Source organism: Scatophagus argus, chromosome 19 (genome assembly GCF_020382885.2).
Source record: "Scatophagus argus isolate fScaArg1 chromosome 19, fScaArg1.pri, whole genome shotgun sequence".
In the NCBI taxonomy this organism is placed as follows: domain Eukaryota; kingdom Metazoa; phylum Chordata; class Actinopteri; family Scatophagidae; genus Scatophagus; species Scatophagus argus.
In genome coordinates, this window is record NC_058511.1 from 16383685 (window position 1) to 16637571 (window position 253887).

The 253887-nt window shown below is 41.3% G+C and overlaps 8 protein-coding genes and 2 long non-coding RNA genes across 23 annotated transcripts; 5 read left to right on the top strand and 5 right to left on the bottom strand.

Moving 5' to 3' along the window:
• The first annotated feature begins 503 nt into the window (after window positions 1-503).
• LOC124050506 lies at window positions 504-22077 on the top strand. Its single transcript, XR_006841646.1, has 3 exons — window positions 504-920; window positions 21111-21260; window positions 21941-22077. It is a non-coding gene; the product is annotated as an uncharacterized LOC124050506 (long non-coding RNA).
• Window positions 1035-17865, bottom strand: cnstb (consortin, connexin sorting protein b). 6 transcript variants are annotated; one of them, XM_046373116.1, is made up of 13 exons: window positions 17640-17865; window positions 15008-15049; window positions 14839-14898; window positions 14509-14704; window positions 13191-13300; window positions 10846-10876; window positions 9448-9534; window positions 9225-9336; window positions 8518-8539; window positions 8350-8419; window positions 6574-6848; window positions 3068-3209; window positions 1035-2931 (listed from the first exon to the last, which is right to left on the bottom strand). In XM_046373116.1, exons 4-13 carry the CDS (start codon window positions 14594-14596, stop codon window positions 2723-2725), a joined length of 1146 nt encoding a protein of 381 aa, XP_046229072.1. In that variant the 5' UTR covers window positions 14597-14704; window positions 14839-14898; window positions 15008-15049; window positions 17640-17865; the 3' UTR covers window positions 1035-2722. The 6 variants fall into 6 exon arrangements, with proteins under 6 accessions (XP_046229072.1, XP_046229069.1, XP_046229070.1 ...); XM_046373113.1 differs by lacking the exon at window positions 14839-14898; XM_046373114.1 differs by having other exon boundaries at window positions 14509-14898.
• On the bottom strand, window positions 19866-42249 carry kif26bb (kinesin family member 26Bb). Its single transcript, XM_046373111.1, has 15 exons — window positions 42062-42249; window positions 41492-41860; window positions 38810-39286; window positions 36383-36504; window positions 36084-36255; window positions 32597-32806; window positions 32106-32199; window positions 30334-30605; window positions 29278-29455; window positions 28925-29063; window positions 28674-28833; window positions 25345-28501; window positions 23639-23808; window positions 21913-22063; window positions 19866-21231 (listed from the first exon to the last, which is right to left on the bottom strand). Exons 1-15 carry the CDS (start codon window positions 42113-42115, stop codon window positions 21032-21034), a joined length of 5925 nt encoding a protein of 1974 aa, XP_046229067.1. The 5' UTR covers window positions 42116-42249; the 3' UTR covers window positions 19866-21031.
• On the top strand, window positions 23512-31465 carry LOC124050507. The gene is made up of 3 exons (XR_006841647.1): window positions 23512-23800; window positions 30455-30610; window positions 30727-31465. It is a non-coding gene; the product is annotated as an uncharacterized LOC124050507 (long non-coding RNA).
• A 2197-nt stretch (window positions 42250-44446) lies between the features above and the next one.
• Window positions 44447-53769, top strand: hnrnpub (heterogeneous nuclear ribonucleoprotein Ub). Its single transcript, XM_046373034.1, has 14 exons — window positions 44447-45070; window positions 46501-46615; window positions 48634-48713; window positions 48877-49016; window positions 49215-49314; window positions 50036-50148; window positions 50311-50574; window positions 50688-50807; window positions 50952-51080; window positions 51202-51370; window positions 51491-51772; window positions 51889-52160; window positions 52365-52505; window positions 53008-53769. The coding sequence occupies exons 1-14, from the start codon at window positions 44632-44634 to the stop codon at window positions 53056-53058; spliced, it is 2415 nt and encodes an 804-aa protein (XP_046228990.1). The 5' UTR covers window positions 44447-44631; the 3' UTR covers window positions 53059-53769.
• Window positions 53770-56842: 3073 nt separating this feature from the next.
• Window positions 56843-59206, bottom strand: lft1 (lefty1). Its single transcript, XM_046373325.1, has 4 exons — window positions 58794-59206; window positions 58305-58551; window positions 57916-58155; window positions 56843-57532 (listed from the first exon to the last, which is right to left on the bottom strand). Exons 1-4 carry the CDS (start codon window positions 59056-59058, stop codon window positions 57208-57210), a joined length of 1077 nt encoding a protein of 358 aa, XP_046229281.1. The 5' UTR covers window positions 59059-59206; the 3' UTR covers window positions 56843-57207.
• Window positions 59207-65150: 5944 nt separating this feature from the next.
• cdc42bpab (CDC42 binding protein kinase alpha (DMPK-like) b) lies at window positions 65151-133168 on the top strand. 6 transcript variants are annotated; one of them, XM_046373867.1, is made up of 44 exons: window positions 70163-70168; window positions 70215-70217; window positions 89586-89677; window positions 93679-93762; window positions 95318-95413; window positions 96401-96549; window positions 106043-106136; window positions 106967-107167; window positions 107381-107519; window positions 108223-108332; window positions 108483-108562; window positions 109450-109628; window positions 109819-109941; window positions 110170-110303; window positions 110572-110693; window positions 110981-111101; window positions 111428-111538; window positions 111680-111927; window positions 113411-113516; window positions 115708-115832; window positions 116689-116794; window positions 117021-117169; window positions 117309-117400; window positions 117920-117996; window positions 119484-119522; window positions 120256-120375; window positions 121028-121111; window positions 121233-121338; window positions 121571-121707; window positions 121929-122068; window positions 122514-122595; window positions 122706-122925; window positions 123252-123314; window positions 123469-123722; window positions 123837-123961; window positions 124616-124830; window positions 125003-125100; window positions 125352-125436; window positions 126035-126158; window positions 126498-126615; window positions 127023-127140; window positions 127237-127394; window positions 128328-128402; window positions 129829-133168. In XM_046373867.1, the coding sequence occupies exons 3-44, from the start codon at window positions 89615-89617 to the stop codon at window positions 129958-129960; spliced, it is 5202 nt and encodes a 1733-aa protein (XP_046229823.1). In that variant the 5' UTR covers window positions 70163-70168; window positions 70215-70217; window positions 89586-89614; the 3' UTR covers window positions 129961-133168. The 6 variants fall into 6 exon arrangements, with proteins under 6 accessions (XP_046229819.1, XP_046229818.1, XP_046229820.1 ...); XM_046373863.1 differs by lacking the exons at window positions 70163-70168; window positions 70215-70217 and adding an exon at window positions 65151-66728 and having other exon boundaries at window positions 127038-127140; XM_046373862.1 differs by lacking the exons at window positions 70163-70168; window positions 70215-70217 and adding an exon at window positions 65152-66728.
• Window positions 133169-133216: 48 nt separating this feature from the next.
• fzd3a (frizzled class receptor 3a) lies at window positions 133217-153691 on the bottom strand. The gene is made up of 9 exons (XM_046373868.1): window positions 153536-153691; window positions 151938-152550; window positions 141018-141214; window positions 139368-139830; window positions 138969-139268; window positions 138563-138814; window positions 136219-136367; window positions 134973-135230; window positions 133217-134872 (listed from the first exon to the last, which is right to left on the bottom strand). Exons 2-9 carry the CDS (start codon window positions 152136-152138, stop codon window positions 134614-134616), a joined length of 2079 nt encoding a protein of 692 aa, XP_046229824.1. The 5' UTR covers window positions 152139-152550; window positions 153536-153691; the 3' UTR covers window positions 133217-134613.
• Window positions 153692-155245: 1554 nt separating this feature from the next.
• On the top strand, window positions 155246-161042 carry fbxo16 (F-box protein 16). 2 transcript variants are annotated; one of them, XM_046373008.1, is made up of 9 exons: window positions 155246-155701; window positions 156029-156124; window positions 156943-156978; window positions 157172-157378; window positions 157473-157655; window positions 157835-158082; window positions 158641-158752; window positions 159444-159672; window positions 160714-161042. In XM_046373008.1, exons 1-9 carry the CDS (start codon window positions 155699-155701, stop codon window positions 160758-160760), a joined length of 1161 nt encoding a protein of 386 aa, XP_046228964.1. In that variant the 5' UTR covers window positions 155246-155698; the 3' UTR covers window positions 160761-161042. The 2 variants fall into 2 exon arrangements, with proteins under 2 accessions (XP_046228964.1, XP_046228965.1); XM_046373009.1 differs by having other exon boundaries at window positions 155249-155701; window positions 157473-157637; window positions 160714-161041.
• A 286-nt stretch (window positions 161043-161328) lies between these two features.
• Window positions 161329-191739, bottom strand: fam49a (family with sequence similarity 49 member A). 3 transcript variants are annotated; one of them, XM_046373010.1, is made up of 12 exons: window positions 191593-191739; window positions 174482-174537; window positions 169180-169259; window positions 166897-167018; window positions 166676-166781; window positions 165546-165682; window positions 165318-165395; window positions 164766-164882; window positions 164317-164396; window positions 163856-163982; window positions 163662-163732; window positions 161329-163573 (listed from the first exon to the last, which is right to left on the bottom strand). In XM_046373010.1, exons 3-12 carry the CDS (start codon window positions 169247-169249, stop codon window positions 163510-163512), a joined length of 972 nt encoding a protein of 323 aa, XP_046228966.1. In that variant the 5' UTR covers window positions 169250-169259; window positions 174482-174537; window positions 191593-191739; the 3' UTR covers window positions 161329-163509. The 3 variants fall into 3 exon arrangements, with proteins under 3 accessions (XP_046228966.1, XP_046228967.1, XP_046228969.1); XM_046373011.1 differs by lacking the exon at window positions 169180-169259; XM_046373013.1 differs by lacking the exons at window positions 169180-169259; window positions 174482-174537; window positions 191593-191739 and adding an exon at window positions 168788-169070.
• Between the last annotated feature and the right edge of the window lie 62148 nt (window positions 191740-253887).

Genomic DNA, 253887 nt, shown 5'->3' on the forward strand with positions numbered 1-253887 from the left:
ACACCGAGTTTCGCAAACCAAGATGACTGCCCAGAGCATCATCTGTAAACTAAAGAAGAAGAAGAAGAATCAGCTTTATTGACAGTATATATATTTTTACATACACACACTGAATTCGTCCTCTGCATCTGACCCATCCTTAGTTGAACACACACATGCAACACCCAGCAAATTACATGCAGTGAAACACACACAGGAGCATCAAGCGCCCGGGGAGCATATTGGGGGGTTAAGTGCCTTGCTCAAGGGCACATCAGCCGGCTAATGGAGGGGGAGGAGAGCTTTTTTTCGCTTTAATCACTCCACCACACCCAAATTTTTCCTGCCCATCCGGTGGGGGAATCGAACCGGTGACCCTCCGATCACAAGCCGCCTCTCCAACCTCTAGGCCATGGCTGCCCCCTAAAGCTGTGGTTTTTGTGTTTTTAGTGCTGTTGTCTTTTTTGTGTCCAATTTAGTAAGCTGTATACACAATACTGTCTTACTGCTGGCTATAGACATATAGCTACGGTGTTACGAGCAAAATACCAAGTAATCTGTTGTTTATCAACTGATGCTACTTGTAACCAGTCGATGTTGCAATAACTGTCTTATGTTGTGGCAAACAGAATGCATCCAACTCGGTTTTCACCGGATGTGATGTCACTCCAAATGCGGAGTTACAACTTATGAGTACAAATTGAATGCAGCAACTTTAATACAAGATATATTTTAATAAATTTGAATCAGCTCTAACAGGGAGTGATTATTTCTTTGACTTCCTGTGCAGACTGAAAGCTGCCGGAAACTTTCCAACGTGACCCGAGCTTTTTGTCTCCACCGCCTGCTGCTGTCGCTGCTGTCGCTGTCTGCTCTCATCAACGCCAAGCTCATGTCAAACAAGTCCTGCAGGAGTATGAGGATGAGCTTTACTCAAAAAGGTTGGTGGATGATTCCTTGGTGTACACTGACATCTGGTGTCCAAGTTTAAGTATTTCATTTCATTAAAATGTGAGAAACCAAACTTTGGAAAAGAAAAACACAGTGGCAAGTGCTCCTTCATCAATATGTTTTTGTATTCCCCTGTGGACACAAATGAACATAAATATTTAAACATATAAAGGTGGACTGCATACAGGAGTAACATTCATCACTTTACAAACAGTGAGAGCTCAGGAGGCAGGTTACAAATCTGTTAAAATCTGTAAAAACATCAGCACAAGGCAGTGGGGAAAAAGGAACATGCTGATTAAGTTTCATTTTTTCTGTTTCAATAAACAGACATGTTTTCTTTTGTGTTACTTGTACCTGACAGGAAACACAACTGTTGGGCAATAACGCTCTACAATTGGACAAAATGCTAAAAAGACAGTATAATCCACTGGATATTAGACTCCTAATGCAGATAAATAAGACAGAGGACAGTGGATATCACCAGATGGATCATTTAGAATTAGGTGTAAATAAACATGAGAGCATCCAAGAAAGGAATGAGTGTTGTTCGCAGTAATAATCTACTTCAGTTTTTGCTTTTAAACCACCTGTATAGTCTGTTTTTGAATGTGACCTGGTGTCACACACAAACCAAATGTGTCTTCTCACACTTTATACTGTCATGAAGTAGCTGTTGCACACTGCAGGAGGACACCAGATGAGATCGGAAATCCAGATGCAGACTAAGAATTTCAGGGTTATAAACTTAACAGTGAACATGAAAACATTAAGCACCAAAAGTTTAAACACACGGTAAGTGCCTGAGTTTGTGGAGCATCTGTTAAATTACTGTATTGCATACTGAAAATAACCATGATGACTACACTGAAATGTATTATCATGATGTGACAGGCTTGACTTTTTCATCAAGAGCCACACTCTCTCTGAATGTACAGATGCGGCATCATTCATGCAGACGGTTTTATGGTGCTGTGTTTTGTTTTTTACAGGGCACTTCATACAATTACTTGTATATCACAAAATGTACAATGTTTCTCTTTGAATTGATGATAAGAGGAATGTTAAGAGTAACCACCTGGATTGATATACACACAGGGATCATGTAGTAAAGGCTGTAAAATCTCACCTGAATGTGGAATCAGGCTTTTTGGAAATAATATAATTTGTCGACCCTGTACAGCAAGTTCAGTATATCAATTTAACGGAGGTCAACAGAGCAAAATATAATGGTAACACGAATGTAAAAGGGACAAAATATCATTTTGTCCATTAATTATGCAAAAGAACAACACACACACGTACAATCCTAATGATAGCTTCTCTCTGGATCAGTCAAAAATAAAACCACCAGGACAAGAAAGCTTCTGGGGAAAAAAGATAAATGACTGACAGGTATGACTGCTACAGCTGTGAGAAAAACATGAACTACTGCTTCCATTTAAACAATAATCATGAGAGTCGTGAGCTGTCGTGTGTGATATATGTATAAAGTTCAGCTTTAGATGAATAATCCACACAAACAGTAGTTAGCAAGAGTTTTTAAACTCTGGTCCTACAACATGCAGTCTTCACTGTTTGGTCTTGGTTTGAGCACCCGTTAATTAAACATAAATGTTGGACTAATAGCTCATATTTTTAATTCAAAGTCTTAATGAGCCAAAGGACTTAAGCTCTAGTTGCTTTGGCTCCAATCTGCAGATTCGAGTCGTGCTCAGGAACTCTCTCATCCTGACTCTGTGATTTACACTGTCCAATGTGGGACAAACATCTGGAATGCAGATGAAAGAGTCTAAGTCCGGAGAGGCAGCCAGTGTCCAAGGCCTTCGAAGACCCTCCGTACGTTTGTGATGTAGAAGTCGATGTTGTGAGTGAAGTCGGTGCAAATGTTGGAGTACGTGTCCACCAGGGTGCAGTAGAGGGCGGTCCCGCCTATGCTGATCACCACGGTAACCAAACATAGCAGTAACAGGATCAGGCAGGAATCTCCACCCACCTCATCTACAAGTGAGAAATGGGCAGATGTAATACGCTTCTCTAACTAGTTAGACAGTTTGCCTGGTGCACACACTCTAAATCTGTCCCAGAACATGCATTTTAAAGGTTTACACAATGTTATGGCACAAACATTGCTCACCTTGTTCAATGCCATCTTCTGGTTCGCTGAAGCGAACTTTGCGTTTGGAGTTCTTAGTAGGGTTGCTGCTTGGAGGAGGCAAACCATCCAGAGAGGCTCTCCTCCTCTTCAGAATGGAGACCAGACCATCTGGAGAGGAACTCTGAAACAAGAGAAAGGACCAATCTGTTCCTCTTGTTTTAAAGACCAAGCCTTTGTGGGCCCATTACCCATAACCTGACCAGCAGACTACTGCTTAAATCATCCCAGTGTCTCAAGTACAGTAGGTCTGTGTCAGGGATTGACCAATTACGATTGTCGTATCTGTGTTTTGTTTTTGTTTTTTATAATTAATGTGCTTAAAATGTGCTACTTCACCTCTGATGCAACCGCCTCTCTCTGTTTGTAGTCACTACTTTGTGGTCTCACTCACTATCCCACTCACAACACCGCCTACTCATAGCTGCTTACACAGCACAAGTAATAGCCTATTAACACTGAATAATCTGAATGTGCAAAGTAACAAGTAACCAAGTTATCAACTAAATGTTACGGACTAAAAAAAGGAAGATGCACTTGAATTAAATACAGCACATTGTACATTGTACTTAGTTACAGTCCTCCATTGCTTATTCTAATCTTATCTATTTACATGAATGTTGATCCCTAGTCTGTCTGGTTATATTAAGTATTACATGACATTGAACAAAAGAAAGCAGCGAGATTCCCGGACTAATAACTAAAAACTGGTCAAACACAAACATCAAACAAACATACATGATGAATTAAGGAGATATTCGTTCCAGACTTGCTACCAGTTTTTTTGGAGGCAAAAATGAAAGTGAGCACGCCTCAAAAAAGTGAAAGACTAGATAATCTTTCTAACTTGAATTTTACTTGTAGTGTACTGTATGAAAAGAAAAACAGGCCTGGCATTGTGGGTGTTGAGTTGTTTTTGGACTCCATGTAACCATACCATGTAACTGCAATATTTAATACATGAATGAGAGACATTTTAATGAATGAGAGACATTTTAAAATAAGGATAATATCGCTAGCAAGCCTGACTAATGCATTTCAGTTGGACATCACAATTGTACAAGAAGCAGATAGACCAAAGTTCAAGCAATATATTTCTAATTTCAAACCGTAATTACACTGTAGCGTCAACAGAGGTCAGTCATAAGAGTAATTCCTAACAGACCTGAAAACAACACCCACCCTAATGAAAACCTTTTGACCTGATCATAATCTCCAAACAAACCACAGGGCAGAAACATCCAGCATGGCCATATGCTGACTACTGAAACAGCGTCATCAGACAAGCTGCCAGCCTCATCTGCTGCCATGATTTATAGGTCAATTATTTACTGAGGTCAGTGGGTCAATACCATCCTGAGTAATACAGTGGTCATCGCATTTAGTCAAATCTGTACAGAGGAACATTTAATTTGTCATGTTTGACTTTCAAGATTACATTCTGGTGTTCAAGTTGAGTCCCGTTCAAATCAGAATTTTCTGTGTCGCCGCTGTGGAAATTGTGTTGTGAAGAGAAATATTGCAAGGCAGGAGAAAACAGGACAAAGAAATACAGTGTGTGAGCAGAAACAACTTTCTCCACAGTTCAGATGTGAACTCTGGAGCTCCGCCATAGAAAATGGATTACCGGGAAAAGTCACCGTGAGAGCACTCAATGCAGATTTTATGCTTCAGATTAAAAGCTTCATTTTGAAAATAAAACATTCTGCAAGTCCACCCAATTTCACATTCATTGTCTATGGGGAAGCACCAGACATTACAAAGTACAACAACACTCAGTGTAACGGGATTTATGGCTGAAGAATACAGGAGATATGCTCATGTTTAGATTGTGACATTACCACTTGAACTAGAGCCAACTACATCAATAACATACAGAAAGATTTTATTTGTGATGAAAGCAGTTTTAGTTATTAGATAAATAAGGACACCAAGCTTGCCACTGATGAAAAGGCGTGAAGAACAAGTAATTAGGGCCCAAGCACAGAGGGTGATTATCTGTAATTTAATATGAAATTGAAAATCTATGTATCTATGTGATGAAACAGTCAGAGTCTACAGCCATAATAGCAGCACTTTAAGGCCAGAGATATAATTGGCTAGCTTAAAATCTGCACACTGAGCCACGCCACGAATGGAATTGTTCACATACTTGTTTATGTAATAAGTAGGATTTGTCTTGCTCTGCCAATGCAAGAAATAGATTCTGAGAAACATCAACAGTGTTTTCAAACGTCCACTACACAACACACAGAGTGTTAGTGGTATCAGTTGGCTGGAAGATCTCAAGTCACTGGACTGACTGACTGACTGAATTTGTGGATATTTTAAGAGATGCTAAGAAAAAGTTCATTATTATTATTATTATTATTATTATTACTATACATAACACTACTAAAACTAAAACTAAAAGAAGAAAATATGTCCAATACATGTAGTGAGTGGAACGTTTAACAGTTGTAAAATAAATTGGTGAGTGCAAAGGAAGGACAAACTTTAGAATGACATCATCGTTTCTAAATTGCTACAAACTTACATCATATAGGGCAATATATGGCAATAACTATATTTATCGGCAATAAGATAATAGTGGTCAATATATTAACTGGTCTGAATGTAGTTATTGCCTCAGTTGATGTTCATGTATAAATATGACTACAAGACAGCAAAACATACCAAAGTTTGTCAAAAAACAAAAGTTATCTCTTTGAATTTAGGAGAAGTCTTTCATAAAATGATGGTGTTTCTTTTTGTTCTGAATTAGTCGCTAAGTGAAACAAATTGTGTTCCTAATAAAGTGACCGAAAAAAGAGAGCAGGGAAAAATGAACTTGCTTGGTTTAAAATAACGAAACAAAACTCTAAAATCCTCATGAAATGTGAGGCAAAGGAGCCCCACCCATTTAAACCTCCAGTGGATTACATAACAGCCGTGATCGACCCTATCAGTGTGTAGCCTCTAGCCTGCATTGCTTGTTTGGAATGACTTCATGTCCACCTCTAGCAGAACAAGGTCCCTTCAGCTCAGTGTTTGGGCCAGGACATGTCTTGGCTCAGGTCCCAGCTCAGTAATCTAAACCATTTAGCAGGGGAGACGACCCAAGTGTCAGGCCACATCAGTGAACATGGGTGGAGGTTTCTGAACATAAAGAATTTGGTAATGATCTCACCAGGAGACCACAGAGATCATTCATGGGAGGGTCCCAGCAAAGACAAAGGGCTGTGGGTCAGAGGGTAGAACCTAAATAAAAAGAGTCTTTCTTTGTGCAGGCGGAAAGTGCAACAGACAGCAAAGATTATTCAAGGAAGGAAGGAAGGATAGAAGCATGCAGCTAATACACAGATGCTGAAGAGAAAGGAAATAAGGTATTAAGGGATGAAGAGCAAGTTTAATTAGTTTATTATTACTCCACCACCTGTAGTGATAATTATCAAGTATAAAAGCAGACCAACAAGCAACAGACCAACAGACACACAGTGTTTTCCTACCCCCTCTGTGCTGGACAGCTTGGCCAGGTCCTTGTCTGACGCCTGAGGGACTCCTGTTGGCCACTCCACCTTCACCTCCTCCTCCTCTGGTGTCTCCTCACACTGGTCCTCCTCCTCTTCTACCTCCTGTCCTTCCTCATATGTCTCTTCTTCTCCTCTTTCCTCATCCTCGCCTTCGGCCTGACGGCCTGTCTTTGGAAAAGGAAACTCTGCTTCTGAGCTCTTCATGATTTGCTCTTGTTCTTCATCCAGATGTGTTGTTTCAGGCGTGTTCACTGGAATGCAGGAGAAACAGGACATTGGCTATTGATTATGGATTATTACTCAAGCCTTAATGTATGTGAACACATGGTGTATTGACACAGAGGCCCATTGTAGCTTAATGTCTGGATGAGACGGTCAGGCACAAAGTCTACCAGGGTCAAAGGAGGTAAATTAGAAGTAATAAAAAACTAAAGTGATAGAAAGATGTGCATTTCCCATTCTCCATTTTTGTTTCAGTCCTGCTCACAAACATGTTTGCTATGCTAACATATAACATGCAATGAAAACTTCACAACCCTTTGTGTTACCCATGAACAGTGTAAAATATGGACAGAGTTATCTGGATATGGAAGTGCCTTAAACCTGCATTAATTCATATGGGCAGTACAGGGTGACTTCACTGGTTTTAAAAAATATCAGAGAAGCTAATGAGAAAATGACCCTAATTCTCACATGGTGTATTACCTTAATAAACAGTTTCCTAATTCCTAGAGTAGACGTGCTAGACTTTGGAGTAACACAGACAGTTTTCCTTAAGGCATGGCTACCTTGTGACTGACAAGTTGCTACCTCTGTGTCCTCAGGTTCTCAGTCAGATCCAACAGATTCTCTCCAGGTCTACCCTGTCATCCAAATATGGTCAGTTCTGGCTTCACAAAACACCAAGATAATGACAGCCATAAAACTCGAGGCATCAGAACAGTTGTCCACCAACCAACGTATAATGTCACGGTGGCTGCACCTACAATTTATTATAGAATATATGGTATTGCCATCTTTGTGTGTGTGTGTGTGTGTGTTTGGATATGTCTATACAGAGGATGAAGGCTGGAACTGGATGAAAATGAATAGCAAAGTGACAGGTGGGCTTTTCACATGGTATATTCTTAACCCAGAGCTAAGCATAGCACTGAGCTGGGAACTCACCCTTGGCTAACTTTGCCCTTTTTCACACACACTGTAAACCCAAGATTAACCTCAGGATCCACAAATCCACCCTGCAACTAATGCAACTAACATTCAACTAATGTTTGCCTTCTAGCGTTCTAGCTACTCAGGTCTAACCTTGCTCTGGGGTAGAGCCATCAAGCCCTTGGCTAAATCAGCACACTTTGGAATGTGCCAGGAGTGTACCAGTACAGTCTCCAAAACTGTATAGTGGATTGTCATGAGGTTTTGGTACATATATTCACACCCTTCTCAGGTTTAATTGCAGTAACTTTGCTGATTATCTGGCTTTATCTAGCGCTATCATCAAGCCAAAATGTACTTCTGTCCAGTACTTCGGTTTATGACCAAATAAATGTTAGATGTCATTATTTCAATCAGCCTCAGTTGTACCAGTTGTTTAGAGCTAATTAACAAATGCTAGCATGCTAACATGCTAAAGTAAGATGATGAACATTGTACATATTATACCTGTTTAACACCAGCGTGTTAGCATGCCATTGTAAGCATGTTAGCATTTAGATCAAATGCTAGATTTAGAGACAGTATCACGTTGATGTTTACCTTTATCATGACAGGACTGTAGTGTCTCGTTCTTGCTCTGAATGTCTTCCAGCACTGTATTCAGTGTGCTCTGTTGAATTAGACATTGCTGATGATTATTATCATGATAATTATTGTTATATGAGTGAGTGAAGATCAATACAGAAAGGGAAGGTTTTCATGTCTTACCTGTTCCATACTGTTTGATGGTCTGAGTTATGCCAAAAAGAGACACAAATACAGACAAACAAAGCCAAGACAGAAAGCAGGAGAAAGAAAAAAGAGAGACAAAGAAAAACATCAGACAAGACCAAAGTATCTCATAAATCGGGTTTTTGTGATCCTTCATACAGTTTAAGAATGTCTTATGTCTGTTTTTGCAAATGAACAAATATTCCTCTCACCTTTCTAGCAGCAGTTGGCATCTCTTCTCCAAAAATCAAAACCCCCTGTACCAAATGACTGTTGGATGCAACAGCTTACCAAGAGAGTGACAGGATAGGTAGGACACAACAGCGTCTGGCATGCAGACCTGCGGTATTTGTCTGTGTCGGTATTTTGATTTTCCAAATGAGTCCCATGTGTGCCTGTATCCTCAGTGTATCCTCATGCATTAAATGACTCGTCAGTGTCCAGACTCTAGTTGAGAAGCTGAATAGTTAATTGTGGTGTGCTACTGTCTGTGTATGCACTGAGGTGTGGTAAATTAACTAAATGCATGTTAAATGGCTAAGTGTGGAAAGCCTACTTCAACCTTACTCCATAGAGGGACCATTGTAGCTGACCAAGAGATAAAAAGGCCCCTTATGAAATCAGGTTGCTGCCGCTTCAGCAGTGTAGAACAGGTTCTTGAGACAGAAGAGGGACAATTTCATCTGACAAATCATGTGTTGTACCTGAGGTGTGTCCTGCAGATGTGCCTCAGAGTCTCCATGTGTTTCTGACTGATACCGTCTGTCTCACCAGGCAAACTGTTCTGAGCATTCTTCTTCTCTCTCCACTGGCTCTCTGAAAACACACATGAAGTACAAGTGCATACAAAATTAATGCACATTTCCACTGCTTCTGGCACAGCACATTTTTGATTGCTAGAATGAAAAAAACAGATGCGTGCAGTACCCCAATTCTCCTGCAGGGTGGTGAGGTTGGACAGCAGACGTTCATGGTAGAGCTTCTCTAGCTGAAGGAACTGGATGGCCCACTGGTCTGGTAGCACCACCAGTTAAAGACACTGACAGTGATCTTTAATTGAAACATCTCTGATAAACAGTTTCAGTTATTTTTATCATTTTAAAATAGATTGGGTCACTTTCATGGCATTGTAACCAATAAAATCCCTAGCTTAGTGGGTACTTTGAAAGAAACCCGTGGGTGTCAGTTTTACTCCATAAAGTTGTTTCTGTGAAACACAGCAGTTGTGTAATGGCAAACACAGGGACTGTTACTCACTCAGGACAGGAACAAGTTAATGGTAAAGATATATGATATGACTTACATGTTACATTAAATTATACTTTGAAGCAGGGGGTCCATAATTGTTTTTCTCATAACATTAAAACACACAATGAACCTTTTAACGATGTAATATATAAGAACTGTCCACCTGTTGAATTCAGACACAAATAGGAGGCAGCATCACTAGAATAACTGCTAACTGCTGCTAACTGTGTTTTCTTTATACATCCATGACTGTAGCTGCCTTTAGCTAGTTAGCTCAGATAGCCATGCAACTGCCAGAGGAGTGCTGGTGTTTCCAGTGGTAACACGGGAGCTTTGGACAGGAGCTTTCCAGTCTCCAGGTGGGGAGGATCCAGCAGGAATACTGGTGCAGAGTGATGCTGGAACAGGAACTAGAACCGCAGTGTAAACGTTTTACAAATTGCATTCTTACAAATGTAATAACTACTATGGCAAAATTAATACTAAACTCAAGAGTGGCATTGTAAATTAAACAGGACCTCATGTGACCTAGAAGTTAGAAAGATTATCTTACAATCAAAGAAGCCCATTTCCTGTTCTACCCTTCAGTAACAGCCTGCGGTGCTTTTGAGGCTGAGTATCTTTCTTTTTCCATAAACATACAAACACCTACAACCTCCTTGCAGCAAGACAGGCCAACAACTGTTGCCAGGCCAACAGCAGAAACAGAGTCAGAGGAAACTACCACTGCTGCAAGCCTTCAGGGCTTCCAGCCAAACTATGGGGAACACCCAGTGACTGAGAGAAAAACGATAATAGAGATAGAGAGAGAAAGATAGAATAATGAAAGGGAATAACAACAAGGAGACAGAGAAAGACACGGCAGAAAGACAGCCAAACACCATTAAATTGCTTATAGTCATCTTCAAATAGATGAATATTATTACTTCTAGTCCTATAGGGTCAGTTTCATGTATAGGCCCTCCTCAGACTAGCACAGTCCCCAGTCACGACTCAGCTGGAAAATACTAGTGACCGGCAAGTGTCATGATTCATAAAGACAGAAAAGATGAGGTCACTGTGTAGTTGAAAGGTTACAGTCCTCTTTGAGTGAGTAGGCTTCTGCGATCTGAAAAAAAAAAAAAGATACTTAAATAAGCAAGAGTTACAGTATGCTGATTCACACAGAGGTTTATACATGTTAGTGAAGCACACAGAATTATACATCGTATGTGTTACTCTGTGACACAAAACAGCATTTCACCAATGCAGCATCAAAGCACACTGTGACCGTAAACCATGCTGTTCTGTGCTGAAAATGATGTTGTCAGACATTAATTAGGCGGCTCAGTCAAATGTAGGTGCTTTTGTTTAAAATTCCTACGAAGGTAAAGATCACATGACAGTAGCATACCAAGAGGCAGAGCTGTGCAGACACCCTGTCAGACGAAGAAGTCACATGCAGCTATTCATGTTCCGGATTAATGTGTCTCTGTGGGCTTTTTTCCCATCAGCTCTTGCATTCCTCTCCACAACCAAATTGACTATGTGATCCTGTAAATCTAGAGATGGAAGCTTGACCTCCTCAGATATTCTTCTGTATTTCTATGAAACCTTTCCTTCAGCCATGAGTTCAGAATGACCTCTGACCATAACTTTGGACTTTATACATGTATCTCCTCAACACCTTGAATATTTCTAATTAAATGTATCCATATCACAGTTTTGTTGGGACATGAACGTTGTGTAGGCTCTCTGTGTTGGCGTCTTTCTGTGAACTTGTTGCTGTCAGTGTCTGCTAATCAGACAGTAAACTGAAGCACTATGACCTTCAGGCTAAGACAGAAAGCTGACCATTTATTTACAGACTGTTCGGTAAGCCTCTGTTTGAATTTCAGATGCATGTAGTATTATATATAAAACACTGAAGCATTTTCTCTCTGTGCACGACCTCCTGTATGTTTCTTGGCACAGACATCCACAGACAATGGTCTGAACGTTTATTTCACATATAAGTTGTGTACAGATGATGGGCTATTGAGCACAGACATTGATTGTGCCCATTTACTTCCCATAAAGGAACTGTCACTTCAAACAGAGCCTCAGACACAGGGGTCCCTTGACCTCTTACGGCCCTCCATTTGTGCCCTGCAGGTTTGCTCGTGCTAATAGGAGCCTGTCTCTTTCACAAATATTGTTTCCATGGTAATTCAATGACCTTCTTGATTAATTGATAAACTTTATTTAACCAATGATGTTTGAACTCATAGTTCTGTCTCACATTCATCGTAATCACCAAGAGTCAAACATCCCTTCAGGGTCAGACATGCAACATGAGTCTAGAACTGAGTATTTTTATCACGCTGCTTTGATTAATTCTTTTGTCTTCACTTCCCTGACCTGTTCTTTTGGCTATGCTCAGTATTTAACAAGTGAATTCAGGCCATGAAATATGTGACACACGAGAACAGCAGATGCGAGCAGACATGACCAAATATGGACCCTCGTTTCGAAAAGACAATGAAAAACACTAAACATGTTACCGCTCAAAGGCTGAATGTGGTACCATCACTCTAAACACATTCCTTGTAAATGAGGTGTATTTATGAAAAAACTAATAACTCTGATCGCAGTAACACATGATACAACTGCTTTTGTTACATCTGCACTACATTGCCTCTCCTCTTCTTTCTTAGTATTTGAAGCAAACCAGCTTCATATTTGTTCCACAGTTACTGGAGATGGCAGTGAGGCAAAGTAAAGAGTTTTTCAAGACAAATTAATCATATTAATCATATCTCGTGATTCTTTTTCGACTGAACAAAGAGACTGAACCAAACTATATTTAATGCAACTCCAATTAGTATGCCTGTTAAAAATGCTGTAATTGTGATCTGACGCAGGAGATGAACAAACAGCGGAGGGCTGCCGGTTCAAGTCTACAACACCTGCATAGTAGAGCAGTTGCATAAATGTTCTTTTCTGCTTCAGTAACTACTACTGATGTCTCCTTTAGCAATACGTTTACAGAAACCACTACGTAAGATGTGCAGACAGCTGACCTTTTTAAATGATGAACCAAGCTAGCTCAGAGCATTTGTAGGCTCAAACAAGCTATTTTGATACATTTAAGAAACACCAGCACAGAGATTTATATCTGTCTCTGAAAATTCCCACTGCTGGCTTAATGAAGGCCTGTCTTCTCTTAGTTTGTGTTTTAAGTTAAAACACAAACTTTGGAATCAGGACACACTGGAGGACTGTCACATGCACATACACTGCATGGAAGATGGAAGTATACAGAGAATATAAATGCATACACACCCACACATGAAGCCATTTTGTCTGACTAAATAAAGATACATATTCCCTCTGGATTTGGGAGAGACAAATACTCCTGCTTTCCCTCAAACATCCACGTACACACAAACATGGACACACACCTGGTGCAGCGAGTGTGGCAGCAATGTGTAGTCACTGTTTTCTCTGAGGGACTGCAGGGAGGCCAGCAGCTCTGGGCTGGGGCCAAGTAATCCATCTCCAGAGACGCTTCCTGGAAACACACAACACAAACAAGCACACCTCGTATTTGAGATCTTTCAGTATCATTTCGCATTTCAGTCAGAGACAGTAATGTCTCGAGTTAGTAAGAGGATTGATACCAAATAATTGACAGCTTAGCTTAGCATAAACACTGGAAACAGGGACACAGTAGAGTCACTTCTCAACTCTTCCATGCTTGATGGCAACTTCACAGTGACGACAAGATTCCAGGAAGTGGAAAATGACCAGGAAATATGAGGACCTAAAATCATAACTAGTAATTTTTATACTTTTGTGCAGGTTCACCAAATGTGATATAATGTCTTAATAATGTGAGATTTAGAGCTGCTGTTGGACACAGCTGGTCTAGGCGTTTAAACTCATCAGACCGTCTTTCTAGATTCATATTTAGTATAAAAACATGAAATCAATTGAAATCAAATCAAATTTGGGAGCTAATGAAGTGTTTTAAAGGTAATCAGTAAAATCTTAAAATCATTTCTAAGGTTTTCTGGGAATCGGTAAACAAAGGCTGAACCAGATCTGGTACAAAGACCAGCAAGTAGCATAGCGTATAACCCCTGAAAGCCAGTATGTCAGTCTGCTTGTCTTTACCTGTGTGTGTGTTTCATGATATCCCCAGAAGACGTGGCAGATGCTTAAGCTAACTGACAAACAGGCCATTACCCCAGCAGGTTGCTAATGGTGACAGCCCGTCAGCTCCTTGCAGCCTGCAGTCTGTGACAATTACTCCCAACTAGATGTAGCTTTATAGTGCTCTCTTATGTAACATAGCTCCAGCTGTGTGTTACATTGCAAGCATCCCACAGCATCTTCCTTAGAGCTTAGTATCATCCTGATCATCTTAAGATCTGTTTTTTCCGGCGCAGTACAGCAGGCTGTGGGAAACCTTATTCCACAGATAGTTGATAAGCTTTGAGTTGTTCTTTCAGCCAGCAGTTCTCTGCAGAATAATGTGTGTTAGCAAGTCTACTGTGTCTCTCTGCTGTGACAGGAGATTAATAAAGTCAATCCAGAGTCATTTAAAGGTGATAAACTATCTTTAAAAGGCATTTTGATGAATGAGCTGTTATATTATAGCATCGTTACCATCGACATTACTCCAGACAAAGCTATATCCCCTGATGCGCGCAAAGAGCGAAAAAGCACAAAGCAGTCATATATTAGATAAAAATAAGATGACGACGAGCATCTTACCTGTGGCACCGTCGATGCACACCCCTTCCTCTTTATGTGTAGTTCCAGTGTTGGGACCTTTTAACAGCATGGCGTTCTTGTTACCCATCGCCTCTGTCACTGCAGTGATCTTCTCCTCCAAATCGACACCCCCTAAAAGCTTCTCTGAGTCCCTCCAGTGGGCCGTGGCTGGGTCTTATCTTTTTTCAAGGCTTCACTGGAAAAACATTAATTGTTTCTTACTTTTATCAACGTGCTTCCTTTGACTGAGATAGGCAAATTACTGGAAAAAATTTGCTCTGAGCTCCCAGAAAGGATTCTCAGGCATCTTGAGCACTAGGGAATGATTACTCTGGTTTGGGTTGTGATTGCTCTTGACAGAGCATGTGATTTAGCCCTCCATTGCCTCTCCTGGGTGGTCAAGAAAGAGGAGATTTGAAATGTTCACCATAGTCTAGCCACAGTCTATGAATTATGATGGTCTCGGTTTTTGCAGATTTTCTGCAGTTCTCTGACTTACACTCAGAATTCAGTGGAGCCTCCTTTTCTTGTCCCCAGTAAGCTGTCAAAAAATAAACACATTTTAAAATGAGTGCACAATGTACGCCTCATACATGAAGTCTATTGAGAAGAAGAGGACACATAAGTTGGGAAGGAATAGAGAGGTGAATGCAAAGAGAGGCAGCATTGCTGGTGAAATGGCAGTTATGTCACTGACTGAAAGGGTCGTCTTTGTGTCTAAACCATGCTGCCCATTGAGGCATGGAAGAGTGCTCCATTCTGAATAACCCCCAGTTTCTAAATAACGTCATAGTATTCTGTGGAGTAGAATAATTAGCAACGAGTATGTTACAGTGCAGACTGTATACAATAATCTATTCTTGCTCCTCTTCAACATTCTTATTATTTTAGGTCTTACAAAATATTGTAGAGTGCAACTGAAAAGAGGGATATGTAACCTGCATTTGTGACATGGACGTTGGCCACCCTACACACACAGCAGACATTGTTTGTGGCAGGGACAGTGACATCACAGGCCTTTGCAGGGGCCCTGGGATCATCACCTTTGCTGAATTCTCTTGCCTTTGGGGATCAGAGTTTTGCTCTTGTAAATTTCCAACAAGCCACAACATTTCAACATATATCTTTGAATTAGACTGTCCAAATCCAGTCGTTGAGGTGCAGAGACATGGAGGAAACAGGAGACATTTGTTTTATGGAGGGGCAGCTGCCACCTCATGGCACCTTGGTAAATCCGCCCCTGTACACTGTAGTGTAGAGTAGTAAATCCATTCAGGTAAAAGCCTCCATGTACAGGTCTTTAAATGATGTTTTTATCCAGATTAACAATGCAAGACAAGGTTAGAATTTAGCTTCTTTCCTAAAGTCATTTCACAGCAAATTCACAAGGGTGTACATGTAGCTGTTCACAAAACGCTGACATTGTCAGGGAGAATTGCCTTTTACAGAGCAATCCCTTTCTCTACCCAGTCCTATCATTGTAATTATAATGCAGAAATACCAAACATGGTATTGACAAGGCCTTGTGTTTACTTAAATGCTTTGTTTCCTTTACATTATGGCCTCCCTGTTTTTATGCTACAAGTAAACATCTGCATCCAACTGTCCTCTCCAATGGGATCCACATCACAAATGTGACAAGTAGTGGTGCAATTTTATAGCCTACACAAGCTCCTCTACAAACTTTCAATAACCATAACTTCCTCTCTCAGCATGTAGAGGTTGTAATGGCAATGGCTGACATACTGTAGATTTAATATGTTTCCACCTCGTGAAACCTATATTTTCAGCCTGAGTGGTCTGGGAGCATGAAAGCGATGCAATCCTCTGAGTTCACACAGCATGTTAGCAGTCACATGAACATTATGAATTCTGCAACATGGAATGTGACACAAAGTGTAAACACAGGGAGCAGGGACTGACTCATAGGTTATGTAGCATAAAATGACGCAGGGGAGAACATAGATGAAAACTTGGGAAAATCTTACTAAAATCTGTTATGACAGTTCTGGGTTTGCTTTTACATTGTGAGGTTTCTCTAGTAAATTGCTACATGTGATGTTAACTTGACAATTGTATACTTTTTTTCCTAAAATCATTGGTTTTGCAGGATATTAGAAAAAAATGTTAACATGTTATTTACTAGACCAAATATGGTGTTGGATGACAACTTTTTTGACAGAGCAAAGCCCATATTCAGTCGGCTATATATGCTAAGCTAACCAGCTGCTGGTTCTTTAACTGTCAGAAATAAAAGAAGATATGTTAACCATGATGGATTACCTTTGGCATGTTACTTTAATTTAAACTCTACTGAAGCAAATAAGAACGGTGGCATCTTTTAATGTAGAAAAAGCTTAGGCTAGCTTAATCAGGAATGTTGCACAAATGATAAGCAGCAGCGGCTCAAACTAAGCCATATGGGTTGAACATGGCCCTTTGTATTCGTTAATTACTGCCGATGTTATCTTCTGTGAACATGCGGTATAGCATTACTGTACTACTACTGTGCATCCACCTATCATTAAAATGTACGCTCTTCACACCCAGTCCAGTACTTTGAAGTGTGAAAACGACAAATTACATCTGCCGCGAAGAACACACACAGCTTTCTGGTTGTGCCATTGTTTCTGCACTTGACTGTATATTCATTTCCTGAAAACATGTCGCACAAGTGGGTGGCCGAGTGTGCGTGCGTGTGCACGTGTCGGAATTACGCAAAAAGAACACGTGCATCGAAGGCGCGTGCAAAACGAACCTCGGTAAAACATCATGTTTTTATATGTCTACATCAGTCTTCCTTATTCCTTGTCCTACTCATCACACGGATGTTAACGGTACAAAAGATGCAGAGCTAAAACTCAGTGATTTCAAAAAGACCGTAGCTACTACGGCGTGTCTGAAGTAGGTTATCTAGTTTATTGTAGGTTTTTTTGGTTCTTTTAAAATTCGGTACTTGTTAAATGTTCTGCCACATCCTTTGTAAATCCGCTCTAGGGTCACTTCTTTTCCTTCTGGTAATGTAGACAGATATCCAGATTTCCCGGCCTGTGCCGTACTACATGTAAGTTAATGTCACGTAATTACAAAGAACACACAGCACAGGACGTGGGATGGACAGATGCACTCACCACTGGGTGATGTCTCACAGCTTGCAGTCTGAACGTCAACGGTCCGATGTAACGTCGAAGTGTTGTCCCTTCTCCGTGTCGACCCTCAGCGGGATGCACATAACCCTACGACTGTCATCTGTCTGTCTCTGGGACTCGCATGCTTCTTGTTTACGGTCCAATCCGGGGCTTTTTCCTGCTTCACCTCATTACTGTGTATACATATATATATATATATATATCTATGCGTGTGTGTGTGATGTTTATCTGTGTGGCGGAGGCTGCCATCTTCTGGCAGATGTGTCACACTGGCTGCAGTTATGTAACAGCAGATGAAGCGGTCATATGATAGGGTGTTAATCTGATAAACCGTGCAAGGGATTACAAGAGAAATAGTGGAAATGTACATGTTTGCGTTGTATTTTTACTGTTACATAAACAGAATGAAAAACGTGTAAATTCATATATCAGACTGCAGATCAGATGCATGACAGGTCAAACACATAATAATTGTGATAGGTCTATGTATTTTTTTTCTCATCTCAAATGAATAGTGCTCTGTATTCGTTGTCACCATGCACGTTTACGCATAAGAATCAAAGAGCAGCCAACAGACAGGACACAAAGGGTGCAACGCCTCATATTCTTCATCCCTCGTCATTTTATTTTCAGAAGATGTCACAGTTGCGTAGAGCATTGCAACACTGTGGTACAGAGATTGGATGCTAGAGGAGCACTTTCCACTCCACACAGCACCACAAGAAGAGGATTAATTCGGCATTTAAATTAATACCTTAAAGACAAATATAACGCGGTTAATTGTAGTAATTGTTTAGGTAAATCCCAGAAAACATCATAACGTAACATCATAATGTGAGGTTGTAATAGCAATTGTATTAGCATATATTATATATTTTTGTAATATACAGACATTTGAAATTATTAGAATGTTAAATTAATACATTATTCCTCAGTTTTACAAATCAATTAAAAACAGTGTGCTAATGATGACTATACAGAGATGAAATGCATTCTGCAAACTTAACATATGGAAAATTGACATTTCAGTTTTTTCCTAGAAACCTGAATCGATATGATTCCTATACATCTTCATCAGAAAATGGGAGGTCAGCTTGTGCAGCATTCATACCCATCCCCTCTTTTCTAAATCTGAGCACAGCATGAACAGAAGACTGGGGTTTTCACTTCTGTCCAGAAATTTGTGGAACTTGAAATGAAGCTGCACAATGAGGAAGTGGAGCAGAAAGAGAGGGAGGGCAAAGTCAGGAAAGGATGCTTATGCCAGGGCTCAATTCTGGTTGCTCTCGTTTCACGTGCTGTGCACAGCATTAGAAGTTATCCCTGTTGCTGTTCTACCACAATATATAGTGCACGTCTTTTTTGCACACACATACAAACGTGCATGCGTATAAACGAAATGAACAGTCTGCAGACAAATGTGATGGAGGCGTGATCAGGAACTGAACAATGACTTTATTTTTTGCAAATGAGTGATGCACAATTTGCAATGTCAGCACACACAAAATAACTTAGAGCCATGGTTGTTTATTAACATCAACTTACAACATGCTGATTAATAGGATTCACAAAACAGACATCCAGTGTGTGTGTGTGTGTGTGTGTGTGTGTGTGTGTGTTCCCTGGGTGAGTAAATGTATCGACCCAGGTAGAAAACCTAGAATTGTCCATTGATTACTGTGCATCTGTCCATCCTCTCTCATTGGTCCAATGACTTCAGAGCCACGAAGCTCTTCAGACACGATGACGTTATTCCTTTAATGTGATTACTCCTCCATTACACTGAGAGGCATGAACCTTTTTTTTTTTTAATTCTTTTATCAATCATTTTCTAATGTGTTTTAGCAGCCAGTTTATTGATCACAGGAAGACAGTAGAAAATTCACAATGGTGAAGAGTTAAAGCTCACCCTTCTCTGACCTTCTCAGAAAGCTCAGTCACTGTTTCCACAGCTAAGTGAGAAACCGCTCTGATTCCTGCTAAATCATTTATTAAACTATTTTTAGAATTGTATTCAGCACCAAAATGTTTATACAAAATGGCATATTCCTTCTAGAACATTCATTGAAAAAATAACAACCTTAAGGCAGACTAATTAGTTCACTAGTCTGAGACTGAGTTTAGCTACAAAATGTAGTCACCAAATTAGTAATGATTTCAACATATAAGTTGCTGAAAAAGGATCACAGTAAAATGTGTGTGGTCAAGTCTTCTAAATAATACAAAGTGACTACTGTTGCTACCTCAGTTGTCTGTTAACAAAAGACGCATGATAAAACACATTGAGATATGCAGCCAATCCTCTAGAGTTTGCATCAAAAGAGTGCAATCAGACAATAAACAAACTGACAAAGGTGATCGATGAGTATCCCTGCACAAATTTTATATTTTTAGTTACTCTATATAGACAAAAGTACTGGGACCCACCTTGTTATTATGAATTCAGATGTGATGTGGGGCTATTTTTTCACGGGTTGGGCTCAGCTCCTTACTTCCAGTGAAGGTAAATCTTAATACCTCAGCACACCAAGGCCTTTTGGTCCAACATCAGTCTTTTGGTCCAACATCAGTGCCTGACCTCACAAATGCTCTACATGAATGGGCAGAAATTCCCACAGAAACACACAAAATCCTATGGAATTCCTTCTCAGAAGAGTGGAAGCTGTTAAAGCTACAAAGGGGAGACCGACCGTATTTTGTATATGTATTTAGAAAGTAATGCCATTACATTCCCTATTGATGTAATGGTCAGGTGTCCCAATACTTTCGTCTTTATAGTGTATATCCGATATCAAGTGTCTGTATTAAATCTACAGGAAGCATGGAGGCCTTTCCAGCAAACCAATAATGCAGAGACCTTTCTGAAATTAAAGCAAACATTTTCTGATCTGAATACTCAACTGATTCTTTGCCAGAAGAAGAAAGGTTACAGTATCTGTCCTTTAGCTACAGTGAAATGTCTCGTTAGCATTAGACTGCACAAAGCCCAACAGCTTGCCTTCAGTCTTTTATATATACGATGCTAAAAACCTGCATGTCTGAAGTGTGATTAATGACGAACAATGGAAAACAACGGTTCCAACTGGCCTTGTGGGAAGTATCAGCCCTTTGTAGGTGCCTGAAGAATTTCTGCTGTAGGACTGTTGCTCTGTCACTGACTGTGGCCACTGACCTCCGTGTTATTGTACAAGACTCCAATCTGCAGCACCTGGTGGTAGTTGAAAACATAAAGTGTGTGGAATATTTTGAATTTATTACCCAAAAACTTTCATTGATAGGTAGCCAGATGTCCTAGGGTCTGAGGAAAAGAGACGGGCATCCCCTTGTTAGCCAAATTTAACTATGTTTTACGAAATTTTACTATAATATTCTGCTCAGATTCCCTTCAAGGGTCTCTGCTCTGACACTTTTCGCTGTCGCCTCTTTTGCCTTCTTCTAGCGGTGGCGTCGAAGCATGTGACCATCATGACATTGGCCTGGCAGAGAGTGAGCCTGTGCTCCAGCCGAGCGGTCACCACTTCAAGGGCCTCCAGATGCTCCAGGGAATCCACCTCGAAAGTCTGCCACAGGTCGACTGGAGAAGGACAGCAAAGCATTCAGAAGGTAAAGTATACCAACCAGTTTTAAAAATTATGTGTGAAGGAAGCCCAGTGACACTCTTGAACAAAGTAAAGACATCAGCGTTATAAGAAATTGCAAATAGTGCTAAATATAATAGTAATGTATGTAAATGTAATGTAATTATAGTAATGGTGGTAATGTGGATGAGTTATTATCCCAGTAATAGAAAGATGCTGCCCCTGTTGAAATGCTGTCATACAGAAAGCTCATTATTCAGTGAAGGTAGAGCTGAAATGACTGATGTTTGGTAAAAATACCAAACGTCAGGTTCCAGCTTCCCCACTGTGTTCTGCTTCTTTTCTTTGTCATGAAGGCTGGTTTTTCCATATCTTTGGTTTTTGGGTTACTGGGTGAAGATGCTACCATGGGCCCTAAGAAAAAAGTGACATGTTTGGGTTTTGTTTTTTTCAATTTCACAGGTAAAACAATTAACTAACTGATAAAACAAAACATTATATTATAACAGTAATAGTCATTAGGCCCTAATTGATAGGTGTTTTTTTTAAACTGAAGTAAACTGATGTGACAGTTAATCTGTAACATTTATGATGAATGTGAGTGTGCACGCTGCAATTTTCAAAAGAAGAAAAACAGTTTTGCACATGCTTATTTCCTTAAAGCACTAGTAACTGACACTCTTTGTTCCACTTTGTGGGCTCCAGCATGAGGTTGTGCTTGGCCTGTTCCAGATCTCTCCTCAGGCTGTTGTATTTGGCTCGGACCTCTGAGATCCTCTGCCGACGGTGTTCCAGAAACTTCAGCTTGGCACTGAAGCATGCGGGCCCCTGAAAATACGAACAATACACACACATTTCACTACTTTTATTTATGTTCATATGGCACATAATAGCTATGGAAATGTTCTGTACTACCAATCTCATAAAGAATAAGATGTGGTGTATTGGCTGCAACACACACACACACACACACACACACACACACACACACACACACACACACAGAATGAGACCGTGTAAACAGATTTTTTATCCCCCCAACTTCAGGAATACACCAATACACGTCCACACACACACACACACACACATTTTGGACGAACAAGAGCACCTCCCCACTCTCTATCCACAGACACCACATCATAAACACCATGTTAGGGCAGGGACCACACCACCTCTGGGGAGAGAAGCAGGCCTGTAGGCTACTAGATAGAACTATCCTCTGATTATACTAACCTTATTACATGCAAGGCACCACTTCAAAGGTTAAAACATGCACATTTTAAAATGAAAGAAAAGCAACCTCAAAATGTGAAACAATTCTATCCAGTTTTTCTGCAATATGTGCAGTTTCTTTAAAAAAATATACAATTTTCTCGTCTTTTACCAGCAACTTGTTTGTTTTACATCCAGTGTTCTTTGTCCTTTCCTGCAGCATTGACCCAGTTTACCCCATGTAGTCATTAAAATTTTATCAAAGTTGCCGTGCCTGAGACTGGTGGAGGTGGGGGATATTCTCATGAGGCCAGACTGCTTGTCACAGGAACATTACGTCAGCACATGGACGTCATTTTGTTTCTAAACATATTCAGCTCTAAATGCAAGATGTAATCTTTTATTTAAGTTTTTCTTACTTCAGGTTAATTCACAGACCTTGTCAGTTTTCATACTGCGTTGACTATAATTCCTGCATGTTTCTGCTATAGTAGACCTTTATGCATTTAGCTACAATATCTGATCTACGGAGCTACTTCAGACTCAGAGACAAGCATTTGAAATGATTTATGTGAAGGTTTAAAGAATTTGCGTGTTTATTGCGTGAATTTGTCATGAGACCACAATGTTTACAACACTGGTGGTGCGTTAGCATGAGTCATAGTCAGAAAGGCCACAAAAGAGAATAAGACTCAGGTTAAAATACTGAATATATCTATTTATACCAGGCATAGGTTTTATTATAACCATTAATTAGCTAAAGCTAATTTAGTCTTCCTTTAGTCATAAGGAAATCAGTTAAGTGGCTACTGAAAATGAGAAGCTTGATAAATTAGGTAACCTAGGTTTTTGCTGCATTACTCTTTTCTAAATAAAAGGTACAAGAATAGACAGAAGCCTTGATAAGAAATTTGTTAGCATCAGAGCTTTACAAAATCTGAATATTTTATTAGCGGGAATGGGATCAGAAATGGAATAAGCTGTTCTATCCTAGGACTACTAATCCTAGTAGTCCTGTGAGGGCAAACCACCAGTGAGACTTTCATTTCAAAATGACTGATGCCAAGACGATGGAAGGGACTTTAGAGACGTGGATTCTAATAATGTTGCTATTACCGCAAGTTGCCAATAGAGGACAATAAAGGTCATGTCCTTTAACCTCCAAAAAACAAATCAAAATAAACCCAGCACCTGTTTGCCAGCACCTGCTCTTTTCTGCATCCTCTGCACATTGTCGATCTCATAGACCTTGATCTCGTAGGCTTCTGGGATTCCCTGATCCACCCAGCGAGACCGCAGACCACTAGCCGAGCGTCTCAGGGGCAGAGGTGTGTCATGGGAAAGATGACGCTGGTGAGTACCTACAGCAGGGTGAGGCAGAAAGTATGGTGAGATTCTGGATCTCAACTGTTTTCTCCTTCTCCCTACTGCACATGCAGAGTGTATTTTAGTTTACTTTTGATCTCGTAAGTTCAGTGTTTGATATAATTAATTGTCTGTATCAACACAAAAAAGCCATTGCATTTTACTTAAAAAACTTTATTTATGCCAATACCATTTAATTCTTGCAATAAATATACAGTACAAAGCATTGAATTAAATACAGCAACATAGACTAAGATTATGCCTTTTTCTTCTGAGGTCATATTTTACACATGAATAAGCCTGTTTATGCTGCTCATGGATCTACAAGATAACTATTGCTATAAACAGAGTATTCTTGAGTCACTGTGTTAACATTCTCAGCTAACATTCTACACTAAAAGCACCACTTCTCACAGTCAGTAAATGTGTATGACAAATGAAAGTTTGTGTCCTTAAGTGGCCTTCAGTTTCCATGCCTGGAGCTCTCATAGGGAACTGAGAAAACAGTTTGCCTGAGGGCAAATACAGCTTGTCTGGACTACCATTCTATTCACCAAAGGCAAAACAGGAAATCCTTATTTCTGCAATTCGTTCTGGACTGACTCAATTTGTCAGTAAATTAAAAAGAAAAAAAAAAAACGATTCTACTTTGAGTTGATTATGTAACAAGATGTTTAAGGAGAACTTAAGTACATGTAATAGAATTTAATCACCCAATTAATAGTTGATAATCTTTGAGATCTTAAAATTCATATAGCAAAAACTTTGTTTTCTGTTTCAGTTGCTCCATTAGCCATTTTTACTGTGTTACGTTTTCAATACAATGCTATTAAGACTTTCTCAGTGTATATTCAATAGCACACATTGCCATCTTCATAATTCACTATATCACCCAAACATGCATTTGTGCTCCCCTCAGAAAGTGTTGTCACTGAATTCATTTATTAATGATGTGACCTGCATGATTTGACTCTCAACACCAGTAAGGAAACTAGGTCTGACTGCATTCTCCAGATGTGTGTCATCTTCAATTAATGTCACATTAATATGTTATGTGTCCATTTACATAAGATTTACCATATACATTTTTCAAATGACATAGGCACACAATTTTACTATTGTTTTTAAATGTATTGGTGTGAATGTGCCACCTCATGATTGGGACATAGGTTCAAAACATCAGATTAGAAGAGTCTCTGCCTTCAACTGAATTACCTTGCAACAGTGATAAAAAAAATTACAAGTACGAGTAAAATAAGATGCGGCATATATTAAAATATCTGCCAGTTGATAACTAGAATGTATTTAAATGGATAGAAACAAATGGTTGCTTTTAGAGAAAATTTATAAATCAATCTAAAATTATCATTCCAGGTTATCATTAAGATGCATGCTAACTTCATAGTATTTTAAGACTACACCTGTGAAACACTACCAACACCAACAACACACTCAGTAAAGGCTAAGGTTCTGATCTTTCCAGAGATCATCTGGTTCAGTTCATAAAAGGCCTGATATCCCAGGTGTTTTACCTGTGTTGCCTCTCCTCCGAGATGATCGGCTGCTGCGAGCCACACTAAGAAGAGAGCCACTCCTGTCACTAACAGAATCTCTGTTTGAGGTGCTGCTACCTGTGGCTTCACTGTCCCTCACCATGCTGTCATATCCACTGCTCACCATACTGTTCCTGTTAGAAAAATACAGGGATGTCTTCCCCATAGCTGGTGGCAAATCTCCACTCAACACACTAGTGGTGTCACTTCCATGTCCACTCATGTGATCAGGCATGCGGGGAGCAGTCACCCGGCTGTATGGCGAAGGAAGTGTGGTCATTTGGTCCATCCCTGCTGAAGTGGGACTAGAGGCTTTTTCCTTGAGGAGATCTGAGATCCGGCCATTGACAAACCCCTGGATGGCTGATTTTGTGGATGAGCATGTGGAGCTCTGGCTCGGAGTGCGACTGATGGAGTGAAAAGACCGTGGAGGGGAAGAGGAGAGAAAGGATGATGTCCGCTCAAAGCTAACAGTTTTACTGTCTGGGGAGAGACTGGCACTGCGGTTAATGGACTGTTGCAGGCCTTTGTGGGAGAGACTGAGGTTCTTGATGCTTGGGGCAGACAGTCGACGAACTTTGGGGCTAGCCATCTTAAGTTTCCCCACAGCAGAGAGCTTGGAATGGGTATGCCTCTCAGTTTGAGTTACAGGGTCTTCAGAGGGAAAGAAGTGATGACTCTGTTTGGACCGAGGATTCTTTCTGGGGCTCCTGCTGGCCCTTGGTAAGGTACAGTCTCCCTCAGTACATCCTTTATATCCTCCCTTACAAGCCCCTTCAGTGCTTCCCTTGGAGCTCCCCTTAGAGCTCATAGAGGTGTTACTACTGTCTCTGTCCAGAGTTGGGAAGTCTGTTGGGGTTCTACCAAGGGAATTAGTCCTGGTAGCCAGCTGCTCCAGTTTGGCACTGAAAAGCCGGCTGCTGTTGTCAGTGGGTGACATCAGCACCCCACTCATATTATTTATTCTTAGACCGTCAAACAAAGACTCAACACCTTTTCTGGAAGAACTACCCGCTTGCCGTTTATACTCTAGTCCATGTTTGTGAGGAGAGGAGACATGGAGGCTCTGGTTCACTGGGGGATGCTGTCTGCCCTGCCTCCTCTCCAGAGTTACTTCTGGACTGCACGGAGTGGATGATGTCACCCCCCTTGGGTCTCTGTGGTTGTCTGCCATGTAACCGCCATGGTAGCCATCCTGGTTGTTGGCATTTTGCCAGCCTCTAGGCAAACTACCAGTTTTAAAAGAAGCAGGGGTGGTTTCTTGGCAACCAGGTGAAACGCCAATTCTCTTGGGGTGATTCCCAACACGTCTGGAACAGATTTCTCCCCCCAGTGAGCCCCTTGGAGTGTTAGTGGAATAAACAGGTTCCTTGTCTCTAGGGTTGCTTTTGCATATGGTTCTCGGACTCTTTCCGCACAATTTGTTTTCTGCAGTTTCATTGCAGTAAGCTGAATCTCCCAACACCATTGAATCATAAGAGGTTTGGTTAAAAGGTGAGTCACATATTTTGTCAGACTTTTTGGCATGTATCTCAGAAGCAAAAGCCCCACTCCTCTTCTCATAAGTATTCTTCTCTTCGGGACATTTGACATTACTCTCTCTGAGCTTGGACTGCAACTTAACTCCTGTAAAAGGATCAAGAGGGCTGTCTTTCTCTTTCTTTTCCAACTCACAATCCATATCGGTATGAATCAGCATAGGATTTATAAATGAAGGTAAGAACTTCTTCTCCCTCCTGAATTGACAATGGGACTTTTCAGATTTAGTGCCTGGGGCTACAGATTGAACTACAGAGCTTTTGTTTGTATTTGAGGAACATGCAGCTACAGATTCATTGCTGACGTTGCTGATTATCCTGATTGGCTGAGAACTGGCAGAGTCTTGAACATGTGCATGTGATTGGGCAGTGTCTCTAATAGAAATAATGTTTCCACCTGTCCGCCCTCGGTTTAATGCTCCACTAATGGTCACCTCTTCCACCATAGAGAAGACAAGTTCATCTTGACCTTTAAGGTCCAGTGGCTGCTGAACAGTTACTGTGATAGTGGCCGTCATTTCTTTAATGTCCTCGGTAGGACGATTAGGTAAGGCATCTCCAAGTGTAACGCTGGTAGCCAAGGGGTGTGAAGAGGAACAGGAAGAAGAAGGAGATATGGGAGAGCTCTTGCCAACTGGTGAGGTCCTTTTGTCTGGTTTGAACCAGTCAGCAGTGGCAGGACTCTCCTGTTTACCTGTAGGCTGAAGTGCAAAGGAACTTGTGACAGCCATGCCTTGAGTATCCACATCAAAGTTCTGAGAAGAGAGATTATTATTTGACTTGAGAGTTACATTTTTGGGCAGGTCTGAGGGAGATATCTTGTTCAGATTGACAGTTTGATTCAGCAGTTCCTCACTGGAACTGGTTGCACTGCACTCCTCACAGTCATAAAGACCTGAATCCTCTCTCTGAAAACTGTCTCCAGGGAAGGCACCTTCTGTTTGCTTTTCTCCAGAAGAGGTCTGACTGCAGCCTAACCCCTTATTCAACGACATCTGTGATGTTTCTGATGATTGAGTGTCTGTCTGTTTCCCTGTTCCTTTCTGGGGCTGTGATTTGGTTGTGACATTGTTAGCAGAAGGCCCTTTTGAGGAAGACTTCAGCATATTCATTGTTGTCTCACTTCCATCAATACAGCCCAAACGCTCTTGAAGTTCAGCAAATGTGTCACATTTAAGACAGTCCCTCACTGGCTTCTTGATGTCTGCTTTCAGTATTTCAGTATTCCCTTGAACAGTTTCCTCATTCTTTTTCTCGTCCTGCTGCTGAGGAATTCTCAGAAGCTCTTGAAGCAGGGCAGTAAATTCCGGGTCATCCATGTCAGCCTTATTCGGATGCAAAGAGGGTATGATGGGCACAAATTCTGGTTGTGCCAGTCTTGAGGTTGTTTTGGACTGGACCAAGCCATCAGAGTCTAGTTGGATGACTGTATCACAGGACTGGTCGCTGCTGGAACGCTCATCACCACGCAAGCGGAAACGAGGGATGTCAACATCTACCTCATCAGTGGAGTGGAATGCCCGCAGGGACAAAGACTGAGGTCCTCTCTCATGACCTCTGGTCGAACTCCTCCTGGACGGAGAACATGAGGTGGACTGCTGTTGAATGAAGATGAATTGTGGAGTTAGTTCGAGCACTTGACTATCCAAAACATGCATCAGTGACTAAATCATTGGGGTTCAGTGCAAACAGTTACATGGTCTGTGCACCAACAATGTGATGCAGCTAAAAGGTGGTTAATAGAAAGATGCTAAAGGGAATGACCAGTACCTTTGTCCTCTTCTGTGTCCTGCGGATTCGAGAAGCCAATTGAATGGTGGATAAGGTCTCTTGAAGGTGTGCCAGTGAATCAGCAACCTGTGCTATCACTGTGGTATGGCAATTTACATGGCCCAAGGAATCTCGAAGGAGCATAGTCAGCTTGCTACTCCTATGCAGAGAAATTATTAATAAATCAAAAGATACATACTACATGATACTGTTACTGTTTATTTAATACTATTCTGGAGTTTTATTCTTACTTGCTTGGTGTGGTTTTATGTCCATTAAGTAGAGATACAACAACAGGACCCAGTTCAGAATATGGAGGTTTATTTTTGCTCATACCCCTCATACCGCTACACACATCTATCATGGTCAACTTAGTGGGGCCACGTGAACCTGCAGATGGAAATCAAAGAGCAGAGGAGAGTGCAAATATTAAAAGCTTAGAATGTTTTATGTGTGCAAGTAAAGAACTTGAGAATTATATGATGTGATTAAAACTCCATTCAATCAGCAGTGAATTTAGGATTAACTGTGGAAAATAATTCATAGAGAAATATCAAAATCTACAGGGACAAGCCAGTTTGGTAACAGAATAATTCATTCCAACCTTTGCCAATGGTGCTGCTTTCTGTTCGAGGGGGCTGGACGTGGAGAGTGAAGAACATTATAGAGCTGTGGGACAGGTATGTAATGAAGTCACTGTGCCGACGTGCTGCAATGGCTGCATCCAGAAGGGAAGCAGCCCGCTCAGCAGTGGGGGCTTTCACTCGGTTGTGGTTACGTAGCTAGAAGAACAAAACAAAATTTGTCATAAAATCTAATGAGGAGACAGTCTTCTCATAAGCTAAATGTAAACCAAATCTGCCACTTGACTTTTTTCCATGTCAATCTGCCACATTTATCCCGCTATTGTGTATCACTACGCATGTTTTGATTCAGATAATCAGATTAATAACAAATTGCTTTGCCTTGTCAGAGATTTGAACTGACAAGGCTTTGATTTCTAGTATTTACTATGATGCCATTTATCATTTACTTGGAGTGTTTTGGAATAACAGTTTTATTTGTACAGTAGATTTCATTTTCCTAGAATTCAATGGATAAATACAAAGAAATACACAGTGAGGTACGGGCTTGTAACTGAGAAACAGCAGTGCGAGGGAGTACACTGCACAATCATAATACAATCAGATATAATCTTTTATGCAATCAATTACTCATTACCAATATTATCTTCACACATGCAGTGCACACCATTATCCAAAATGACTTTGTGAATAAACTATTCTAACTAACTAAATCTAACTAAGCAAGAAATTCCAAACGTGGGTTCTAAAACATTATCTGCAGTATCACTGACACCTCCTACCGAAAATGAAAGAGCAATTAATTTACTTTGTGAACTAGGAAAAATAAGGTTCCCAGGTTCTGGTTCTCAGCAGTTAAAAATAACTTTAAAACACAAATTCACACACACATGGGTGTGTGAAATAGGTGTGTTGCTGTCAGCAACAAAAAGTATAGCCTTCAAGGTTTCAGGATTTGGGACTGTCTTGTAAATGTTTCCAAAGACTGAAATTTGCTTTTAGCGCTGACTGGGTGTTCTTTCCCCAACAGAAGCAGCAGTGCCCTTTTCCTGGTAAAAAACGCTTTTTCTTTATACCTGAACACCATAGATGGGGTCCTCTTGAAGTTTAATATGGGCTTTTGGGCTGTTCTGTATACTCCCTAATGAGGGGACAACTTCTCCTAGCAGATCCCTCAGGGTGTCCTCCTCTCCACAGCAGAGTTCTATAGCAGACACCGATACAGTCAGATCAGTCCAGGTCTTCTCTCGTCGCCGCTCGATGGCACTGTACAGCCAGGAGATGGCACAGGGAATCAGCCCGAGCTTCTGGATGCTTTCAGCACTCCCCACCATGCTGGACCAGGAGCCTGAGGTAGGCAATAGAGCATCCAGATGTATGCATACTACATACAAGCACACAAACATGTAGCACATACACTGATCAACTGCAACTTTAAACATTAAAGCCACATGCTTGATGTTTTATAGGTCCCCCTTGTGCTGCCAAAACTGCTATGATCTCTGGTCATGGGAAGGGACACAGGACCTCTGGGGGTATTTTGTAGTCACTGGCATTGGACTGTTGGATACTTTGTGTCCTGCGCAGTGGTGGGTGGGTGGATTTGACTTATTCTGATCAGGTTGGGATCTGAGGAACCTGCAGGCTGATGTTGTGGTCCTCAAGACCTGAGCTGTTTCTGAAATGTGATGGGGTACTTTGTCCAACTATGGGGAGGCTGCTGCTGACAAGAAGAGCCATTACCATACCATATACCACATGTATTTGGTCTACAATGTTTAGGTGGATGGTGTGTGTCAAAGAACATCCACATGATTGTCAGAACCTGAGGTTTTCCCACAGAATACTGCATTGTAAACAGATGATTAATATAATTCATTTCACCTGTCAGTGGTGTTAACGTTGTGGCTGATCGGTGTATATGCACGTACAGACATGTACAAATAAAGGTGGATCAGATTTTCAGAAGCACTTTCATATTTTCTTATGGACTGGAGCCATACTGTATCTGCACTGCACATTTGCCCCACATTTGTTTTGAGTTATGAGCCTGTTTTGCCCTCTCTTGTCTTATCCAAACTCTAATTGAATGAGCACAGGAGAATTGGTTTACTTCAATTAAAGGCCATGCTGCCTGCCGTTATTCAGAAAGAATAGTATTCTGTGGAGGAGATTGATGTCCCCTGGCTGTGGGCCACATGTAGTTTGTATCAGCCAACTAATTCAATCAGATTTACGAAGAGTGGTGTCTTGTGAAAGAGCAGCTCCAAGGAGACCCTCTCCTTACCCTATGTGTGTGTGTGGGTGTGTGTGTGTGTGCATATGTCTGTGTGTGTGTCTACAAATCTATTAAATCTCTTCACCAACGCTAAATGCAGGGTTCCATCTCTCTAATAGCAACATATTACAGTCCATTTTGTTTACAGCCCCCTCTGAGCTCAGTGCCTAAGCAAAATAAAATAAATATTTGTGTCTTTTTGAGCTTTATGCTATCAGTCAAAGTGAAATTTTAAAAAAAGCATATGTGTTGTATAATTGATGAATAGGCTTTTATTTACAAAGTAACAGGTGAAATATGAATGACTGAAAGGAGAGAGTTGAAATGGCAACACTTTTCTGTCACTACTGTGGAAAAAAGAACAAGGATGCTCATAATGTGTATGTGGATTGATAAGAGGACTGAGAGAGAAAGTAGAGACAGGCAGTTTAAGTGATAGAGAATGATAGTGAGAGTGGGACAGAGAAGGAGGAGGGGGCGGGGAGTGGATGGGCCTGAGTACAGATAAAAGCATCCCACTCTCATCTTAAGATTTTAACCCATGGCCTCTCACAGCAACCGATTACTCACCCACATCAGCACATCCCAAACCCAGAACACATCCATCGCTGCCGCTGAGCACGCATCGGATGACATCAGCCAAGACGCCTGCACACACCTCAGCCTGGTCAGAGAGAACAAAGGACAGCGAGCATCTTATGATTCATCTCCACACAAATTACGTAGAGGAGGGACGCATATTGATTCCCTTGGGCTTGGATACTGTAAGCAGAGCTCGGAGAATGTTGAATATAATTGATGGACTGTGCAATTGTGGTGGTTATCCAGGCTCTATCAGTTTTCACGTCATCAGACAGAGAGACAAGCCAACTAACCATGATGTGCAGTGTACAGAGGGGAAAATATTCCCTGAACACTTGAGAAAGCACAGAACGTGTCAGACTAATGTTACACTATTAACGTATTTATCAGTACAAGAATTCCTCTAACATAGCACAAATAAGAACATTTACAACCATATTTGAATTAATTTGGCCTGTAACGGAGATGAAGAACCAAACCTGGCTTGACTCTTGGGGATAGGCAGAGTCAACATTGAAGGTCTTCAGAAAATGTTTGCCATCCCTGTCTAGTGTCATTGTAGCGTGTGCTTGGCTTTTGCTGATTGGTTCCATTATGGTGACTCTTTTCTTGGACTGGTCAATCCAGAGAACAGGTGGTTGTCCTTGGCCCTCTGACAGCATCGGGCTCACCCTCAGCACGACTTTGACCTGTACACCGAAAGAGATGGAATGTTTTTGAAAATTACAGTACATTTTGAACTGCTGAATACCCACTGAAAGTTTGAATATGATGGGGTAAACATACTGTCATAGCTCCAGGGATGGTAATGGTCCATCTGTCATTCTCCCACTTTGTTCTAGTCTGAAATATCTCAACAACTATTTGATGAATTTCTGTGAAATTTAGAACACATTTTCGCCTAGTGCCTTCATCAGATAAAAAATATTAATTGTCCAGTACTTTGGTTTATGACCAGAGGCATGCAGAACTTATGATATTCTAATATCCTCAGCTGTACCTTTTCTTTTGTGGTGCAAATGTTAGCCTCCTAAACTAACATGTAGAACATAGTTACACATGCTAAAGCATCAGCATGTTAACATTATCGCCATGAGCATGTTAAAATGCTGACGTTAGAATTTAACTCAAAGCTCCAGCCTCACCCATCTGCTAGCATGGCTGTGACTCTTATAGTCTAGAAGTTTAAATGTAAAGAGTGGACGTCTCAAAACCTGCCTAAAACTAAAACTGTCTGCATAGCTACAGTGGATAAGAAAATGTAATATAAAATATGCCTTTTTTTATAATTTGGTGAACAACTCTTTAATTTTGTAAGTTATGGGGCTCATAATAATAGCACAGCCAGTCAGTCAGTCAGTCGGGCAGCCAGAGTGCAGCTACAGGCTGAGAGATTAAATGTCTTTTACAAGAGTGGCTGTGGGAAGAGTTCACGAGTCCTGCCACATCACTTATCCTGTATACAAACTGTATACATATATACAGGAAAGGTCTAAACATTTTAAACCACTGTACTCTAAGACACCTTGAGAGGAGAATTCCATTATTTATTAAATGTAAGGTCTTAGTAGGTGCTCTGCCTTTTCAAAGCAATATGTTTGCAAGTGGTTTCAGTAGAAGTCTGTGATCTTCAGCTTTAACTTTTGAAACTAAATACCAGCGGCAAACAGAATCTTATAAAAAAAAAGAATGAGTTTCAAAACTGTGAGTTCAAAAATATCTTCATATCAAATTTTTTTTTAACTTCTGTTTGTACAATGCTTTGGAAAAATGGTTTAAGCCTGTGTGTTTACCGTTCAGGGGCTTTAACTCAGGAGTCTGACATGAAATGTTGCTGTCAGAGAGGGAGGTAACAGTCAGACGTCATCTCTGAGACCCTGCTGCTCAGACATGGGAGACTAATATATTATTTCGTGAAACATTGGTTGTGAAAATCCTTGGCTGGAAAAGGGAAACCTTGGCAGTGTACAGTACTAAATGTTAAAAAGGACTCCATTCGAGGGCTGGGATGGTGAGCTAAAGATGCTGTACTTTGGTGTTCTGAGTGTTTACAATTGACAAATTTGCACCCTTTAACAATTTGGCCTTCTGCTCTCTTGTTTTATAGCCATTAACTAATTTGTACAAATACAAAAAAAAAAAAAAAATCTGCTGCATGATGTGAAATGTTTTCCTGGCTGCAGTAGACAGCCAGTAGATCCAGTAAGTGCTAAAACCACATATGCACTTATAGCTGCATGGCTATGCATACCACCTGCTATATTTCCACATGTCATGACATTCATTGCTTAATGCAGTTCTCTGCAGGAAGCCTTCAGATTTAGAGGCTTTAAGGTCTTAAATTAAGTTAGGTCCTGACTCTGACAGCATTTCACAAGGCTCACAGGTCTAAGTCTGCAGGAAGACAAGGCAACATTTGCCTCACTAAAGACAATAAGCTCTATTAAGGTTTATAAACCAATTATAAAATTATTCTTCAGAATTCAGGACTGCAAGATTGCAAGTAGCCGTGAGCACCATGACATCCAATCAAATTTGATTTTCTTGAAATTGTCCAGGACTGCATTACACCACAATGACATCACTGACAATTTGAAAACCTGAGAGTCATATTCCATCTGCCACATGATAAGTTCCCAGTGACTGTGAAGGATTTTTTCCCCTCTCTCCTCCTCATAATTTTAGTACCTTATGTAAGAAGTGGTTCCCTAACCCTATTGAACATGTGTCAAACTCTATTTATGAGGGTTAAATTATTCAAGACACCCATTTACAAGTGGAGAAAATCCTCCTCCTCTCTCACACACATGCATAGTCTGGCATGCAGAGCCACACAGAGCTGAGTGCTCGAGCAGGTGTGGCTGGCAGCACAGTCTGGCTAAACCTTTATCTGTAACTCTAGACCAACCCAAGAGTCCATCTATCTGAGACAAGGGGAGGGCAGGCAGCCATATTGATCCCCCCAGTTTCTCCCAAAGGAGGTGAGCAGAGGGAAAGGGAGGAACAAAATGGAGACATTAGCACCACATTACAGTGTATCATAAATAAGCGTTGATATAGGATCTCCTCCAAATTGACTGTGATCTCTTTACTCTGTAAGAAGGGTGGTAAAAACACTTCCAAGGTGGTATATGGTAGTATATACTTTCAAAGTGTGTGTAATGTTCATATCAATCTATACAATACAATGAAGTAACACAGGATCTTCAAGAAAATGTCATTGTCCTCTGATACTACCTGGGCACTTGTCTCGAAAGACACCCCAACTAAAGAGACTGTTGGTAGAACTTAGATGCAGGCTACAGCTTGTGCTACAATCACAAGTAAAGGATACATGAATAAAGTATGCTTGTTTACTTTCTTGCGGGGCGGTAGAGGACAAGCTCAAAACCACTCATATAAACTAAATATGAACATGGAGACAAGGGGTGATTAGCTTAGTGTGAGGAATGGAAACAAGGATGACTATCTAACCTAATTTAAATTAAATTAAAGTTCAAATGAAAATAAAAACATAAGAATAGAAACACGTATAAAAATCTCACATTTTTAAGACTAAACACATCATAATATTTAATTTGTTTAATCCAGATGCACACCAAAATAGAATTCACAGGAAATATCGTGCTGCTTCCCCTGCAGTTTTGATGCTAAGCTAAGCCATTCGGCTACTGGCTAAAGCTTTTTGTTAACCATACAGATGAGACATGAGAGTCATAGAAGTCTTTTCATCTGCCTCTCAGCAAGAAAATTAATAATCACACTTCCTAATTTGCCAAGCAACAGTTCCTTGAAGGATTTTATAATTGCCATTAAGTTTACATTGTGTATAAAGGTTGATGTTGGTACTTTATTCATCGATTAATATCATACATTTTTTTATTAAAATAAGGGTAGTTGTAAAGAATTGCTAGAATTATTACCAAATAATACAAATCTAGTGGAATTTCAAGCCCTGTGGTCTACCTTGCCAACGCTGGGTGAGTCTTTGGTTCTAGTGGCAGCTTGGAGCAGGCAGGAGGGGACGGGTGGTGGGTTTTTCTGGATCAGCTCCCTGAAGCAGGTGGAGAGATGAGCAGGAGCTGGATCAGAGGCCTGGCCTTTTTTCCTCAATGTCAGATTGAGCTTCTCGGCCGCCCTACAGGGAAGAAGGGAGGTGGTATGTCATACCACGGAAACTTAGGGTGTAACCAATAGAGACATGCTGCAGAAAAAGCACAGAACAATTTCTGGTTTAATATAGGCCTAAATGTTGATATATTTACCTGGCTAAAAGAGACATGGCAGCGGTGTTGGCGATGGTCACCACTCTGGATATGTGGGGGATCTTTGAGCTAGTTTGTACAATCCCAGTGTCACCACGGCCCAGTGCTGCATCATCTGCGGTCTGCTGGGGGGAAAAGCTCATTATAAAAATCCAAATCTATAATTGCACTCCTGTACCCTCTCCAAAAGGGGCTATTGTCACGGGAATTACTCTGGGGAGTGTAGGGTGCGTCTGGCTAAGTAGGGCATCTAGGCTGAGAGCACAGTGGGTTAAACATACTTCAGTATATTACAGCTCTGGTTAGCTGCATGTGGAGTGTGAGGAATAGTTTGTGACTGCTGTCTGAGTTTATAACATGACTCAGAGAAGCAGCAAACATACGGTCACTGCCTCTGACGCACACCTCTGAAGAAACTTAATGTAAAGCAACTCCAACAGCTGTAGCTCCGAGGTGTGTGTTTTGCATTCATTCATAATTGTGCTATGTGTATGCGACCTGACCTATTCAACATTCGTACGCAACTGCTCAAAATGCGTTCAAAATGCTCAATGCGTTCAAGTCTCGCCGCAGGCCACTGAGCCAGCATCTTTGTATTAGACAGTGCTCTCATAACGCTCTCTAGCTCCACATCTCATCAAGGTCTCAGCCTGTTTTTAGGGCAAGATAACAATGTCTGCTCAGTTATGTCCAACCATAAACTACCAATTAGTGCCATAGAAGGACTGCAGCAGTTGATGGTTTGGAAGGAGATGGGGAGGAGAACAAGGACAGGGCTAAGTTAATGTAGCTGCCCCAGCCCCTCCTACTGTCCTCTACTTGACTTAGATCTTCTGTCATAACGTTTTGTTTTTTTTTTTTATCTTCACTTCCTCTTTCCCTATGCCCTGATTTTGCTCTGCATTTGCTGTCATATAGTCTTTTATTATCTCTTGTTTTCTCCTTTCCCACCCCTCACTCCATCTCTTCAAATCATTTTTCTCCAGTCTTTTCTCCTGCCTCCCATCTTAAACTCTTAATTTCCTTCCTTTCTCTTCATCTGCACTTTATCTCTTCTCCACCCTCCTTTTTTCTGCTCTCCTCAGTCTTTGTCGTCGTCTTTCACTCCTCTCATATTATTTTACTTCAGCCATGTAAACCTGTATTGATCTGCTCTCGTACTGGATCCGCTTGGCTAATGTCTCAAACAGTCTTGCCAATCCCAGGACAGTTTCTTTTGAGTAAGACGTTTTTGTTACTGTTAAAATTGATTATACGAGTCGATTAAGAATAGAGAACAGGATAATTACAATACTGCTTTCAAGACTATTTCAGGTCCAGTTGACCATTTGCTGAGCCCCACCCTTTTTCCTTACTGCTGCTATGCCTGTCAAACTATCTGTTCTCACAGGACACAAAATGATGACAATGTTCTTTGTCATTTTTACTACAACGGTTCCTCAATTTCAAACAAGTATGATAAGGAAAAATGTGAAAATGTATTTAGAAAAATGGATTTAGGCAGCTCACACGTCATACACACAGTACTTGAACAAGCCAGACAATGGCTGGACTTACTGTTTATTTTTTGCATTCCCGCAAAAAAATTTTTATGTTACAAAAAGTGAGAACCAACATTAACATAATGCTGTCACTGGTTTGCCTAGAGATGCTGCAGTGTTACTATCCCAGATTTCAGTTAAGGGCAGGACGGAGCAACGTCACAGCATCCAAGGTGGACTCCTACACAGCATTGTGCTATCATAAACTGGCCTTTTTTTTATTATAGCCTGTAACCCCACAAAATATTGGAGTATGAAATTCTTCTTGGCCTTCAAAGTAAAGCTAGGTTGTGTTACTACTCTGCGTATGAAGCTGGATAGCTAGTTGCTAAGCTATAACAGGACAGTTGCTTTTCCAGGGAGGAGGCAATTGTGATGAAATTCTCTGTCAATGAAGACACAAGATATCTACAAGTATTATGCCAAAGGAAGGATATTCATAGTGTTTGTCCATGTCCGAATTGAAAGAACAGCATCATATAAAACACCTAAAACACTTTCTCACCTCGTACAGGTTTGTAACCTATGGGACTTGGGGGAGGGCAGGCTCAGTCTGGTGTGGCTTCCATCACAGTAATGCATATTTCACCATCCGCCCTGTTAAATATGACCATCCCCCTATTGATCACAAGTGCATTTTGACTGGCCAGCTTTTATGACAGGGGTAAATCATGACCCAATTCCATTCCATTAGCAAAAGTACTTTTAAACAATGTCGGCAGCCATGGGATCTAAATAGGCTCTGATTAGGCGCTATGAATCATTGCTTTGCTGACATGTGCGCCCGTAAAGACGTTCTTTACCCATATAGCTCGTTAAAAGGGGAATGCACACTAGGGGATGTGTTATGTGTGATTTAGTGGTAAGAGAATGCTTTTAGGGGTACCTGACGTTGAGGGTAGATGGTGAGACAATCAGTGCTGGACACAGATTTAGAGGCAACCAGCTGCTGCTGCTCCTCTACCCAGCGGCCCATATCGGGATTGGGGAGCTTGGGTCCCCTCCGTCTGAGGGTTTGAGGGGTCCTCTGAGGCGTCCTTGGGCTTCTTGGGCTGTGCGGACTTTGGGTGCGACTGTGTGGTTCATACACAGCCATGGCAACTTCCTTTGGAGCTCTGTCTCCGTGCTTTGTCCCACTTTGTCCCAGCAGTGTACCAGTGCTAAAGCTGGTTTCAAAGGGGGGCTTAGCTAATGACTGACCCCTACTAAGAGCCAAGTGGATGGCCTCTTGTTTGAGCTGGTTCAGGTTTACACCGCAGCCTCCACACATTCCCTGCTCCCTTTCTCTGTCCCTGGACTCGTTGGTAGACCGACTATGAATGCGAAGGTTGTCATGAAGAAATGCAGACAGGTCACTAGAGTCCTGCAAAATTAGAAGCAAAAATAACTTTTTATTTACCAATTCTAGACGAACTTGCTGTAAGGTAACTTGCCTGTAACTGACATAAGCTCTATTTTCACAAAAGAAACTGAACTAATACGGTCAGAGATTCAGCACAAGCTGCTGGTGAAGACATAATCACAAAGTTAATTTGCTTTGTTTGATTTCTGGCTTGAAAATTATGTGAATGATCACTGAGAATATGGAAACTGAGTCATGGGAATGTACTGGAAAGCAAATTTAGCACTTAATCACAGAGTCACTAGAATTGATTAATACAACCCCTGTCATCTTTAAAAGTGCAGTAAACAAAAACCTTCCTTGCTGCACCTTTAAAATCTCTGTTGTTTGAGATTTTGAGAACAACATGAGAACAACATGTTACCATGCAACATTCTATTTTTATTGTCCCAGCTGAGGAAAAGAAATGGGATTGCTTCATCGATGCTGCACAGGTGGTAAAGTACTGCTATAAAATGATACAAGCAATAACACAAAGCTACGTTTTTTTCTCTGAATGAGTCAATCTTAACATTTTGCAGATTCATGTCAGGACAATTTAATGAGATTGAATGAGACAGTAGTTATTCAGGTGGAAGCTAATAATCAAATTTAATTAAATGAAATTTAGAAGTTTAAATCCCACTTCTTAAAAAGTTTTTTATTTGTTTATTGTTTTTTTTACATTTGCATTTGCATTTGCATTTGCATTTGCATTTGCGCTGTTAGCATGGAACCAGGGGCTGTCACATCTAACAAAAGGAACATCAAACAAACCAAACCATCTTTATCATTTTCATCCTGACAAAGACCCTCTTGTGTCACATCCTGTTTGGTCTGCCCTTGACGCCTGCCAACATCCAACACTCTCACTCACTTCTCTTTCCCATTCATCCCATCATCTGGAACTAAATTTGAAAACCCAAATCAGTTTGCATGCGTAAAACAGAAATCATTGCAGATATGTAAAGGAACAAATATGCTATGGTAGCCAGATGAACGACTGGACTTTCAGTCTTAGTCAGATAACAAGCCCGTCTCAAAAGATGACATTACAGAGCCGTGATGCTTTTGAGAAATCATGCTTGGATCAATAAACCTGCAAGGAACTTGCTGGCTTATCAGATTTCTTCTGACCATATCTGTGGCCACAAGATACCATCTCTCAGCTGCTCTTGCTGTGCACTGCTCTGGCCTGTGGTCTCTCAAAAAACACGATGCCCGATGTGTCTCATCCCACTTAAGAAGACAAAAATAAATAGTCTTCCCTCGATGGAGAGGGCTGTGGAGATGACACATGGATGTCGGAGATGAAATATTCATGCCCATTTGAAACCACTCGCGCAGGAATGGCACTGGTTTACTTTGTCGATTGGAGTGTGCTTGATGGATGTTAGTGGTGACAAATGTACAGATGGCTGCTCCCAGAGGCAGCACCATACAGACTGATGTGCCCACGTGAACGTTAAAGCACACAGCAGAGAGTTTTATGAACAAAGTCTATGCATGTGTGGTTATATTATGGCTAATTATTGTTGCTTTTTTTCTCAATCAGTCAATTGATGCTGGGGCCTGAAAATGTCTGTAAACAAAAACTGTCCATTACAATTTCCCAGAACCCCAGCTGATATATTCCTCAAGACTTTGCATCCAAATGATTTCACTTTACTAGAACAGCTAGACAAACAGCACATATTCACATTTAAGTAAATCCTGCTTATTATTACTCAACAACTTAATCAAATCAAATTGCTGCTAATTAATTTTCTGGATGGTTAATCAAGTATATTTAATATATTCCATTCCAGCTCTTTTTTGGTGTGTGTGTGTTTGTGTGTGTGGAGGGGGTAGCTAATTATGCAACGTTATGAATCCGTTTCTTTTGAGTTATTAAATAAAGCCTAACCCACACCTAATTATTCCATCACAAGTGTAGTTGCATGAGGAATATGCAATGTCATCATTCTACTATTTTATTATCTATACCCCCACCTACTAAAAAATGTCCTGAGATGTGTTTACTTCACACATTTATTTTTGGTCTCTGCCCTTAACTTCCAACACCATTTCAATAACAAGTCTTTCCTCATCAAGATTATTACCAACCCAAAGCGAGCAGACTAATCTGATGCGTTTATGGTCCAGCACCTCCCTGGCCGGCTGCATCGCAGCGTCGTGGTTACTGACCTTGCAGGAGAAGTGATGGTGAACAGCCAGACTCAGAGCTTGTTTCTTGAGAGCAACAAGGGTCGCTGAGCACTTCTCACAACACGCAACTTTCCTATCAGATCTCCCAAAGGCTGGATTCACCGACATGGTGCCTCTGCATATAGTCCCAGTTGCAGAGGACATAGTACTCCTGATGCGATCTCCTAATGTCCCAGGGAGGGACTTGTATGACGGGACAGCGTCTGCTCTCTGGCACATATTCCGATGTGGGTCGCCTCTGGTCCCCCCGGCACCCTCAGGAGTAAGGCGCTCCTTAGGTTGGCGGTCTTTCCCGTTTCTAGTTGCAGGAAAGCCGTCGGGTTCACAGTGATGCTGCGCTTCTGACCTCTGAGAAATAAATCATTATAGGAAGGATGTGGGCTTTGGCAGTGGGAAATTAGATGTCAATCGACGTGGACAACTGCAACCACACCCAAATGTTTTCCTTGCAGTGCAACAGTCTCATTCTTATATGGAACTCCATAAGAAACCATGAAGTGTTTTGGAAGAGTGAACAAATTCTGTTCACAATGAATAAATCTGACTTACCCAGTGTGTGACCGAGGAAGGAAATCTCTCTCCTCTTCCAGTCAGAAATGACATGACAACTTGTTAATATTTAAAAAGATATCCGAACAAAGGCGAGCTGATCTTTCATTTATTTTTGCCAAAGCTCCGTGGATATAAAGCAAAAATATTGCACTCATTGTAGGCTTTGATTTAAAATATATATATATATATAAAAAGAAAAGACAAAGTGAGAGACTGGAGGCACTGTCTCAGAGCTGGAGTCATGACAGTGGGTCAGAGGAGAATGAGTGAGCGCCCGGACGAGCACTTGTGATTTCACTTGGCTATTTATTATAACCTCCTCAGGGAGGCAGTAAGGAGCAAGTGTTTAAACAAACACTCACACAGAGCATGCTGTTGCACACTTTGTTCACGGAATTCACTTGATATTTCTTACTTTTGTTTTCCCAAACAGCCCTTCTCCTACATGTGCCTTTTTAGCAATAGTCGTAGTATCAAAAGAGAACTAAAAATATTATATAAACACAGAAAAGCCATGTTTTTTAACATTGAAAACAAATGTAGATAACTGTGGAGCCAATCAATCAATTATCAAAATAGTTGGCAGCAGTTATTCAGCTAATTGTTACCGCTCTATAGTCGAGCAGATGAATATAAAGTCATTTGGGTCAGAACTGCTCTGGGTTTGGGTCTGAAGTTTGACCCTTTTTTTTTTTTATCTTTTCTACCTCTTCTCATCCATCTAACAAGAAAACAAGAAGAGGAAGAGGGAGTCAGAGAGCAGGTGCAGTGAATGAGCAGTCGACCTTAACCTCTGCTGAAATGTATGCACACAGAGAAGTGAAAATACAAGAAATAACTTAGAAGAATAAGCATTGTTAGAGGTAATTGAACAATAACAAGGTTAATGTGGATGGATTTTTGCCTTCAAGAAAATATAAATGACTTATGGGCGGTTTCTGTGTTTGTGTTGGCACACTGACCCCCACAACCTCACTCAACCCAACTTACTGAACTAACAACTTCTTTTTCCTCTTCTGTCCATCCCTCTGACAGCATTGGGTGGAAAAGGAGGAGGAGGAGATGGAGGGAGCATCAGGTAATATGCCACAGAGTGGGATACTGTGGCCAGCGATCACAGGGATAGGGAAATGTTCCATTAAAATTCTTTTTCATTGTTAGTTGTGTAACTCTTCCAGTGTCACTATTAACAATATTTATTTGTCACATCATTTGTATTAACTGAAGAAAACATTAAATTAATTTTCGATATAGGTCAGGGTTTGATAGGGAACAGACATCTGAACAATAATAACTATATTTGGATGGAACATTCACGATAATCCAACCCACCCTAGTTTATAACTCATGGAAGGTCCGGGTTGCCGCTGAGGAGCTCACAAGAGATAGATTAAAAGCAAAATGGTCACAACTGATGCTGCAGAGGCGGAGATATCCTGACGTTCTGTTCATTTGGGTCAGGCTCCATAAATGATGACATTATTAGAGTTATTTTCTTAGATTTGACCCAGCACACCAGAAGGCATTACACAACTACACGAGCTGAGCACTAAGGATTCAAGGAACTTTGTTGTCATACCAGCTCACATTCACATGTTTATGGTACAATTAGGACTCAGGTCCCGGGTAGAATATAAAAATATAAAAATACGAGATGAAAAGTTGAATAAAATAGAAATATAAGCAAAATAAAAATAGAATATAAAAAGAATATAAAACATTTAAATAAAGAAGCCGGTTTTAGCATATTGCAACATAAATATGCATGCGCAAGTGTGTGCAAGTATGAGGTAGTCCAGGACCAAGAAGAATTAGGTTTGGGGGAGTGTCCTTTTAATTAAATAAATAAATAAAACATTACCAAGAAAAAGAAAACAACAAGGTTGACAAAAATTCAAAGTTGTTGAAATTTATGGTAGCCTACCTTCAATGCAGAGTCGCAGTTTTTTTGCTTAAGTTTTATACAATTGTTAACTTTTCTGTTAGATCTATCAGTATGGACAGATATAAAATAAAAGTGTTCGGAAAAAATTATTATTAAAAAAAATATTTATTTTTTCCCTAAGACACTAGTTCAACAACATGTTTACAAATATAAGCAGCCTACCTGGTACGAGGAACATCATCCCTGTATTAATTGGTAGGTTCATTTCTAAAATACATTATGCAGTGTGTTTACTTATTTCCGAACCTGTATGAATTATATGAATAAAGATAAGCTGAGCAATATTATGGGTGTTATTTGCGTGGAACATTTTTCCTCCATATTTTGTCCCACTTGCAACGCTTTCTGTGGATTTGATTTTGTTATTACGGCAGTGACAGATGGTCGGCGGGCTATATTGCCAAGCTGCGTTGCTCTCTGGGTAATTACGGTAAGGGACGTCATTCTCCTCCCCCACACCGCAGGCTCAGCACAGCTCTTCTGCCGGTGCGAGATTGGTCGAAGAGTGTGGGTGCCATTTGGCGTAGATTTAAGCTACAACCGTTAACAAAGGGCGACCATTTATTTATTTATCGTCGTATTTGTGAATTTTATTTCGTAATTTTGCCGTCACGCGTTCACAATGAGCTCCATTAACGTTAAAAAGCTGAAAGTTAACGAGCTGAAGGACGAGCTGAAAAAGCGTAATCTTTCGGACAAGGGGCTGAAGGCCGAGCTGATGGACCGCCTGCAGGCCGCGCTGGACGAGGAGGCCTTTGCCTCTCCGGTGGACCGGGAAGCTGCGGCGGAAGAGGGTTTCGACCAGGCCGTCGATCAGGAGGGAATGGGGGAGGAAGAAGAAGGCGATGGCCCGATAGAAGAAAGCATGGAGGCCAACGAGAACGAGGACGAGGAAGAAGAGCCTGAAAATGGGGGCGACGGTGATGGCGTTGCCGAGGACGAAGAAATGGGTGAGGGTGAAGAGGACGAGGACGAGATGGATCCAATGCTCAAGGGAGATGTGGACGACATGGAAAAAATCGACACCGAGGATGGTGAGCCCGTGGACCAGGCTGCTGAGGGTGAGTCGACGGGATTGGGTTTGAAATTGTGACTGGCTGGATGGACTGTGGCTGGGTGTGGGTTTTTTTTGCTATAGCGTTAGCGCTAATGCTACCGCGGGAGGGAGCCGGCTGGGAATAGCCAAATTTGAATGCGTAACCATTCAGCAGAGTCCATGTTGAGCTAGATAGCGTGACCTCACTAGACTAGCAAGCGTTAGCCCGTCAGCTAATTTTAGCATCGGTCACCCACTTGGTTAATAATTTTGTAACGTGAAGAAGTCCAGCTCAAACTACAAACGATAATTTATGCGTCCTTACATCCTTATTACACGTTGCTCGGTACAATTGCTAAGTGAGGGAAGTGAAACATAAGATTAATTTCAGTCTGCATTTTGTTTTGTTAGCGCGTTAGCTTGCAAGCTAACGTCACTTTCTTTGTGTCTGTGGTGCGATGCTAACTAGTTGATCAGCCTGTTAGCTAGTTCAGAGGTTCCCATATTAACGACGCTTCACTACGAATGGGTGGTAGAGTGACACTACGCTAAACAAGCAGGCTTTTTTCTAACATTGCACTTTAAAACACTATAGCAACGCGTGTGAAATGTTAAAAATATTTTACAGCTGCGGTATAGGTTGCCTTAGTTCCGCTTCTGTCCTGTTAATTACCCTACGCAAAGAAGAGACAATTGCGCCGTTGCATCGGTAAAATAAATTATACTCCAATTTTGATTTCTGTGAGGAATGCCTAGACTTAATGTTTCCGTATACGACTGTATATTAGTCCAAATACATTTGGTTTAGAAGCTGGGAACACCTGAACTAGCTGATTTAAAGCTGTGTGGAAGATGGGGCAGTCGTTGAACTGCTTGACTAGCACTTGTTTAGATTGTAATTTACGCGGTATGAATAGAAATTGTCATCTTGTTGGAACAAACAAAGAAAACGTGAGTTTAAAACGAACAGCCATCTGGGTAAATCGGGGTAGGATATGGGGGAGGGGGGGTCAGTACAGGTCTATGTAGGTTTCCCAATTTTCCCTGCATGATGCATTTGTCCCAGACCACAGTAAACTTGTCCTCTTAATGGAAACTTATATCTGAAGCTTACTGTAAACAGTATACTCAAGGCCCTTTATTTCAGGGTTAATGTCCCTGTGCAGAGACTTATTTTTCAAGCCCCATCAAACGGTGTTCATAATGTTCATTGGGACCAGCTTACATTGTAATTGCTATCTGGTCATTAGGGCTGTTACAATTTATGCACTATGATGACTGTGTTGTTTAAGTGTAACCATGAGGTGTTACCTCTTAATTATCTTAATATTGATGATTATGGTCGACAATGTAACTAATGAACGGGCTTTGTGGGCCAGAACCCCACTGCCAGTCCGACCTCTTTCTCACATAAAAAGGAGCACCTCATTCTATATCTTTGTTCTATTTTCAAAGGGGATGCGGACAAAGACACGAATGCTGATCAGAAGAATAAGAAGGGTGTTAAGAGACGCCGGGAGGAACATGGAAGGGGCTACTTTGAATTTATTGAAGAAAACAAATACAGCTGGTAAGGATGGGACAGAGCAAAAATGGCCTTCAGCATCCCTGAAGCGCCATCTATAGCTTTGTTGAATTGTATTGGCTTTAAGTGCCAATGCACATATACCTAGCAAGAGGAAAACCCTCATTTTCAAGTATTATACTTTCATTAATAACCTTACTTTCACACACATGTTTTGAGGGTCATCCTTGACTACCTAAAGAACCTTACCATTTACCTGTGTCTTTATTGAACTGCATTCTGTAGCAGAAGTGCAACTATCAAGTCTCTATGAATTTTCACGTCTGTTCCTCATGCTGCTTATTGTTTTGCAAAGGCCATTGTGTCCTCAAGGTGAAACAAGGCTGCTCAAAGAGAACAAACCCAGAGGAAAGTAGCAGATGTGCACTTTTGAATGGAGGGAGGGTGGGGAGGAATAGCTGAGAGGCGCGGGAGGAGGGGTCCAGTGCTGCAGGGTAGCACACAAGGATGTAGCGAAATACCCAAGGTGTTTGCAACGTCCACGGAGGAGCTCGCTATTGACCGTCCCATCGTTTTGCCTCGCAGTGGTCTTTTTTTTTCTTTAGAATTTTGTTTGGTTGTATGATGCCAAAATGCTATTTCTGTCTCATGTATCATGTCTTGTGCGTATGTCACCATGGTGTGTGTGTTTGCAAAGCTCTTTTCTACCCTTGAGCAGGTGGCATCATGCATGGTGTGCGTGGGAGTTTGAGACTGTATGTGTGCATACATGTACCTATTTCTCGGTCAGTGTTTGTTTTCATTTTGCTGTTGACCCATTGTAAGGATTAACTAAGGAAAAATGTGGAATCGCTTTTTGATTCAGCCATTTTTTTTATTATTATTTGTTTAATTTTTTTTTAAAATTATTTTTAAATTGAGAAGATTCTGGGACTCGTCAAACATGTTCAAGGTGCCAGAATTGTTGGAACGTGATACAATTGCTGCCTCTTTAGATGCCTTCACCCCCTCAGTGGACAGCCATTTTTTTGCAAGCATACATGGAAATCCAGTTTTTCCCTTGGTTCCCACGATCATATTTTTCTAGAGCTTTAATCTACCCTATGTAAAGCAGTGGCCCCAATGCACCACCACAGCCATATAGAGCAGCAGCAGCCAGTGTGTGCGCCATGCTGGTTGACTGCGCTGAGTGCATGCACCAACTCAGATGATATGTTCTCCAGAGCCTCCATAAATCTCCATCCAGCAACCATCTGTACAGGACTCAAGGTTGTTTGAGGACAAAAACATTAATGGATGCCTTTGGAGAAGTTGAGACTACTGCAGATGAGAATGGGATGTTGAACTCAAAACTTTTTCTACTAAATACATTCTTACTTAACTGGACTTGGATCATTGCTTCAAGTGGCAAAATGCTTAGGCATCAGTGACAACAACAATTAACAACATTTTGTCTAGTTTCTAAAGCTTTCCAATAAGAGATTTAGATACCTAATCTCAAGCTACAGAGGTGGTAAGTTGCTGTGGCTTTCAGTACATTGTCAGTGCTCAGTTCTAGCAGCTAAGCATGGTGTTCTGCATAGTTACAGTTACACAGAACCGTGAGCTAGTTGTGACCTTTCCATTTAAAATTCCACACATGGGACGTTAAATATAACTGTGCCCGCCATCACTTTGACTGACCTCGCAGCAATTCTGGAGATCCTAAACACTCTGATCTCAAAGGGTCAAGATCTGCTTTAATTTTATCACGTTCACCAATGAATAGCCTTGCATGTTAAGGCTAGCAGAGGTGCTTTCTTTCTGTGTATGTTTCATATTTTAGATTTCACTGGATACTGCAAGGTAAGTGTTTGCTAAGGATCACAATACAGCAGACAATCCAAAAGTTTGGAGGTTTGCTTGCCCAGTTTACTCTCTACTTTATATCGCTTGCACTAGTCTGTCTTTCTACTTCTCTCCCTAAATATTTTTCAGCAAGTGGCACCCAAGACATCTATATGTTCCATGCAGTTACAATAAGATTTGAATCATCTAATTGACTGGTTCATATCTCTCTTCAGGGCCTCATTTAAGTCTCCTGTGCCACCCCTGGAGGAAGAAGATGAGGAACTTGATGACACAAAAGTGTGCCTGGATGCCTGTAAGTGAATTTAATGTGACAGATAACTACACTGAAGTCAAATATTTGTATTTCACGATCCAGAAATGTAATTACAAAGATGATGAGCAACAATAATGTGAATCACACACATATCGGACCTTTTTACATGGATAGATCTTGATGAGTGCTTTTTGTGCTCTAGACAACTGCGACCTGCACTTTAAGGTATCTCGGGACCGTTACAGTGCCTCATCTCTCACAATGGAGAGTTTTGCTTACCTGTGGTCCGGAGGCAGGGCCACATACGGTGTGAACAAAGGCAAAGCCTGCTTTGAGATGAAGGTAAAGTAATGATGCTGACATTTTGTGCACCTGAAAGAATTTAAGAGAATTTTCCTACTACATTTTTGGTTACAGGCTTACTTAAAATAACTTAAAACAACATTTGCAAGCTAGATGTGAAATGGTAGAATGAAGACACACATTGCACTAATGGAAATGATTCCTGGTAGTTTCATGTGTTTTGCTTCATGTCAACAGATAACAGAGAAAATTCCAGTGAAGCATATTAACGGCAAGAACATGGACATTCATGACGTGCAGGTTGGCTGGTCCCTGGCTGCTGGCACCCTGCTCCTTGGTCAGTGTCTATATATATACTCTAGCTCTGCAGTCTTGTCTATATTATACTCTTGGCTGTGACATTCAGGCAATTAGATCAGTGGAAAGATGTGTTGAGTCCAACTGTAACTTTCCATTTATCCTTGGCAGCTTCTCTTCCATTCGTTGCCACAATGTTTTCTACTTGGTCACATCACACCTGCTGTATATTTTTAAATTTTAATTTGCCTTATGTCTGTGATGACTTTGGAGATTATTGGATATCATTACTTCTGATACACAAAATGGTGACAAAGCTGATGCCGCCATTTGCCATGGTTCATTTATGCAGTATAATATAGCTTTCTCAGTACTGTGTACTATTTAGATGGAATTTACAGGGCATTGCATTAATTGGATAAATGTAAGAAAGTGAGCGTTGTATGCAAACTTGGAAAGGGAAAACTGGGCGTATGTTGCAGTCAAGTAAGATTACAATAGAAACTGAGGCTCTTGTGAGTCACTGCAGATGTCGGTCTGTCATAAGAGGTCCCTCTAGTGGCGCATAAGCAGCATGACACGTTCATGTAAAATGGATTCAGTTCTGGCTGCATCATAGTAATGGTGGCTGGCTTACTGCCAACAGATGATTCACACTCCATTACAGAGTCCCAGTAACTGAGATCATTTGTTAATTCAGCAATATTCCCTCGGTCATGTTTTAGCATATTCAGTGAACGTATTGTTTCATTAATGTTCAGGTGAGGAGGAACATTCTTACGCATACTCTGGAAAAGGCAAGAAGACCACCAACTGTGTGACAGAGGACTTTGGAGAAACCTATGAGGAGAATGATGTTATCTGCTGCCTTATTGTAAGACATAAATGCTACTTTTATCACTTCATTGAAGTAGATGAAAACCAAGCCAGTTTTATTTTTTGTGAGAATGACTGGTACATATTTTCTCAATTCAGAATATTTGTCTTTGTCATACAAGGAACAACTTTGCTTTGCTTTTTTTTTTTTTTTGCTTAGGACTTTGAGAGTGAGGACGTGGTGTTGTCCTTCTCTAAGAATGGTGGCGAGCCGGCTGTCGCCTTCCAGGTCAGCAAGGACAGCTTGAATGGCCAGGCCCTTTTTCCACACATCATCTGCCACAATTGCGCTGTGGAGTTTAACTTTGGCCAGATGGAGACTCCTTACTTCCCTCAGCCCCAGGACTACACCTTCCTGCAGCAGATCCCTGTAGATGAGCGAGTCCGTGGGCTCAAGGGGCCTCAGACCAAGGCCGATTGCGAGGTTTGCATGATATTGTGGAGATGATAATACATCGTGGAGATGTTAATAAGTCATGCAGTTTTTTGGGGGGGGAGTTTAATATGACTTCTTTGTTTGCCTTTCATGTTTTGTAGATCATAGTGATGGTTGGCCTGCCAGGTTCCGGGAAAACGACATGGGTGAAGAACCATGTCCAGGAGAACCCTGGGAAGTACTACATCCTTAGCAGTGACACCATTGTGGACAAAATGATGGTCAGTTCTAGTACACCTGTGTGGTTTACTGCTGTCTGTTTTAGTACACTAGAGAAAATGTGGTTATGCTATATGTCTTACAGTCTCTGTCTTACTATTGTATGTATATTTTAAAGTCATATTTTATCCCATCATCTGCCCCAGATAAACAGCCTGAAACGTCAGTCAAAGGACATTACAAAATTGAGCGCCATTTCTCAACGAGCACCACTTTTCTTGGGAAAGTTCATTGAGATTGCTGCCCGCAAGAAGAGGAACTACATCCTGGATCATGTAAGTGTCTGGAACCGAATCTGGTCGCTTGATTACCAAAGTGATAAAAATGTGAAAACATAAAATGTGAAATCAAACATAAGTCACATCATAACTGAGCCTCATTCTCTCCTCCCCTCAGACTAACCTGTCTGCCCCAGGCCAGAAGAGGAAGATGTGCTTGTTTGCAGGCTTCCAGCGCAAAGCCGTTGTTGTCTGCCCCTCTGACGAAGACTACAAGCAGAGAGTTCAGCAGAAGGTAGAGACTGATGGCAAAGAAGTGCCTGAGCATGCCATCCTCAAAATGAAAGGTAAAAAGAAGTACTTGCACCCCCCCCCCACACACACACACACACAAACCTTTTTCCCAGTCAGTTTAAGTTTTTTCATTTTTTTGCACCTTGGTCTGATGATTTTTCCTTTCATCCCAGGCTTCTACTCTCTGCCTGAGGAGGGAGAGAGCTTCGATGAGGTCATCTGTGCCGAGCTGCAGAAGGAAGAGGCTGCCAAGCTCCTCGAACAGTACAAAGAAGAAAGCAAGACCGCTCTGCCGGCGGAGAAGAAACCCAACCAGGGAAGCACAACACCAAAAAGAGGTGGTGGCCTGCGTGGTGGTGGCCGGGGAGGCAAGAACCAGTTTGGCCGTGTTGGTGGACCTGGACAACGAGGCGGCGGCCGTGGAGGCTTCCAGAACAGAGGCAACTTCAGAGGAGGTACAATTAACATTTGAGGATGTAGATAATGCCACTTTATTAGAAATGTTATATTGTAACAACAATTTTAAGAAGTTAAACACATTCACCCTAACTTGTTTCTGATCTCTGTGAAGCTCCAGGCCCTCGCGGCGGCTTCAGCCGTCCACCTCGCGGCTTCCCTCCTCCCCCAGCCTTCAGAGGAGGCTTCCATAACCGTGGAAACTTCAACAGGGGCGGCGGCCCCATTCCCAGCTTGAGTGGATCCCCCAGGGGTGGCCCAATGAGGGGTAACATGGGACCCAGAGGGGGGCCTATGAACAGAGGTGGCCCAATGCACAGAGGGAACATGAACAGAGGAGGTGGAGGCAACATGCATCGTGGGGGAAACAGGGGACATCCTGGCCAGGTGGGTTTGTAGATCTTAGTATCCAGTTCAGAGAGACTTCAAAACAACTGCAGCACTGAAAACCTTTGAAATGTGTTCACATTAACCATGTAGGACACATCTATTCAAGGTCTGATTGTAATAAAGTTCATTTTTGCTAAATATTTTTTGTGTGTTGTATATTCAAGTTTGCATGGCCATCTTCTTGTTTCTCTTCCCCTCCAGTTCCATCAGAGAGGCGGTAACCGTGGCAACTTTGGCAACAAGAATGGCAACTTTGGTAACAACAGGAACAGTAGCAACTTTGGTGGCAACAGGAATGGCATGGACAAGGCCCAGGCCTTCAACCAGAGCTGGCATCAAGGGGTCAGTATACCTGCCATTGAGACTTGGTCTACACACATGACACCAGATTTCATACACTCTTAAACCTTGGTAAATAATAAAACAGTTGCATTGCTATCCTCATTAAAAATAGAGAATGTTTTTCATATTGGATGGAAAAATTGTCATTATGACCCAGTGGGTGTGAAAATGTCATCAAAACAATGTTTTAAGTGCCTGTATGTGACATACTGCTGTTTGGTATGTATAAACACTTACTAGCAGTGCAAAGTGTTTTCCCATAGCCAAGCAGGTTATCGAGTTTTTGATTTGTGAATGAAATCTGTCTTAACATCCACTGTCAGCCTTTTCAGCTATTCTGTCTTGACTCTTTAAAGTTCAAGCTTGTATACCGTGACTTTAAAGATGCTAGAGCATCCTTGAATGCACAAGCGAGGAACCATCTTTAAAGCCCATCCCTGTAACTGCATTATAAAATGAACAAAAGTATTTAATGTCTTGCTATTCTGTGTCCCCTGTGCAGTTCTGGAACCATAAGCTGTGGAACCAGCATTACCAGCCTGGATATTACTAAGACACTTGTTCTAATGGACTGGTGGCCAACACTGAGACCCACCACTAGCCACGGAACATCACTCCACCCCGTGTTTTGATTTTTCTTTTCTTAGAACCCACTTTTAAGAATCTAAATCCCACCGGTTGAAGAGTAAAACCACATGGAGCAGCAACATTCCACATCAGAGAGGAGACCAGGCGCCCTGAGTGTAACTGAAGCTTTATATGTCTGTGTACACATGTATGTGGGTTCAGTCTCATTCAACCATCTGCTAATTTCTTTTGTTGTATATTTCATTCTTTTTTTTTTCTTTTTTTACCACTTTTAGATGACGTGCTTTTAAAGAAAATCATGTTTGTAATATCAGGAACCAGAAACATTTTGCCAGCCTGGCAGATGTTAAAGTTTTTTTTTTCCTTTTCTTCAGGGTTAAGCATTTTATCTGTGCTGTGATTTGTTTTGCTTTTTTTTTTATTATTATTACAAATTGTAAATATTTTTTGCGTAGTTTGTAAGGGAAGTTTAAGGAACATTAATGGAGAGGAACCTTGGCTTATTACATAGGTGATTATATTGTTAGACTGTACATGTCAATATAGTTCACTGTCGAACAGTTAAAGTGAAGCAACAAATGAATTACAGCAAGTTTTTGTCTCTGTTCCCAGTATTAAACCTGTAACCTAAACTACATAGACCTACAATAAACAACTGGCTGACTTTTTTACATTCTTCCTGGCTTATGACTTTTGATTCAGTTCAAAGGTGCGTAAAAGACCTTTGAGTGGGCCATGTCCCAGTTTGCTACTTCAAACAGTGAGGACATCAGCCCCACTACAAGCCCCAGTTTACGCCTCATTAGCTAAGTATTCCCTCCAAGTGGTCCTGTCTTTGATTCATCATTTCCAATTGTTTTAGCTATTCTAATGTACATTGCTTTGAGAAAGTATTTTGGCCAAGCCATTTTAAGGATATAAGTAAGCCATTTGTAGTACTACATACTGCGTTTTAAGTTGTTTTTTTTTTGTTTTTGTTTTTTTTTTCCCCAATTTATTTTTAAAATTAGGCACTGACTACACTTGCTTCAGAGTGTGGTTCCTGGATTGTTTATAAATGATTCCTTTAGTGCAGTAGACTTCTGAAAAACGGCACTGATCCTTTTTTTTTTTTCTTAAATTTATACTGGCACTAGTTTCAATTTTGAACAAATTCCTGATGATTCTCATTCAGCACAAACATGATTGAAAGCAGGCAGGGCTAGTCATTTTTCACCAGCAAACCTAAAGGGCTACACAGCATCTACACATCTTCTATTAACACCACCAAACAGCTCATGAAGACCTCCTCAGACTGATGGGTAATAAAAAAAAAAATACAAAAAAAAAGTAAGTTTTTTTTGTTGTCACTCCAGAGCTCACGTTGGTGACTGTGTGGCCCCAGCAATAAGGCAGCTCCTCATCAATCTGCTTGTACTGAGTCCCACCACAGTGTGCTGGCAGGGGACGCCCAGCTTGTGTTTCAGCAGTAGAACGTCATCAGAGCTGGAGAATAAACCTTTACACTAGATCAGACAAAATGTGGTCTTTTATTTTTTAATCTGCCCATGATGATATTTAATAAACATGTAAATACCTAACCACTAATTGAACCATGCACGATTGTTCATGAATTGACTTTGAGTAATAACTGTATTGTGATTAAGGAATTGTTTGCCCGAGTATTGCTGTGTGATGAGTTGTCGATTATATTTAAATGTCTGGAGAGTTTGTGTCCTCCTGTTTTATTGTACTGGATCCATAAATCTAGTAGAATGCAAGCTTTGAGTTTACACTATAATCTCTAATACAATAGACACTATATTTTTATGTTGCAGGTTGTATATCAGGTCTTTTATGATTAAATCAACAATGCAAAAGCTTTGGGACTTTTTTGAGATTTGTTGTCTTTTCTATCTAACAGATTTTGATATTTGTGTTTAAAAATTTGGGATTGTATTTTCTTTTTTAATTTGTCTCAGACTCAATTAAAGTAACAGAAGCTGGTATACAGTGAGTCTGTGGTTTGTTACTGTGATGTATCAAAAATCAGTCTTCCTCTTTTCCAACATAGATTCAGAGAAGATTTAATGTGAAAACAAAAAAAGACAAAAACAGATCTCTGACGGACCCCATTGAATAGCTTTGGGATGACCGGGAACGTAGATTACGAGCCAGACCTGTTCGTCCAACATCAATGTATGACCTCACAAATGCTCTGCTATATGAATGTGCAAAAATTCCCACAGAAACGCCCCAAAATCTTGCAGAAAGCCTTCTCAGAAGAATGGAAGCTGTTGTAGCTGCAAAGTGGGGGCCAACTGCTGCTATACAGTGTATTTGATGGATCGCTGTGAAATTTGGTTTGAACCTTCATGACCCCCAAGAATGAACTGTAATAGCATTTAGCATCATAATCAGGTTCAAAGGTATTTGATTTATTACCAGATGACCTGCAAAACTAATAATGTTCCCACCAGCCTCAGCTGTACTTTGTGTTTAGGGCTAATAAGAAAATGTTAACATTTTAACACACTAAACTGAGATGCAAGGGGAACATGGTAAGTATACACATGCTAGCTTTCTTATTGTGAGGGTATTAGCATTCTGATGGTTTGCATTCACGGAGTGCTAGCATGGTTGCAGACTCTTGCTAAAGAGTGGCCTCCTCTTTGGAGCTTGCACATAAAGCAGCCAGTGTTGCTGTCTGCACAGTGTCTCTGATCTATCCAGCCTGCAATAATTAGAGTCAGGGTTAAACTTAGAACAGGCAGCTCTGGGCAGTTTACAGCTGTGCAGTTCTGATTGAGTGATTTAACTGAACTCCAGGGGATGTTCAGTGACGTGGAAATGTTCTTACATCCATTTTCTGACTTGTGCTTAATAATCATCTGTTTTCCACTGCTGACAAACCAAAAGCCATACAATCTAGGCACAGATTTATTTATACTACAGATGCAGGTGTATTTATGCTGCAAGTGCAGATGTATTTATACTACAGAAACAGTTGTATTCATGCAACAGATACAAGAGTATTAAGACAACAGATACAAGAGTATCTGCATATATTATATGTGCTACATAATACTACATATACAGGTGTATTCATAGTATGGATACAGATGCATTAATACTGCAGATACAGATGTATTTATACTACAGTATAGGACAAGCCTACTTTTTAAGAAGTATCCATATGTACTGTATATAGGACATTCACACTTTACAGCACTACCTGTGTTCTTTTGGGGCATCCTGGAGCTGCTGGGAATCCACATGCATCTCCAAGACAGACAACTCCTTGTCTTTGACAGGGCAGCATGTTTACCTCCATCAGCAGCATATTAGTGAATGACAAGACCTCCCACTCAGACAGCAAACACTGCATTAGGTATTGGCCCTGATTACCAACGTTTGGCTCGGTCTAAGTCTGATGTAAATATGTGAAGAGCCCATTCTAGCTTAAGGTGAATTGACTTCATGTTTCTCTGTTTGTGGCCATGTAGCTCCTTCCCACTGTAAATAAAGCATCACAAGTAGGTTGGACCATCATTGTTAACAGTGACGTGTAACTAACAGTGTAGCAAATGTTATAAGTCATTAGGCAAATTATTTACTCTGCTCCACAGTTTCCTTTAGTGTAAACAAATAGGTGAAAGAGGAGGAGGAAGCTGTATGTAACTGCATGTGAATGTGATCATGAATGTGAATGGGACCAGACAGCCAGACTCAACAGCGGGGAAGAGGAAGAGCAGAAACTCTTAAGTGAAACAAAATATTTTATTTTCCAAACATAAACTCATCCTTATTATGTACAGCTTGAAAATATAACACATCAGACAGAATTTGAATGACTGCTGCAGATTCAACACAACTCACACAAATTCAAATAAAAAAAGGTATCAAAATTTCCAAAATATATAAAAGTGCTTGTGGAAGGAGGTGGAGTTTAATGGCAGAAGGACTGCCTGTTTTGTGTGAAACTCCCATAAATGTCCATTTAAATAGAAAGTACTACACGTGTTGTTTAAAACCATTAAATACATCAACACCCCAATGAAAACCACTATAATATTCCTATAAAACATCCCAGCAGTCTGTTGATATAGGATTACTATAGCTGTTTTCCATGACTTCATACTATGGAGACATTGTCCATTGTGCAGGCACACCTCTCTACAATCATATTGGGGAATTCAGCCACTTCTATCTCAGTGTAGTCCCCCTTCTTCACCAGGTACATGATGGGTAATGGGGCGCTCTCAGACACCGTGCACCGCCTCTCCCCGTAGCCGAAGTTGCGCTTGGGTTGTTTGCAGCCTCCGGTGCACCTGAAGGCCTGGTAGCCTGCTGGCTCGATGATCCAGTACTGCGTCCAGGTGAGAGCACGGAAGTTGATGAAGTACTGCTCCCTGCAGCAGGTGTCCTTGTTTTGGTTGATGTCGCAGTCGCCGCGGGAACTGAAGAGGAAAGAATCAAGAGAGTTTGATGACTGCTGTCATTATGAGGCCCAGATTTTCTTAGCTACGCCCCTGGCTTGCCCCTATTAACCCAGTGACAATAATTATTGTAATCAAATAAACGGATGTACAAATCACATCTCTTAACCACTAATATGTGAAACTTAATTACATCTGCTTTTTGGACTCTTGTTGTTTTTCAGTGCCAGCCAGTACTTTGTTGCTACATTTCTCCAAACCATGAGAATGAGCAAACTAACGCCCATGTGTCACACCGCTACAAATCTACTAATGAATGCAAATAGTAAAGACGAGAAAATGAGGATATGGGCTAATTGTCACACTGATACAATATCCTGTATATCAAAAGCTCACGCCCTTACCCGTACTCTTCGAGGTTGAGTGTGTAGAGGATGAGCTCGGGCTTTCCCAAGGTGTTGTCCGTCTGCTCCTGGGTGGTAAAGCGCACACTCTTGGCCATCTCTGCCGCGTAGCTGCCAGGTCTCTCGCCCTCGATCCACACCTCCAGGTGCATAGGTGTCTTCTGCTGGGTCTTGGACCAATAGTGCACCGCCTGGGTCACATCAAAGCTCTTCCAGCCGGTCTCGTGAATGGGGATCAACCTATGAGCATGAGAGATAAGGGCGATTAATTAGAAGGATATTTCCTGGAGAATTATTATTAAGGTAACCCACTGAGGGCGTATTGGTGTCGCCGCGTGATCGCTCTAAAACCACTTTCCACACGTCGATATGACAAAATGATGCCTTACCGTGAATCTACCAGCGATGTCCGGTTGGATCCGTTTGGCAGCACCTCCACCCAGTAGATGCTGACCCGGGCGTTATTGACTGGCCGGTGGTTCTTCCTGTCCACCGCGAAGCGTTTGTGGTAGGAAGCCCGCTGGTAGAGCTTCAGTTCCGCCATAGTCACTTCGCTGTTGTCCGGGATCCTCGCCTCCATGTCGAACACCATGCGATGCCGAGTGGTGTCAGAATACACATACTCCCCGGAGATGTCTAAAGCACAAACGTTTCAAGCGTTTTAGACAGTTCTCTTTCTCAACTGGCTAAAATTACTGTCTAATAAAGGCAATTTGATGCGTAAAATATTCTTTACGCAGCAAATGTCACAATTACGCACAGAAATAACTCTTATTTCTACTTGTATGTGTGTCAATGTTATGTTCCTATGACTTCCTGCACATGATGCATTCAATTATGCACATGCATATATATTTAAAGATGGAAACGGTTCTTACCTGCATTACCAGGGATCCCCCTCAGAATGCCCGCCAAGCTGGGCAGAGATCTACGTCTCCTGCTGTGGTGCATCTTCAGCATGGACAGGTACTTATTTCTGATATGCGCCGGGATAACTAGATTTTCCAAATCCCTCTTATGAATTTTAGGAACTTCATCCAAGCCGAGTTTCTGCAGCAGCGCGTCCTTCATATCCTGATGCGTAAAAGCCTTGGCGAGACCGAAGAGAGCGGTGCACAGGACACAAGCGCGGAGGAAATCCATGAGTGGAAAACTATCAGTGTGATAAACAGCAGCACGGTAGCACAAGTCAACCAGAGATAGATGGTGTCCCTCTGACACTCCTCGGGCCCCTTATATTGTTGCGGACCTCCCAGTCGTTCGCACTTTGTCAATGGGGGCAGGGACCCTTATCAGAACAAAGGTGCGACAATACAGCCCCATCCTAAACAGGATATCTAAGTGGCCATACTTCAAACAGCACCAATTAGACTCGAGTGCCATCCGTATTGTGGAGGTGTAATTTTGCCATAGTTCCACTAAAACTATGCTTGATACCAGAATGAGGATCTCAAATCTGCCCTTTATAGTTAACTTAGATCTTGAGTCTCATGATGGTTAAAATGCTTTAGATAAATTGATCAATTAGTTTGGCAGGAAATGTGCCCGATTTTAAATATTGAATGTCAATAAAAGACATTATTCACTACAAGTATAGTCATTACATTAAAAAAAAAACAACACATGTGTGTAGTCCAGTTAAGGCATTTCCAGTGAAAGACTTGTTGCTATTTATATTAATTAAAAGGCATCTGGACAGTGTTTTTATGTTTCACAGTTGCAACAAATGAGCAGTCATAGCTGCTGTTTATGTCACACGGTTGAATGAACTGAACTCAGTCACTTCCGTTGAATTAAAACGCTTGTCCACTCTGAAGTGTGTTTTCTGCTGCTGCACATGCGACCCAGACAGACATCTCTTGACCCTGTGAACCTGAAGTGCCCTCTCTTCAGTAGCACCCTTGTCTACACACAGCCCATACTCTGACGTGTACATTCCACTGGACGATGTCAGGCCTGGGCAGTCTGGCAACAATCTGTCACACAGCGGGCTTATTTCTGTCTGGGTGGCTGGAAAGCAGTTTTGTCCAGCAAAACCGAGACCACGACTGAAGATCAGCAGGCACTTCAGGGTGTTCACTTTGGTACAAGCGTATAACAAGGGGCCGAGGAGGAAGTGGTGAAGAGCTCTGAGGGAGGAGGGGGCCTACAGGATTAGATGTTTATTCCGAGCCCTGTCACCCATTCTTGTCCCTCTCCAGCAGATTAAAATTATTAGCCAAACAGACAGTTAATCCAGGGGCCGGGGGGCCGGCGTGGATGTGGATTGGGGCAGGCTCTTCACAGGTTGGTGATTATCTGATTCCATTGCGAGGATTTGCCTTGCCTTTTTTGTCACACAAACATTAGAAGAGGGGTGCTCTCACTGGCTGCCCAGAAGGCCCTGCTTGCGGTTGTGTATTGGCCGGTGTTTGCTCAGAGATGTCAGACAGACTGAAGGGGCACACAGGAAGAGCAAATGACAGATGACTGCCAGTCCCTTTCAGTCAGTGCCTCAGTTAGTGCCTGCAGCTTACAAACAAGACAAATTATTAATTAGTGCTGTAGAGCTGATACCACGTGACACCATCCAGATATGGAACACAGGACGCTGTACAGCAAGGTTCCACACTGTAAGACAAATGAATACAAGATTAGTAGATATCCAACTGCATGTGTGCAAAGACGGCCATGTGTGCGTAGCAGTAAGGCCAAAAACAACATTACAGCTATAACTAAATTATTATGCGTTTGTTTTTAATTGCAGTTACGTTGCAAAGATATAGCAGGAGTTTCTCTTTTGTTGCATTATTTGTATGCAAGTTTTGCAACTTCTTATAAGAATGAATGAATGAATTTAATTTGCAACTGTGTACATGTAGTATAATCATTGATCTCATATGTAATATTTGTTTTTTATTCTAACCTCAGACGTTTGAAAACTTATCATTATTATTATAAACTTACTTATTATTCTTATTTACCACTGAAAAAAGTACAGAACTTAAATCACCTAATTTGTTTTTTTAGTTTAATTATTAAGGACGACACACACCCAACAGAGAAAATAATGTAAATAAGTTTAAAACTCTTTAAAAAACTCTTTAAAAGTCTTTGCTATCTTGTTGAATTTATTCACACAGCATACGATAATATGCACAAATGATATAATGCCACAGATACTGTACTGTGCTGTTTATTAGTGACAATGTAATGAACAAATTTAAAAAAAATGCAACATATATCCAAAGAAAGTATATGAGATATATGATTAGATGCATGAATATGATCAATAATCTTCCCAACACAGAGTCGCCCCCCCCAAAAAAAGCCCACAGCTGAGCTCCGAACCGGTCTATCAGATCTTCTGATGTCAGAATCATCAGTGCAGACATGTAAATTCAGAACACATCCATTGTCCAGTCCAGCCAAAGACCAAATCTAGGTGCCCTGCTGTCCAGAGTCTAACCTGCATAGACCTGCGTTATCCTCTCTCCCTCACATTACAACCCCTAATTCGGGAAATTAAGATGACCTTTGTGTGATATTTCTCAGTCTTTCTTCCTTCCCATGCCAATCTGCAAGCTGCCTAGTTCAAAGCTACATCTGATGCTCCAAGGTGCCATTTCTTTTCAATCAAAGGCCACCAAGCTCCCACAATCAACAACACAGGTGTTAATTAACATCCAGACATTTGCATTCAAAAGCAGTCCAATTTATAGGTCATTCCCTTCCATTTGTGAAACATGGAATCCCCTTTGCTTGTAAAACCTGCTGTTCGTAGAGGCCCCAGTTTAAATGTTTACATGAGGGAAATATTAGAAAGAACCCCTCTGGAGGCTGGCTTTGGTTGGTGTCCATGCGACCGGGGTTAGATACATTATACATACAGGGTATATATCGGCATCTCATTTGGAACCTTCCTGGGAACAAGGCGGGGGTGCTGCCTGCTCCAAAAAAGTCAATATTGAACTTGTGTTGCTGGTCAGCTTAAATTCCTCATTATTCACATGGCTCTATTGTCACTGACTTCCTGATCTGCTACTGCCTGCTTTATCTTAATATCAAATATTTGGGGATATTAGCCAATCTACTTTGCACCTTAATGGCCCATACAACCTTTTATTTTTCTTTTCTTTGCTGCAGCTGCAGACGTCAAAGATTCACTCCTGAGTCTGGATCAAGCCATCGAGCTGGCTGCCAATAATCATCGATCAGTCTGTCAGAGGGGAAAGCGCTAGACCTGTGCAAGGACAATACAATTATTGCTCAATGGCTTCCACATCTAGACAAAGTACAGGACAGTCTAATTGCATTTCACACAGCTAATGACGGCTCAATCAGCGCAGAGACAGAGGGTTTAATCCCAGCGTAGACTTAACCAAATAGGATCAGACGTGATTAGATAGGACTAACAATAAATATTTTCCTTAACTTTTAATTAATCAACATAGAGGATACTTATTGCGTGCTGGACACTTGGTGTGATCAAGTAAATAAAGTTGTAAAGGCTCTAGTGGATGATCCTTGCTGTAAATTCACTGAACGAAAATCAGTCTGGAAACAGTAGAAATTGATTTAAAAAGAAATGTCTTAAATCAAACCAAAACCGGATAAAAACCCATACATAACAGCTGCACAGAAAGGCTACAGTTAGGTCTGACAGCTGCATACAGGCGATTTGTACAGCAGAGGGCGCTGTGGTCACACTAGAAGCAGCTAGAGGCGTTAAAGGGAACATCCACCCAAACTGCAGTATTTGCATTGCATAATATGAGACTATGAAATCAGAATCTATAAAATATATTCTGTCTTCTCAAGAAGTACTATCAATAAACTTTGATTTTGTTTACTGAATTAAGGGAAAAGTGCTTCCTACTCTGTAACCGCCCTGTAACTATATTTATGGTATTTTTTTGTCCGTTTGTATATTGTTTTTACTATTATTATTATTCATCATAATCATTATTATGGTTAGTAGTAGTAGTATTTAGCGTCTAAAGACTCTGTGTTTGAAAGACATAATTAATAAATGCAATTTAGATTTATTATATAATTGTAAATGTTACATGCTGACTATTTTGTCTGTCTTGCTGTCAGCCCAAATAGGCCATTATACTTCAGTGAAATCAGCACTGCGGCTGTACATAGCGCGCTCCATTATTTTCTGCCATGACATCATCAACAGTGTCAGCTGCGACTGGACTCCAAACTGACTCCAGACCATAAATGGATTTGAATGGACAATGTTTTGATTTCAGTTGGCTCTTTGTCATTACAAATGTTTAAAAACAAACCCATATCACTTTAACATACCAACAGGCTGATGTTAGTCTCTGGAACGACAAATGTGGTTAATTATTAAATCCACCCGGTGTGACACACGTCTCCAAACAATTGACAGAAGTGACCAATGAAAACTGAATCAAAAGTGCATCAGTCTCATACATCGGTGATACAGAGACAGTAATGTATCACAGTATGTGAAGAACATTCTAAATACAACAAAAAATATCCACACAGTTACACAAAAAGAAACACTGAATAAATGTAATAACACTAACAATAAACTCAACTTTTTCGTATTTGTAATGTAAAACTCAGCTATGTTAAAACACAATGCAATCAATATCAATGCGATTTCAACTTTAAAGTGGATTCTCCCTTTAATAAAGTGACCTGGTTCTGCAGTGCTGCACATGAAAGTACGACATAAATACCGTGAAAGAAACATAGTCAGCAAATTATTGTTAATATGTTGTAATATACTGTTGATTGTGTACTTTTACACTGCATATGTCTCCAAACCAAGACAGTCGATCATCTCAGAGTGGTTACACATTGTATGCTGTTTTGTGGCTGTTTCTGATGAACGGCAGTATGCTTCGAATTACACATGGTCACCATCAGCATCGCTTTCTATTGGACACATCTTGTACGCTGAGTTGTTTGGTGCTTGCTCATTTCATCACAGTGCCTCTTTGTGCCTCTTCTTCTCCCCGGCACTGCAGCAGGAAATTCACAGAAATTTTTTTTTTTTGCAATATAGCAACACAGCATGTTATTTTATGTTGATCTTTGCTTGTGCGTGGCAGACACAATAACACAAGGCTTCTATGTCCGTCTCCCTGCCCCCTAAGATTCAGCTGCTGTGTAGGCCGTTAATCATTAATAGATGTACTTTGAGCAGTGATAAGCGCCTCACTTCAAAAAGATGGGACATTTGCCAACAACATGATGCTGCAAATTATTACCTTTTACTCAGTGCTTTCGTGATTTATGCGATGACATTTAAGGCACGTCTGTTGTTGTTTTCATACAATATATGGAGAGCTAGTCATGTGAATGAGACGACCACTGAAACAGGTTTATTAGACCACATAATGAGTGCAAACAGGTAACCATTAGATACTTTAACTGATACTGTATTCATCAGGGGATCTGTGCTTGTGAAAAGTCGCTCAGTGTGCAGGAGTAGAGTGCAGCCCAGGGTCATCAGAAAATCCAGTTTTAACCAGCAAGCCTGTCTTTAGGGTGTTTGCTCTCAGCATGAAGTTTGTTGTTCCACTTAGAAAAGTCCAAGACACAGAAAATCTGGGACAAAGTTGACACACCTTGATGTTGACAGATGGAAAAGTCTAAAAACTGCAACAATATTTCACAATTTTGAAATGCCTAGGACGTTTTGGGTTGTGAAATGCATGAAGGCATGCATTTGAAAAAAAAAATATACAACTTTCAGGTGTCATTTGCAGCCAAGGTGCCATAAATTCCAATAAAAAATCGGAATTTTGCATCAATGTAACGCACACACACGCGCACAGGTGAACTCTGACTGTCATGTTCTGATTGAAGGTTATATGAACGTGGCCCACTGCAACAGCTATCAGTCAATGCAGGTTATATTGATGCAGAGCCCATCGCCGCGTATGTTAAGCTGCATAGACGAAACGTTTTTGCAGCCAGTTAAAGAGACAGCGGTCACTATTATTCCAGTCTGGGAAAAATGTGTCCTCTCCGCAACACGTCACCAGCAGACTGACAGACAGATCGCAATTTCCATTCACAATATTGACAGTCCCACCACCACACCACATTCCCCCCCAACACCACCACCCCCCACCACCCTCCCGCACAGCACCGACGCCATGATGATCTGGGATTTTGCCTGCAGCAGCAACAGAAATGCTATATCGCTTAGAGATAGGCTGCTACCTGCAAAAGAAAGGACTGGTTCAAGCTAACGCACAATAAAGATGGCGGATTGGGGGATTAAGCGCTCTACGCATGCGTGAAAGTTGGAAAACATGGAATTTTTTAGGCACATTACGGGTTCGAAACGTATCGCGTTGCGCCTGAGACATTCGTCCATGACTAAAAAAGAGTTTCAGTACTCCGAGGGGGGTCACACATTGTGTTTTCAATGTGTACAAGCAGCATCTCGAGCTTAGCGTCCATTTCTATCTCGTTCATATTTAGGGCCAGGTCCTTTTCCCACAATCCAGCGCGACGTTACAGATATCCCTGTTTAGCTGGTTGTCTTTCCTGGCGCAAGTCTCTGGCAGGAGGCTGCTGGTAGTTTGACTGTGCAAAGACGGTAAGAAGCGACCGACCGGCGGGGGAGGCAGGCAAGGCAAAGGAAAGGACAGGGGGAATTTAGGCTGTGTCCCGTATTTGGAATAAGCAAGACTAGACTACAGCTTTCCACTTGACGTGAAACGAGCTCCTCTGCAACCTTCAGAAAGGAGCCGCATTTTTGACGACTAACTTACGGGGCTGTTGGAACTCCTGAACTAATAGTCGTTTTGACCTGTAAAGAAACTAAAGAGACATTTGGTTTCTGGACGAAGAATGGGATTTAAACAACATATGTGCCAGCATTGAGTTGGGAAAACAAGGGAATATTTTCCAGTTGGAAAGAAAAATAACCAGTGTCGAAAGTGGTTAAATTCAGCCGAGCTTTGCTAACACGGAGCATATTGTATGTCAACTTCTAAAAAAAAGGGGGGCAACGATGGCATTTAGGAACGAAGAAAAGTAACGTCAACGTGAGCTCGCTGGTTAGCTAAATAGCTAACCTAGCAGGCTGCTAACTAAGCCTGTGTCGCCCTTCCATTCCTGGAGCGGAGGGGCGCTGGGGCTTTGTAGCATTGCAGATCTGCCTTGCATTTTTGGATTGCTGCAAGAATGGAGAATCCCAAATATCTGCCACAACAACTCAGGGAGATCTGCTGAACCGCATCGACTCGTTTCTTCCCTTTTCCCACACAGAGAAGACCAGAAAACTGCCAGCTAACGTTTGGATTTCATCAGAATCAGCCGGCCCAGGGCAGCCGGGGTCTGTAATTGTGAATACTTCTTTTCGTATATGCCCTGTGGGGATAGGTATTATAAAATGGGGAAGTGCAACACGTTTTATCCACCTCTTAGATGCTGGATCTCAGGAGGGAGATCATGAGTAGACCGGTTTTAACGAGGAATTAGCCCCGGCTTGCCCTCAATTGAAAGTTTTATTATTTTTCGAGATATATTCAAGGTGAGAGAACTTCTTTACAGGCCCCTCTGCGCTAACTAACAGGCCGAGGAGGTGCTTGCTCATATCCCTCCCCACCTCTTCCATCATCATTAGTTCAGAAACCAACAGGCCGGAATAATCATGTCGGGAGAGGTGCGTTTGAAGAAGCTGGAGAAGCTGATCCTGGACGGGCCAGCTCAGTCTAACGGCCAGTGCCTGAGTGTGGAAACGCTGCTGGATATCCTGGTCTGCCTCTACGATGAGTGCAACAACTCCCCTCTCAGAAGAGAGAAGAATATCACGGAGTTTTTGGAGTGGGGTAAGCAAGCTAATGTTTTTTTTTTATTTCCTCCTGTTTGGCCTGTGCATTCAGCCTCCCTGTCTTTTTGGTAAGATGATAGGCTAATAATGTTGGTGGTGCAGTGGCCCTCCCTTCCTCATCACATTCCTTTTATAGTAGTGGTGGGGCTCAGTTGGCCTGCTCTCTTCTCACTCAGTCCTTCCCTTAATCTAAAAGCAAGGCCACTTTATTGTTGTGTAATTAAATCCATTGAATGTTTTGAAAATGCATTATACATGACAGTGTGTCCAGATTACGAGAACAGACATTTAAGAGAGAACATGTCCTATGACCTAAAACAGATATGTCATTTAAAAAGAAAAAAGAAAAAAAATGGTACCAGTGTTCACAATGAGGAGGAGTAACCAAATGCGCAAAAGGACATTAACTACAGTGGGGATGATCTTAAACAGGCCCACTCAGAGTTTTGATATGAATCCAGGAAAGATCTCATAAAGATGTCCTATCCTGCAGGCCACGATTTATTCTTATACACTCTTACATAAAGTGGATGCCTTTCTGTCATTGTGCCAATCCTCTTTGGATCCGTGTAGTTTTCATAGCTACTTTGAATACCAGTTTGTTTTCCTTTTTATGGGTGTGTAGGTGAAAGCTTGTTGATAACTTATCAAGCTGTCTCAGGTAGACATTGTAATAAATGAAATAACTGTCTTTCATTGAACAAGCTAAAGGTTTTACCCCGGATTTGATTAGTTTATCATCAGGAAAAGTGTTTTGGGTGACAGGTTAGCAGTTTTGCAACTTTTCCTCCCCCCTGTTTAAAGCAAGGTGAAGGGAAAAAAAACCCAACACACAGCAGGCAGGAGGACCACACACACATGCACACACACACACTCACTCAATCATTCGTGCAGAAGGACTTTGTGTGTGTATGACATCGGGGGTTTGGTTTGTGCATGAAGCAGGAATGTGAACAACTCACCTTTTTTATCTGGCGCAGAGGCCCAGCTAGCTGCCGGAGCATGCCTGGCTGGCCTGCTTGTCTTTTAAAGCCCTGAAAGAAGTGCTGCTACAGTTCGAGGCAGTGCAGGAGCAAATCGTTGCCCTGGAGTGAGACAAATTAATAATACAGCAGGCAATAAAAGAGCAACTGTATAATGGAAAGAAAGCGCAGTTTGCTGACATTTTTGTTTTTTCTCAATTTATTTCTGAAGCGGTTGAGGCCGCAGTGTTAGAAAGACAGCAGTTAGGCCCATTAAAGAGTGGCAGTGACAAAGGCAGGCAGGATGGCAGTTAAATCAGTCAAACGGTGGTAAATTTTGGCTGTGGCTGCTAAGTTGGTTTACCCCACCAGTCACCATCTGGACAATGTATTCTGTGCTAAAAATGGATCTCTGCTGGCTGGCAAATTACTGGAAGTGGCTGGATTTGGTGATTTTTGTGTCTGCAAGGGGATGCCTTTCAGTATTTCTTAAAGCCATAGCCAACTGAGTTTATTCATCAAACATGTATTGTTTCCTTTAGAGCATCCTATTATTTCCCTAGTTGTTAGCTTCCAGCCGATTTGCTGCATCTAGCTTGCCTTGCAGCAATGCTGGTGTGCCCTGGCCTTTAAGGCGAGGTGCCCTGTGTCTGGCTGCCAAGTGGTGACTTCATCCTGACATTTCCCTTTGTTGACACAAGAAACTTTCTGACCGTGTTCGCCCAGACACAGCACACAGCATTCACATGCATCCTAGCTGTCATAGTCCTGTCAAGGTTCCATGATGTTACTGTGTTCCACTCCTGATTGATTCCTGTGAGAATCCTCAAGTTTTTGCAGTTAACATCAATTAATTTAGGTAGTTCTGATAATCAGTTGTTGTCTTCTCCATAAATAATCTTGTGGAATCAAAATGCTGCAGATTCATTTTTCTTACCAAGTACTGGGTGACTGTAGTTTGTTTTGTTCTACTATTTATAGTTTTGTTAAATTAAAAAAAAAACCAGTATGAACTTCTGGTGTTAGTAGACAGACATCCGCTATGAACAGCTGGGGGAAACCCTTCCTACACAGATGAACTGTGATATTTAACTTGCCTCCATTTTACCATGCTTTTACATATATATTCTTCAATGTAACAACATGAAAGCTGGCCTTTTGAAAAATGGCTGGAAACATACAAGAAGAAGAAACATTACTTCTGGATCTGTCCTGGCTGCATCAAAGCACTCGTGTATTGGCTGTCTTTCACAGTGAACACACGGAGATAAAAATGAGGTATCTGCTTTTCAACAGCAGTCTGTCAGCAGAGTTTGTCAAAAATATGGAAGAACTGCAATGAAACTCTCGGGATATCTGTAAGAAATCACATTCATGTTGGTCTTTGTTGCACATCTAGGCCTGTCATGGTAAAAACTTTTGTTTTCTGTCCCGGAAATAGTTACGATATATAATCTTATTTTAAAACAATTTTATTCCACTGATATAATGAAAATATAATAACAGACCGTGGGCTTTGAGTATTAAAGCCTTTCAAGGAGCACTTTTAATTCTTAACTTTCAGACAATGGAAATGGAGTGTGAAAAATAATCAGATATCCTGAAAAAAAAAATCAACCATAAAAAAGAGAATACAACCACACAACCAAAACAATAAATAAAATATCAAAAAGTGTTTTAATGGTAGTAAACAGGTGTGTGAAGGTGGTCCACGTGGCTCAGCAGTCTGACCACAGAGGGCATACAAGGGATCTTGTATCATGGCTGTTAGTGAGGAAGAAAGGAACAGTTCAGTACTTATAAAATACTCTAATTGGCTTAAGAATTCAATAAGAACATCAATACTAATCTCATATCTGCTAAACTGATGAGGTTAGCGTGGCATGCTGTCTGGAAACCTTTGCAGAGGTGGAAAAACACAGCCTTTAAGCGGTTCTAGACTTCACAAATTAACATGGTACGTTTAGTTTGTTTAAGCTTTACAAAAACTAATAAGTGAACTAATAGTTTTTGAGGTGGTGGTTGGCAGATTTTGTCACCCGTGGACAGAGCTGGGCTGGCCATCCCATTCTTTCTAGTCTTTATGCTCATTGAGTGAATGCTGGCTGTAGTTTTTTATGTAGTTATTTACCAGACATATCTGAGAGTGGTATCAGCCTTCTTATCTAACTTCCCAGAATACTGAACTATTGCTTTAAGTGATTGGCATTGCGATGCAGTGCCACAGTCTAGCAATTTAGAATGGGGTGCTTGATGTGCTTCACCATTAGTCAAAAACAAACATGTTAGAGCAATGCTAGCAGGCAATACTGAAGAGTAGATCTCCATCTCTAAATGACTTGCTGTGACATGGTTTAGCATTGTGATAATGCACGTCTGCAAGATAGCAGACCACACCTTCTTGGCATAACCATCAACAGAAACATGGTATAACAGAGGTCAAGTCTCGTCCTGTACTCCTGTAAGTTTTTGGAGTGTCACCGCTCCCATGTTTCCTCTTCCTTGGCACAACACCCAGCCAGGGGGTCAAAGGAAAAGCACACCTGTTGCACATTGAACAGCCTTTTGTGGTACTTGGACATTTACTAGCTAAATGTTTTACCATTACGGCCTCCTATTTTTACTCGCCTGCAGAGACGGAGAGTGTAGCCTAATAGAAACAGATTGGATCAGACACAGCGTTAACATGCGCTCAAAACACAGCTTAATCCTACATATAGAAAAACTGTTCTAGATGGGGCCCCGTGAAACCTTAGACCTCTTCAACATGCGAGTCATCTGCCTTTGTCGGCCACTCGGAGGCTGCCTCCCCAGCTACAGTATGATCTGACAAAGGAGACACATCATTGTAGCTTACTTGCCGGGCCTGTGCACCTTCTTTCTACAGTGACACAAGCCATGTTCCCCTTTCTTCTCAAGAATGTATATGGGCCAGAGAAGAAGACAAACATTTGTATTGGGTTTGCTTTTCTTCTTGTTTGGTGACCTCATTTCAGCTGAAATAGAGACCCCTACGTGACCTGCAGCCACAGGGAAAACGAACGCGGGAAAGTCCACCGTATCCTGACTCCTCACTTATACCACAGCACTTACTGTGTCTGCCAGTTTCACTAGCTCAGGCCTGTGCTTGTGGAATTCACTGTAAGACAGGCAACTTAAACATATTTCCAATGTAATCATGTCTTTAAAGTGAAATGAATTTCAGTGTTTGTTGATTAGCTCAAATAGATCTTTGTAGAATGATAAATTCTTAGTCAGGAACTGAATAGTTTATGTATGTGTATGATTCTTTCATGTGGAATGGTGTTTCTATATATTTCAGCACCAGCAATAAAGAAATGTTTTTGTTACACTCTCACTATAAATTTATTGGTTGGAGCACTCACAGAATGTCTTCAGTTTTCTAAAAAGGCATTTATGTTTCTGTGGACACAACACTTGCATTCATTTCTCATAGATATCCCGTTTTCCTACTTTACTCGCATTATTTCCTGCATTCTGTTTTTGCTCTGCTCTCCTTCCCTATTTTGGGAAACCGTCTGCCGGACAGCAGAATGAAAACGGGCAGCCATGCCAGCCCACAGTAGGCAAACATGGAGGAGGCAGCCTGACCTTTTCCCAATCTAGACTCAGTGTTAGTCTGCAGTGGCCAGCTGTTCAGCTGCAGCTGATGTGTGCTCCACCCTGCAAGGCTTTCGTTGGCAGCATGCCTCACGCACTACTCACAACGGAGACACACACATACACTCATTATTATGGTTTTACCTAACTAGGCTGTCTCTTAGTTCACAAACCAGAGTCAGTCCCTGTTATTCATGGTGTTGGGCAGAAGAGCCAGCCAGCCACTACGCCTGTAAGAATTTGAGTTAGTGTTTGTTCCAAAGAAAAATTTTTGTGTCACATGGTTTTAAGTTCTGCTTGGAGGCCGCTCAACCCCAACAAGAGCAAACTAGGCTATGCACAAGGCCAGCATTTTAAACCTCTTGCTTCATGAACGCTGAGCGTCCTGCACTTGCAGCATTAAACATGCTTTTAGATCAGTCTAGACTAACTGACTTTGTAAGATGTTTCTGCAGCTGCAGTTTGATGATCCCATTGCCTTTTTAGGTAGAGGTATACCAGGCAGGAAGGATGCTGTAGGGCTTTTATTTTTGGAAACCTATGGCGGATATTACAAGACAGAATGGAGAGTTGTTTGTGAAGCAGATTTTTATTGTGTTAACGTGGTGGTCATGTCCTGGTGCTTTTGTTGTTTATCTCATGTTTTTTGAGTGACAACTCAACTCAAATTTGATGTGAAAATGATGCTGGGGAAAAACGTGAGCCTCACAGGCTGTTTGTATCAAATCAGCAGAAGAATCGCTCATCTATGTCATTCATAACCTGGCTGTCAGTATTAACATGGTACATTTAAACCCTGTACGGAGTGGATTCTGTCAGGATATCCTTGTTACCCCTCTGGTTGTTCTGTCATTTCATGTCTGGCTCTCCAGTGTTTTCCACAGGCACAGAGAACAGGAAGGAACCACAAGGACTCCGTCAGCTAGACCAGACCCAATGGGTGCATGATGTCATACAAGGAAGTGGCACAGTTGCATCGCATTTTGTCATTGTGTGCTCTGTGGCTCACTTGTGTTTTGGTGTTGTTGGGGAGGCGCAAGGTCACAAGCTTGTTTACTTTCTTGCCCGTTGGTTCTTGACTCACACTCACATATGGCCAGTTTGCTCTCTAGAACTCCCATAAGCTGAGTCTCTGTCTTTGAGTCTCTTTATGTCGATCTCTCTCTCTCTCACACACACACACATGCATACAGAGCTTTTCCATTGTCCAGAGTGGACTCACAAACAATCAGACATAGCAGAGGGGCCCATGTGTGTCCTCTCCTGGTGTCCACTACAACTCAGCAGAGTTTAGTATCCTGAAGGTAGCAGTGCAACAACCACTAACACTTCCTCACGCTCTTTTTGCCCTCCACTAATCACTCACTGTAAATTAACCAAGCAGCAATGGTGCAGATGTCATTAGTTATAAGGAATAAGAGTTATGAACATGCCGCAACTCAGGATTCCATTTAAGTTGCTATATGATTTGCAGACCGCATCTTTTTAAAGGACAATTTAGTACTTGACTTTCATAAAGTTGAAGCAGCTAGGAGAGAGATTAAAAAAAAAAAAAAAAGAAAGTTAACAAAATCGGTGCTGCAGTCAGTGATATGATAAGTTGACTATACCCAACTGAGGATAATCCAACTCTATTTCACTTTTTTTCCCACAACATTTTTAAGTTCTAATGGGATTGCTGAAGACCTGCACCTTTTACCAGGGTAACACATGTGAAATTGTGCGTGGCATTTTCAGCATCTGGGTATTTCACAGATGGCCTTTAAAAACACTTCAGTCTGTCCGGCTGAGCTTTGTAGGCAGGGAAATGCCTGCTGCTAATTGTGATGTGTCATCAGAAAGTGGCAGGAGAAAGGTTGGCTTCTTTTCTCCGTCTCCCGGAGGAGACACTGTAGCGCAGGTCATTAGCCAACCTCTCAAGACCCTCGGGATCTCAACTGCAAATGGCCTCTCCCTCCCATTCCCTTTTTTCTTTTCATCACCTTCACTTCTTCTCATCCTCCCATCTCTCTCTCTTATTTCTCCTCTTTGACTGCCTTCCTCTTGCCATGCTGTGCCTGCTAGCTGGGTTTGGCCTCTCTGCTCAGCTGTCTGTCCATCACCGCGGCCATTATTTACAGAGCAAATTAAAATGAAGCTGCTCAGTTGGCTGATTTTTTCTTTTTTTTTTTTTGCTCGTTATAATTTATTTCTTCCTGCTGCCGTTTTTCAAAATAAGTCAGATTCTGTGAAATGGCGCTGTTTTAGCATGAAACACACAGCATATTATTGCATTAGCACAAATTATGTCTTGTGACTTGTTAGGCATCAGCATGGTATATTGGTGGTGCACTGTTATCTGTACCCATATTATTATGGTCTCTAGCGTTGATTTTTACTCAAGTAATTAACATGCAAAATGAGTTTGATTTCAGATGAAATTACAAGAGACTTTAATGCTGCTTCAAAAGTTCTTAAGCATTTGTTAGTGTGTTCCGTACATACTGGAGGGAAAATGCTCCCTGTGTCTGCTCCCTGTAATGACTCTTCAGCTCAGAGCAGCAATTAGCAAGTCTTCCTTTTCGTCTGCCAGCTAAGTCTCCAGCACACACATTAACACACAAACACCACAGACAGAGCAACGTTGTTTTCTCTCACAAGTTTGAGTTTTTATGTTGTCAAAGGGTGAATTGGGAAAACTGCTCGTCCCCTTCCACCCATTCAGCCAAAATGGTCCCGCAGCCAACTGGCGTAGGCGCTTGCTTGCATAGCTTTGTCTCTTCCGATACTCACTAAAATGGGAGTGTGTGTCAGTGAAGGGGACTACTTACACACTGTCTCCCCGAGCAAGATGTAAGCAAAAGTCAATTCAGTTGACAGCGGAAAGAAATGCATAACACAGACATCCCTTCTTTTTTTTCATTCATAAAACTGTGTGGAATCTGTAGTAATCCCATCAGAAGATTGAAGGAGTAAAGAAAGTCTGTCTTTCAAGTAGCCATTAATCAATGTTTTTTTTTTTTTTTTTTTTTTTTTAAATAGTGGATCCTTTTGTAATATCAAAGAGGTTGCTTTTAATGACCCTGCAGACAATTAGCACCTCAGCTCACGTTTTGTCTAATTTTTTGGTTTTGGGCCCACAGCTTTCTTCTTACCATTCACTCTCAACGTGTTTCCAGCTGCAGAGACCGTTTGGTGAAAAAGTGCTAGCGCCAAACGGCAAACAGACAAAGTTAGTTACTGGTGATCATTGCCTTTAGCTCCAAAAGAGCCGGACATTTCTCTCAGAAGTTGGTTAAGACCAACTCAGAGCTGAGAGCAGAGTGAGTAGTGATCTTAGTTCCACCAGTTGGAAACATGACTCCAGTTGAATGCTGGTGTTTATCCATCCCAGTTGGTTGTGTCACCATAAGCATTAAATACTCATTGACTATAGGCTTGAAAGGGGGCTCTGTATGGCTTGTACCATGCTCCTTTTCAGAGGATCACAACTCCAGTCAGCCTGGGGTTGGGCATGGATTCAGATGGGGGGAACTGGTGTCACAGCATTGAAAAGAAGACATCCATAGAAAGCTTTCCAACCACCACTGCAGCATAATCCACCTCTCTACAGTTAATCTGTGTATTCATTATAACACAAAGCCTCTGAGTGATGATACTTCATGTTTAATCTCAGCGTCTCACATTAACAACCGATTCTATCATGATTAAATACCCGGTGTAGTGCACCTATTCACCAGTAGTGTATTTCATGTTGTCTGCATTGTGATACACTGCTGGTGTTGAATGATGGACCATCCCCAGTTTGGAGAAATCATCATGTTAAATCACTGTTAAATCTAGGGATTAGTTAATTACTGTTAGGGCAGCGGCCAGATAAACAATTTGGCTTCCATACTGTTTCTACTAGATCCATTTCAGAGTGTGTGTAAACTCTGTTATATTATCTGTGTCGTATTTCCTAATAAGAATAGATTTCCTCTGTTAAACCAGTCCCTCAAAGAGGAGGGTTTAAGGTGGATTTCTAGAAGAGGCAAATAACTTCAGATTGAATACACAATGTAAATTCAGCCCAGCAATTTCATTCATATGAATCTATCAGCACGCTGCTGTCTCCCGACCCCAGGATAAAACTTATTAGCTGTTCCAAAGACCAGAGCCCTCAGGAGCTTCATCAGGGCACAAGTTCATAAATAACATGGAAGAAAACTGCAGCATGTGATCTGCCCCCTCCCCTCCTCCTCCAGTTCCCTCTCTCCTCCCTTCACTTGTTTCAATCACAGGATGTTTCTCTGACATGCAGAGAAACATGGAGTCAGTCTGGCACGAAACCCCAACTGTGGTAGTATGGGGTGGTGCCAGGGAGTCCGATTCACCTCCGCTTGTCTCAGCTTTAGGCTTATACTTGCCAGGCATTTTAGAAGCATGGACATTATTACATTTATGTTTGATATTTGTATTTCTGTTAGTCCTGTTGTTCTGTTGGGTCTGATTGGAACTTCCTGTTAGCTTTAGCACAGTACCAGATAGCATTCATTTTTAGATCATCCCAGCCATTTAGTCATTGTAGTTCAGTGCTTCTGATGTTTAATTAATAAAGATGTTCTTCGGTCACTGCAACAGCTCTATCTGGAACTCAGATATATAATTTGGTGCATTGTTTTATTTTGAATATGTGATAGACTTGCCCTTTTAAATTGAGAACGACAGCTTATGACTTAGGTGTAGAAATCTGAAAAAGCCAGCCAGAACTGCAGACCTTTGGCGATGGCTGATTTATGTCGCTCTGCATGTGCCGTAGCCAGCTCATCCCCTGGCTGCTTTTAGCAGAGGGCTCAGCTGTGTGCGTAAAAAAAAAAAAAACGCTGACTCAGGCCCCAGCCCCTCATAGCCAGGCTGCCTGTGGAATTTGGAGGAGAGGTGCAATGTTAGAGAGAAGAGCAGCTGTGTAGATGAGGCCAGGTCTGCCTCTTTGTCCACTGGATGGTGCCTACCCACCCCCCGTTTACTCACCCTGTCTGTCTGTCTATCTGTCTGTCAGGTCCTGGTATGTCACTTGCTGTCATTGTTTAGATCTGTGTCAATTTTGCAGTCTCTTCCTTTCACTCAGTCCTCTGCTTGTATGCACTCCGTAAGGCTGCACACCATTTGTTGGTTATTAGGTCTTCTTTGTCTTAGTACCATTCCTCTATTCTCCGCTCCTGCTCTGTCTCTCCTTCCATTATTTCCTCTGTTTGTTCTTTCCTCCTGTTGTCCCCCTCCCCTCCCTGCCTCTTGCAGCTCCTCTGCCCCCTCCCTTGCTCCCTCCCAGACTGCTGTATCCCAGCTTTGCCTAGTGACAGGGAATGCTGGCTTAGCGTGCAAGTGTGTGTGGTGTGGAATATGTACCAGTAGTGCCATGTGTGCGTGTGTGTGGGATACTAATTTCTTTTTTTGGGTGTGTTTTTGCATGTGTATACTCTATGTTAACATGTGCAAAGGAGGCACATGTTCAGAGGCTGAGTCAATCAGACAGCTCAGTCCAACGGTGTCCTGACAGCACAGAGCTGAGCTGCATCCCTAATAAAGCTTCTCTGCTGCATCCATTCACACACACACACACACATGCACACACACTCTGGCTTTGATGCTCTGTCTCATGTAGTCATACTTGGAAGGGAAACTTAATGCCAAATGAAAAGGACAGGTAGTTGCCCTTTGAATTTGTTCAGACTAAATTAGAGCTGCACACTCCAGTGGCCAAATTAGCTGCTTAGCTAGACTGTTGGAACAGTGCTACAGCAGCCAGTAGGTTACACAAGCAGGCTCTCAGGAATCCCTGTATGCCAGAATCTATTTGGGCAAGAATGAAGTTAGTCCTTACATTTCTTCTGTCGTCATCTCCTGATGCAGGTTATAACATAACCATGCAAGCTAGCAAACTTAGCTATTATCTATTGTTCATTTTATGACATTTCTGTCTTAATTAGATAATGAGAAGGATTAGAGGAGATGTAAGAAATCAAGCTAAGAGTATATGAGAGAGTGAGTGTGAAGAACTAATTGAAATAGCTGTAGATTTTCCCATACAGTTGGCCCAGAGTTGCTTAAGAAGACATCACATTTCTTTTTTGTTTTTTTAATTTCATCTATATATATCCCTTTGTTCCTCTCCCTCAGTACTGCTTGCAGTAGCTGACACTGATGCAGCATTGACCTTGGCTCATGGTGCGGTGGCAAATTTGACGGTGACCTGATCTATTTTAAGGCCTGTCCATATATCTGCACTGCCGCGAGCAGTTCCTCCGCACCATTCATCCATCTTCCACCTGAATGGCGGTCATTCACGCCGGTGGTCTCACATGCAACTGATCTGATCGTCCTTCGGCTGGGCTCTGAATTGCTGTGTTGTCTGGGTAGATTCTCAGTGATAAAATGAAGCTCCTGTGAGGCGCCCTGACAATCTGTTTGCACATTTACTCGTGAACTTGTTTCCTCCTCAGCATTGTTACATTCTTACGGTGGTTTAGCGGTTTTGTGGTTTTTGTTTTGAAAGAGGTTTTTGTGAGTTGTGGGGAAGTGTGTGAGAGTGAGAGTGAGTTTGTGGCTTGTTATGTGCACAGCCTTCTTGTGTGCAACTGCAAGTGGATTTTTTTTTTGAAAGTTCCTCTATTTGTGTCAGTAAATTTTATGTGGTTTGACTTGCCCACGCCCCACTATCCTCAGCTGTCCTCATCCTCTTTCTCTCTCCGGTGAGACGTCTCCAGTGGGGGAAATCCTGTGGTTGCTCCGATTGTCATCTCAGTTGTCTTCCACTTAGTCGTCTCTGGCGTTTCACCACTATATATAGAGAGCTGCCTCACACCGTTTCCTCTCGCTGCTGAAGGTCAGGATACAGACACAACAGTCAGACACACTGCTGTTGAGTAAATGTAATCACCCACAAGTCCAGTTTTTTCACCCTCAGGCATTTAAAATGAGTGTAATTAGTGCCATTGTTATTTAACTTATTTTCTCCTGTCCTGTTTATTGATTGCTCATATTTTATAGTAGTTAGTAGGGAGGGAGTTATTAGGAATCAGTTTAGCACAGCTTAATTTCCTTTGTCACGTATCACAACTTTCTGATATCTACTGATCTTTATTACACATGGCGCTACACTTCATTAATTACACACACGCAAATGTGCATACACTTCTTTTCCATTTCTTGCCTGCTGATAGCCCCTATACCCTTCATTAACAAACTGTAAATGACTCCTATTTCAGTGTTTGCAATGCTGAACTTAGTTTGGATATAATTAGGTTCTGGCACAGTTTGTCTAAAACGTTTAATTTACTGATTTTAGATAATCATCACTTTCTGTATGCTCTACATGCTTTGGCCCCTCTGGCTACATACTAAGCCTTAATTGCTTTGTTTGGTCTCCATCTGTTTTCAGAATGCCTTATTTGTGTAAATTTGTTTCCCTCCAGACTGAATCCTGCTCTGATAAGGAAATAAATTGAGCTTTTTACTGTTATGATATTCTCTAAGTCAGTAAATGGCTTCGCTGGGGCCCGAGCAGTTTCTTATGTTTATGCTCACTGATTCATCCAGCAATAAATCAGGATGTGAGATGTTGTGATCCACATGTTGAAATCACAAGTGTAGAGGAGCATTTGTGGTGATAGTACAGGTGTTGCTGCTCCTTGTTATGGCCAAACACCAGTATAGAGGCAGACTGTGGTTTAGCAGCCCATTGAGAGAGTCGACGTGTGATCACCTAGATGTCTCTCATCCTCGTCAAAACAAGGGCCCGTCCCGCTGCGGCCTCCCACACTGACTCAATCTGCTTATCAGTGAGGTCATTAGTCTCCTAACCTTTATCTAGGTGTCCGCCTGCTACTGCACGGCCGCTGTTTGTTCTCACCACCTTACAACCTTGGGCCTGAGCTTATGGATAAGTCTTAAATGGATAAGGCTAGAGTTTTCCCTGCCTGCTTAACTCTTGGATGGCTCCATTAATTTGTCAGCCAGTTAAGTGCAACCATATTGCGATGTGAAATTATGAATGGATATCAATATTCTTTTTTTGTTCTAAAACTGTTTTTTTGAGCTTTTAAAAGATAATTAGCCCATTTTGCTGCTAGTAATTATGCAGGGAGGAGGGAAATCTGCAGAAGACAGAATCTCCTGTGCCTATCTTTTATGTTTGTGTTATAAACATGGTTTCCCTGATAACAACATGGAGAACAGCCAGGCCCTGCCCTACCCTGCCCTGATTTCATCTCCTCCTATCCTATCAGCTGCCTGAACACTGTATCCTCACTTTGAAATCAAATTCATTTTTGTGTTGTGGTCACGTGCGCACCTTATTCCTGCTTTGAACAGGGGGAAGCTCGTCTTAACACGCCCAGCTGTTGCCAGATGCATATTTTCAGGATGCTTTGGGTTACAAGTCCCAGCACTAACACCTTCTTTCTGGATGTTATAATTAGCAGCCAAGCTAGTCGTTTTTGCAGAGCCGGGGACTGGTTGTGGCCTAGAAAGTGTCTGTTGTTCATGGCTACAGCAGAGGGGGAAGTGTATATATAGCTGTAGCACTTTAGTCCCCTCCATTTATTTTGGGAGCAGCAAAATGGTAATTTTGTGGTTTTCTCTGCATTTCAATGTCGGTTAAGTTCACAGCCTACCCATAATTCTTTTGTAACAGAGAGAGGCCACCACCTGCTTTGGAAAGTGCTCTTTGTTGCAGGTTTGTGGAATCAAGGAGTTGTGTTTATATTCTTTTGGAGTTACTAAGATTTTTGCTTTTTCTACCAGCCACTGTATTTTTGTATTATCTTTTGTCCTGATCTTATCCCTATGTGTGTAGACCCACAAACAGGAAGATCTTGGTTCATGTAATGACCCTCTCAAACTATTTTGTTGTCTCTGTTTTGTTCTATTACAGAGTTAACTGCCAAATGTAGTGTCACTGCTGTTGTGTTGATTACTCAGTTTTTTATGATTTTCAGGGTTGTGATTCGTCACCCCTGATTGGTGGATAGCTGGGCTTTACCACACTCAGACTTTAGGGGAAATTGTGCTGCTGAAATTTGTTTTCATTATACAAAAACATATAATCTCTGTTTTTTCATTCTTCAGTGTTCATTTAAGTGTTCGTCTCAAAAACGTGTGGTTCAGCATGTTTTTTTTGCCATCACTCCGCTGTGCTGGCCGTAGCTTCAGGTCCTTCCTGTCGGCTTCATCCTGAGCACACCCAGCTGGGCAGATTTCCACAGAATAAAAGGGATCTTGGGTTACTTAAACCATGACACCTATTGCCACAGGGAGCCAGCAGCCGGACACATCTTAGCGATGAATAGAAAATAGTACTCTGCTTGTTTTCTCTAGTGACATCAGTGGGGGGGGGGGGGTGTACGAGTGTGTCACTCTGAATAGTTTACCTTTGTATGCGTCATGCAACAGTGTAGTTTTACTTGTCACGGACATCTCAGTGTTTTCTGATATGTCCTTTCCTCTCATTCCTGAACTTTTGTTTTCCTTCCTCTCGAAGCTCCTCCCTTTATCTTTTTCTTTTGAGGGAAATTTAAAAGATTGAAGTCCTTTTCCATCTGTGCTAATTCGTCTTACCGAATGTTCACAGGATACTTTCAATCACTTAGGTGGATCCATTTATATTTTGGGTGGTCCCAATGGGAATCACATCCTTAAATGGTGTATTATCAGTGTCGGGCCATACCAGTCACCCCCCCCCCCCTTTTTTTTTCCACAAGTGCTGCCATCCGGAGGGGGAAAAATATCAGAGAAAAGATGAGCCCAGAAAAGGCAGTAGGAAACTTGTGCTGTAGTATCTGTCAGGGTGTTGTGACATGATGGTACACCACTGGCAGTAAAGCCTTACTTTTGTTTAAGTGATTGGTGACTTTAATTTGACTGATGTTGAAATTTATAAGGTGCTGCTGGAAGTTGACAAGGTGCCATAGCATGGCTACATTCTTGGATGTGCGCTGTGCCAACAGTGCACTGTGTTTTTTACAGTCTCGGTACTGGAAAATACTGTCTGTGTTGCAGAACATTCCCACAGCTCATGCCCGGTATTCCTAGCTCTGGCTCTTGTAAGCACCCTGTAGTGTTTTTCCTTTCAGGCTGATGTGGGAGCTTTGGCCTGTGAAGATACTCAGAGGCTGCCATAAAGTCATTTGTTTCTGGGATTGAGCAGCAAGTGTTTCTGCTGGCAGTAAATGCAGAAGATTCATACAGCTGTCAGTGTCTGTTTCTCAGGTGGCCACCTCCAGAGCCTGAGACTCCTTCCAAAGTGGAGATGGAGTCTGGGCATGCGTCTTAGAAATTGAACTGGATATTGCGACCAGGCCTTTTTTTTTTTTTTTTAAATTTTTTATTTTTTAAAAAGTATAAATAGTTCACGACATATTGTTGTTTATTAAGGTTAACATTGTCTTCCAGTTTTACATTGAGAGATACTTTTGAAATAAAGTGCATGTTGTGTTTTGCTTCTGAACTCTTATCTTGTTGTCCATCTGCACTGGTGCCAAGTACTTGATTCCCCTTATATTTCTGAGTGCATTGTGTACTAACAGGAGATGTAACTTTCTACACCTACACAAGTACCACAGGAATAATGTTCCAGGTGATGACATGAGATCCAAATATGGCAAATAATGGTGATGACTTTGTTTCCCAGAATATAATGATTTGTGGTTCAGTTATTACAATATCTTGTAATATCATCAGGATTATCTCGTGACTTGAATTGTGAGGAACTGTCCTTTCCTTGACATCCTGCTGTCTTATCACAGGCATTGTTCTGTTACTATCAATACCCAGCAGAGGAATAATGCAGCACCTGGTGCTTCTACCACCGACAGAGTGGCAGACAGCAAAGAAACCCAGCCAAGCTTGGTAGCATGGCCTGGCAGGCTCCTTTCATATTCTGTCTTTATCTGCAGATGGTATCGGGAGGCTTTGTTGACACAGAATTGTCTAAAACACCTTGTTTGCTGTGTGAGTTAAACAGGTCGATGTGTAGGCTTGGAGAATTCTTTGAAGTAGTGGGAACACTTCCTGTACAGACATCAGCCATTTTTCTCACGTTGCTGGGGTGAGCTAAGTGAGCTGGGTGTGCTCACTGCAGCAAGCTTTACACTGTAACACACACTAGATCCGATCTATTGTTTTGTCAAGCCGCGCCTCCCTCCTTTTCTTTGGTGTTTGTGGTGTCTTTAATATTTCGGGAACATCCTGTTTGTGTGTTTAATTCTGTGGGGCACAGCTCATTTAGTTTAAGGCCCTGGGCCATTGCAGCACTCTTATTAGGGTGAGAGGACAAGAACGACAGACTTAAATGGAGGAGAAAAATACCAAGAACAAGAGATGCAGAGAGAGAGGAGGGACAGAGAAGAAAGGGGCTGAGGCAAGTGATCAAATTGGAGAACACGGAAGGAAGAGTGAAAATGTAGGCAACAAGATGAAGGCACGAAAAGACAGGGAAACTGGTTGGGATGACAGTGAAAGGAAAACGGCACTGAGGGCAACTTGAGTTTGGCTGTGGTGGAGTGGAGTGGAGGGGGTGGAGAGGGTTATTGCAGACAGACAGCACTGGGAATTCTGGTGTCACTGGTGTGCAGCCTAGCATTAAATGCAATTTAAAGCTCCAAGGCATGTTTACGTGCTATGTAAGTGATTCCCCATTTGTCCTTCATGAATTTCCGGTGCTTATCAATGATTAAATGGCATAGCCCCACCACCCCTCTGTTGCCTGACATGCACTGCTCATGGCAAAATATGTGCCATGAAACTGTCTGTTGGGATCAGACAGCTGTGCACGTCATATGAGAGTGAGACACAGAAAAACATTTTATTGGGTTTCCTTTGATAACTTTTGTGTGCTATTTATTCACTGCTCACTTAGTCGTATTTTTTGGCCTTCATTTAAACAGGAAGTACTTTTGCAATAAGGCAGCTGTTATTTATATGAGATCAAGGCCTTGTATTTATAAAAATGAGGTCTTGATAGGTCTGGAACAGTTTATGACTTAAATAGCAAATGGATACTTAATTCTCTTTTGTGGTATCTACATAGGCTTCACAGACGGTTTTATTTTTGGAATGGTATAAACCCTGAAGATACTGCACCTTGGTTGATTTTGGGGGTGGAACTTGCTGCAGCAGGAAAACGATACAGGGCTCAAGCTGAGTCTGCTGACACAGTGGCACTGAAATGTCACATACGTAGACATTTTCTGAGGCTAATGTAACAGACAACCTGACTGCCCCGCCCCCTGGTACTTAAGTTTTATAAAGAATAAAAGAAAACACATTTTGTGATCATTAGATGCCAGATATTTACAGACAGCGACTTCACATTTTTTTCCCATCAGATATTTTTTTTCTGCTATGACATCAAGCAGAAAGAAATCACACCCATAGTCATGACTGGTCATTTATAACCCTGGCAAAATTACAGGCCAGAGCTATTTAGTCCTGTCATTTGCTCCTTTTCGTGATGCAGCACGTTTCCTTAGCAAAAGTTTACATAGTCTAGGAAAACTCCCAGTCTGCTTATGAGGTGTGATAAGTTCACCCCGTCCAGCACTCCTACCAGTCAGAAGGAAGGAAAGGCCATCCCGAGGTCTCTTCCTTTTCTCTCTTCCATTCCCTCTCTTCATCTCTCTCACTCTCTCTCTCTCACTGTCTATGTCCCTCTCTCGCTCGTTCTCTCTCCAGCGGCATTTTTGTGTTGTTACCTCACTGTAGTTGTAAATAATCCCTGTTATGGCTTCCAGATGTCCCTCCGTCCCGCTTTGCAATTGGGGATGGGATCGGAGCGTGGTTTGAGTCTAAAGCGTTGGACACTTACTGTAACTGGCTCAGCTGCTGACCGGGTCCGAGCATGTGTTGCCTTCTCTGTCTCTCACTCTCTGCCTGTCCTGTCCAGTTCCATTTGCTCCCACAATGCCATGTTCTGTCCATGTCAGGAGTGACCGTATCCCTCTTAATCTTTCACTAATATCATATCAGTGAATTAAGATAATCAACTTTATACTTTTTGAATCAGGATGTTCAGCGTTTTGATGAACCAGTTAATGAAAAATAATGTGGGCTGAATTTAGAAGGCTACGCTTTTTTCATTATGTCAGATACATATTTAATCTATTATGTATACTATACATATATAATCTATCTATTGGATCAGGCTTGGTATAAAGGTACCCAATATCATGGACTTGAAAAAAATAAAAATAAAAGGTTGAACGAACATCAACCTTTAAATTAGTGGTGTTAAAATTCTAAATTGAAAATCAATGTTTAATCTCCATTATAAAAGTCAAAAGCAGGATTGATGGCTCACCTAGTATTTTACTTCTCTCCACTGTTGACTGCTTGCATGCACCTGGGTAAAACAACAACAACAAAAACAAAAAAATTGAATTTGTAATCTTGTTGGGCTTTTTGCAGGTGAAAAACCCCTCCAAAACTCAAACTGAGTCATGGATTTGGAGAATGATGAGACTCTTGAATTTACAAGACTTGTGTATCATAACTATTGGTTTTCTATGGGAATTCCATGAAAATTTATTTAGATGTGGTGTAATAGATGGGCCATGTATTGTTGTTTTTCACTTGCAGCGTGGATTGCTACATTTATTTAAAAAAAGAAGAAGAAATAAGCGTATGGGTGAGTGATGGTAGGCTGAAATGCTCTGCATACTTTAAGAACAATGTGGAATTTAGGCCTTTTTGTGCGTGTTGTTGTCCAGCTGCATCATCACTCTTTCCGCATAGCTCCCCTCTAAAAAATAGTTTATTTCTCTTCTCATTTTTCCTCAGCGATTCACTGACTGCTGTACTTGCATCAACAAAACAAAGCAAAAAAACAAAAAAAACCACTGGGAATTTGTATATACTTGGAAATGCATGACTCACATATAGCATGCACAAATTATCTCTAAACCACACGCAAACAGTTCTGTTTAAATACACATACTTATACAATGCGCACACAGGCACAACAATGTCGGGAAAGGTTATTTTTGAACATGCCCTGGGTTTCATTTCCTCGAGTAATTCTTAAGTCAGATCTACAATTTTCTCTTTGAGAAAAAACCATTCAAATCCTCACAACATACATGACGTGTGCGCTGTTTGGGGACTGTTCTGTCCTCTGCAGGGTGTCACGCACATGTGCTGTCCAACTCTGGGAAAGTATTAGACATGCTGCGTTTGTGTGCGTCAGGTGACTTTATATGTTTGTTTTTCTGAAATATTGACTGAGGTGGTGGGTGTGTCATTTTGAACTGAACATGACGCACACCCACAACATTCCCTTAACAGTCATTATACTTGCAATGTAGTGCAATATGTAAGACAGTTTTTGTTTTGTTTTGTTTTATTTTTCAATTTTACAAACTGAATGGAACAAAATTTAGATTTGTGAAGAAATTATGTCATAGGTATTTCTAAGTTACAAATAAGCATAGTTACAGCAAAATGGATTTAGGTACACCCAGCGTTGAGTCACCCACAGAAACCTTGCATGTGTAACAGACATTGTAATCCTTGCTACAGTCCTCATGATCCACACATACAGACACACAATGACAAATTTTAGATGAACACACCCTGGAGACACAACATGGAAGAGATCCAGCCTGAGGCCAGTTGTGAGTGCTCAGCATATCATTTGCGGGCCTGCTGCTAAGTGAACACACTTGCTTGTAGTTACCAAGTTTCACACAAAAATTGGCTCAGACTTCTCTCTTCAATATGGAGCAAGATGGGCCTGATAAACGCTCAGCATTTTAGGCTAAACCAGTCTGGCTATGTGGATTAGCTGGCGTCACTCATGTTTTTCCAGTTTCACTGCATCATAAGGCCTTCTATTGAACATGTGCGTATTTTGCAAGCGTATGTGTATCTTCTGATGTTTTTGTGCTCATGTCTATGTACTCAGTGTGTGTCTGCGGATGGATGTCTTCCCCACAAAGCGCGCACTGCATTAATGTGATTGACATGTCATCTTGTTCCAATCTTGGCTCGCTTCCCTTAGACATTGCAAAACACTCTGAAAACAAAGAGCTTCAGTCATGCTCGAAGCCCGTATAGTCACCTTCACAAGAGTTGCCAGGGGTTCCTACCACTCCTCGTTATAGCAACAGTTGCTATGTTTAGGTCTACCTGTATATTTTGCCAGTGAGTTAAGATATATGACCAAAACCGGATGGTATTTTTTTTTTGTCCTCTGTTGTATAAAGGGATGCAGTACATAGCTACATAGCTATGGATCCATCTCTGTTACAGGAACAGCACAGACACATTGATCCCTGGGTAAATGTGGGTGAGCTCAGTGCTTGTTTGAGTTATATGTTTTATATGTTGACAGGGTGAGATGTACACATGACCCTGAATACTGATCACACACACACACACAAATGAATTCCATTTATAAAGTACAGGCCAGATAACAGATTAATAGCTATCGTGTGCTTTAATAAACTAACTGCCGTTGGCATAATGGCCAATGACTCTTCCTCTCCAGAGAAGTAATTTGTATAATCTTTTTGGCTGTGGTGTTTGTGCCAAGGCCAAAGCAAGACCTAGTCACCAATTACGTGTCTGATGGTAGATGTAGGGGACTAGATCTAGCTGTGTGTGTATGTATTTGTATGTGTGCTTTGTTGTGGACAGGGCCTGTGGGCTCCTGGCTCAGAGATGAAAGACATTTTATATGTGGCTGGTTTAGTTGCGCTCCTGAGTCAGCATGCAACTACTAATCAGTGTTTTCTCCTTCTCAGCTAGCCTGACACTGCACCCCTGCTTTCTGGTCCGCCACCCCGTTAGCTCTGACATGTATAATTAAGAGTTAAGCCAGAAGTGAGACATACACGTGTTTTAACCATATAGCCATATAGTTCAAAACTACCAATGGCCAGTAGGGTCAGTTTATATGAAGGTGAGATGATGAAGCAAGGGAGTTAAGGTTCATAAGTGGTGGCGTAGTTTTTTTTCCCAGCAGTGTTGGCCTTTGATTTTGAAGACACTTTTGAATCAGGATGATGGCCAAAGATATCAGTCTAAAATGTAGATTAGTCCACAGCAGTTACTGTATCCGGTTAATAGAGATATTGGCCTTTGTCTTGATTAGGGGGGCAGAAGAGACTGCATAGTTTGTGTGCACAGTGCTGAATTAGTGGAGCCCTCCTCCTGAGATAATAGCATTGACTGATGTGGCTGTCCTCACTGAGTGGTGTCGATACAGACTTCTGGAAGCGGTGTAGGTCTTGTATTGCAGCCAGCTTAACACGGCTTTGCCATCAAAGCAAAGACATTATGGTTATCAATAGTAATTTAAAATTACTTATGACTATCCTCATGACGAAAATCCAAAGACTTAAACATTTTTGTGACGAATCTGAAAATACTGATGTATTTTAACTCCTTTTGCATTTGTTAAAAACTGAAGCATGTGATGCTGAGGATTATGATTACTTTTTTCTTTTTTGGAAAACACAGATATACTTTCAGTTGTCTAAAGGTGGATGCTCTGTAACTGGTCTGCAGGAAAATGAATGAAATGACAAAGCATTTTTCCCATTTCAGGTGTTCCCAGACTTGTGTGTGATGGCTGAGTTGCTTGTGTATTTATTTATGTGCAAGGTCTGTAGTAATGCGCGACAGGACATGGCACATGGCAGGCCAGGCCAGCTGTGAGTTGAGTCAGGAGGCGTGTTTGTTGTTTAGCTATGAGTGAGATATTAGTTTTATTTCAGCAGGCATTTTCCTGTTTCACAGTGAGAGAATGTCCTTTTCCTCAACACCAGAGGTTCTGTAAAGTCATGGCAACCAGATGGGTTTAGCATGATGTTTTGACAGTATGGAACTGTACACGGACCCAGAGTGTCATCTTGGCTGGTCATCAGCTTACACACCACCATAGTCACAGAAGCAGGAGCCCAAAACAATTGTTGGATGTAGATTCAGTCTTTGCATGTAAAAGAGAAAACAGAAAAATGTATTTGAGTGTGAATGCTTGCTTGTCTATATGCTAATCAGGCTAACGTGATGCTTAAATATTGACAGGCAGCATACCTTCCAACATAAAAAGTTCCATTATTCTTCTCTGTGTTATCAGACAATCAAGTGTATCAGTGTAACCTGTAAGCTGACCTCGGTGAACTTGCAGCCAATCCAGGTTATCCTTGTCACGCTGAGATCATGTAAACCAGGAAGTGGTTGAATAGCTCTCCACAAATGAGGGAAATGCTGACTTTATGAGCCTCAGATGAAATCTGCCTAGCTTTGTGAGAGAACACTGGCAACGCTCGCATATCCCTCACAAGTCTTTTTTTTTTCCCATCAGGAACCGTGACTGCCCGCCCAACAATAGCTAGTTTTATCATTCATCCTCTCTATGTCCGATGTCATGTGCTGTAGAGATGTCCAGGTGGTCATCTATACTTTCATAAAAGCATATTTAGAATGGCATGGCAGCCTTTCATGAGTCGCAACAATATTGTGGGTCCCTAGCGGATTACCACACGACTAGCACAAATATGTTTCCATAAGACAAGGTCGTGGATAAGGTTACCTTAACCCTTTCATGTGGCCATGCTTATTAAAGTCCACCGATGAATACTGGGGATTTAGCCGTTAAACAGAAAATGTGAATTACTGTTTGGGTTTACACCAGATGACTGGTTAACAGTAGTGGCAAGAATGTCATCTATATCATCAGAGCCATTGGTGATAGAAATCAAACTGGGGCTGTTTTTGATAAGGTTGTTTGTCTCTTTTTTCCCCCCAACATGTAAATTGGCTGTTTCCTTTTTTCGCTGACATGGTGCTGTGCTGCTCTGACATGGATCACAGTGCGATTGATCAATCACCTGCTGAGCTGACTCAGACAGATCCTGGCACATCACATGTCTGTTTTTGTGTAGTTCTATGATGGTGATAGTTGCCTCATTCATTACACATGTGAGCCTTTGCTGTGTGATGTAACCTCACTGTGTGTTTTCACTGAATCTTAGTAAGCCTGTTATTATATATGTCCTAAAAATGTTACAGTGTTTTGTGATGGTAGTTGGCAAGGTGGGGCACCTTCATTTTAAAATAATGCAGGAACCCTCACAATTGAAGAACAAAAAATTAACTTTTTGACTAGATTTTAAATCATCTTGCCGTTCTTGGGTCTTGAACATTTTTCTTAAATTCAGTCAATCCTACTTGTCCTCTTTGCTTAAAGTCCTTTACACGTCACTTGACTGATTGGAATTTATCTGACCTCTCTCTCTTCCTTCTCTTTACAGCAAAACCCTTCACTTCCAAAGTGAAGCAGATGCGGCTACACAAGGAAGACTTTGAGATCCTTAAGGTGATTGGACGAGGAGCCTTTGGAGAGGTAATATACCCTCTGGTTTATACACTCAACCATGGAGCGATCCATTTCCATATGTGTTGAGAACCTGCAATTTGGTTTTCCCCTTTTTCTCTTTTGTACTGGAACCAGGTGTTGGTTTGGAGCATTTTCTCATAGATACATCATCTCAGTGTATGCTTTTTTGTCTGCTTCAGGAAATGTCTCACAATCTGGAACTTCTTCCTTGAGATACAGATTTAGAGTATGATCTCTGGACAGTACCTGCCAGTAAAAAGGCTTTATTCTTGTGGGCCCTTAAACTGTTACACCTGAGTTATAAAAGGCAAGAGTGTTGTTGTGTTTGATTGTGGATTACTTTCTGCTGCATTCCAGCAGCAGTGCGTAGTATTGGTCCGCTGTATGAGCATGACTCTACTTGCAGCTTGAACAAAACTTTTAAGTTCTTCTTCACTTAACCTGTGAACAGTAAATGAATTAGAGCGGCAGTGAAAAGCAAGCAATTGTGGGTTAACATCTTGTTGCTTATTTACTTTTTGCTTTTATGCATGCCTGCAGGGGGGTTGAAATGCATTTGAGTTTCAGGTGATGATGTCAAAGTTGGGGAATGTTAGAGGTTGCAGGTATCATGGTCCTCAGCCAAGACTCTTACATAATGTCAGTTTCCTACATTCTGACTTCACAATGATAGTTTTCACCACTGTACTATTGTAGTATTAATAGATTATCAGAAAATGCGGGTTTCAGCAGTGAAATGATCATCTTGAACCACGTCTTCCAAGCATTTCATCTCTGAAGCTGTTATTCCACACCTGTACAAACAAGTTAGTGAGTTCTTTGAAAGCACTCAGATAGGTGGGTGGAGAGAGAGCGAGAGAAATCAATAAAATGATTGATGGATAGAGATGGATGTGGACAGCCCTGTCAACATGTAGCTGCAGTATCACCACAAAATGCTAACATGCTCACTTGTGCCCCTGCACGATGGAGTGCAGTGTGACTCGTGCGCCTGAATGTCTGAGTTTGAATTGAGTTGTGCTCAGCGATGTGATGTGATCCGGTGAATGGTGCTACCTTGTGGTGACATTCCAGTTAGATCATTCCATTGCTCTTCTCTTTAAATCACGTGGTAGAAAAACGCTTGCGTTGCCTGTTGTGGTGTGGATGTTGTTAATGGTTAAACAGAAATATAGAAATGATGTTGTCAGCAGCAGCCTGACAACACAGGTTTCTGAAGGTTTGTAAGCGAATGAGAAAGACAGCTGAATCAGCCACCTGATCTAAGGTCAGACCAAGCAAGCATGCAAAATTTGTATTTTGGGAAGTCCTTATGAACATTTTGATGAGCATGTTTTATTTGTTGTCACTTTCAGAGATTTAAAAAAAAAAACATGAGCATAGTATTGTGTCTGCGATGTAGGAACAGAATGTCAGGGAGTTAAAGACAGACAGAGACGGGGCAAAGACAGAAAAATAAAGAAAAGAAAAAAATACCCGAGAGCCAGAAAGGGAGGCGAGAGAGTTTGAGTGCAGGATGTTTTGATTTCATCCTCCCATTGTCAGCAGCAGACAGAGAAATGATGCGGGTGGGTGACGCTGTGGAGCTCGTCTGATGAATGGACCAGTGTGTACTGGCCTTGTGCTCCTATTAGGACTCAGTTGCCTCTTCATCAATACAAATGGACCAAATGGGGCTCAGTGTGGTGGAGCTCTTGTGGATAGTGTCTGTTTCAAACAGTGCCAGCGGCTGTCCTCACTTAAGCTGTACATCATCACAGTGTTATTGTTAAGTTGTTGTCTGTAGACCATCAGTCAGTGTTAGACTTTATTGTACTGCTTGTTGCATTGGGTCAAAAAAAAAAAAAAGAAAAGAAAAAGCACTTCTTCAGAACACTCAGCCAAATGCCTGTAAATCTGGCCTTGGCTGTTAACTCTGTCAGTTCTGTAGCCATTTTGGCAGAGAGCTGGTGTGTTTTCAGTCTGCCTTTACCACTCTGTAAAGTACTTGGCCTGTGGAATAATGAGATTAACTGCTGCGGTTTGTTTCATGCCTGTTCCAAACTGATAAAACTAAATTTGAAGACTCAGTCGACACCCTCATCTAACAAATCATCTTCAGTGGCAACACAAGAGTAGAAGACGACCTACAATTACATACTTTTATCCGTGAATACAGAGCAGGACAGGGAGGTAGACTCTGTGCTTAGCCTTTACTGGTCCCTGTAGTCGACGCCAGGCCTGACAGGGAGGACCAGATGACGGAAAGGACAGTGAAGAGAAGAAAGGAGAGATGGAGAAAAGGACAAAAACAGCCAGCCATTGCCAAGAACAGTGCGCCCACCCCCTCATCCTTCTTTCTTCCTCCTCTGTTCCTCCTCTCCTCTGGTGAGGGATCACTAGGGGAAATCCAAACACTGCAGGAATGTTATCATTGTATTGCATTAGCCACATTCCCTGGCTCATTTAATAGACTACAGACCCCTCTGTTGCATGGAGTGCCTGTGTTTGTTTCACTTCTCATCTACGTGTGTGTGCACAGAGCGCTGTCTATCTTTTTACTTGTGTATGTTTGTGTTTTCTTTTGCTTGCCTATTCATGCATGGTTTAAATGCTTTTAACCGTTCTAAATGCCAAATTAAAAATGGATTCCTGCTTTTTCAAAGTATTAGAATATAATAAGAATATAAAGGAGGCTAAAAGAAATCAGCCAGGATCTAAGTCAGCATGAGCATGCACTTTGGCTGTCAGCTTGCAGTGGTTTGTCACAGCAGCTTGTGCAGCTCCTTTTTTGGCAAAATGTGAAGCCAGGGCTGTGGAAGCTTGTCATGGTAATGTTCAGCAATTATCAGCAAGGGGAAAGTTGGCAGTTGTTATGTTGTTAAGCCTGTGCTAAAGGGTATGAGAAACACAATGGTAGAGTGTACAAGTATGACACTGGTAGCTGTTAAGAATTTACTTAATTTTTCAAGACTGTAGTAGAATTGTTGGATAGTGCAGGGCCTCATTATCCAGGATCTACTAGCAATTAATCAATCAATTTTAATTTTAACTCTACTGTCAATGCTTTCATGTACATATTATATATTAAATCTATGTTTTTATGTATGTATATATATTTGTGGTGTGTGATGACAGCTATATGATGTCATAATCTATGATACTGTAACCATCTGGGCATTTACATTTTTTTGTGCCTTGTTTGTTTTTTTTTTGTTTTTGTGAAGAGCATGTCAGTAATCTGCAATTCACATCTGCACAATTCTGTCCATTTCTTTTGATTTATGCCCTTTGACAAAACATGGGACACAGTGATTAGAGAGTTCAAAATGTTCTCTCAAAGTGCAGACTTTGCTAGTAGGAAGCATGAATCATATTTAAGTGTCCAGCTCTATGTGTGTGTGTGTGTGTCCAGGTGGAGTGCATCTGTTGGCCTTTTAGTTCAGCACTTTAGGATCTTTGGCCACTTCCTGCCACAGCTCTTCACTTCCCCTCCTTGATTCTGCTTTCCTTCTTTTCCCACATTCTATCCTTTTTTTTACCTCAGCTTTTCCTTCTTCACATATCCATTTTTCTCATGCCTTCCTAATTTCCTCATTTTTCTCTTCCTTTTCAGCTTTTAAACTTCCTTCAACCCCATTTCTTGGTACAACAAATCTTTCTTAAGTGCATTCTTGTATCTTGTTTCAAAGTTTTGCTTGTTCTTTTGTTGTTCTGCTGCTGCACCGCAACTTTTTCAATGGTGGAAAATTATGGGGAAAATGTCATTATTGTTTTGCGTTATTATTAATCATGGAGACTTGTGGATTTGTTGTGCTTTTTAAATGATATCGTGTTTGTGTAATTATAAAATACAATCGTAAATTATCACTGCAATTCTTGCATTTGCTTTTTGTTCTGTAGCTTCAGGCATAAGATACTAAATATTGTTTTTGTCTGTGTTTCAACATGCTTCACATTCTTTGACTTGTCATACAGATAATGAAAAAAAAGTTTCTGACCCTCCAACTCTGCTGTCCTTTTTGCAGGTTGCAGTCGTAAAAGTGAGGAACACCGACAAGGTATTCGCCATGAAGATTCTCAACAAGTGGGAGATGCTGAAGCGAGCTGAGGTGAATCACTCACTGGCTTTGAGAGTGTTTGTTTGGGAAGACCAGTTCTTGAACTGGGTTTTGTATGCTGGAGCACTGCAGCACTATGGATAGGGACATTTTTGAAGAAAATAATGAAGAGGGAAGTGATGAGTAATTCTAAAAAGAGAAAGAGAAGAGAAAACCACTACAGTCATTGATTTGTCCACCTTCAAATCAGGCCTTCACTGATGAATGGTTGCGGAACACGTTCCTGCTTGAGTTGCAGAAGCTGCATGTTTTTCTCATCAACCTCTTCCTGACAGTCTGACATTCCTGTTGGTCCCCTGGGTCTTCAATCTTCATGCCTCATACGTCACAGGCCAAAAGTGATCCTTGTTGGTGTGTGTGTGTGCGCAAACGCCTGGACATGGGAAACGATGTAGGGCAGCAGATGTACTTTAGACAGTGGACATTAAGCTTGTAATTGTTGTTGTCATCAAGGAACTGTACAAGTGTTTTAAATAGTGACATTTACAGGCCAAAATCAGGGTATAGTTGGATGTGTTGCTTTGTATGAAATGATCCATTTATACCACCATTTGCTCGGATTTGATTTACTGAGAGAACCACACCTGAGGTGAGGTGTGGAGTAAATCACAGAAGCATACAGTCTATCTTCCACGGCAATTTAGACAATGAAAGATTATCTGCAAAACGGTTCCTTGCATACAGATAAGAGATGACTGGTTTATCATTTATGGCAGGGAAGAAGAAAGCAACTTGCAGTTTAATACTCTGGTTACTATAAAACCTTTGTTTACATGAAGATGATTGTAATCAGTTTGCTTTCTGAGATATGTTAGACTGTATGACATATCTAAGACATTATAGCCTAAGAAATTTTGTTTTTGTTTTTTGGTCTGAGCATTCAGACTTGCATTCAGCTGTAGAAATTCATTTGTTTTAATTATGCTCATTTTAGTTTCAGTCTTATTTTGACAGATTTTGAATTGAATTATTTTGGACAAAAGGACCCACAACTACAAGTGGTGATCTTTCCTTTTCCTCATTGCACTGCTTTTTAAGCAGTTTAAAACCCTTTCAGAACCCATTTAAGGTTATACTGTAAATAAATACTGATGAGCAAGAAACCAGCTTTCATCACTTTGGTTACCTATATGAATGCATATACACTGCCAGACAGCACTGAGCTGCAGGTTTTAGCAAGCATGTCTACACTGAAGTACCTTTGAGCAGAGTCGTTCTCATTTCCATGCATGTAGTTCAGGAAAAGACCCTGACCTCTGACCTTCTACTGGACGGGCCAAAGGTGTCACATAGCACATTACACTAACTCATAAACTACTGAGTGTGTCACTTTACATATTACGCATAACAACATTTGATTAAACAAACAAATGGCTTGTTCAGGAAACTGCGTGGAAAATAATCTCTCACAGAAGGTAATGATGATGTTTGGATAAGTGGCACCTATGCTTGGCACTTTGAACAACTGAAAATGGAATTGCCATATTGTTGTCAGTATGCGTGATGCTTTAATCTTAAGTGTAAACTTCATTGCATCTTTCTGTAGACGGCGTGTTTTCGGGAGGAGCGGGATGTGTTGGTAAATGGGGACTGTCAGTGGATCACCACCCTGCACTACGCCTTCCAGGACGACAATAATCTGGTAATATAGCATTCTCTTTCTTTGTTTATATAGTCATGAGCAGGAAATTGCTCTTTCCACCAACTAGGATAAGTGTATTTCCAGAAATTCTCCCTTAACTTCTCTCAGGGAACTTTTAACCTTGACATATCTGATGTATCAGAATTCGTTTGAGTGTCATCCCATGTTACTTCATACATTTCAGCACATTTGAACTTTGGTACTTTCCAACGTATCAACCACAGTCTTGCACTGTGTAGCTCCACCTGCCACTTTCACTGTTTCGCTGGCCAGTTTAGTAAAAGAAAACAGCACCATCTCCGCATGATGGCTGGTGGTCTGCCAGACGCTGACCAGCACATGCACTTCTTTCCGCAAAGCATAACATGACTTAAAATTGTAGGAAATTGGGCAATAGAAGTTATCCCAGCCAAAAACACTTTTATGTAAAAGACCAAAAGAATGACTTTGGAGCTTGCTGACGGGGTGAGGGCTGAGCTCTGCCTCGCTTTCTTTGGCTGCTGGAGGCAGTCGCTCTCTTTCTAACCTGACAGGCTGACCTCTCCCTGTGACCCGGAGTTCAAATGCCAGGACTGCTTGTCATTCCATTTCCCACATTCTCACAACAAATGCTTTACCCTGGACACTCCCCAAGGCTTTAAAAATACACACCACTGCCCATCCAGCCGTCTATTTTTAGGGAACCCTCAAAAGTTAAGAACAGTTTAAAGCGCTTGTTCTTTCACTGCCCCTCTGAAGTAATGATACTGTGATGAAAAAATGGGAGAGGATAGTGAGGAGTGTGGGGGAAAGGAGGGCACTATATTTTTAGCTTTCTTTTGTGACTCTTGTATTGTTTTCTACATAAATCATCTCACTGATTTACACAATACTTATCTTTTAATTTCTCTAAGTGACTTATTCTGCTCTGCACTTTTGTTCAGATCTTTTCCAGCACCTTTCATTGACATTTGTATATCTACTCTGTCTGTTTCTTTGTCTCTCCAGTACCTGGTCATGGACTACTACGTGGGTGGTGACCTCCTGACTCTGCTCAGTAAGTTTGAGGACCGGCTGCCGGAGGAGATGGCCAAGTTCTACCTGGCTGAGATGGTGCTGGCCATCGACTCCGTTCACCAGTTACACTACGTCCACAGGTGAGGAGCGGACAGAGTCAGTGTGTTTGTGCATGTTAAGAGTGGTCAAAGTGAGAGGAACAGACTGAGCAGTAAGTCCAGATGATGGATGTTCAGTGTATTTACATTATTCTTGCTGTGTGGGTGATTTTGCGGGGAGCCACTGCAGCTAAATGAAAATAATGGAGTGTGTGTGTGCACATGTTTGTCTTCAGTCATCACTGAAGCTAGTCAATACCGCTGACTAAATTATACAGTATATTAGTTTGTGTTCCTGCGTGTGTTATTATTTCATTCTTCAACATTCCTACTTGAGGTTAGGTTTATGTGTGTTACCTTTGGAATCAAAACTGCTGTAATCAGTATTTTTATAATAACAATGTATGAAATGACACCATGAAAACAATATAGCAGTATGGAAAGCGTTTAGCTGTCCAGCTGTGACTTTACTGAAGCTCTAGAAACCCAGTGCACACTACGTGGTTAGCACCAAACAACTGAAAGACACAGTTAGAGACCAGCTGGAGAACATATTGATCAGGTGGCCAGAAACACCACTCCAGTTGAATGATAACTAAGGCCTGCAGCTGACCGAATAAAACCTTTTTGTGATTGAAATTCTACTATCTATTCTTCATTTTGAAATTGGTTGACAAAAGTCAACACATAATTTCAAGTTTAATCAGCAACAGTGCCACCCGGTAGCCTAACTGGGCTCTGAAAGTTCCAGTGCTGCCAAGCAAGTTTGACCATTTCCTTTTCACATGCAGCTGAATCAATAACTTCAGGGCATGTTGATCAAGTAAATTTAGATAGAGCAGCAACACAGAAACACACACTTACACACAAATACATATGCCTAGTTCAGCTTGCGTGGCAGTTAAATTATCACAAAAAGCACGTAATAATGCTTCCCTTGACTGTCCCTCCACGTTACAACATTAGTCCACTGTGCTCCACCCTGGGAGAGTACAATAGGAGTTAGACACATTAGTTATGCAAATAAATAATATTAATAATAAACACTAAAACAACATAAAGCCTGTTTAAAACTTGCAGGTTTTAAGTTTGAAGTCAAGTTATAGACAACCAGAATTGATCCATCCTTGAGCTTGGACCAGGCTTCATTGAGAATGTATTCCAGAGTAAAATACACACACATGCTGCCATCAAAAATAAACTTTATCCACTCAGCTCTTCTGTCCTGTCTTCATTAGGTTGGGTGAGTTCAATTGTTGTCATAATGGGAATGCATTGACTGAGCAAAATACATGTGAATATTATTTTTATTTGTAATCTGTGTTATATAGTACACTATAGTGTGTCACCAAAAAAATAAATCCCTGAAATCCCTGAAAATAATGGATTAACAAGTGCCTTTCTCTGTTCACATGTAACACTAGCCATTGTTCAAAATCACACCTTGTGGCTCCTGAAGCTGTTTTGTTCTGTAACATATGTAGATGCCAAAGGAATTTTTCAGCCAAAAGAAGATGCCCTTGGGAGCTGGAAGTTTGGTTCTGCCAGACAGGAAGCGGTCACATTGGCATGTACACACAATTACAGCGTTTCTTTCGCTGGGGGATCGTCATAGCAATTTTGTTCAGGGAGCGAGTGGATCATGGACAGACGGAAGGAGAGATGATGGATGGATAGAGACCAGGGGCGGGTCAGAGAGAGGCTAAACGATAAAGCAACACTGTTTGGTGGGAGAATGTTTTGGGTGTGTCTGTAGTTGCTCTGATCTTGTAAGACAGCAAGTGCAAAGTCAGACGGAAAGACATACTGAGCGACAAGAAGAGTAAAGAGTAATAGGGAAATATACATGCAAGTGTATATGTAAAGAAAGGGACTGAATGAGAAGAGAGCGGGGAGCCACTAATTGCATGGTGTTATCTGGGGGCCGTGGGTGGGGGTTGGTGGTGGCAGCGGAGAAGTGGATGGAAGGGAAAAAGGGACAGGAAGGAGGGACCAGCACTGTTTCTTTTTAAGTCCCCTTGTGGATGCTTTGGGACAGTAATGATGGGGTATGGGAGGTGTGTGGGTGGGGGTGTGGTGCTGTTACCAACCCCCCCCCCCCCCACACACACACACACACACACACACACACCCATGTACCAACCCCCAACTCCTAGTTTTCTCTCTATCTCTCTCACTCACTTACTCACTTATATGCTGCAGAGAGATTTGTATGCTTGCTTTGCTAAGGGTGGGGATGGCCAGGCACAAGAGGGTGTGTTCTGCTGGCTGGACCCGTTTGATGAGTGTGTGTGTGTGCGCGTTTGGTTGCGTGTGCACGTGGGTGTGCGTGTTTATCTCTGTGATGGTGTTTCCTATTCTTATGACTAAGTTAGAGTACAATGCAATAACCCTGTAATTTAAAGGCTCTAATGTCAGTTAAACAAAAAACCAACCACCCTCTATTCATGGCTTACTTTCAGTTACACCAAACACACACACACACACACACACACACACAATTAGGCCACTGTTGGGCAACATAAATGGGCAAGTTGTGGCTGTGCTGCAGTGCATGAGTTTTCTTGGTTTTTCTCTTGGGAATCAGTCTTCAGTGTGTTGTGATGCCTGTTAGCACAGTCGTTAAAAAATGAATGAAATGAAAATATTTGGCCAGCCATAGTGACTTGATCTTTCTAATTTCCATTTTCTAATCAGCAGTGACTTGTAAGTACAGCTGTTCTGTTGTAAGCTTTTATCTCAGTGACTGTTACAATATTATTCAGTTTTCTTCATAAAGAATTATCCTGTTTTGAGGATGAGGTAGTCAGCATAAATCCCTTACCTGTGCTGCCAGTAGACATTGTTCCTTCTGTTCATTGCTCACTCACACACTCACTCTCTCCTGGAAACACTCAGAATGCCTTCTTGTGGCAAGTATTTTTTTTTTCTTTTTGAGTTTTCCGTCATGACATTCAGTTACACTGGAAATTTCCGTCTGCTTGACAAATGATCCAATCCTTAGTGTGTTTCAGCTGTAAAGCCTCATCAGAAAGGAAATTCCTCCATGGTAGAAGAACATGCTACGCAAGTAGTGAGAAGCTCCTGTATGTTGAACAGGGCTAACTAACCACTTTTGATGCTGATAGACTCACTGTAAAAAAACAAGCAGGAATTCAGTAGCCTGGCAACATTAAGTCTACAACATCCTATAATGTGACGCTGTAGTCATCAAAAATACCATGGCCCTACTTTCTCAGAATAATTCCCAGAAAAATATAGTCTTAGCATTATGTAGCTTTCATCAAGTTGTTCCCAGTTCATAAGCAGCTAATAATATGTTCTTGGTTCCTGAATGGGACTGAATTTTTCATTTGGTTTGCAAACTTTATAAAAAAAGGAAAGGATTCCATCTTCTTGTCATAATAGGTGGAGTAAAAGAAATATTTCATTGTGACTTTGTCACTGACCCCCGCTTAACACCAGGACTCATCTTGACTTCTGGCTCAAAGTTATTCTACAGCCTCTAACGTAATACACAAGGCATGGTGCTTTAGTATATTTATCATTGCTTTATTGTTTGCTCTTTTGTATGGCTGAAATGACTGTTTCATTTACAAGTTCATGTAATGCGCCTGCTTTTGTAGCACTCTCGAGTCGGTGTCTCTTTTTTATGCTTTACAAGAAATTACCAGAAAACCCTGCTTACCTTATTGATAGGTAAGGTTGCCCCAGTATTGCCTCAACATTGCCCCAGTAGCCCAATAAATGCAAATGAAGGGTAAAAGGTGTTGACAAACAGTCTAAATTATGGCATTTTAGCTCACCTAATGTGTTTTGTCTTGTGTTGTGAAGTAGTCGACCTTTCCACAATGTTGGCCCATTTAAATGTAATATTTGCAGTCCTGTTGACACTGATGAAGTTGAAAAGAGCCCAGATGAAAGAAATGAAGAGCAAAGAGCCTCGAGGTCAACCTTCTGTCCCCCTCGGCTGAGTCCCATGAGAGGCAGCGCGCGTTGTAGTGGAACCCAAAGGGAGTTTGCTTGTGTTTGTGTTCATTTATTCAGTGGTCAGTGATCTGCATGGCCTCCCAGAGGGGCCTGACAAACGTTTCAATAGGCCAGCTTAGCCTTTCTTTGTGCTGCCTAGCACCACATCTGTCTGCCACGGGACAGCGTGTGTGTGTGTGTGTGCGCTAGAGGGAGAGAGAGAGACAGTCCCTGAGATGGGGGGATTCTGGTAAAGTGAAAGTCGAGGTGGGGGGTTGGGACACCGGAATGGGGGTGGGGATTTGTTGTGATCAGTAGAGGAAGATGGATAGCAGCACACACTCACATGAAGTAAGATGTTGTTTGAGGGTGTGACAGTTAACATCTGTTCTAAGTGGGGTCTCACCACTGTAGAGTACTATGTAACTGTGTGCATGTGTGTACTCATCTGTGTAACGCTGTGTGTTTTCCCATTGATTGCAGCCTTTGTGTGTTTTATTATTGATCAGGGCCATGTGTTTCCTCATAGCTCAGTAGTCTGAGAGAACAGCCACCCCCTCTCTTTTTCACTATCTCTCTCTCTCTGTCTTTTTCTCTTTCTCACTTGTTCTCTCTTTCTCTCACACGCACACCCTAGCTATCATTTATCAAAGATCTTAATTCACCTTGTTAACACTACATATCAGACTTCCCATATGTTCAAGATACTCTCCAAATTGATTAATTGATTGACACATTAAAATGTTTTAATAGTGAGCCTATGATAGAGTGTGTGTGTGTGTGTGTGTGTGTGTGTGCGCACGCACGCCTGTGCATGCGTGTGTGTGTGTATCAAGTGATGCCAGAAGTCACACAGGCAGCAGTTCTTTGACCCATTAGTTAACAAATGCTTGGCTAGAGCCATGTGGATTGCCTTGTCTGTGTAGTGTTGCTGCAGGACTGTCTGTGTGTGTGTGTGTGTGTGTGTGTGTGTGTGTGAGAGAGAGAGAGAGAGAGAGAGAAAGAGAGAGATGAAGAGGTGGTGTCCAGATGGCCCTCACAGATGGATGCTGTGGTTTTAAAAGAGATTACCTTCCTCTATCCTTGTCTCCTGCACAGCTCCTTAAGACTGCAGGAGACCTGTGACACAGTAGCTCAAGTAGCTTTGCTAACTAGCATAGCCTAACACTAGTTAAGCACTTCCACCTCTGAGGCTGAATGTGAGTCGGTTCATGAGCTGTTAGCTTACAGTGGTGTGAGCTGGGGGCTTTAACATGGCTTTCTTGACTATCAGGGGGCTCATCACACCAGCCCACCACTCTCACCTCTTAACCTCGTTGTGCTGCTTGTCTGCCTCACACATTTACATACACGTGGACAGGCAAGAGTCAACGTACACTGTCTGCTTTTTGAAAGACCAGAAGTCGCTGTAGCAGATTAAGGTTTTCCATTAATTGAAGCACTTGTGTGTGTATGTGTGTGTGTGTGTGTGTGTGTGAAAAACTATATCCATCAGTTGAAAAATGTCATGGCAGTATCATCTTTGATTGCTGCTCTGGTAGTTAAATATATGGAGTTATACTGAATTTATTAGGTATCCTACAGATCAAAAGCATGAGATAGTCTGGTCTAGTCTTGTGTAGTTATTTTAGTATAAAATCCATATTTTATTCTCTGTTTAAAGGATGATGTTTAATAAGACATTTGAACTGTCATTGTTGAAGTCAAAGTTCATTGTGTTTGCCATTACGCTACATATTTGCCGTTTCAAGTTCCTATTTACATTCAGTGTTGATTGAATTAATTTCCTCCCTCATAGACCATTTGCAAAGCTGATTTATTTAAAAATTTTAAACATTTACACTTACTAGATGGCAGTCCTTTCTGAGCCTGCTTTGCTGGTGTATTGCTCTACTTCTTGACTTATGACTACCAGCTGAATCAGCTGAATAATATGATACCATCGGTAATGTGTATTGTGTAACTGTGGTACACGGTGTGTAACTTGTGTGTGCATGTTTGTCCTCATGTACATGAACAAGAACAACAAAGCAGACACGCTTGCGAAAACATAGCGCTACTCGTGGTCAAAAGCTCCACAGAGCACCTTTATGTTATTGTTGTTCCAATTTAATGAAACAAAACTGATGGCTCTACTAAAGGTAGAAAAAATGTTTCAAAGGTTCTGTTTATAACATTATGCAATTGCAAGCCAAAAGCTGCATATTTTTTTTCCAGTTATCTAACCCAAGTGTGTATTCTCTTGCTCAAGCCTTCCATGATGTCTAGATCTTTTTTAGTCAAAGTTAAGGTGAAGGTTCAGATATAACAGAGCAGTGTAAAGTACAAAATTAATGTCTTCTTTGCAACATAAAAATGTATTCAGAGAAATCTTAATTTTCCATGTTCAGGTTTTAAGTTGTCTTCGATAATGTGACCTTGACATCGTGTCATGTTTATGTGTACTTGTGCCTGCCAAGCACATGTTACTGCACATTGGTTGCGTGAATGTATGCACTTGGGTACAATATGTGGTTTCCGTCTAAAATGCTATATACAGCATCCATTTTGGAATGTGATGTCCAATCTGGAACTCATCTGAGAGCAGTCAAGATCTTTAAAAAGACTTCTAAGTAACCTATGATGTAAACAGTGATTTGGTAAAAGTAAGTGTCAGTTTATATACATTTTGGAGCCTGACTTTTATGTGTCTGTACAAGTCACATATGTGAACATATTACTTTAATCTGTGGTTTTATAGGTTGGTGATTTAGTGACTTATGTGAAGCAGAGGGATAGCTCGTCCACCCCCTGCTCCAGCCTCATGAGATGGGACTATTAACACTACTGGAAAATGACAGGGGCTCTATATGTGGCTTTGAAGAGATCTCAAGCTGAAGACAGACACATCAAAGGCGTCTTTAGAGCCAGTTTATGTTCACGCAGTTAAAAAAGAAAAAAGATCTCTCAAGCTTGGGCAACAGTCATGTGTATTTACTGAGTAGTTAAGAAGAATTAAAGGAAAATTCAAAGTGGAATGTGGGAATTTCATGAGCTTTTAACCGATTAGCTTATACTTCCTGACGTTTTGTTATCTGGTAAAAATGGATTGTTTTGGCAGCGATGTTAGCACACAGGTTGTTCTTGTCTGTCAGAAGGCACTGGAGTTTATTTGCGACCTCAGACTTTTATTTTATTAGATACAGCTATCTATCTGTCTCGGCCAAATCTAAAAATGCACACACTGCAATCGCTGAATGGTGCAATTTAGAGCCATTGGTAAAAATAGCAGACTGTTGAGTATGACTTTCTTTAATATACTAAGCTTAAAAGTCGTGTTTCTGTTTTGTATTCTTGTTGTCTTTTGTTCTGCACCCTTATCCTCTTCTTATTAGTATTTGCATCAATGCTGTTGGTATGTTTGTGCATAACTAAGGGGCTGGGAGTGTGTGTTTTTTTTTGTTTGTTTTTTGTTTGCTAGTGTTGGACATGTGGTATATTATTTTAGGCAGAACCATGTTGACACTTCTGCCCACAAGTAACACCAGCTCAGTTCTGTAACCTGTGACACCAAGTGTGTGACTCTTTGCTTTAGTAGAAATACACATCGTCCCCTGTGCCATTTCTGTGTTTCTGCATGTGCTGTGTGTACTGTAAATTGCTTTTATGTCCCCTCTGCAGCATGTATATTCATCCGTGTCGTGGTTCAGTGTGTGTTGTTAAGAGGCCTCAGACACAGGACTCGACGGGGTCTGCCCACAAGGGAGATCAGTGGAATGGTCAAACTAGAGACTATATTTAGCCATGATAGTGGGATGAAGTGACATCTCCATTTCATACCAGACCAGGCCAGAGATCATTGGGATTAGTTATAGTCATTTAGCTTCACTACAACCAAATATACACATTATTCAAATTATTGACCCTTACACCAGAAGGTCATAGACAAAACAGAGAAAAAAATCAGGTATCCTTCTGGGAATCACTCAGGAAACACAAGCTGATAATCACCCACCAGAGACTGAACTGGGATCTGTGTTAGCACACTTAAAGCCAGACTCAGACTGCAGGAGAAAATCCTAACCAATTTTGGCATCACTCACGTAAGGAGAAGCTTCAGGTTTTCTTTTCTCTAATCTCAAACATGCGCACGCTGCCAGATTTCAAAATAAAAGCACATCATACACTGCATGGCATTATTATTACGATTACTGTGTCCGAAGGAGCAACGCACCAGCTCATATGATCTCTCTCATGTGATCTCACTCAGAAGCAGATGTAAACAAAATGAACATTTATCTGGTGCAGCAGCTTGCTGTAGTAAAGCTTTGCAGTGAGGAAAAAAAGCAAAAACAAGAAGACCAAACAGGTCTGGGTGTTTTGTGACACTGGAGGTGAGATTTTAGCTAGCTTTCTAACTGATGTTAGCCTCAGGGGCTAGAATGTTTACTGTTGGTTGGCATTACCCTCAGCTGCTCTAGGATGTCTCTGTCATTGGCTGTTGTGGTCCTGCTCAGAAAGTACTGAAATAATCATCGAGATTCTAAATTGTAAATATCAAACATGTTTGATGTTATTTGGGTGGCTTTCATGAGTCTCTGAGCAAATCGGAAGCTGTAGTTAAATACTGGAACCCCTCACATTACCAGGTAATCTGCGCCAAACACCAATATAGACCAAGATCTCTCAACAGTTTTCTGCTCTGTTGTTCAGGAGGTGCCAAAAGAGATTAAATCACCCTGAAACTCTGAACAACCCAGCACAATCAGTCAGCGACCACTTGTTTAATGTATTTAATGATCTCAAAGAGCTACTTCTTGGACAAATATTTAAAATATTCCACATATAAAGGGAAAATTAACTGGTTGACTGGTTAAATAGTCAAAAGTAGCTGATGAATATTGATATGATCCAGCCGGTGTAGTTGATGGATGGAAAACCCTGTGTAGCAGTGAATCCCACCAATTGGAATCAAGCCACAGAATCAGTATCTGTATTATAAGCACATCATCATCAGTAGTAATGCAGAACAGACGCAGGTCGAGAAGGAATTCTACAGTGGCTGCTGTGTACACATCTGTGAAAGAATGTGTTGTCAGTAACCCCCCACCCAGTCTCTCTCTGTTCACAAACACAAACACTGTTGGAAAAGTGAAGGGGGGTCTGTAGGTCACAGGATCTTTTTTATATGAGTGGGAGTGTGGTTGTGAGTTGCATAGCACACACACACTTTCTGTACAGCCAACTCCCATTACACAAGCTTGGTTACTTCCAGTGTTTATTCTATCTTTTGGTACGATGTGAAGTTGTCGTGCTGCATATACATGTGCAGGGGGAAATTATACTGAAATCACTGGATTTAAAACATTGAAATTTCCCCATGTTAGGAAATTTAATTACATGACAGTTAGGCTTGTGTATATGTTTTAAAATGTCCTTTAGGTATTGTTTTGTTTGGAAGAATGTCTTGTTTTATTCATCTTCTTCATTCTGCTTTGAGGAATCACTTGTTCAATTTGTGTTTTCCTTTTTTACCCCCTCCCCACGGTCCACCACCATCCACCCTTTTTCCTCTGTCGTCTTTCAGGGACATTAAGCCCGACAACATTCTGTTGGATATGAACGGCCACATCCGCCTAGCTGACTTCGGCTCCTGCCTCAAACTCATGGAGGACGGGACGGTAAGTTTTAACCACACTGCTGCTGATGCCTCCATGGGTCCAAAGCAAACATACCAGAGCTTTACTGACCTCGTTGTCAACCCCCAGGGATCTCCCAGGAGGAGTGTGTGGTTCAGTGGCTTGGCTGTGCCTGCCCTTCATGATTCAGACAATTCTCCTAGTAAAAAAAAAAAAAAAAGTTTCCCTCAGGTGTTATGTAAAAGAAAAATGACAGGATGAAATAATGATCAAAGAAGTGCCTGGGTTTGTTCCTCCAGTTAATATACTGATGAGATTATATGACCATTTGAAGAAATAAATACAGGGCTTGTTTGACACTTTTTGGAACATAGTTGAAGACTAGTGTCTAGATAAGAGTGTATTTCTCCAGTGTTTCATTTGTATTAAAGTGACTTCCTGGATAATAAAGAGAAGTGATGCCAATATGTGATTGATCCAAATTCCAACATCTGCTTTTTCTCCTCCACTGTGGAGATTTTGGCACTTAATCCTGACAGTCATTTTTTAAAATTTGTATTTTTTTATACAATATTACAGTTTACTGCCTTGATTTTTAATAATTTGGGATTTAAAATCAAATGTGCATTTTCAAATTTGGTTTCAAATATGTGTAGCTAAGAGAGGTAATCCTGTAGTGGGAAACTAAGAGTTGAGTGTTGTCTGTGTTCAGTTGTTTGCCCTTTGCTCGAGTGATGGTTCCTTTTTTGTTTTTTAAGACTTCACTGTGTAACTCTTCATCATTGCTTTCATTAGCATGCATGCTGAACATGAATGTGTGAGTTCTACACTACTTTGTTTGCGAGACTCTTTGATTTTTGCCCATGTGCTAGGTCCAGTCCTCCGTGGCGGTGGGGACTCCAGACTACATCTCCCCAGAAATCCTCCAGGCTATGGAGGATGGGAAAGGCAAGTATGGGCCTGAGTGTGACTGGTGGTCCCTGGGCGTCTGCATGTATGAAATGCTGTATGGAGAGACTCCTTTCTATGCTGAGTCCCTGGTGGAAACCTATGGGAAGATCATGAACCATAAGGTGAGCTTATCGAGTTTAAAGATAATTTTGTTAATGTCAATATGGGACAAATGCACATTATCACTAATTAATTGGAGTATGTGCAAAGAAGTGTGCTATAACAGAAATCCAGACAGAACTCAGGAGCTGCAGTTGACTGAAATTGTGTTTTTGAAAAGTTATATGTTGGAATTTTCCATCTCAAATATTGTTTCCATCACATTTTTTGTACAGGAACGATTCCAATTCCCACAGCAGATAACAGATGTGTCAGAGGACGCAAAGGATCTGATTCGTCGGCTCATTTGCAGTCGAGAGCACCGATTGGGCCAGAATGGCATTGAAGACTTCAAGCACCACCCCTTCTTCATGGGTGCAGTACAATTTCACAGATCTAAAGATGTCTTGTGATTTGAATGTTCTTTCTGTTTCCAGTATAAATGTATGTTTCATATGTATTTTTTTATGTTCAAGTGTCCCTATCAGCATGCTTTGGTATCTCAACTGACATACATATATAGACAAAAGTATTGGGATTTTGCTGTTTTTCAGGGAGGGTGGGTTTGGCCCCTTACTTCCACTCAAGAGAAATCTTAATGCTTGCGCATACCAGACATTTTGGTCAATGTTATGCTTCCCACTCTGTGGCAACAGTTTGGGGAAGGCCCTTTTCTATTCCAGCATGACTGTGCCCCAGTGCACAAAACAAAGCCCATAAAGACGTGGTTGGATGAAATTGGTGTGAAAGAACTCAACTGGCCCCCACAGAGCCCTGACCTCAACCCCATCCAACCCCAAGAAACACTTCGGAATCTTGTGGAAAGCCTTCCCAAAATAGTGGAAGCTGATGTAGCTGCAAGGCTGTCTATGTATTTACGGTAGAATACAGTGTCATCAAAGTCCCTGTTGGTGTAATGGTCAGGTCTCAAAATATTTTTGTCTATATAATGTATGTTAGAATTGTTTTATTATTGACATATATAACTATGGGTCAACCCAGTTTGTTTTTAAGATTGTCTGTTTTGTTCCTCTTCATTGATTTATCGTTTTTTGATGAACTCCTCTCTTGTGTTCAGGCATTGACTGGGAAAACATTCTGACTTGTGAGGCCCCCTACATCCCAGAGGTCAGCAGTCCTACAGATACCTCCAACTTTGATGTGGACGATGACTGCCTAAAGAACTCGGTAAGGGGGTTGTTTAGGGATTGACAGGCTAAAGCATAGGCCATACTCTCACTTTATTAAGTGCCTATAAATCTGTTCAGATTTGTTATGACCGTGTGCATGAGATGTGAGAATCTCACTTTTTTGTCATCTTCTTGAATAATTTTTCAGGAGACCATGCCCCCTCCCTCCCACACTGCCTTCTCTGGCCACCACCTGCCCTTTGTGGGTTTCACATACACAAGTAAATGGTAAGTGCTACCATGGGAAGCAGATATATAGCTGAATTATATACATACTGCTGGCTTTAGACTTTGACAGTTTGTGTTTTTTTGGGAGGTCTTCCTTAACAGTCATTATTATGATTGTGATTAGTGGATCTTTAGTGAACAAGAAATAGATGAAATGAAGTAAAGGCACTGTTTTCCTTCCATATTTTATCAGTTGGAGAAGTTAAGATTATTGATAATCCAATTTCACTGTTGTAATAGAGAGAGCTGTCATTGTTTGGCTTCATGTGTTAGTGATGGACAAAAATGGATGGTGTTTCCAGACAAGTCTTCTCACTGCATAACATTCTTATCTGTCAATCTGAAGACACGTAGGAGTATTAAATTAGCTTCCCTGCCTAATAAGGTGATGTTCATGATTTGCTGAAGCTCTTCGCACTAAAGGCTCCCCATGAGAATGCAACAAACTGACCACGAGCTTTCTTATCTCTTCAAGGTTCAGCGATAATGGATTTTTAATTCTGTCCCTCTTCTACTCTGCCCACATCTCTCTCTCTCTCTCTCTCTCTCTCTCTCTCTCTCCCCCCCTCTCCCCCCCATAACTCAATGTTCTTCCATCTGTCTCACTTCTTCTTCTCTATCACCTACTTCTTCTTCCTTAAGCAAACAATTTCTCATTGATTTTTTTCTTTCTTTCTTTTTTCTTTTTTTTTTTTACTTTTTTTTTTAACACTTTTATGCCTGTTTTTACCTCTCTGTATGGCTTTGTCTTCCTGTGTCATTCACCTTTTCTGCCATGTTTTTCAGTTTTTCTGTCACTGATTGTAACTGGTGCTGTTTTCACAGTCATGCCCACTATGCTTAACTCTTAACAACTACCTAACTTTTTCCCATCCTCTTCCCTGTAGTACCCTGTCTGACCGGGGTTGCCTGCGACAGCTGGCATCAGAGGCGGGTAAGGCAGGTCAGGACCAGTTGGACCTGGAAGTGCAGCGTAGCCTGGAGGACAGCCTGGCCACTGAGGCCTACGAGAGGAGGATCCGACGCCTGGAGCAGGAGAAACTAGAGCTGAGCCGCAAACTGCAAGGTAAGGCTGATGAAAGAGTCCGCCTGGTAGTGTGTGAAATCACATACATGCTTCCAAACACACTGCAATTTGAGGTTGAATGAAAAGAGACACATTAGTGCAGTCACTGTATATACCCACAGCAGGTACTGTACATTCAGTGGGGCATATCAGAGTACACAACCGATGCCTTTTACCTGACCCTTTGCAGAGTCTACTCAAACAGTGCAGGCCCTGCAGCACCAGACAGGCGAAGGCCCTCTCAGTGCTAACAAGGAGGTGGAGATCAGGAGTCTGAAGAGCGAGATTGATGTCCTCAAGAAGCAGATCGCTGGTCAGGATTTGTTTTTGTTCAACTTTATCTAGTTACTACTTCGATTCACCCGCTACTTCTACTGACTTCACTGCAAAATTTGAATTTTAGAATCAGGAAACTTTGAACAGAACTTGGAGTGAAAGTTGGAAACAAACAGCCTCAGTCGAAGTCTATCACAAATTTAACTTACATTTTATTAAATCTTATACATTTGTATATATACGTGTGTGTGTGTGTTTGTGTTAGACTCAGGCCAGCTGGAGAAGCAGCTGGAGGACGTGTCGTTGGCCCGCAGGGACTTGGAGGACTCATCTAGACACATTAAAACTCTGGAGAAACAAATGAAGAGCCTTACACAGGAGAGGGATGAGCTGCACAAGGTAAAACCAGTATTGTATGGGATGCTCTGTGTGTGTGTCTGTGTATGGAATAGTTTTTTTCCCCCCTTCATTTACCTCATTTAGATGCTGTATGCCCAGTATAGGACAAATGTAATGGCTGTACTAAATATTACCCACAATAACAACAATTTAGTCTTTTGGTCTTGAAGATCAAATACTAACCCCTTGCCTATATTGAGATAAATTTTCCTTGAAGTCGCCATGAGAATCTTTAATGTTTAATTTACTCTCTCCCTTTTGTGTCCAGGATGTTCTGGAGGCCAGTGAGAAGCTCAAGTCTCAGTCAAAGGAGCTGAAGGAAGCCCACAGCCAGAGAAAACTGGCCATGCAAGAGTTTTCTGAGCTCAATGAGAGACTCACAGACCTCAGGTGGGATCACTGCCCCCCATCATTTCTCAAAAACCAAGAGTCCTGCACCTCCCCATAATGACTTAATTGTTGTTAGTATTACTTGATTGGTTAGGTTATTAGTGTATACTATATAGACAACTGCCTTTATTGTAATACATGGATTTGTATAGAAATCTGTTTTTAAAGTAGCATTGTAGTAATAGGTGTCACGTATTTACTGGAGGTCTGTTTCATTGTTTCCCCTTATTGGTTTTCTGTTCACCTGTGACATTAAGAACCTGTTGTGACTGCAACTTTTCACTCAGGTCGGCGAAGCAGCGCCTCGCTCGCCAGTTGCGCGACAAGGAGGAGGAAATAGAGAGCCAGAGCCAGAAAACTGAGGCTCTCCGTCTTGAGGTGCGAAAGGCAGAGAGGGCCAAGAAGGAGGTAGAGTAGTCTCCCTGTGGTTGGTAGCTCACCCTGTTCTATCTCCATTCACTGGTTGGTGCACAGTTCAAACTTCTGTCACTGTCTGTGTATTGTACTCTCGTCACTTTCTAGAAATATTGAGAGACTTCTATTTTTTATATGACTGTTCTTGGTATTGGGACAGTTGCCATGTGTGGTTTGAATGTTTAGCTTGTGTTTGAATTTGTTTTTGTATTTTACGACCATATCGCATGTATAAAACAGATGAGTTGCATGAGGGTAAAATGGTAATTGATCTGCATTTGCATCCAATCATTGGAGTTTATGCTTGTGCCCATGATCAGATGGAGGCACAGACGGAGGAGCAGGCAGCAGAGGCTCAGAAAGAGAGGAAGCTGAGAGAGCGTAATGAGCAGTACAGCCGACAGCTGGAGGAGGAGCTGGAGGGTCTTAAGGTAAGTGTGCAAACACACACAGGTGAATGTGAACCTGATTCTACGGTAAGAGTCTGTACTGATGCAAAGAGCCTGACTGCTCTGTTCATCTTTGACTCTCAAACTCACCGAGCTCGTTTTTCTCCATATTCCCGCAACCAGTTGAAACAGGCTGGCCCCTCCGCCTCCCCGGCCTCAGTGGACCAGACCCAGGAGGTGGGACGCCTGCGGGGAGACCTGGAGAAGAAGACGCTCTTGTACGAGGAGGAGTTGACGCGCAGGGAAGCGCAGCACAGCACGGAGCTGAAGACCCTGCGCAAGGAGCTGCGGGACGGTGAGAGCCAAACCCTCGCCCTGCAGAAAGAGATCCTCATGCTCAAAGACAAGCTGGAGAAGACTCGCCGTGAGAGGTGCCTGAATCCATTTTTCTTCTTCTTCTTCTTCTTCTTCTTTTTCTCACCTAATCAAGACAAATGTTTATTTCCTTCTGTATTGTTGGTGTATCAGAGTTAGTGGTGTTGCTTCATTGTATATGTCCTGTGTCCTGGCAGGCATGATATTATTATTTTTTTTCTTTGCTCTTTTCCAGTGATGATTACATGAGGTAATTAGAGTTGAATTAAAAATAGCTCTCATGTGATAAATGTGTAGACCCTGTGAGGTGCTGTTTCTTTTGAATAGTTCACTTATTTTTAGATTGTTACGTATTAGAATTTAAATAGTTGTGTTGGCCCTAACCCGACCAGAGGTAAACCAGTGAACAGGTAACCTTCTTCCAGAGGGTCGGAAGTACTTTCATCCCTCAATCCAAAGATGATATCTGCCGTTTCAGAGAACTTCTTTACTTATCCTTCCGAAATTGTTGGTGATGTAAGAGATCTTGAGAGCCCTGAGAGCTGTTGATGTTTACTTCGGTTGGTCACAATCCTGAGCCATGAAACTAAAGCTGAAAGCACATATTCCAGTGAGGCATCAACAGGCCTGTAGAGATGATAAACTCTCATGTTAACCCCGTATGTTCACTTAATTTAGGCTTTTACCTGTGAATTGAAACAATGTGGCAGCTTATAGAAATTGTTTTGCTCTAAAGTAGCAAGACTTATACTGGAGTTCTGAATGAAGAATGGAGGGTGAAAATGATTGTATTAGTTAAAAACTATTCTCTTTTTAACTGTTCTGTCAAAATGTGCCAACTCAGATATTAAATATCAAGAAAAGGAAGAAGTAACTTGTTTTTCTTCTGCAGAGCCCCTGGTAGGTACTCAGGGGCACTCGATCCCACTTTGAGAACATCTAGTTTAATAGAATTTTAATGAAATCTTGTTTTTGAGGAGAAAGCTTTAGAGCTTTGTTTTTTGTACCCTGTGGCCTAACCTTCCTGCCTGGTGTTCTTTTTCCCACTAATTTCTAATTCATTTTTAAACATACCGCTGTATCAGATTCTAACTGCATTAATGTATTTGTGCTGAGCACTGAGTACCTGGTCTTAATACCAAGCCTTTGATTCAGGAAATGTGTGGACCCACATGAGAACAAAGGTAGGAGGAGAGATGAGGCATTCCGAGGGAGGTCGGCTGCCACATCACTGAACATTAGATTGTATTGATTTGTTTATTCTTGGGTTCTTATGAAACCACTGCATTAGATTAGCTGCTATGTTCAAAGCATCTCAGTTCAGGAGTCTGTAATTTCCCAAAACCCAATTCTCTGAATTTAAGTCCTGTTTTTATAAGACTGAGTTAGTATTCATGTCAGTCAAGAGTTGAGATTGGATTTGCAGCTGTGAATTTATGGTTACAGAATAAATGTAAATTTATACTATGTTGTAAGTTTAATTCTGTGTGTGTGTGTGTGTGTGTGTGTGTATGTGGGGTGTTTTTTTGTTTCCTCCAGCCAAAGTGAGCGGGAAGAGTTTGAGGCCGAGTACAAAGAGAAATATGAGAGGGAGAGAGTCCTGCTTACTGAAGAAAATAAGAAGCTGTCCAGTGAACTGGAAAAGGTAGAAATATTTATTCAGATGTACACAAAGTTTCATTTCTCTTGTTTTCTCAGCTTTTTAATGATCTGTTTATCTCTCCTAAACACACACATACACATGCTAAAAAACCCCCAGAAAACCCACAATTCCCTAACCTCAGGTAACACTACTTGTCCGGCCCAAACTCTGTCATCACGTCTTTCCCTCTACCCCCTCTTTGCCAGCCATGCCAAAGAAATCACTGTTCAATATCCCCCATTAAAAACACCCTGTAGCCTCCTACGCAGTGAGATGGAATGACTCTCTGGATTACACTCTATTGACTTTGGAAATAGCTCTTGGAAGTTCAACAAGACTCCCAGTTTAAACAATGTCTTAGAAGTGGGAGGTATTTTGACATATGGAATAAAATGTCCAAGTGTTGTTTTTAAAAGTCTGCAAGTGATAACATCAAAAATATCTTGATGAAATAGAGTGAATATGGATGTGGGTGCCACTGGAACGATAGCATGTGTCTCTGCAGTTATTTAATGTATTATTATGTTATTTCACACACTGAAAAATGATGTTTGCAAAAGCTTAAGCTCTCAGGACGGATTACATCTGTGTGCTGGTCTTTGCGCAAAATAGTTCTTCGACGTATTTGCAGTGTGAGAAAATATTATTGTTAGACTGGTCTCGTCTTTGAAAAAGTGGCATTGAATTTCAGCTTTGTTTGCTTAGCAGCAAAATCAAGCCACTCCATCTTTAATTGTAATGTGTTTTGCATGTGAATTCAGGAAACATCCATTTTCACCGTTGTCCAGCTCAAATTGGTGATGAGTGTGTAGTACTTATGCAGTACTTCAGCCAGCCATGAGCAACTTGGTGACTATTTTACTGTGTGTTTGGAAATGAACAGAAGCTTCATATTAGCGCCTCTTGAAGGATTTTGTTATATTCTACTCAAGTGTGGTTTCTCTGTAAGGCTTATTTGCACCAGTTTTCTCAACTCCATAAATTTGCCGTAAATCGCTTGTATTATCTAAATGAGTACCGTCTGTCTGTGAGAAGACATGTGTTGGTGATCAGTAGCAGAATTGACGCCCATCAAATAAGGCTACTTGCTCCACTCCATTTGCAGGCGTTTTTTTTTTTTTTTATTTTTCATTAAAGTCGCCCAAGATTAAAAAAAAAAAAAACGGAAGAATTTGAAAAGGAGAAAATTAAAACGTGACAAATGTAACAGTGTTAAGGAATCAGCAGTCACTGCGGTAAAATATTCGTAAAACAAACTTGTTGTCAAACATGAGCCGCAGACAAGCTGGTGATTTTGTAATGAATGATTCAAAGTGAAGACACATTTATCATGCAAGAGATGTTTCTTTTGTTGCTAAAATGTCAGCACATACGAATCAAATCCACCTTGAGCCATATCATTCAAACCATATTGTACTGCGTTTCTGCTGAGGTGTGGTGTCTGTGCCCCACGCTGCCCCAGACTGCTCTTATGCCTAAATCTCATCCGAGTGCTTTCATCGCTGGGATGTCATTTAGTGGGCTCTGATCCAGAGAGTTACAGCGCATACTGGAAAAAAGCAGTATTTATCTCCTTCCAAGTTAGTGTTTATTTCAGCAGCTCAAAGCCTCGTGACCTCAGCTGTCCTCACAGATACCGACTCCAGCGTTGGAAAGAAATTGCAAAACCATACGAAATGACTGTCTTGGCTTGCACATTACATCACAGTCTTGACATTTGCAAGACTGCAGAATATGCCCACAAACAATAGGGCAGCTTGAGGCTTGTCTTGATGTCACCATGGTTCTAACTCTAATATTAAAGGATCCAGGAAAGGTTTTTGAGATTAATCACCTTTCTTGGTCTCTGTGTAGGTGCGCGTATGTGAGTGCACCCACCTCCTTAGCAGCACTGTAGTTGAGTCTGCTTCAGCATCTGGGAGTTGACTCATAAAACCTGCCATAATCTCTATCAATACAATGATACATTTTACATATTTAAAATGTCATCATGCTCAAGGCTCTGCACCTTTGCTTGTCGTAAGATAGCAACTGTTAGAGCCATTACGCAGTGCTGCAGTTCTCTGATGTTATGTCTTGGTCTCAGTATATGTATGAATCCATTTACCAGGTGTCTTACTACTTAGTAACAGCTTCAGCCCTCTGTGACATTTAATATGAGCCGTTTTCTTTGCCTATGTGCTTATCCTCTCAGCTCACCACGATGTTTGAGAAGGTGAGCAGCTCCAACAGACAGCTGGAGGACGAGATGAGGGAGCTGGCTGACAAAAAGGAGAGCGTAGCTCACTGGGAGGCCCAGATCACAGAAATCATCCAATGGTGAGACACACACATACACATGCACACAGTAGCTCAAATGTCCTCAATACTTGCTGAGGCAGATCCTTTCCCATTGATGCTGTAGTACAGACTGAGGGACAGCTATATTCAGTTTGCATGCAGACACACACATGCACACACACGCAAACTCCCATGTTGTCTGGTAGTGTATTGAGTTCCTCCACACAGTATAACTGCAGCAATTCTTGCATGCCTCTGAAGATCTCAGAGCTGCCTGAGCCCTCCCTTCCTCTCAGATCACTTCCCATTGCAGCTGACACCTTGCCAGCTGCTCGGCTTCCCTCTGTTGGACAAGCCTGCAGTCCGCACATACCACACATACCACACACACACACACACACACGCACACACAAAACACAGCTAGCCATATGCAGAAATACACCAATACACACACTCACATTCCAAACATGCACATACAAATTTTGAGGCTGGAATGCATTTTTAAAAGAATTTAGTGATTTGTGTTGCCCCCTGCTGGAGATCATGTGCTTCTGCAATGGATAAATTATGAAAGATGATCCCTCAGTGTAACTTTTTTTTAATTCTGAGCTTTGAATATGAAAGGTGTGTACAACTTAAGTGTAAAGTATGTTCATGTGAAACTTAGTGTATATTTGAGTTTAGGGTCAGCTTGAGTGTATGTGTTTATTCTGCCTAAGTGTTGGGGATTAGTGATGTGCTCAAAGCTCCCTGCAACCTGAGTATGTGTCCATATTTGTGTATGCAGCTGATGATGTGAAAGTGATGACAAGTACCCAAAGTGCTTACAGTGGTGTGTTGTTGTATTTGCATGTATCTTAAAGCAAATATGTGTATATGTGTGTGTTTGCTGCAGGGTGAGTGATGAGAAGGATGCTCGGGGCTACCTGCAGGCTCTGGCCACTAAGATGACAGAAGAGTTGGAAGGACTGAGGAACACCAGCCTGGGACCAAGAGCCACGGTGAACACACACACACACACACACTGTTTCCAGTCACTGTAGATGCTGCAGAGTTTATTTTTCTAAGATGATTAAATAAATGTCAAATAAGATAAAAGTCTTATTTGGCATTCTTTTACTTTTTTGTCATATTTGTGGAATTATGACATTTTCTGTGCCTGTCTGTCATTTGAACTGCATCTTGTCACTATTGTTCATTTACTCACTTTTTCCCTCCCTGTTTCAGGACATGCCGTGGAAGATGCGCCGCTTCGCCAAGCTGGACATGTCAGCCCGTCTGGAGCTCCAGTCAGCCCTGGATGCTGAGATCAGAGCCAAGCAGAGCATCCAGGACGAACTCAACAAGGTCAAGGCCAGTAACATTGCCACAGAATGGTATGGATGCTTTACAACAATGCTTCATGAGTTTTGTTTTTTTGTGCTCCTTTTCAACTATAAACTCTGTTTTCAGTGATTTCTGAACAAAAAAAAATTCTTAACAAACCTTGGTGCGTTATTGTCTCTGACCTACCAGTAAACTCCAGGATGTGGAAAGCAAAAACCAGGAGCTCCTGGCTGAGATCGACAGGCTGAAGAAGGAGACAGAGGAGCTTCGGCTACGAAGGGGTACGACTGAAAATCGATCAGTGACCTTTCTGTTTTCTTGTCTGCAACCAAAACACCCAAAGGAATGGCAACATGCTGAGGGACACAAGTGCTTACAAGTGTTTTTCATTTTTACTGTTTTCACTCTAAAGTGCTTGATGCAGACGAGAAGACACTTTTGCCATATGCAACATATTAATTTGCATTAGTACAAAATAAATAAATAAATCATTTAAAACTCATTTTCTCTATACATTGCATGCTGATGTTTGACTGGACACCGCAGTGTGAAACGTCTTGTGAGAGATTATTACAATGAAAGAGGGATAACTACAACCAGGGAACCAAACTGGAAGGTTATGCTTCAGCAGCCATGTGATGTGTACATGAAAATGTATTGTTACTGAGGTCATATGAAACACCCAGGGAGGGGTGTCACTTCTTAGAAACAGTCCTGTGACTCATTTAGGTTAATTCACCCTTTGATGTTTTAATATCACACACTTAACCACGGTTTTGTTATTTGTTCTGTGTCTGTAGGTGTCAAGCACCAGGATTCCCAGAATTCCTTCTTGGCTTTTCTCAATGCCCCCACCTCAGCACTCGACCAGTTTGATGTAAGTTTTTAGCTCATGCGAACTACTGAAAATCTGTCTGAAATTAAAGATTTAAAGTCGATGATCATGATCAACTCGGAAATCATAAAGTTCATGAAATTATATTTTCCTTCATGCTTTTTATTTGTTCACATGAATCTTTATTTTGGTTTTATCTTTTTTTTTTTTTTTTCTTGCTTCATTCTCTGGTACATCAGGACTCTTATTCCTCATCCTCATCTTCTTTAATTGAGTTTTGGGAAGACGTAAGTTTCTCTCGGTTAGGCGGTTGTCCGTGTGTGTGTGTGTGTATATCTAATGGTAGCTTCATGTCGTAGGGCTGCGAATATTGTACTAGCTGAGAACAGCAGTGTAGATCTGTGTATACACATTGCATATGCGTCAGTGTAACTGTGAGAAAGACCAGGACCACTACAAGAAATGAAATCTAAATTTTTATTTTTCTTAAAACACTTGGAAAAATAGATAAGATGATATGCATTCATTTGCCTTTAGTGCATGTTCTTGCTAAGACCGGGGGATTTTTTGCAGTGTGGTGCCCTTTTATTCAGTTGCTTGCTAGTCCTTATAGGCTAGTGGGATATTTGAATGGCTCTACCATGGCTTTGTAGGGCTTTAATTTTGGTCTGAATAGAACCACAAACTACCAGTCTGTACATTTTAATACAACATGTTATATGATAATATAACCCTTCAACTTTTGTTTATTGGTGACTTTTTGCCAGAAAGAGAAATTGAGTCATCCCTGAGCTCCATAGGCTTACTTACTTCCCCAGCTGCTCCTCTTGTCATTGCCCTGTGTATTTTTTCCACTTGCAGTCCACCCTCTTAAGCCTCTGTCCTCAGTTCAACCCTGGTGGACCTACAGTAGTCTAATGCAGTGATTCCCAACCGATTGACTGGTGGAACTTGTGCAGTTGCCATGGGGCACATGTGTCATGAAGATAAACTGTGTAGGAATTACAAATTGTTGTTGCCTTCAGTAAGTTTGAAATAAAAAGGAAGCTGCACTTCAACCTCGAGCAGTTGTAGCACATGTTATAATTGAGAGTGTGTAAAAACTAGTCAGCAAGCGAGCAGAAAATTTGAAATAGTTAGCTGAAAGTAATATATTAACAAATTGTTAGCTAGAGATAATAGATGAGTTGAAATCATTAACCAGGGGAGGAGAAATGGCCGTACGTTAGACATATTACAAATATTGGAGCAAATATCACTTTCATTTGATATGTGTGTATGTTTATGTCTAATATATGAACGTGATTGGTGCCGTTAAAGAGGGACTCATGTGATGTTTGATATGGGGTAATCCCACTCAAGCATTAAAAGGTTGGGAACCACTGGTCTGATGCAATAAAGGCTGATATTACCATTTCCATGTTTCTCCCTTAGTCTGTGTAACTGTGTTTTCAGCTCTGTTAGACAGCCTTTCTGATATTCACTCATCTCTTTGTCTTTACCACTCTCTGCCTCTCCTGCCACTGAAGCGCTCGCCATCCGTCGGCCCAGCTAGCAAAGGCAGACGTGTAAGCACCATCACTGCGCTCTGTGATCTCACCGAGCCTTTCTAAATGTGCTGTGCTGTCCCTGTCCCGTTGATGTTTCATTTGTGTGTGCGTTACCTGCAGCTGTCTGACTGCATGGTTGGGGTTCTGCAAAACTTTGCTGTCAAAGTCATTATTGTGTTGTGACTGTGGTTTTTTTTCCCATATTTTATTGCTATGTGTGTTGACTATGTGCATTGGTGTCTGTGTCTTTTTTTTTTTCTTTTTATTCTTCAGTGTAGCTTTATGAATGGCCATGCATGGTGTGTGGTGTATGCTTATGGTGTCTCAAATTAACTTGATCAATGGGCTGCGATGTGTTCCCATGTATTTTACTGCAGTACTATAAGCACGTAGGTTGCACTAAAGTTGTGGTCAGATGTGTAGCTTTGAAAGTCCGGTTGATATGACCACAGTATCTGTAACTGTACGGCACCTGCACTTCCCTTTAACCATGGACGCCACATTTGGTTCTTTGGTCTGTTTTGCTTAACTAATATTTTACTTCTTTCCCTTTTCCTTCCCTTTCTCCTCTCAACTTCCCCTGTCCATCTGCCTCATCACCACCTTGTTCCTGTTCATTTCTCATCCTCCTTTCTTCCCCCATCCGCATCATCTTCTCTTGTACTTCTGTCTCATTTATTTTCTCACTTATTCTTTCTTACTTGTCTCTGTTTCCTCTTCCCTCCCCGACCTTCCCTCCCTCTCCCCTCAGGTGGACTCAATGGATAACTTCACTCCCTCCAACACTCCATCTCGGGAAGATGACCCTAAGTCGCACCTCAAGTCCCGCTCGCGTTCACCTTCCATGGCTAGTGATGTGGAGCCCATAGAGGTCAGGCAATCCCTTAGTCTGGGCGAGAAACATACATGTTTTTTGTTGAGAGGGTGGTATCCTGCCAGAATGATTTTGCAGCCCTAGTGCAATACAGTAGTAGTATCTGGATAGCAGCTGGGTGCACTTTCCCATCCTGTTGTCACAGGTAAAAACCCTGATTAGGAGCCTTTCTCTAAATATGACATCAGTATGTCTGGCATGTCAGCAAACAAGAAAAACATGGGTCCAAAAACCAGTTCAGCTGACAATTTTCAATGCGTGTTGCTCAGAGCAAATAACAATACTGAGACTGTCATACGGGTAAATCCTTGTAAACTTAATTATGGAGAAATGCGAGCAGTACAACTAAAAGAAGGAGATCATTGCAGTAGATTCCAGTCTAAACCGGACTTGGTGTGTTGTCACACTGTTGGTGAATATGGTGAGACAAGTAAGTACCAGTGTCCCGATTAGGCGGAAGGAAGGAGGAAAACTCTCTGAACTTTATATATGTGAACAAAAAATACTAGACAACTACAGGTGATCACCTTACTTATAATCTACCAATATCAGCCTGTGTGAAACGGTCCCATGTACATCGGTCAAAACCACAATCACGCTGCAGCGATGTATCTCACCGTGTGGTGTTTGTGTGTGTTATGTCATGCAGTTGATAGACCATCCTCCCCGTACAGTCCAGACCCCCACCATGCGCTCAGGAGGGTACGGCAGTATTGGACGCTCCTCACCTAAGGTCAGAAGGTTGTCTGTAGGATCACGCTTTGTTGTTGGACAGCTTTGCCACAACAGATCTCATGTTATGTTAATGGCCACCGATTGTTGCTCATTCCTGCTTTCTCGTTTATTCTCCACAGTCCAAAGCACATCAGTTTGTGGTGAAGACATTCAACACACCCACCAAGTGTAACCGGTGCACTTCCCTCATGGTGGGGCTCATACGTCAAGGTTGTACCTGTGAAGGTACGGACTGGAATATCAGAAGGCTGTCACCTGTGATTTAAGCCACAAATGACAGTGATTCTCTAAAACAACCAAAACCTCCTTAATGTTTACTTTAATCATTCCACTTTATATATTCTCATGTTAAAGTTCCATGAGATTAAGATTACAATGCCAGTTTGCCTTTTCATTGATTTTCTGATACAAGACCAATCAAGCCTGTCATTTGTCTTGTCTCTGTCTCCTTGTCCAGTGTGTAACTTCTCCTGCCACGTAACGTGTGCGGACAAGGCTCCGGCTGTGTGTCCAGTACCCCAGGACCAGACCAAGGGCCCGCTGGGTATTGACCCTCAAAGGGGGATCGGTACTGTGTATGAAGGGCACGTCAGGGTGAGTGAGGCGGGAAAAGGCCTGGTCGTCCTAAGGTGAAGACAATAGCTAATTGAACTATGCAGGTGTTTGGAGACCCTGAAGCAAGCCCCATTTTCTGAGTTGTTTGCTTCTACTCCACTTGAAATATAGCTTTTGGGGGCAAATTTGTTTTTATGTTATGTTTACATACATACACTGCATAAGATGACTGTAACTCCAACACGTCTTGTGCGCTCCAGGTGCCCAAACCGACAGGGGTGAAGAAGGGTTGGCAAAGGGCGCTGGCTGTCGTGTGCGACTTCAAACTGTTCCTCTACGAACTGGGAGAAGGGAAAGCCACGCAGCCAAGTGTAGTAGTCAGCCAAGTCATAGATATGAGGTAAGAAACTATAGATACTATATTCAGAACTCATCTGAATGTCCTGCATATTCAGCTGTGTTTTCAGTCAAATAGTTAGTATAGTTTACTGTGTGCTGCAAATAAATACGACACAAGAAAACATATTGTAGTTAAAGTGATGTGGTCCTGTTGGAGCTGCAACCACTGATTTTTTTAATTTAATTTATTTGCACATTATTTTTCACATCATTTAATCATTTAGTTTATGAAACTTTTAGGAAATGGCAAAAAAATGTCGCAGTTTGTCAGTGACCATAAAGAACCTTAAGATATTCACTTTGCTGTTATACACGAGAAAGAAAAGCAGAAAATCGGCACAAAACTAGAGAATTTTGGTATTTTTCTAACTAATGGAATAACAGACCGATCTTTTGAGCTTAAGCGTCCTGCTTGTCTAAGCGCTGATCTTTCTCCTGACATCTAGAGATGAAGAGTTTTCAGTCAGTTCAGTCCTGGCCTCTGATGTCATCCACGCCAGCCGCAAAGACATCCCTTGTATATTCAGAGTAAGTCATCTTGATTTTCTTCACCTAAACATTTAAAAATAAAAATAGCATCATTTCAAACTACTCTTCAACACTTCATGACCTGTCTGCCGTCCCTGTTCTCTCCTTAGGTGACAGCGTCCCAGCTCTCCCCCTCCAGCAGCCACAAGCCCTCCATCCTCATCCTGGCTGACAGCGATCAGGAGAGGAACAAATGGGTGGGCCTCCTCAACGAGCTCCACCGCATCCTCAAGAAGAACAAGCTCAAGGAGCGCTTTGTCTACGTCCCCAAGGAGGCTTACGACAGCACCCTGCCGCTCATCAAGACCACACAGTCTGCTGCTATCATAGGTGGGCCTCCAACACTAACATTCCTTCTCAGAGTCACTGAACTGGCTGCAAGGAGGCAGGATGTCACTGCTAATCATGGTCCCAGATTACTTCAAGAATAATAGTTCCTTATTTGTGTATTTGCACCAGGGTGTAGTCATTCCACTTGGAGCTGTTTTGACAGACCGCCAGCTAGAAACTTAGAAACTCTCTGAGCCCTGCTGTTTGGTTTTCATCATGTTATGAAAATAGAAACTAGCACATTGGAACATTTTCTGCACAGAATGCCCTTTTCTGTCCCTCTGCGGCTCTGAAAGGGCCGTCTCACCTAATTTCTCTGCCCTCAGATCACGAGCGTGTCGCCCTGGGCAATGAGGAAGGTCTTTTTGTCATCCATGTCACCAAAGATGGTAAGATCCACTCTTTAAGATCTTTGGTTTCCCCTGTTGCACTTTTGAATGTCTTAGCATTAGTAGAGCAGGTGGATTGATGACCTGCTGTTATGTCACTCCCAAAACTGTCTGTCTTATCTTCACCGCTTCACAACCTTCCCTCCATCCTCAGAAATAATCCGGGTGGGGGACAACAAGAAGGTGCACCACATCGACCTGATTCTCCAGGAGCAGCTGCTGGCGGTCATCTCCGGCAGAAATCGCCACGTTCGTCTTTTCCCCACGCAGGCCCTGGACGGCCGCGAGACCGAGTCTTACAAGCTGGCAGAGACAAAGGGCTGTCAGACTATCGTCTCCGGCCTCGTCCGCAACGGCTCACTCACCTGCCTCTGCGTGGCCATGAAGAGACAGATCATATGCTACGAGGTGAGAAGCCCTCGACTACCGCTAACAGATCTGTTGAAAACTGAAAAATGTTTGTTTCTTTCAAGCTGTCTTGAGCGCTATGTCATTTTGTTCTTTCTATCTGCCGCTCTGCAGGTGAATAAGAGTAAAGCACGACACCGTCGGCTGCGAGAGCTGCAGGCTCCGGGGCCCGTTCAGTGGATGGGTTTGCTCAGTGAGCGTCTCTATGTAGGATATCAGTCTGGCTTCACCCGCTACAGGTACTTCACCTGTCCACTCACCTAAATAAAGTGGAGGTGTTCCTCATATTCTTTTCATGTCCATTTTTGTCGTTGTCACATGTTGGTTGTGGTCATATTGTGTAAATTAGGGCCAAATCGATAATTGGATTTTTGCATTTTTCATGTTTGCTTTTTTCGTTTTGTTTTTTTTTGTCTGATTACAGATAAAATGAATTAATTGGAAACCTAATGATGTTAAAGTATTTATATGTGGAATTAATAATCTGAATCTTCAAAGTAACCAGTAACTAAAGCTATAAAACAAAGTTAGTGGAATTTTAAGTACAGTATTTGCCTCCAAAATGCAGTAGAGTGCAACATAAAGCATTAGAAGTGGAAACACTGAAGTAAAGTACAAGTACCTCAAAATTGTCTGTAAGTATAGCACTTGAGTAAATCACAGGTTATTCTTATCTTTGACACCAAGGTTATTTTTACTGCAAATGTATATTAGCCCCAGATAGCTGTTATTGGTCTCCTTGATTGCTAATAATCAATGTCGCTATGGGTCCTGGAAAATAAAAAAAACAACACATATGGGTTGATTTAATTTAAATACATTTAATGTATTTAATGTATTAGATGAAAACCTTAACATAATAAATGTGACTCTGTTTCTGATAACCTCCACAGTGTCCATGGTGACGTGTCCCCCGTCAACCTGCTCCACCACGAGGATCACACCCTGGCCTTCATCCCCCAGCAGAACCTGGACGCCCTCTGTGCCGTGGAGATCTCCAGCAAGGAGCTGCTGCTGTGCTTCAGTGCCATAGGAGTGTATGTGGACTCCCAGGGCCGCCGGTCACGTCAGCAGGAGCTGATGTGGCCAGCTGTTCCCAACGCTGCCTGTGAGTGCACCAATTAATGCTCATCTATATGTAAAATTGTAAATAGACAGTCACCACACTCAGCCTGTACCTACCGACCTTACGTCTAGTTATTTAGTAATGTGACAGCATAACAAACAGAACTGAGGGTGCTTTTTCCCCCAAAGATAATGACGCTGTTTCTCTGTGTCAGGCTACAACGCCCCCTACCTGTCAGTGTACAGTGAGAACGCTGTCGATGTGTTTGATGTCAACACCATGGAGTGGATTCAGACCATCCCTCTGAAGAAGGTCAGTGCTGCTGTGTGACATCATGGAAACTTCAGTGGACTGTAAAGTGAACCAGACAAGTGGAGGCATCTCTGGCTCCACCTGCTGGTGAAAAAAAAAAAAAGATTGAATGAAATTTCTCATTTTCACCCTGCCATGTTAACAGATGAATAAAATCCAGATTTTATTGATTCATTTTTATATAATTTATGTAAGTGTCTGCGATGAAGTTGATAATGTAGAAATGAATGATTTCTGTGCTCCCCCCTCAGGTGCGACCTCTGAATGTCGATGGCTCTCTGAACCTGCTGGGACTAGAAACAGTGCGGCTTATATACTTCAGAAACAAGACGGCTGGTAAGAATTCGCTGGTGTATCAGGTGAAGCATCAGAGCATCAGCTGAACACTACGGTGATCACACAGCACAGTCCAGATATTTCTACTGCCTTCTGGTCAATTTCTATGGTCAGAATTTTCCAGTAGGAAAACAACAAAACGAAACTCTAGCTTCTGACCTCCAAGATTTCCAGGTGCGCAACGCCAAACGTAAACAAAAAGAACATGTCGAGCCCCGTTTGTCAGAACGCTGACTCTTTTTGTACTTCTTCTTGTAGGAGGTTGGAAATGTTTGAGTTCCTGGACCACAGGATTGTTCTGTTGTGCTCCAAAAATTAAAGAGTTTATAGGTGTCTGTTGTTCTTAATTACAGTTTGCACACTTAGTTCCAGCAGCATATGTAGCTGCTGATAGAGAAAATTGTCAGTGCAGGAATTAAACTCAGTCAGTCATAAGCTTTTCAACTGTTTCGTTGCTGTGTAACTCTTCATCTTTATAAGTTCTGTAGAACAAAACCAGTAGAAAGTTTGACACGCCGCTCTCAGCCCCCAAAGTGAATTTGCAACACTTTGTAGTGTGTCATGTAAACACACCTGTGGCTTTGTTGTGATCTTCCAGAGGGTGATGAGCTGGTCGTCCCAGAGACGTCAGACAACAGCAGGAAGCAGATGGTGCGCAGCATGAACAACAAGAGGCGCTTCTCCTTCAGGGTGCCTGAGGAAGAGCGACTTCAGCAGAGGAGGTAGTTTACCTGCAGCACGAGGCAGCGCTCTTCGCTGTTTAACACCAGAGGAGCTTTCAGTCTCTTTTTCTCACTCACCACTGTGTTCACCGTGATGAGTTTTCACTATCTTTTACCGACATATTCGCTATGTCTCAGCTTCTTCTGTATTTTCTGCATGTGGAAGTTAATCACTTTTTAATTGTATAAATCTGTTTACAGGTTGTCCTTAATGTGCAGTTCATGTTTAATGGAGCGGAGTAAAGCCACTCTTTAGTTTGACTGTGTGCGACTTCCAGTCTCTTTGTGCCTGTGCTCACCACCACCCCCACCCCCACCCCGGTCTGTTTGTGCTCCCAGAGAGATGCTGCGAGACCCGGAGATGAGGAACAAGCTGATCTCCAACCCCACCAACTTCAACCACGTGGCCCACATGGGACCAGGAGACGGAATCCAGATCCTCAAAGACCTGCCCATGGTACAGATATCTAATATGTAGAGAGACAAACACAGACCGACACTGTAGAAAACACTTGAGAAGTGTGCACGCAGGACGCGGAAATAAACTGACACTCTCATACTGTTTAAGATGTGTATGTTTGTAGACCTGCTTCTTGTCCTTTAGCCGTTGATATCCTGTGTAGCATGCCAACACCTTAAAGTTAGTTGCTTAGTTGAATCGTGTAGCGCACCTTCACTCATCCTGCTCTCAGACCTGCTTTGTGTTTGTGCATTACTGTTGTCGGTAGCCAGTCACATGTGAGCCGCCTGTGTGTTCAGCTGTGTGTGAGCATGCCGTGTTGATAAGCGCACCGTCCTCACTCCTGTCCCCCGCGCTGCACTCTGTCTCTGTGTGCGTCCGCTCCTGTTGTGTGTTTAAACCAGAACGTCCGTGTTCAGGATAGCCGCGCGGGCTTCAGCGGTTCAGTCAGCATCCCCTCCATCACCAAGAACCGGGCTGAGCCGGGCCGCTCCATGAGCGCCAGCAGCGGACTGGGCATACGTGAGTACCGGAGGCCCATCGGTCCTCTTTAGTCAAATCTTTCTCTGCAGGGGACGGGAACCTTTCTCAAGTCCACTCGTCCTCCTCTCTCTCCAGGCTCGTCCTCCCAGAACGGCAGCGCTCTGCGCAGAGAGCTGTCAGGTGGGAGCTACGGATCCAAACGGCAGACCATGACCTCTCCTTCCGAGAGCTCCCTGTCCTCTGGTGGAGGCATGGACTGCGTAGATGCTCCACTCTCACAGTTTGACAGAGAGGTCAGTAAACACATTCAACATACAGCTTCGTGTGCGGTTAGCGATTTGAGGTAAAATATCTGAGGATTTCTAGCTGAAGGCTCGTTTGATTGGACAGTTTGTTGTGTAGTCACTTTATAGATCTGAATAGGGAGTTAATGTCAACCCAGGATCAGCTTTGAGAACAAATGAAGAACCAACAGCAGATCATAATTGTTTCCTTGCCTTGACTGTAAAGTTGACATGATGTTTTGGGATATTTAGATGACATTGTTGCCCATTGAAAGAACTCCTCCCTCTACCCCATCTGTCCCAAACATCCTGGCCTCTGGATGCAGGCTTCTCACCTCATCCCACCTCTCCAGCCGAATGGTTAGCTCTCTGTGATGTCAGCTCCTCGTAGTGAACGCAGTCACCCGGCTGAGGCCTGTGGCCTTGTCCTCTCTCCCAGTATAGGCTCTAAATGTGTCTTCATGGTGCCTGCTTTAGGTTTAGCTCAGGCTACTTGTTCCCTTAAACAGTGATAACTAATGATGTCAGTGTAACAGTTTGAACTCTTCTTTAGGATCTCATCTCACTCAGGCTGTGTAGTGTATTCCTTTTCATGAAGCAGCCCTGCAATGTTAGTTATGTATATTTTAACACAGCGTTAGTTGTGGAATATCCTCCCACTAATAGAATGAACAGGATCCCACAGTAACTGCAGTACAGTACGGTTTTTGGCAACTTGTACCCTCATCTGCCCTCCCACTCCCAAACCGCCTGCCATCCCTCCTGTGGCTCCCCATCGTCATGGCCCATAAGCCTGGATGCTGTCAGGTCCATTTTGCCCCATTCCTCGCCCCCCTTCTTTCACCCTCACCCCCGCTGTGCCTCGCCCTCCCCCCCCTCCCTGCCCCCCACCCCAGCATGCTGTCTGTGGGCTGGGCGCTGAGTCTGAACTCTCCTCTGCAGTGGCAGGCGGTCTCACCGTCGGAGAAGACCCCCGATCTGAAAAGGGCTTTAAGGACCCTGCTTAGTAAGATGAAGGTAATGTCAACAGCTGCAGCGACTGCACCAAACACACATCTGAGAGCATCGTGTCACTGATAGCGCACCCACATGCAGAACACAGTGGAGCAAACACACTAGCATGAGGTGCATTTAGAACACGAATGTAAAGTCTCATGCTGTCAGCCCCTCGCCTGCGCTGTGTCAGCTCCGTCATGTCAGCAGCATCTGATGGCTTGTCGCATTTCTCACATCGGCCGCAATGTCGGTCTGCCCCTCACCCGTCCTCTGTCACGTTTGCATACATCTGTTCCCACCGCAGCCAATCACAGAGCATGTCGGTGATCTGCTTCCACTCAGCCTGCCCATGTTTCCAACAACTAGGCCAGAGGCATCCATAATAATTTCATATCCATTAATAATTATATCAGGTACATTATTATTTATTACTCTTTGTGTATTGTTCAAATAATTCACCTGACAGTTTTGATTAGAATACATGAAAACAGCAAATTTGTATGCAGTTTAGCTGGGCGATGCTTCTCCCAGTACACACACACAAACACACACTCTGCAGAGGTTTATACAAGTGTGTATGACTGCCCCTGTACGCTGACCTGTGAAAGGCTGTTGTGTGTGTGCGCTGTGAGAAACAGACGGCCGTTGTGGGACGCCACAGTGCTCAGTGTGAGAATGTGTGATGCGTCACTGTAGTCTGTGCTTAGAGGACAAATGTGTTTGTGCAGGTTTAGATTGGATCCAAACAGGAGGCGACTGCTGTACATCAGAGACAATCAAGTAGAGTGGCTGAACTGGATAAAAGTGTTCACAGAGCACATGAGATGATTAGCAACACCCCCTCCCCGCCCCCACCCCCCCAACCTGACACTATCGCTGAACTGGAAACAGAATCGTACCTCACATGTCCTGTGTTTGGACCGAACTCTCTCCTTTTGAGCACTGCTCTGGAAGCAGAGGCAGGTGTCGCGCCGCCTTCTTTTCTGGGTTGAGTCTCACCTCACGAGGGCCACGCAGCACATACTGTGTGTGTTGTACAGGCCTCATCTGTCCTGCCTGCATGTTTGTTTTTCTTCAGCTGATCACTTCTGCTCAATTGAGCCCGTTCATCTGCTGATGATGTGGAATGTAGTGGAAGAGGAGGTGGGGGTGGGAGCAGTGTGATGCAGTCTGACTTCTACATCTGTCCTCCATCCCAGAGAGAAACGGGAAGAAGCCATTTTAAATCACACGGTGTCTTAATAGTCCACTTTCTACCTTTGTTAGTCCCAGGCAGAAACTTAGTCTCCACTTTGCTGAATATAACTTTCACACTCTGTCGTTTATGTCTGTTTACATCCTCTAATTTATTTTCTCTTCTTCCTCTCCCTTTATTTCACTTCATGTCCAACTCCTCCCTTTCTTCATTTCTCTCCCCTCCTCTCTCTTTTCCACTCTCCTCCTCCAGGACTCAGACTCCCCCCGTCACTCTACAGCCTCCAACAGCTCCACCTTCAGCAGCCCTCCCAGTCCGGCCTCCCCTCACAAAACCAAGTCCCTGTCCCTGGAGAGCACAGACCGGATGGCCTGGGACACATGAGCTTCAGCCGGCCTCTCGCCCCACGCACCCACCCACCCACCGACCGACCGACAGCACAGGACTCCAAACCCTCCTCGTCCCTCCTCCACTGCAGCCTCTCGCAACCTTTCTACCCCCCCCCCTTCCCAAACAGACACACACACACACCTCTCACTGCCCAGAGAACTGCACCTCCTGACGAACCTTTGTCCCACTTTTGTCTCTCATCGTTCTTCCAAGACGGGGCAGAAACACTAAGAGTCTTTCGTGTCTTTGAGGGAAATTCTGAGGGAGAAATTAACAAAACTTAGTGTACATGTGGGTGCTGGTGTTTGAGGGTGTGTGTGCGTGTGTTTGAAAGAAGCGCCTTCCAGCGTGTGTGTGTGTGTGCATGCATGTGTTAATTCAGAAAGGGCATACAATATAGGAACAAAGCGTGGAGCTTTGCCGACACCACTCTGTCCACAGGTCCCCCCTCGATTCACTCAGAGACTCAGAAAGCTCACAAGGCATCAAAAAGAGAAGAGGATTATTACTGAGAGAAAATGATTTGTATTTGTACAAAGGATCCTTTGGCTTTTAGGGGACAATATTTTAATTTATTTATCAGGCTTAGACAAGGAAAGGGAGGTTTGCTTCATGGCCTGAATCAGACAGCTGCTCACTTCCTTCAGCTTTCTCTGTGGGTGCTGCAAAAATCGAAAATGTAACAAAAAAAGAGAGAGAGAGAGAAAGGAAAACGGTGATTTTTTTCTTTTGCTCATGACACTAAGTGCAGTGACTTTATATTATTTTTTTTATTTTTGACCATCAGAGAAAATTAGCGTTAATATTGCCGGCTTCTCCGACATCATCTTCACCACCACTGCTCCTCTGTGCTTCTCATTGGTCCAGTGCGAGTGACATCATCCAGCAGCCCTGGACGTGTCCTCCGCCGTAGTGTAGACGTTCCACTTTGCTGTGCAACCAAACTGACCAACTCACAGGTTCCCATCACAGTAATGTACATAGGTTCAAAGTAGAGAGTAATATATGATAAGGAAAATACTATAGAGAAGTACACAGGAAAGAAAAAAAAAAATCCTTTTATTTTCCTTTTTTCGTTGTTTGTTTTGAGAGCGATTTGGGGTTGTGTTCACACAAAAAGCCATTTTAAACCACTTTCCAGTTTTCTTCTTTTTTTTTTTTTTTACTGATTGATTTTAGATTTGTTTGTTTTATATTGTACTTAAGACACGCATTGTGTTCCCCCCCCACACTCTGTTTGCGTTTGAGTGAAGCAAAGTCACGTATGGATCGACACTACTGCCCGTACTGTAGAGTGAACACGTGCGAACCTGCTATCACACATGTATCCACGCACACTGAGGTGGTGTTGTTATGCAGCAGATGCCTTGTCCTGTGACTGAAGTGGCTGTGATCATTTAACCAATAGTTATCGACGTGTGTGTGTGTGTGTGTGTTTTAAACTCACTGTGGTATCTGGGTGGAAAGATCAGTCCTTTCGCTGAGCTTGATTTAACCAAAAACGGACAATAGAGGGAGACTCTGTCTTTGTGACGGCCTTTGCGTAGTGTGAAGAGGGTTTATAGTTGAACTGTTCATTACAAAGTGACATTTGTAAGAGCTCTTGATTAGGAAAAAAAACAAAAACACTATAATGTAAAGAATGTAAACACTTAAAAGCTAGGACAAAGTCAGCACTTGGGTTTGCTACCTGTTGGACTGGATCTCTAAGCCTCGAGCGGTTTTTCTTCGGCAGTTTGGACAGGCCTCTGAAAGAACATTAAACGGTGTGGCAGCTTCTGGCTGCACTCACAGCCAATAACCTGTTACCTCTGTTCCTCTCCTTCAGTTTACAGACAGATCGAAAGGCATTTTACTCGCTCACAGGGCAGATGGGGGTAAAACCGTGAGGGAATAATGTGCATGGAGCTGAAAACTGTCTGAAACTGTCCTGACTTCAAACACAATGTGGTATCATGCATAAGAAGAATGCACATCCTGTACTGTGGCTCGTTGTTGGTGTGTAGTCCTCATCAGAGGGTCTGTGGGGAAACCTGCTCCTCCCCTTTGGGAACGGGCTGAATGCTTGGTGTACAGTACGGCGTCCTGGCTCACAATCCTCCAGTTTATTCTGCTTGTCTTGTTTGTTAGAGAGAGAAACAAAAAAACAAGTACTTTGGTGGTCATTCCTGCCGATTCCCCTGTTGAAACACGTAGCTCTAAACAACCCATTCCAAGTGTTGTTTTTTTCTTTTTGTTTTTTTTGTTTGTTTGTTTTTTTTTTTTAGTATTCCATTTTATATGAAGAGAGAGGGAGAGGTTTGGAGCTCCACAGTGCGACTAAGCTGGTTTTTATTCCAAACAGCCACCTTTTTGAAACTTTTTAAGCTAGCAAGTTCCTCCTTAGTTCCTGCTGGAGTTTATGTGTAGAATGTATTAGGTGGGGGTCGGAGAACTGTCTTAGCCAGGTGTTTTACTATTGGCCAATATTGTACAGAAATAAAAAATCCTAGATATCCCAGTTTGAGGAGAGGGGAAGAGAAACTCAGGAAATGTCAGAACCAATGAATTATTTTTCATTTAGATGAAAATGGGTGCGTTAGAGGTTTGTTTGGACGGATGGCTGGAGCGAGCGAGCGAGTGAGGGAGAAGAGTACAGTAGATGTGACCCGGGTGGAGAGAGCAGGAAGAAAAGGTGGCGAGGGCTAGAAGATGTTTGGAGAAAAAAAAGAAAGAAAAAAAAAAAGATGAAATGTTTCCAGGGGTGAATGGTGACAGGTGTCACAGTGATAACATTTAAAAGAAGGAAAACCTAAAGAAAAAAAGAAAAAAATCAAACGCCTTTGCATTTCAGTGAGGTCTTATCTACAGTACCTTCTATATTATTTTGCTCTTTCATATCATATTACTTTGTTTTGTTTTTTTTCTAGGATTGCTTTGTAATAATTTGTACAGTTTTGCATGTTATAGATGTAATCATTTTTTGTTTTCGGTTTGTTGTTTTACTTGGACTTGCTCCTTTTTGAACGGTTTGGGCGTTTTACTGAGGATAACCCACTACAGGTGATGTAGATTCTTTTTTGCACAAAAAAAAATATTTAAGGTGTAAGGTCAAAACAAAAGTAAAGTAATGTATGAAACTGGCTGCCACACTTAAGTGGAGAACTCATATTAACCTGACTCCGATGTATTTCAATAAAGCGGAGGGCTGTTACAAATACAATCCCATTGTGTTACTGTGTGGTCATTACTTGATAAATATCCGCTTGTCTGTTCTTAAAAAAAAAACTTTATTACAAATGATCAACAAAAGTTCAGTTTTTACATCTATGCACAGGTTTTGCTGCGAGAGGAAACGCTGGTCTAACATTTTACAGTAGCTATACAAGTAAGGACACATTTTTAAAAAGGGGCAAACTACTTGGAATCTGACTCTAATTTAAGGGCGCATTATATCACCTATTCAAACTGGAAAGATGTGTTCAGACAGAAGCTAATTGTCACCTCGGGTTATTCGTGCAAGTTCCACTGCAGGAACTTTTGTATTTATTTCCTCCAAACAGCCAATTTACCAACTGTACATTAGCTGTAAGCTTGCTAGCAGCAATACACACACTAGCTGTGTGTGTGTGTGTGTTAACTTCAGCCTCTGAGTCACCAAAAACTCCAGTTCTTCCTCCCATCATCTTCATCATCTCTACACTTATGAAGCAGACTCACTTCTTATGTCTTACCCTCATGTCCGGAAGCAGTCACATCTCCTGTAAATGTTTCTTAGCATTCTGTCTGAACACACAGTCATAAGGCAAGCATTTGGATTCAGCTTTCTTCCCCCTGTATATTTCAGCCCTTTACATCCCGACAAAGCACAGACCCAGGCTTTTTTTTTTCTCATCATTATATACATTATTCCATCAAAGTGATGAAGTACCTCAGTATATAAAAAAACATGTTCAGAGACTGTTCGTTCCCTAAATTCTGCTGCAGCTGGTTTGTTACCTTTCATACGGGGTTTGTGTGTGAATAATCGTCCTTTAGAAGCAGGGCTTTTAGCAGGTTAAGTTACCATCTGAAAAATAATGGGAGATGTCAGAGGTGCAACACAGCTGAAATGACTGACTGCTGAAGGCTAATAACGTCTATGGTCCATCATTCAGATCTTGTTCAGTGTCTTCTACACAATTAAAAACAAAAAACAAACAACCACTGAAGTCTGTCAGTGTTGGGTCACACGTCGTTCTTGACTGGCACAGTATTGTAGGTCCAACAGTGAGGCCATCATTTCCCAGTGTCGGCTATCCACAGGCTGTTGTGTGAACTGGACTAAAATCTATTTGAACTTGAGTTTTTGGGATCAGCTAGTGGGGTCGAGTAAAGCTGAGAGGACGTGTTAAGGCAACGATCCACACTCAGTTTAAATTTGGCCGGATGTCGTCCTATACTAACTTCTTCAGTAAACTGGAGCACCATAATGTGCTTCGGCTTTGAGCTCGACAGGAGCGGGCGCCGCCGTGGCTGCTACCCTGCACTTTGTCGAGCTCACCGTGGTCCTCGCACATTCTTTAATTTCGTAGAAAAAGAAAAGTCATCATTCCTACTTTCACTTCTACTCATCCTGTCACTTCTTCAGGAGTATCCAGGAAAAAGGGGATCACAGCTGTTTCCAGTTCAGGCTGTAGCTCCGTCCTCCTCCAGGACCCTGTGGATCCCGTTTCCAGGGACACAAAGAACAGCTTGGGTGGCACTGCTGAGGTCCCTGACGCTGCTGTGTCGTGATTGGCTCTCCAGTCGCTGGGTGGAGCCGTGGCGTGATAGGCTCTCCAGGCGATTGGTGCTGCAGTGTCTGGACTGGGACTGGTCGTTGAGGCGAGGCATGCTTCCGTAGGGCAGCCGGTCGTCTGCAGCACGGAAACTGGACGCCGTGTATCTGGGACACAGACAGAAGCATAAGGCTGAGGACTTTCTGTAGACTACTGCAGCCCAGAAACAAGATGGAGCAGACCACATCTGAATGATATGAGACCCACCTGCCGTCTCGAGAGCGGTGCAGGCTGCCGTGGTAGCTGCTCATCTTGGAGCGCTGGCTGCGCACTGAGCCGGCCCTGCTGGTGCTGGCGCTGGGCGGTTCATCCAACATGGCCAGGTGGGTGGATGAGGCATGGGTGGAGGTCCCCTGAGTGGACGTGCCCCGTGACTTCCTCACGATGGGCGTGTTGGGGTCCCTGAGCAGCAGCTGTGCGAAGTCGGGCTCCTGGAGCACCTGACGGCTCTCATTGACCATGGCACTACAGCAGGGGAAGGAGGAGGGCAGGGAGGGAGTGGAGGAGAAGGAGGAGGAGGAAGGGAGTGGAGGCAAGGAGGGCAGGGAGAGACGCAGGAGCGTGGGAAGGGAGAGGGGGAAGGTAGTGGGGTGGCGGGTGTGATAGAAGAGGACAGAGGGGTGTGTGGAGCAGGCGGTGGGAGAGGGGGTTAATGCTCTGAGTTTGGAGGGGAGGGGAGTGAGTGCAAAAAAGGGCCTGTGTTCACCACCAAGCCACACCCACCCACACACACACACACACACAGTGCTACACTACAGTGATCCGGTGAAATGTTTAACTACAGTCAGCATCATACTCTCTGACTGCATAGTGCAGATATAAGAGCAGGAGCAGCGCAGTCACTCAACTGCACTGTTTTTAAAATAGATTATTCACATCAGATTGCATGACCGCGTCAGATAAAGTCAATAATTGTTCTGGCTTAACAAAGAAGTCCACACTTACACCTAGTAAAAGGGTTAAACCTGAGAGACGGCTCAGATTTGGTCTGTTTATTACCTGTGGAAAGGTAAGACGAGGGTGTTTTGTACCAGCCTGTTATGGGATACGTGTTGGCTTGAGCGTCTCTCACCAAATAAAAAAACGAGCGTATCCTTGGGGCCTACTTAACGTCTTGAACGCATTTTTTGGGAGAATCTGAAAACATCTTTGCTAAATCCATGTTTCCTTGCTGGCAGTCTTCTTTTCTTGGCTTTGTGGGGACATCGCTACATGTTTTGGTGCACTACCGCCACCAACTGTCAGTCAGAGGAATAATGTGAATCCACTAGCAGGACAGTGTTGCACAGTGACCTACTCTTATTAATGAGGCTCCATAGTGCTGCTGGTGGTCAAAAAGGCTTGCTTGGGTTAAAAACACTGTAAAACAATCTCTAACAAAAGATGTTAGTTTTTTTTTTAGTTAGTGTGCGGCGTGACAGGAAGACACCATCAGCGTGTATGAAGCACATACTCTTTGCGCCTCTTGCCGTGGAAGAAGCTGGCCCACTCGAAGCAGGTCTTCTTACTGCCCACCCAGAACACAGAGGGGATTCCTACGATCAGCATCATCAGGTACTTGATGAGGAACAGGACCAGGTCGGGACGACTGGTGCGCTCCACCTGTGGGACGAGGACACGAAGGTGCGGTTACCGTGGGGAGGAAAGTGTGTGTGAGGGAGGGAGCTCATACAGGGGACGAGGACTGACTTATGGCAGTTATTCTATTTCTGAAGCCAGATCCCCCCCCCCCCCCCACCTCATCTGCAATACATTAGCAATAAAGCTTTAACTGAAAAATACAAAACATCACAGTCGGTGTGGAAGCTGCACTGCACAGCGTTAGAAGTCACTGAGTCCTGATTGTAAACATCAGCATCTGTGAACTAATTAAAAAGTTCATGCCTGCTGACTGTGTGTGTGTGTGTGTGTGTGTGTGTGTGTGTGTGTGTGGGCTGCTCATATCATCGCTGACAGTTTTGCTGGAGGCATAAACAGCACAGCAGCTGACACACTGTCATCCATCTCTGGCACGGCAGCTGATAACTGATATTCCTTCTTCTCCACTCTGTATTTGCTTGAAAGGAAAGCAGATTTTCTGCTGCTGCCTTTCACTGCAGTTCTGTTTATTTTCTGATTAGAAGGGCCATCATAGCAGCACTTCAGAATAAGGTTTAGCAGATTAAACCTTCTTGTTAAACGTGTTCCGCTCATGGATGTTCTCAAATGGGAAAAAAACCCCAAAAATACTGTACAATGGTATGCATAAAAATGAATAACTTTCAGGGACAGAATGTACTATACTATAAACATTGAGAGAGCTTTCACTTATTTCGAGCAGCAGTACAGAAGACAACAGAGCAGGAGGACGCTGTGAGTCACCACACTGCTGCTCTGTGCTGTACAAAGAGCACTACAGCTGGCAAGCAGTGAACCACACAAACACTGAGTCCATGGCTCTCATATGCGCGCACACACACACAGATGTAGTCATGATGGCCTCATTAAGAGAGGGCCGGGCGGAGAGCCCTGAACCTCGGCGGTCCACAGATACGCTCGTTACAGCCGAGAGACAACAGGCTGAACGAGTACGAGAAACATCCTTGTTACAGACTGGATGTCATCAGTCATCAGCTGCGTAAAGCTTCACCATCCAACCCAGAAAACACAGCCTTCAACTTTTGTTCCAATCTCATGTAGAGAGAGTCAGTCCCCTCACAAGGGTGGAGCATCACTCAGGAGCTGTTCAGCAGAGTGGAGGTCCGAGCCTCGGGGAAGGCTTTTGAGATAAATATAGCAGGGCACTTTGAGTCTATACTATCTACTGATGCATGATATTGACTCACTGTGTGTGTGTGTGCTTTCATGAACATAATGGGAATGGAGTGGAAAGCAGGATGTTTGTGTGATTCTTTCACCTGGAAGCATCTCTGCACTACACCGTCATATGGTGTGTGTTAACAGCACAGCACATGTAGCATGCAGATCTGCTGCATTTTGACCCCACTGGCCTGTCCTCTGCAGCACTAACACACACACACACACACACAGGATTACTGCACTGTTCTCTTACACAATGCAGTAAGTATGAGGCAGATTATGCGGTCTGACTCTCGCATCTCATGCATCTACCTAACGCTGCAGCTCTGTGTCGTTTCACCTCGGCGACTTTTAACTGCTTCAAATCATTTCTACAGCCAAAATGTTTTTCTCACTTGTGTCTGGCATGTAGTGAAACCAGAAGTCATCACCCATTTTACAATTTCTTTAAACAGGAGTAATTATGTCAGTGTGTCTAAGGTCCAGATTAACTGATCAGCTAAAATAAAATCATATTAAAATTTAAGGGTTGTCATTATTGCTGGTGAGATACAATTAGGAAACCAACAGTGTGAAGCACTGCACACCTGCAAAGCTCAGTTACTCCCTGCTCTACCACAATCCCAATCCACACTGAACATGCAATGGCAAGAGCGGATGTACAGAGGAATGAGAGGAAGGAGACCAACAGAGAGAGAGCTGTTTGAATTATTAATAGCTCTATCGGATGCTGGAAGCTACTGAAGCTCTGGGAAGCAGCGGCATGAGAGTTATCACTAGACCATCTCACACATGTGTGTGCGTGCGCATGTTTGGTTTGTATTGGACATTGTGTTTAAATGCACACAGGATCATTGGGGATCTCGCACACTGTTCTGCGTAAAAATGTGTTTTCAGCTTGTAAGTAAAAATACCTTATGGTGTATGTCCAAAGAAGATTTCTTTAAAAAAAACCTCAACAGCACGTAAAGAATGATTTCTGTGGGTATTTCTATTACCTGGAAGGGGCAGGGGATGTGGTAGTCTCTGCACTTCTCCTGGACCCAGGTCGTCTCCCAGATGGCTCGGTAGCTGCTCTCATAAAGGTAGCAGCCCAGAACGGAGAGCAGGGGGACCAGGTAGAGCACGGAGAACACAGCAATACGAATCATGAACTTCACCAGTTTCTCTTGGTTCTCCTTCTCCAGTGGAATCTCCATGCGGACTCGGTTTAGCGCTGCTATGCCTGCCAGCAGCAGGGCCACACCAACCTGGGATGATACAGGAGAGGGTTGTGGTTATGGTTCGCGGTCATCATCCGTTAGTGTGAATGATATGCTTTAATTATCTTTTAGAAACAACTTAGTTGAGGTAGACATCGCTGTATGTTTTCACACTATCTCCTTCTGTAATTTTCTTCCTCACCACTACGTCCAATCCCAGTGGGGCCAGTAGGAACCAACGCAGGGCCGTCAAGTTGTACATCCCCACGAAGCAAACACCGCTGACGCTGTCTCCCTCGATCTTGTTCATGGCGAGCAGGCTAACTGTCAGGACACCGGGGATGCCCCAGGCAAAGGCGTGGAAGAGCAGGGCCTTCTTCTCTATTGCCTCACTGCCCCACTTGGGAACAGCAGCCAGGAACCAGGTGATGGTCAGAATCACCCACCAGACACTGCCGGCCATGGTGAAGAAGTACAGCACCATGAAGAGCAGGGTGCAGGCCTGGGACAGGACAGGGACAGAGAATGGACAGGTGGAGGGTCAACACAATATCTGGACAGTAGAAAAATAGCCAAAAATAAACCATCAAGACTTTCTTACCTTATTATGAGAGCCTTGCGTCACCGTTGAAGCCCTAAATCTCCCAGGGCTCGCTGCATTACAGGAGACTTTGTCTTCCAACAGAAAGCCCAGGAAGAACACGAGGGACACCATCATGTAGCACACGGCATAGAATATAATTGGACGCTCTGGGTAGCGGAAGCGCGATACATCAATGAGGAAAGTCAGGAAGGTGAAGAGGGTGGCGGACAGACAGACGATGGACACCACCCCGATGAAGTAGCGGGCAAATGCCAGCTCCTCGCGTGTGAAGTACATGTTGGGACAGGGGGGGGAGCAGTCGCGGACCCCCATGAACGAGTAGCCCAGCTCGGGGTCGATTTTGAGTTCTCTTGGACACCAGAAGCCGTAGTCCCGCTGGACAGAGATGGGGGATTCGGTTGTGTCCGAAATGGGCAGGAGGTCTACAGGGCGGGGGTAGGCCTCATCACAGTCTGGGAACCTGGAAGGATATGAGAGATGATATTGATGAGTAATTTTAGCTGTTCATTCAGATGACATATGCTGATAAGACTGCAGTGCTGCCAAATAATCTAACATAACAAACACATTTTCACAGGTCATGTCAGAGCAGTATGAAGGACAAGATTTTTCACGTGCAGAGACTCGAAACTTACTGTTTAAAATAGTTGCAGCTGAACACATCTTTTATCAGTGTTCTTGGGCTATTTTTGACTTTATTAAACAAACAAATAGTAGAAGACTGACAGGAAATGACGGAAGAAAGACAAGGCATGATTTGCAACTGTGCTGCAGTATTTTTTAACCTAGTTTTCCAAACTTTGTCTAAAATTTTACGGCGACGCTTTGAGCCCCAGGTATGCTTGTATTCACCTGCTTCCTGGCTCGATAAGCTATGATACCCTCCCTCTCTTTGCCACTGGGTTAGTGACATCATGCTCAAATATCCCAACTATTATAAATTCTATATTTTTCAGAGGCCATTGTTTTTTGTCTACTTATTCATTATTCTTCACTTTATTTTCACATCTTTTGCATGTACTGTTATGTTCATTCACAGCCTCCTTGGATTGACATTAATGGGTTAATATGTGTTTGCATGTGTGTGTTAGATGTCAGATGCTTGTGGTTGGGTTAACAGGAAAGATACAAGTCTTGTACAATGTGGGCTTGTTCTGTTCCTTAGTGATACTGGATTTAAAGAACTTGTTAAAAGCATATGCCTTCACTCACTGTTTGTCTTCAAGGTTGCATTTGTGACGATGTGTGAACGTGACTTTGATTTGGCAACGTTTTTCTTTTTTTTTTTTTTTGCTTTAGGTACTGCAGTCTGTGCTCTGTGTTGCTGCTGATGTTCCTAATTTGATGTGTGGTTCACTGATCCAATTTTCTGGCTGCAAAACTAATTTATCCTCTGGGACTACAATTCTGAAATAAACTTAATCGTTTTGCAGCCGCTTCTTAACACCTGATGTTGGCGTGTCACATAAACGTTGTGCTCTTCTAAGTCCCTTCATTTCGTCAGACAAAATGACATTTTTACATGCTGCTCTGACACCATTAGTCCTCTCACAAAAAAAAAAAAACGCCTGCCTCAGTGACTGAAGCAGCAGGGTCGTTACTGCTGACATAAATCCAGGGTAGAAGAATCACTGCTGTTGTACCAACCTGTCGCAGTCCATCTCCTGCGGCCAGCTGACGCCAAACATGTCCATTAGTTTGTAGCAGTCGCTTTTGGCCTGCAGACACAGGCGGCGACAGGGCAGAGTCATCCGCCCGTACTCGGTACACACCGGGGCGTAGAGGGCGCACAGGAACATCCTGAGCTCAGCAGAGCACTGTAGGTTCACCATGGGATGGAAGGGCTGCAGGCAGAGATGGAGAGAAAGAATTTAAAGTGGATATAAAAACACACAAGCAAAAAAAACAATGAAACCAGTTTATCTGAAGCAGTTCCAGGAAGCCACAGTGTTACTTTAAGTTCACCATGAGGGCCAAAGACAGGCACAAAGAGATCAGTGGAGCATGTCTCTGACGGTTTCTGGAGATGAATCCATAAAAACAACTCTGGCCTCTTTCCTAATAATCTCCTCCACCCCCATGATTATAACCACCCCCCACCCTCCATCTCCTCTCGCTTCCCTCCAATCTACAGAAAGGAGGAGCACAACAAGCTGGGCAACCCCCACCACACACACACACTGCGCGGACACTGCTGACAGGGCCTTTGTGTTACAGGGAGGACCACGCTGTGACTGACTGACACACTGTGGCAACGTGCACACACTCACATAATCCAAAGTACCAACGGAAGTATATTATTTACATGCTAACACACCCACACAACAGCACAATAATGCTTTCACACATATAAACTGAGCCAAGAGGCGTTGTGAGTGCAGGAAGCATCTGTGGGGCATGTTGTTAATATGCAAATGCTTGAGAGAGAGTGTGCGCGTATGTGTGTGTTTGTGAATACGTGAGTGGGAAAACACATATACAAATCCATGTGTCCAAGAGCCCATGGTTGCATGTGTATGTATGTGTGAATTTGCATACACCTCTGCGCTGGTTTACAGAAAGGCCTCAAAACACACTCCAGTCTTCGAGCTACCTGCCCTCCCCCAAAATTTAAAGACAGGGCTCTAAATGACAGACAGGGACAGAGAGGGGGAAGGGAGGGGTGAGGAGGAGACAGGCAGGGGGCAATTTGTCTCTGTGTTTGTTAGTGGGGGTGGATATTAAGGAGGACTGCTACTGTGGTTTAAACAAGTTTAACTTTTCAGTGTAAAAGAAATGGAAGGAAGGACGTGCACACAGTCCAGTGATGTTAGTTGGGAATGTCTGAAACATATAAAGCTCAGTTTAGACAGATTTTTAAAAATGCAACGCATCTGAGTCTCAGGACTGAATTAAAAAATTATATTAATAAATAAACCATGAAATGAAAAAAGTGAGGCTGTTTATAACTGGTCATTTAGACTGAATGTGGATATTTGGACAAAAACAGATGAAACCATTTGTTCCCTTTAATCCTACATTTAATACATAATACACAGTACAAATCCCTGAAAACGAAAATGTCTCTTGCTGTACTACAAGCAATTTCTAGCTCAGAATGCAGCAATAAATCTTTTTTCTCATTTTATTCCAATTAATTTACAGTACAACTAAGTCAAAACTCATTCATTAACATTACAACAAAGACAGGACAAGAAGAAAAACAACAAAGGGAAAAAGGAAAAACTAAGTACCTTCAAGGTGACCTAGAAATTTCCTCCAGATTTTGTGCTTCTCTTTATCATATTTTCTAATCTTGTAATTAACATAACCTCATGTCATTGTCTTTGCAGGCACACACATTCATCCATTCCCTACAAGAGGGGGCTTCAGAGCTATCCAAGTGTCTGAGAATAAGTAAGTAAGCAATAAGTAAGTCTCACAGACAGCAAAGCGACCCCACAAAGCATGCACCAATGCCCCGTTCTCCTCCCCACATCTCCAGCACAGATCATCATCTAACAGGTCCATATCTATAAAACACCTTAGACATTATACCTTTGCTTTTAGCCTCTCTTAGATTCTTGCCAATATTTGAAATTATTTTTAACCAAGAATTCTTATCAATCTCTGATTTCAAGTCTTTCTGCCACTCAATCCGAAGACACTCACATTTATCATTCCTTGCAGCAATAAATCATTTTGGAGAATGAGTGAAGTGGGATTTTGCTCAAATCCTCTCAACTGTTTGCCACCATTTGAACATGGCTATTGTGATGTGTTCCGGCCATATGTCTGCAACATCGGTACACATCCTTCTCCTGACAGCATGTTTGCCTGCCACCCACATGTCATGTCTTTATGTAAAAAAGGATTATAATGGGTGTTAGGCTTGGCCCTTAAAGCACAAAGCAGCCGCATCCAGGCAGCCTTTGTCATCGCCTTGTGCATAACACTTTCCTAACATGACAGCACTAAGCTGCTGTGGTGGAGACGGAAATCAATCATGAGACAAACAGACAGATGCTGATGTACTCGTAGCTCTGCAGAGTATTACTCCAAAATGCACAGGATCACTTAAGGTGACTCACACGGCTGTCACAACTGAGATCAATCAACCAGTCGATGATCGTGTAATTTCTGTACAAACTGAATCATCACGTTTCATTAAGCACCACTGTACGATGACGCGATAACACCAACACCAATACTTGGAGTCAGGGTTATCTATCAAGCATAGACACAAGTGCTATAAGAGAGTGATCCACCTTGGAATAGGTCTATAACTGCAGATGTAGGCCATCGATTGTACCCGAGTGTTTAATGTCTAAAATAGCAACAATGTCTGTGGCTGCAAATAACAACTGCTGCCATTATCCATTAATGTGGAAAATTATTTTCTTTATTCATTAACTGGTTGGTCAATAAAATGTCAGACAATAGTGAAAAATGTTCATCACAATTTTCAAAAGCTGACACATTGAAATGTCTTGTTTTGCCCCACCAACCAAAATAAATTCAGTTTAAAATAAATGACACTGTAGTTGACATCAACAATAGCAGTTTGAATTACATGATAAAAGTGGACATGTATGGTGAAATACTGTAAAATGATTTATTTTTTTACACTGAGCAAACCAAAACCACAACGCGTGGACACATGCAGAAACCCAAACTTCAAAAGAACCAGACATGGCGGAGCTGTGGTTAGAAGGATCCTGTGAATTCACCACCATTATAAAAGCATTAAAAGAGTTTGAGAGACTTGTTACAAATACTCAACAGTGACTCCTCTTTAAAGAAGAATATTACATTACAGCTACACAGTCAGTCACAACAGGGTCAGAGAAACTGAGAGAAAGGAAACTGGAGTATGGTGTTAAGATCGTCTCTGGAGGAATAACAAAGAAAAAGTGAAAATCCTGAACCACCCCACCCTGTCAGTCCTTGATGCTACTGTACTGATGACTCCCTTTGCTATTTGCTGCCAATGTGGCGTCCTGCGACATCTATGACTTCATCAGTGGTGCCCTGTCAGTGCTGGTTAACCACTCAAACATGATCTAATGCAGTTAAAGTGAGCTTGCATCTTCACTCTTCTGATCCCCGCAGGCTACTGATATGCTCCATAGAACACAATGTACTACATGCTGCAAACTGGGATGCCATGGGAAACAGCTGAATAAATATATAGGCTACAAGGAGTGATGATCTACTGGGGGAAATAAAAATCTTCCTATTCATCATGCACTCTATTTTTACACTCCTCCATCACCCGCCCCTCTCCTTCCATCCTCATCCCTCCTCCATCTCTTCGGTATCACCATTCAGCCATTTTAGTGCAGTCAACCCATCATATGAGCCAGAGTGTGCAGGACTGAATGGTTGTATATGAAACATATGGCTGGTCGCTGCTTTATCCTTTATCCACAGTCGGCAGCCCAAACAACTCCAAACACTAACATCTTGAGGCCCTGCGGAGCCTTCGTACTCTCCATTGGGGATTTGATGTCTATGGCTACTGGAAACAGCTGGTGAAGAACTGGTCCGATGAATGGCCAGGGGTTTGCCATGGTGCTTTCTATCCCGTGTAAAGAGAATCAAGCGTGTAATACACAACTCCGTCAAATGGTGCAGGCCTGAGGGGGGTGGTATGCTAATGTTATTTCAGCTTCAGTCCCGCTGCTACAGTCATTACGTATTCATGGAGTTTGTTAGGGGATTTTTGATCTCTGAAAATGTGGAATAATATGCCACTCTGGAAAGAACAGGCTCTCACACAGTCATATATGACAGCACTGGATTCAGTGAAGGTCAACAAACCATCAACAGAGGGGGGTATAAATAGTTGCACCTATCAGCGTTGAATTATACATTAGACTATCTTCTTCAACACATATATTCCATTCAAATTCAGTGTCTTAAATAAAATAATGCTGTGTGATGTCACCTAAAATTCAGATGGTGCTGTGGACATTTTAAGAGCGAACTTACGAACTGATGACCTAAAAAGTACAAAATATTGCGTAAGAACAAATGTTAGTTGTCGACACAAAAGTTAAGATGAAGCACAATAAAAAGGCCCAAGTGTTAATGTGTTCTTGTTATCCTCACTGATTCCCTTCCTCCAGAGCAAAACCTGCACATTGAGTGACCAGACTCTACTGATAAACAACAGAATTTTTCAATACTAATATTTTGAGCTGCTATCAATACTAGTTGTTGAAGTTCCCTTAGCACATGTTAACTGTTAATAACACCTGCATTCTGCTCCAGTATCTCAGTAAGCAGTAAGCCAGTGTGACAGTGAGGCAGCACGCACAGCACCAGGACCCTGAAACCAAAGTCAGCCATCATTCATTTTATTACTAACACCTGTGCTTTTCTTACTGTGACCTGTCAAAATGTCTTCTGTGAAAAAGACCTATTGATGGCCAGGTGCTTAAGATGCATTTCTTTAGACTGAAATTTAGTCTTAGTCTACAGAGCAAATAGTGAAACAAGCTTAAAAATGATGTTTTTTGAATATTATTTCAAATGATCATACATTACATGATGATACAGTTCAATGAGGTCAACATAAGTTTGTTCATTTAACGTGTGTGATTTTATATATTTCTGCATATTTTTGTTTGACAAAAACCTCTGATCTCCAAACTGTGTGCTTTTGAAGAAGTAAGAAAAACAGCCTTGACCTTAGTTTCACCTCCATACGTTTCTGAGATTATCCAGCATGTTCTGAATCAGATCAAGATTGTCGTGATATACAGTATTAATATGTCTAATGAAGTGCATCCGAGCGTGGCTGTGTGCACCTTCTTAACGCTAAAGTAAATAGTTTTTAACGAAGGCTCAGAGTCAGCTGCTAGGATGCTGTCACTGATGAACTGCTGACAAAGAAACCCACCATGGCCAACTGGTCTGTGTTGATTTGCTCTTTTAGAAATACCTCCCAGTCACCTCTCTTCCCATCACCTCCTCCCTCCTCCGAGCCCCCCTCTCTCCTCCCTTTATATTCCTTTCTCCTCTGCTGCCATTCCAATTCTCAAAATTTCCAAGCTCAGCACCATGGAGACGAGTGATGCATCACCAGGGAGGAGGAGGAGGAGGAGGAGGAGGAGGAGGAGGAGGAGGAGGAGGAGGAGGAGGAGGAGGAAGAGGGAGGAGAGCAGGGTTCGAGGAGGTCAGGGTGCGGGGCGGAGGGGACCACCTCCCGGGAGGCAAGAAAGCCTCTGCTCCCTTTGTTAACAGCACAATTGGGACCGTTTCCTGGGCAACGGGTGAGCCCTGTGTAGGGGGAGGGAGAGGACAAAAGAGATGGGTGAGGGAGGAGGGGGGGCTTTGAGAGACTGGGTGAGAGAGAGAGAGAGAGAGAGAGAGAGAGAGAGAGAGAGAGAGGAGGGATGGGTCAACCGACTCAGCCGTGTCATTCACCGCTAAGAAATGTTTGAAAACCTTGTGCTCTGACAAAGTGTAATGTCTGTGCACATGCACACATGCACACACACACACACACACACACAAAGAAAGGTTGTTGTGGACCAGCGACTTGCTCTCTGTGCTTCTCTTTCAATCCACTGCCAATAAACACGGTGTTGGACATTAAATAAAACAAGAGGCTCTTTTATAGCTTGGGTCACGCTGGGTAGGATTTATCTGACCATGTTGTGTCTGTGTCTGTGTGTGAGTGTGTGTTTAGCTGGGATACATCTTTACTAGCTAACACAACAAGCTTGCTAAATGGTCTACTTTTTAGTTCACTGCAGCATGTTTTAACAGACTTGCAGCCATCGGGGTGCTTTATCAGCACTTTACAGAAACACTCTCTCTCTCTCTCACACACACACACACACACCTCACCTCAAGTCCATTCACACACTATGGGTGGAGTATCTGGGTTATTGTACACAGCAGCTGTAACACGACACAGTTTGTCTGAATGTGTTGTAAACCTGAGACAAGAGGCTGATTTAACGACCTGAAAGCAGGAGGAAATGTGTGTAAGTGGGACTGAGCAGATTAAAAACAGACCATTGATTAGTCTTTGTCACTGCACAGCCTTCAGACAAAACAAAACCCAGCTGATACCATGCAAAGATGAAATCAGGATGAGCGAGAAAAGACTTGGCCATAAGTCATTTTCACTGTATTACTACTGATGCAGTGTTCTGTAAAAGGGACAAAATGTCAGGGCTTATTTATTATCATCAATGGATTTTCATCAAGACAAAATTCACTTTTTTTTTTTAATTGCAGCCATTAAAAATTATTTGCTGGCTTGGCTTCAGCTTTATGTAAATACGCCCTCTCATCAACCTAATTTAATTAACAGCTTTCATTGGCAATGACCCTCACTTGTCCCACGTGGCCTTGAGGAAACGTTCAGACAATCCCTGTTCTTATTATTTTTACTTTGACAGTCACAGGCCTTCGACCGTCTTGAAAATCGCCTCCACCATCCGTCTCTCCTCCACCTGCTTATAGAATAATTTTATTGTTCTGCTGAATACCCAAGAATCACATCCTATTTTCTGCACAAGGTAGATAGGAAGTCTATGAGAATGTGATCTGATAATTCATTTGAAGATTTAGTATTTTCCTTGGTTCTTCATAGCAGGATATGTAAATCCACTAAATCTGTATTAACTGCGTGTGTTGCAGCACATTTCTCATACACCAAACATTTATCTGAGAGCATAACTGAGCACTGAGAGCATAACTACACAGTAGTTCTTGAAAGTAATTTCTCAAAAGACACAGCTACAGGAAAGCAAAAACTCCTTTCTGCAAAAAAAAATACCCTCAAATGATATTTAAATCTAATAATGGTGGACTTATTAAGTACCTTAAATTAAAGAAAGAGCCATCCTGACATTTTACTGCTGTATATCACCATTGTGTTGTGAACCAAATGCCATCAAACTGAATGCTTTTAGAAGCCAAGGACAGTTCATACTAGTTTAACTGATTTGGGGTGATGGACCCACGCAGCTTTACATTCATCCTGTAGCTACAGTGTGTATCTACCTCTAAAGAAGGGGATTTTAGCCTGGTTCTTTTTTTTCTTTTTCTAATGCCAGTCAAATCCGCCACGCTCTCACTTATATTATGTGAGCGTGGCATAGCATCATTGGCACAGAAATAGCCGATTCCCAGCCCCAAGGCCGCTGTCCCACTTCAGCTGCGAGGTCATTCAGCGGTCAGCGATGACTGACTGAGCGAGGATGAACACCGAAACAGCAAATCCTGTTTTTAGAAATCAGCGTGTTTGTGTTGTTTCCTGTTCAGGCAGCCATAAAATACGTGTTTGAGAAATGAATGTGTAAAACTGTGAAAAAGGGCAAAGTGAACATCACCAGACGGTAGTTTTAGAAGTTTTATCGTAGAAGATATAGCAACAGGAAAGTTTACAACGACAAATTGCGCCCACTTTTCCAAAAAACAAAAACCTTGAAAAGACCTTGACGAGCCAGACAAGGAAAAAGAGATTCAGAAAGACACCACTTCAGGGGGTTGAGACAAGAACTGCAAGAACGGCAGGCGCTGGTTCTCGTCCAACTCCCAGTTTCTCCATGGTGCAAGGCATTCATCATCATTATCATGGCTATTCAGTTTACCTAATTCCCTTTAAAATCAACTGTCAATTCTCATTTGGCTGCCCCCAACATCTTATAGGCTTTGAATTCTCCCATGAACTGGATCTAGGGCAAGTTATCTGGAAAACAAGAGCCAAACAGAGGCGTAGTCTCCGTTATTTGGAACCTATTGGGTTTCCAAGTGTTTTCAAAACCCAATGAGCATTTCTGAGCACTAAAAAAGACTTAATTGTGGATCCATGACCAATCAAAGTGAACACCGTCTAAACCACGAGTGCCTCTCTCTGTTCACTGCAACCCACACACTGCGATTAGATGTAAAAAGCTAACCTGGCCTCAGAGCAACACAGCACTGGCTTAGTAACATCTTGGTAATGAGGAAATGATTCCGCCAAAACCGAATACATCTATCTGATTTACACAATAGGGTTTTACAGGCGTTTCTTGAAAGAATCCAGCAAAAATCACTCTGTGAAGACTTAAAAAAAAACCCAAAACAAAACAGGACACGGAGCGTGTGTGAGCAGGTAGACGGACGTAGGAGTGTTTGCATCATTTCCAAATGCGAGCAGTTGTGATACGATGCAATGTTGTGTGCTGCCAGGCGGCTAGGGCATGTTCAGGGGTTACATAACCCTGGATTTTCGTGGCACACAACTTCTCCCGCCCTCTCGTCTCTCTCTCTCTCTCTCTCTCTCGCACAATGTGTCTATCCTGAGCACAGCGAAGTGGAGCAGGCACAGATGGTCGGCAGGCTCCACACATGGACCTCAACGCTGTGCCAGGCAGGGCGGGGCGGGTGTCAAAGGGTAAAAGTGATAGAAAGAGCGGGAGGTGATGGGAACATGATGCTGAGAAAGGATAAACTGAGATAAATATAGATAGATGGACTGATAAACACACACACAGATAGGCAGACAGTTCAGCCAACAGAGCATCCGATCTCATGTTTTGGTGCAGTTTGGCCAGTAATTGCTCGATAGATTGAGCTTCCAGAGGGATCAGCCGATGTAAAGGCTGGGATTAACTTAACGAGGTGATGCATCTGCTCCACGATTGTGTTTAAATGCCCAACTTGACATTTCAAAGAGGATAACACAGCCCCAACAGTCAGATGCTGTGGCTGCTAGTAAATCTATAGATAATCTAAGGGGTCGGAACAATAAAACACAAGACTAAATACTAGAATCTGAGCTTTAATCCATCAGCCGAACTGAAGTGAAACAGAGGAATGTTTGGGATCTTCACTCCCAGGATAAGTTGACTAACTGCCCAAAAGCTTGTTACGTAAAACGTCTTTGGTGCACAACAGCTGATGTGAATAGTCCCAACATGGGGAGCTAAATCGCTGTCAGTCAAAATGCTGAACCATTTTAGGACAACACACCCTATTAAATCAGTGGCATTTAATAATGCATTGTGATCATGGCCCCCAGGGACAAGTATTAAAACTTAATTTTCTGCTTAATGTTTTTGGTAATACACTCCAGGTCCCTGGAGCTAAATGAGTCAAACTAAAGTAGGCTACCACTTCAGTATTACTAATTCTCAGCACCAATGTAGCCGTTGTGATTGCTATCTAGGCTGCTGATGTCCATGGGGCAGGCTGTGCAGCAGAAACACTGAACCACTAATCAACATGTGAGGAAGACTATTTACATCACAGAGCCCTGTCCTGACCTCACAATACATACATGTAGATAGAAATGCTGTCTGCGTGCATAACTCTGTTTGTAAAAATGTGTCAATTTCACTGCTGTACGGCCACAGTGATGTGACTCACAACACTGTACAGAAAACGTCAGACAGGAACAAAGTGAGTGTGAAACAGTTACACAAGAATAAAAAACAAAAACACAGAGATATGAAATTTCCATTATTAATGTTTTTAACTACTTTTTAAGAATTTAGAATGAAAAATTTAAGAAAGCAGAAAGTACCAAGAAATCAGTTTATCGTGTACATCAAAATCTAAAATGACTTTGTTTGTGTGTAAACCCATTTTACACAGGCCATTACCTGCCTGTGTTCCCAATCCATAGTTTGAGTAAAGAAAATCAATCAAAACAAGCTGAAATTAATACCCAGCAGTAATTTGTAATCTATCTGGTAAGCTCAATTCAAGGTTTACAGTCCACTAATCATTCATTATGTGGTGGAATATGAAAAACCTGGGAAATATCGTCCTTCATAACGTGATAAATTCAAATGTCTTGTTTTGTCTGAACAAATGACACAAAACAGAGAAAAGTCAAGAATGCTCACATTTTAAAAGATGGAAGCATAAACTACTTTTCAAGCATTTTTGCGCAAATTCTCATACTAATAATTAATTTTTCAAAACAGAAGTGAATCGATCTTTTATGAGCTAACTGGTTAACTTTTAGTCATTTCAGCTCTAGAAAAAAACCAGAGGAGAAGAGGTGAGCTGCAGGAAGAAAATGAAAAGGAAACCAAACGCACAAGATGCAACACAACGACTATCACTTCTAAATAAGATGCTGTGAATGAGTTTCTTAGGCAGTGGAGCTTAAAAAAAATTGCTCAAAACAGAAAGGACCTGAACTCATCTGCAATGTTTAGCATATATGACTATAATACAAAAATTGCGTCTCTCAAAATGTGGTACAATTTAAAAATTATTTTGATCAGGTAGAAGATCATTTTATAGGGGCAAGTGCCCAATTTTTGTCCCAAATCCATAGCTTTAAATAGCTGAATTAACATAACAATGGGCTGAAATCAGTTATGTCTGTCTAATTTTATATATCAAGTTTCTTTTCGTAATTAATGCATTAAAAAGCCTAATGTGTCCTAAACATTCCCCTCTCATTGAGTGGGTGTGGCAGAAGTCAAAGCTGCTATGTTTCAGTCTCACTGTGGTCTAAAATGTCTTTGAAAGGGACAACAGGAAGAAAACACTCATGCCTTATTTTCCATGACACCAAAATATCAGTATGCAAAGCTTTCACATGCCAGCGGTGTACTGTACCTCCATGGCGAGGGCGGCAGTCTGCTGGTCGTAATGGTTCAGTATGTTCGGCATGAACGTGGAGTTGTAGGGCAGCCCCTGGCACATGCGCAGGGTGATGGGCTCACAGGTGAACAGACTGTGGCTCCCCGCCGCTGCATCCATGGGGATGGCAACACACGCCGTCAACATGGACACCGACAGCACCCACAGGAGATCCATGGCTCGTCCGTACAGTAGGAGAGAAGAAAGAACCAGGGTACAGCTGGTCAGGAAGAGAGGGTGAGCCTGCCTTGTTCACCAGGAAAGGGTAATCACAAAGCTTAAGGAGTGTCCAGGACTGTCTGGTAGCCTCGTCCTCCTCCTCTTCAGGTCACAGAGAAACAGCCTGGGTCGGGCAGCGTAATTCAACACAGCCATGGCTGAAGCTGGCCACATCCATCGCCGTGGGGATTCCTGTCAGCGGCAGCAGCAGTATGTCACAAGACCTCCATCACCTGAGAGACGCTGTGGTCCTTTAAGACGCCGCGCTGTGTGACCCAATGGCTCTCACTCCTCCCTCTCCTGCCTCGATGGACAGCGATGACGCTTGGGAGAAAAGAACAACGACAACCACAGATGGAGATGATGCGACCTGAAAAATAAAACGTTTTTAAATGTGTATTAGGTATCACATTGCCAGAAGTAATGTACATCATCTCTGGTATGTTTTGAACTTTTTTTAATACATTAAATTTCAACTGAAAAACACACACACAAAAAGCTATTTCAAGAGGGTTGGGAATTGCTTTTCAGGTCACTAACTGTGGCAGAATTCATTTGCAAAAAATATATCAGACTAGACGAAGAAAAACGGCAAAACATTCACATAAAATACAAATATCCTAACCGTAGCTGGGTTCAAACATCTGCCTCAGCATTCATTCATTAGTTTGTTTTTTTTTGTGACAATTTGTGGCAAGTTACTCCTTCTAATTATTTCAGTGGCTCAACATTAATTTGCGAACTAATGAAAACCACATTTCAGAAAGAGTTTAAGCAATTATTTTATCTATTATTTTAGAATTAGCCTTTTTACATGACGGAAATTGCTACGATTACATGACAGCACACACCCATACACACTCTATACCTTTCCATTTAAGGAAAACATAAATAATATCCTCTTAAACTGCGCCAAACGTCAAACTAGCCCAGCTGCATTTCAAGGGTTTAGTGTTTTAAATGTGATACTGTTGCGTCTGTTAGCCGTTACCTGTGCGTCAGTGTTAACGGGCTCCTCCTATAGCTCCTAGCAGGGGATTCAGAAATTAATTGCTCCTCACAAATATGAGTGAAGCTAACTAAGGTAAACGGGAGGCTCGTCACGGTTGTTTGTCCCTGCCCAGTGTAACTGAGTCACTACAGAAAAACGATTAAGTAAAACGGACAAAAATGTCAAACAACGCAGCGAGACAAAAGATGACGGTTACTTAAATGATGGTAACCGTGGCATATGCACCCTGCGTACCGGTGTTAAAATTGCCTGCACCGAGCCGGGCGGCGGCAATGGAGGTGTTTGAACGTAAGAAACACTCTATAAATGTAAGCTAAACTGGTTAAATGGAGGGCAACTTTACCTGAATGTTGTGCCGAAAATTCACGTGTAGCAACGGGGTCTCCGGCGCTCCTCGAGTTGGTAACAATGAGTGAATGTCCCTCTACCAGCACCCTCCTCCCAGCTCCTCCTGTCCTCCTCTGTCCTCCTCCCCGCTTCTGTCCCTCCTCTCTGCCGAGCGTCAAGTCCGCGACATTTTAAGAAAAGCTTCCAGTCAAAACTGTAAAAATAAAAGCCTAGTGAACTAATTAACCGAAACGCCTGATTTCGTATTTAACTATGAACAGATGACAAAGCTCCTTTTGAAAAGGAAAACACTGGAGCAAGACCCAGCAGAAAACACACTATTGTTTAAGTATATTAGACATGTAGTGAGGTAGGGACTCAAGCATTATACAAATTGTATTTTTAACTTCATGATTTAGATTTCTCTTATAATGATTTGTGCGCAGTAGTTAAAAATAACGAACATTTATTGCTGTACTCTGAGGTCCTTCAAAAGAAGTCGCCTAACTCAAAATTAAGTACTTTTCTGTAGTATTTACATTGTGCTACTTTATAAATTTCTTCCACTTCCACTCTTCAGAGGTAGTTTACATATTCTATTTTTCACTCATCCACATTTATTATAAAGTAGTTTAAATAAATTCCACCTTAACCAGCTACAACAGTAAAACGGTACTTGCACTGATGCATCATGTACAGCCTGGAGTGAAATAGGGGGCATTTTTCTTGCATAAAAAGCTTTCGCTTTGATGCTTTAATTACATTTTTTTCTGATAAACTCAAAAGCACAATTTGAAATGAGGTACTTTTAATAGTAACTTTCAGTGTTGTACTATCACTGTTACAGAGAATTCTCCCACTGATCATAAGTGTGAAAAATATCAGACGAATATAAATCCCAATGACAATTGTGTTTTATTTCTTTTTGATACATAGCAAAAACAAATGTTATACGTTGTCTGAATGTCACTCAAAAACATTTTTTGCCATGCCAGAGTTTACCATATTATTTTGAAGGACCTTTGGCTGATTTCCGGTCGTGCTCAATCTGTGTATGTTTAACTTGACTCTCTTCTTCTTCACAGCAGGTTTTCTGTCTCCGGTGCGCGCGACCGCCCATCCGAGTGCGAGCAGGCTTTCTGCTTTTCATTGAAAAACTTCTCTGACTGGTGGGACAGCGGGGCGACTACAAAATGTCTGTTAATTAGGCCTACAGCAGCGGTTTTAATTTCAATGAAACTACAGACAATATTCCAAGAAAAAGAGCCAACGCCTACGTTATTTACTCAAGTCAATTTATTAAGCGTAACACACATACCACATCTAGTATTCTTGCTACAACAACACGGCCTACTAGCCTACAACAACAAATACTAATAATTACTTTTAAAAATATAAATACATACACTATAAAAACAAAAGTAGACAAACAGACAAACCTCTTTATGGGGCAGTTTTTCAGGCATTGGGCTTGTTCCCTTACTTCCAGTGAAAGCAAATCTTAGTGTCTCAGCTCAAGACATTTTGGACAATGCTATGCTTCCAGCTTTGTGGCAACAGTTTGGGGAAGGTCCTTTTCTATTCCAGCATGACTGAGGCCCAGTGCACAAAGCAAAGTCCATAAAGACATGGCTGGACGAGTTTGGTGTGGAAGAACTCGACTGTCTGTATATATATATATGTGTGTGTGTGTGTGTGTGTGTGTGTGTGCGTCATTAGTTTTTTAAATAAGTTATCAACAATTCATAAGAAACAATATTTTATAAAATATTCTAAATTTTCTCAGAACATGTTCTGAAGTATACGTGCAGGAAACTGAATTTTTCGTCACATCAGTGCAGCAGTAGCAGATGGTCTTTGAAACAGTTACAATGTCAGGCCTTCTGCACGGCATTTGTCATCATTAGAGCCACTGACGTCTGCTCACTGCACACACTCGACTGTGGTTTGCTTTGCAGCACCCCCTCTGTGTGTGACAGGCTGCGACATTCAGTCCATGTAAGGAGAGTACACTCGCTGTCGCTATGGAAACAAGTAAACCGTGCACAGGGAAATGAGAAGAAGAAGAAGAAGAAGAAGAGTTGGGTGTACAGACACAAAGGCCATAAGGAGTTTGCATGTAGAGCTACAGTGTGTTTAGGAGCTGGATTTATTTCCTCCTGCCAGAAGAGGAAAACTGATGGTGAGTTAAAAACCAGAGGAGTGTGTTGCACATTTGTGAACTCTCATAACACTGCAGCCTTAACTTTGGAAGTGTTTTCCTGACTCCACACAGAATTAAAGGTGGAGAGTTCAAAATTACCATTTGCATTATCTCTAAGAGTTTATCGATCTTAAGTGAGACAAAAGCTGGTGTATGTAACTTAATGTGTTAGAAGGAGGCTAAACGATGGCTCAGGCGGATCCTGTAAAGCGACACAGCTCTGATATGAACAATCATGGAAACAATGAGACAAGACCGTATAAATATTTTGTTCTGTGTATTTTAATATATCGCTTTTTCTCAAAGATGCCACTTGCACCGAGGTCACCTGCAAGCTGTGCTAAGATGCAGACCACACTGAGTGCTTGGACTCCTCTGAACCACCCACTGTCCAACAGCAAGGTCACACCAGCTCATCTAAACTTTATTATCAGCCAGATATATGTTAATAAAAGTCAGAATACAGGTTTTATTTTGTGAGTGGTGGAAAAGGTGCTCAGTGCAGTAAAATAGCATATGACATTATTAGATTTTTAATACTGCATCAGTATGTAAGAAGCATTTTACTGGCGCTAGTTTTACCCACTTTGTATAAAATTAGCCAGTTTAGTCAAATGGTTCCCAACCAAGGAGTCGGACCGCCTCAGAACTCTGCTACACAAATTTGTCTTTAGACTTTACTCTCATTTGTATGTTTTTTGGCCCCCAATAACATTAATCAATACATTAAAGGGGAAGCATTTCTTTGTGAGCCACTCATTTAATGTTTAAAATGTAAAATGCATTTTATTTTATAAACTTATATGTGGTATGATTTTCATGCACAACTTTGATTTGGATGGTCACTAACCTCGATCACCTTTAGCTAACCAGCTGCTGGATAAAGATGGTGAGAGCAAAAAGTACAGCATCACAGTGACAATCAATGGAGTTACTCAAGTAATGTAGAAATACCTCAGAATTATACTTAAGCACAGCACTAACTGTAGTAGTAGAGCACAGCTTGAGATATATTCATGCACATCTACTTGTGAAACTTCCATATCCCATTTTGCAGATGTTGTAAATCTGATAAAAGCTTTCCTCTCTGCTCAGTTCCGAAGCCAGCAGAGCACACTGAAGTCTTAGTAGTTTAGTCATCCAGCCTGTTACACATCAGTGACTGTTACTCCTGACTGCAGTTTGATGCGATTACCGACCTTTTTCACTGCTCTCTTCAGGTGTTTGAGGAGAGGCGGATCCTTCTGGCAAAGTGGGTAAGTTGGGAGCAGATGAATAGAGACACACTAAATGCACTGATGGTTCTTTACTGTCCAACGAGCTCAGTGTGAGCTCTAACAAGTGCCTGCACTCATTAATGATTGCAGTTTGCGCTCTGTGGACTCCATTTTCAGTCTCTCAGTGAAACAGTGCATGTGGAACAGTTCTGTTCTTTCATGTCTTTGTCAGTTTGACAGGTGGACCGACAGCCAGAGGAGGACGGTGCTGCAGGACTTGGTGCTGAGCTGCTCGTCCCAGCAGCTGATGTTCCTGAGCTGCGGCGTGAGCAGACGGCTCCCCCTGCAGGCCGCAGACTTCACCTGCCTGCTGCCCAGAGCCCTCTGCCTTTACCTCTTCTCCTTCCTGGATCCACGCAGCCTCTGTCGATGTGCACAGGTACACACACCCACCATAATACATATATGTTTTTAACCAAACGACTATTGCTGAGTCAGCTCACTCTGGGCGTTTATTTATCCTTTGAGGGCAGGTGAGCTGGCACTGGAAGAGCATAGTGGAACTGGACCAGCTGTGGATGCCAAAATGTCTGAGGTTTGGCTGGTGCATCAGCTCGTCCCCAACACCCTTTGAGCAGGGCATCTGGAAGAGACACTACATCCAGACTGTGCAGGAGCTGCGACTCACCTCGGTGCAGGTCTGGAGGTCACATCCAGTACTTGTTATGTTAGCTCAGTGGTCTAACAGGATTCAGTTCTGTTGATTTTTGTCTGAAATATCCAGTACTATAGCTCAGAACAAAATGCAATGCACAAAAAACTGATCTTATAGGGTAACGTGGTGATGTGTCAGCTATGAAACATTTCTGTTCTATTGTCTACTGTCCTCCTCCAGTCCGCCTCGTCCCAGCAGCAGCTCGTGGTTCCAAATGCATCAGCCATCAGCAGCAGACATGAAGATGTGTCAGAAGTGGCCTTCGGGGAGCGTCGTCCAGCATCCAGCACCCTGCCACTTGGAATAATCTCCAGGAAGAAGCAGCAGACTGCACCGCAACCATGGAGAGCTTCAGACAGAAGTCCTAAAGACACGTTACGCTTCAACTACTTGGACAACCTGGAGCCCACTGAAGAGGCCCTAAAAGGGTAAGACGGCAGGGGACAAGAGGAAGAATGGACAGTTTTCAAACAGGCGAAAATGAAATAAATAATAAATCTATTACGTTAAGCAGAAATCAACGTAGCATCACTGAACTTCATCATGTTATTAATAGCAATTAATTAGGAGCACATAGGAACATTAGATTAGTCTGACACGGTTATTTCCCAAACTGAATTTAGATATTCAGACACAGAGCTCAGTCTGTAGTTTATATGTTAATATGTGAGTCTTGTAAAACCTCAAGTGATTGAAATACTGAACGATTCAGTATGATTAAAAAGAAAAGGACAGTTTTGAGAATTGGTGACACCAAAATGGTTACTGTTGTACACTTCGCACAAGCATCGTCATCACAGGTTTAAAAGAAAGGAGGGGAGAAAAACTGGAATGTGGCATTGGCGAGCCTGCAAAGGGATGCCATGTGTCACGTTCTCACACAGGGAATGAACCGACACAAGTGAAACAGATTTCTCTTCGTCAGTAATTCTGACTCTAATTGCGTCAAAAGCCCCACAAACCGTGTTTAAACTGTCTCTCTGCAGGAAGATGAAGATCCGAGCCTCCACCTGCTGCAGTGACTCGTGGAAACCAGACGACGGCAGCGGGAAAACGCTGTCTGAGGCGCGTTACAAGCTGCGCAAAGCCAAATCGCTGGTAAATCACGCTCCATTCATCATCACTGCCATAAGCCCACTGTGACTGTGACCTTGTCTGAATCACAGGGAGATGATAAACATGGAGGACTCTCTGGAGACTGTGCAACCAGCGGGCATCATGTATTATGGAGCAGCGTTTACACACACACAAAAAAAAGCGTGATAATGATGAGCTGCTGGGAGAGGGAGGTGATGGGAGGGAGGGAGGGGGGCAAATTATGCTGATGATGGGGTTTAAGGGGGAGGGGGCTAGAAAGGGTGAGATAGAGGACACTGAGGCATTTAATATTCAGACTATTTATTTTAGTGTCTGGATACATGATGTACTATAATGTAATCCCCTTGTTGTTGGATTTACTATATTTTTATTTTTCTAAACATCTAATTGTCAAGTAGGGGTGTAGGAAAATACTGACGTGAGTATAACAATATTTTGCTCTGTGTTACAAAAACACTACTGATTTTTAGTCAGTAGTGTTGCAAATTTGACTCTTCTCCAATAACATCAGCTGAGACAGGAAGTAAGCACATATTGCTCGTGTAAACACAAAGAGCACAAGCCTATGAAACAGCATATCACCTTCCAGTAGCACAGCATATTGAATCATAACCCCTGTATCGTGATATGCATCATATTGCCACAGTGTTATCGCGAGAACCCCTCTTCTTTGGTCTTTCTCCTCCTTCAGATGCTCCTCAGCTCTAACTGCAGACCCCAACGTCATCCTCCTCCTGCTGCTCATCATCACCAAGAGGCACAAATTCATGACCACCACGTCACCATGGAGACTGCTAACAGCGTGCTGCGCGTGGCCAAGTGGAACGCCGGGGTCCGTCCGGGGCCGGTGAAGTCGCCGGTTCCCCAGCTGAGTGTGGAAGCGCTCAGGGCGTCCCGGCGCTCACACCGGAGCGCTCCCAGTAAGTACTCCCAGCTCCTCCACTCCTCTGGGCTGAATATGATGTAACCACACAGCAAGAAATGGATTCAGCACTAATTATCAGTTTAAAATGACTGATTCTGCAGTAAAGTCGCAGACTGTGTGCAGTTTGTGACCCTATTAGAAATGTTTTATCTCTTGTTTCAAAGTCCTTGAGGGGGGAGCAAAATTGTTGATTCTTGACATTAAAGTTAAAGCAAAACATTAGAAGTGATTGTACTCTGCCTAATTAATGGGATATCTATTTGAAAAGATGGAGCTAAGGGACATTTTGACATCATAGCAGAAGAAAGTCCAGGTGAAGCCAGTGACGATAGTGTTTTTGGTGACACCTCTGCTTACCCTGTCCTGTCAAGTGTTTGACATGAAAAGGCCAATTGTCTTTTAAATACATGAACAGAAAGTGCAATTCAAAATGTTTGCTAATGACGGTTTTATATATATGACATCTTTTTCCAAGCAAAAAATGTGTTTTATTTCTTGAGTGATTATTTTCTTGAACTGTTGAATTGAAGTATATAAGAACTGAAGTATAGCTGGCCTACATTATTAATTATTTAATTCACTCAATCCCCATAATTACTGTGGTAGGAAATTGTTTTTGCGGTCTCAAAAGTTATGCTGAATGCTGCATCGACAAAGAGGAGCAGTGGCTTCATGCTCAAACCGTCCCATGGAAATATAATGTGGATCATAAGAGACACATTTCAAGGAGGAGGTGAGCCATAGCTTAAAGGATAAGTACACCCCAAAAAAAAAAGAAAAAGAAACAACCTGTTGAAACATCGACCAATCAGATGTTACACACTCACTGAAAAATGTTCACTTACATTTTTTTCGACAATTTGATACCTAAAACAAAAACTTAGTGAGACTGAGTGATGACTGCATTAAAGCCAAAGTAGCACTTTTTAAAAATTAATTAATTGGCAATCTGAAAAAAAAAAAAAAAAACAAGGCCGGTCTATCCCTAGTAAAACATGCCCACATCGCTGAAGTGAATATTTTCTGTCAATCCCAGGTACACCACTGTTTGACACCTGGACTGTGCCTGCTTCACATGGGTGAGATGTGGAGTGAAGCACATGGCCCACATGAGGAAGCCAGCAGAACCCTTTATACTGTATTTTGCATGTTATTGTGCAGACATGGCAACGGATTGAGATAAGAAGAAGAAACAACAATCATGATGAAAATTTTAGACATAAAAAGTCCCAGGAAGGATAAAATGACCACAGAAATATATTTTCTTAGGAGACAGTATTTTGCATGTTCTATTAGTATGAGTGCATATTTAATATTTTAGTCGTTCTGGTCAATAAAGATATCCAACATTTAAAAATAATAGTGCTTGTTTTTAATAACTGTTTATTTATTTTTTTGAAACACACACAGGAGTTTCAACCACTAGCAATGTTTTGATGAGTTGGTTTTAATTTTATCTCGTGTCCCTAAACAATCCTGCCAGTAGAAATAGCAAAATGCCCGCAAAAGGCAGTGACACTGAACATAAACATTAAAAACAATATAAACTCACTCTGTTTTGAAGAAAACTCCACAGGGTGCCTTTAACTTTTGGCTGAAGCTTGTACATACTGTGTAGCACTGTAAATAAGAAAACCAAAAAAAGTATACATCTGTTTAAGAAATGTACCACCTTTATTATCCAATCCACACATCCCATTCAATATGCAATACAAAGCCAGAACAATTTATATAAACAGTGACGCTGAACTCCAAAAACATTAAACAATAACTGTCACTTTGAGACAAAAAGAACAAACTGATTTAGCCTCAGCATTCAAAACAACAAAACACACAGTAGCATATCTTGGGCAACGAGGGAAGCTTTGTGTGCATCAATCATGACGGATGATGGGATTTTCTTTTTAAAAAAAAGTCTCTCAAGTCAAATATGAAATATCTGCATCATACACACACCTCGTCCACATACAGTTTTCACTCACTGCATATAAAAAAAACATTGCATTCAAAGTATGGCTCTCACACACGTATATATTACCAAATACAAGAGGATAAAAAAAAAAAAAATAAACAAAAAAAAAGTGACTTAATGATAAATACCTGATGTTAATTTAAAGTTAATTTATGGGTTAATGTGTATGCTTCATTACATGCAGTATATGGCTTATGGATGAAATAAAGGTAATTCGACAGAATTGGACCCAATTTCCCCTAGGGATCAATAAAGTATTTCGGATTCTGAATATTGTCTTTATGGGTTTCACAGGTTAAGTCTCTTTTTTTTTTTCTTTCTCCGTGATAACCACAGACAGGAGTGGTGATGAGGCCAAGTCATGCAGTTATTATAATAATAGATTAGATGGCAAAATTTAAGAAATCTCCTCAATTCCTTGATAAAAATGAGCCACAATTTAACTAAAAATAGCTTCGCAGCAGTCACAGATGATCAGATTGTCCGACTTTGTTAGCTTGTTAAGAGCGGCTGTTGCACGCTGAGGAAGTGAACTATCAGGAACATCCACAGCGTTACGTTAGCAGAACGAGGGACGATGACTCTCATGTCAGCAGACAAACTTCAGGCAAAAATCTGAAGTGTGAAAACTGTTAGCTGAGCATCTGAAATGATCCTGGGTGTAGTTTGAAACTCAAATGTGCTTTTGTCAATCACTATCAAAATTCATATTTGCAAAATGGAGTCGATCTCGTCAGATGAGACAAGGTGAATCTGTTTAAATCCAGAGGGTTAAACAGTGTTTCCTTTTTTAAAGACTGGAAACCTTTACAGAAAGAGGTTTTTTTTTAAAAAAATCATAAAAAAAAACATGTTCAGTTCATTTATTTAGATATTCATTTATTCTGAATTAGACGAAAAAGATTGTTTGGTCTTCCTTTTAGAGAAATCCATTTTCTGTTAAATACAAAAACCACAAAAAAGTCACTTATGGCAAAACCCGCAACTATCATTCAGAGCATCGCCACAAAACAATTAAATCAAACATTTGGTGGGTTGATTTTGTGTTTCATTTCATCACAGCCTTTTCAATAAGCAAAGCACACTTTGACATAGTGGATCTCACTGGACGTGCAAAGTTTTACGTTCACAGTGGGTTTGTTTTAATAGCCGCACAAGGTTGGAGTCTGAAAAAAGAGAAACGCAACAGAAAACACCTGAATGCATTCAGGAATACACACATCAAGTGAGTCAATCCCTTATCTGCTCTCGATATTTAGCCCTTCATTGCACCACTCGTCTCCATCTTAACATTGATTTTGTATTCTGTCATGAAATCTCGAGTGAAAACACGGAAACAACTTCACTTGTTTTAATGCATGTTGAATTGTCACTGTGATAGATACAAGTGGCAGAATTTAAAACAAAAAAAAAAAAGATTTATTTTGCATCAAAAATCAAGTTGATTTTTCACTAAAACCTGTACAACTAATTCCATTGTCAAATAAAAGATTGAAAAGATTCACTGAAGGACATTTTTATGTTGCCTTGATTTAAAGTTCATTTGTGTGCTGCTTGCAAAGCTCAGTTACATTAGGCTGACAGGTGTCCATCAATTGTGCTCTGACAGCCGTTAACAGTAGAGGCAATTCATGTGACGCGTTCATATTATTTTTTTTGCAAAGTAGAAGAAGAAGGTAGATGTTCTGCAGGTTTCAATAGATTGGAGGGAATGACTATGCAAATACACAAGTATTAACATCGAGTCTTTTTAAATAATGTAAACATATACATCTTATCTGAGGTCAGAGTATTGATCCTCTTCATATCCATCAATGTAAAAAAACCCCCAAAAAACAAAAAAACAAAACAAAACAAACTTTACTGGAGCATCGTCCGGATGTTCTTTGGAGTGGATTCATCATTCAGGTGTTTTGTGGTAAATCTGAGGAGAAACAAACATCAAAGTGTACGTTAGCAAACCAACAAAGAAACACTCCCTCACAACCAGAGGCTGAGTAAATGTAACCTACTTGAGGGCATTCAGGAGGCCTTCTACGTTGTCGGCTGGTTGGTCCTTCAGGACTTTAATGCAGCCTTTCATCTGAGGAGAAATTACAAATTACATTACTGAATGAGGGAGCTGCATCACAAAATTGCTCCACTCACGTTATTTGTGCAGCTTAAACCATGCACAGATGTGTGTGTGTGTGATTGTGTGTCTCACGTCTATCTTGGAGGACTTGTTGAAGGCGCCGTTGGGGTGGACGTGGTCATAAAGAATGATGACTCCCACCATGACCCTCATGCAAAACAGGAGTGTGTCCTCGCTGCTGAAACGACTCGAATATTCCCTAAACACGCAGAGAGAGGAAGTTACAGAGGAGCAAATCCTACGATGTTTTCAAGAAACTTCCTGACCTGAGCCTACTGAGTCTCAAAGTGTTGAAACTGAAGAACTCAACTTGTAGTGCTCAAAGTAAGCCATTATTGTAAAATAACTCAGAGGCTTGCTGCATTAACACAAATGTCCACCACAGGATGTGAAGTGTGGCTGCGAGATCCTAGGAGCAGTAAGTACTGCACTATTTTTCCTCTTCAAAAACCTTACTTTGAATGTATGACCTACCAGGATGAGAACCATCTGTGTGTGTGTCTGTGTGTGATGGTAAAAGCATCACGACTCACGGTGTCTCCAGCATGACTTTACAAACACTGGCCATGGTGCTGAGACAGTCTGTTGTGTTCTCCAATGGAAGAGTCTTATTCTACAGAAGACAACCAATTAAAAAAAAAACAAAACATTGAATTGATTAATTTGATTGTTGATCATCTAATAATTAAGAACACAATGATGTGCTTTCTGACACAAAAGAGGAAACACGAATAACTACAACAAAAGCGGGAATTATCTTGACAGTCAGACGAGGCGTTGGGTATTTTTATAATTTGTATTTGTAGCTTTCTCTGTCAAAATAAGCAGAGTGTGACACAGGTGAAAGAGCTTTGTAGGAGCCACAGCGTGACAGCAAAGGGCGCAACAACTTTAAATTCTAAAGTAGGACAGATCGGCTAAGATTACATCCAATAACAGTCACAGTGTGGTTAGCTTGTCGCAGTGACAGAAGCGCCCTCACCTCCGTCACAAAGTTTGTGGTTGCGTTGCTGAGTGTTTTCAGCATGGGTGTGGCCTCGGCGTAGAACAGAGACATCCTGTTGGCCATCTCGTTGTTGACTTCGTTCTCGATGTCCAACTGGAGGTGCAGAAACAAACACAGATGAACAAGAGCAGGAAAGGAGGCTTTCTCCCCCCCACTTTTCTAATGGACCTACATCCCCCCCAGGCAGCATCCATACACTGCTGGACAACAGTTCACATAGTTCTTAATAGTTTGCTATTATTTTTAATACTAGTGTTAGTTTTAATCCTACAGTACTCCAAATATAATTACTTATTTCTTCCTATTTCTGCACATCAAACAACAGTGAAGCCATCTTTTCATGTGTTGTTATGAGATTGTTTCCTCCTTGAGACAGAGAAAGATGCCAAATACAGAAATATCACAGACTGCTGTCAGATGTAAATAAATAGACTTGAGAACCTCACAAAAAAACAAAAAAACCTGGCTGTGACCCTAGAGGGGGCTAAGGTAGGCTTTAACTAATATGAGGACTTGTGAACAACTCACGTTCATGTTGTTTATCCGGTTTCGACTGATGGTTCTTCTGTAGTAGCTGAAGTCATTCTGGATGGCAGGAATTCTCATCTGAAGGGAAACAAGCCAACGGTGAAAGTTCGGATTAAACACATTCAGCCACCACTTCTGAATAAACGTGTTTCATCCCAGTGAACCACGTGCGGCACTGAGTAAAGCAACGAGGGACAAGTGCTGAAGAGCTCAGTGTTGACGGCAGACCTTCAGCTCATCGAAACGCAGAGTGAAGTGGAGGATCTCGGCGAACTGTTTGGCCAGCGCCTGCTCCCTCTCCAGGTGCTGAGTGGGCGTGAAGGGCGGACATGTCAGGCTCTCCAACAAACTCTGCAGTGCCTCCTCTGCAGACAGCACACACAGACAGACAAGACGTGAACTGCTGATAACCTGAACACTTCATGGTGTGTTAGCTTTAAGTTCACTTCTCTAAGTTCCAGACATTCATGATATGATTGGCACAAAACAGCTTCTTATATTGAAAATATCCTCCAACAGTTTTGCTCTTCTAAAACCTCGCAACCTTGCTTAAGGTATATCATTCACTTGACTTGTGTATATTCTATTCTAAGATGAATCATCCAAGTTACAATAACCTTGCATGAAAATATTAAAAGTTTTGAGAAATTTTTAAAAAACGACTCTTCTAAAGACAACCAGAGTGCTGAAAGTAAGCACCACAACAATAAGATAAGTCACTACTTTATCTTTATTTAACCAGGGAAGTGACTACCGTATTTACTGAACTATAATTCGCAACTTTTTTCCCACGTCTTCAACTCTGCGGCCTAAACAACGATGCGGCTAATCCATAGATTTTTACGGGTTAGCGGCCCGGTGATGCGAAGAGGAAGACGCTTATTTTAAGCGTAACTTTTAACAGTCATTTTGCGTGCCATGCACATACCGTCATCATGGAAAACACTCGAAGAAATGCATATGATGCAGCTTTTAAGTTAAAAACAATCGAACCGTCTGTCCAAGAAGGAAATAGAGCTGCTGCACGTAAGCTTGGCGTAAATGAATCAATGGTGAGACGTTGGAGACGGCAGCGTGAAGAACTGACGCAATGCAAAAAGACGACAAAAGCTTTCAGAGGTAATAAAAGCAGATGGCCCAGACTTGAAAACGTATGTCATATTGCAATGTGGACACCTGCGGCTTATAGTCAAGTGCAGCCTATATATATACAAATATTATTATTATTATTTAATTTGGTGTGTTCGGCTTATACTCAGGTGTGTTCTATAGTCCAGAAAATACGGTAAATATAACCCGACTATGATACGCCCCATTCAGAAAGGAAATGAAATATTTCTGCCACACTGTGACCATACCTAGCCTGAGAGAGAAACTGTAGAACTTCTTGAGTTTGATGACAAGCGGGCAGACGGAGTTCCAGGCTCGCTCTTGCTGCATGAAGTCATTGGGATTTTGAATCGCCTGGAAAAAGCAGAAGAAAATAAAAACAGCAGAATTCATTAGGAAAAAACATCCATGGTTATTGTCATAACGATTATGGACATAAAGCACCGGTATGAACGCGTATGCTGCCTACGTCTCGGATCTCCTGGCCCGCTCCTTTGTACGCCTGCAGGCCAGACAGGATGCTCTCGGAGTCCTGCAGGACCGAGTTCACCTGGTTCCACACCTCACGCTCTCCTTCTGTCGGCTGTGCATCTAAAACACAAGTGAGCACACACAGAGATACATCCAAAAGGCGCAAACACACACACACACACACACACGAACAATAGTTAGCTAAACTACTGCAGCAGTCAATGTCAATATAAGCAAATCTCAGAACTTTACACATCAACAACAAATTTGCGAGTCATTTGTAATTTTAGCAGATTTCATTATGCACTTACCTTTAATTTTCTAGTTTATATTATACAGTAACTTGATATTAAAGATTAATCATTAAAGAAATAATAATATAAGTGTTTTAATGACTGGAGCATGTGTGCTGAGCGTTTTTGTCACAGAGTTTGTATCAAGAACTTTTTTTTTATTATTTATTTTTAAAGGAGGTAAAACATTCAGCACAATGAGCTGTGTTTGGCTCACAGCTAAAAGCATTATTTCACTTCAGTAAACCTTTAAGCACATACAGCACATCCACATACAAGTTCATCAACAGTCAGCCACCAACATTTGCTGCTGTGGGCATCCAACTTTTCATGTGAAACGCAAATGCTGATAAGTACCGATGACACTGGAATAGTCTTTAAATCAATGAAAGCACTCTACTACAGACTGTACGGCTCCATACACATAATCAAGTATCCACAAGGCATTTTAACCTTTGCAACTGAATACATAGGAGGCTGACTGTAAAAGAACTAGCATAGAGGTGTGCACAGTATGAGCTGAAAAACAAAGTGTTACTATAGTGAAACTGTTTCTGCAGGGCAGTCTAATCCAAAGCATGCTGGAGCGTGCTCATCAATAGACATTGGAGCTACAGTACCTGGTTAATTACACGTGCAAAAAAAAAGGTTTCTGGATCGGAGTATTCATGATATTTTACGACATAAAAAGGACATTGATTGGTTGAATTGTTCTGCAGAACACATATGCCATTAGCTTGGTTTGCTTCAGAGTTCAGGTTATATTTTAATACAGTGGCAGTCATGTAAGAAGTCTGAAATTCAGTAAATAATCCAAGGTTTCTGCAGGATCTTTAGTCTTTAGCTATCATGACCACAGAGAGAACAGATCTAACTATAGAGCATCAGTGACATTAAAACTCTGCGTCTGGGGTCTGTTTTGCATTTCAGAACCCTTCCACTCCCATCATTTCCTCTTCACTGAGTAAATAAAGCCTGAGGTTGGCGACATTGTGAGAGTGCCTGAAATGCCACTGTGGAGGAGTATTGTGGGTTTGGTTTTTAGAAAAAAGGCCCGATTTATTTCTCTTGTTAAAAATGAGCCACTTTGTCTATTTTATGTGAATATTAGGATGCAATAATGTATATGATTTAATATTTTAACAGCATTCATTTATTGAAGTAGTGCTGATTATATAATGAAAAAACAACTACACATAACACCCAGGCAGAGAAGCAAGGTACTCTCACATAACACACCTGATATTCATGAACGTAATGTGCAATAACATTATGCTGCGTAGGTACACGAATCAAATGAGTGTTATCATACGTGCGCGTACAGGGGACAAGCATGCAGACAAGTTAGTACAAGCAGACAGCAGAGGTCAAGGGTCAGCTCCATTCTTCTTCAGCTTGGCATGGAGTGAATGGATTCTAAAACCATACTGAAAATTAATCACAAATAACCTCAAAGAGGGAAGGTTGGCAATACAAGCTGAATGGGCTGACCCCTGACCAGTCAGAGCAGCTAAAAACACACGTTAAAGGAGAGTGAATTAGGGATATAGAGGGAGGAGGGGTCCTAGCAGAGGGTCAGGTATAAGCTGTGCTCACTTTCAAAGTCAAGGAAAAAGTTTGGCCCCTGTTCAAGCTCTGTGCAAGTGAGCACTTTTAACAGATTCCCCATTTGGTTTCTGCAAGAGAGAAAAGAGACAGAGAAAGGAAGAAAAGTATGTGTAATGGTTAAAAAGTCCTCAGTAAGTTAGCTGAAAGAGCACGTGGTCATGACCAAGTGGAAGGAAAAAAGGAGGGGAAAAGCAAAGGAGAAAAAGAGGAGCACAAGCAGACTCCTTCAGGGCTTTGGCATCAGGAGCAGAGACCTGCTGACAGAAAGGAAACAGCTGAGCTGGTGACACCTTCAACCCCACCCTCCACCCTCCACCCCTCCCCGACATCTCTCTCCATCCATCCTTTCTCCCTTTGTTCCACTCCAGGGCCAGACTTACTTTCAAAGTCCAGGAAAAAGTGTGGATAGTTCTCTATTTCCCTTGTTAGGACTTTTAGCAGGTTACCCATTCCAGCAAACCTGATGGTCAAATACAGTCGTGAAAAACAGACATTAAAAAAAGAAAAAAAAGACATGAATACATATAACTTATACATTTAAGATACTTTTAGATAAGACAGTTAACAGTGTGCTTAACAGAGACATTCATAATAACATAAATAACATAACATAAGAGTATGATTCATATCCAACAGAGGTTGTTTGTTTGTTCTGTTTGCTCCATTCTCAAATGGCAGAGTTTCTATTGCATATCATTATTTATGACATCAAATGAAGAGTCTGAGTTTTGGACTGCTGGTTGCACAAAGTGAAGATTCACTTTAGGCACTTTTTACGCACTTCAGGCACTTTTTACGCTAACAAAAGACTAAGAAAACTAGAAAACTCTCACACAGAGAATTTACTATTCAAAAAATATTTACTGGACGAATTGTTTGAGCTCTTTGTCATTTAAAATGTGCATTACACAAGTAGAACTGACATTGTGCACAAGTTTCTATGTGTTTTGTGTGTGTTTTTCTGTCAGTAAGTTGCCTGAGAAGGCTAAATTTCCCTCCCACCTTCACTGGACTAAACTCCTGAGGTTCTGAGTCAACTTCCCTTCGCTTTCAGGGCTTTCTAAACGTGGCCAAACACAGCGATGTAGCCCTAAATGCCAGTTACAGTCTATGAAGGAATGGCGCTGGGTAGGTAGCAATTTCCAGGGAAAAGTCTACCTCCTCAGGCATGGAGGGTGGTCACAAACTCTGTAATCACAGCAGGGCTTAAACTTACAGTAGCAAAACACGAGGCCATGATTATGGCAAAAGAGAAACGGCACAGTTATGACATGTGGATGCAAATGGTTGAGTTTGGAGGATCTAACCAGACATTATATTCATGCTGGGTGGGAAACAAAAGTTGTTATCTGAGGGTCATTTGAAATTGAAAAAGACGCTGCACTCTGAACAGACTTTAAGTTGGGTTTTACAGCCAGATATGTTACAGATTCACACTGCGTGAAGAAACTTTAGAAGTCTTTTCTCTTTTCACACAGATCCAACTTTTTACACTTCTAGAAGTTAGTGTGAAGTGACAACAAAAGAGACACTGTGCTGCAGTGTGCGCATGATAATCACACTGCATTTCTCTGCACAGCCTCGAGCAAGCTGTTGACTATTTTCAGTCATTGTGTTCATTCTTCATCTTGCTCTCCTCATAAATTCATACAGAAGTGAAACTCTGAATATAAAGAGTCTGCAAGTATTTCCTACAGGAACACCTTTGATTCTGAAGAAATTGTAAATTTTATGTGCCTGATAAGTAATTTCATGCAATCATGATTAAATGTGCTGTTCAAATACAATAACACACCAGAAGGGGGCAGTGCTGTTTTACATTTACATTTTACTAATGGGGATTAAAGTTGCACTGTAATGGTGTCATGTTGGTACATGTGCTGCAGAAGTTTATTTCTCTAGACGAACCATGGCCTGCGGCTACAACACGTTCTTCAACAGACTTGCTTGGATTTATCTGGAGCCAAACTCAGATTATTCCACCCTCAGGTATCAGTTGACTAGTGGAAGCGACAGACAAACCACCACTCCAAGGACTTATCAGCAACAAACCATTGCTTTTCCTGAGAGATCACAGACCACGTGACAATAAAGGTCTTGAGAAAGCTAAACACAATCCCTTTAACACGCTTTTCACTGATTATGAAAAGTTTGTAAGGTGAAAAAAAAATCTAATTTTCAAGCTTCAAAGGCATAAAGGAAAATCTCTCACAGACTATAAACAGTAAGATTGCATTAATATGTTATTTCCTACACAACACCAGAATCGCTTTTAAAAAACCTGGGGAGAACAAGTCACAGGTAGGAAGGTGTAGATGTGTGTGCATGTATAACATAGCTAATGAGCCACCTAGCTGGTTAACACTGGGGAGTGTCACTCAAAATGTAACTGCATTGCATTCTGGTACGCTGAGGCTACTGTTCAAGTGTAAAAGCAATAATACAGAGCAATTCAGACCAGCCTGTCTCCACGTCTAGCAAAGAGTACACAACTCAAAAATCAGGTTTCAATTTTTTTTTGTTCCCACTGACAAAATGCAAGACGCAACATAAGAAAATTAAAGACAACAAGGCAACATCCTGTGCAACTTGCATAACTCGGAGTGTAACAGTTTAGCAAAGCTTGGTATAGCTGAGACCTTTAAAAGTATAAACAAAAGACAAAGATTAAAAAAAAAAAAAAAAAGAATAAATAAACAATTTGATCTGACATGTAAGTAGGTGCAATAAATACTAATGCTAATTCAAGCCTCCAATAATATCCTACAACCAGCTAAGGATGTGCTTTATTTACCCTCTGAGGTAAACAAACCAGCTCCAGCAGCTTTTTTCACTATTTCTGGTCTCTCAAGAAGCCAATGTGAAAATGAAACAAACATCTCCAAACACGCTGGAAATAAAACATATACTCAGAGCCATTATAACATTACTCACTAACTGTAGCAAAACCGATTTTTTTTGCACTGACTTTACACAGTGAAGGGATGCTTTTAAGCTGCACGTGTTTTAGCTTGGCATGACGAAAAGAAAAGTGCAGGCTTATCTAACAATGTAACAGAGGTTCCTGCATCAAGTACTGATGCGAGTGTGCACAGTTCTGAGGCTGACTCAGCTACTTAAAATGCAGTTAAAGTGTCTGTTGTGATAAAAGGTCTGTGGTGAACAATAAAGACCAAGCCTTGGTAATGCTTCTGGGACAGTAACAATGTCTTTTTGCAAAATTTGAGAAATGCAAAAAATTCTGCTCAGGAACACTCACAAGCTGTTAAAAGACTCAACTCTAATGTTTCAGTCCATCTTTAATATCCTACTCACAATTAGCAACAGTCCTTGGTCCATCCATTTTGGATTTAACCTGATTTTTTTTTTTCTTTGCGCTTGTTTTTCCCCCTTTCCTTTCTTTTTCTAACTTCACGAATATTTAGACAGCTGTGTTTCAGAAAGAATCAAAGAGTTTGTGAAGGAATCAAATCAAAACACTGGTCAGGAGATGGGATGGGTATTTGATTTACTGCTATTATCAACTTTCAAATACTGACCAGACAAAAAAGCTTTGTAATGCAAATTTAATGTTGCATAACGGTTGGAGTTGCAAACTACAGTCTTTGAATAAAATGCAGGTTAGCAGTAAACCTGCAGCATCATATGTACATCAAGGTGATTAGCAGTACCATGAATGCATATACGCTGGAAAGCAAACTTTTACATTTACTGTGCTTCACAGAACCACAAACTACTTTCCTGTTACACGACACTTCCTTACCCTTCAGTCCTAATAAGAAGCAGGGAAGGACAAAATACAGAGGGAATTTTCTTGTCTGTTCGGTTCCTCTTTCACAACCACTCATCTACATGGTCTGGACTGAAAGTGTGGAAATTTTCTTCACCCACACTATTTACCATCAGCTGACGTGGGTTAAATTAAAGAGGAATATCACATATAGAATACCATGTAAAGCTATAGTTTGGTTAAAAAATTCTAAAAAAGTACATTTCAAGAAGAAAAAAAAGCCTCACTGGAACACAAATGACCAAATCCATTTGTTAAAATAAAAAGATAAAATCCCTCCGGATGTCTGAATGACGTTGGAGGCAACAGCACAAATTTGTGTGACTGAGGAACTATTTTTATTACCCCAAAGATCTTGATCAGTCCTGATCAATGACATGTCTTTCCATTATAATTACATAGTGCCACAACTTGTTCTCAGTGACACAAACTCACAGTAGCTCCCCCAACTCCTCCTTTAACCTCAATGTGTGTGTGTGGAACCGTGCAGCAGTCTCACAGCTATCTGTGCTGTATAATTAAAGCCAACTCTATATATGTGAAGCACCAGAGTGACTGTCGTGTTTGAAGTGCCTCCTCTGCTGTCTGAAACAACCTCTGTTGAGAGAAATCACGCTCTGAGCAAACTAACAAAATGATTTACAGTGTGGTAAAAGTAATTTAACATTCTACATTACCACAAAATTTGCAATTTGTCTTTTGAAATGGAATAAAGTTTGACAATTGGCGCTTTCAGATCTACCAGGGGCAGAGAAGCATCCAAATGATCATACACCTGAAAAAGGATCCTTCAGGAAAGATAATCTATGGAGTTTGTGACCCGTTGGTATTGTTATTGAGCTATCTTTTTCTGAATAAATTGCTGTTTGTAAAAATGAAGCACATCCACGAATGCAGCTCACGATCAGCCTTTGGTTTCATGCTGTTCCACCCATCAACAGTTGGTTTCAGTATCACAAATAAAAGCAGCAATGTGTAAACAAAGGCAGTAAAGAGGACAAATCTGCACACACGGATATAATCAAAAACCATTTTAAGTGGTTTAGAACACAAATCCATCCATCCATTTTCTATGCCGCTTATCCATCAGGATCGCCTATCCCAGCTGCTACAGGCGAGAGGCGGGGTATACTCTGGACTGGTCGCCAGTCAATCGCAGGGCCACACAAAGACAGACAACCACATACTCTCACACTCACACCTAGGGACAATATAGAGTAGCCAATTAACCTAATGCATGTTTTTGGTATTGTGGGAGGAAGCCGGAGAACCCGGAGAAAACCCACGCAGGCACATGTGCCTGCACATAGAAGGGTCCAGACCGGGATTTGAACCTGGAATGCTCTTGCTATGAGGCGACAGTGCTAACCACTGCACCACCATGCCGTTCCGCTTTAGAAAACAAATCCAGTCTGTCATATTATGAGTTTTGGTGATAAACCCCATGAATGTAAACAAAAGTTTTGTTTTCTTAAAAAGGAAACTCCACAGAGTTCCTTTAATGAACTTTAAATGTGTCCCTATCAACAGAGAATGCTTGCAGTTGGCCTTGAAATTACTTTTACACTGTGCAATCAATCTCATTCAATCTGAAATAAATAATTTGGATAAATAATATCTTAGAAATCCCATGTGACACTTCAGTATTGCTCTTTAACAGCCCCGAGGAGAAGTAGCTTTTGAGGGAGAAAGTTCTGGACTTAACACAACAAGTGCAGGCTAATCCCACTGTAATTATCTAAACCACAGCATTGTTGCTGGGCTGATGTGTCTCAGTGGCAGCTTAGAGATTGCTATTACTCAAACATGACTGCACAAGCCCCCCAAAAAACTTTTTTTTTTTGTTTTTTGGAGTTTGTGTGAGTATGTGTGAGAGAGAGAGTGTCACATACCTTCTCTGGTGGAGGACCCTGGGTTGCTGTCTATATCATCCGCTTTCTCTTTGTCTCTGAAAACAGGGGAAAGAAGGAATTTGCATTAAAATCGATTTGGACTGAGTGCACAAGAGTGGCAAGACAAACGCACAGCATGCTTTAAAAATGCATGTGCGTTTGCGTGGGAGTGTGTGTCACATCACACATATGTGCATTGGACAGGTACGGTATCAGCTTTCCACATAAACCAACGTCCCCTTTTCTCCCGACACATTCATTAAACGAATACAGCCTGCTCCATCACAAAGCACACACTGAATTATTCAACAGTGAAATCTAAACCTGTGTCAATTATATCCAAAATAAAGCTGATTAACGCTCTGTCTGCTGCACGTTCACTGGCGTATTAAATGTCTTGTGACAAGGTGCGATTGCTAATGGTCATGGGCACGCACTGTACTGCATCTCCATCCATTATGAGAACAGAAAATAAATAAATAGCTGGCACAGAAACAGCTAACATCATTCATATAAGTGATGCTTATGATGCTCAGTCTCGAACTCTTGAACCGCCAACAGTGCACCTCATGCAACTGTAATGAACACAGCATTATACGTGTACATCTTGTTGCGTGTGTCATCTCCACAAACATTGTTTTGTGCACAGAAACACTAATTCTGTCATGTTTAGTTCAGATGCAAAAATACACACTTAAGAAAAAAAATTGCTGTTGAAGCTTCAGCCTCTTTTCTTATTTGGGTGACATCAACAGTTCAAACTATCATGTGAGAGCCTGAGGACTGAGACTGAGACACGGAGACAGTCCCATCTGTCACATAGAATAGTCTTCACCCCCCTCTCCCCCAACCCTCCACCGGAAAACCTGCACCCGGCAACAGAAAGAGGGATAAACATGTGGGATGTTGTGGGTGGATGGATGGATGGATGGATGGATGGAGGCCCAACAGGGACACTATACGCTCTCCTTATAAGGGCATTGTAGTGTGACAACCCATGGTCTGACACATGATTGGACTTCATCTCAACATTACACTAGGTCTATGGATACAGACACATATACTTGCCAAAACACCATGTGGACAGCACAGACTGAGCGCTGATGAGAGCAGACACTTCATCATCACACCACCTTCAATCATGACATGGCCAACTTCCCTCTTTCTCTGCACTTCAACTTCTTCATACACTTTCTCCAATTCCCTTTTCTTCCCTTCCCGCTTTCTCTCTCTCTTTCACTTCTCAGTTTCCTCTTTCAGGGACGCATAGTTGGATTTTCTCAGGTTTTCCTGTCTGCCAGCCAGGCAGATGGACAAGTGTTACCACCAACTAAACCCATTTACACTGAATTTGATTAACTCAGTATTCCAGGAAGTCTATTTAGAAGATCAGCCTGCAGACATCTTGCCAAATTAAAAAAAAAAAACAAAAAAACAAAACAGCCATTAGCTAGCCAGACAGACCTTCCTCTCAGCTCTTCATTTAATCAGTTAGTTATCCAAACGAGCCAGCCTTTCAGAAAATTAGCCACACATGGATCTAGGCAATAAGCAGATGAGTTAGTAATCTTTCAGTCACTAAATCTGTCAATCATCTCAGCAGGTGGTGGAGCCAGACAGAGAGGGGGGAGATGCATGCAGACTCCTAAAAAATAAACATGTTTTTCAGGAAACTTCAATTGAGAGGCAGAATGGAATTTTCCAGAGACCCCACAAAAAAAAAAACAGGCATAAAAATACAGGTCCATTATGTCTCAATGTAAGTTATTAAACATAATATGACTGTAGTGAAAATGAGTTTATCCTCACTATCTGTTGTTAGGAAGAATGCATTTGAAGTTTATTTTTCTATTTTAGTAAAGAAATGTAATCTCTTCATCAGTTTTGTCAACCTGACTGAAACTACCTTAAAAAAAATAATGTGAATTACAATTACTGTCTTGTGGTTGTGTGCCTCTGGCCAACGGTCGAGCTGCAGTTTACATCCATGTCTATCCAGACTGATATGATATACACAGTGGCTTGTTGTGGATTACAATGCTTCAGACATGGCCATCATCTGAACTGGTGCCATTAAAGAAAATGTGGGACAAAAAACAGTGTTTTCATTACATCACGACTCCTTTAGACATTTGGCTGTTGCCATAATTGAAAACGACTGCAGTAACCTCTCTTATGGTTGTTGGTGAGACAGAGAATGTGTGCAAAGGTTTTCATTTCAACTTGTTTAGTTCATTCATTTGGCAACAAGGCTCTGAAGGACCTGACTGCATCATCTTTCCTCCATCTGAACAAAGCATTATTAATCACCTGATCTTGACCTTGCTCTGAAAAATCTTTTTTGCATATCATAAATGACGCATTGTAGCGTTACAGAGTTGCCCTGGAATACAATTCACATTCTTCAGCTCCTTCGGTAAAAGCCGAAGCAAATTTTCCTCAGTAGAAATGGATTCCCACAAAAATCATGACTCAAATCACAATTGCAAAATTTGTCAAAAATAATTGCAATATGATTCATTTTGCATATCGTTCAGCCAAAATAAGCTATCTCTCTCTCTCTCTCTCTCTCTCTCTCACACACACACACACACGCACAAGCACACAAAGATACAAACCATTAAAACATTCAAAAACAGTCTTTTGATGCACAACATACTTGCAAGGCTCTGTCAAAAAGCTATCCATTACCATGGGGACTGCAGAAACGTTTGTTAAAACAGGGGAAGCACACGGATATGACAGAGTGAAACCCCATAGGAGACACACACATAAACACTTTGTTCCTCAGTGGTTTGCTATTTAGAAAAAGGGAAGGTGTGAGATGAAAGCTACTTCTGCTTGAACGCCTGGCGAGGAGAGTGCCGAACCTACTGGGTGGAGAAGGGGAGAGCAGCAGACCTCAAGCATATGATGAAGATGACAAGAAAACAGCAGAGACAATCCTGAGGGAATTTGCAGAAAAAATAACATATATATGAGAAAAGGAGCTAAAAATATAAAGAAAGACAGCATCACTATTGTGCCAGGCTCTCATGAATGAATGGAATGAACTGTGACTAAAAGAAAACATGGAATGAATAAAGTACAGCAAAAACTAGCCAGCACTGAAAAAGACTTTGACACAAGTTGATCCACAAGTTAACAGGAAACATCGATCTGTTTAAGGTGCATTAACGTGTATGACATGGAAAGACACACACCACTTTAATGTGACAGTGAATGTCCTGGTCTGCAGCCAAAGTTTACACAAGAAGACAAAAGTCTGCATATCCAAGAGTTCACTGGGTTAAATGGACCATAAGAGTGAACATTCACGAGTCCCTCTTATCTGGCTCTCATATCAGCTGTGCTTTCACAGTGTGTTTATTTTACTTTTGCAACATTAGCCTCAAACCACTGAGTACTCAATAAATCAGTACACATTACAATCTAATGTATATTGGTTCAACACAGTTTTACAGATAAAGCCCTATCTACCCACATGATACATCTTATGCTGTTAATTGTGTTGAATTCTTGTAACCTGCTGATGTTACATTGAAAAGTACTCACAAACAGGAAGACTGCCACGTATCTGTCAAAGCCGGCATTTAATGTTAACAGCCATTCAACCTGAAATGACTCACCTATGCAGCTGCCTTTGAAGCTGAAATTGGCTGGTGAGTAATGCAATGCCGATTCCAACTGGACCATCACTAACAGAGTGAAAACATCTAACAATATGTGCTTAACAAATCTACAAACTGGCCTTAAACTGCAGACACCTCTCACAACAAAAACACAATATTGTGCGCTTTCTTTAACTGCAGGGCGAGTGAATAAGGCTTTCGCATGTTTTCACTACAGTGAAACAATGTCCTGTGTATTTTAGCCTGCAGCGACGGCAAGGTGATGAGTACAGAGACACAAAGTCAGTCAAAGTGAATATGTCAAGGTCAAGGACAGCAGAAGTGTCCACACAAATCTACTCAGCAAACTAGACTGGAAATACAATGGTTCCTTGAGAAGGCAACCAAATAAAAGAACAATGGGTCTTGACTTTTACAGTGCACGCAGAGATGAATACTGCCGTCTTGCTCTCTCATGTACAATCAGTCAAAACATTTTCTTGTCCTGAGGGCAGAACAGGCCATGACCCACTTTGGATCAAGACCCGCTGTTTTCTTAATTCTACGAGTAAGCTTTCACAATAAAAATGATCCATATTTCAAAAAAAAAAAAAAACCTTTTGGTTTTACAGTTAAATGGGTACACTCTGATCATTTCTGAACTCGTTACTGCCATGACTGCTTTTGTTTTTCATTGAGTCTTGACCAAGCGCTCACTAATCTCACTCAGCAATCGGTAACATTGCTGATTGCTAACCAAGTTTTCCTTCATCGACTCTACTCAGAAATGCAGTTTTTTCACAGCAAACACAACACTGCTGCTTCAAATTAAAGCCTGTCCTCACCAACCATTTACAACTCTTAAAGCAGATTTCCGCTGCTTCGAAACCTGGGGCGCCATATTTACATATTTTTGTGTGTAAATGTTCATACTCACCACATTTTTTGGAATCGGTGGTCCACCCGCAACTAGATAACATTAAGGAAGGGCTTCCTACAGTGATAGATGTTTTAGTTACTCTGTGAAATCCTTTTTGTTTAAGCAGAAACACAAGTCTCACTCAAGGAGATGTCTCACTCTGTAATCATGCAAGAGGACAACAAAGGAAACGGGAGTCAAAGTTGAAGAGAGCAGTTTGGAGTTTGTCTTGGAAGAGCCAGTGACAAATTATTTCCATAGTTGAATATTTAGCTGATTTCAGTTATCAGATGAGGAAATAAAGATTTAAAGATTTTACTCTTTAACAAAACGCCAGTCTCTACAGGGATTCTTTCCACAGGGAGCTGATTAGATGAAAAACTAGTAGGGTTGTAATAGTTTGAGTGAAAATCAAATCTTCTGCATCTCATGGAACAGATTTGTAAAGAAAAATAAAATCCTAAAATTCGTGTTGTGAACATAACTTATTAGTCCAGAGCATGAAGTATCCAAATTCTTGTTACTGGGTCCATCTATAATAAAGCTGAATGCACTTACAGTACCGTACTTGGCGTTTCTAAAACACGAGTTTTCACTGAAGTCACATGTAGTGTAGGCTGAGACGTGGTCATTTTCTCAAAACACTCATTTGTGTGATTTGGGTAAAATAAATATGGTTACTCAAAGTCAAATCAGATGTCACTGCTCAAATACATACTCCAAAGCTCCAACAACATGGGGGGGGGGGGGGTACGATGAAGCAAGCAGAACATAGCCAGGCTGTTTTTTGTGTGAGCTAGTTCGATAAAACCTCAAATCGAGATAATGGGGGACACAATTGCGGTCATTAACTTGCTTTGTTAACTTAAGCTTTTCTGCTTTAGGAACTATAGTGAATAGTGAATAGTTATGAAAAATAGTTATGAAAAATACATTAAAAATTACAGCAAAAATTAACCCCATTGCTGCAAATAAAGAGATGAACACTGGCAGGAAAATGCTGATTGTGTAAATTTCTAACATATTATTTTACCACAAAGTGCAATCTTAATGCCCCGTGTATTTCTAATGTGACAACTGCACCTTCAACAGATCTTAAACTTTAAACTTGTGCCTTTATATTTCAATCTGAAACTAAACATAACTTCAGACCAGGTTGGGTGTGCAGCATAGATCCTGCAGCGATCTAGCCAGGCTAAAAAAGAGCCACCTTCATCACCCTGAAAACTCTGGCTTCAGGCTCAATGTACCTCACTAACCCATTAATCTTGCTTTATACAGCCCTAAGAAGACCCTGGCACAAACCCTGGATGCGTGACAGCTGTTGATGTTCACAGACATCCAGAATTGAACCTGTAAATCAATTATTTACATGAATGAGCATCGTTTCCACCACTGGAAAAAGACACACTTCCAACACAGCTCTAGGTCACGCAAAGGGAGTTAGTGCACCAAGCTGTGAATGAGTAAAGGAGTAACCAGAAGTCCCAGGTGACACAAGCTTTGGTTCTTATTTTCACGCAAGTAGTTAAATGTGTGTGTGTTTCTGTGAAAAGCAAATGATGGAGGGAGTGAGAACTGAGGGAAGGGGGTATGGGGACACATCTGGCCCAGGGCTTTCCGTAGACACCCTCTAAGGGTTCAAACAAGGGTGAACCCTTAATGGAGGTTCAATGGGCTGGAAGACCCATGAGTAAATCAATGTGTGTGTGTGTGTGTGTTTGTGACAACTCTGGAGCATCTTTCTTCCATTCTGCATGGCAACAGCTGATGAATGGATTCCTAACTGTCCAGTGAGCTCTGGGACTGGGGGGTTTTAGGAGGGGGTGAAACAGACACATCGCTGAGCTCTGAGATTCATTCATTTGACAGCACTGCAAGACAGCAAGTGCCTACATTCACTTTGAATTCATTTTCCCACATCAAATGTGTCAGTGTGCAGCACTCTTCAATACCTCTTCAGTACCTCTTCAGTACCTTCAAAGAACAACAAATGAAAAACAGGAAATTTTTTTTTTTTATTTCACACTACTGCAGGTAAAACCCTTCATTCAAAAACTACTTGGCTGAGCAGGAAATGCGTTAGATTACTCACTGTCAGCACACACACACACACACACAAAGCAAGCTGAACAACACAACAATTGTGTTAAGTTCCTTTTTTCTCATGCAGGCAGGGCCGCACAGTTTCATGGCTAACTGCACAATCACATTAGGACTTTATAATTTCTAGTCTTGTATACAATACAATTCCTCTTGACTAAATATTTCTGTCTGCTGTAGATGAGACAGTCAAGATGCTGGGTCATGAAGTCATGCAAGTTAAATTTTTTTTGTCCAAAATAACCTTCATTAATAACTAACTAATACAGTATCGAGCTTCAGAATCGCCATTATTTTTTTACTATATGGTCCTAGTGTAAGACATTAAATAAGTGTTTCTTTATGATTCAGGAACAAACAAAAACTTATGTGAATATTAGATGTAACAGGAAATACAGTCGTTTTTTCTCTCTCCTCAATTAACTCCATGCCGGCTAAACTTGATCTGCAGTTTCAGGAATCTGGTTCCAGTTTGTCTTCTCTCACTCTGGTGACTATTTATGAATCCTCAGCTGAAACACTGCCAAACACAAGCCTTTTGAAAAGGTAAAAGGTAATAAGGAGAAACTATTTCCTGTATCTTGGCACACACATTTCAAACAGCCACGCTTATAAAACGTTGAACCTGGAACACAATGAAACAGAAAAGACTCTTCTCAGTCTGGAATGTTACATTTCCAGGGTCAGAACCCACTCTGTTGCTGAGGAAGAGAGTCCTGCCAATAAAAAAAAACAAACAAACAAACTACATTTTAAAGAAGGTTGTGATGTTCAAACACAGCAAATCCCAGATGGAGGAGAATGACTATCAGCCAATTGCTTCTGCTTTTTGGCTGCATCTGGGAGTTTATCAACCAGCCAGTTTGGCAAAGAATCACATATAGAGCTCTTGTAATGACAATGAAGGGCAGCAACTAGACTGAAAATTAACAGAAAAGTTAATTATTATTTTTGAAGTCTGGATTTCAGTTAGCAAAAAATCTAAGGGAGAAAGCTTATGTAGAGTTAGAACCTGAAAGCAAATCAGTCACCATCAGTCATAATATTTGTCATGAACTGATTGGCACACATCTTATCTTCTTATGGTATAGTCTAAAACGATGTCATTAGAGCCATGTGTAGAACATAAATACCAAATGACTTTTCCACCGGAGGATCTTGTGCCAGTTGCTGACTATTAGCTAAAACATGCTACTCAGACTTCACCTGTCTGTAAGGCTAGCGTATTTAGCATTACAATTTCATGGGAAGCTCAGTAATGAATGTCACAGGAGTGTTTTTTTATTTTGTTTGTTTATTTTTTTTAACTGTTGCAGGTGCACAGCCATACTTAAAATCACACTGTATATCATTATTGTGCTTACGATGATGTACTGACACAGTGCATTTAGTTCCACTTTTTAGTTTCATTATTTCACCATAATACAATGTTTGAATGTCCTCTGCATTTAACTTTTAAAATAAGAATTATGGCCCACTCCATTTAGTGAGTTGAAAAAATATGTTTAATGTTTCCCACTGTGTCAAAAAATGTCAAACTGTGACCTCAAGAGTGTGGTAGTTTGTGCTGAACTACAACAGCAGTGCTGGGTAGTGCTTTGGCAGCTTGGACATATTCTTCTGTTCTTTAGCCAGCACGTGTGCATTCAAACCTGCAGAGTTATGTGTTGATATGTGATTAGAGGTGATGTTACACTTAAACAAGTGACCCCATTCTGGGTGTGACATGTCTTTGTACTAACCCAGTAGTTCTTCTGTCTGTGAAATCAACCCATTGCCTCTAAGAGGAACCTTTGTTTAAACCAAAGGAAACCAAAATCAATACCAATGACCCAAAATAACTTCTGTTTGAGAATCTCTAGGAAAATGACTGGCAAGCGCAAACCAACTGTTTAACTATTGTGTCTCTCACTACCAAGTGTCTCTCCAGTACTATACTTTAGGATACTTTCTGTCCAGACTGTTTCTGTTTTTCTTAAGTTACCTGTCTTTGTTGTTCTTATTTATATCTTTAAATACAATCATAAGGTTGGTATCTACTTATGAGGTGTTGGCCTTTGGCCTAGTATAATCTGCATACTAACTATATCAGTGCCTGCTAAGTGTTAATGTTTTACCTTACAATGTTTTGTATTCTGAAACAAACACCAAAGAAATACTAAGTGACCATTACAGCAAACCATTAAGAACTAAACAAAGTAGTTGGATCAGTCAGTAAAATAACGGTCATAAAAATTGACAAACATTATATGATGGTGACTCAGCACACTCTGGTATCAATGCAGCAACTGCAACACAACCTAAGGATCTATGCATATGAAAGTACAATGCACTTTGGATAAGAGTGGCATATAAAGCTCTAGTCAAATTAAGTCCATGAACTTCAAGTCCTGAAAAATAAAAAAATATTCAAGCACCAAACCTGCCAACTACAACCAAAAAGAACGAGATTGGCCTTGTCTTTCAGCAACTATTTTAAAATCCTTTTGATGTTTTGACTGTCCAGGAAAACCGGTCTTTGAATTGGGTTAGGGGAACTGCGTCTCCCTCAGGCTCCCTTAGCTGGAGCAAATGTGACAGCAGGGCATGTTGGGGGGGTTGAGCTCAGCTCGAGGGAGGTTGGCTGAGTTTTGCCCTAATATGGACACAGGCTGGGGGGGTGGGGGGGGTCTGGGAGGCAGGAGAGAGGGTGGGCTGGGTGGAGAAGGGGAAACCTGCCCAGCACCACCACAATGGCAGCCTTGCTTCCCTCTGCTGTATCACTGACACTCTTTATCCTGCTCTCTTACAGTTCGCTTCACACACCAGCACAGGATCCAACTGTTTTGGTCTACTAACCGTGCTCTAAACTCTCTCTACACAGCGAAGAGCTCTTCCACAGTTAGGACTCATACAACTAGCACAGCTCATTTTTAAGCACTCATGTAGCTGTCCAAAACCCTCTCTCTCAGCAAACATACATGGTGTATCACACACACAACTACACACTCATACACAGTTGAGTCAGTGACACTGAAACACAGCACTCGGTAGCAGTACTCGGCTCTGTTGTTCAGCAGCTGGCTCTGTGTGCCCTGTGGTTCGGTCAGCTGGGCCTGCTGCCTAACTTTACACTTGCGCATTACAAAACTCACCACTATCCCTCCTCCACATCTGGCCTCTGGTGTAGAGAGAGGGACAGAGACGCTCATAATGGCCACACACACCAGAACTCACAGTAGTCATTTAGCTGAGCAGAGTAGGGGTGTGGGGTGGACATAGTAAACAACTCAGAGAAAGTGGGAGAGAGAGAGGGAGAAAGAGAGAGAGAGAGAGAGAGACAGTCTGCTGAGGCAAATGAAAGTGCATGGAGAGAACAATGGAAGGAGGAAAAGAAATCAAGGAAAAAACAAGTAGGAAAGTTACGGAGGGATTGGTATTTGGAGTGGAGGAGGAGGCAGAGTGGCTGTCTGGATACTAGCAGCCATTGCTGCATTAAGTGGGACTCCAGGCGTAGAAATTCCTCCTACATCTCTGCTCAATGCCACTTCTGTTCTGCCAAGCCCTGTCAACAGCACTGCAGATACAAAGGGAGCCATGTCTGTGTGTGACTGACTCTTGTGTGAAACTAGTGTTGTCGAGTGTGTATGTGAGAGCATCAAGCGATCTCCACCCATACGTGTTCCTTCTCTGAAGGGTGAAGGCATCTAAGCTCGGTGAGCAGAAGAAGAACACTTTGACCCTGAGAGCAAGATAATCCTAATGTACTCAAACAGATGCCACTGCTGTAAATTACCTGAAAATACTTAAAGTCACCTTTGACATTTTCAAACCAGAGGTCAACTTATAAATGCATTTATACAAAGTCACTTAGAACTCTGGAAGGTTACTTTTATTGCTCTGGAGGGAAAAGAAAGGGAGTTATATATTGTTGGTTATCGCTATTGTGACATTGTGACTGGATAATGTATAGTCAGTTTATCATCTCTGATATTATTAAGCAGTAAAATAAACAATTTTCCGCATCTAGAAGGACAGTTTGACATCTTGTCGAATAAGTTTTCTTTCCAAGAGTGGGACTGAGAAGATACCTCTATATATTATATATTATTTAAATGTGAGGCTGCAGCAAACAATGTGTTAGCTTAGCTTAGCACAGACATGAAGAATGGAAACACCTTTGCTCTCTCTGAAGGTAACAAAGTCCACCTACCTGCATCTCTAACGCTCGCTAATTAACACATTAGTTCTTAAATGTTAATCCATGCAAAAACAAGTTGATATGGCAAGTCAAGAGACTATCTGGCATATAAGTTCCCATAAAACCAGTATGATATTAGACTTTTCAAAATAATGTCTAGCCTTACTGTTACTACTTCACATACTGAGCTAGAGGATACAAAACTCTGAGACTATTGTTCAGAGCCAAAAGAAATGGTCTCTGCAAAAACAGACTATACCAACCCAGGGAGTAAGGGTACCAGGCTGTTCCTTATGAAAATAAACTTATTTATGGTTTTCCGTGGACGCTGGCTCTACAGCAACAGACTAATCACTACAGAATGGCCTAGCAGACGATACTTGACCTTTCCAGACCACGCCTTTGGTCTCTCTCGTCAGAAAAGTGTGTTGGTTTGACCGAGGCAAAGATCAAGTGCACTTGCTTATTTAGTCATGCAACATATCGAGGCCAAATGTTGATTTTTTTTTTTTCCCCCTGTTCACACTGCTTTCACTTTGTTGCTTTCGCCCCGAGTGTTGTAGATCTTGTATCTCAGCCAGGTAAGCATTTATCTCAGGTATCTAGCTCAATACACACTCATTTAAAGATAAGAGAAAGGGAACTCTGGCTTCGCAAAGTGATAACAGTGCTTCATTATATGTTAATCATTGTTTTGGTCAGACTGCAGTGTACAGGCAACAAAGAAAAAGTAATTTGTCTTGCAAAACCCTCTGGACATCCAAATAATTACATAATGAAATTAATTAATCAGCATTAATCAGTGCAATTCCAATACACAGTAATCAGGATCAGAGCTTAAGCCTTTACTGGCCTCCACACACACACACGCATGCACACACACACACACACACAGAGACAATGCCCTGCCCTGAAAGCACTGCTGTTTTTTTTTGTTTATTTTGTGCTGATGCATCCTCCTCACCAATACACGATGGCTGTCCACTTCAACATACTAATATCCCTGCTCTCACAGATCATTAGTTTGTTGTGAACAATAAACAGCTGTAAATCTCTGGATTCCTGCACCTGCTGAGACTGGGGAGAGTGCTGCTGAACTGCAAAAACCCAGTCAGACAGAGGCCAAGATCCCTCTGCCAGCTGTGGCAGAAAACAGGTGGTGTGACAGCACATAGTTGTGTACTCTGTGATGCATATTGTTGTATCACAAACCTTTTGACAGTCAAGTTGCATGTAATTTCACTCAGGACATTCAATTCACAGAGCAGAAGTTTGACTGCTCTCTAAATTACAGATTTACTGCCTGTAGCATGACACACAGGACGGGTGACAAATAATAAAATGATGAGAGTAATTCAATCTGAGTAACTTTTTATTTTGTAGTTTCAGAACTTTCAAGCTTGCTTTGTACTGTAACATATTTTCCAATGCTTTCCAATTTTCCAGTGGCCTAGAAAGTAAGACGCTTTGGGCATTTGTGAATAAATAAACTGCCAAAGCAAAGGAGCCCATACTTGTAAGTGGTTTGCACAAAATCAACAGGGCAGATGGTGTGCATTTTAAATGACCCTGTTGAACCACTACTCAGGTTTCAAAACAACAGGTTTGTTTGGTGATGTGACGCGACGCAGCATGAATCCTTACAAGATTCGAAGAAGAAGGCTAAAATCAGTTATATAAAAATAAAGAACAAAAAGGCAGACAAATATTTTGCATTACAACAAGAAAGCAGGTATGGATTAGTACAAGAATCATCACATGTGAGCTATGTGTTCCCATTAGGTGACCAAAGAAATTTTGATTCCTATCATAAAAGTACAAGTTCCTGATTCCTGTGGCTAGTTTATGATGACCAAACACTGCATTACATGAAACACAGTAACAGTAAAACTGGGACACTTGAGGGATAATAAACATGACGAAGCTGTCACGTACAAGCACAACCTCTGCACAATGCTGGCCAGCGAGAGCATTATGAAACTGCATAGCTAACAGACTCACAAAGTGCTGCTGTCCCACTGACAGGATGCGAGTATAAAAAGTGAAACGTGAGCGGGAAGTGTGCGGGGTCACAAAGCAGCGCAGTTCGACACACACTTATTCTCACAGACAGACAGATAAACAGACAGGCAGACAGGTAGCTTGGGGTAAAACAGGAACTTTGGGCAGACAGTTTGACTCACATGGTGTTTTACTGCGACACAGCCATGCCTGAGTACACACAAATAATTCATTTCCAAGGATTAATAAAAACAGGAGGGGATCATGGACAGCCAATAATGAATAAAAATATTGGAGAATTTTGACTGGAGGACATTGTTCCTCAGCTCTGCTAGCTTAAATGTTTAAACACTTTAAGCTTTTAAGAGATAAGCTGTTCTAACAGTCGAGATTTATTAATCCTACTTTGCCAAATAGTGAGACTGAAAAGGCTCCTTGTGTGAGTGGGTACACAGTTACAGCTAAAACAGATAACCCTGGTTCACATTCATTTTTCACAGCGCACACTTGAGTTGTCATGGTAGGAATAGCACAGGAGTTAATGCCGGTTCTGTTGCATTGAGGTGTCCCATTAGTTCATCGCAGTCAGTCATTCACGGGTTGTCAAATGCTGACATTTTAGGTTGGGGAATGAGATTTAACAATCAACTGTCTTTCTCCAGAATTGCTTCATTGTATTTCTGAACAGCTACTGACGATTGCTGCATAGTATGCCTTAAAAGTCTTGTGTCTATACTGATGGATCCTCTGAGTGTAGTTAATTGCTTTGCTATTGATGTTACACTGATATTTATTCAAACTTTTCCAACACTTTCAAAATCTTAAATTTGATCTCCTACTGTCTTGACATTACACTTTGTTTCTCCCTTTCATTTTTTTACTGCCTCTCTCTCTCACTCTCTCTCCCCCCCCCCCCCCCACACACACACACACACAATCTGTTAGCTGAGCATCTGAGGCTCTAGAGCCAGTCAGAAGTCTGTTGTTCTTTCTGTTCCAGCCCAGATGGCAGCATTGGCTGAGTCAGCAGTGGCTGACGGTCCACGGCAAACTGGATGATTAGTTGTTGACAGCAGGAGGAGAGGTAAGCATTAAAAGCACAGGGCTGAGGAACCTCTTATCCAGTTTATTCTGTCTGAATGAAATAATGACTTCAACAAGTGTAATATGAGTGTTCAGCTTCTCCTGAAATGGCGTGCACAACTCACTGCCACGAAATCAAAATGGTTAAGGCCTCAAACATTTTTTGATTCATTTTAGTTTCTGAGACTTTGTCCAGTTCATACTGGTGAACATTTGCCATACCTGCTTCAGCTTAAAAATAACTACTATAACACACCATTATGGTATACAAAGTTGTTACTTGTTATAAAGTTGCTGAATGAACACAGAAGGAGGAACTGCAAATTTGCAATTTTGAGATGTAAACAAATGTGTGACTGAATGTGCCAGACAGCACTGTGGTGCTGCTGACTAAGCTCAGCTGGCATCAACAGTAAAATTTGATATTAGAATGCGTCAAACTGCTTGTTCAGCTAAAAGCTAAAATCAGGTATTGGACTTGGCAATCAAGCATTGTGCACTGCTGGAAGGAAATCCTGTGGGATTTCTCATTTTGTGTCACAAAGCAACTTGCGATTCATAAGTGGACTCTGACAAACAGAAAATGCTGCTGCAAGCATCTGGAGTTTGAGAACAGCTAATCTGAAAATATCACATTACCTTTGTCCTGCTGAGTGTGAGTTTAAAGCAGCCTTTTTCAGTAGCTGGATGCCTCTTGGTATTAGGACTACAATGTCTGTGGTCATCATATTGCACACATCAGAAGGTAGTATCAACACTGACCGTATTTCAGGTGACTATGACAAAACTCATTCAAACCAAGTGTAATGTGTGGCATGCACTGCGGCGAAATTCTGGTTTAGGTTTGACATCGACACATATTTTGGTCGTGTTTTGATTACTGGTGGGGGGTAAAATATTATATGTGGATGCCATAACATATTAGAACTAATAAACACACAGATATATTCTTTTCTTACTGTATTTTCCTCAAGAGATGTGGCAGTGCTCTTGCGGTGGCAGCCTAGCAGGGCTAAATAAGTACAAAAGATAAAGAGAGATGCAACCCAAAAGGCTCGCCCCTGTGCTTGCCTCAGGCAACATGCAGGTTAGAAACCACAATGTGAAAAAATGCCTCTGTTCAACAGGGTGTGCGATGCCATATCCTGTTTTTCTAACACAGACACGAACACTGAGCGAGTGAGGGAACAAAATTACTAGACTTAAAACGGTAATCTAACAGCTACTGCTCTTCCAAAGAGACGTCGTATAGAATTTCAGCCACACACACACACACAAACACGCTACATTCAGACTCAGCCGTTTGTAATGTGTGGCATGTCTTCTGCTCATTGTTGTCCCATTTGCTGCACCACATCAGCATCTGCAACCTTTACATGCTTCACAAGCAGCACAACAGCTAACAGGAACTGACTGACCAGTCTGCAGGCCCATCACTGGGATGTTCCACGGCAATGCATCGACTGATCTCCCATTAAAGATTCTGTGGTTTTAATGTTAACATAAATGTAAACATGCCACTTCAACATATGGTAAGAAATGTTCTGTCAACATTATGTCAACAAACAGCACTTTATGCTGGCCAGATTTTGAAATCAAGTAAATCTGATACTTCTAGAATCAAACAGAAGAAGACATGATTTACACGTGCTTGTAAACCAAGTGCCACATCATATGAGATTCTTTTTATGCCTCGTTGCTTATAGTAATGACTTGACACCTCTCTTTTGTGGCTATATAAAGCCATGCATGCCATAACTTGTCCACACTGTGTAAAAACGAATCCTGAGGCGCACAGCTAGATAAGACCATGCAAAGAGCATGCAAAGAGCATGCAAAGCATTTCAACTCCTTCAAAAAGAGATCAGGTTTATCCACTACAGCCCTCACCCCATGTGTTTCAGCCACAGCATTCAACCAGCATTCCATTAACGCTGCAGCTACCGACTGGCATACCGACTGAAACAAAACACATGAGCGTGCGTCCACACACACACTCACACACACACAGTTTTTGAAGAGTGCAGCTGTTGCTGTATGTCCTCTCTAACAAAAGAGCGCCATTTCAGTGCACTGAGAGCCACGATAAAGCACATTCCTCTAACAGCTATCGAAAACTGGTATCTCACACTAATTTCAAATGTAAAGCTGGTGACAAATACCAATATGAAACTAATTCATGACTAAGTACTGACACTTAAAACCTCTTGTATTCCCCGGTTAACTGGTTTGCACAATTCAGCATTGCTGTTTCAGACTTCAAACCAATAAGAACACAGCTCTTGGAAAATCCTGAGACATGACTAATCTATCAAACAATCAATACCAGCTATGTAACTATGACCCCTCCACACACACACACACACACACACACACACACACAAACACACTTGATTCATTTTTCTCGGTTCTATCACCTATACCTCAAAAGATACAATGACTTATAACACTGGCCTAAATAAGTATGTACTCTAATAACATCACATGAAGCAAAACAGTTGGCAACGTGTCTGAGAGCTGCCGATGTCTGGCGTTTACAACATATAACAACGTGCAACATGGCTCTTCTACTGGGTAAACGAGAAACTCATACATTAAAGAGGACATCTCTATTTTCTTTCATCACCTGTCAGGACAAGTACAGTTCGTGGTGGACTCATCTGGACGCAGTGATCGCTCATGGAAAGTACTGATCATTGTTAAAACTTGTAGCAAACACGGGGCCCTAAAGCATTTACCTTTATAAGAATCAATCAATCAACTTTTCAGGAATCAAAATAAAACAATAAGCAAATCCAGGGGGGAATATACGATGAACATTTTCAATGAAACGTGGCTCGCATCCGACTGCTACTTGCAAGCTAAGTTTGTTGGCTAGCCAGTCTGCCTGCTAGCCGGTACTGCTGTCAAGCAAGCCAAGGAAAGGGTACTTCCTCGATAAAAAAAAAGTCTTGGAGACTAAATAAGACACAAGCGATGATACATAAATGTCTAATCACATTTGCACAACATTTAACGCTATCACACAATCGATTTGAGCGCTCAAAAGTAGACAATATTAGCTAGCGCGTCCTCTCCGGCATCTCTTCTCATGTGAACTCATTTGACAGTCACTGATTTGACGGGGATACACATTTTGGCACAACACCAGGTGAAGTAAATCCAACGAAGCGCCCGCTAACCGGAATAAAGTTTGCCAAACCTCAAAACTCACCTGTATGTCTCTGGCAACAGTACTTTTCAGGATGTTATGAGCCGAAGTCTTGGTCTCGGCAGTACTTTCACCGACCTTGGCAGCTCTGCCTGTCCCCAGCAGCAACAGACAACAACGCTCTCGGCACGCACCCCTCCCTCTACCAACAGAAAAACGAGGAAAAAAAAAATCCACTTTCAAGCCCCGCCCATTCGCATTTGTAATTGGTCAATATTAGAGACCGTGCGACACGAGCTAAATAAATTCCTTATTGTTTTGTTGGTCTAAGAAACTAAGCTTTATTGTGTTTTCATTCGAGATTTTATTTTATTTTTTTACTTTCTTTAAAGATTAAAGCACGAATTGAATTACGTAATTCTGATCTTTGCTATTTGAAGAGTGAAGCATGTATAATAATTTATACAGTGAATAACTGTGGAGGTGAAATTATTATTTTATTGGTTAAATGATTAATCAGTTATTTATCTAAATAAATAACAGAGTAATTGTTAATGAAAATAACCTTTAGTTCAACCAACATGCTTTTCTTTTAGCATAATGATATTCATAATGGGGTCATGGCCCAGAGAGCAAATTGGAACTCACATCATAGTAAACTTCCTGTTTGTAATAGCTGCTGTTAGCCCACATCAAGACCTGTGGATGAGGTCAGAGGCATGTTTGAACATCAGTGGGTCTAGAGAATAAGGAGTTCGCATATTTGACCCTGAGGGCTGCGATGCAGAGCAACAGGAACACCAAACCACACACACAGCCTCTAAAACTGTCAAGGCTCTACAATCAAAACAGTGCACTGCCACATGCAGCTCTCTGATGCTATTCCTGTGTGTGTTGCCATACCAAGTTACCACGACGCAGGCTGGAGCCTTGAATGTGTGACTGCGGGAAAGGGTTGCAACTCATGGATGTCAGCATTGTGGTTGAATGTATTTACAGGTCAAACACACCTCCACGGGACTAGAGGTTCCAGTGAGGTTAGATGATGGGGAGGTCAGAGTACACCCACATCTTCCACTACCACAGCTGCTGGTTGTCATGGAGTTAAGTTTCCTTTAGAGCACACCTACAAACATCAAGAAACAGTCAGCGTGTGTGTATATTAGTCTGCCCAGTTATTGTACTACATCTTACACTTATCCATCGAAATGACGAATCATGTGTGCAACTATTGCACATTTCTAGAGCTAGAAATAAGTTAGCGAAAATCACTGACTATAGAAATATCACTGAATGAAAACTAACAGGTCAACAAACTAAGACATAGGAAACCTAAATGCGTTTACTTTAGCAAAGGATTTGGCTGAGTTATTTATTCTTTGAACTGTAATGACACTGAGAGTTCTTTGAAAAAATCTCTGCTGACTTCTTATTTGAAGGGGCAATAATTAACACTTTTCCACTGGGAAGTACTAATTTGTCACGCAATGTGTCTAAATAGCCATAGTGATTGTCCGTTTGTGTAAAATTGTCCAAAAGTGACACCTAGTGGCGATTGCCTGAAGTGTTGGCATATGTTGCAAGTTTATTGTTACAGTCCAGAATCCATGCTCTATGCACAGCCTATGCAAGAGATCGCACTAAATGGTCCATCTACAGTACGGGATTTTAAAATAACATTAAACCATTGAGCTGAAACGGTTGTCAAGCAAAATGTGATGAAGCACAACTAATACCTCAATAAAACCTGATCAGCAAAGTTAACCAAATTACTCTTTACCTCTGTCCTCTTGTATTGTAAAGTTTAAAAGTTACAGTTAAATGGTGTGGCAACATTACATATATATTCTGTATTGGTTTGTCAAACTCTTGATTGAGGCTATATAATGCTTTTATTTGGTAAAATATCTCAATCACAGAGCCTGTCTTGTGCAGGTATGCATCATTCTGTTTAATATTTCATAAAAATACTACTGAAGTCTTATATTTTATAAAACAATACTTGTCTGCACGTATGTATTATAGTTCATATTATCAGCCATACAGAAAAGGCAGTTATTTTTATCCATACATTTTGAACTGACTCATCCCCCTCTGGGTGGCAGTATAACGCAGCACATTACTCCCTCACCTGGCTCAAGCTCGATCACAGACACCTTTTGAATTCAATTATCTTTACCTCAGTGGATAATAACAGCTAAACTGCATGGATGTATGAGTTTCAGTTGGTGGAGTCTTTAAAACCTTTACTGGTGTTTTTTTTAACTTCAAAATGTTCTAAATTGCTTCTGTAAAGTGCCCTCTTGTTCTTGTCCTTCCTGCTCTATGTATTATACTTTATGTTGCACTTGTGGGTGGTGTTTTCTAGCAGTCATCGAGCAGATTACAAGTATTTTATACCATATCTTATTAGCTGTAGGGTAACACACACAAAAAAAACTGAATCCATCCTTCATGTAAGCCACAGGCAAACACTGTGATTTAAGTGTGATGCTGTGAATGTATGGTAAATGTTATCCTGTACAGAGTGCCGTTTCCTTTATTGTGACATGACATGGAATCCCATAATCCCCTGAAGACCATGCTGAGGTGGGCGGGTATACAACTAAGTGGGTTACATTGATTTTTATGTCTCTTAAGGCAGTTTTAAATACTTTACAGTGATTGTGATGCATGTGACTGTAATATGATGGCATACTGGTAGGTAGATTGAGAAAGAAAATCTAGAGGTCAAAGGCTTGATGGAACCCATCTTGCTTATTGGGGTCCAGTAGTGGCCCTGAGCAAGGATGTACTGATCTACTCCCAGAACAGGGACTGCAAATAGACTTAATATGGTGGCCAAATGCAACTGGCTGTTGTTTCCGAGAGGGGACTTCAGATGCATACTGAGAGCGTAAAATTATACACACAGTGATATTAACATTCAAGCCCTGGAGGTGGAAACAAATACAAAAACAAATGCCATGTTAGTGCTCCCTTCTCTGTTTGCCCTTGGTGTTGGGCAGAGCGGAACAACAGTTTCTGTGCTTTCATCTCCCAGTGCACTTGGCGAGATGCCACAGCACTGTTGCTAATGGCTGCACAGACTGCTTTGGATTACTCTGGCTGTTCAACAGTACACTTAGAGAATATAAAATTGATCAGAGGGGATATATTTGATATATGCACATTATACGGTCTGAGTGTCTTTGATTCTCACTCATTTTCTCCCTTTGAGTGTTTTCACATCCTTTCACATCCTTTGGTTTAAAACAGGGAAAATGTTAAGTGATATGTCAACATTTCCATTTTCGGGGGTCAGAATCTAAATGCTGCCAAAACAGATGTGAGTATGCACGCATTCTAAATGTCACCACCGCTGTTTGATGACAGGGCTTTTTGTCGCCCAGTGGACCAGGTGCATTGAAGTGTCGTTGCCACTTCCTCACAGCCTTCCCACACTGAGAAGCATCCAAATGTCAGCCCCTATGTCAGCCCCAGCTGTGGACGCACCAGGTTCTGTGCAGCGTGCTTGTTGTGCAGGAAGGACAGAATTAAGTCTGCCACCGTTTTTGTCACTTTTTCCCCAGTCTGGTGGCACTTCAATAAATTGTCCCCCCCACCACCACCTTGTTTCCACATTTAAGTATTTCACATTTGCGTAAACCACCACAGGGAGGGATGTATCATCTTAAAAATAACAAGTGAATCCTCACTGAACCTGAGCCCAGAGGAAGCTGCTGGCCTTGCCGGAGGCCCTCTTGCTTCATCCAAGCTACACACAGCTGCCTGTTGGCTTGATCTGAGAGCCTGCAGCCTGACCCCGTCTGCATCCTGTCTGTCTAAATGTTTGGGAAAAACATCACAAAAGGGCTCCACCGTGTATCATCAAGCACACAGCTATTTGAGGGGTCTTGAAGTAAAATGCCGTTTCACTTGCCAGAAAAGCAGGCAGCGCCTAAGTGCTCTGCAACACCATCGTGCCTTGCAACGTTGTCACGCTAATTGGCTTCTGTTCTGTGGGCAGTCACACACGCACACACACACACACACATCTTGACAGTAAACAGTAAACAGTAAACAGTAAACAGCCTTTCTCAGATCTGCCAGGCTCTGCAGACTTTGGATCACTTGTTGAATCTTTCTGAGCATTCTAATTAACTTGGTCACAACCGCCTTCCACTCCTTCCAGTCTCTTCCATTTTGCATGTTTCTTTGCAGCTCACTGAATTATTATCAAAGATACTTTCTGCTATTTGTTCGGATGCTTGCTGTAAGTTGTCTGTGCGCATCTTTCTCCTTCTCTTTTCCCCTCTCTGCATCAAGGAAAACTACATCTCAGTAGCACTCTGCAAAGGATTCCAGGGTTATTGATGGCAAAAACGTCTCCTTTTGTGTCGCGATCGATGGCCGGAGGTCCACAGTGGAACTGTCGGTGCAGAGACGGAGCCAGAAAACAGATGAGCAGCAGCAGCAGCAGCAGCCGTGAGGCATATTAACTGTTTAATGTGTGCAAATGCATTTATGAGACAGAAAGAATTATAGAAATCATTCATAAGAGAATAGCAGAGTATACACCTTAACACACAGTATTCTCCAGCCATTGTGCATCCCAGGCTCTGTCACCAGAGTAGTGTCAGACATTAACGGGGGCGGTGTGGACTCAGGCAGTGTAGGCAGACAAACATTTGTTGCTCGCTCTGAAACTGAAAAAGAGTCTGCGTTCACCCTGGAGCCCGACTCTGTGCTTGAATATTCAAGTCTTATCTGAGTGTACCTGCACTGAAGCAGGCCAAAAAAAACAAACAAAACCAAAAACACAACAACATCATAAACTGTAACACTAATGAATCGCAACAATAATTTTGATCTTAAGACGCAAAAATTGAACTCAAAGGAATAAATGTAAAATTTGTCTTGAATCAGTTTGAATCCTTCAGGCTCTGTAAAAAATCCTGATGGTTGTTTTTAGCAGAGAGCAACTGTGCCCTATTTTTTCCTCATCACTTCCCACCTCTCACTTCAGACAGAACAGATCAAGTCAGCACCGATGAACTTATAAGCAGTGAAATAAGAAAGACAAAAGAAAATAAAATAAGCAGCTGTTGCGGAGCAAACGCAACTAAAGCTTGAAATTATCAGACAAATCCTCTATTGTCGTATCAATACTACATGTAGCCTACATCCACAAAATTCTGTGACTGACTGACATTTTGAGGATGCTCAAACAATTAAATCGCCAAATGCTATTTTTTGACCACTTTGTTGCAGCAGGAATAAGCATGTGTACACAATGCTGGCTTATTATCATGTTTTAAGTTGATGAGGCAAACCTGCTAGCAAACCATGTATCTGTTCACCTGATGAATATACTGCAAGTCCGATATGCACACTGTTTTAGCTTATGGGAGATGCCTGCCTCTTTAACCTCTATAAGTGCTCCTCTGTGGTCACCAACTGGTCTCTTACTGTCAGGTAGTGTTCAGTAGGTTTTTAACTCTTTTTTCTTAAATGACTGGATTATGTATTGAATTGAAGGTGAACATATCACACAGAAAACAATCTTGCATAATGAAATTGGATCCCTCCACCCACCCACCAGTTACAAACACACTGTTTTGTTGTGGTGGGCGTTATTGGTGTTTCCCCATCGCTCTCCACTGGCGGACACTGAGTGGCTGTTTGACACCATGTTCTTATACAATGAGCCAAGGCATCAGAGCGTGACTACTGAGGGGGCGTGAGGGACTACTGTGCGCTGCCAAGAGCGACTGAGTGATGCTTATGAACATTACGAGGGAGCGAGAGAGGGAGAGAGAGGTCATACTGGAAGATATATAAAAAAAACAACTCAGAAAGACTCCTACTAGCGCAATGTTGGAGAGATGGACTGATGAGGAAAAGATCGACGAGGAGATGAGGTGAACAAGAAGAAAGAGAAGAGAATGGAAGACAGACGCAAAGGACAGGGAACTGGATATGGACGTAACATACTGCAATCAAATAAAAGGGACAGAATGGGAAAAGGAAAGAGGAGCTTGAAGGATGAGTGGAAAGATGGAGACAGAACCGATGAGGGATGCTACTGTTTGTTTGGCTCAGTGCAGAAGTGTCTTCGAGAGACACTCACTGCTGCCTCCATCACTCACGCTGTGTCTAGCAACTCAGAGCCTTTTGATTTAGGCCTTAATTAGAGGCCTGTAATGAAAGTAAAATCCAAGTCGATAACTTCATCTGTAAAGGGAAATTTCCACTTACCTCACAAACGTTACCATGGATGTAAACCCCCGTGTAACAACAGAAAATTGTCAGGATGCAGATGGGGGTGACACTGACTCTCTGAATTTCTGTCAATAGAATTCACATCAAAGAAATGACCCAACTCCATTACTTTGACTTTCACTTATTTTTACACATTGAGGGTTTTCCTGCAGAAAATGTGTCCCCCTTATTGAACTGGTTCTGCATATTAGTACTAGAAATTCTGCAGAAACACCACTTAAGGGTATTTTTGAAAATCAAGTTTCTTTTGGCAATCTAAAACTTGCTTTGATTCTGTAGTGCGTATTTAAAGAGGTACTCTAGTGATTAAGTATGGCACTTCCAGGAATCCGAGCTGCTCATGATGCACAGATTAAAAAATATATTAGAAATCAATGCAACAAAGGCAAAGAGTCCTGATTTTCAGCCTACACTTCCCATAATGCAACTCAGTGTGTCTTTCTGTCTTTGTCTTTCACTGCCTCTGGTAAAAGATTCATCAATCCAATAAAATATCCAGTCAGACTTTTATATGTCATTAAAATAAATTTACCACTGCCTTAAAGCTCGTTCTTCTCACAGCTAGCTGTCAGTGACCACCGAACCATGCCAGCCTGCTAATTCACCTGCCTCCACCCTGAGGATCCCAATGAATTTGTCACATTACAGGAGCACTGCTTGGTGTACCGATGGGGGTTTCATGGTAATTTTAACAAGCCCTAGTGTCCACCTTCAAAAAAAAATGAACAGAGGACACAAACACTCTTTTGGACTCTTTTGAATTCTCAGTGTTGCATGCCTGAACTAGTATGGCTAATACTGATGTTCCAGGCTAACAACTCCCTTCTTAATGCCATTCAATACAGACAGTTCCATTGTGTGCTGCAACAGGGCTCTCCTCTCCTTTTATCATCTTGGCAATGTTGCCGTGTGACTGGCTGTTGCTGCTGCTGCTGGTAATGATGCTGTGAATCTATATATAGACTCCTGTGTATGCTTTGAAAGTATAGAGGGGGTGGAGAGACAGAGATGAGAGAAAGGCCAAAAAGAGCCACCATGAGAGACAGAGATAGTGACGAGGCTCAAGAAGTAGGGAAACTTAAATAGGGAGGCAGATGGAGAGAAGACGGAGAAAAAAGAGAAACCTTGAGAGAATTATAACTGCAGTAACAAAATACTCAAATTTATATATATATATAAATTCCTACCTACTCCTTCTGCAGTAGTATTAGGTGACATTAGCTAACAGTTGGTGTTATACAAGTGAAAAACCGTTATTATATTGTTGGCAGACTTTTTTCAGGGCTATAAAAACATTTTGGATTGGGAAAGGTTTTTTTATATATATATTAAAAGCAGTACTAGTCAATTTTCTTGACATCTTAGCTGTTATGTTGCTGCAGCCATGACATATGGTGGCTGTTAGCTAATGTCAGCAAACTTACGACTGATTTTGCACTTTAAATAAGTTTTCTGACTGGCACTACATTTACACTACACTTATCATTTAATAATCACTTCAATAACCTTAAACTCAACCAGTATTCACCGGCTCCTCAGGAAATATTTGGCTCAGCTGCTAAAATGCTGTTCACGAGCAGGTTGCTAACTTAGGCTGTCTGCTATTTGGTCCTGGGCAGGTAGAATAAAGTGGGTTCATCAGACATGTTAAAGTTTAACATCTCTTCAACTTGATAAATATGTGTACCTTAAAACGAAAACAAGGCACTAAAAAGCTCCTCAGGTCTGAGATGTGATAATTCTCCATGGGTTTGTCTTTATGAGCGATCCCACTATAAAGAAAAAAATTTCAAACCACTGTTTAAAATGCATCTGTGTAAGGCGTATATTTTGCATCATTATATCTACTTTATGACCAATTTCAACAGTGCTACTTCCACTGTACTTATCTTGCCCCCTTCGCATAATCCCTATGGTGAAATGTTTTTCTCTGACTTACATCGCTGGGTCACATTTGCATTAAAAGGACAAAATAAACAGCTACAACTATTTGCATCTTGGAACAGATTTCTTGTATATTTAGTTCACACGCAGTGTGTAGAGCATATCAGTTTATTGCAACTCACAGACGTTTTTCCTCAATGTAATCTCTGATTTTAGCCTGTGTGGAGAGCTACGTCCTGCCTCACAGGCATATTGTAGTCTCTTGTCCCTTTCACTCTTTCACGGCTCTGAATTTAATTCAGTGGTGTCGGCCCCTCGGGAGTCCAGCCGCTCCCTCAGTATTTGAGTTCAAGCGTGAAACTACAAAAAAAAATAATAATAATAAAAAAAAAAATTAAAAAAATGTATGTGGATGTTGCTGCTTTGTAACAGTGACCTCAACATTTTACGAGTTTTTCTTCATCAGAGCATGTTTGCAATGTTGATGAGTTGTTTGCAGTGGAGTGAAGTGTGATCTTCTGACAGGAGCTCTGACAACAGCTGTTATGTGTCTTCACAGCTACAATAGTCCTTCAAGGCAATAATGTTCTCAGAATTCATCATTCCTGTAATGCCATGGGGAAATTCTGCTCACTTTCTTCGAGATGTTCTTCTCATTAACGCCAAAAAAAAAAAAAAAAAGAATAAGAGAAAGAGGGAGAGAAAGAAACTTCCTTTAGTAAATAATGGATATTCTCTGCAATATACATGAAAGTCTCCCTTCTGCACTTGAATTATGTAATCCAGGGCTCTGTGAATCAAACATCTCCCAATAACAGTCAGAGTTGAAGTTGCATAACACTGAGGAAGTCAAAGACCTTGGGGCATCATTATTATTTCTTCTTAAAACAAACGACTTGCCCTGCTCTCAACAGCATCAGCTGTTCCCATATTATATAAAAACAGATGATTGCAATTCTGTCTCTGTCCTCTCTGTTGTTCTTTTCTTTCTGCACACCCACACATGCACTCACGCACACAGGCTGCTTAGCAAAATGAGACAGACGTCGATGATTGCCTTGAGTTTTGCTTGACAGGGACTGACGTGCAATCAGCAGTTGGAGGCTTTGGATTTTGTTCGCTTCTCTGTGGTGTTTTGTGGCTTGCGCTGATGGGACACGGAGAGCATACACAGATAATTAAGCATATGTTTCATTTATCTGCTTTTGAGTAATTTAGCTGCTTGTGCTTTAATGTCATCCAGCATACTGAATATGGTACATAGAACAGGCAAATAATTTTGGTTTTCCTCTCCATCAAGTTGCTGTGCTTCAGGTTTTTTTTTTTTTTTTGTCTTTTGAAAACTCATTTAAAATTAAAGTATAAAAATTCACCTCACACGGTGAACTGCAGAATTGCTGGGGATAATTGATGATTGAGCTCACAAAACCTGATATGAAGTAACGATTTGAGTTACTGTTTTTGACAAGTCAATCAATAGCACAAATTAACCTTTTTATCCCGAGTAACTCCAAGACAGAATTCTATAATAAAGCACCAGCACCAGCAGTAACTGCACATGTTTCATCTGCTCGGACAATAACTCCAGAATCTTTGCTGTGACAGCGATTCACCCTTCTGATGCCGAATGAGGATGAGCATTTTCACAGCTAAAATGACAGGATGATCTCCGTTCTGAGGCGCTTTAAATCATGCGCCTCCCGTTTGAGCGGGGCTTCGTTGCATTATCTGGCGTGCAGCTTTGGCCGACTGGGTAAATGGATTGGCTCACTTTTAACTCGCCTCATTTTCTCTTTTGCCTTCTAACATGACAGTGTTATCTGCTAAAGAGGATCCCCACAGATTTATCACCTTATTCCAAGGGCAGATGCATGATTGCCAAAGGATGATACACCATGAATGGTTGGCTTGTGCTGCCCCACACCCAGTTTCCATCTCCGAAGGGAAGGGGGACGAGCAAGACAAAGAAGGAGATGTTGTTTTAGTTACACCCCTATTTCCCTATTTTTCTAGCACATACAACGTAGCAGATGTGTCCCCATTCTGCATGCAACCAAAGTTAGAGAACAAGCATTTCACAAACACGTATTACAGGCTACGTGTTCATATAGAGTGTACCATTATCTTAATCTCAGTGTGAAGCTCATTATGGAGCCAGAACCAAACCCACAGCTTTCAATGAAACTGGTGAGTCAAGAAAAAAACTACTGAGTGGAGTACAATGACGGTATGGACATCCATGATCCGTTCTGCACAAACCGTCAGCGTTTTCATTTCTTCAGTACGTTCGTTTATATCTGCAGAACTAATGAAATTCCCATCAGCCTCAATTGCACTTTATGTTTAGTGCCAATTTGCAAATGTTAGCATGCAAAAAGACTAAGATGGTGAACATGATAAACCTCATACCAGCAAAACATCACTGTTTGCATTGTCATTAAGTGATTTCCTGCACATCCCAAAATGCCTTTGAATGACATTGAGGACATGGGTGCTAATGAGTGAAAATCAGCTGTGGGTTCAAATGTCATTTAAAAGTGCTTGTATCAGACTTTTGCATTTTGGGGAAAAGTTAAATTATAATAATAAATAATAAAATAAAAAAAATATTTAAAAAATGTATTATTTTTAAGCAATTTTAAATTTTAGATATAATTAATCAAAAAAGTCTAAAAAAAAAAAAAAAGCCAGTAAAACAACAACTACACTCATTTTTACCACCCATGGAACAAAGTGTGCTCAATTTATTTAGGCTCTCAGTCTGGTCTGATGACAAAAATGCATCCTAAAAAGACCCGTACCTTTAATTGTGAATGTTTTGCTTCATTTGTATTGAAAGAAAGCTATTTGTCTTAATTTTTCATACAGTTTGGTGTGGTTAAGGCCACAGCATCCCCAAAACATACTGTGGATGTTTTAAAAATGTTCTTTTTAATGAGCCATGAAATAAAAGTTTAAAATGCCCCTAAGCAAAACGCCTTGTATTTCATTAAACGGAAGTATAGCAAACCTCCAGCTATTGCCCCTTGACACCAAACCCCAGAAGAAACAATCTATTTCCTGTCCTCTTTTAGATGTGTCGGCACAATTGCACACGCCTTAAAATGCTCTCCTTTTTCATGAACTACTATGTAGCCTTTTCACTGGGTTTCTCCACATGGACATGTCTCTGTACTTGTTCTCAAGGTTAAATCTAGAAAACTAGCTGTGCTGGGCAGGGCAGCACCAAAGCATGAATAGTGATGAGTGTTAAGGGTGAATCAGGATCTTACCAGGAAATAAAGCCATCTATTGCAGTAAGAATCAAAATTTTAGGTTCTGATTTGCACCCAAATGTCCTGTGCATATCTGAGCTCCCCAAGTATCCAATAGCTCTCTGTATCACTCTCTCTCTCCATTTTGCTTCATTTATTAATACTAAGACACTGGTGAACCTGACATGCAGCTAGACTTTAACCTGTGGTAAGTGTTCAAACACATATCTAACAGTAAGCACATTCAGCCCGGTTTCAGCTGTGTTTTATTGGTGAGAGTATGCTCCTGTTGTAAGTGTTCCCACGGTGCTCTTTGGATGTGGGAAACACCATTAGAGGGAGGTGACAAAGTATGACACAGTCTCATCTGTTCCTAGTTTGATTCTCTAGACTTTGTTGACAGAATCATCAGAACCTCCATTTTGTTTCATGGTCTTGCCAGCTGGAGATATCAGGACAGTGGCTGGATATTTGTTGATACTGCAGGTGACTTATGCTTCTAACAGTTGGTCATTGCCAAGCTTGCTCCTTATAAATTTCTATTATGTTGCGCCCGGCCTAGCGGGAACCTGAACGTAGCATAAAAATAAACTCCTCTTTTTTCCCCAGCTCCCAAGGTGTGACCAGCCCATCACAGAATGCAGTCCAAAACAAAGTGGGTTTATTTTTCTTGGAATAAAATCAAGAAAACGTCAGGGTGAGCAAAGCACAAAATAACAAACAAAAACGATCTAGCTGGAGCCAGGGCTAACTTTTCTTTTTCACAAAATAAAACAAAAGAAAATACAATTCACTGACCTGAACTCCCTAACCAGAAAACGGGGAAGATGGAACAAAATAAAAGGGCTTCCCACACCTTCCATTAGATGGACTGCTTGCTAGTGCAGGACTGTTTACAATATTTACAATTATAACTCCGTCTCATAGTTTTCTGCGGTACAAAGCTGTATAAAATCATTTTGATAGGAATTTCTTTGTGATTGTCAAGCCTTCACTTTCATTTTGTATGTATTACTAAAAATTGTACTTCAAGGACAGAAATTAAAAATAATAAGCTGTGAAATAATTATTTTATCCTTGTATCCTTGCTGACTTGACTTATTGTTAATATTATTGTTATTAATAATAACAATAATAATAATGATGATGATAAAAAATTTCCTGTTCTTTTACTTTTCTGCAACCAATTAGATCTGAAATTCCTGCATTAAAATGTCACAAGTAAAAAAAAAAATCATAAGTATTAACAGTACTGAAGAGCTGAAGAAACTTCGTACTCAGACAATACTGTTTTCCCAGAGAAATTTGTCATTTTATTTAATTAATTAATTTGATCAGTTATGGTGGTTGTTCAACAACATAGACAACTCCCATGACCCTATGCTATTTCACTACATCAAGTTACTGTATGTCTGCAGAAATTACATACTGTGTGTTTAGACTACATGTAACCATAGCAACAATACTCAAGCTTCTTTTTAAGTTAAGAGCACAGTATGTAATATTTGCAACCCTTCATTATGCCAGGTTAAAGATTTTGAAGGCTGTGGTCAAAACAGTCCTTGCAGCTCAACATGACCGATGTGTATCCACTTTCTCTGGTTTTCATACCAGAACACACAAAGAAATATCTGCTGCAGCCCAGACTGTAGTTTACCCTTGACTGATTATTGTTGTAGGCTTTTAAGCATGAATAACTGCTGGCTATCAAATGTCAACATCCATTTTCTTCTGTCCACGAAACCTTGAATTGATTCAAGCTACGTTTTCACTCATAGTGCACTGCAGCTCTCTTTAAAGGATATTAAACCTGCCTTTCTTGGGTGTTCCATATCACCCACGTTTAAACAACATTGTTCTTACATATTCAAATAAAGCGAATTAAAGCAAATTATTATTCCAACTCCGCTCTGAATATGCTTTGTGTCCTGAGTGGCAGTCCCCAGCCCTTTACAGACGCAGTCCCTGAGCTTCAATCAGTGTGTCTTCCATTTTTAGAAGCAGTCAATACTGTTATCAAGACAAAGGCGAGAGCCTCTGCTGCACCACCTGACTGTCTGCAGCTACCTGCCTCCATCGCTCCACTCCTCCAACCCCCCTCCTCCCTCAGCAGGGAAAGCCTGGGAAGGAGAATCCCTTTGTATAAGCTGCAGAGCTGTAACCCACTCGGCCAGGCAGGATGACAAGCTGACTGCAGGGGCGAAAACGAGGAGAGGAGGAGGAGGAGGAGGAGGAGGAGGAGGAGGAGGAGGGGGGTGCTTCTTCTCTTTCATCTCTTGCTCTTTGCATCTCTGTGTTACAGCATCTCTCTGTTCCTCACTCTCCTCTCTCCCTCGCTAGCTGCCTGTCTCTCTCCCTCACTGATTAGTATTCAGAGCCAGGCCCACTCTGTTCTGCAGTGTGGGTTTGTGAACGCTGCTGCATGTCAGAGAGAGAAGGGAATCACACACACACACACGCACACACACACACACACACACAAAATCCTTCCCTTGCTGCACCAGGAAACCCGTTTTGGACTGACTGAATCATTCAGATTGAAGATCTGCAACTCTCTTGATGTATTGTATTGTATTGTAATGTATTGTACTATAATTTTATGGCAAATGTATGAATTGTGTAATAGTGTAGAATGTCACAAGAAAGACAGTCCTTTTACTTTATTGTTGTGGATCTTCAAACCATGCATATGATGCTATTGTCAGAGTACTGAGCAGAGACATCCCTGGAATTGCATGGATTGCATGTCAAAACAAGCAAAAAATTTGCACCTATTGGGATCTTATGAATCTGCTTCACAAATTTGAAGAGTTCAGTCAGAGGCTGAATTGAATACAAGCTGCTTTTATCCTCTCATAGTGGTGGAGACATTAGCAAGTCGCTGCCCTGCAGAGACTCACTTTGGCGTCCCCAGGTGTAAAAGGAGAACTGAGTTTGTCACTTTTCCTCTGATTCATTACGCTTCAGGGATGCAGTACTAACTTTCTATACTTTTGTCTTTGTCTCAACTTCAAGATATGTCTGTGTTTGTTTCTTCTGATGTGATGACAGCACCTTGCCTGGTAGTTACTGCTCATTGTTGTGGGTGTGTGCTGACCGAGTCAGTTGCCAATGCTGCAGCGACACTTCAAGGCACACTGCTAACCAAATCCAACTACCTCATATCTCGTTCACATGTAAAAAAGCGTGTGTGAACAACAAATATGGCTGTTGTTAGCACTCACAGCTGTCAAGATTGCATGTCAGTATTTTGGCTGCACTTTCTCTGCCATTCTTGTGTGAGAAGCTTGCAAGCAGTACACCTAGCTAACCTTGTGGAGAACTCAGGTCACGAGGAAAGAAAAGGAGACAGGCAGGGAGGATGTTAAATTATTTCATTCAGACCAAATGGAAATATTAGACAGCTTTTTTACAGGACTGTAGCTGCACAGAAACCTCATCTCGTCTGTTTTTTCTGTCTAAGCATTTGATTTATTGATTGCTGTCAGTATCTTGAGAGATTTTTCACCGATATAACAAGAAATGCATCTGAAATAACTCACCTACCCTGACCTTTAATAATACAGTCATCACACAGTCTCACTACACATGCAGTAGGCAGTCAGGGTTTTGTGTTCTTCCATCTACAACCAGGATTCCTCTCTACTGAGAAACTTTGAAACAATATGCTTTGACAATGGAGCTAATATTACAGCCCATAATACCAGGATGCACTCGATAAGAATCACGGTCGGAGGCAAAGCTACATTGAGTGGGACAGGGAACTGAGCTGCTAAGTATATGAAATTATGGGGCTTCTTTATTAACCTAAATCACGCTATTGTGCTATTTAGGTGTGTTGCTTTCAGAGGAGATTATTGGGCTGCTTCATCTGTGCTGTAATGCTTCACTCTGCAGCAGCAGCTGCAGCAGCAGCAGCAGCAGGGATGTGGGAGTCACAGCAGATCAACAACCTGCTTTCCACTGCACAGGAGACGGGCGTTCAATGGATTTTCTCTCCTGGCGCTGGTTGAACCCAATTACACTTGAAGCAATAAATCCTTAGCAATGCAATTTCCCCTCTAGACAAGATCTGCCGGGCTTCCCCCCCTCGCACTCCTTGCTTCTCTCTCTTTCCTCTGCAGCACACACCAACACAGTCTCTCCCATCCGTCCCTCCCTCATTCCCTCTACTTCTCTCTCCTTCTCTTTTCAGTCGTTCCCTCTTTGTCTTTTTCTTCTGTCGCTTAGTTTATAGCGTCTATTTGCTCTTGTGTCTTGTGTCTCTCCTTGTTCTTCCACTTTCTATTGCTCTTCATCCATGCCTCTAATGCTCCCTCACTCTCTTATTACACAACTCTCCCGGTGACCTTCAGTTCTCCCTCCTCCCTATCCCCTGCATGTCTTTCTTTCTTCTCCTCCTATCACCATGTCACCTTTCTCCCACCATCATCTCGTCATAACCCCCTTGTTTTGTTCTGTATGTCCCACAAACACTCCTTCTCTTCTAGTTCACCCAATCATTTGTCTTTGTCTCACTATCTTATATACACACAGCTCTCTTTTCATGCACTGCTCCCACATGTTTTTCCCTCCCTCAAGCTGATGCTGGTGTTTTCCCAGTCAGACAGGTTATTACAGAGAGCATGTATTTACCTGCTGTGATGATATAGTATGTGTACTGCAGTGTCCACCACACAAGAAGGGCATCGCAGGTTGTTGTGGTTGTTGCCAGGACAGTCGCTAATGAAATAATTAATTTATTTAAATACAATTTGTCCACCTACAGATGAATACACTTGTTTCCTACTGTATTTATTAAATACTAATACTAACTAATTTACGGTATTTTCTTCTGTATTAATACACCATACTGGTTGTAATACTACAATACTAAATGATACTATTATTAGTAACAGTGGAAGCAGAGGTACAAGGAGCATTGGCTACATAATACCAGTAAAAATGGCATTAGCATAAATTACCCTGATGCTCTCAGCCTGTGTTAGCTACATTTACATGAGCTGTACGTATGTGCACTGTGTACGGTTAAGTAGCTGTAATGATAAATCTCTTTAATGTATTCATCCTGCATTAGGGTTGGACACAACTGTCAGGTATGCAGCACAATGAAAATAGCAGATTTCAGTTCACACGCATTGCTATTGGACAACTTGCATCATATACATCCATCCATCCATTTTCTATACTTATCCGTCAGGGTCACGGGGGGGCTGGAGCCTATCCCAGCTGATTACGGGCAAGAGGTGGGGTTCACCCTCGACTGGTCGCCAACACACAAAGACAAACAACCACACACTCTCACACTCACACCTAGGGGCAATTTAGAGTAGCCAATTAACCTAATGTTAACCTAATGCATGTTTTTGGTATTGTGGGAGGAAGCCGGAGAACCCGGAGAAAACCCACGCAGGCACAGAGAGAACATGCAAACTCCACATAGAAGGGCCCAGACCGGGATTTGAACCTGCACCACCGTGCCGCTGCATCATATAGAAAAAACAGGAATTCAGTTGTTGATCAGTTTTCTAGAAATGGAAATGTTATGCAAGAATCAATTCAACCACTAAGTGAAAAAACAGCAACACATAGAGCCATTATCACGACTCAGTAGAGCGTAATGAAGATTTAACAGTACAGATTCTCCTCTAATTTTAAGGTGCTTGCCAAACACTTTTATATAAAAAAGCCAGGTTTTTCGTGTGTGTCTGCCACGTATGGGAGAGACACCTTGTATTGAGCCATCTGTAACCGATCTTGTTTCAGTTTCGAGGGGTGTTAAATGTTTCGTACATAATCTTTTATTTGTAGGTGTCGGGGAAAAAAGTTATTCGAGAAGTTTCACTTTTATTTTCAAATGTGAAAAAGGGACAGAAGTATTGTTACTGTAGAGCTTTATTGAAACCTGCATGCTGACATCGTCCTACTGAGTGGCATGTAATACGGTTGCACTTTTAAGCTGACTTATTAATTGAAATAGGGTCTAGTGGTATTTGCAGTTTTTTACACAAAGCTCATTTTGCTGCACTCTACCTTCTTGTGAGTGAAACATAAAAGATAAAATCTCACTGAAGTGAAGCAGTTTAGTAATTATGTACAACAGAAGAAAATCTGCAGTGACTCCATCTGTGTGTTAAGATGAACTTGCAGACTGTACAGAGACATACATTAGAGAACTAGTCGGGTGGTTTAAGGCAGCTTGTACATGTGTACATAGAGAGGAGCAGAGGTTCGTACCCTGCAGTGTGGTTCTGTCTAACAGAGTTAGCGCTGTTGTTATTGTGCCTACATGAGATGTCAGTGAAGCTGTGGGTGTTGTTAGTTCAAAGAAAGTACAGTAGTTACCCTTGTGCTGTGGCAGCTGGAGCCCTGAGGAAAGAATCTTCTTTCACCTTACTGATTATTCTCTTCAAATGCAAACAGATACCTGGATTTGTTTTGTTCATACAGCTTCAAAATGAGCAACAGCACAGAGAGAGGTATATCATCATGAATGGATTTGGTTGTTGAGGTGAAAGTGAAAGTTAATGCTGAAACAATGAAAGGACTCTTGGTGCTCTGCAACCCTCATTAATAATTTTCTAACCAATAGGATATCTTCTTTACAAAGGACAGAGTGCCTGCTACACAGTCATCTTCACCAGCCCTTTTTCAGATCAAGCTTAGCATAACTGCTTATCAGTAAATGAAATTAAAGTTGCACCACACAACAGAGTTTTCTGTGGAGTTTAATTGTCACTAAATGTTTATGTCCAGTAGCTGCCGGGTGGAACTGTTACATAGCTAATTGAATTGGCTGACAAAACAAGCATTAGATTGAACACTGTGTCACTTTGCTTGAGATGGTATTGCTATTGTATCAGTTCAAGTACAACACTAGCAGAGTGCTGTATGTGTACCCCTGTTGCCTGTGACTTTGCACTTTGAGTCTAATTGCTCTTGTATAGTTATCATTTTATTCGATTCTCATTTTATACACACTTAATTATTCCTCTCTTTAAACTTCTCTGTTTAGCTGTCCCCTCTGGGGATCGGTAAAGGATTATTTTATCTTATTTTGTCTTGTATGACCTCTTCAGTTAGGTGAAATGCTGTTCAGTAATGATGTTAACTGTGAAAATTTAAAATAAGCTGCATGAACACAAACTGTGAAACACACATATTTCTCCAAGTATGCAATCAGTGTTTCCTTTGAATTGATTATCAGACTTTTAATAAAGCAACGCAATTTCATTTATTAAATCACGAGCTGACATGAATTAATTGTCACAAAGAACTAACTCACTTTCCAAACAAACTTAGCAATGTATTTATGACCAGCTGGTTCAATCCAGACTGGAGAGCTTAATGAACGTCAATACATCTTACAACCTCAAGTCAATTTGGAGGGTGCTCCAACTGTTAAGAGCACCTTCGGGTACAATGGTGCCAACAACAGTGGATTTGTCTTTAAACTTAAGTGTCCTTCTAATATATATGGGCTTGTTTGTATCATAGATTCATTTGCAGTAATTTCTTAGTGAATACTAAAAAACATCTCAGCTCAAGTAATTTAGGGACAACAATCTGCGAACAACAACTCAGAGCAGACCTGCTGCCCGCTGCGCTGATGAGACTGATGCCATCGGCTCTTTGGTTAGGGTCAGAGCTGTCAGCTGTAGGTCAGGATCCAGTGTGACATTTGTAAAGGGACAGAGATGAAGCAGACATTCATATAACTGATCTGACATTCCAACACATACGTAAGTCATTACATGTTTGGGTATATTGCTTGACTGCCAGTAAAGTCTAATTAGGTGATCGTCTCTGGCATTGGAACGCAAGCTGGAAAAAGATTCCAAAAATGTCATGAGTTGGATGGTGCACGAGACACACTTGGCACCTAATCTTCTCATATGGTGGGAGTGAATCATGGTGCAGGGACTGAACTACTGCATGTGTAAATTTTACTGTAAGCTGTCTTAAGCCGTAGTTACATAATCAGGTCACAGTCTTAACCCTCCAGCAGTGGGTACATCCCTGACTTCAGCATGTGTTATATTATATGTTATATATTGACCCTGAGCAGAATTCATTATTCTTGGTTTTCAAGTCCAGCACACTGTAGTTTACTGAAATCTATCTACATGTGATTAATTCATTTACCTTAACAGATCATTGATTTTGTGTATTTGAATGGCGAGAATCTGATCTGTGAAACGTTTAGCAGTGTGTCAGTCATCTACAAATCTGCTGAAGAGAGAAAGATTTATTCTAAAGACCCTGCAAACACACCAGTTTGTTGCAGTGAGAAGTGGGGTCCTGATTCGAATGCATCTTTTGCTGTGGAACAGTTTCCATTATCTCACATCCCAACACATCTCTGGGTTTTTTAAATTGGAGCCTTTTGACCTATTTTGAAATGGGCGGTGCTGAACTGGGAAAAAAACTGTCACACATTTCTGTGTACCCAGTCAGAATTTAGTAACACCTGACTCTCTGATGACAGTTGTGTTGTAGCCAGGGTACCGCCCATTAGATTTGATGAAGGAGATAACTGCTAAAGCTGTGAGAATTTTTTGGCTACTCAGGGGCAGCAGAAACAAGCTGCAAACACAACCCTGACATAATATTCTCAGTTGATATGCCTGACCTGTCAAAAACAGAAAAAACAAGCTCTTTCAATGTAACTTTGACGTTACCCAAGTACGATTTTGTCGCAGCCATTGCAGCCATGTGGTGGCCACTGGCTGACGTCTACTTTAGACTCATTTACCCACCAAAATATGTAAACACAGATCTCAGGTTTAAACATACTGGAATTCCCCTTCAATTACAACGATTTGTGAACTGCAAAACGGTACAGTTTGATAAATACACTATTGACAACTTGAGTTTATTAATCTGCTTATAAACAGATTTACATTACTTTGTTAAAAAGTTCTACGTTTAATGTAGTTACAAGAAATATACAGTGCTGGAAACATATACTCGATGAAATATTGAACACAAAGTTTTTAGAGTGATGATGAGTAAAATTGTTCCCAAGTCCCATTTCCTGCAAATATTTATGAAAATGTTCAGCGTGTTTGTTTAAAAGGAAAGCATGTCTTCAAAGCAAAAAATATATAATCAAAACCAACCAGTTTTCTTTATTCATTCACATTTAGTATTTCATGCAACCACCCAAACAAGCAACTTAAAACTTTTAAGTTGGTTTTTATCTGTTTAACAGCTTCTCATTTTGGGCTAAAACATTAAAAAAACATAACTTGTAATGTAAATTATATTCCTCCTGGCACAGTTTCTGCATTCGAGCCTTGCAGCTCTGTGATCAGCGTGCAGAAGGATGCACAGAAAGCGCTCTCCACTATCAGCCATGGATTGCTTAAGACAGGGCTCTGAATATTTAATAGGGAATCTTTTGAATGCCTATTTTTGGTTGGCTCAATAATTCAAAGCCCACTTCTCCTGTTCTCGTGTGCAGCACAGTTTGTGTGTGTGTGAGTTAGTATGGCTGTACCCTGTGTGGCATACGCACGTTTGTGTTGATGCGCGCATGTATGGGCGTTATGCATTTGAACACCATGTGACGGAGAGCACGGACAGACACAGAGACAGAGAAACTAGCAGCTGAAAGGAAACCCTTCCTTAGGTTTGTGTCAGTCATTGGGTAATGCATCTGACCCCATACTGAGCTATCAAAGACACCTAGCTGAGGAAATAATTCAAGTTTTGCATCATCCTGACCAGCTTGTCATCCTGTCAAATTCTGTGGAGGGGAAAAAAACTGCTTTCTTCTTTTGGGATCAGTAATATTCAGAATATTCCAACAACAACTGAGATGAGAGGGAAAACACAAGCTACCAAATTTGACCACAGCTACCAGAACTTCAGTTTCATATGATGTAATTTCCCCCTTGAGTCTCAAATCTCTTCATGAAAAGGTTTGTTTTTGAATAATAAAACCTTAATCAAGCTCAGACATAGCCAAATGCCTGGCACTTGACCTACAATCAAATGGCCAAGTGAGCAATCAAAGACAGAGGTACTATTTTATCCAGTCAGGATGAACTGCAGGTTTGGATTGGAATTATATGTGGAACAACACTTTCTCCACAATGTTACCGCAGTGCAGACTTAAATTGATTCAGTTAGGTGCTTTTACGACAACCCTGAGTCCACTGAAGCAAAGCGATGCAGGGATGTTAGACATCCTCACTAGGCCTGTGGGCTTTGTAATTTGGCAGAGTAATAACTTCAGTTATGAAAGATATAAAATGTACCTGCTTCTCTTGTTTCTCTGATTAACTCATATTAATTAATTATTACAGGCATAAACTTGGGTAAAATAGGACAAGTTATATGTGCACATACTGCATGGAACATAGCAGTTCAGACAGAGCACTAAATTTGCACTTGCATTAAAGGAAGGCTTTTGATCTTGTATGTTTTTCTTATTGTCAGCGATGTCATCCCAGCTGACATTAGGGGTGCATACAACCTGGAGATGTTCATCACAGGGCTAATGCTCACATTCACACCTATGGGCAATATCGCTAACTTTGTGGATTGTGGGATGAAGAGGGAACTGACGTGGACATGAGGAGAACATGCAGACTCCACAGAGGAAAGCCCCAGCCAGCTGCTGGCTTCAAAACCCAGAACCCAGAATCCATCAACGCCTTAGTCTGTCTATCACAGTGTTCTGACCTTCCAACACTCTCTGTGGATTTAAACACACACATCTTCTCATCTCGTCTCGTCTCATCTTCCTCCACTTATCCGAATGTGGGTCTCAGGGGCAGCAGTCTCAGCAGGGAAGCCCAGGCTGTCCTCTCCCAGGTTACTTCCACCAACTCGTCTGGGGGAGATACCAAGGCGTTCCCAGGCCAGACGGGAGATATAATCCCTCATGGGTCTCTCCTCCCAGATGGACATGAACAAGATGAACAACAACCCAGGGAGCATTTCAGCTGCTTGTATCTATGATCTTGTTCTCTTGGTTTCGACCCAGCTTAGCTTATGCTAACATGGATTTAAACACACATATCTTCAGATATATAATCCTGTCTTAAATAAATGCACCATGAAAGAAACTTAAATTTATATGGATTGTGTTTTCTATCAGCCCAATGAGGCAATGTATACCAAGTCATAAAATATTGAAAGTTGGTAAAGAATGGAGAAACACTAAAACTTAAGACACAATATGTTTACTGTATTACAACCAAAACCACTATTATTTTCTAAACTAGACATAACCACACATGGGATTCAGAATCCAACACTCAGGCCAACACAGTTTGCTGCAACAGCTCAATAACCCACTTCAGCCTCCTTGATCTGTGATGTATATTTGGTATTTTTTGATTTGAACTGGATGATTTTTGCCACAAAATGTCTTGAAAATGAAAACAAACGACGTAGTTTGATGACTTAGTGAAGCAGTGTTGGATCATGGGAGTTTTTGTCATCATTGTTCAACAACCACCATTACTTGCTATGTTCACAGATGATGTTTAAATGTTTAATTGACATTACAATTAGTCAAGTTAGCGAGCTTCCTTCCTCACTGTACCACTACTGCTGCTGCAAAATAAATAACAAGATTTTATATCTTTGAGATTTAATGTCCTTATATGCTGTGCTTCATGCACGAATTTGCATATATATAGACTCCTGTAATTGCATTAAACTAGATATGTGTGCATGCAACTGTGTGTCTGTGTAAAAGTATGTGTGTGTTTGGGTGTGCATGCAGGCGTACCGTCAAACAAACGTTATGGAGACAGATGGCTCTGGTGCCCTCCTCTCCCATGTTTGAGCACTGCTCATGCTGGTGATTTGCGTCGTTCTCTGCGTGTGTGTTCTGTTGCGGGTGTGTTCCTCCCTGTGTGTGTGTGCCGTGGCAGCGTGTTACTCTCTGCAGTGACCGGGATCGGTGCTGTGGCCCCTGATGGTATCAGAGAGGGGTGTGCCAGCAGATGGGAGAGCTCCGGACTCATGTAGGAACACCCCATACAGCGCATGAGAGATCAGGAGAAACTTTTATGGTGTTTTTTTTAATGCAGTGTGATGGCTGAACTGAAAGAGATTAATATTCTGACTCACTGCTGCTTTTACTGCCTAATCGAAGTGACTTTAATCTTCCTGAAGGTGCATTGCATTATATTCTGTGGGTGTGTATGAAAACTATATTCACTTTCTGCAGTTGTGATAAATAGTTTTTTTCTCTGTTTTCTGAGGGGTAGCTAAAGATCTATCATCAGCACATTGCCTTTTAATATTTCGTAATGCCATCTGTGTGGCACTGAATATCTAAAATACAGAGGACCCGGTGTGGAACATGTTACCCAATACACTTCAAAAGTACCATATCGTTTTTATTTTCATTCAGTTTGTAAGAAATGGCTTGTACAGGTAAATGGCATCATGGATTTATAATCAAATTTGTGGGTATGATGAAGTGCAACGTCTACACTCTGTCTTTGTTCATACAGAAATGTTTGTGAAAAACATGGGTGAAGCTCAGAACTTAAAGTCTGCTTTCTCAAACATATCAGCCCAAAAAAGGCAAAAGTCCCATTTCCTGCAAAAAACAAAAAAAAAATGTATGTTACTGATAATGAAGAGATGGAGTTGGTTTAAAGTGTGAATGATGCAGTATATCAGAGAAATAACAACCCAATCGCAACGGTAAAATACATTTCTAGCTATGTTACTTCTGTACATTTCATTCATATCACATCAACATTTTAGCAACATTTTGTACATGTTTTTGAAAATGTAGAGGACTTTTTAAACAACATAACAAAGGAGACATTAGGAGAGTTTCCAGCCACATTTGAGGTAACAACACCAGGTATTTAAAAGCAAAATGTGATCTTTTCCTAGAGTTAACTGAGTGTTTTTTGTTCCTAACTAGACCTTAAGCACAACACTGTCAAAAACTGAAAACTGAAATATAAAGTAATATAAAATTTCAACATATGCCTGGATTGTAGAATCATACAGTGCCAGCATTTATCCTGGTGATTGGGAAATAAAATGCTATTTTTTCACGACAGTTACATTCCAGAGCGTGGATTAACACACCCACACCTCTGCACAGCCCTCAAGAGAACATGAGAGCACAGCCCAAGTTCGAGCTTCTTCCTGCCTCTCTGCCCCGGATGAATGTGTGTGAAGCTGGCCCCATCCTCGGTCAAACTGACACACAGTCCTGCAGATCTCCATGGCAAGACTGAGAGCAGAGGAGAAACACTGATGTAACCTGGTTTCTACAATTTTATAGAGTCCCGACGTCGTGCTGTTATTGGCTGTTAGTGGCTACCCACCACTGCCCAAAGGCTGCACATTGTGCCTTTAAATGGATAAAATGTAGTAACAAATGTAGCAATTTCCTAAAACAAACAAACAAACAAAAAAAACAAAACAAAAATAAAAGTGAATTGACTCATTCAAAAGTAATCTCTTTCACACGCACACAGTGCAGTGTATCAAACAGAAAGCAAGTTACATAACAAATAGGAGCATTGGCAAAACCAAACAGACAGTATCTTATCAATGAGGGATGACTGTGAGATTTTTCATGTTTGGACACATTAAACAACTCACAGTGAACGGCTCAGTTTTGACACGTTTACTCATCTTTTTGTAACACTTACACAACCTCACCTAAAAAAAATAAAGATACACTGATTAACCTGGGAACAATCACTGTTGAGATTTTCATCGGTTGTGACTGCTGCATCAACACTGTGATATTGATTAAAATTGGAGGGTTGGTTCATCATATACTTACACCTTAAGGCCAGAAACCTGCCTTTCACAAATAAATGCTAATGTTGCTGTATACTGCTGTTTGCCTGGATGTATAAATAAGTAAACGTTTGTTAACAGGTTTTCCAGATTCACTTAATATAGCAATGTTTTGCTTCCAGCTTGTTTCTTCTGCCCCTGAGTGGTCAATCTCTTTATATGCAGGTTTAAGGGTCACATTAACTTATTCTGTCATACCCGTTCATTACAAGTCATGACATTCACATCAAGGTTTTAAGAAAGTAATGCATGCCACATGTACATTTCATTTTGTCTGCATTACCCTGCTGGTGACACAGATCCGAACATGCTGGACGCAAACTGTTTCTGCATCCCTGCTGGAATCTGACTTATTTACATGAACATGAACACTCAAAGAGGAGAACATGCAGGAGAAATCACCCAAATCTAAATGCTAATGCGAGAGGCGATGGGGGAGGTAGAAGGAGTTCAATTAATGGGACATTTGACTATAAAACGATTTCTGTGTTTACCTGTACAATCTCCAGTCTCCCTATGCACAACAAGCCACATTACAGTACACACATACAATCACATACAGTACGCTGCTGCAGCACGCTCCCCACGTGAGTTTGTCTTTCTTCATGAACAGTACAAATATGTTGTTTGGGCCTGTAATTACATGTGTGGGTATTTCTGTCAGCAGTGAGCACAGAAAAGTGCACAAGTGTATTTCTCTCGCTGGTTAGGATGGATAGAGATTTAACGGTTCACTTAACGATCCATCCTCCATCTCCATCCTGCCATCCATCCATTCATCATTCATCACTCCTTTCATCCCTCCCTCAGCAAAAGCCGCATTTATGTAAGAGATACTGGAGAGCTCTAACACTAAAAGCCAAATGGAGTGAAGTGGGTCTACATTATGCCCTCTGCTATGAGAGGACTTCAAATGGCAACACTGTTCACTTGGAATTAATGGAGTTGCTTTCAAAGACAAGAGGGAGGATTTATGTTTATGGAAAGACTCTGGTGCGCTCACAGCCTCTCATTTCCATCATCAGCCATCCATGCTTTGTGGATCTTGGTGTAAACTACTGGTTTTGTTGTGAGACTAGACTGAAAGTAAAATGTACATTGGATGTAATGGCTTCAGACATTTGGTAACTGCTTACAGTCTTTGAGTTTACTTAGGGTGTACCCCGCCTCTCGCCCGTATAGTCAGCTGGGATAGGCTCCAGTTCCCTCGCGACCCTGACGGATAAGCGGTATAGAAAATGGATGGATGGATTATATTCTGCTGATACTTTTCAGATTCCTTACTGGTTCCTCTGATTTCAAACCTCTGACCTATCCTCTAATGCAGCAAACAGATTGACATTTTTGGTTTTTAATTCAATTTTCTGACACCTATTCTACAGACTGACACTCAATTTGGTACAGACATTCAGTGTTCCTAGAGGATGAACTGTTTGGTGTTCTCCTGACTGTTCATCTCACACCACCATAAGGTTGATATATGGGGTGTTGAGTCAACTGATTCAACAACAGTAGGATGAACTTTACAGACATTCATGTTCTCCTGAGGATGAACTGTATTAACTGCAACTGAACAAAATTTTTATGTTTCCAGCACTTTAGTTTTTGACAGAATGCCTGCTAAACAAAGATCTTTCTATTCAGTCTCTGTTGCATTTGGCATATTTTAGTAAATTAGCAAATGTTTTCATGTTGACATGCTAAGCTGAGATGGGAAACATGACATCATAACATAGCAGCCTACATGCTAACCCAAAACAGACTGTGTGAGTGGAGTTATTAACATTACATCAAAAGTAATGAATTAATGGAAATGAGAAAAGCTATACGCCAAGTTGGTTTAAATTTAAAACTCAGCTGAAAAAAAAAAAATTCCATCTTCATATAAAATGGGGCCAAAGTTTTTTTCCTCCATCAACCACACACAGACACAATATCCCAAATTCAATGTCTGAGTCTTATCTAAAGTGTCATGTATACCCAAGTCAGTACATAGAGAAAATAAACACCTGAGATGTTAATGAAAGTCCCACCGAGACCAGATCAGTGGATCATACACTAAATGTGTGATAAACATGTGCAGTAATAAACTGGATGTACTATGAGAACCAACACCACTTTGAAGTAGTAATTAAGTAATGAGTAGGAGGGCACTCCACTATTTCCCGAAGGATTTAGTTCATTAAAATATGACTTGACCTTATCAATAGTAGCTATTTGAGAGCATACCACTTTGTGTTTGCTTTGGGACCATTAGTACAGAATGTTTAGGTGTCCCAGGAGCTACTGATTAAGGCAAGTTGGGGAGGCTTCCGTCTCATAATTATCCTTCCTTTTGCTTAATATTGCCTGATTACCGACATCTCACTCCTGAGCTACAGTGAGCTTAAGTACCACATCACTTAGTCACGACACATTTGGTACAAAAGTTACAGTGTATACTGCAGCTCTTCTAGATCTAGGACAAGACATGTCTTTGACTTATGTATATATTGTGTTTTTTTCCATTGTGTCTCAGTAATATGCATCATTATCATAATCAAAATGTAAGTTTTTCAGTCATCAGCTGCTTCTAAACACTTATTTAAATCTTCTGCAATTTGCAGTGCCTAGCCCAAGTGATCCAATTGTTAGAGAACTGACTAAAGTAAGATAGACAGCCTCTCTGTAAACGCACAGGAGAACATTATCTCAAACTGACACATTAAACTTAACTGACCTGATCTGATGGGACAGCCTGTAGAACCCCCTGCTGTGCAGACAAACTTTAAACACAAACATTTCCTTTAAATTCTAGTTGAGAAGCTGAATTTTGAGCAAATGTGAATAATATCATTCACAAGACATTGAGAATATTTCCATTTGATGGAGTGGTGCAGCCATAATAAACATCTTGAGTATATTGGTTTGAATATTTCACTCAGTGAAGAGTGGAGAGTTTTGACAAGCTCATACAGAATATACTGCAAATTGTGTCACACAGTGTTGAACAACATTATTTCTCCAACCCTAAAAATACTTAAAGGAGATTTAAGTGTTTCTCTGTGTTAAATGTTTTCTTGTCTGTTCAAAGTAAGAGTGTGTTCGAAAAGTGTTGGCTCTCCCACACAGAGCGTTAAATATTAAATAAAATCTCTTTTGTTCTTGATGCTTTCTGCAATCTGACCAAAGTGTTAGGAAACAGAACACTGCCTTTTTGAGAAGAATCAGCAGCAACATACTCAATCAAACATCAGTCATTAGATATTATGGAGAAGCAAAGGAGGTGCTGATTGTCAATAGTTTGCAGATTTTGGCTTAAGTGATCACCATAATATGTTTTGATTGGTTGCAAAGCAGTATCTCCACTCATGCCTTTGGATCACATCCTCTTGAATTATGCTTTACCTTTTTTTTTTCAACACAGCAGAAGCTTTTATATACTTTTTTCCATATGCTGCTTCATCTACAAAGACAAATAATCACATCTGGTGGTCGGGTAAAGATCACATATTTATCTTGTATAGATTTAGCTTGCTGAAAAAAGAAACTGCCTTCTCTGGAATGCCGAGACATGAGACATTTTTCCTTTTGGACAACCATGAGGATAACTTGCAGTCATCTCTTTTGTTATATACACCCTTAACCGATAAATCATAAATTCATTATGCAAATTAAATTAAGTGCAGTGTGATATTGTCCTCATCTTTCATAGGACAGGGCAGGCAGCATGAAGGCTGTAAATTAAATACTGCCTTTCCAGAAACAGTTTTTACACAGCTATGTGGACAGTCATTTCAAAATGCACGATTCAGCAGTTTTGAAGAACACTTCCACAAAGCGGGCCCTTTAATTACATGACTAAGCATATGAATGTAGCCTTAACATACATTCTGTATCACTGAGTGATATATCTTCCTCTTAAATTGATCAAACCTTTTAAGGTAATTTGCCCACACTGGAAAAGAGGCTCAATTGTCACGAGTCACAGTCAATTTTGACTGTCTAGATTTGCATTTAAAGCAATAACTCCATCTTGACTTGACTGAAGATCATTACCACGACCTCATGTGACAGATGTATATGTATGTACTGTGTACCAGTGTTGTCATGGTGTTAATGTGTGTAGGGGAATCCAGCCTCTATGTATGAAAACACAAGCCAATAGGAGTAAGTATACATTCTCCATTTACATCACACACAAGATACACACACACACACACACAGTCAAACGCACAGCTTAATCCTCCAGGACAACCTGTTCCGGTGAATTTGCAGCTCTATTTATTTCAGTGCAGCTGGCTGAGGGCCCGGCTTCCAGGGCACGCGGCCACGAGATCTCCAGGGACGGGAGACGCTGGCTGGGCCACAGAAAGAGACAAGAGTGAGTCCGTATGCCCGTGCCAGCTCCTGACTTTGATCAAGCACAAGCACAGACATGCACGGCAACAAATACAGACGTACATAAAAATAACAAATGCACCTATACGCGTCACTGAAAGGCAATGAGATGCAATCCTCTAAACAACAGACAAGCTTCACCCATTGTGCCAGTGGAGGAAGGTTCACTCGGTAAATTTTGGTGGAAAAAACTTTGTGCTTATTTCGTTAAAACAGTATTGTAGGTATTGTTTCATAGTGACTGTGCATCCAGCATTAGTGTTTTCCAGGGAGCATGAAGTTTTTGTTCTGACTGACAATGTCAGCACTGGCACTTTGACTGGGGAAATATCTGTATCTTCATCATGAAGCCAAAATTGTTTATTGATTACTTTGCCCCTGAGCGCAAGCTATTTAACTTAGCTTGCAGGCAAAATAACAAAATAACAACACAATGGGTCATCCCACATCAAAGTTGTAAAAGAAGTTAAATAACTTGACATATAACTAATGGTATATACTATCTGTGGGGGGAAAAAGTTTTATTGTAAAGTACAGCGATAAATACCACCAAATCTATTTCATAAGAGACTTTAATTATAAGTAGCTTATTGGGATAATATGTTCTAATCAGATTCTGTCTTGTAAGGCCAAGGTCGAGATATTAGGACCTTCTGACACTGACATCTTCCATGGGTGAAAAGAGCCACAGAAGTATTGACAAACCTGTGGTGAAATGACTACAAAGCTTCAACCACTGGCTGTTACATCTAAATGAAATCTAATGCAACATAGAGTTTTGTATCTGAAGCTAGCAGATGAGTAACAGTGGAGCTGCCGAGCATTGCCGGCCTTCAAATTTCAATTTCCCTCTCGGAAACCCACATTTTTGTGGGCGCAGTTTCCACAAATTTGTCCAACAGCAGTTTCATTCCCTTTGGTAAAATGGAAAAATATGCATAATACTTTCTGTGTCATAAAATATAATTCCTCATAAAAAAGTGAGAACAATTCAATGTCCAGTTCATTTTTAAAGGGTTTCTTTTATTTGTGTCATACTGATTCTTTTTCTGGTAAACTCAGATCAAAGCATCAGTGAATGAACAGCCCAACAGACTGATTCAAACTGACTGCTCAACTGCTGATAGACAGCAGCTGACTATAGAGTCGTGTCACAACAGGGAGAGGGGCAGTATTGATTCCACTGTGAGATCTCGTTACACATGTCCCGTTTAATCCCAGCTGATATGTTTGCTTGCTTAGCAGCGTTTCAGTCGTACAACTGCGGTGTGGGTAAATAAGTATTAAATGTATGCGTACATGAGAGAGGAAGAGGTTGACTTTTTTCACTAAAGCAAGCCAGATTTTGATGAACGGACAGAACAGGTTTGATGCAATCCAAGCTGTGATTACAGATTGACAGTGTCATCATCTCATTAGTGTTATATTGCTGCTGTTTCATCTAAATTGGATGTGGACGAAGAAAAGCCGTAAGAAAACCTTCTCTTGTAACGCCGAAATCGATAACAACGCGAAAATCCTTTCATCTCAACTTGTTAGAGACGTGAGAGCTTTGAAGTAGAACTCAGCACACAGTGTGCAGCAGAGTTAGTGATTATGGCTCAGGTGTGGTGGCACAAGGGAAAAATATAATGAAGCTTATAGAAAAGGCATGACATGAGCGAGCAACACATTCTCATTCCCAACTGGTCTCATACAGCAGGTTGGTAAGAGGCCCTACGTTCTGCTTTTCCACTCTAGCATCAGTTTTGCAGGTGCAGAACTTTTAGAACTGTCTAGTTAGGCTTTCAAAATAAATTTTGCCGAGAAATATTTTGTATGACGTATTGAGATTTGTATTAATGGTGCGAAACTGTCACAGTTAGGCACAAAAAATAGTTCAGTTTAGAAAAAGACAAGGCTTTGAGTTAAACTAAAGCAAAGTACATCAGTCATGTAAGTTAAGCCACAGGAAGTTGAATTCTAATGCCAACATGCATGCAAGTCACTGCCTACTGATTTAACAGCTGTGTCATCCAGCTGTCAATACAAGCCCACTTTGTTGAAGTGTCATGTCAAGCTTTGTGTTTGATATGAGAAAAAAAAAACAATACACAACTGTTGCATTCCTGCAGAGAAATAAGAGGGATAAGGCCTTGATAACATTAAATACTTAGCATTTCTCTTCTATAAAATACAATAAAAGTGTGCACAAACTGTGTGTCTGTGTGTATTCCATCTAGCGAAATAGATCCATCTTATTTTGTCAAAGGCAATCTACCCTGTCCATGTGTCAACTGGTGTTAAAAAAAAAAATTGTCAAAAGAAGTGAATGAGTGAAGGAGGGGAAAATAAAATGGGAAAAAGTGAGACTGACAGAAATAAAGAAAAAAATGATAGATAGGATATAGTAGAGACTGATATTGAGAGGGTCAGAGAGAACGGCGGAGAGTCAAATAAAATGTCTGAAAGAGATACAGGCAGAGAAAAAAAGTGAGCAAGGCTAGTTTTGATGTTTTTTCATGCAGGGAGCAGCAGTTGCTCTGGATGACTGCACAGGAGAGAATAATAATACAGCACTAAAGTTGCTGCAGCATCAGTGCAGAGTTACATAAGACTTTGTCACAGATCTTTCTACTCTTCCAATGAGGCCAAAACCTCGGGAAAAGCACATTCATTTTTGTGCTGCCACTGAACAGTGAGATCCCTGCCACTCTAAAAATGACTTCATTTAAAATGTTGTTAAATCATGCAAAGAATGAGCGTAGAGCTGCGGTATCACACTTGTCACCTATAAATAATTCAATAGAGCTGTTTGCAAGATGAGTATTGGATGAGGATTGGCTTCCTAGTTATGATGTCACTATTACACTATTTTTATTCATAGGCTTATCACTTAAAATGTAATTTTCAGTGAGCACAGGGAAAATTTCCACTTTCAGTAGACGGATGTGCAAATGACTTTGTAGTGCCAAACTCCACACATACATCATGATACACAGCGGATGCCTTCAGTGCCTAAAACGCCTTCAGAGTAATGAAGGTCTTACAGATGTTTTAGCTTTTTCCCTCTCTCAGAGTGCTTCCACCTGTGAAACCTCCAGTAGCTTCAGAAACCCTCTGTGTACTGCCAATAGAATGTACTAAGACAACAGCAACCAAACAGGGTAAAATATTCTGCATTTTCACTTTGTCTTGCCAGAGGATGCCACCAGGGGATTCTTCTGACTTGTAAATGAGCTATCTGCACCCAACATGCTCAGTTAAGCTGGAACTTTCAGCACTGGAGCACAGGAGGTTAGGCCCTCCCACACACACACACAGATAAATGCTGAAGCATTAGCATTAAAAAAAAATAATAAATAAATAAAAACAACAGAACTGGCATATCGCAGCTGCACAGTGAATATTACACACAGAGTGGTTTCCATTTCCTTTCCTGCAGAGAAAGAACAGTATGTACTGAGGTGGGTGGTATGTTAAACGTGCTTTGTATTGTGTTTGGCAATTTACCAGTTAGGGTGTTGTTGTACGCTGCAAGAAAGGCTGTGTGCAGTCAGGAGGTGAATATTCGCACTGCAGGGTAGCATGAGCATCAAGTTAGCGGAGTAGCAGCAGCTTCAGTGTGTCCGCAGGATGTATTCAGACACTGTACTGTGTCGCTTAGAGTGTAGCTTACCGTTTGGCAGCTCTAAGAGCCAAATACACAATCACTGTAGTTCTACACGCATACAAGAAGAAGATAAACTACACAAACAGCAAATTCGATGTCTTTGTTACCATGTTGTTTTAAGAGTCATTAACTCTTTCCAGTAATTGACCTTTCAGACACAACAAATTTTCACTTTACACACATGCAGTGACATTCATTAATGTCTTGCACCTTTTCATACATCATGGCGAGTATAGTGCTTAGTATAAGTAGTGGAAATGCAACAGTTATGGATGCAAAAGATGGGATAACACTGAACGTCTGTGTGTGTGAGAGTGTGTGGTTGTCTGTCTTTGTATGTTGGCCCTGCGATTGACTGGCGACCAGTCCAGGGTGAACCCCGCCTCTCGCCCGTAGTCAGCTGGGATAGGCTCCAGCTCCGCCGCGACCCTGATGGATAAGCGGTATAGAAAATGGATGGATGGATGGATGAATGTCTGTGTAGGCTGCAAAAGACGTGTCTTATCATTTTCAGTTCAAACGTACCCCTAAAACCATTAGAGGTCCAGAGTGTAGGATTTAGTGTCATCTAGCAGTGAGGCTGCAGACTGCAACACCCCTCATCTTGCCCTCCCCAACTATGGTCCCCCCAAAAATACAAAAATGGCAGAGGACTCGAAATGAAATGAACAGAAATGTAAAAAGTAAAACACATGCTTTTAGGGGGAGTGATGTGCTAAAATGTTTTTAGGCAAACAACAACAACAGCTGTGCATTATGACTTCCTTGAGTTCTGTCCTCACAAATTAATATGTGCCTAAGCACAGACCTACTAGAAAACATACACTTTCAAGAATGAGGAAATGCTTGCTCTTGGTATTACGCATTTAACCTTAGCTTGTCAAAATTCTGCATATGAATTACACAAATAAGATACATGTTGCTCACAAACTTTATTGATAGGTATAGTTTTGGGACAAGGACTTCCCCCTTCCCCTGGCTTTCTGCCTTTGTGCTAAGTTAGGCTAATGGTATCCTGCTGTCACTACGTATTTAACACATTTTAGTGTTACTTATCTAACTCTGTGCTCAGCAGTTGGTCTTAATAATATTCTCCTTAAAGAACTCTTTTGATAAGGTCCATTTATGTTTTACTTTTTTGGTTTTCTTCTGGTGGCTAACCTGTGAAATATAGACCTGTGCTGTCAGTAGCAGCAATATACTGACACTACAGGATGTATTCAGTGTTTAAACCACCCTTAAATATCTGATTTTGATATTCCTAATAATTGAAGATTATTAATCAGTGTTGTCTGCATCTGCTTTCCACAAGCATGAGCATAGCATGTGTGTCAGAGAACACAATTTTTCTTACTTGCTGAAGTTGAAATAGATATGAAAGCAATGCAGCCAACATTTGTTTAGCAAAGGGCCGTGACTTGTTTTCATGATGAGAAAAACTAATGTGCTGTTGCTGTTACTATGCCACTGCTCGCGCTCCCTCCTCCTACACTTATAGCCAACAGCAGAAATGCAAAGTCTTGAAATGAGCTGAGCACCACAGACAAATGAAATATAGCAGTTTAGCATTTAGGGGTGATTGTTTTGATTAAATATATAGCTGTAAAGATGAAGCACCTTTTTTAAAGAGGTGTGTATGCAGATGTGTTGTCAAAGCCTGTTACATCAAAGTTAGCCAGTTGTTTCATTAGCTGGAACATGCCTGTCAAGCTTTATTCCACACAAACACATCGTTTATTTTATCCCTCGAGTTTTTTACGTAGGCAGCCATCATGTCCCTCCACTTTGCTGAGACTAGAGTGACAAATCTTTCCTCTCTGGCATTTCACTTTGACGTTCAGCACCAAACAAACTGCTGTGGGGAAGTATATGCTGGTTTTTTTTTTGTTGTCGTTGTTGTTTTGTTTTTTTTTTCACTGAGTGTGTGTGCCCTTCTGCTCCTGTGCTGAAAATAAACCATTGCACGATGAGGCACGCTCATGATTTTAATATGAGCGGCAAAGAGAAATATGGAAGGGAGAGAAAAGATGCAACACACACTCTGTTGGAGGATATTAACACAACTTAACATATTTCTAGAATATGCTCTTCTAATGTGTTTCTTTGTTATGATCTTGCTGCTGGAGTGAACCTTGAATGAGAGGAGAAATACACAGTAATATACTATCTCCTTGTAAATAGAAGAACACTGAAGGTGTGTTTGCTGCTGTGTGATGTAGTGGAAGGAGGTCATGGATGGGAGCACGGCTGAAGTGGTGGAGATCAGGCAATCAAGCAGTAACACTGGTGAGTAAACTGCTGTTTGGCACTGTGCTCATTTGGGTTCTTCTTCATTTACTACACACACAGATGCATGGGGCAATAGATGCATACACGCATACACAAACACACGCACACACACACATACACAGACAATGAGAATAAATGCCACAGTGACCTGCAGCCTGAGGGGTTGAATTGTTATTGGAGAGGCAAAATAAGAAGATAGGTGAGGTTTGATAGGGCATAATGCATTATAATGTTGATCTATTGCACCTATTAAAAAACACATGACAACTTTCTATTTGCAGTTTCTAATACCTGTGGAGGACTCAGTAGGGGACTATCATTTATTTACAATGTATACATGCTATTATTAATATGGCTTGTGGCATCACAGTTAGTATTTATGTCCAATTAAGACTCTACCTGAATAACAGTTTCTTGACAAAGACACAAAATGTTGTCAAATTGAAAGAAACAAAACAAGGGTATCAGCAAAGAGCTCTGAGGGGGGACTTAAACAAACAAGCACACAAACAAAAAACAACGGACCAGTAGAACAAAGTGTTACCCCAGTGTCTTACCGTACTTTAAACTGTAGTGACACACATACAGTCCCTGATTAAAGGTTTACATGACAGTATGTCTGCCTTCCCTTTACTGCCTTGTTGGTGGTTTTAGGTGACTAAATGGCAACAGCAAAATGCATCATGACAGTGACAGTTAGTAGCTTGCTTGCATAGCTTGCATTTATTGTGAATAGAAGAAGTTGCAAATACAAACCTATCCCCAAACAGTAATTGTCCAATAAAGATTAGCTACAGAAATTGTATGATGTATCACAAACTCTGTAATGCAGAATATGCAGTATGTGGTCATAAATGCATATTCAAGGTCTTATGATTTTCAAACCAATCATAATTAGCTAGCTGGCTACAGCGGCTAAAATCTGCTAGCAACAATTCTAATTTTAGCCAACAACACTGACATTTGCTATCTAAAAAGTCTTCTTTCGTTGACATCTCAAAGCCTTCTGGGAAGTCAATTAGTAGCAGTGTTCCATGAGATAATGTACGTGGTTGTAGCTCTCCAGAGCAACATCCTAACATGATTTTGTGTGGTTGTGAAACTTTGATCAGTTGAAGTAATGAAAACAGACTTCATTCTGCACTGAATGAACAGGGAGTGTTATCAGGACACTGAATGATGGATGAATTGTGTGACTGGATAAAGATCCAGCCTCACTAACCTGTGGTTTTCCCATCATGACGTCTACATTTCACCAGCCAGTTTTTTGTCTCGCTCTCGTTTCTCAGATGTAATTACAGCAGCTGTTCCCCTGGTGGATCGACTCTCATGAGGGCCTTCATTCACATTTTTGCGTCAAATTAGACTCATGTGTGATTAGATCTCGCCATGCGGTGGTGTGGCACAGCACACATTAGCTGTCAGGATCTATCAGGGTGATGCTTGGCCTCCTCAACATGCACGGCTGTGTTTTGCCAGCACAAGGCGTGTGTTTCATGTATGTTTGGCATGTGCTTGTCACACACACACACAGAAAGATAAAGAGAAGTATTTATGTTGTGAATTCTCCAGATTATTTCTTGAAGGCATCTGGATAAGACAATTTCAATGCAAAGTCCCTAAGTGAGTGCATACTGTAGTTTATTTCCGTTTACAGAGTTGTTAATAGAAGAACTGCAAATGAAAAAAAAAGCTGTCTGCTTTGTGCCTAAGTAAATTGATGAAATGGTCTAACTATGCAGCATTAATTCTGTGCCTCCACCGCCTCAATGGAGTGACAGCAACCAACTTTATTCATGATTTTCCTATTAATTATGGGAAATCCAAAAGTCTTACATTTAACTAACTTTGGTGGTATGATTTATTTGTTCAGCTTGCCTCGCTAGTTTTCCCTTCACTTCACGTTAGCAAACAATAGCCCAGTTTGCTGGCAGAGCAACAGGCTAAGGAACAGCCTGCTGTTTGTTACAGCATTTACCACATTGACCACTATTCTTCTTTTGGCTGTTAGGTAAAGTGTAGGATGTGTTTGAGTGTGTTGAATTTACAACAATGGAGTCAAAGTTACATTTTAAATGTCCCAATATAACTTGTCCCGTCAAACACTGAAATAGGCGAATGTCACACATTTTGTTGCACAGCTGCAACCTTACTGTGTGCCATGCTCCTGAAGTGCACACTGCTCTACAATGTATAAATTCCCATACATAACATAACACTCTGCACACAGACGCTGAGCCGTGAGCATCAAGGCTTGTTTCAGCTTGCAAACCAGTTCACTGGTTTTGCAATAATACCTACCATTAGTCTGAAGGTCACACTGTAGTTTCTCTTTCCAGACAAGACACATTTAAAGATGCTCACGATTGACCCCTTTAATGATGGTACACTTTATTCTGAAAAATCTACAACAGCAGACACCCGGGAAGCTGGCTGCACAGATAAAAGAGCTCACCAGAGGATGGCACTTTTATAGTTGATTTAAGTTACTTAAACAGATGAGTCAGTGGTGGATACGCTTTTATTGGTGGTTTGGGGTTTGTTGTTGCTGCACCCGTGGAGAAATACTGGAAGTGACATTTACCAGAAAAATCTATAGAGTATGACTCAGTTCTGCTGTGTTGGTGAAGTAGTTTGTGTGTGCGACGTGTACATTCATTTGCTATGCTTGAGGAATGTTTAGACATTTTAACGCAAAGTAGAATTTATTAGTTTTACACCATTAAACAATGTCATGTTTTTTTTTTTCTTTTCATGTTCCAGATAATTCTGCTGCAGCACTGCAAAGCCTATGTAATATGGCTCACTACTTCCTGGGTGATATTTTAGTCCTGAGTGTACCACCTGCTGTTGTGTTTATTAAGTTTATTTATTTTTTCTTCCTTGTAGTCTCCCTGCTGATCAGTCATCCTGTCAATTTGCTCAAAAGTTATTGAAAGCACATTATAAGACCATTACTGGAGCGTTATTTTAATTGTGATACAAGTAGAAACAAGATAAGGTATAAAAATAATACCTGCGAGGGCATTTGTTATTGTGATTAAGGGCTCAACTGTGAGGCTGTCAGCAGCTCACAGTAAACAGCACCGTGTCTCTGCGTGTCCTCATACGTTTCAGCGATGTTTCCTAACCATGTGGAAAGAGCCGGGAGCAGCTGTGCACCCCCATGTGCACCCCCCCCCCCCCCGTGTGTCTTTGACGCTTCGCTTGCCGGAGCACTTTTTCAAAATGTCACAGTTTCAATTCCTGAGTGAACGACGACGCAAGAGAACAACAAAAATCAGGCACAGCTCATTATGATGGAGGAGGTGAAAAAAATATGAAGTATGTGACAAATATTTTGACTGTCTTATTGTTCCTTCCCATTACATTATATAGTGCTTTTTCTCATCATTTGAGGTACAGTAATAAACCACAACATGTAAAAATAAAGCTCTATTTGATGAAATGGTTATTAGTGAGCTTTCTATCCGAATGTAGCACATATTGTAACTGATCCACTGCTGTTATCCCAATGCAAGGGACACAACACTCCACTCAGGTGCCATTAAACCACTGCACAAGAAGAGCAAACAGCAAAGTTGCAGTAAAACCTCCATCAATGGAAAATAACCTAAGGGAAATATGAAAACAAGTGAAAAACATGTAGGCTTTGGATATGATTGTACTTGACTTTATGCCCAGTATTCTCCTTAATCAGATAAAATCAATGCTTAAACACACAGTGTGTAGCTTTGGTCACTGAGGGTATCTCAATATAAACAAAGGTAAGTACATGTGGGATCATGGGAGTTGCCTTTGTTGTTAAGCAACCTCCATGCCTGATGGAAATCTACCTGGCATGACTCAGTCAGAAAAGAAATGTTTTAATTTTAATGCTACGTTAAGTCGCATTTGCTGACTTCCCTCCTCACTTACTCTCGTCAGGCAACCAAGTGAAATGCGCTGTTACCTTAAACAAAACCACAGGTTTCTCATTCACCACCATTGTAAACAGTTTTTTTTAAAAAAAAATCTGATAATCGGCAACTTACATCGAAACATTTTCTGACCGTGTGTGACTTTTGGACGGAGGTCGATCTTATGGTGCAGTGTTTGAACCCCCACTTTCAACAATGAGGCTTTGGTTCATGGGGATTTTACTTAGAGCAAACTGCTGTGCCACACTCATACATATTGCATAATTAATGAAAAAGATCATTTATCTGATATTTCTGTTTTGTACTGTAGCAGGAGAGGATGTGATATCCACAGCATTCAGTGAAAAGTTACACGGATGACGTTGGGGTTTAGTGGGTTTAAACCTTCAGACTTGGGGAACAGGGTGTGTGATCAGCCTTTTACCAACAGTCAGTGCCAATTATCTTTAATCATGCAGGCAGTCCTTCCATAACATTCATCATATCTCATTAGTATTTTAAAAATATTTAAATAACCACTCATTGAGCCCACTTTCCTGCTGTAGTGAAAATCCTGTACTATAGCAATCTTTAGGACATCTGAAGACACTATTAATAACAGATGTGAAAGCATGTCAGGTGTTGTTATCCTCCAGTCTGTCCTTCTAAAATCTTTGCTCTTCTGTGAATCATAAAATTGAACCAAAATCCCAAAACACAGCTTCAGAACTAAATGTCCATTTTCACACTCTGTTGCTGATTGATGTTACACAATCATGATTCATCCTACTGTATTCTGACTTCATTAAAGCTTGAACATTTGCTATTCCAAGCACAAAGTTTCATAATCCTCCTCAGTACAAGGAGTGATGTGTTTCATGTTTTGTGGTTGCAGCAACCCCAATTTGACCAAGGAAAAACAAAGAAATCAGAGTTTCAGGCACGAACAAAGCGACAAAAAACTGCCACATAAAACGATAGTTCAGTTACTATATCTTTTGTACCGATCAGAGTATCTTCTAAATGCACAAATCGAGTAGAATCTTTTTTAAAGTCTGTTTTAGTACAATGCTCACATGCCTTATCTGTGTTGAAAGAATTGATGGTCCTGCAGTCCATACTGGCTGTGAAGGCATCACCTCCCATTGACACTATACTGTAATAAATATGGGGCAATTCAACTACCCAGGGTCACTTTGATGTGGAAACTTTTGGCTCCAGTTGGGTTTACTTTCACATGTAATTTGTCAAAAGAAATAAAGTTTCTTTTTTGGGTCAGCTCTTTGTTTTAGAACGGTGCATTATCTCTAGTTATCATCTTATAAAAAAGTGCATTCTAAAATTCACCAGAAACTAATCAGTTCACTGAGGTGGCCGAGGAGGTTTCTTCATCCTGGTCGTATGTAGGCAGTCATGGCTGGTACGGGTCACCCTGTCGTGGCTCAGCAAGGAAGCACACTTAGGGAGAAATGGGGAATTTAGTAAAAAGGCTAACTGGGAGATTTTCACCTGATTTGACCAAAGTCAGGATCAGGCTATATAATGTTTCTGTATTTCTAATCTTGTTTCACTGAATCAGGACAAGGCAAGGCGATTATTGATTCTTACATTCTTGTTGTGATTTGACCAACAGACAAGTCACTTCACTAATCATTAGCTTTCCTTTCCTTGACTATGTTTGCAGTTCTGAGCCGAAGAGCACCTAGTGTGCCGATGGGTCAATGACCAAAAAATACCAACATGCTAGTTTTCTTGTCAAGACCCCATGTGATGTCCCAGATGATGGTTCAGTCTTCTTCCACTCTGACACACTTTAAGAGATAAAATGAACAATTTTTGCATCCAAGTCTCAGTTTTGTTTCTGATGCTCCGTCTTTCAGCTTAAGCTCTTATCAGACCAGTACTGTGCTGTGCGATCACAGAAGCTTCACGCTGGCTTCAGCTGATCTTTAAAATTAATTTTTGCTAAGAACAAGGACCGTGAACGTTGTCCTCTTTATCTCTTAAAGCAAGTGAGAGTAAGTAACTTTTTCAATGTACATACCGCATGTGACTACTGTATTAAGGTGGACTGACATAAGTAATGAAAGATGTGGCTGAATCAATATCCGAGACATTACAGTTTAAGGAAAAACTGAAGGATCTGCTGAGGGACCAAGCAGCACTGAAGTAGGTTGTGTGGCCCTATTTTCGTTACACGTTATTATGATACATTACAGCTGTCAAAAGTATGGACTTGACCTCTTTTCTTTAGATTGCTGAAAGCCAAATTAATTCCCCCTGCAGCTCCCTCTAACAGACTTTTAGTCAAGCCAAGATAAAGAAAAAAAAATCTTTTCTTCCATTCCTGGTGCTTGTTTGTTGATCAAAATAAAACAAAAAAAGCAACACTTTTGATGGCATTTTTATGTCATCTTTAAAGGTGTGTTCTTTTTCTAAGACAATGTTTGTTTATGCATCACGCCTTTGTTTTCCCAAGATGCCCTTGTGCGTAAAAAGTGCAGCGCTCTGATTTTTATTACTTGTAGGGCTGTAGTGGTGGTGTGGGTGGGCAGTGGTGGAGACATGCCTGAAAGGGCGGCTGATGTTAGCGAGGGGATGGAAATTGCTTGCATAACAGCAGCAATCACACCAAGATCTCCAAGAGATCGTTAATATTCACTGAACACAACGCATCACATACAAAAGACAACGCTGACTGGAGTAAAAAAAAAAAAATCCTAATCTTACATTTAGGGCAGGCACAGGCAGTGGGAATGGAACCATACTGGGGCTACTGTGCTTTTTATTCTGAAAGATACAGTCGCAGCTCACAAGCTGCAGCGAGGGCCTGGAGCAAGAGATGACAACAGACAAGTTACTCTTCAGTGCTTCGCTTTATATGTGAGTAGAATCCAGACCAGGGCCTTGTATTGTGATTTCAGTTCAACTCGCTCTGCTTGGCCGTCCAAAGGGTGAAGAAAGGTGGGGGGGAATTCAATAAGACGATACATTAGAAAAATACATCATGGCCTTGATATCATATTGAACAATTTATATGTGGAAATTATTTCTGCCTATATCATCAATATTCCTGTCTTCTCACTCACAGTTCCTCCTTACTTCAGCCCTCGTGTTCACTTGAGGGTTTTTGTCAGTCTGTATTTTCATCTGAGCTTTTGTTTTGTGGACTTGTGAAACGTCATCAATCACATACTGTCCAAATATCAACCAAATATGGCTGGAATCTTAGGAAAAGATCATCCTTTTGGGTGGAGACAGGTGAATCTGTTGTGTAGAAGAATAATCACCAGAGCCTGGCAGAGCTAATGATGATGAAAATGAATTTATGGCACCAAACAGGAAGGGGGTTCCGCTCAGCTAATGAAAATAGGACTGCTTATCAACACTGCACATGTGTGTATTTATCTGTAATGCTAATCCCCTTTCACAAAGTGAAGAAAAAACAAAATAAGTCATGCTGATATTACTGTTTTGCTAAAATAATCATACAAGAATGAAGTAGTGCCCCAGGACCGTCCCCTGGGGTGCACCACCAGTTTTAATCAGTCTGTGCTGGAAGAGTTTGGATTCTAAGCATGTCCATGGCACACTGATTTAAACTGCACTGCAATACAACATGTTTTACAAAACACAGCCACCTGAAAATGCAAATAAAAACAAAAATAACACAATGCAACACGTCAGGGAACAAATCATCTCAAAATGCTACATGTTTATGGTGTCTGTTTGTTCAAGAAAGGTTTTCATATTTTGCATGTTTTGTGTTCACTAGCATACTATGCTGAAGCTCTAGTGTTTGGGTTTTATACAACATAATCTTCGTTCTCTAGCCAACTAAAACACCTTACATCCCCGCAGAATCCTCTATTCTGCATTTTAATTAGAAAATTAAAGCCAACTCTCCCAACTCGAGCAATTCCAACCTCTAATGACAAACGATGTCCCACCCTACCTGAGAAAGTCCTGTTTCAGCAAGTGTCGAACAATAATCATGTTATTTGACCTCACAAATCTCTGGAGTCGTTTCACATGCGGATGCGATTTCTCGTACTTCACTTTCATTACACCTTTTACCTAGCTCAGCAAAACTCTTCAGTCAGCGTAGCCTCTCGTTACCTTTTAGCACTGGCCACAGAAAAAGATTAAGAATCACTGCTGGGCAGCGATATTAAAGGTATTTCTACACATTAATACTGGAATTTAATGCAAGTGATACCTTAAAATGATTTCATTTCAACTCCATTTACCTTATATCATTTATATCATTTAAACCAGCCGAGAACACTGACTGAGTTTTCATTGGCTGAAAAGTGCCTTCGCAATGCAAAATAACAGACAAACCTTCCTTTTCTTTCTACCTAGTGCAAAGGTTTGCAACCATTTAAACCACTGCAAGTTTTTCACTCCATTTACCTTTCTTTGAATCATTGAAGCATTCAGCAAATTGCTGTCTAGAGAAGCTGTTTTGTCTTTAGAGGTTTGTTGAACTTATTTGGCATAATTGCTGCATTTGCTGATTACTATAAATCTGGAAACCTAGTATATATTGTGAGTAAAGTAAATACTAAAGTATATTGTGTGAAAGTGTGTAAAGTATACTAAAGAATATTGTATTACCGTGACAATCTGCAACTGAACTGACATCGCTTTAATAAAATGATTTAGATATCTATTTTTCTGTTTTCATACATTTGAAAATGAAATGTAAAATGTAGCCGATGTAAACGCATTTTTTTAAAAAAAATATGGTGACACTTTGTAACACACATGCAGAAGAAATGGAGATAACTCTTATAAAATAACCATTGGCTCATCCTCATGGTTGTTTTAGTTTTTGCTTTCAGACATGTTCCTGTCCAAAAGTAGTTCTTTAATCTTACTAACTGAACTAACTTGAACAGCTTGTCCAGGACATTAGTGTCAATCCACATCCCACTCAAAAATCACGCAACTTCAGTGTGCGTGCAGGCATGTGTGAATATACTTAATTTTTAATGAATATACTGCACACCCCTCCAAGAATCGGCGTGCAGTATGGAAATATGACACGATATTTTCTGTTATTGCAGACTATCAGCTTGGCTTCTCTGCTCTCTTCAGTTCAAACTGCAGTAACTCAGATTAACTGAGCAGGGAGTGGAGGTATTTTTGCAGCCTGAAAGATTCTTCACTTCAAAGTCTCGTCTGCTTAGTTCAGCACTCCAGCACCTGGTGTACAGCAGAGGCTTGCTGCCTCATCAGAGGGGAGAGACTTTCTTCAACTGTGCGTCTATATATATGTGTGTCTGTGATCTTATATCATAAAATATCCAAACCATAACTTATCGCTCTGCAAAGTTCTGTTCTCAAAGGTTCTCCATCCACTGCAGTCAGAGGACACCAGCACCACTGAAAAAGATGCACATCCACTGATTAGGACTGCATAAAATATGATAATTCCAATGTTACTGGTTCACGTTTGTGCCCTCATTTTACTTGCTATGGGTTAGAAGTAATGAAATCCTTCTCAAGCCCATTTTGTTATTTCAATTATGAGTGTATTTGGCACCAAAACACTTAATTGAGATATATTGTTTTCGTCTGTCATCCTTTTAATGCTATTTATGTTTTATCCCCCTGCTTTGTGTTGGCTGTCAGGGGGCCAAATCTAAAATTTGTCCCTTTATTGTGAAAATGGGCTGCAAATGTTTTTCATGCTGAATTGTTACTGGACTCAAACGTGATTTCCCTTAAGAAGAAAAGGCCCCAGCTGACTTATGCGGAAATATGCAGTGAAGCGGCTCAGAATATAAATGACTGGTGAATCCATGTTAAGGTATTATGCTAAGCCTGTTCAATACCCCTTGAGAAGAGTACATGAGAACAGACTGAAACTGTGAACTCAAATCTATCGCAGAGTGTAGTCATGCAGCTATGGCAAAGAGAAAACAGAGGCTTCACAGTGCCAACCCGACGGTGGAGACTGATGCAGGCATGAAAGGTATTAGTGATGCTCTCAGATTTTCCATTCATGATTCACCACACAGCAAACTGTAACATATTTTCTCACTCAGTCCTAGTGATAGCTAGCTATGCAGATACTTTCTTGTTTTCCTGCCGAGACATCTGTCTTTGATTTCTGCCTCTGCCCAAATACCTGTAGATTGTTGTAAATATCTGCTTATTCTGAATTTGATGCCAGCCACATGTTGCAAACAGGTAAGGACAGGAGCAACAAAAGACTGGGAAAACTGTGCACTGCTCAAAAACACCAGTTTGGACATCTGAACATTCTACAGTTAAACAGGCTCATACAACCATGTGTCAAATCCATGGATGCAAAAAGGATATTACCATGTGGGATCAGGAACACTTTGTAAAACTGTTGTCCATAAACACAACTTGTTGTTTTCTGCCTGCTGCTGCTGGTGGAAATGAGGTTGATGAGACTGAACCAACGTGGTGAAATACTGCAATCTGGTGATTCTTAGAGGGTTTGTTACACATGATTATTTAATCCATTATTTATATAGGAATATTGGTATTAGCACACTGAGAGTCTAGGAGCTTTAGGGTCCTGAAGGTGTGGAGCCTCAGATCAGTTCTCTGCTTAATAAATGCATGAAACGTGCAACGAATTTCAGTGGGACTATTAACTCCGTATACAGTAGTTCCAATAAGATCAAAGTGAAGTTTGTGGATCCAGAGTAACCAGGACATTGACATAGAAATATTTGGTAATTACTGCACTAATTTGTGCAATTAAAGGCCTCATCGGCACAGCTGATTATGTTTAATATATCATAGTGATTATGAGGAACATTAGGCAGCTCCAGTTCCTCTTGATAATAAACATGACTTGACTCCAACAAAGAGTTATCTCAGAAATACATCACAACGGCTTGAAAATGGTCAGATTTTAAAATGTTAAACAATACTGGTAATCATCAACTTCAGGTGAAAAATATGTGAATACTCGCTTTTCTAATTCATGCTGTCTGAACTTTTTTAGAATCAAACATTCGTGTGAGCTTTAGTTATGAGCACCGAGCACGGTGTTTGTATGTCTGACATCCGCTAGCATAGCCAGTTTTTCAACATCATTACTGATCATTAAAAGCTCATCAAGCGAGGATGTGAGGCTGTGACTGAAAGGAAATGTATGGTCGTGGCAGATGAGTTCGTTCCTAATGAAGTTTGTCCTAAAGTATGCGTGCATTAGCAATTGATGGAAATGGCACTTGGGGCCTTTCTTGAAGGCCTGAATGACTAATTGATTTTTCGCACAAATTCCTCCTATGGTATTGATTACCTTTAGTGCACTTTTAATTTAGTGGTCCCAGGAGATATTCCCGCCTTCATCATGCATTAATAATATAGTGTCAGAGCTGTTGGCAATTTGTGCTTACATTTTATCCAGACTAGTAATATTCCCTGAAACTCACATCAAAGCCAATTAAGTCACTGTACATGTGTCAGGAGAAATGACTTCTACCAGGTAGAAGTCATTTAATGCAAAAGTCTTAGTCTACCATGTCAGAATAACCCAACATAGTCATGAGGTCTAAGATGGAAATTATAGAAATGTATTTGTATATATAACTTCCTTTTATTAATCTTTAATCTAAGGCTGTGATTGAGATAAGATGCTAAGTGTTGCAGGGTAGCAGGCTGCCACCCCACAACACTCCATTGCACAATCTGATGAAATGCTGGTTAGGGTAAACTCACCTGCTGCCAAAAGCTGTGAACATGGACCAGAGGGATTTTACGCTTTGAGAAGAAAACAGAAGGCAGTGAAGAAGTTTTCCTACTTGGTTGTCATAAATCGTCACTGGCAGTGTGAACGCAGGATGAGTCATGATTTGCTTTCCGGCCATCCTGTCTCTGCAACAAAATCTGTGCATTAATACTATATAGATGTGTGTAGGTTTCTGTGTGTGTGTTTATCTATGCACATATTTGTGTATATGAAGATATTTGCTGGAAAAATATACTTTGGGAGAGCTGCTTTACGTATTTATCTCTGAGTACTCAAATGTGCTTTGCTCCACTGAACACTGCAATGCTTATATAGGTTTATTAAATTAGACTTTGCACTGCTCCCGAAACAACGAAGTACAACATCTCCGAATATTTGACTGGGAGGCATGTTCTTCTCATATTGTTAACAAATCAAAAGTCAAAAGAACATTCCAGTACACACTGGGACATATTTGTGTGGCTTTCATGTTTTATTAATGCTAACTTCAATTCAAGGATTCAAGGATTCAACTTAACTTCTGTAATTGTTGAAATCTGGGAACAAGGTGGTATCTCTGCAAAAACAACAGGTTGATTATCTGAACCACTTTGTTTGGAGCTAAAGTGTATTTTCAGTGAACTTGAAATGTCAAAACCTGGAAGCTGCGATGGATGTTGTTTACATCAGACCATTTGGGATATCATTCTACAAAATGCCTTTGTTTTGTCCTCCAAAAAAAATACACAAATTCACCTCAACATTAAAACCAATGCGATGTTCTGCTCAGAAACCTGTTCCAGTATTCATGTAGGTGCCACTTTTGACACTCATCACCCACACTGTTGCATGGGTAAGTACATCCCCTAGCGTAAGGACCCCCTTTTTCCCAGCTTATCTGAGGGGAAGCCCACATGGTCTCAGACTTTGAGGTCCGCTGCACATTAGAGCACCTAATGTACAAGAATGTGAAGTTGAAAACAGTCCTAAAATGCAATGTTTACTCCTGAGCTACTAAAAAAAAGGAACTAAGATGTATCACTTAGCCATGATGTGTCAGTAGGAACTAATGGGTTAATGGATGAGCATCATTATAACCAGACAAGACGATTCTACAAAACCCTGGATCATGTTGAGTGACATTTTTTTTTTAATGTCCATTGCAAACGTTTTCAAAAATACTGATTTCTAAAATATTATGGCAACTTGGCTATTGCACACATTAATAAAGTAGATTCCAAAGTAAAAGTAAAAAGTAAAAAAGCCTCAGAAAGAACAAACATGCCTGGAGAGAAGAGGAAGTATCATTATTTACACAGGCTAAATCACTCCCTCTCTCCTCCCACGTGTTGTCCGATTCACAGTGAGTCATCAAAATATCAAACTGATGCAGGCAGAGCAACGTGTGTGACAGACGCAAAATGCAAAGCCATGCCATCCGCCATGTGTCATCAATAAAACAGGGCTGTAAATTTGATGTTGGAAAGGATGGTTCAGCTATGAGATGCATCACTTAAGTATGATGCATCATATTCTAAACAGCACCAATGTGTTTGTCAGGTTTTCTCATTATTTAACTTGTTTTTCTGTTCTATCTCCCTGACTGATATCAAGCAACAGTGACTTGCAGGAAAAGCCATTACCCAGTGCTAAGGGTGTCGACACCTTCTTGACAGAGAAGAGAAAGGTTCTTCCTTCCTCTCATGTGCAAAACGTGACATGTGAATGTGAGTGAAACTACAAAATAAACCACTGTAATGGAATGCTAAAGAAAGATGTCCCTTAAGTAGAATTATGTTATAATGTAGATGTTAGTAAATCCCAAGACAATCTGCTGCCAAGGGGAAGATGGTTATGTAGTATATTATATCCTGTGCTGTGTAGGCTCATATTACCCTGACCCTGACCTTGGAGACAGGGAACACAGAACACTCGGAGAGCACCTATGTAGATCTGGGAACACAGGACCCTTTGTTGTGTTCATGTTATGTGCCGTATAAGTCTATGGAACATAAAACCCTGAGACCTTAGGAATGACTGCGTTCCAGTCTTTAAGCCAAGCTAAGTGAATCTGCTCCAGGCTCCAGCTCTGTACTTAAAGCACAGACATCCGAGTGGTATCGATCATCCCTCAGCAAGAACCACCAAGACGTTTTTATCTTTCTGTTCAGATACATAATATTTGTGTCCTTTTGGACTTTCTTGTTATGTTTCTTATTTCTTGTTGCATGTTTGAAATTGAATGAACTTTGTCTTCTTATAGTCTTACATTCCACCACGCTCTATATGGCTTAAAGATAGCAGTAGTTAGGAGTGTAAGACCCATGAACTGTGAGTTTAAATCTTTTCAGAGCAACTCCTGCGCAGGGCAGAGCCCAAAAAGCCCATTATCTGGAGATTCCAGCTCAGCAACCTCTGCTGTGACATATGTTCAGTATATCATGTCAAATAAATTGACCCTCCAATCAGATCTTTATTGGTGTGCTTTGAAGTAACATTCACAGTTTAGAGTACTGTTGAAGTGAATGAAGTAACTGCCATTTCACGCATCGTACTGTTAGAAGAGTCTACAATCTATCTTGTGAAATAAGTTAATAAGCTCAGTAATTCCAATCAAATTGGCCTTGAATGAAGTCATGCCAAATGCTGATTGTTTGACTGTTTGACTGCACAGATATTCCACAGTTTCTAAACACCATATGGTCATTTTTAGTGAGGAAGTAACATGCATTCTTCAAAATTGTCAGTGTGATGGACACATGAATCAATCAAGTTGTTCTGGCAGGAAACATTCAATAGAAGAAATAGCTGAGAAAGCTGTGGGATTATGGTTTGACAGTCCAAATTTACTCATCATAAGAGTAAAAAAGGAAAGGAAAAATTAGGAAAAAGAAAGTACAGATTGTTTCCTCTGATCATCAACACCTTTTGTTCCCAACAAGTGCATGTCTAAGACTTCCTGTTAAGTGAAGATGTTCTTTTGCGCCGACTTCTGACCAAAGATCCGACCCTGAGATTCAAGGTGATTGTGTTTCTTAAGGATGGGCTGCAAGCTGACTGACGCTGATCTTTTGCAGGTCCAGAGGGATTGCTGGAAAAGAGTGAAGAAGAGAGGGAGCAGGAGGGGCATAGATCAATCGTTAGTCGACTCTAACAAACAGATCAAGAGTTGACCTCTGAGTACAAGCCAAGAATACCCCTACAGAGAGAAAAAAGACAACTAAAAGAGTGAAACAAAGGTGAACACAAAAAGGGGAAGTAATGGAGAGGAGAAAAGAGCTGAGAAAGACCTTTGGACACTGCAATCACTCTCCACATCTTTCCACTTGCACCTGGAGATTGATGATTGTAGTGTTCAGATACACGTGAAACACATTGGTCTATAATTTTTATTGATTTTATTTCATGGCAGCAATAATGTAAAGAATGATGTTCAAAGAACTCTGGTCTCCCTTGTCTACAGAATGCACTTTGGGGTTTGACCCATCTGTCCACCCCTTCCTATTTCCTAAGACATTTTGTAGCCATAGCTTTGTGTGCAAACTCACTAAATATTGGGTGCTTCATCCGCCGTCTACCATTTTATTTCAGTGTCCAAATTCTAAATATAAAATGGATGCTTTTCATAGTGCATCTAAAAACTCACAAAAGAACAAAAAGGTGTTGTGTTGATGATTGACACGTCCGAAATTTCAATTTAAAATGTTGAAACCTCAGAGTAAAGTACACACAATCTAAAATAGTTTATTCAAGCATCTTCAACATATTCAACCTGCCTCAAAACACTGGAGCAGAGTGTAGTTAAGTTTAACTGGATTGTGCAGCACACCTAATTGGCTGTGATAGTTTCCTGTATTTAGGCTTCTTTGTTGCCCAGTTGAACAAATGACAAGTGAGGACAGTCTCCCAAACATTGCTTCCTCTCTTGGATCACTTAAATTTAAATGCCCTCTCCTTTTTTTGTTGCACCCCCCCCCCTCCTTGCCACCTTAGTTGATGGTTCGGCTCACAGCTCCAGGAACTTTGCAGAGAACAGAGGTTAATAGTACGCTGCCTTTCTTCTCCCTTCCTCGCTAAATTATTCAACCAGCAACTGACAAGCTCATCAGCCAAATCAGGATGGGAACAAATCTGACAGGACACCTTTCCTCATCTTAAGCTCCACCTGGCAACAAAACCTTGGTCTGAATGTGGGCTTCACGGCCTGCTGAACGCAGCACATTTAAACTATGTGACCAGGGCTCACTTCTCTACAGTTTCTCCATGTTAGCTGAGTGGCAGTTGAAACACACACCTCTGGGCATGCTCCAGCCAATCCCTATCACCGAGGCCCCTGAGACCATGCATCACTATGCGGCAGCAGCGCAACTTCATTAAAGTTTCATTGTGTCTCAGAGCAAGCTTGACGGGAGCTCTCAGCTGCCTGCCTGCACATCTCCTCTGACTTAAAGTACAAACGTTCTTCCCTCTGACTCACTGCTCCTCCTCACACTCTCTTTTTCTCTTTATCTTCATCTGTCCTTCTTCCTTCCCTTCCTGGTCAAGCACAGTGCTTGTTAAATAACATGCAGGCCTCCTGAGATTTGCCTATAGGCCTTTTGTTGAGCAGATGAACCAGAGGACTAACTTACTCACTTATAGCCGTCTCCTCTGGTATTTGAGTTGGCATTAAAGGCTGAAGAGAAATGTAAAGAAGACACGAGGCAGGCAACCTTTCTGTGTTTGCCTTTAGAAATTTAACTGAGGAAACATATTAAGGAAGATCCGCATTTTAGATTTAGTTGGTCATCTGTTGCTTTTATATAGTGTGACTTTCTCTGATACAACATTAGTAGCACTGCAGCAAAATGCAGCAGCTTCTCAGCAGTGGTTGTGTATATGTTAAGTCAATCTGTCTTTGGACTCGAAAGGATCCTTGAGTAAATGCAGTCTGGAATCAATTGGACTTGCTTGTGGCTGGATTTGTTGCACAGGATTTATTTAGCTTCTCTCTCTCTGTATGCATTTGCTGCAGCTGGGGTTTTGTTTCAGCCAGTGAATATCCTCCAAGTCAACAGCAGCTGCTGGCAGATTTTCGGGCAATGCAGTGGGACAATCTCTGTGTCCATATTTCAGCAAACATTTTTATGAGATCACAATTATTGTTTGCTGTAATCTTGAGTCAGGTGTCAGTATTTCTGTCTGCTCAAAGCATTGTTGTTTTACTTTCTGACTGTAGCGCAGCTTTTGATGGTGCAGTGAGTCAAGGATCAAGAGATTTACCGCTCTATTATTAAGTTCTGATGGATCGACCACAGTACTCGGTGTGAAGCTCTTGCTTTTAAAGTGCTGTCAGTGCTAGTCTTTAATTCATTATTTATGAAAAGCTGATTTTGTTCCTTTTCAAAGTAATATGCACATTCTTATATTGCGCTAATAATGCTGTCAGCACAAGTAGGGCTGCAGCAATGTTTGTGTTCAACACCCTTTTGTCGGTTAACCTTGAATTTGATGTTACATCTGTAACAAAGGACATACAGTACAGTGAGGGTTTCTTTCGTGTCTGATATTGCACTTCTCTCAGGCGTCTGTAGTCCTTCAGGGAAAATTACAGTGAAGCCCTGCAGAGGGTAAAGAAACCATTCACTTCATACATTTTTGCTGCGGTGGTGATGTAACACAGGTATTATTTTTGATATTTGTGAAATGACCCGTTCTAAGAGTGAAATGGTTACAAACACAAGGATGCTGCTGGAAAACTTTTTTTTTCCACAAGTAGAACACATTAGTCTAGTCTTTTTTACTTTAAAGGAGCAATAGTTTAGCACATTAAGGTCGGTCTCCTTGTCATTAGATGTTGTATAATGATTTCTTTGGTTCTGGAGGAGCTTCCTAAAGCAAGATAGCAGCCCTGATGATGCTGTCAGTTTTATGGAAGTGCATTATTACAGTGCTGTAATACCCATTTCAAGTCTACCTGCTCCTTCTCAACATCTTCATGTTAAAAGTATATATTTTCCTACATCTATAAAAACCTTTGAACTCCTCAGTCCTGATTGATTTTAATGTCAGTAACTCAGGAATAGGAGTTTAATCTGCTGCTGCAACCACTGTCAAACACGCTCAACAGGTGGTCAAACTTCATAAACCACATTATGCTTAAACTTTTCAACATTACTTTACTGAAATAGCTTGTACATAAATGAAAATAAATGTCGACTTAATTTTCTATCATCAGTGTGTTTGAATGAAACATTAATATCAGGAGTCAAGCCAAGTGCTTGCTCAAGGGGGAATGTTGGGCTCTCTATATTACAATTTAATTAAAGAGTTTGGTCTAGACCTGCTCTAATTGGAAAGTGTCATGAGATAACTTTTGTTGTGAATTGGCGCTATATAAATAAACTGAATTGAATTGAATTGAGTGGAACTACAGGCTGCTTATTGTAGCTACAGGGAACGGACCAAAGTGGTCTCACAGTTCTCTTTAAACACTGTCCACACATTCAAAAGTGTGATCTCCACAATGTGGCCGTATGTCATGCCCTGTTTACTCTAGTCACCAGAGGCAAAATATAAAAATAATCATCATTACAAGTGATTACTGTGAGCCCACATTAACTGGCGTGGTTTCTGTAAACCGCATGCTATCAAGAGATAGAGATAGAGTTAATTGAGATAAACAAGCCAAATATTCAACAAACCACACTGTGATCATTCAAGTACTCAGTGGGGAAATAAGCATCCAGCGCTGGGCTGTGGTTCACCTTGTTTCCCCCCTGTGTCAACACATGGTTTGTTTTTGCCGAGACAGGGTGAGAAAGAGAGAAACACTGTGGCTGATAACGAGTGATAGACGGATGGAGCGCGAGACAAACAGAGAGACGGAGGAACCGGTGATTAGAGGGTGTGACGTCTCCCCTGGATGTTGTGGTCGGTGGTGAACGTTCAGCATCCAGCGGAGCTAGTTCAAAGACAGCAGCATTAACAGAGAGAAGAAACCAGTGTCATCGTCTGTAGATGAGTGATAGCTGTGGGAGGGGAGGAGGTGGAAGTGGAGATGGAAGGTGGTGTCGCACATGGCCTGTTACCATGGCAATGAGTCCCATGTCGACCTGCAACACATACATTAATTTCAGTTTATCTTATGGTTTGACATGAAAATTCATCCGTCTTTCTCCCTCTCCCTGTGGATCCTCTCAGTTGCTAAACGTCACCCTGGACCTGTCACTCACTTTCATTTATCCTGCCAAATAATAAGAACAAAAATCACTCTATACTGATAGACATAGTGGTCATTTATTATCATACTGCTATAACTTCTGCTCAAAGACACACAGCAGGAGCCTGTGCTGTCCAAAGAAACTCATTCCTGCACTGTTAAAAACGCCCTTACACGATTTCCATTTTGTAATGCTCCTTGATGTGTCTGACAGGTTGGCGGCTGTGATTTATAGTGGTGAAAAATTGATGCTGATGTTTAGGAGATGAAAGACTGCAGGTGGCCAGGAACGCAGGAGAGAAGAAAGAGGGACAGAATGGCAGACCATAACACCAAATTGTAGCAGTTCCTTTGCCTTCAGTATTGCCTGCCTCCTGCACATCACGACATATGCATATGCATATGCAGCATATACAATTCCACACAATTTCTGCAAAAAAAATCTACAAAAATCATCTCTATGGTGATTTAACAAACCATAGCAAGGAATCAGCTTGTTTGTTTAAACAGATGTCTTGTGAAACTCTGCCTTGCTCATTTATCAGTGTCATGTCATGTCACTGTTGCCACTGGGAGATGCTCATCCATGTAGCTGGTAAGTAACAGCTCTTGGTGTCATGAGTATCTTTTTTTTCATAACAATATATAAATAATGATATATGATATTATTATATGTACAATAATAATGTGCTTCTATGTGTTTGCTTCCTATCTGTAGCTGTGCGTGTTAGCCAGCTATAGACTGCAAAGCTTGCAGGTTTTTGTTCTGCAAGTTTATATTTTTATAATAACAATGCTTCACTGAAAATCTGAAAACACTGTGACAATGTGAAAAGGGGGCACTCGTAGGGATGAACTTTCAGCTCACCTCTGCTTTATGGAGGAGAAAAATGGTGACCATCTCTGTGTGCCACATGCAAGCACATCAGCCGACTGGGGCAAGAAAAGAACAGCTGATTTTTACAGCTGGAAATTTAATCTTAGCTCGTGTTTGTCGTTGTTAGCAAGCTCAAATGTTTACAGACTCAGGACTGAGGGGCAGGACATGAGTTATCATTTGTCTGAGTCAGAGTGTTTGACTGTTTCATAGTCTAGCGTGACATGTTTGCAGATGAAATTATTTTATGAAACAAACATACAGTGCATACATGGCTTCAGGCGTTAAATAAATAAATGAGGGGGCTATGCTTTCTGTAGATCATTATTAGGCTAATAAATTTGTTATTTATTTGAAAACTCCAGAGTGTGTGCTGTTGTACGATACCTCTTGAATAAATACTGGCACATACTGTAAAGCTCAAACCTTGTGCAGAACGAAGGATAACCTTGATGTGTATGTTCTGCATCTTAGCCTGTACTTTACATAATCTGACGTGGCGTCCAAGTCAGGTCTATATGTCAATAATGGCCTACTGAATGCACTGTGTTTCTTTGATCAGTTCCCCATGTAATAGAAAAAAAGATGAGATGCAGTAATACACGATTACATGGGGCGGTAAAGTGTCTTTTAAACCATTTACAATTTATAAATGGTATTGTTCTTATAATACAGACATACTGCATGTTACTTTCATCATCCAACCTTGTTATTTAGCAGGAATGTTTTAGTGTCTGACCACAGAGAGAGCCAACCAGAGGGGGAGAAACAAGGGAGAGGCTCTCTCTCACAATCACGCTTAATAGATTCTCACAATTTGTTTTGCTGCATTGCAGCAGTGGTTCCCTCATGGCCGTCTCTCTGGAAAGAAGGGAGACGTTTACAAAAACAACCAAAAAACAACAACAACAACAACAACAAAAAGAAATAAAAACATGTCAGTCTACATCTCAGTTCAACTCTTCACATTAAAACACATCACTCCAACACACTGCTCTCTAAGATGGATTGATCTGTTCGTTCATTCGATCTCTTCGTGAAGAAATACAAATGTTAAGATGATCCCACAGTTGTTGTTTTTCTGCTATTTCTTGCTGTCACCTGAGTCGCAAAAGAGTCGCTGTTTTCGTTGCTCATGAACTCTCATCCATCTTTTATTTTATCATCTATATTTGCATTCCACCACACTTTCATTTATATATTCCCCCTGTTCATCGTGTTATTTCATCAGTGGCACTAATGCGCCTAAATTCCCTGGCATTTCATTGTTATTAGCTTCTATCACTTCCAAAAACATCTATATTATTCTGTAGGAGATGTTGCCTGCTTCTTGATCATTTAGGCAGATTTGCCAGTCCTCCATTTTTTTTCTGTGACAAATCAGCTAATCCCTGTAGAGATGTGTAAGACGGCTGATTGAGGAGGCATGATCCTGGGTCAGAATATTGACAAATCCTCCTGCAGAGGTCACAGCTTTTCACACTTGTACAGTCCTTTTGACAGAGCACCTTGCAGGAGACCAACACTTTTTTCCCTGCACCCATGGGACAAAATTATAATCTAGATTGATAAATAGAAGCATTTGTATTTAATCAGTATACACATACATCAGAGATTATTATTACAATAGCCAACATTCCAACTAAAGGACTGAAATTGAAATACTTAGTTTCACTGCTTTACATATTATACACAGACTAATGTGTTCTTACAGTAATATTATGCAGAAATAGTTTGACATTTTGCAAAATACGCCAATGTGTTCTCTTGCCAGGAGACTGATGCCCCTCTAATGTCTGTTTATTATGCGCAGAACTAGTGCCCGTTAGCTTAGCTTAGCATAAAGGCTGTAGGTAGGGGCAAACAGCTGGCTCGACTCTAAACATACCTCATAATTTTTAGCTGGCTTGCTAATAAAAAGTTAGAAGTCATTCTAATCAGTAAACAAATGCAAATGTGAAACAACAGTTTGTGGTTTTAAGTGAAATTACATGTCAAAATATTTCTTGACAATCCCTCTGCCTTGTACTGACCACTAGTTGCCTAAATACCTCAAAATGACGATAATATTCAAGAATATCGCCGAGCCTAGCAGTCTAATTTGAAACAAAATAGATAAATAAACTCTAAACGCATTGGTAGGTGGACTTTTGATCTACAAGAGGTTCCAGGCTAACTGTTTTCTCCGGCTGCAGTGTTTATGAAAAACCATCTAATAAGCTTTACATGTGCTGATTGGTGGATTTTGAACATTTGTACTACTTTACTCCAAGCCTCAGCCCGTAATGCTAAACTATGCTAATTGCCTCCTGGCCACAGCTCCACACTTAACATAAAGAGATAAAGATAATGATAGTGATACTCTATATTTCCATATTGTCACTATTGTATATTTTGCTTGGCACTCTTAATACTGCTTGTATTTGTTTTTTAATTACCTCCACTTTTACTGTCATTAATTTGTACTATTAAATACTGTGTGGAATACAAAAGAAAACTTAATTTGAGGCAACTGCAGAAATAATAATCCCAACTGGCCGCTGGAACAAATAGCCTCAGTATGTGAATAAGGGGCCAAGATGTCTCGATGTTGGGTCATAGCTGCCATAAAGCTTTGTCATTAACTGAGAGACAAAAGACAGACTGGGATCAGACCGTTCGTAGCATGTTGGGGACCTTTGGGTTTTTAATGGATATGATATAGCTGGGTTATGTAGCAGAAAAGAGTTTCCCAGCAGAGCTGCCCCCAAATAAAAAGCTACATCACTTTCTGCAGCAGCCAGAGATAACACTTCACTTTTAAATTCTGATGTGCAAATGTTAAATTATCCACTCAGTGCAAAGATTTATCCTTGGTGACCGACAAAAAGATCTCAGCAGCAATAGATTTCCCAGACTGATGCAATAACACAGCCGCAATGTTCCTATTCTTGCATGCAATCAGTCATTTCCACCTCACCACTCTAACTCATCTGTCTCCGCTTGTCACCAGCAGTCACCTGACATCTTATTGGAAGCACTTCAATATAAATCCATCATTTTTGCGTGCTGGTCCCAGTCAGCAGCAGCAACAGCAACAACTGCAGCAGTGTCCACTGCCGTTTTGTCATGACTGTTGTGGAACGGCACCCTGGAGATCAACGATGGACTCAGTGTCACACGGGGAATCAGCGGAGTTTGTGCAGAATGAGAATTAGTCTGGAGGATCAATGCGCTATAAACAATTTTATTGACAGCTCTCCTCTCCCCCTCTCTCCCACAGCTGAAATAAATACACCTAATTAGGTAAGCACTGTAGGGAATGCTGACTCCAAGACCCCCAGCCAGACACAGCAACAGATACTGTATAGTGTGGCTCTGTACAAATCAAACATCATCGATCAAGATCAATACTGTTGTGCTACTACTACTGCTACTCGCCTGTTACTTCTGCAATCTCAGCACTGATGTTACACAATATCAGAGAAAGTAACTGTTCTGTGATGTGACTCATGCAGTCACACTGATGGCACAAAAGATCTATTGGTTTCTACTGTGAAGCGTAAGCAGCACGTCCTGTCAACTGATCAGCAGAGGCCTCATCTAGGAACATTATAAAACACTTTTACAGTCAATCACCACCCTAATACCTGTTAAATGCCTGTTCCTCGAGGTTTAGATTCACTAATTATGCCCTTGAAATTTCCTCATTTACACCATAACTCTGAATACACTACATTTTGCACTTTTTAAATTGAAAGAAACATACCGTTTGCTGGACACATGTCTTGTTCACAGCATGCTGTCTTGTCACAGAGGGGAAAGCTCAGATGTTGCTAATAACATTCATGAAGGCACCTTTGTATTCAAGTGTCATGACAGTGTGAGCCATCATGCACAACACCAGGACCTTGAAACCGAAGCATCTAAATAGAATTCATTATTACTGGATCATGCAGCTGTGTATCTGTCCATGCCAGATCTTGCATACTACTGAATGCATCAGCCTAATGTGGATGTAAGTCTGCCACTGGCAGACTATTTCAGTTCGAATTCTCCTCTCCTTCTGCTATCTGTGTTTTCAATTTGCAAAGGTAAGGCTGCTACATGCCCAGTTACTGCCATTTTCCCTATACAAGAATGATAGCATGGGATATGATAGAGAGGGTTTATAAACAAATAAGAGTCTATGGCCATGCTAGTGGTTGTACAGAACCTCCACACAGAACCAGAAGTAAGACACAACAATGCTTTGAGCTAAACACTAGCATCAGCATGCTAAGACGCTTACAATGTGTCATCAAAACAGTGGTGTGATTACTGAACACTGACTGTATCCATTACATTTGGGCTCAGTTACCTTGAACAACAGCCTCTGGCTGATGTGAGACTTTCATATTTGTTTGGTTTTCAGGCACAAGTTATTGTAATTCATCCAACTATGATTCATCCTGAGGGTGAGGAACCAGAAATGTCACCCTTATTGTGGCACTAAATGAAGTGATGGGATCAGCAAGATCATCAGGATTCATTCTCTGGGAACCATGAATATTTATACCAACTTTGAAGGAACTGTATGCAAAATTGTATATATATATATATATATATATATATATATATATATATGTTTTGTATTTATAAAAAGTATTTCACTCTGGTGCCCAACCACTAAAATACCTAATTTCTTGATGCATTCTTTTAGCATTTGTCACTGCGATGACCTTATGCCCCCCAAAAGAGTTGGAATTCAGAGCAAATACTGTAATTTCCTCCAGCACAGAGACGACAGCACACAGTGTTGAGTGCTGTGAGGGTCACATACAAAAAGTCTCAACATTATTCACCAGGAGTGTGCCTGACATATTCATGAGGATGGTGCCGAGCCATTTCGCCCACTTTGAAAAATAAAATGGTGTCCGAGGAAAAGAACGATAAATCTGATTAAATGAGGAAAGAAAATAACATGTCTTCTGCCTTTGCTTGCAAGGTTCTGCTCTGCAGCATTTCCTCACTAGTGAATCAAGTCACACAGCTACAACAAGCAGATGACATTTTACTGGTACTGTGAAATAACAGATATATTCTATAATACTGTTTTGGAAATGTTCATTGCAACAGCACAGGAGTTTCAGAAAGCTGCTTAGATAACACATCAGTTCCCTATTGAATGTGGTCACGGTTGTGCTGAACATTCAACCTTTAGTGAGCAGTTTCCCAGAAGAAGCAAAGCTATTCCCATCTAAAATATTATCAAATTTCTACGGCAGTCAGTCCACAGCAGATGTTTGAAAACAGGCCGACTCTCCAGGATGTGATCTGACTCTTTAATTTATTGTAAGTGACTTTCTTTATTGTTATCATTTAATATTAGCAGCTTGTTAAAGGAGCTGCTGTTTTAAAACAGGGTAACAACACAAAGTGCAGTTATCTAAGATGAGGGAACAAATTCCCCGGCTAGTCCTCTGCAGATTAATGCCCTCTTCCATCATGCCTGTGGGGTTAGCTGAGAGACAGACAGCGATTAGTCACTGGGTGCGGTGAATTTATGACAGCCCCTCATTTTAATGTCAGCTCAGTGACTGCGCTTTAGCACTAACACACACATTGAATATCTTCTTGTTTAATCAGCCCAGTGTGAAAGTGTTCGAAAATCTGTATTTGATTTGCAGAACATGTATGACAACCAAAGCCTCAAATTCCTTCTTCTATCCTCACAAATTCTAATGTATAACAGCATGATTATTTTTACATTTTGCATATCTGAATAGCAATGTACAGTATCTAACCTGAACTCCAGAGACAGCTGGGATACAAAAGGCCAGTGTTCAGAGTGTGGGTGGACTGAAACGCTACTGGAGCATGTACGTAATGAAGTACCATAATGGAATTATGAGAGATTTTGGCACTTGTTAATTCAGGCCATTACTAAATGGCCCCACCTACGTTCTTTTAGCTGATAGGCCCTGGCCCTGATTCAGGCTCCACACACTCATGTGGACTTTGCCTCACTAAAATAACCATCCGCCTCATCGCTCAGCAGCAGATTTTACTGATGCCCACAACGGCATTTGATGTTAAGCACCCTAATGATGATTTATTGTATGGCTGAAGTCTTCCTGTACTACATTATAGTGCCAAAACACAGAAATTAGTCATCATTTAACTCCCATCCAAAACCACCTTTGAAGTAAGGTAATTCTAGCTTTACACGGTGAATTTATACACCTTTGACATTTAAACCACCAAAGGAGTTAGTCGCCAGAAAATGCACAGTGCTGTATGTAAAGGAGTTTTGGCGGATGTGCAAAGGTGAATACTATTGCAGGACTATCACATCTCTTTCAGATGCTGCCTGTGGTAAACTTGAATTATATGTGTGTTATATGTGTAATCATGTGCAACTGCTCATATGATTGGAACCCTTCAGAAGAAATATGTTCTGTGCTTTCATTTTGTATGACCAAATGCAGATATTTAAATATTAAGGGAAAAATAAATTCATGATGAAAAATAATGAATAGAAATGCTTCCATGCATAGCAGGAGGGCTCATTTAATGGTTTGATGAGTATAAAATTTGATGAATTATTATGTATGAGGCCTTATATTTACACCAATCGAAGGTCTGAATCAAGGGTCTAAGGATGTGTTATGCTGTGCAGTTGTAAAGCCCCTTGAGTTAAGTTTGTGACATTAGGGTACATAAATAAAACTGTCATACTCTGCCAGATCATTAAAATGCCGATGGGGGAATATGTTTTAAAGTAGCAATCCAGGGACCTCTAAGACAAGTAGCAGTGAAGCTCTTCCGGAGGCCTGTACAACAAGTTTGGTACAATTATACTGTTCAAACCAACCAATCAGAACACGATCTGAAATGACAAAGAATAACAATTCACCTTGTCATGCTGTTGCCATTCATCTTTGGTACATAATGTTTGGTCACACAGGTTAAATTTCTAATGTTTCAGACAGAACACTAACCTTGTGTTCAAAATTCCTATTGACTGGTGCACAGAGTGTTAAATTTATCCACCATATAGTGCTCTCGAAAGTTCCCACAATAGAGTTCAAAAGGTACCTTCTGCTAGCAATCTCACAGTGCAATATGTCAGATTTTACAGTGAAAATGTGTGTGGTTGGTCTTAACATCT

Coding starts and splice junctions, on each gene's coding strand:
- fbxo16 (XM_046373008.1), top strand. Junction 156,125..156,942: donor ACCCACTGTCCAACAGCAAG/GTCACACCAGCT, acceptor TGCTCTCTTCAG/GTGTTTGAGGAGAGGCGGAT. Junction 159,673..160,713: donor CTCACACCGGAGCGCTCCCA/GTAAGTACTCCC, acceptor TGTCAATCCCAG/GTACACCACTGTTTGACACC.
- lft1 (XM_046373325.1), bottom strand. CDS start 59,058: ATGGATTTCCTCCGCGCTTGTGTCCTGTGCACCGCTCTCTTCGGTCTC. Junction 58,552..58,793: donor GGGGATCCCTGGTAATGCAG/GTAAGAACCGTT, acceptor TTTGTGCTTTAG/ACATCTCCGGGGAGTATGTG. Junction 58,156..58,304: donor ACATCGCTGGTAGATTCACG/GTAAGGCATCAT, acceptor TCATGCTCATAG/GTTGATCCCCATTCACGAGA.
- hnrnpub (XM_046373034.1), top strand. CDS start 44,632: ATGAGCTCCATTAACGTTAAAAAGCTGAAAGTTAACGAGCTGAAGGAC. Junction 48,714..48,876: donor AAAAGTGTGCCTGGATGCCT/GTAAGTGAATTT, acceptor TTTGTGCTCTAG/ACAACTGCGACCTGCACTTT. Junction 50,149..50,310: donor ATGTTATCTGCTGCCTTATT/GTAAGACATAAA, acceptor TTTTTTGCTTAG/GACTTTGAGAGTGAGGACGT.
- cnstb (XM_046373113.1), bottom strand. CDS start 14,596: ATGGGTAACAAGAACGCCATGCTGTTAAAAGGTCCCAACACTGGAACT. Junction 13,301..14,508: donor GTGCATCGACGGTGCCACAG/GTAAGATGCTCG, acceptor GTGTGTTTCCAG/GAAGCGTCTCTGGAGATGGA. Junction 2,932..3,067: donor AGAAGATGGCATTGAACAAG/GTGAGCAATGTT, acceptor TCTCACTTGTAG/ATGAGGTGGGTGGAGATTCC.
- kif26bb (XM_046373111.1), bottom strand. CDS start 42,115: ATGTCATTTCTGACTGGAAGAGGAGAGAGATTTCCTTCCTCGGTCACA. Junction 32,807..36,083: donor ACTCACCCAGCGTTGGCAAG/GTAGACCACAGG, acceptor TTCGGTGTACAG/GTCAAAGTCGTGCTGAGGGT. Junction 32,200..32,596: donor ATCCCCAAGAGTCAAGCCAG/GTTTGGTTCTTC, acceptor CTCTCTGACCAG/GCTGAGGTGTGTGCAGGCGT.
- fzd3a (XM_046373868.1), bottom strand. CDS start 152,138: ATGGATCTCCTGTGGGTGCTGTCGGTGTCCATGTTGACGGCGTGTGTT. Junction 141,215..151,937: donor CTGCCGCCCTCGCCATGGAG/GTACAGTACACC, acceptor CTCTGCCTGCAG/CCCTTCCATCCCATGGTGAA. Junction 139,831..141,017: donor CAGGAGATGGACTGCGACAG/GTTGGTACAACA, acceptor ATATCCTTCCAG/GTTCCCAGACTGTGATGAGG.
- cdc42bpab (XM_046373862.1), top strand. CDS start 66,551: ATGTCGGGAGAGGTGCGTTTGAAGAAGCTGGAGAAGCTGATCCTGGAC. Junction 96,550..106,042: donor CAGTTACACTACGTCCACAG/GTGAGGAGCGGA, acceptor GTCGTCTTTCAG/GGACATTAAGCCCGACAACA. Junction 124,831..125,002: donor AGCTGTTCCCAACGCTGCCT/GTGAGTGCACCA, acceptor TCTCTGTGTCAG/GCTACAACGCCCCCTACCTG.
- fam49a (XM_046373013.1), bottom strand. CDS start 168,860: ATGGGGAATCTGTTAAAAGTGCTCACTTGCACAGAGCTTGAACAGGGG. Junction 164,883..165,317: donor ACCGGATAAACAACATGAAC/GTGAGTTGTTCA, acceptor CTGCACCTCCAG/TTGGACATCGAGAACGAAGT. Junction 163,733..163,855: donor ACAAGTCCTCCAAGATAGAC/GTGAGACACACA, acceptor ATTTCTCCTCAG/ATGAAAGGCTGCATTAAAGT.